Source organism: Acanthochromis polyacanthus, chromosome 3 (assembly GCF_021347895.1).
Source record: "Acanthochromis polyacanthus isolate Apoly-LR-REF ecotype Palm Island chromosome 3, KAUST_Apoly_ChrSc, whole genome shotgun sequence".
Classification (NCBI taxonomy): domain Eukaryota; kingdom Metazoa; phylum Chordata; class Actinopteri; family Pomacentridae; genus Acanthochromis; species Acanthochromis polyacanthus.
The window spans coordinates 1446873-1697732 of NC_067115.1; the positions used below are offsets into that span (position 1 = coordinate 1446873).

At 40.1% G+C, this 250860-nt stretch overlaps 13 protein-coding genes, 5 long non-coding RNA genes and 2 other non-coding genes across 40 annotated transcripts in view; 11 read left to right on the top strand and 9 right to left on the bottom strand.

Moving 5' to 3' along the window:
- The window catches only part of hpgd (15-hydroxyprostaglandin dehydrogenase), a 12578-nt gene extending 6326 nt beyond the window's left edge, over positions 1-6252 (top strand). The window contains exons 5-7 of one of the 2 annotated variants that reach the window (XR_007941162.1): positions 3789-3865; positions 4148-4378; positions 4496-4636. Coding sequence is in view for 1 of the 2 variants with exons in the window: in XM_051946342.1 (XP_051802302.1) it covers positions 3789-3865; positions 4148-4311; positions 4496-4619 (365 nt within the window). In the remaining variant the exon portion in view is untranslated. Of the gene's footprint in view, positions 1-3788; positions 3866-4147; positions 4379-4495 lie in introns of both variants that reach the window. The other variant, XM_051946342.1, reaches the window with a different exon arrangement.
- wdr17 (WD repeat domain 17) overlaps positions 1-40306 on the bottom strand; it is a 119472-nt gene extending 79166 nt beyond the window's left edge. The window contains exons 1-31 of one of the 16 annotated variants that reach the window (XM_051946324.1): positions 40217-40306; positions 37140-37268; positions 36116-36299; positions 35713-35943; positions 35412-35522; positions 35014-35154; positions 33952-34074; positions 32568-32755; positions 32320-32488; positions 31997-32088; positions 30880-30962; positions 29837-29923; positions 28017-28181; positions 27810-27925; positions 26176-26262; positions 25121-25270; positions 23743-23873; positions 21034-21159; positions 19524-19679; positions 19333-19397; positions 17944-18076; positions 17776-17864; positions 16926-17165; positions 15362-15473; positions 15050-15191; positions 14547-14649; positions 14373-14474; positions 13683-13775; positions 12797-12864; positions 10711-10808; positions 8924-9317 (exon numbers count right to left, since the gene is read on the bottom strand). In XM_051946324.1, the coding sequence (XP_051802284.1) occupies positions 9198-9317; positions 10711-10808; positions 12797-12864; positions 13683-13775; positions 14373-14474; positions 14547-14649; positions 15050-15191; positions 15362-15473; positions 16926-17165; positions 17776-17864; positions 17944-18076; positions 19333-19397; positions 19524-19679; positions 21034-21159; positions 23743-23873; positions 25121-25270; positions 26176-26262; positions 27810-27925; positions 28017-28181; positions 29837-29923; positions 30880-30962; positions 31997-32088; positions 32320-32488; positions 32568-32755; positions 33952-34074; positions 35014-35154; positions 35412-35522; positions 35713-35943; positions 36116-36299; positions 37140-37262 (3828 nt within the window). In that variant the 5' untranslated portion in view covers positions 37263-37268; positions 40217-40306 and the 3' untranslated portion in view covers positions 8924-9197. The other 15 variants (XM_051946319.1, XM_051946325.1, XM_051946321.1 and 12 more) reach the window with 15 other exon arrangements.
- A 4352-nt stretch (positions 40307-44658) lies between these two features.
- On the bottom strand, positions 44659-47383 carry hmgb2a (high mobility group box 2a). Its single transcript, XM_022220144.2, has 5 exons — positions 47252-47383; positions 46341-46500; positions 45937-46085; positions 45666-45840; positions 44659-45322 (listed from the first exon to the last, which is right to left on the bottom strand). Exons 2-5 carry the CDS (start codon positions 46485-46487, stop codon positions 45143-45145), a joined length of 651 nt encoding a protein of 216 aa, XP_022075836.2. The 5' UTR covers positions 46488-46500; positions 47252-47383; the 3' UTR covers positions 44659-45142.
- A 3227-nt stretch (positions 47384-50610) lies between these two features.
- On the top strand, positions 50611-61279 carry pmm2 (phosphomannomutase 2). The gene is made up of 8 exons (XM_051945946.1): positions 50611-50820; positions 52904-53015; positions 53563-53639; positions 53998-54089; positions 54190-54289; positions 56017-56092; positions 56180-56295; positions 59112-61279. The coding sequence occupies exons 1-8, from the start codon at positions 50746-50748 to the stop codon at positions 59214-59216; spliced, it is 753 nt and encodes a 250-aa protein (XP_051801906.1). The 5' UTR covers positions 50611-50745; the 3' UTR covers positions 59217-61279.
- Positions 61280-70358: 9079 nt separating this feature from the next.
- On the bottom strand, positions 70359-87617 carry LOC110967817 (myotubularin-related protein 7-like). The gene is given in 16 exon segments (XM_051946548.1): positions 70359-72031; positions 72965-73091; positions 73791-73925; positions 74791-74991; positions 76163-76212; positions 76289-76414; positions 76987-77096; positions 78058-78190; positions 78697-78831; positions 78907-79035; positions 79961-80118; positions 80884-80943; positions 80946-81011; positions 81014-81044; positions 83007-83132; positions 87326-87617. Coding segments are annotated over 16 exon segments (1905 nt in total). The 5' UTR covers positions 87350-87617; the 3' UTR covers positions 70359-71737.
- Positions 87618-89405: 1788 nt separating this feature from the next.
- LOC110967815 (microtubule-associated tumor suppressor 1 homolog) lies at positions 89406-163280 on the top strand. Its single transcript, XM_051945887.1, is given in 28 exon segments — positions 89406-89634; positions 108299-109112; positions 110544-110945; positions 115363-115540; positions 122782-122970; positions 123183-123395; positions 124558-124732; positions 127391-127533; positions 135443-135484; positions 138539-138630; positions 139116-139436; positions 145270-145274; positions 150076-150137; positions 155256-155326; positions 155328-155380; positions 155469-155517; positions 155519-155561; positions 156477-156511; positions 157417-157486; positions 157576-157607; positions 157609-157650; positions 158621-158701; positions 158703-158726; positions 158872-158880; positions 158882-158920; positions 158922-158992; positions 159314-159412; positions 162279-163280. Coding segments are annotated over 27 exon segments (3456 nt in total). The 5' UTR covers positions 89406-89634; positions 108299-108410; the 3' UTR covers positions 162493-163280.
- On the top strand, positions 126906-134516 carry LOC127533475 (uncharacterized). Its single transcript, XR_007941212.1, has 6 exons — positions 126906-132896; positions 133257-133292; positions 133329-133436; positions 133779-133940; positions 134085-134210; positions 134463-134516. It is a non-coding gene; the product is annotated as an uncharacterized LOC127533475 (long non-coding RNA).
- LOC127533476 (uncharacterized) lies at positions 135493-136467 on the bottom strand. Of its 2 annotated transcripts, none has more exons than XR_007941213.1 (3): positions 136379-136467; positions 135785-135926; positions 135493-135584 (listed from the first exon to the last, which is right to left on the bottom strand). It is a non-coding gene; the product is annotated as an uncharacterized LOC127533476 (long non-coding RNA). The 2 variants fall into 2 exon arrangements; XR_007941214.1 differs by having other exon boundaries at positions 135499-135554.
- Positions 145034-148988, top strand: LOC127533474 (uncharacterized). The gene is made up of 11 exons (XM_051946549.1): positions 145034-146686; positions 146790-146819; positions 146940-146984; positions 147029-147313; positions 147599-147658; positions 147765-147869; positions 147914-147973; positions 148018-148077; positions 148181-148285; positions 148317-148361; positions 148450-148988. The coding sequence occupies exons 1-11, from the start codon at positions 146657-146659 to the stop codon at positions 148537-148539; spliced, it is 915 nt and encodes a 304-aa protein (XP_051802509.1). The 5' UTR covers positions 145034-146656; the 3' UTR covers positions 148540-148988.
- LOC110967814 (fibrinogen-like protein 1) lies at positions 163278-172120 on the bottom strand. The gene is made up of 7 exons (XM_022217534.2): positions 171995-172120; positions 170819-170987; positions 167170-167329; positions 166995-167092; positions 166836-166924; positions 164939-165141; positions 163278-163626 (listed from the first exon to the last, which is right to left on the bottom strand). The coding sequence occupies exons 1-7, from the start codon at positions 172058-172060 to the stop codon at positions 163353-163355; spliced, it is 1059 nt and encodes a 352-aa protein (XP_022073226.2). The 5' UTR covers positions 172061-172120; the 3' UTR covers positions 163278-163352.
- On the top strand, positions 163471-172830 carry LOC127533477 (uncharacterized). Of its 2 annotated transcripts, none has more exons than XR_007941215.1 (3): positions 163471-163595; positions 166462-166579; positions 170829-172830. It is a non-coding gene; the product is annotated as an uncharacterized LOC127533477 (long non-coding RNA). The 2 variants fall into 2 exon arrangements; XR_007941216.1 differs by having other exon boundaries at positions 172001-172830.
- Positions 172831-174977: 2147 nt separating this feature from the next.
- Positions 174978-175069, bottom strand: trnar-ucu (transfer RNA arginine (anticodon UCU)). The gene is given in 2 exon segments: positions 174978-175013; positions 175033-175069. It is a non-coding gene; the product is annotated as a tRNA-Arg (tRNA).
- A 1814-nt stretch (positions 175070-176883) lies between these two features.
- On the top strand, positions 176884-176956 carry trnak-uuu (transfer RNA lysine (anticodon UUU)). The gene has a single exon. It is a non-coding gene; the product is annotated as a tRNA-Lys (tRNA).
- A 5979-nt stretch (positions 176957-182935) lies between these two features.
- Positions 182936-185757, top strand: LOC110967813 (uncharacterized). Its single transcript, XM_022217532.2, has 4 exons — positions 182936-183264; positions 183832-184149; positions 184366-184683; positions 185633-185757. Exons 1-4 carry the CDS (start codon positions 183204-183206, stop codon positions 185638-185640), a joined length of 705 nt encoding a protein of 234 aa, XP_022073224.2. The 5' UTR covers positions 182936-183203; the 3' UTR covers positions 185641-185757.
- Positions 185758-189128: 3371 nt separating this feature from the next.
- patl1 (PAT1 homolog 1, processing body mRNA decay factor) lies at positions 189129-207502 on the bottom strand. Of its 2 annotated transcripts, XM_022217529.2 has the most exons (20): positions 207374-207502; positions 202857-202962; positions 200958-201200; positions 200044-200277; positions 199861-199949; positions 199032-199112; positions 197560-197760; positions 197315-197416; positions 195760-195846; positions 194961-195181; positions 193081-193225; positions 192365-192482; positions 192193-192290; positions 191328-191387; positions 191103-191248; positions 190816-190975; positions 190511-190636; positions 190241-190332; positions 189788-189937; positions 189129-189394 (listed from the first exon to the last, which is right to left on the bottom strand). In XM_022217529.2, the coding sequence occupies exons 1-20, from the start codon at positions 207386-207388 to the stop codon at positions 189373-189375; spliced, it is 2496 nt and encodes an 831-aa protein (XP_022073221.2). In that variant the 5' UTR covers positions 207389-207502; the 3' UTR covers positions 189129-189372. The 2 variants fall into 2 exon arrangements, with proteins under 2 accessions (XP_022073221.2, XP_022073222.2); XM_022217530.2 differs by lacking the exon at positions 197315-197416.
- LOC127533242 (uncharacterized) lies at positions 207491-214332 on the top strand. The gene is made up of 5 exons (XM_051945824.1): positions 207491-207585; positions 209470-209610; positions 210125-210229; positions 211092-211824; positions 212587-214332. The coding sequence occupies exons 2-5, from the start codon at positions 209473-209475 to the stop codon at positions 212814-212816; spliced, it is 1206 nt and encodes a 401-aa protein (XP_051801784.1). The 5' UTR covers positions 207491-207585; positions 209470-209472; the 3' UTR covers positions 212817-214332.
- A 1081-nt stretch (positions 214333-215413) lies between these two features.
- On the bottom strand, positions 215414-216482 carry LOC127533246 (uncharacterized). Its single transcript, XR_007941030.1, has 2 exons — positions 215955-216482; positions 215414-215744 (listed from the first exon to the last, which is right to left on the bottom strand). It is a non-coding gene; the product is annotated as an uncharacterized LOC127533246 (long non-coding RNA).
- Positions 216483-224174: 7692 nt separating this feature from the next.
- LOC110970630 (uncharacterized) lies at positions 224175-226223 on the top strand. 2 transcript variants are annotated; one of them, XM_051946299.1, is made up of 3 exons: positions 224175-225037; positions 225178-225300; positions 225769-226223. In XM_051946299.1, the coding sequence occupies exons 1-3, from the start codon at positions 224590-224592 to the stop codon at positions 225801-225803; spliced, it is 606 nt and encodes a 201-aa protein (XP_051802259.1). In that variant the 5' UTR covers positions 224175-224589; the 3' UTR covers positions 225804-226223. The 2 variants fall into 2 exon arrangements, with proteins under 2 accessions (XP_051802259.1, XP_051802258.1); XM_051946298.1 differs by having other exon boundaries at positions 224176-225037; positions 225175-225300.
- Positions 226224-227468: 1245 nt separating this feature from the next.
- LOC127533230 (uncharacterized) lies at positions 227469-229174 on the bottom strand. Its single transcript, XR_007941014.1, has 3 exons — positions 228340-229174; positions 228080-228205; positions 227469-227610 (listed from the first exon to the last, which is right to left on the bottom strand). It is a non-coding gene; the product is annotated as an uncharacterized LOC127533230 (long non-coding RNA).
- A 10826-nt stretch (positions 229175-240000) lies between these two features.
- LOC110970631 (CD209 antigen-like protein C) lies at positions 240001-243578 on the top strand (the record flags this gene model as incomplete). Its single annotated transcript, XM_022220935.2, has 4 exons — positions 240001-240328; positions 241582-241721; positions 241794-241900; positions 242014-243578. Coding segments are annotated over 4 exons (744 nt in total), but the record flags the coding sequence as incomplete, so codon positions are not given.
- Between the last annotated feature and the right edge of the window lie 7282 nt (positions 243579-250860).

Sequence of the window (250860 nt, forward strand, 5' to 3'; positions counted from 1 at the left end):
AGCTCTGGGACCAGGGACACTCAGAGAAATAGCACAGGGGGAAACAGAGTGAATGTACTGCAATAACGGTATACATATTAAATGTAAAGGTAGATAGAGAAGGGCTCAGTGCATCAAGAGAGGTCCCCCAGCAGCCTATAGGCCTATAGCAGCATGACTAGAGGCAGAACGAAGGGACGTCCAAGAGGGAGTCAGCTGTGCAATGAAGACACAAGCCGAACCCCTGTGGGTCACCCAGTCAGCCCCAACTATAAGATTTGTCAAAAAGGAACGTTTTAAGCCTGGTCTTAAAAATAGAGAGGGTGTCTGCCTCCCGAACCCAAACTGGGAGCAGGTTCCACAGGAGAGGAGCTGATAACTGAAGGCTCTGCCTCCCATTCTACTTTTAGAAATTCTAGGAACAACAAGTAAGCCTGCAGCTTGAGAGCGAAGAGTTCTACTAGGATAATAAGGTACTATCAGATCTTTAAGGTATGATGGAGATTGGTTATTAAGAGCTTTATATGTCAGAAGAAGGATTTTAAATTCTATTCTGGATTTAACAGGAAGCCAGTGAAGAGAAGCAAGTATAGGGGAAATATGATCTCTTTTGCTAACTCCTGTCAGTACTCTCGCAGCAGCGTTTTGGATCAACTGTAGATGTTTGAGAGAGCTATTTGGACAACCCGATAATAAGGAATTGCAATAGTCAAGCCTGGAAGTAACAAAAGCATGAACTAATTTTTCTGCATCACTCTGAGACAGAATGTTCCTGATTTTTACAATATTACGCAGGTGAAAAAAGGAAGTCCTACAGACTTGCTTTATGTGTGAGTTAAAGGACATGTCCTGGTCAAAAATAACTCCAAGATTCCTCACAGTAGTACTGGAGGCCAACGTGATGCCATCCAGAGTAACTATTTGCTTTGAAAGCGAGTTTCTAAGATGTTTGGGGCCAAATACAATGACTTCAGTTTTGTCTGAATTTAGCAGTAGGAAGTTAAAAGTCATCCAGGTTTTAATGTCCTTAAGACAATCTTGCAGTCTAGCTAACTGATCAGTTTCATCTGGCTTCATAGATAAATACAATTGTGTGTCATCAGCATAACAATGAAAGTTAATACAATGCTTCCTAATAATATTACCTAAAGGAAGCATGTATAATGTGAAAAGTATCGGTCCTAAGACAGAACCCTGAGGAACTCCATGATTAACTTTAGTATGCTCAGAAGAGTTATTGTTGACATGCACAAACTGGAACCTATCTGATAAGTAGGATTTAAACCAATCCATTGCTGTCCCTTTAATGCCAATTGAATGTTCTAGACGCTGTAATAAAATGTTGTGGTCGATTGTGTCAAACGCTGCACTAAGATCTAACAAAACAAGTATAGAGACTAGTCCATTATCTGATGCTATGAGAAGATCATTATATATCCAGGTTATTGATCTATTGGTTTATTAATATCCAGGTTATTGATCTATTGGTTTATTAATATCCAGGTTATTGGTGTTATTGTCTGTTATTGTTCTAATTATTGATCCTGTGCTGTGAAAAATGAAGCCACACATGAAAAAAGAGCAAACTTGTGTCGCCTCATACGCTACATTCCTGCATCTCAAAGCGTCGCTGTGACTCTTTAATCGTTGATTATGTAACAGAATCAGTCTGAACTGCAGACGAACCGAAGTGTTGAGTCAACAGACAGAGAGAATGACTCATTAACGTTTGTGTGGTTTAATAAATCCGACCGGCTGACAGATTTACTGCAACGACACCAGAACCTGAGTGACATTCAGCTGGCAGCGTTTCACTGGTTCTCCTTTCTGTCAGAACGTTACAGATAAACAATCAGTCATCAGCTGTTAAAGCATCTCCTCCTTCTCTGGGATCTTTCAGAGGATTAAAAAGCAAACCAGTCCAACTGAAAACTTCTCGTGTGTCTTTTTTTTGTCATTTTAGTTTGTTTATCCGTCTCATTTTCTCGTTTTCTGTCCATTTTTGGCCACTTTCTGTCTCGTTTTTGGCTATTTTCTGTTTCATTTTAGTCATTTAGTTTCTTTGGGTCATTTTAGGCAAACTTCAAATCATTTAGGACTTTTTTTGACACATTTTAAGCACATTTTCAGTCATTTCCGACAATTTTAAAGCCATTTCAGATCAGATTTTGTCATTTTGTCCTATTTTCCGGTTGTTTTGGGTCGATTCTGGGACGTCTCTGAGTTCTTTCTCCTCCTTCCTCAGGACGTTAAAAGGAACGTCAGTGAGTTAAACGTGGGATTCTGCTGCTGTGTTTTCATGGACTGTGGCTTTAAGCCTCGTGGGTTTGTGGAAGATGTTCTAGAGTGTCTAAAACAAACAGCGACTGATCAGGACAGAACCGGTTTTGTTTTGGTTTGAGGTTTATCTGAGGAGAGCTTCTGGTGTTTTCTGTCTCTGGGGGGGGCTTTATTCAGGTTTACGGAGGAGTTCAGACCAATCCTGCTGCTGATTATCAGGACGATGATCAGCAGCTGAGGGTGGAGAGAACAGAGCGGCTTCCAGGGAAAGAAAACAGAGTTCAGTGTTGGAGGACAGATGGAGCTCTGAGCAGCTTCTGACGGACGTGGATCAGCGTTTAACGACGTGGAACAGAACAGACACGAAGACAAAACTCAGACGTCTTAGAAAGCAGAAAAAAGGAAAATGATTTTTTTATTTTGGGAGTTTTTTGTTCTAAAGTTCCGCAGAAGTTCCAGAATAAAAAAATGACTCCACAGAACTACTGAAGTTATTCATTTTCACACAAATCTAGAAAGATTTTAAGTTTTTTTTAGCTGCTCTGAGCAGCTTTGTGTCATCTGAGGCTGTTTTTTGAGTCATTTTTCCACCATTTTTTTAATCATTTTGAACAAGTTCATGTTAATTTTTAAACAGGTTTTGGAACATTTAGAATGTTTCAACAATTCTGCACAGATTTATGACATGACATTTTAAACCATTTTAAGTCATTTTTGCACAAATTTATGTAATTTTTAATAAACTTTGAGGTTTTTTTTAGCAATTGCAGACAGATTTATGAGATTTAAAACCATTTTTGAGTCATTTTAAGACAGTCTGACAATCATTTTTGGGCATTTTCACACAGATTTTGTCATTTTGGACAAATTTTTAAGCATTTTGATTGATTTTTTTTTTCAACAATTCTGCACAACTCTGTCCCATTTCTGACAGTTTTTGAGTCATTTTAAGTGAATTCATGTAATTTCTTCAGTTTTTGAGTCATTTTTAACCGTTGTTACGCTGATTTTGCACAAATTCATGTCATTTTGGACAAATTTTGAGTCATTTTGAGTCTGAATAATTCCAGCTGTAGAAAGATGTTCCTCCATGCTGAATGTATGTCCAATAACCTGATTCTCTGTTTCTGAGCCATGCTGCATTCATTTATTCATTCAGCAGCTTTATTTGTCCCTTTGTGTTCATTTTTAACAGGTTTTGGAACACTTAGAATACATTTTTTAAAAATTCTTCACAGTTTTGAGTCATTTGGACACATTTTAAAACATTTTGAATGAATTTTAAACAGTTCTTAGGTCATTTCAACCATTTTTTCAAGTTCATGTACTTTCAGACAGTTTTTGAGTCATTTTTTACACCTGTTTTGCACAAATTTATGTCATTTTGGAGAAATTTTGAATGTCTTTCCTCCCTGTGTAAACTGGTTCAGAAGCTGCTGTTTTCATGTTTACACTGAAAAAACTCACGGAGGAAACATTAAATTCAGTTTCTCTCTCAGATCGTGACCTGTTTGTTCTCCGTCTTCCAGCCTTCCTTCACTCTCCTCACCAGCCGGTTTACACGGCAACCAAACACGGAGTCATCGGCTTCACCAGAGCCATGGCGGTAAGACGACACACCACAGGATGGAGGTTTTATACGACCATAAGCTGCTGTAGGGACCACAAAGAGACAGAAAATAGAAGATGGGTATAACAGACACAGAACAAGACACGAGTTGACAAAAATGACACACAAAATGACAAAAATGAGAAACAAAACAACAAAACATTTCCTTCACGTGTTCCTTAAATCTAGACTTTTAAACCTGCTCATCTCTGATTATCCTTCCTGGTCTGACCACCAGGAGGCGCTGTACGAGTCGTTCTCAGACTTCTGTTGTTTCAGGACGCGTCCTCTCAGGGCGACTACGGCGTCCGGATCAACGTCTTGTGTCCGGCCTTCGTGGACACGCCGCTGCTGCACTCGGTGGAACACGAGGACAACATGGGAAAGTTTGTCAAGTACAAGGAAGACTTCAAACGCAGCATGAGCAAATTTGGAGTTCTGCAGTGAGTTCTCCTGGGTTCTATGTTTGGAGTTCTTCAGTAGGTTCTTCTAGATTTTTAGAGTTCTGCAGTAAGTTCTTCTAGATGTTTGGAGTTCTTCAGTAAGTTCTTCTAGATGTTTGACCAGTAGATTATCTTTATAAATCCAGTTCCGGTCCTTTATTTTGAAAGTCCTTCCTGTCTGCAGGCCGTCGCTGATCGCTGAGGGGATGATGAGGCTGATCAGAGACTCCAGTCTGAACGGAGCCGTCATGAAGATCACCTGCTCCAAAGGAATCCACTTCCACACCTACGAGCCCATGTCAGCCTGAGCCGGACTCTGCTGGACTCCATTCCTTCTCTATTTAATGATCCCGTGATGTCACTGTGGGACCGGCCCCTGATTGGTCCGATCAAACTGTGTTGTTGTCAGGAATGATTGTTGCTCAGCTGATTTCTGGTTTGTGTGAAAATGAAACCTGTTGAGATCCGAGACGTATTTACTGGAATGTTAAATTTAACGCTGTTTTTACAGTTGTAATGAGTGACATCACAGCTAACAGCTTGTTAGGTTACCACGGCAACAATTAACTGATTATCGTCAGTTATTAAATTACTGGCAGACTGTTTTCAGATTTCTGATTTAATCACAAACTGATAAATGGATCATATGACTGAAATACAGTTTAATGATGCTGCCTCCACCGTGCTTCACATCATGATGCTGCCTCCACCGTGCTTCATCATGATGCTGCCTCCACCGTGCTTCACATCATGATGCTGCCTCCACCGTGCTTCACATCATGATGCTGCCTCCACCGTGCTTCATCATGATGCTGCCTCCACCGTGCTTCATCATGATGCTGCCTCCACCGTGCTTCATCATGATGCTGCCTCCACCGTGCTTCACATCATGATGCTGCCACCACCGTGCTTCATCATGATGCTGCCTCCACCGTGCTTCATCATGATGCTGCCTCCACCGTGCTTCATCATGATGCTGCCTCCACCGTGCTACACATCATGATGCTGCCACCACTATGCTTCACATCAGTTCTTAGAAACACCAGATGATTCTGATGTACCTGTACACATCATCAGTAATGTATCCTGGGGTCATAGGGTGTTTCGGGTCTTTCAACATTAGACACCCTCGCCCAGGCGACCCATCTCCGGTTGATCAAGCCGCAGCTTGTGTACAGGTAGCATTCGCTTCCCCCCATGGTTCTCCTCTCCGGATCCAGAGCCATCTCGAAACTTTCTCCGCTGCTTCGGTGATGTTCTTGATGGCTCTGCTCCTTGCCATTCCCGTGATGCCCAAGGCACTTAGGGCTTTGTGGAGAGATTGCCCCACAATTCCTCTGCTGCCAGCTTCGATGGGCATACACCTTGCCTTCCAGTCCTGTGTACGACAGTCGATGACCAGATCTTCATACTTGGTCCTCTTCCTTTCATGGGCCTCCCCCAGACGGTCCTCCAATGCTTCATATCATGATGCTGCCTCCACCATGCTTCAAATCATGATGCTACCTCCACCATGCTTCACATCATGATGCTGTTCAATCTCACAGATCAACCAGTTTGCAGCAGTCACAGCTTGTTTGAGTCTTTCAGGTTCCCCTCTGATGGTGTGTTTGGTTCTGGTTCTGTTCTCAGAGGACCACGATGCTGAAGGAGTTTTCCTGGTTTTAGTACATTCAGTAAATAGAATCTTAAACTTTGAGTGTCAGTGCGGCTGTATTTGAAAATGATTTTTCCACAGAAGGAACCGTGTCTAGAAGATGATCCTGGTGTCAGATGTACAAATGTAAACTTAATCCTGGTGATGGTGCTACAGGAAGCTCAGGGGTCTCAGGATTCATCCTCTGAGGAGCATGGATGTTCACATACTTTGTCAGTTTGGTCAGTAATTATTGAAATATCACAGTATGGCTGTAACATGAAAATAAAAATGTATAAAATGGACATTTGTACCCGAGTGTGTCTTCACCCTCCTGTTGTGCTCATTTACGGGCACCAATAATATTGTTTCATTGTCTGAAAAAAATCCCAAAATTCTGCAAAAAATTCCCCAAATTGATAAAAAAATTTGCAACATTTTCAGAAAGAAAATTCCAAAAATTCCTTAAAAGTTTCCCTTAAATATTTTTATTTTATTTTTAAAAATCCCCAAATTTGACAAGAAATAAAAATTTTACAAAAAATATTTTCAGAGAATGAATAAAAATCTCCCCCCAAAAATCCTAAAAACATCTAAACTGATTCCATATATATCAGTAAAAGTTTGAATATTTTCTTTAAGAACTAAACTAAACTACTCTTTAAGAGTTGTTAAAGACTTTTTAATACTTCTTTTTTCCACCAAAAAATGTTCAAAAATTTCCCAAAAATGTTAAAAAGGTTAAAGCTTTCATTGTGAAATTTTTCTCCCACATTTTCATCGTTAAAACAGGTCAGTTTGACCCGCAGGACGACACGAGGGTTAAACCAGAGCAGATGCTGAACCCTTCCACCAGGTAAGATGGTTCATTTCAGACTGAAAATGCAAATCGCTCACTCTGATCTAAACCTGTCTGCTCTCCTGTTTGTTTTCCAGGTTGAACGCTGTAAAAGAGTCCAACCCAAAGCTGGGACAGGTCAGTGTGTTGCAGATTATCAGCTTTTTAAACAGCTCTTATCAGCTGCCTGCTAGCGTGTCCTGATGGCTTTACATTCGATCTTATCTGCTCTGATTAAGTCAATCATTTACAGGTTTGTAGTGAGATGTTGACAAATGTTCAGTATCTCTGGACTTGTTCATTTAATGACAGAGTTGAGGGTTTGTTTTAGGCGTCTCCCTGGCTGATAAGTGGATCGTTCATGCTTTATTGTTTTTCAGCGCTGAATCATGGTCGATACAGTTTGGTCTTCCAGTCAGTGTTTAGAAGATGAAGCTTTAAATTCAGCTCCGTCGTTGGTCCTGTTGGTCTCCATCAGTCTGAACATTGTCCTGTATAAACCAGGGCTGGGACTTTGACGCGTTAATTTTGATTCATTAATTACTGAAGAAATAACGCGTTAACTAAATTAGCACATTTAATCGCACCTTTCTCGGTTCCCTAATTCGTGGCACACAAGTAACACTGATGAACACTCCAGACCAGTAGGCGGCGCTAATGAACCTAAAGTCTGTCTGCAGCGTACCGTCTGTGGTCTGCAGTGAAGAAGATCCACAGGAGTGACGTCAGCTTGGATAAAACATCGACTGTATGTAAAGATGGACGTAACGTCCGGCTCCAAAAATGAACCCAACACAAAGTGCCAAAAACTTGCAATACCACACCGTCCACCAGGGGCTGGCTCTAAAAAGCTCCATAGACCCCAATTCACCACAGGAAAAACTAAAATTTGATAGACTGCTTAAAGTTTTGTGAGGTCAGGGGGCGGGGCTACTTGAGTGACAGTCTGGTCTGGAATGATTGACAGGTCCTATGGAGGAGACAGACCAGACTCTGTTCTCCTCGTTTATATTAATTCTGATAAAATAACTGATGGTGTATTTATCGGTGGAGCAGCAGAACCTTTTCCACAAACAGTTTTTCTGCCTGTTGGTTTGTTTTAACCCATTTTCTACCTTCAGCTGATTCTACCAGCAGACACTGAAAGGACTCTGATAGTTCGGTAAGTGTTTATTTTCGTATCGGTGCCGCTTTTAATGCACTTTATATGCAGCTGTAGTGTCAGATATAATGTGTGCCATGCTCTCCAGATGTTGGTGGAGTTTATTTGTGTGTGTGTTGACCAGAGAAAAGAGTTTGGTCTGAAATGTTTGCTAGGTTAGCGTCCCACATGTTCTGTGGCTCAGCTAAAGCTAACTCTCTCCAACTTCTGGATCTCTGGAGTTGCTTGTTGTTCAAATATCTTCTAGAGGTGCTGAAGCTCAGAAAGTCTGAGATGTTTGTTCAGAATCAGCTCATTCTCAAGTCTGATCTGAACTGTCGTCTTTAGTTTGAACTTTCCCTAAACGTAGGAGTTAATGACAGAGCAGCACATCCAGACTGAAGAGATTAAACTTCAGTGTCATTCATTGATGTTAAAGTGCAGTTTTTCATGTTTGTTGCTCATGCTCCCGACCAAACCAGTCCAGGTGGAAGACGATGTCAAGAGAAGCTCCAGAGGATGAAAATCACACATTTACGTTGGAAATAAATGACTTCAGAGTCTCCACCTGTCTACTGGTGGCCTCCCTCTCTAGTCTCTCAGGTCTTGAGGACGTCCTGCTCTAGTCACATTTATTCATGTTCCATCTTCCTTCCATTTCTTAATGATGGATTTAACTGGACTCCAGGAGATCTTCAGGAACTTTAAATGTTCTTGTATCGTCCTGACTGATGTTCTTCAACAACCTTTCCTCAGAGGTTCTTGGTTCTTCAGTCTTCATGGTGTAGTTCTATCCAGGAGTTCTGATCCACCAGAGACTGGACCTTCCAGATCCAGGAGTCTTTATCCTCCAACCACTGACCTCAGATCATCCATTGATCACTGATGACTTCTGGAACCAAGTGGCTGCTCTGAGTTCAGTTAAATGAATGAATTCTTACATTTTAGATGTTTAATTAATAGACATTATCATCATGAAGAAAAAGGTGGAGCCTCGTTTAAATATCCAGTGTTTTGCTTTATTCCAGTGTTCTGTTTTTACAACGATAGATTTATACCCTGTGTATTTACATGCTCATACTGTTAGCTGCAGAAAAGGAGGAAGTCCTACCGACCGTCCCGTCCAATAAGAACCCTCCTCACAGATGAAACATGACGGCTGCCGTTGGCTACCTTCTCATCGCTACGCTAAGCGATATCAAAATTACAAAGTCTACCAGCGTGTTTGAAGGTACAGTTGGCCTCTTGGTTTGCTCTGCAGAGCTTCATTCTCAGAACGGGTTGATGCGAAGTCCGGTTCCCAGCGGAGAGAACGGGTTCACCTTGGCCCACATCAGCGCGTCGTTGAGGGAGATGGCCGATTTACCGTCCTCCAGCAGGAACACTGGACCCTACAGGAACACAGAGAAGGAAATAAATCCAGAGTCATGTCACCTAGAAAGAGTCAAACACATTAAACTTATTTAGACACTTCTCTAGACTTAAGACCATCTTGTACTTGAAATAAGATTAATTGAAGCATTTTGAGCTACGTCTTCTCACAGTTAGCTATTTTGATTCTGTTGAATTTTTTGTCTCTATTTTTGTTTTGATTCGTGTCGTTTGTCAAATTTTTTGTTGTTTCATTTCTTGTTCTTGTCATTTTTTGTCTCGTTTTTGCACATTTTGTCTCGTTTTTGTTGTTTTTTTTCTTTTTGTCTGACTTTCGTTTCATGTTTTTGTTGTTTTGTTTCTCATTTTTGTTTTTTGTCTTTCCTTTTCATCTTGTTGTTTTTTGTCTTATTTTTGTCATTCTGTGTTTTGCTTTATTCGTTCTTTTGCGTTCCGTTTTGTGTTTTTTTGTCTTGTTTTTGTCATGTATCCGTTGTTTTTTGTTGCCTTGTAACTTGTTTGTTTAATCTTGTCTCTTTTTTTGTTTTATTTGCTGTCGTTTCTCTATTTTTTTTGGTGTTTTGTATCTCATTTTCACAATGCTTTGTCTTGTTTTTGTTGATTTTTGGCTTCTTTATCTGACTTTTGTCGTTTTGATCATATAGTAAAAACTGGTCCAGTCCACTTGAGATCAAACTGAATGTGTCAAAATGTTTCCAAACACAGATTTTAGTCCACCGTTTTCATGTTCGATGGAGCCCAAACTTGACTAATCTGAATGCTGACTGAGTCATGTCACTTTTATACAACCTAAAATAAGTAAAATACATTTTAACTTCTGTACTCGACATGAATGTTTAAAAAGCAAATGTCTACTTTTGAGTTAAAAACAGCTGCTTTTGAGGATCGCTGGCTGACCCTAAAACACAACACCTCCAAATGCTGTCAAAACACAACTAGATATTAAGATTTCTAGCTAACTGTGAGAACATGTATCTCAAAATGCTTCAATTCATCTTTGTAATCTTATTTCAAGTACAAGATGGTCTTAAATCTAGATAAGTGCCACTGTAGTACAACTCGAAATAAGTTTAAACATCTCAAATTAGGAGGTTACATGAAAGCAAAAATCTATTTTTGAGTGAAAAGCTATTATTTTTTATCATGCCTGGCTTATTTTAAGACACCTAAGCTTGACAATCCCGGTAAAATAGAGCTTAAAATAAGTTTTTCCAGATAATTTTGAGATCTCAATATTCTAAATATCACATCTTATTTCAAGAAATCTCACCAAGACATTTTTCACTTGTTCTATTGGCAGATTTTTGTTCACTTAGTTCCTTGAAATAAGTTTTTTCTTGTTTTGAAAGGGCCCTTTTTTCCAATGCAGTACCAACCAAAACAAACACAAACCTGGATCCTCTGGCCGGTGAAGCAGGACAGCTGCAGGTCTGAGTGGCTCGGCAGGTTGGATCCGGTCACGTAGTCGGCACCGGACAGAACCAAGGCAGCTGGGAGAGGAAACGGTCATCAGATATAGATTATTTACTGAGATGTCGATGGACTGCTTCATTAATTTCTCTCTCTAAAGCTTCATTTGTCCTCCAGAGCTGAATCTAAACCGAAGCTAAAGGAGGGGTTTTATCATTTACACTGATGTGTATCTGTAAAAAACCTAGATAAAATGGTTAAAAATTATTAAAAATTTGTCCACAATTATCCAACATGAGTTGAAACTCGTCTGAAAATGGTCCAAAATGACTCAGGTGGTCCATAACATTTCAAAATGCTACACTTTTAGTTCACAATTTAAACTATTAGCGTCACTTCTAGCTAACAATATAAACTATTTGCCATGCTTTTAGCTCACAATTCAACTGTTAGCCACATTTTCAGCTAGTAATTTCTACTGTTAGTCATACTTTTAGCTGACAAATTCAACTGTTAGCCACACTTCTAGCTAACATATTCAACTGTTAGCCACACTTCTTGCTAACATATTCAACTGTTAGCCACACTTCTTGCTAACATATTCAACTGTTAGCCATACTTCTAACTAACAATTTAAACCATTAGCCATGCTTCTGGCTAGCAAAATATTAGCCACACTTTTAGCTCACAATTCAATTTAGCCACATTTTTAGCTAATAATTTCAACTGTTAGCCTCACTTCTAGCTAACAATTTAAACTATTAGCCACTCTTCTAACAAAATGCTAGCTACACTTTTAGTTCAGAATTCAGCTGTTAGCCATATTTTTAGCTAATAATTTCAACTGTTCGTCATGCTTTTAGCTGACAAATTCAACTGTTAGCCACACTTCAAGCTAATAAATTCAACTTTTAGCTACACTTTTAACTAATAATTTTAACTGTTTGCCATACTTCTAGCTAACAAATTGAACTGCTTCAACTGTTTGCTAACAATTTGAACTGTTAGCCATACTTTAAGCTAATTTACAGTGTTAGCCATACTTCAAGGTGACAACTTCAACTGCTTTAACTATTAGCTCACAAGTTCAACTATTAATTGTTCTAGCTAATAATTTAAACTGTTAGCCACACTTTTAGCTAAGAATGTAAAAAAATCTTTGTCACACTTTCAGTTGACAAAGTCAACTGTTAGCCATGGTCCTAGCTAACAATTTAATGACCAAAAAAAGCAAAAAAAACAAAAACAAAAATAGACACAAAATGCCCCCAAAGTGACCTCAAAGAGACACAACATGGGTAGAAAGGATCCAAATTGGCAAATGTGCCAAAAATTAGCTAAAATAAATGCAAACAACCACAAAGATATGAAAACAACCAAAATGTGACACAAAACTACCAAAACTAACTGCAAATGACCACAAAGAACCACAATAAGACTAAATGATCCAGATGGGACTCATATTGGCCTTCTGTCTAAAGATCTAAAAACTGGAACCTTGTCTATTCAGACTCTAACATGTCAGATTCTACTGATGCTAGAGAATCAAAAGTTGGAGGAATGTGGATCAAAGATTATATTTTAGTAGAAATATGGATCCATCCATAGATATACACTTACAGGACCTTTATCGAGACACTAGATCATCCTGGATTGGAGATTTTGCATTTCTTTTTCAGTTTTCAGGATTCAATAAATAAAACTGAACATCAACTGGATTCATTCAAACCAGTTTGTTTGGTGTTTTTTCAGGGTGGAAATGGAAAATTCCATATGAAATTCTCAAAAATCTACCAAATTATTGATCTGGACTTATTTTATTAACAATAATAATAATAATAATAACATAATGTATGGTGCTTGTTACTCAAAGACGCTTTACATAAAAATCATCAAACATTAAATTATAAAGATAAAACAAGTCATAAAACACATCATAAAAACAAGTTAATATTATGTGTTAAAAGCAATTCTGAATTTTGAGTTTTTAGCTACAGGTCAGAACAGAAACAAACCATTTTAATCCACCGTCCAATCAGGAAGCGTCTCTCTGTCACCTGATGTTTACCTGAGTCTGTCGGCTGGATTCTCCTCTGGAGGCGACTGAACTCGTCTCTCTGAGTCTCTGACGGAGGACTGAGGAAAACAGGAAACATGTGGCAGCATTCAGCATAATTACACTAATTATATAACGACAGTAATCAGAATATCTGCAGCCTGAAGGACACAATCTGGACGTTCCACCTTAACAACAGTTTGGGGACAATTCTTCGGTCTCCAAGCAAATTTAAAAAGAAAAAGTCGATTAAACAGTTTCATTGATTAAAATCCAGTAAAATGATGTAAGTTGATGGTCACATGTTGTAAAAGAACAAAATACAGAATTTTAGCGTATCCTTTAGCCTGTTTTTAGTTTTTTACAGTCAACATTTAAAATAAGAATTTATTGAGTACAGGTTTGACCTGATTTACAGTCAACATGTAAATTAGTACTTTTTATCTGATGTTGTTTGGTTTGGTTTTATTTATATTTTAAAGCAGGAAAAAGTCATAAAATACTTTTTTTTTTTAATAATATAAAAAAATTGTAGCTGACTTAAATACAGAAAAAGAGTAAATTTATGGTCATTATATACATATGTATACATATATTTCATCAGCAGACTCTGTCCTCTCCTATGTTGCCATGGTAACCGTATGCATTATGATGCCTCCCCAGCATCACATCCAGGAGACAGAAACTGAAGATACAATGGACCGGTGTTTGTGTGTATCTGTGTTATATTGTGTTGTTGTTGTGTAGTGTTGTGTTGTTGTTATGTTGTGTTGTTATCGTGTAGTTGTGTAGTATTGTGTAGTTGTGTAGTGTTGTTGTTGTTGTGTAGTACTGTGTTGTTGTAGTTGTGTTGTGTAGTGTTGTTGTGCAGTATTGTGTTGTTGTCGTGCAGACCTACATGTTGTTGCTCTGAGCTCTCCAGGCCTCCAGCTCCACCGTCAGCTGTTCGATCTTCAGAGGAACTCTGACCTCCCTCCTCTTCAGCAGCTGACTGACAAACAAAAGTTCCGTAAACGTTTCTTCTCCAAACGCTTTTCATTAGAATTATCTGAATGTAGAACGTTCACAACAACACTGAGATGTTTGGTGATTTTAAAAAAGTACAGTTATAAAAACTACAGTTACGTTTTTATTCCTTAATGTACATAATTTTACTTTCAAATGATGTAAATCCAGGAAAACAGTCATTTTGTGCTGTTTTTTGTTGTCTTGTGTCTTGTTTTGTGTCCCAGTTTTGTCTCTTTGTCTCTTATTTTATCTCATTTTGTGTCCTGATGTCTTTTTTTCCTCTCATTTTCAGCATTTTGTCCTGTTTGTCTCTTGTTTTTGTTGTTTTGTGTCTCGTTTTTGTCGTTTTGTGTCTCGTTTTTGTTGTTTTGTGTCTCGTTTATGTCGTTTTGGGTCTCATTTTAGTTGTTTTGCATCTCGTTTTGTAACTTGTTTTTGTCATTTGTTGTTCTGTGTCTCACTTCGATCGTTTTGTCTCGTTTTTGTCGTTTTTCGTCTCATTTTGATCGTTCTGTGTCTTATTTTGATTATTTTGTGTCTTGTTTTTGTCGTTCAGTGTCTGGTTTGCGTTGTTTCCTACCTGGTGTATTCGTAGAGGGCGGGTACGATGCTGCTGTAGTGGCGTCTGATGGCCAGCAGGGCGCCGATGTAGCCGCAGAGGATCAGCAGCTCACTGCGAACTCTGAAAACACACAAAGCCGTCAGTCTGTGGAGGGAGAAGCAGAACTAAAGAAGCGGCTGCGGAGGTTCGTACTCGGTCAGTTTGGCCGCGACGAGGTGGTCGGTTCTGATGTAACTCAGCAGGTCCAGGATTGGCTGAACGCTGTCCACCGTCCAATCAGATCCGGCCAGCTGTTCTAGTGGAGAAGAAACAGGAAAGAAATTTTAAAAAGACATCAGAGCTGCAAATACTCAACATTTTTAGTGTTGACTTGTCTCTAACATGTCAGAAAATTTAGAAAAGCATGGATCACAGTTTACTCAAATGTCTTGTTTAGTCCAAATATATTCAGGTTTAGTGTTTTAGATTTAACTGTTAGAATCAATGCTAACCCTCAAATTTACCTATTAACATCGATGCTAGCCCTCCAAGCTAACATTAACGTCCGAGCTAATGTTAGCTTCAAGGGCTAGCATCAATGTTTGCATGTAAATACCAAATATGTTTGGTATTTACCTGTTAGAATCGTGGAGGTGTTTTTAGTGCCTTTAGTGAGAGTGAAGACAGAATGGCCAGATGGGGTCTAAACTCGGTACCTTTGACGTGCTGGATGCCGATCTGAAGAGCGTCTTCGGGATCACAGCTCAGCAGATGGAATTTAACGGCTGAGAATAGATCTCCGTCATGTTCGGCTGCTGCTGCCAGCCTCTTACACTCCTCCATGGACGGGAGCTGGCACTGCAGCGACACACAGCGCCATGTTGGTACCAGCAGAACCCAAACAGAACCTCACCCAGAACCCAAACAGAACCTCACCCAGAACCCAAACAGAACCTCACCCAGAACCCAAACAGAACCTCAAACAGAAAACAAACAGAACCTCACCCAGAACCCACCCAATCACTCACCCTCTCGTGTAATTGGTTGATTTCGGCGGTGCTTCCTGGGTAAAAGGCGCACAGTTTGGCCAATAAGATATGGTTGTCTGGAATCATTCCCAACAGGTCGGCAGAAAGTTCCCTGAACAAGAAGGTCAGAAGTTACTCAGTGAAGTGATGCGGCTTTACAGATGTTTTTACTGCAGATGTTTCACTTCTCACAGCAGGAAACAGACAAATTTATGGTTTCTACCTGTGCAGGTATGTACTGCGATCTGTTTCAACATTTAACACCTGAGTTTGAGAAACTTTAGTGACAACTGGTGGTCAGATTTTAACTTTTAATGTCTGTAGCTAATATTAGCTTGGTGGGCTAGCATCGATGTTAACAGCTAAATATGATATTTACCCGTTAGAACCAATGCTAGCCCTTGAGGCTAATGTTAGCTTGGAGGGCTAGCATCAATGTTTACTGCTAAATATCAAACATATTTGATATCAAACATGTTTGATATTTAGCTGTTAACACCAATGCTAGCCTTTCAAACTAATATTAGTTTGAAGAGCTAGCATCAACGTTTACAGCAAAATATGATATTTACTTGATAGAATCAATGCTCGCCCTCTAAGCTAATGCTAGCAGCTAAATATGATATTTACCTGTTGACACTGATGCTAGTCCCCAAAGCTAATGTTAGCAGGTAAATATGATATTTACATGCTAACACTGATGCTAGCCTTGCATTCTAATAGGTAAATATCAAACATGTTGTCAAAGCAAACACTGGCAGGTAAATATAATATTTTTTACGTCTTTCAATCAATGCTAGCCCTCCAAGCTAATGTTATCTTGGAGGGCTAGCATAAGAAAACTACCCAAAATGGCTCAAAAATTACCTAAAATACCTCAAAGTTTGTCTAAATGGACTCATATCTGCATTTTTATGTCTAAACATCTAAAAACTGCAACCTTGTCTGGTCAAACTTTAACCATCAGATTCTACTGATGTTAGAGCCTCAACAGTTGGAGAAATGTGGAACAAAAACTGTATTTTAGTGGAAATATGGATCCATCTATAGATAAACACTGACAGGAACTTTATAGAGACACTAGACCAGCCTGGATTGGAGGTTTTTTCACTTTTTCCTATTTTTATAACTCAAGCTGTGTAAATAAATAACAACAATTCTCATGTTTGTAATGATCTTTATCTTCTTCATCATCACTAGTTTGGCTCTGAATCGTCACATTTCCGTCGTATATTCACTGCTATCATGTATAATTATCAACTTTAAGTGTCACAACTAATTTGGAACAAGTGGGATTCGATCCAAACCACCACGTGTTTTTTGGTCTTTTCTCTGTGACCGAGGTAGACTTGATGAGCCTGAAGCTCCTGCATGTTGAGCGTTCATGTAAACCTCCACAGACAGACTAAAAGCTCCTCCTGAGAACAACAGTTTCAGAGTCACAGTTCAAAGTCGAGCTGTAAATCCGTTGTTATCACATCTGGATTCAAACCAAAACAGATAAAGCTGCTCAGATAAGAGCATTCTTCAATAAAACAAAACAAACATTTCCCCGGAGCCGTACCATGTGGGCGTGGCCATGTACTTCCTGGCCAGCAGCTTCAGGCAGTAAGCTGTGCTCTGATTGGCCGCCTCTCCCAGGACGATGCCCACACATGCGGCCAGCTCCAGCTCGTTCCCTCGGATCAGACTGGTCATGGCCAGCTGGATGTTGTCGACGGCCAGGTGGCAGCACGCCGCCAGCACCGAGCATCCGTCCTGGAAGTACCACTCAGCCAGCTCCTGGCAGACCTGGTGGAGGAGGCTGCAGAACAAACAGGAGATAAAGACTGGAAAGAATCCTCCGACAAACATCTGGGAGGATGACGGACTCTGTTCTAGCGACTTTATTTACAGCCGTGGGATCAAGTCCATGAATATCATGAAGTCTTTAGTTCCCAATGATGCCTAGAACTCTGAACACTTGAATCTTTGTCACTAAAAAACAATGATTGTGGTTCTTTTATAATTATTAAAGGTCTTCTGGCTCAAAAATATACAAACAGCAACTTGAATTATCAGTTTTGTTGATGTAGAAAGTTGTGCTAATCTAGTTTTCTTAGTTTCATGACCTCATAACTTCTCCTGAGTGATTCCAGATTGTTTTTATGATGCCGGTTGTATTTTAATAATAACTCCCAATACAGATTGAAACGAGGCATCAGTTTAAGCTCTGATTTCTCCACATCTCAACGCTTGCTGACTGTTTGTTTGTAGTTTTCCTTTAACTTCAGTACCAAGAGTCTATCACTGAGCAGGAACAGCAGCACATCTGCAGGTTTCAGCTGCATATTTTCGTTAAACTGAAGTTAAATCCAGTTTAATTTGCGTGAAACAAACATAAATCTGGATGTTGTTTACGGTGTGTTTGTTACCTCTGGTACTGCTGTCTGTTGTCCACGTCGTTGGTCGTGTGGTTGACGGAGGAACTCTGAGGAGCTCGAATGTTTCCTTCACACGCTCCCTGAAAATAACCCTCGTCAATCACTGGTATTACTGATTATTTCTGATCAATATTCCGTATTGAACGTCCTGATCGGTACCTGAGCTATCAGTAAGGCCTCCAGCAGCTGTCCTCTGCTGCTGAAGAACGCCACCAGCTTCTTAATGTCTCCGGTGGCGACACAGTACGGGATGGCGTCGTCATTGTCCTCCGCCATCAGCTGGTCGGCTCTCCTGCAGGAAACAGGAACAAGGATTCAAAAAAGGGTGAAATTAAAATGATGTATTTGTCTGAAATCATTCGTAGCCGGTCAGCAGAAAGAAGAAGATCAGAACTTAAGTATGTTAAAAGGTAAATTTAAGGGCAAGCATCGATTCCAACAGGTAAATATCAAACATGTTGCTAACCCTCCAATCTAACGTTAGCTTGGAGGACTAACATTGATGTTAACAGCTAAATTTGAGAGCTGGTCTCCATGTCAGCATATTTACATGCTGACATGGATGCTAGCCATTTGATGTTATTGCTAGCTTTGAGAGCTAGCATCGATGTTAACAGGCAAAGTCAAAGCTCAGCACTGATTGTAACAGGTAAATATCAAACATATTGCTATCTCTTGAAGCGATCGTTAGCTATGAAGGCTAGTATTGATGTTAACAGCTAAATTTGAGGGCTAGCATTGATGTTGTCAAATGTGCTTGATATTTACACACTAATATGCTCACCCTCGAAGGTAACATTAGCTTGGAGGGCTAACATTGATGTTAACAGATAAATTTTAGGACTAGCTTCGATATTAGCATGTAAATATCAAACATGTTTGATACATCGCTGCTAGCTTCGATATCTAACAGGTAAATATCAAGCGTTTTGCTAACCCTCGAAACTAATGCTAGCTTCAAGGGCTAGCATCCATATTAACAAGCAAATTCAAAGGCTAGCACTGATTCTAACAGGTAAATATCAAACATGTTGCGAACCCTCAAAGCTAACGTTAGCTTTTAGCACTACAATTGATATTAATAGATAAATTTGAGGGCTAGCATGTAAATTTCAAATATGTTTGATATTTAAATGCTAACATCACTGCTAGCTTCGAAATCTGACCAGTAAATATCAAACATGTTGCTAACCCTTAAAGTTAATGTTAGCTTCAAGGGCTAGCATCGAAGTTAGCATGTAAATTTCAAATGTGTTTGATATGTATGTGTTGACATCACTGCTAGCTTAGATATCTATCAGGCAAATATCAAAATAGCTGCCATAAAAATGTTAAATATTTGTAATATTTTCCACTTTTAATGATTAATTTGGTCCTGATTCTTAATAACTAAATATTAATTAATTTTTGGGATTAAATAGCAGTTTGTTTACATGATGCTACCGTTGTTTTTAACAGAACAAACATATTTCTCTACCACTCCAAACAGCAGCTGAAAGGCGTTTAATTTCATTTTAGCTGCTGCTCAGACGGAGATCTCTGGTTCACCTCTGCATGAGTTTCTTCCAGTACTTCATGGAGACTCCTGGTGCCACAGAAAGAGCTTTTTCCCACTGAAACATAGACAATAAATCACCACAATCATCCATTTCTTACGGTTTCCAACGACAATCACTCAGACCAGCTGCTTATCTCTAATCTCTAATTTATTTCCACATGAAGCTGATAATGAAGCCCACCTGCCCCAGCTCCACCATCAGCTCACAGTATCTCTGGATCTGCCCCAGCCTCAGGTGGATATCTGCCGCCTCCTTCAGCCGCTCCTCTTTACTCGGAGCTCCGATTCCTCCTCCGAACTTGGACATCTTCACGATGGTGAGCTCCTGGGCTTCAGACTGGACCAGACAGACAACAATCCGAGTCTTAATTAAAGAACAACGGGTGTTTGAACCCAGCTATCTGCTTATCAGTTAGCTTTACAATTGAACCCCTCAAAAAACACATTTTTTATCTTCTTTGTCATTTTTTGCCTCGTTTTTCTCGTCTCATTTTTTGCTCATTTTAGTTCCTTTATCCATCTTTGGATCCATTTTGTGGTGTTTTTGTGTTGTTTTGTGTCTGTTTTTTACATTTAAAACTAAACTTTTCAACAAATAAGGAACCAAACTTAGACTAATTTAATTTTAAACTAATTTTGAGTTGTTTCAGAGACTCTATTAGTCATTTTAGATGGTTCTGGGTAATTTTTTGACATTTCATATCTCATTTTCTCAGCTTGTCTATTTTTTTGTCACTTTCTGTCTCTTTTGTTTGTCATTTTATGTCTTGTTTTTGTTGCTTTGTGTCTCATTTGGGTTGTTTACATCTCATTTAAGATTTTTTTTAGTATTTTTTGACAAACATTTGACATTTTAAGCAAATTTTCAGTCAGTTTAGACAATTTTTGTGTCAATTTAGACAAAGTTCAGTCATTTTAGATCAGATTTTCCCATTTTAACTTAATTTTCAGTTGGTTTGGGTAAATTCTGAGACCTCTCCATTATTCTCTCTCATTCTTCATGATGTTCTGGTGCCACAGAGATGCAGAACTTTAAAATGAACCTCAATGAGTTCAAATGTTTTTAGCTGTGAGGGAAGTCACTTTAAATTTCATGTCTTGAAATCAATTATTTTTTTAGCCATTGTGGACAAATTGTGGTCGTTTAGGACACATTTTAGTCATTTTTGCACAGATTCCAATGCATTTTTTGAGCCTGAACATGTTTTTGGTCATTTAATTGGTTAATTTCTGCTTCTTTGCCTGAACTTTATGATACTTAACTGTTTTTTATTTGCTCGCTGTCCTTGTATCGGCCTCATTCTAAAGATATTTTGTTCTTCTGAAAGCTGGAATCACCAGAGAAGATAATAAAAAACAGTCGTCCCATCAGAGCCCATGTTTAGAAAAAGAAAAAAGTGGTGATTGCTTCATCGCACATAAAACTGGGTCAGCTCCACATCTGTGGGCCAGATCAGCAAAACATCTAAGATCCAACAGAACCTTCTGCTCTGAAACCTGTTGGTTTTCTAGAAAGAACCTGACAGTGTGTGTTTGTGATGTTTGGACTCTATAGACTGAATAAATGATTGATGAATAAACAAACAGCCGCTGGTTAAACTGGCTTCTGATTGACGATTGAAGCACGCCTCCCTGTGCCATGCTCTGATTGGCCGGCTGCTTCATTTAGGGGCGGGGCTTGTCCCACTCACCGTTTTGAACTTGAGCAGGTGCTTCATGTGCATCACTCCTTTACTGTAGCCGGCAGGAAGCAGCGAGTCGTCCTGACCGTTGATGACCGACACCAGGTCCCACAGGTTACTGCTGCCCCCTGGAGGCTGGACGAGGACAACACAGAACAGAAGAACATCTAAAAACATCTAGAAACATCTGGAGCTTCACCTCATTATTCTATAAAACCTGTTAAACTCTGTCAGGTTCCTCATGGATCCTCAGTCAACAGAACTTTTCTAGTTCTCAGCTGGATTCAGGTCTGGACTCCAGAACTTCCACCTCGTCTTCAAACCATTTCTGAGTACCGTGCTTCAGATCATGATGCTTCCACCACCGTGCTTCATGGTGACGATGCGTTTGTGATGATGTTCAGCTTTTTAGTGTCCAACAAACTTACTGTATTCTGACCAAAAAGCTCCATTCTGGTCTCCGTAGAACCTTCTTCTAGTTCCTCGACGGCCTCCCTCTCTAGTCTCTCAGGTCGTGAGGACGTCCTGCTCTAGTCACATTTATTCATGTTCCATCTTCTTCCATTTCTTAATGATGGATTTAACTGGACTCCAGGAGATCTTCAGGAACTTTAAATGTTCTTGTATCATCCTGACTGAAGCTCTTCAACAACCTTTCCTCAGAGGTTCTTGGTTCTTCAGTCTTCATGGTGTAGTTCTATCCAGGAGTTCTGATCCACCAGAGACTGGACCTTCCAGATCCAGGAGTCTTCTGGAACCAACTGTCAATTCAGTGTTAAAAAGCAACAAAAGGAGGAAACTTCTAAGACATTATGAAAGCTACTTTTATTCATTTCTTTGTTGTGGTGGCGTTCTGAGCTCCACAGCTGTAAAGTTCACAGTATTTATTGTTGTGATAAAACCGAGTAAACCGGTTTGTTCTCCTGTCCGTGACCTCTACCCTCACTGGAATAAAATCTCCTCCTCTGTTTGCTTGTTCTCGCCGAGTTAAAGTCTTTTCTCCTCAGATCTCTGTGTTTGATTTGCGATTCCTTTAACCCCTTAAGCTTCAGTGTACCGCCGGCGGTACACCTACTAATTTGCATAGGAATTTCAAGAATGTCCGACGGCCGCAAACACGATTATACAAACACTATTCGCCGATGGAAAGCTTAGATTCTCATGAATCTGCCGGTATAAACCACTTTCAGATGTGATTACCACAGCGGATGAGAAAAACACATTTGTCCGACAAAAAACGAATATCCATCCATCCGTTCTCTGTACACGGCTTCAACGCACACAGCGTGACTCACATTTCCGGGTTCATTATTACACACAGAAAAAAAGATTCCACAAAAAACGGCCATAATCCAACCTTTTACATCCAGATGACACAAGCCAGTAAACTATTTTATCCAGAACATGTCCTGAAGTCGTATAAAATCCCCGAATCGGTCGTTTTCAAGGAAATGCACCTCGCGATGCGCGTCCAATATTCCCTGTATTTTTCGTAATTTTTTTATTTAAAAATAGAATATTAGCGATTTTTTGTACTGAAAACAGCTGGAATTGACTGAAGCTTAAGTAAACATGGGATGAAGGGTGTGGTGCAGAGAGCTTTCTGTTGATTTACCTTCTAAAGTCCAGCAGCTTAAATAGACAAAGCTGCAGCACAAACTGTAACTGTTTTATACCAGGATGTTATCTAATAAACACAACCCTGTACAAGCTCTAGTAAATATAGTTCAGACAGAGAATCTGCATTAAGAGGTGGTTCTCTATTTATCACAGGAACAACGACATCTGCTGGTTAGAAGAAGTACATGTGGCTGATTTAAATCACTTTCTTCATTGAATTATCTCTGTAAGTGCTGCCCTAAATGTCGATGTTATGGAGAAAAACCAGACTGCAGTAAAATAATGAGACTGACAGGAAAATCAAAGCTACTGGATGAAAAAATATATGCAGCATGGCTCAGAACACCAAATGAGAAAGTTTCTACACAACATGACAGAAAAGAGACACAAAACAACCACTAATACATAAAATGACTACAAAGAGACAAAAAACAACACAAAGGAAACCAAAATAGACAAAGACAATGAACAAAACTCCAAGTGTGTCGAAAAATGAGACACAAAAAGACAGAAAGGAGACAAAACTTTCTCACTGAGCTTGTAAAAATGTAAAATATTTTCAGTAAAATAATTAGAGGCATGAAACAGACACGAAACTGTCGAGCAGAGACACGAAACCGTCCATAAAGACAGGGGCCTGCATGTCTCAGTGGGCAGAGTGGCTGTCTTGTAACTGGAAGGTTGCCGGTTCGATCCTCGGCCCGTCGTGCTCATGTCGAGGTGTCCCTGAGTAAGACACCTAAAATTGCTCCTGGTGGGTCGTGGTTAGCGCCTTGCATGGCAGCTTCCACCATCAGTGGGTGAATGGGTGAATGTGACGTATCATGTAAAGCGCTATATAAATACAGACCATTTACCATTTACCACAAAACCGTCCCACAGAGACACGGAACCCCCAAAGAGACATGAAACTTTGCACATGAGCCACAAACCAAACAGGAAATGCATGAAAACATGTGAAGTGTGAAGTAGCACCTGATGTCCAGCAGATGGAGACAAATCACCAGAACATTTCCTCAGAATGAACTTGAACAAAGTCTACAGAGACTTTGAAGACTTGTTGTCAGACACATCAACAAACATTCAGAAGATATTTACCGAAAAGCACTCGGAGAACCAGCGGAGCTTCTTGGCCCGGATGTCCACGCTCAGCTTGTCCAGCTCCTGCTTGATGTCTCGGGAAACTTTTCCACAAAGTAGCGCCGGAGAACCAGGAACCATCGCAGTGTCTGTAGAGGAAATACAGAAGGTTGGAGCTTTAGATGGAACCAGGCGGTTAGAACTTTAGATGGAACCAGAGGGTTAGAGCTTTAGATGGAACCAGAATGTTAGAGCTTTAGATGGAACCAGAGGGTTAGAGCTTTAGATGGAACCAGAGGGTTAGAACTTTAGATGGAACCAGACGGTTAGAGCTTTAGATGGAACCAGAGGGTTAGAACTTTAGATGGAACCAGACGGTTAGAGCTTTAGATGGAACCAGAATGTTAGAGCTTTAGATGGAACCAGACGGTTAGAACTTTAGATGGAACCAGACGGTTAGAACTTTAGATGGAACCAGAGGGTTAGAGCTTTAGATGGAACCAGAATGTTAGAGCTTTAGATGGAACCAGAGGGTTAGAGCTTTAGATGGAACCAGAGGGTTAGAACTTTAGATGGAACCAGAGGGTTAGAGCTTTAGATGGAACCAGACGGTTAGAGCTTTAGATGGAACCAGACGGTTAGAGCTTTAGATGGAACCAGAGGGTTAGAGCTTTAGATGGAACCAGAATGTTAGAGCTTTAGATGGAACCAGAGGGTTAGAGCTTTAGATGGAACCAGAGGGTTAGAACTTTAGATGGAACCAGAGGGTTAGAGCTTTAGATGGAACCAGACGGTTAGAGCTTTAGATGGAACCAGACGGTTAGAGCTTTAGATGGAACCAGAGGGTTAGAGCTTTAGATGGAACCAGACGGTTAGAACTTTAGATGGAACCAGAGGGTTAGAGCTTTAGATGGAACCAGACGGTTAGAACTTTAGATGGAACCAGAGGGTTAGAGCTTTAGATGGAACCAGACGGTTAGAACTTTAGATGGAACCAGACGGTTAGAGCTTTAGATGGAACCAGACGGTTAGAGCTTTAGATGGAACCAGAGGGTTAGAGCTTTAGATGGAACCAGAGGGTTAGAGCTTTAGATGGAACCAGACGGTTAGAACTTTAGATGGAACCAGAGGGTTAGAACTTTAGATGGAACCAGAGGGTTAGAGCTTTAGATGGAACCAGACGGTTAGAACTTTAGATGGAACCAGATGGTTAGAGCTTTAGATGGAACCAGAGGGTTAGAGCTTTAGATGGAACCAGACGGTTAGAACTTTAGATGGAACCAGAGGGTTAGAGCTTTAGATGGAACTGGAAGGAAGAGGATTTTCTGAGGAATTTCTGAAGATGTTGCAAGAAGGTTGTGAGGACGTTGTGAGGGAGTTCTGAGAATGTTCTGACCCGTGTTTCCAGTGATCTTCTCCCAGGGCCGGTCTGTGAGGACGTTGAGCAGGAGGTTGGAGATAAGGGGTGTGAGGGACCAGAGCCGGACCGTGCTGTCTCTGCTGCAGCTGGCCATGGTGAAGGGTCGGTTCTGGTGACACGTCAGACCTGCAGGAACCAGAACCAGGAACCGCTTTCAGTACCAGGAAAACACAGCAGCTTTATTCTAAACGCTTCTTTTAAACATTTACCAAAAATAAACCGTTTGTGTGAAACAGATTCTGTTAAAAAAACTAAAAATTCTGTGATCTTCTGCAGAACCTGGAAGCCTTTCAGAATTCTGGTGGAACCAAAAGTCATGTGAGGAAAATTCAGGGAGTTTTCAGCTGAACTGTGTAAATAGTTAAATATCTTTAATCCAGAGTTGGAGACACCATTTTAATAATAATAATAATAATAAATGAAAATGAAACATGAGAATATTCTCATATTTCAGTTTTTATTCACATTTTGGCTTAAATATTCTCTCTGAGTAAATGATTATATGAAAGACTGTTATTATTGTTATTATTGTTATTATTGTTATTGTTATTATTTAATCCAGATTCTAAAACAATAAAAATATGAGACCTTTTCAATATTTTTTTTACAATAAATTCTCTTTTTTTTAAATGAAATTTTCTCAACAGGGCCTTTATATTTGTCTGTTAAACTACAAAACTGCTTTAAATGACAAACTGTCTTTTCAAAAAATTGTCAGAATATCAGAATTCATCATCCAGAAATTAAATACATCAAAAAAAAGGAACAGAATCAACAGAAAGTACTCGTCGTGTTTGAAGGAATCTTTTTTGTCGAGAGAATTCAACCTTTCAGCTGAAAATCTCCATATTTCACTGAAATCACTGCCGTCTTCAGCTGCCCTTGAAAAACAAGCCAAAAATAAACAGTTTAAACTTTTATTTTTCCAAATATCCATCGTTCTGTATCCTCCTGACAGAATTTCTGGCAGCGTTCTGACTTTATGCTGCAGAGAAAAGGAAGCAGAGTGAGTCAAAGCGAGGTTCTCTCACCGTAGACGTCGGCTCCGTGGTCGTAGACGGTGTCCAGACACGTCCCGTCTCTGGTGTCCCACACTCTGATGGTGTAATCCCAGGAGCCTGAAGCACAAACCCATTAGAAAACACAGAACAAGTAGAGCTCAGTCCAGCTTCATCTGTTCAACCTCTGACCAGCAAACGTTCAGAGAAAAGTCTTTTCAGCCTGCAGAATTATAGCAAACTAGGGCTGGCCCGAATAGAGGTTTCTGGCCTCCGAATATTCGGGCCCTATTAAAGACGAATATCCAAATATTCGTTCCGCCCCGTAACGTCTGACGGGGGGGATGGCTGTGGGCTGTGGCGGAGACGGCCCGAATATTCAGATCCATTCGTCTGGTCTCCCGGGTCCAAATTTTGCCTGGTAACAAACACGAATGGATGAGCCGAGCGAATATTGGGATACCAAAATTAATATCCGGATACCGCCGTAGCGATTGAATATTCGGATATTCGGGTCCAGCCCTATAGCAAACACAGCAGAGATATTTATAGGGATAATAATTACAGCTTCATGTGTTCAAAATCTGCCCGGCCACTCATTTCCAGCTGTTTTTCCTCACATTTAAATCTGAGGCTGTTTAATCAACAACATCTGAGTAAATATTAAACACAAAAACGTCATAAAATCTCTGATATTTTAACAATAATCGATAATCTCTGATTAGGGAGGAGTCGAATCTGAATATAAAATGAAACCGTCATGAAAAGTTCCGTCTTTGAGCTCATATTAACATTAAAAACATGAATAACATCATGAAGTGATAAAGCAGAAGTCAACTTAGTTCTGAAAGTTCAACTATAATAGAAACTTTTTCATCTTTTAATCAAGTGTTTCATATTAAAACTATTCCTTATGCTTATTTTGGTATTAATGTGATGTGAAACTACACAGACGGTTCACTGGTTGCCTCCTGCGTTGTTAATTTTCTGGTAATCTGAGCTTAATCTTTCAGGGGGTTTTCATATTCAGCTCACAGAAAATGATAAATTTTATTAAGGGTTTGGGAGCAGAGTGGTCTGACCAACTTTCTGTAGTTTTTAACCACATTTACTTCAGATTTTGTGTAATTGTGGACAAGTTCTCTACAATTTTGAATAATTTCCCAGTAATTTTAGACTATTTTCATGTCATTTTGAACTAAATTTCATCATTTTAGATCATTTCTGGAAAAAATTTCTGTAATTCTGGAACATTTTCAAGTCATTATGGATCATTTTTGAAGCATTTTTAACCATTTGCAGTTCATTCATTCTGAACAGATTTATGTAATTTAGGACAATTTCTGATGCATTTTGTGCATTTTGGTGAATTTTGGGGTCATTTTGGGAAGATTTTTATCATTTCTGACAACTTTTGTGTAATTCTGGACAACCTTTCTGCAATTCTGGATAATTTTCAAGTCATTTTAGATACATTTTGATTTATTATATCTATAAATTTTCATTCTGGAACATTTTTAATAATTTAAGAGGAATTCTGACTGCTTTTGGATTTGTTCCAGTCATTTTAGACTATTTTCATGTCATTCTGAACTAATTTTCATCATTTTAGATCATTTCTGGCAGATCAGGGACGTTCGAGCCATCGGTGGTTCTACAGACGTCACCTGAAATGAGGAGATAAGGAACCTCGGTGTTCCACATCAGGCCTCTGACTGGAGCCGTGTGGCCGCTGAGGATGTTGATGCAGGCGTCCTGAGTGTAATCCCAGATACGAACAGTTCTGCACACAAACAACCACATGTTCCACCTCAGCCTTCATGTCTAGAGAACCCTCCATAACCTCACTTTACATCTGGATCTGTTCCACCCACCCGTCGTCTGATCCGGAGCACAGGATTCCTTCCCTGAGAGGAGACCAGCGGACGTGGAACACCTTGGCCAGGTGTCCGGTGAAGACCTTCAGAGGCTGGTCTGAGCTGGTGGCCAGGTAGTAAACCCGGACGTTTTTGTCCTCGCAGCCGGTTGCTATCATGTCTCTGCAGAAACACAAAAGAAGCTGCAGTGAAGAGTGGATTCAGTTCATCAGAAGCTACAGGCTCTCTATGCTAAGCTAACTGATCTCTGAGGCTGTGGTGGTCAGAGAAACAAAATAACAAGAAGAGATGACAAAATTATGTATTATATAAGATGTGATAAAATGAGATGAGATGTGATAACATGAGATGAGATGAAATGAGATTAGATAAAAAGAGATGAAATTAGATTAGATGAAATGAGATGAAAAAGATAAGATGAGATGAAATGTGACAAAATGAGATGAGACAAGAAAAGATAATATGTGATAAAATGAGATGAGATTTAATAAGATGAGAAAAGATAAGATTAGATGAAATGTGATAAACTGAGATGAGATCAGATAAGATTAGATGAGATTAAATGAGATTAAATGAGATTAAATAAAGAGATGAAATGAGATGAGATGAGATGAGAAACGATGAGATGAGAAAAGATAAGATGAGATGAAATGATACAAAATGAGATGAGATAAGACAAGAAAGGTAATATGTGATAAAATGAGGTGACATGAGATTAAATAAGATGAGAAAAGATAAGATGAGATGAAATGTGATAAACTGAGATAAGACAAGATAAGATAACGTGATAAAATGAGGTGAGAAGAAATGAGATTAGATGAGGTAAAATGTGATAATATATGTTAAGATAAGATAAAGATAAGCATTCAGTCACACGAGACCTCGATAACATCATGTTTTAATGTTTTTGGTTTAAGAACGTTCCTCCTTGTTACAGAAAAACGTTTTATAACGTGTTTCCTTAACATTTCTATAAATGAACGTTCTGTCATCTGAGGGTCTGATAACGTCTGGAAAACCTTTGTCAAATGCTGGTTTGGAACATTCTACCTCTGTTATCATGGAAAATTGAGAGAATGTTTTACAGAAGAACGTTCTTTAATAAGTTACCTGAATAAAAGGGCCGAATGTTCCACCAGGAATGTTATAGAATGTTTATTAGAATAAGGCAAAATGTTCCACCTTTAATATAGAACTTAACAGGAACGTTCTAAAATGTTCTGCAAGATAAAAATGTTCATCTCAAGTCCTGATAGCATCTTGAGATCATTTTCTAGATGTTCTATTGAGAACATTCTTCCTTTGCTGGAACATTCTTCAGAAACATGAAATGTTCCACCTTTAATATATCAGATTAGGGAAACGTTATTAAATGTTCCTCATAAAAGAATGTTCTGTCATCTGAGGTCACATCTGGAAAATATTTTCCAAACGTTGATTTGAGAATTTCCGTTCTCTGTTATCATGGAAAATTGAGAGAATGTTTTGCAGAAGAACGTTCTATAATGTGTTCCCTCGACAAAAGGGCAAAATGTTCTACCTTTAATAATAAACATAACATGAACGTTACAAAGCGTTCTGTATAAAATAGAAGGAATGTTCCACCTTTGTTTATATGTCACATCAAAGGTTATCTGAATAACTGGAAAACATTCTTCAGATGTCAGTTTGAGAACGTTCCTCCTCTGTCATCATAGAACATCATCGTTCCACAAGAACATCTTCTAAATGTTGACACTGAAACGTTATATTAACATTACAGGAACATCACCTGCACATGAAAACGTTCCTGAAAAGTTCTTTAAAGGTTTTCTTACTTGTTGTTCTGGCTCCAGTCGCATCCAAACACGGCAGCAGGATGTTTGTACTTGTGCAGGATCTTCCCGTCGATGGTTCTGATGATGCTGTTAGAACCATAAGGAACACAGAACCGTCTGATCAGAATGTTCTGGGATGTTACATGTTACACATGTTCTTGTCTTCCTGTGATCTTTACTGTTCCACAAAAATAAGTTTAAGTTGAATTAATGATCAAATAAAAAAAAAGACGTAAAGAACTTAATTTGAAATAACGGAGACTTGGACTGTTTCATATTTAAACCGTTTGACCAGAATCAATTCAGTTTGATTTGTTTATTTATTCCATCAACTGATGCTTTTGTTTTTTTCTTTTCTTAATGTATTTGTGTTTATCTTAATGCTCCTTAGATGTTACCATGCTCATTTAAAGTCTTCATCGTTGATTTTTAGTACAATGATGTTTGGCAGGTTAGTCTGTTCAAGTTCATGACTGATACAAAAATCTAAAAATAAAAAAAACATTTGCTTTAAAAATAAGAAGAACAAAAACACACTCATGAGTAAAATACAAGGCAGTCACAAAAAGACACCAAACATTCCCAAAGACACACAAAACCACAATAAAGAGACAAAAACACCAAAAAGAGAGACAAAATTACCACAAACACATGAAAAATTAATCCCAAATACATACAAAACTGCAAAGACAAACAAAACTCCCATAAAGAGACACAAAATAGCCACAAGGAGACACAAAACAACCACAGAGACACAAGCACAAAGAGACACAAAACAACCACAAAGAGACACAAAACAATTAAAAGACACACAAAAAAACACAAATTCACACAAAAATAGTCCCAAATATAATCAAACATCCACAAAGAGACAAAACGCCTTTCAAGAGATTGGAGGTTCAGGTGTTGGAGGAGCTCTGGGAGCAGAGCATCACTGATGGTCAAAGTTAAACCAGCTGGTCTGTTTGATGGTTCTGTTTCAGACCTACCAGAACCCGTCAGGTGGTCTGATGTTTGATCTGATGGTTCTGTTTCAGACCTACCAGAACCCGTCTCCGCTGCAGGTGGCGATCCTCTTAGAGTCCTTATGGCTCCACGAAATACAGAAGATCCCGTTTTTTCCATGCTGAAAAAACAAAACGGGTCCTTACTGCCAACATCTTTAATGAACTGGACTAGATACCGTGATTTATGACGGGAAACAACCAGAACCAGAACATTTTAACTTCCTGCTTCTTCTACTGGGGTTCTAACGAGACAACGTTTAACTTCCTGCTTCTTCTACTGGGGTTCTAACCAGAACATTTTAACTTCCTGCTTCTTCTACTGGGGTTCTAACGAGACAACTTTTAACTTCCTGCTTCTTCTACCGGGGTTCTAACGAGACAACGTTTAACTTCCTGCTTCTTCTACTGGGGTTCTAACCAGAACATTTTAACTTCCTGCTTCTTCTACTGGGGTTCTAACCAGACAATGTTTAACTTCCTGCTTCTTCTACCGGGGTTCTAACCAGACAATGTTTAACTTCCTGCTTCTTCTACCGGGGTTCTAACCAGACAACGTTTAACTTCCTGCTTCTTCTACCGGGGTTCTAACCAGACAACGTTTAACTTCCTGCTTCTTCTACCGGGGTTCTAACCAGACAACGTTTAACTTCCTGCTTCTTCTACCGGGGTTCTAACCAGACAACTTTTAACTTCCTGCTTCTTCTACCGGGGTTCTAACCAGACAACTTTTAACTTCCTGCTTCTTCTACCGGGGTTCTAACCAGACAATGTTTAACTTCCTGCTTCTTCTACCGGGGTTCTAACCAGACAACGTTTAACTTCCTGCTTCTTCTACCGGGGTTCGAACAAGACAACTTTTAACTTCCTGCTTCTTCTACCGGGGTTCTAACCAGACAACTTTTAACTTCCTGCTTCTTCTACCGGGGTTCTAACCAGACAACGTTTAACTTCCTGCTTCTTCTACCGGGGTTCTAACGAGACAACGTTTAACTTCCTGCTTCTTCTACCGGGGTTCTAACGAGACAACGTTTAACTTCCTGCTTCTTCTACCGGGGTTCTAACCAGACAACGTTTAACTTCCTGCTTCTTCTACCGGGGTTCTAACCAGACAACGTTTAACTTCTTGGTTCTTGTGGTCCACTGGGGTTCTAACCTCGTTGAAGCGGGTGATGATCTTTCCCTTCCGGACGTCCCAGATAAATGCTCCGTTACGAGACGTGGCTCCGGCGATACAGTTCAGGTCTCCTAGGAAACACACCGACACACAAACAGAGAATCAGCTGACACAACAGGATGAACATCCAGGATACTGTGTCAACAACAACAACAACAACAACCAGAGGAAACAGAGCATGTCCGAGAATCCGAGACTCATCTGGGAGTTTTGTGTCTCTTTGTGCTCGTTTGTGTCTTTCTGTGGTTTTGTGTCCCTTTGTGGTCATTTTGTGTGTCCTGTGTGTGTCTGTGTTGTCATACCTGGGGCCCAGGACAAAGAGTAGACCACCCCTTCGTTTCCAGGTGAGGTGTAGACGGCCGTCAGCGTGTTGGTGTCCCAGATCTTGATGGTTCCGTCGAAGCTAGCGGTGGCTAACAGGTTGGGGTCATCCGGCTTGAACTTACAGTCGAAGATGGTTTCTACGTGACCCTGGAACAGAGAACAACGGAACCATGACACCACGGTTCTAACCCGGACCCCGTTGGCAGCCAGAGGTTCTGCAGAGTACCAGGTCTCGCAGGAAGTCCCACTTCTTGGCAGCCATGTCGTAGAGCCCCACTCCTCCGTCCATGAAGCAGCAGACGGCGTGGCCCGGGGGGAGGGAGAAGGACCGATTCTGGGACAGCGTGGGGGGAGGAACCGCCTCGCTGGTGGAACTGGTGTGTTGACTTCTACTGGGAGAACCGGAGCTCCTGGCTGCAGACAGAACCACATGTTTAGGAACACAATGACAATCAGACACACAATCCTTCATAGTGACCCGCTAAAGGTGTCAGAGTGGATCTAATTCAGAGAAACGTTTGGTGTCTCTGCGTGGTGGTTTTCTGTCTCTGTTGTCATTTTCTGTCTTATTTGTGTTGTTTTGTGGTTGTTTTGAGTCATGATTGTGTTGCTTTTGGTCTCATTGTAGTTGTTTTGTAGCCTAGCCGCACTAGACAACCCACGGCAACGGATTTAATTCTCTGCCAGGGTGGGTCTAGTTACCCTCCATAAGGCTCGAGGCTGGATTCTCCTAAAACTGGCCGGACCAATCACCATGAAGTGTAGAGTCAGAAGGCGGGCGTAACTAAGTGACGACAGAGGCGTGACGATTCTGACAGAAACAACCGGCGCACAATAAACAGTTATCTTTCGACTTGGCTTTGGCCACAGCCCTTAAAGATTTGAAGCTAAAATTCAACTTGAAAGATAAACAAAGGACGGCACTGAAGTGTTTCATTGAGAAGAAAGACGTATTTGGACTTATGCCGACGGGATATGGCAAATCCTTAATATACCAGTTGGCTCCGCTGGTTGGGAAGCTAATGGGACTTAGCCACAATCCGCCGGTGCTCTAGGAACTACGTCAGCCTATTCGTTGCGCTGATTGGTTGTACACCTACCCAATTGCTGCAGAGTGATTTGATAGACAACCTTTTAGCCCGCCTCCCTCCCTGTCGAGCTTCCCTAGACCCTTGTGCCGTCAGAAACATGGGTGTAGCATGGCTAGGCTAGTTGTTTTGTGTATTTTGTGGACGTTTTGTGTCTCTTTGTGGTTGTTTTGTGTCCCTTTGGTTGTTTTGTGTCTCTTTGTGGTTGTTTTGTGTCTCTTTGGTTGTTTTGTGTCCCTTTGTGGTTGTTTTGTGTCTCTTTGTGGTTGTTTTGTGCCTCTTTGTGGTTGTTTTGTGTCTCTTTGTGGTGGTTTTGTGTCTCTTTGTGGTTGTTTTGTGCCTCTTTGTGGTTGTTTTGTGTCTCTTTGTGGTGGTTTTGTGTCTCTTTGTGGTGGTTTTGCACGTCTTTTCTATCATTTTGTCTCAACTGTAGCGCTTACAGTGGCCTGCATCCCTCTGTTGTGTTTGGATTTGGTGTTGTGTTGTGTATCAGATTGTGTTAGACTGTGTTGTGTTTCTCACCTTTCTTTGCCAGAGGAGAGTTGAGGACGTGCAGAGCGTGGAACCCCGTCTTCTTCAGCTTGAAACTGTCCAGAGGAGTCGACCTCGACACGTTCCAAACCCTCAACACGCCGACCTGTGAGTCTGACAGACACACAAACCCGTCAACACAATTCTACCACCGATCACACAGCTCTCCTGCCTGTGGATTCAACATTTGTCTCTTTTTTTTATATTTTATATCTAGTTTTTATTATTATTTTTCTTGTTATCTCATTTTATATCAAGTTTGTCTTCTTCTTGTGTTGTTTTTTCTCATTTTGTTCCTTGTTTTTTTAGGTTTTGTGTTTCGTTTTTCTCATATTGTTTCTCATTCTGTGTTGGTTTGTTTCTCATTTTTCTTGTTTTTCTTATTTTGAGTCTTGTTTTTATATGTAGTTTTTCTTCCTGTTGTGTTGTTTTTTCTCATTTTGTTCCTTGTTTTTTAGGTTTTGTGTTTCGTTTTTCTCATATTGTTTCTCATTCTGTGTTGGTTTGTTTCCCATTTTTCTCGTTTTTCTTATTTTGAGTCTTGTTTTTATATGTAGTTTTTCTTCCTGTTGTGTTGGTTTTTCTCATTTTGTTTCTTGTTTTTTAGGTTTTGTTCCTCATATTTCTCATTTAACATCTAGTTCTTTTGGTTTGTTTCCCATTTTTTGTGTGTTTCTCAATGTTGCGTCTTGTTTTATCTCATTTTAAAAGCACTTTTTGTGTTGGTTTTTCTCATTATGTTTCTTATTTTTAGGTTTTGTATCTCTGTTTTTCTTGTTTTCTGTTAATTTGTTTCCCATTTTTCTTGTTTTTCTTATACTGTGTCTTGTTTTATTTCATTTTTTATCTAGCTTTTCTTATTTTGGTTCTCTCATTTTGTTTCTTGTTTTTTAGGTTTTGTGCCTCATTTCTCTCGTCTTGTCTCAGTTTTCCTGCTCTTTGAGTCCGTCATCTCTGTGGATTTACCGCTTGAACACAGAAGGTGTATCTTACTAACCCACCGGCCGGCGTTTTACAGGCGAGTCCAGGTCGTAGACTCGTCCCGCTGCTTACCTCCGGTGATGAACATGCCGGGAGCAGAAGGAACCCAGGCCAGACACTGGACCGAAGCCGCCGCCGAGGGGAAGCAGAAGGAGGTGATGCAGGTCAGAGCCTCGCTGTCCACCAGCCGGATGCCGTTGTGGAGGTTGGACACTGAGAGACAGATGGAGAGCATCATCATCATCACACCTCTGATTTTAAAAAAATGTGACCATATTTTACTCTATGAAGTGATTCCAGATGACGGATGCTGTGAATTTTATTCTGTGTCGGTAAAATTAACCCTCCTGTTATGTTTGTTTCTCAGGAACAGCAACGATGTCAGTTTGACCCGGAGCACGGTTCATTATCCAGAAATGGCAGAAACTAAAAACTTGTTTAAGTTTCAAAGACTGTTAATTCAGTCTGACCCAGTAAATAGTCGGTGGACAGAGGATCCCATTCCAGAGCGCTGACTGGATCCTCCTCGTCCGTTCCCTCCAGAGACTCCGGTCGAAGGACGTGTTTCTGACTTTTACTGCCTGGACAGAAAAAAACAAAAGTCTGAGGGTAAGGTTTGGGTTGGATTTAGGGTCGGGGTTGGTCAAAGCTGTAATTTTGGTGATTTTATTAAAGATAATCTGTTTTTTCCACCAGCTGGCAGGTTGTGAGGTCCAGAGAGTTAATTAAGTAGTTTCATTTATTTCGTGGCGTTCAGGTGTGAATCCATACCTGGCTGAAACACCGACAAACTTCCGTCCGTGTGTCCGAACACCAGCTTGCCCTTCTTGGTGGGATGCCACCTGAACAGGCAGATATCAGAGAGGAAGGAGTGGGCTTCTTTGTGCACCGTGACGCCGGGGTCCGGGCCTCGATAGACCCAGATGTACAGTGGACCTCGCTGGGACACGAAGGCGATGCCATCCGCCGAGTTCCAGCACCAGCTGACCGACACCGGAACGCCTGAGAGACACGAAGAGACGTTAAGAACCAGAAAGACGAACTGTTGGATGACATTTCTAGACTTTCTGTGTGTAAGAGACTAAGGTGGTTCAACTATCCACGGACAGCTAGCTGTAAAGCATCAGTTACCATGGTAACATGCCTACTAACCCTCTAGCCTCCATCTTCCCACCTTTAGTGTTGTCCAGTCTGGCCACAGCCTTCTTCTCCGCCACGTTCCAGACAATCAGCAGGTTGTCGGCCGACGCCGATGCGAACAGGTCGGGGTTGTCGGGACACCAGCTGATGGCCGTGATGGTCTTCTTGTGCTCTGACATGATGGACCTCAGCTTGAACTCATTGTACTGCTGGTCCAGCTGCAGAGGAGCAAAAGGAAAAGTTCAGAACATATAGTCCATCGTTAGAGGGTCCAGAGATCCAGGAGATCAGGAAGAAAACACAAACCAGGTCCAAGAACACAAACCTGGGGAACACCTGGGACAGGTAACAGGAAATGAAGACAAACAAACAGGAAGTAGAGACAAACAAGCTGATGTAAACAGGAAGTAGAGACAAATACGCTCATGTAAACAGGAAGTCTCCCTGTGTAGAAACACACAGGGATTTCAAAATAAAAGCAGGAAATAAACAAACCAAAACCACAAAACAGGTCAAGAAGGAAACAAAGAGCAGCTGATCAACCCCCGGACCTTCATTAATGAAGAGGAGAACCTCAAGGAACCTCTGGTGTTGGGAGGTTCTAGAGGAACCTTTAAAATCACGGCTCAGAGAACAGGTTGCTGGAGGAACATTATTAAGTACAACTGTACAAACTGCAGTGTTTTAGCGTGCATTCAATCAGCCTGCTTCATAAAAACACGGACAGCTTTACACACTTCAGTTTATTCCAATAGGAAACCATTAAACCCCAATACTTCCATAGTTCTGGAGTTTTCTGCTGGTTCTAGGAGATGAAACAGAAAAACAAACTGAAGAACTAATTCAGATTCCAGTTTGTTGCCTTTAAATTATGGAACTGAAGGTATTAATACGAGTTACTGGGAAAATCAGGATCTTGTTTGACTTTCTGCTGCAGATTTGCTAACGCTAAGTTCTCTACTCGACAAATGTAAAGAAAGAAAAGTTTCATCTCCAATGTCTGGTTTTCTTATGTTTGAGGATAAAAGAACAATAAAAAATACGAATAAAAACCTCACCTGGTAGATGTAAATGGCCAGAGTAGCACAGTAGGCGAATCGATCTCCGCTGGCAGCACAAACATCTTTGTTCCAGGGCTGACAGCCGGCGGCCAACAAACCCACCTGCTTCACCTTCGCCATCGTCACCTGGACACACAGAGGACTTCAGTTTGAGTCATTTTAAACACGTTCTGTGTCATTTTAAGCACATTCTGAGTCATTTTAAACACATTCTGAGCCATTTTAAACACATCATGAGCCATTTTAAACACATCATGAGCCATTTTAAACACATCATGAGCCATTGTGCAGGGCGGCATGGCTCAGTGGGTAGAGTGGCCGTCTTATAACTAGAAGGTTGCCGATTCGATCCTTGGCCCATCGTGTTCATGTTGAGGTGTCCCTGAGCAAGACATCAAACCCCTAATTGCTCCTGGTGGGTCGTGGTTAGCGCCTTGCATGGCAGCTTCCACCATCAGTGTGTGAATGTGACGTATCTTGTAAAGCACTCTGGGTACCTTGCAGGTATACAGCTTTGAGTCATTTCCATTTCTGATGAGTTTTGAACAAGATTTGATTTGAACCCATTTTGAGCAATTCTGGGCAAATTTTCAGTCATTTTTAGTCAGATTTCAGTAATTTTAGACAAATTTTGATTCACCTTGGACAAATTTTGTGCAATTCATTTTGAGTCATTTTACAGCGATTTTTGACAAGTTTTGAGTCACTTTGGACCATTTTTAGGTCATTTTGGAGTCATTTTAAGCCAGTTTTGGTTAATTTTGGACAGATTTTTAGTCATTTTGAGTCAGTTTTTACCTCCAGCATCTTTATTTAAGGTAATATTTTCCAGTGAAGTTGTGTTTGAGCTGCAGTAGGATTAGATGATTAAACAGAGGACTGGATTAATGGATTAATCTCTGCTCTGATTGGCTGCTGCTCTACTCCAGGATCTGCTTCCATCAGTCAGAATAAACCACGTTCCTTCTGGGTAAACTGGTTCTCCGGTTTGTTGAATTCAGAGGAGCAGCTTTCAAAGGCGGGTCTTCAAAAACCTCCCGTCTGGTTCAAACCGGCTCATTAGCATCTGAAGGCATCGTTCAGGAGATAACGAGGGTCAGGAAGTCCAGCTTCTGTTTCACCTGGAAGGTTTTTGAAGCGACGCCGACACGACTGTTTCCTGTTTTACATGTCAACGTGGACAAGCGTTACTGTCACGTTTTTAGTCATTTTAAATGGACTGGAGTCATTTTGAGGCCATTTTCAGGCATTTTTGAAGAGTTTTGAGTAATCTTGGACAAACTTTGAGTCATTATGGACACATTTTCAGTAACTGTACAAGTTTTGAGTCATTTGGACCAGTTGGAGGCCTCTCAAACCAATTTTGATACATTTAGACAGTAATTTTATACTTCTGAGTCACTCTGAACAAATTTTGAGTTATTTTAGGCAAACTGTGTCATTTTGAGTAATTTAAGACTCATTTTGATTTATTTTTCATCAGTTTTGAGTCATTTCAACCAAATGTTGAGTAATTTTCTGTCCATTTTCAGTCATATTAGAGAAGTTTTGCATCATATTAGATAAATTTTGAGTCATTCTGAACCCATCTTGAATAATTTTTCTGAAAGTTTTGAGCCATTTTAAAAGAGTTTTCAGTAATTTTGAATACATTTTTAGTTATTTTTAAACCATTTTGAGTTGTGTTAGGAAAGTTTTGAGCCATTTTAAACCAGTTTGATTATTTTTGGACAGATTTTGATTCATTCTGAAGCAGTTTCCAGTCATTTGAGACAGATTTGAGTCATTTGAGATTACTTTTGTGGTCATTTTAGATCAGCTTTAGGTCGTTTTAGACAAATTAAAATAGCCATTTTTGACGAGTTTTGAGTCCTTCTGAACCAGTTTCAGTCCAAAAACACTTTACTCTTGCAGCCTACATCAGAATTTTGTGAGTTTTACTCTTAGTTTAGATGTTTTAGAGTCTATCTAGAAAACAAAAAATGATCAATCAGATTCTTAGTTACTTGTACAGCTTAAGGTTTTATTTTTTATCTTCTTATAAAAACAACAGAAAAGCTGCTGGAGCTGAAGTTTGGTCGTCATCAATATTTAGAAGACTTTAACATTTACGACATTTAGAACATTTAGAACAGATTTAAGACAAAGTTTATTTGATGTTTTAGCACAGAATTTAATGTTATGATCCTCAAACACCGGGAAAGATGTGACGCTAATGAAAATGTGGATTTTTCAAAATGAAAGCAAAACAAATTCTCAGTAAATGTGAAGCATCAGTACTGAAATTTACAAGACAAACCGGAACCAAGCAGATTTATTTTAGCTGAATGATGAAAAAAACTGAGACTTTAGGATCAAGTGTGACTTAAGTGATGCCACGCCCACGCTGTGACGTCACTCCAGGTGTGCATCTGGCTTCCACGGGTTGGTTTGCTGAGGCAATAACAATAAAGAAAGGGAAAAAAACAAAAAAAACAAAAAAACGGGTTGGTTTCAGGTGATTTTCTGGTTCTGTTCTGACAAAGCTCACAGTGACAGTAAATCAGAAGGAACACCGACCAGTTTACAGTCAAACCGGAAGCGTTTCTCTCAGAGAACGTTTTAAATCGCAGCCGATAAACGTCACAGAAAGCTGACGCCATCAGATCTCACCTGAGAGTCTCCTGACGACAGAATAAATGAAGAACCTCATAGAACAGAATGAGCTTCTCCAGCGAGCAATCAGGAGCTTGCGTGTCTGTGCGTCTGTTTGTGCGTGCGTGTGAGTCTATGTATGTGCGTGCGTGTGCGTGTGCGTGTGCCCGTCAGCTGAGCACCTGTGCGGGCGGACCTGATAATAAATACCTGATCTATCGATGATCGATCCTCGAAGCTTCATCAACAGGTTTCAGCTCCAACTAATCCCTGCGTGAGACACACCTGCGCGTGGCGGCGGGGTCGCGCACGGCGGCGGCGGGTTTTCTGTTGTGCGCGCGGAACAGCGGTCTCACTTCAGTGTGTGTTCGTGATTCACCGCGCGTGTTTGTGTGCATCTGTGTGTGTGTGCGTGTACGTGTGTCTGTGCGTGTCCTCACCGTCAGGCTCGTGCACCGCGGACAGCTCCCGGTGCTGAAGCGAGCAGCACCGATCTCCGTCCTCCTCCAGGTGGGCTGTAACGGCGCCGCTGATTGGTCCGCGTGAGGAATCATCGCGATCAGCTATTGGCTGCCCGCAGCGTGACGTCACACAATCCCAACATGACGTGTGATTAAATTAGAGGGAACCAGCCACCGTTTGTTCACATCCAATCTGGTTTATAATCACATATTTAGATTTACTGATCAATGATTCATCTAGAATATAGAATAATTTATATTTATTAAAGCAGCTTCCTGTCACGTTTATACTGGTGGTGGATTTTAAAATCAGCTTTATTACTGGCTTGATTTTAGCTTTGGCCTCATTTTAGAAGTGTTTTGTGTTTTGTTCAGAATAAGGGATATGATGTGATTATATTATAGCGAACCAACCATGGTCCATACAGATTTTTCTTCTTTGTTTTTGTCACTTTCTTCCTTGTTTTTGTCGTTTTCTGTCTTGTTTTCATCATTTTATGTCTTGCTTTTGTCACTTTCTATCTCTGTTTTGTCATTTTCTGTCTCGTTTTTGTTGTTTTCTTTCTCATTTTTGTCATTTTGTGTCTTGCTTTTGTCACTTTCTTCCTTGTTTTTGTCATTTTGTGGCTTTCTTTTGTCACTTTCTTCCTTGTTTTTGTCATTTTGTGCCTTGTTTGTGTTATTTTCTGTCTTGATAGTGGTAAACCATCATCTTCTAGGAGCAAACTTTTAGATGATCGTAGGAAACCACCAGTAGAACTCACAGCTGTTTAATAGTGAAAGTAAGAACATTTCCACATGAAGGGAACTCCAAGGATTGGAACTAAACAGCTGTAGCTCTAAGAAAACCACTGACTAGTGAGGATGATCAGAAACATCGTCTTCAGTTTATTAGATAGCATAAAGATTGGACTCTGAAGCACTGGAAGAAGGTCATGTGGTCTGATGAGTCCAGATTTACCCTGTTCCAGAGGGATGGGGGCAGTAGATTAGGTTTGGTTTTGGTCCTGGTTTTAGACCTTTTGAGGACTGGTTTAGGACTGTCTTGGACGAGTCTTGGACTTTTTCTGGAGTAGTTTAGGTTTGGTTTTGGTCCCAACTCTGCTGGTTTTTGACTTTTTTAGGACTGGTTTCAGACTGGATTCTGACTGGTTCTGAACAGCTTTTAAACTGGTTTAGGTTGGATTTCAGTCCTGGTTTCAAACTTTTATAGGACTGGTTCTGGACTTTCTTGGGACTGGTTTATGTCTGGTTCCAGTCTTGGTTCTCCTGATTCTGGATGTGATTTAAAGTTGGTTTCGGATTTATTTTACTCTGGATCTGGTCCTGGATGAGGACTGGTTTCAGACTGTCTTGGGCAGGTCTTTTTTAACCCCAAGAACACTAAACCTACCATCGAGCATGGAGGTGGCAGTATCATGCTCTGTGGAACTGGACCTTTCCACAGAGTAAATGGAATAATGAAGAAGGAGGATTCAAAGAACTTTATTTTTCCGATAGGAACTTCATTTGTGCCAGAGCATCTGTGTGTAAGTTGTACATACAAAGATAATATACATAATAAACACAAGCAGCATACTATAACATACAAGACATCCAACATACCAGAGATAGTAGATAAGAAGACTGATAAAAATATAAGATAAAAAAATAAAAAACTTACATGTTATCCTTACAAAAAATTGAATACTAAATATATAAATAATTAAACACATTTTAAAAGGTGGTAACAAAATAGATAAAATGGCTCAATCATTCATAAGTCTGATGGATGTTGGCACAAAACTTGACATGGCCCTCCTGGTCTTAAAAATGAGTGACCTGTATCTCTGACCTGAGGGCAGCAAACTGTAGTATCTGTACAGTGTGTGAGTGGTGTCTGATGCTATTTGTGTTCCCTTAAGTTTTGTCCTTCTGTCGTAGATGCTAATGAGTGGTTCTTGCTCCAGTCTGATTATTTTACTGCACATTGTTATAATTCTGTTTAGTGGATTGCGGTGGATGGTGGATAGAGACCCAAACCAGGCTGAGATGTTGAAAGTGATAACTGATTCAATGAAACATTTATAGAAAGCCGTTAAAACTGACCGGTGAACCTGAAGTTTTTGGATTACCTCCATGTTCTTCATGAAAACCTAAGACCATCAGCAGAAGGTTGATCTTGGACACAGTTGGATGTTTCAACCAGACAATGAGTCCAAACACACATTAGACGTGGTAAAGAAATGGTTCCATCAGGCTGGAATGAAGGTTCTAGAATGAAGGTTCTAGACTGGTCTCCCCAAAGTCCTGACTTAGACCCATCAAGAACCTGAAGAACCAAGTCAGAATAACCACAAATGTAGAGGAAGTGCACCAATTCTGATGCTGGTCCACTACATTTGTCATCTTTCGGTCTCAGGCTTGAGTCTGATGATACCGCCACCTCCATGCCTGATGGAATAGGTATAGAGTCCAGAGGAGTCAAAGATGAACCAGCAGATGGGGGCATCAGGGTAAGAAGAGAGGCTAGTGCCTACCAGTCTGTGGGGGTTAGGATTATGATCTGGGGTTGGTCAGGTTCTTATGTTCCCAAAGAATGAGATCAGCTGATAACTGAAGATACTGAAGGACCAGGTCTTTACATCAGTGAAGGCTTTCTTCATGTTCCAAGATGACGATGTCAGGATTCATGGGGTCACACTGAAAATGAGTGGATCAGGGAGGATGAGATGGATTGTCCTCCACAGAGTCCAGACCTCAGACCCACTGAGGATCTTTGGGATGTTCTGGAGAAGACTTTCTGAAGCGGTTTTCAGTACTTTTAGACAAGTTTTGAGTCATTTTGAACAGATTTTCAGTCATTTTAGATGTGTTTTGAGTCACTTTAAACCATTTTAGAGTCATTTTGGATTGATTTGGGGCCATCTTTAACCAGTTTGTTGGTCATTTTAGTCCAGTTTTGAGTAATTTTGGACAAATAAGTTATTTTGAACCCATTTTCAGTACTTTTAGACAAGTTTTGTAACATTTTTAAATCAGTTTGGATTAGTTTTGGACAAATTATGAATGTTTTTATACCAATTTTGAGTCATTTAAAGTCATTTTTAGTAATCATTTTTGTATCTTTTTGTGTCATTTTTACATCTGTGTCATTTCTGGATCTTAGTGTTTTTACATTTTTGTGTTCTTATTTTTACATCTGTCATTTTTGTCTTTTAGTGTTATTTTTACATCTTCTAGTGTAATTTCTACATCCTTTAGTGTCATTTTTGGATCTTTAAGTCTTTTACATCTTTTAGTGTCTTTTTTGTCATTTCTGTATCTTTTGTGGACTGCTTAGTGCTGTAGTGGTTAGCACTTTTGCCTTGCAGCAAGAACATCCCAGGTTCAAATCCTGGCCTGGGATCTTTCTGCATGGAGTTTGCATGTTCTCCCTGTGCATGCGTGGGTTTTCTCCGGGTACTCCGGCTTCCTCCCACAGTCCAAAAACATGCTGAGGTTAATTGGTTACTCTAAATTGTCTGTAGGTGTGAATGTGAGTGTGATTGTGTGTCTGTATATGTAGCCCTGTGACAGACTGGTGACCTGTCCAGGGTGTCCCCTGCCTTCACCAGAGTCAGCTGGGATAGACTCCAGCACCCCCATGACCCTAGTGAGGATAAAGCGGTGTATAGAGGATGAATGGATGGATGTCACTTTTGCATCTTTTAGCATTATTTTTGGATATTTTATCATGTTTTGCATCTTTTGGTGTTACTTGTTTATCATTTCGTGTCGTTTATGCATCTTTTAGTATTTTTGGATCTTTTCGTGTTACTTATGCATCGTCTATTTTGTAAAGCGTCTTTGAGTGACCAAAAAAAAAAGTGCTATATAAATTCAATGTATTAATGGCGGCATGGCTCAGTGGATAGAGTGGCTGTCTTGTAACTGGAAGGTTGCTGGTTCAATACTCGGCCCGTCGTGTTCATGTTAAGTGACACCTAACTGCTCCTGGTGGGTCGTGGTTAGCGCCTTGGATGGCAGCTTCCACTATCAGTGTGTGAATGTGACGTATCATGTGAAGTGCTTTGGATAAAAAGTACTATATAAATACAACCATTTTTGGATTTGTCATTTCTCATCTTTTGGTGTTACTTGTTTATCATTTAGTGTCGTTTATGCGTCTAACATCCCATCGTTTAGTGTCCCTTTTGTATCTTTCAGCATCACCGTTTTAAAAATCTTAAATCGTTTTCTGAGTCTGCCCTCATTTGATGTTTGACTAAAAGCAGCTGGACTCTCCTACCTGGACCCAGGTGACTAAAACCTCCTGCCAGGTGTTCATGCTGGCAGCTCACAGCTGAACTCAGGTGTTACTAAAGTCACTAATCTGCACCTAAATAGAACAAGAGCTTCATTAATGGGATTAAACCCTCAATAAGTCCCATTTCCACACGTTTATAATCAATATACAAAATTTTATTACAAAAGAAAATCCGTTCTACAAGTCTTCAGAGTTCCACATTAAAAATGGCTGCAAACACTTTTAATCCAACTACAAATAAATCCTGGTAGTAAAACGACAGTGAAGAAACAGCAGCACCACTACAACAGAAAACATGAGCAGTGCTTCCAGAAACAATAATTTCTTTAAAAAAAAAAACAAGAACAAAACAAACTTTACTTGCTGCTGTCCACCGCCTGCACAGAAGTCCACGTTTGATCACAGGAGACTTACATCTGGGGCTACGATGGAAACAACCCCAGCTCAGCAGAAAAACAGTCAAAATAAGAATTCATACGGGGAATAAGCAACAAAAACTAGATCCCTGAATTGGAGGAGTACAGGTCAGACCCTACAGGGACAGCAGGCTATACTGATGGAATCATCCACAAACAAACGGAGTTAAGCTCAACAAACTTCACATCCTTTAACACACTTTAGTCATCATCCTCATCATCGTCATCTTCATCCTCCTCCTCGTCGTCCTCCTCTTCATCGTCGTCGTCGTCGTCATCGTCGGCCGGCTCGGCCTTCTTGGGGGCGGGCCGTCCGGGGCCGCTCTTCTTCCCGGCGTCGCTCTTCCCTGAGCCGCCCTTGGCTCTGTAGGCGGCCATGTCCTGGAAAGAAATGAACAGGAACATTTTATTCATTCTGAACACGTATTCAGTCATCTTACTGAGCTTCAAGTCAATTTAAACCAGCTTTATTTTGGACAAATGAGTCATTTTGAACCCATTTTCAGTGATTTTAGACAAATTGAGAGTCACATGGAACCCGTTTCAAGTCATTTGAGGAGTTTTCGGTCATTTTAAACCAGCTTTTAGTCATTCTGGACTCATTTTACTGAGTTTTAAGTCAATCATGAGTCCTTTTAAACCAGTTTTGATCTGTTTTACACTAAACAGTCCATATTTACTGCAGCATCACTACATTATCATACGTCTGTGATCTTGTGCGTACCTTCTCGTATTTCTCCTTGAGTTTGCCAGCCTTGGCCTCGTAGGGCTGCTTGTCCTTGGGGCTCTGTGTGGCCCACAGCTCGCCCAGCTTCTTGGCGATGTCGCCGATGGAGATCCCGGGGTTCTCCTCCTTGATCCTGGAGCGGTGGTCCGAGCAAAACACGAAGAACGCGGAGCTGAGGAGGAACAAAGGGGGAGAAGGTTCAACAACCGGAACCCGGCAAAGTGACTTTCTACGGTTTATTTCTTAAGAACACCAAACATGGACTCACGGGGGCCTCTTGGGGGCATTGGGGTCCTTCTTCTTCTTGCCCTTCTTGGCGCCTTTAGGAGGGATGTAGGACTTCATCTCTCTGTCGTATCTGGCCTTATCGCTCTTGGCCATTTCCTCAAACTTCCCCTTCTCCTTAGGAGTCATGCTCTACAGAAGACAGGAGGAAGAAGTCTTAAAACAGACATTCAGCTTTTATATCATGCATACCTAACCTCTCATTTGCAGTTTTCTTGCTTTTCTTACTAGTTTGGCTAATTTTAGTCAGATTTTGAACCATTTTGGGAACATTTTCAGTAACTTTCAGTTTGTTTTCAATAACTTGAAACCAGTTTTGATTTATCTTGAACAATTTTTGTAGTGTGGAGAGCCCTGATAAGAGCTAAACACCGCCCAGTTCATCACCTTCCATCTCTCGGAGCATTTCTTGGAGAACTCAGAGAAGCTGACGCTGGTTCCTGGGTGTTTCTTCTTGTGCTCCTCCCGGCAGGTCGCCACAAAGAAGGCGTAGGAGGAGGTTTTTCCTCTCGGCTTGTTTGGGTCTTTTCTCATGACTGCGATTAACCTACAAACAAAAAACGCCACAAGAAACAGCCTGTTAATGTCGGTGAGCTACAAAACTTTACACAAGCACGTAAACTTTTAAACTGAATTAATCTAGATGATAATAAATATCCCCACAACCGTCGTCTCCTGCTCTAAGTGGTATTTCTGCGGCTCTGATAAAGCCTGCGGCCGCCCGGAGGCTGTTTTTAAGCTCTAATCGGATTTCTGCCTCTCTGGGACAAAAAGACGCGACTCCATTTTGTATCTTCCCGCCTAAACCGCGGCTGCGCCCGAAACTTCCCCAACAAAGTGACCCGGTACGAACCGGTTCAGTCCCGCACAAACACGGCGGTCTGTAGCCGTCAGCCGGCCGGCCGTAGAGCCAGAACCAGAACCGAACCCAACCCAGACTTCATTCGGAGTTAAACCTGGAGTAGAGCTAGCAGGCTAAGCTACCAGACCAAATGGCGTTTGAAGTGCATGTTGCGCACTAAGTTGGGCAGATTGAACCGCTGTGAAAACAGACAAACTCCACCTTTAGTTGATTCAAACGAACTCAAACCGACAGTTTCCTCCACAAACGAGATTTAAACTAATTTACGCAAACGTTGAAACGACATAAATTCAAACCGTGAGTTAACTAAACGGGCTTAAGTAGCAGTAAAGCTGATCAAACACAAGCTGGGTGTTGTGTAGATTAAATCAAGCCGTGAAAGATAACTTTAAATGATAAAAACATGAGATAAAGCGGTAAAAACAACAAACCTTACCTGTTCTCGGCGAGACAACCAGTAACCGACTGAATGAGGAAGAACGCGCAACTGTTTTGTCACCGTTCGCGAGGCCCAACTAACTTGACTAGAACTAGCTCCTAAGCTCCACCCCCGCTGTGAGACGATTGGTTGGAAAATCTGCATTTAAATTTGAACCAGGGCTCGGGAGGAAAAAGCCGCCACGATTGGTCGAAGCTTCCCATCATGTTTGTGTGCGTCCCCTGAGCGCTGATTGGCTGCGGCTGGGTTTTAAACGTATGGCGCGAAAAAGCTTCTTTGTTCGCTGCTGGCGGAGAAAAGCGTCCCGATGTGTCTGGTTATGGTTTAACCGTTTGTTTTCTACCGGCAGCCACAACAGAACGGCTTCTGTCTCCGGTTAAATGAGTAAATAAATAGATAAAAACAAAACCTGCTCGGCGGGTTCATCCAGAAACAGAGCCTCAGTGGCCACTTTCATACAGAGAAGTCAAAATAATAATAAAATACATATAATCTGGCATTTTAGCATGAAAACAATACAAAAAGACAAAGGAACTCAAATACAAAAATATTATAATAAATATTACACGGCTTCAGACATTTTCTTTCACCTACTGATGATATAGTGGCTTTCAAAATCTGATTTTAAACGTTTTCATTGTTAATCTATTTATGCTTACCACATTTACAAGTCAAAACAATTAAAAACTCACATAGTTGGGCATTTGGCTGCATAACACAGTTTATTGATTAAATATTGGGACTGATGGATTAATTGCTGCTGTTTAGAACTATATGTAGTATAAAGTTAACATGATTGTGCAGTGACAGCTTTCACAACATGAAAACAACACAAAAAGCCTGAAACAATTCACATTATAATTAAATATTACATGGCTTCAGACATTTTCTCTCCACCACAGATAGGTCCTGATGGTAAAATGGTCTCCAAAACACATTTTAGAAATGCTTTTACTGTTAATTTATAGATTTTTTACTACATTTAAAAGTCAAAATACAATTAAAAACTCACATGATCTGGCATTTTGACTGAATTTACCTGCAGTACGCCACATTTTATTCAATAAATATTGGAGATTTGGTTAGTTACTGGCTGTCGTATAAGACTATGTGATGTATAAATTCAAATAATTGTAAAATATGAGTTAATATATGTCACATTAAGACACACCAGGCATTAAACTGAACCACCTCCTGTTAGAGTTAGACTTTTTACTGGTCATTTTGGTAAACAGAGAAGTTCACGATCATATTTTCATTACTGCATTTTATTTCCTCAATAACCATCTAATTAAAATTGTAAAAAAAAAAAAAAAACGCTTTAGTTTTGGCAGCATTTGAACTAAAACACGGTAAACTGTAAACTTTTGGGTTTTCTGTTGTTCTGTTTGGAACTTTTAGAGGAAACATAGCAGCAGGTTTAGTTCTGTCAACATTAAAGTATCACAAATAGTAGAAATTAACACTGAAATTGTGAAATAAAGAGAAAAAATCTTCAAAATTTACATTTCAGGTTCAGTTTGTTCTTTGTTTTTATCTTAATTTTAAATATCCAACATGTGAAACTACTGCAGATGTCTGGAACATTTTATATGAAGAAATGCTGCAGGATAAAACATTTTAATTCCAGTAAACAAACCGAAGGAAACCTTCCACTGAGGCCTGATCTGACCTGTTATCCATGTAATTTACATTTATTTGGAGGGACTCCCTGCTGCCGTCGTCCAGGTAGGGGGGGGGGGGGGGGGGGGGGAGAAGGTGGAGGTTTGAATCCATGTGAAAGGAAGACATCAGCACCACGTTTTCGCTTTTGTTGGAGACAGTGCTTGGTTGCAAATCAAGTCTGAGCTCATTAGAAACTCAAATCACGCTGTTCACAGCAGCACAAACAGGACGAAACAAGAAGTTAAAACTGCAGCATGAAATTATGATAAAAGACAGAAAATCACCTCAAAACCATCTGAAATCGGCACAAAATCAGAACAAAAACTGTGACATTTCCAGAAAAACATGTGAAATCAACACAAAAAGACACAAAATCACCACAAAAACGCATGAAATAAAGACAAAAAAGTGCGAAGACTTAAAAAACACCAAGAAATGCATCAATTAATGATAAAAGACACAAAATTACTGCAAAAAGATGCAAAATCACCAAAAAGAGACAAAATTGACACAAAAGAGACACAAACTCACCACAAAAAGAAACAAAATCACTAAAAAGAGGCACGAAATCTCCACAAAAATACACACAGCCACCACAAAAACATGCAAAAATGTGACAAAAAGACACGTCACCACAAAAACATCTGAAATAAACATAGAAAGATGCAAAAACTGCATTTAAGACCTTAAATTACCACAAAATAAGCGAAATCTACACCAAAAGACAAAAAAATCATTAAATCATCACAAAAAAAAACACTGCAAAAAACCTCACCTTACACTCGTCCATTCAGTCAGTTCTCATAAATCTGGGTGTTATCTTTGACTCTGCTTTGTCTCTGGAGCATCACACAAAAAACTTAATTAGAAACTGCTTTTTCCAGCTAAGGAATATTTCTAAGCTGAGAGCTCTGAAATGATCGTTCATGCCTTAATTTCTTCACGGCCTTTTTACTAGTCTGAGCCAGAAAGAACTTCATCGCTTACAGGCTGTTCAGAACTCTGCCGCACTAGAAAAAGAGATCACATCCCCCCCGTTTTAAAAGAACTGCACTGGCTCCCAGTTCATTTGAGGATTCATTTTAAAATTTTAGTTATCACCTTTAGAGCTCTGAATGGTCAAGCTCCAGCTTATATTTCTGATATTGTAAAATGCTACAACCCAAAACGTTCTCAGAGATCCTCAGGCCAAGGTTTGCTGTTCATTCTCCATACCCGTTTAAAAAGCAGAGGGGATCGGGCCTTTCAAGTAGTGGCCCCTAGGCTATGGAATGCTTTGCCACTGTCTCTGCACACTTTAGATTCTGTTGAGTCCTTTAAAAGGCAACTGAAGACCTGACTGTTCAGTCAGGCTTTTAGTGAGGCAGTGTTGTTGGGACAACTTGTTTGTATGTTTTTGTGTTTGTGCACTCGGTTATGTCACTCCTTGTTTGTCTATTGCTGATTTTAATTTTCACTACTGAATTTACTGTGAAGCACTTTGTGAATTCATTTCAGTGAAAAGTGCTATATAAATACATTTTGCTTGCTTGCTTGCAAAAAATGTTTTTACTGAAAAAAATGTCTAAAAAATAAGATAAAAGCATGTGCAATAGGTCAAAATATGCAACAATATGCAGAATAATCATCTTGACTGGTTCCGTTTTTCTCTTCAGCAGCAGGCGGCGCCACGCAGCGCAGGTCTACGTAAAACACCACAGAAGAAGAAGGCGCTGCTCTGCTCTGCTCTGCGGCGGCAGCATTTGTAGTTCTGAGCAGCTGGACTGAAGAACTACAGAGAACCCAGAGGAACTCAGAGGAACTCAGAGGAACGGACCGGTACCGACATGAGCGAGGCCGCCGCGGACACGACCACGCTGTGCCTGTTTGACGTGGACGGAACGCTCACGGCCGCGAGACAGGTAGGTGTTTGTGTGTCCATCCATTCACAGAAACATGACAGTAACTTCTGTCACTTCCGGCTCCACGTTGTTATCGTAGTTCGTCCGACCCGTAAATCGCTCCGCAGAAGCTAAATAGTTCCGCTGGCTAACAACTAAACTGTGATTTAAAACGTTCTAAAGTGATGAACAGAAACGAGCTGCCAGCTACAGTTAACAAATATGTTGGTCAAAAACCAGTAATCGATTATTTGTTTTTAATTCTGGATTCTACCTTCTTGTGAAACCCGGAAGTGTCTGACGGACCGAAAAATTGAAACACTTTCTGTTGTTTTTTTGTAGTTTGTGAGCTTTACAAGTAAACATTCAAACTAAATACAGATTTTATAAATCAGCGACACGTTTTTGTAGCACGAATATTTAAAAAAGCAACATTTCGTGGTCAACAAACATGCTGCTAGCTTACACGACGCCTATGCTAACCGAGTTTCCGTTGGATCCTGCTAGCATCGTGCTAATGACTGGAAACTCGAGTAAATCCTGTCAGACCAGTAAAACCACAGATAGTGGTCCGTGCTGTTTGTTCTTATCTCCACGATTGTCAAAGAAAGAAAGATAGAAATCACCTGTTTTGTTGTTTAGCTGTTCTATCCTACATTAAAACCAGTCCAGGTGTTTTTATAGATAGAAAGAGCTCAACCAAGAAGAAGGAGATCTACCTATTCATGTACTTTATGTCGTATCAAGGCTTTCAGGGAACATTGCGAGGGATACTGGTCAACTCGTGTGTATGCAAACTGGTGCGTATGCAAACTTGTATGTATTGAGTGAATGTAAAATATATGTTTTATTATTTATTTATGGTGATCAAACATGGATTTATAACCACTGGCAGTTGCTGAATTGTCGTCCCTAACCCTTGCATAGGCACAAGTTTGAATACGCACGAGTTGACCAGGTACCATTGCGAGTGTTGGAGGAGCTCTGTGAGCAGAGCATCAGTGCACAACAAGACTCCTTCTACAGGGCAGGCAGCCATGATAAAATAAAGTACAGCTGGTTATTTTTATAGGTGCAGCTGTTTTTTAGTCAGCCCTTGTACTTCTAATTGTTTAGGACTTTACAGCATGACCACCCATATGAAGTGACATCACCTGGATGTGTCAGTGACAGGAGCCAAGATGAAGGCTGCTCAACAACCGCTGATCACCGTGGCATTTAAACGGCCCCTTGCTGCGGAATCCGACCGGGCTAAAGCTGTTACAGAAGCTATCCAAAGTTGTTTAAATCCATCCACTGGACTTTAAGAAAGTCCACCACCAGAACTGAAGAAGCCTCTTGGATGAGAGGTGAAATGTCTTCAAGGAACTTTCTTAAAGACCAGTGGATTGATTTAAATTACTTTGGATAACCATGACCTGGATGAATGAGAACCTACACAGATGTTACAGAAGCTGTTGGGATGTTTATAGCTGCAGACATGAGGCCATATTCCGTGGTGTAAAACATGGGGTTTAAACATGCTGAACGTGCTTGAACCACGTTAGGAGATCCCATCGCGCACCCACTTCAGTGAGAAGATCGTGTCTTTTTTTTTTTTTGCTCATCCGAAAATTGATCCGATCCGTGACTCAAAACTGTGATACGATCCGAACCGTGAGGTTTTTTTGATCCGTTGCACCCCTAATAAATGTAGTGGGTTTGGATTGTCAGGTTGTGAGTCCAAGCATCACCACTAAAAAGATATAAAATTACTACAAAAAGAAGCAAAATAACCAAAAAGAGACACAAAAGGACTCAAACACATCAAGAAATTCACCAATCATGATAATACAACACAAAACTACCACAAAACACATAAAACAACTGCAAAAACATGCAAAAATGCTACAAAACATCTAAAATCAATACGAAATTACAACAAAAAACTGAAATTGCCAGAAAAATGTAAAACTTAACAAAAAAGACACAAAAACACCAAAATCATCAAATCATGATAAAAGAACAAAATCACCACAAAAACATCTGAAATCAACACAAAAAAATAAACAAACTGTCGGTAAATTTAGTTTGTGTTTTGTTTGTGTTTCGTTTGTGTTTTCAGGTCGTGACTCCAGAAATGTCCGAGTTCCTGCAGAAGCTGAAGACTCGGGTTCGAGTAGGAGTCGTTGGAGGATCAGACCTCAGTAAGATCCAGGAGCAGCTGGGGAGTGACGGTGAGCAGTTAGCATTCTACCTGTTAGCATCTAACTATTAGCATCTAGCACCTGAATTAGCATCTAGCTGTTAGTATTCTACCTGTTAGTATTCTGTTAGTATATAGCTGTTAGCATCTAGCACCTGAATTAGCATCTAGCTGTTAGCATCTAGCTATTAACATTCTGCCTGTTAGCATCTTACTGTTAACATCTAGCACCTGAATTAGCATCTACCTGTTAGTATTCTACCTGTTAGTATTCTAACTGTTAGTATATAACTGTTAGCATCTAGCACCTGAATTAGGATCTAGCTGTTGTATCCACTAGTTAGGATCTAGCATCTAGCTGTTAGCATCTATCAGTTAGCATCTAACTGTTAGCATCTAGCACCTAAATTAGCATCTACCTGTTAGCATGTAGCTGTTAGCATTCACTAGCTATCATCTAGCTGTTAGCATCCACCTGTCACTATCTGTCTATTAGCATCTAGCTGTTTGCATCTACCAGTTAGAATCTGCCTGTTGGCACGGTTAGCATCCGGCTGACTGTCCACTTCCTGTTGCAGTCATCCAGAAGGTGGACTACGTGTTCGCTGAGAACGGACTGGTGGCCTATAAGGATGGAACACTGCTGTCTGTACAGGTGAGACTAACGTAGAACCTAAATGTGGAACCTGAACATGGAACCTAAACGTAGAACCTTAACTTAGAACTTGAACGTAGAACCTGAACATAGAACCTGAATGTGGAACATGAACGTGGAACTTGAATATAGAACCTTAACATACAATCTGAACGAAGAACCTCAACATGGAACCTGAATGTGGAACCTGATGTTAGAACCTGAACATGGAACTTCAGTGTAGAACTTGAACATAGAACCTAAATGTGGAACATGAATGTAGAACCTGAACATAGAATCTGAATGTAGAACCTGAGGTTAGAACGTGAGCGTAGAACGTGAGTGTGGTGAGGTCATGTGACAGGAAGTGTTCTTTCAGTCCATCCAGGCTCACATGGGTGAAGAACTCCTGCAGAACTTCATCAACTTCTGCCTGAACTACATGTCCAGGATCAAGCTGCCCAGGAAGAGGTACGAGGAGAACATCTCTGTGGTTCTGGTCTGGGTCTGCGGCTGACAGAACGTCTCTGTGGTTCTAGATGTGACTCTTTGTGTCTTTGTGGTCCTCCAGGGGAACGTTCATCGAGTTCCGTAACGGAATGTTGAACGTGTCTCCGATCGGTCGCAGCTGTACGCTGGAGGAGAGGAAGGAGTTCTACGAGCTGGACCAGGTAGAACCCACGGAACGAGTTGGAGAACGCATCATTTCCGTCTGCATTCATCAGTAGATCATAGATAGATGTGGTTCATTTAAACCTGACACGTTCTCATGAATGTTTTGAGCTACCGGTTCCTCTGTTCTGTTTCTGAGCCGAGCTGCTTTTATTTATTCATCCAGCAGGTTTTGAGGATTTTTTTCTGCCGTTCTGGGCAGATTTTTGTCATTTTAGACCGTTTTAAAATAATTTGTCCCATTATTTAAAGTTTGAAAATGAAACTTATGATGCCCACATTTTCAACATTTTTGGGAAATTTTTGAACATTTCTTGGCGGGAAAAGAAGAAATGTTAAAAATGTTTCTTTAAGAACAGTCACATAAAAATCAACCCAAATCCAGTGAATTTCGCTGGATTTTGAGTTTCTATGAGGTGATTTTGAGTCACAAAATCACCTCATAGAAACTATCTTAAGTTTTACTGATATGTATGTAATCACTTTAGATATTTTTAGGATTTTTTTTGGAAGATTTTTGCTCATTTTTTTGGAAAATATTTACAAGAATTTTGTTGCCAAATTCTTGGGATATTTTAAAAATAAAACTTTTAAGGAATTATTGGAATTTTCTTCCTGAAGTTTTGCAAATTTTCAGAAATTTGTGGATTTTTTTGCTGAATTTTTGGAATTTTTTTTCAGATGAGAAAACAATATTTTTTTGTGCCTGTAAATGAAGACAACAGGAGAATTAAACTCATTTTGCACGAGTTTATGTCATTTTGGACAAATTTTGAAGCATTTTGAATATTTTTTTTAACAATTGTGGACAGGTTATTGACAGTTTTTTTTTAGTCATTTTGACCATTTTTACTGATTTTGCAGAAGTTTGAGTCATTTTGGATGTGAATAATTCCATCAGTAGAAGATGTTCCTCCATGCTGATGGATCTTCAACAACCTGCTCCTCTGTTTTCTGTTTCTGATCCAGGCTGCATTTATTTATTCATCCGGTGTGTTGGGTTTTCCCAACACATTCCCAAGTTTTGAGGAATTTTTACATATTTTTTCAACAATTCTTCACACATTTATGACATTTTACAGTCTTTGAGTCATTTTTTAAACATTTTTTACACTGATTTTTGCACAAGTTTGTCATTTTTGACACATTTTGAGTCATTTTGATTTTTTTTAGCCATTCTGCATTTATTTATGCAATTTTAGACAGTTTTTGTGTCCGTTTATGTGAGTTGATGTAATTTGTACATGTTTGTGTCATTTTAGACAAATTCTGAGTAATTGCATGTATGTGTATTTGTTTCTCTGTGGAGCTCTAAATCTAAATTCTTTGTTTTTTACAGAATATATTTGGTGAAAAACATTTATTTTTAAATTCATTGTTTTTGATGAAATTTAACAGATTTAAATCTGTTTTTAAATAGTTTTTCCTGATGAAACTGCACACTAAAAACAGTTCAGAGAGTTGAAAATCCCCGCAGTTTTTTAGATGTTTGACAAACTAAACTTCTTCTTAATGTGAGAATGTTTGTCTTTGTCCTCCGGTAGAATTAAAGCAGCTTCAACTTTGCTCGTTCAAACCATAAAATTCCAGTTTTACTGCTTAAATTCACTCATTTCGCTGAATATGAATCACGATTTCACCTCTTTTCTGATTGAATCATTTCAGTTTGGAGTAAAAAGGTTTAAAAAAAAGGCCAATGTGAGTTTTTCTTTTCTGCTTCTTCCAGAAAGAGAAAATCAGGGAGAAGTTTGTGTCGGTTCTGAAGGAAGAATTCAAAGGAAAAGGACTTTCGTTCTCCATTGGTAGGTCGTTCAGAGCAGCGTCTGTGTTTAAATGAAAGCAGATTAACGGGACATTTAAATGTAAATCCTGTTCTAAATGTGCTGCAGGAGGTCAGATCAGCTTCGACGTGTTTCCTGACGGCTGGGATAAGAGGTATTGTCTGGGGATCGTAGAGAAGGACGACTACTCCACCATCCACTTCTTTGGAGACAAAACCAAACCTGTGAGTGTTTAACGGCTGCATTCAGACACACACACCATCAGGATTAACCTTTTGTCATTAGGAGCCTCAGTCTGACACTTTCAGCGGCTTCAGGCGGCCTTTTAGATAAACTATGAGAGCAAACTTCATTAATCCTGAAGGAAAATCAGAGATGGTGAAGCACAAACCAAAAATATTCCGTTTATTTGAAAGTGAAAGTCTGCAGGCGGAGGAATGTTCTTGTGTAAAGACACAAAATCAACACAAAAAAGTGTGAAATTACCAAAAAAAAAACGTGAAATCAACACAAAAAAGATGCAAGAAGGCATTAAATTACCACCAAAAAGACACAAAATAACCACAAACAGACTCATAAGCACCAAAACAATCTTGAAATTGTAATAAAAAAGACTAAAAATCACCACAAAAACGTGCAATCAACAGAAAAAGATGCAAAAACTGCACAAAAAGGACATAAATCACCACAAAAAGATGCAGAATAACCAGAAAGAGTCACAAAGCATAAAAAGTCACAAAATTGTGATAGAAAAGACTGAAAATAACAATAAAAAATATATCAAATTACGATAAAAAAGCAAAAAAAACCCACACAAAACCACTTCAAACAGATGCAAAAACTGCACAAAAGGACATTTTTTAAAAATGATTTCATAAATGTTTTCTTTTGTTTTTCTTTTAATAATCGTCATCTTCTGTTCTTAACGTCTTTGTAAAGCACTTTGAATCGCCTCGTTGTTGAAATGTGCTGCATAAATACATTTGCCTTGCCATAAATAATCACTAAAAGACAAAAAATGTGAAATCACCAGAAAAGATGCAAGAATGTCAGACACAAAATCACCACAAAACTGTCTGAAATCACAACAAAAGACACAAAATTAACACAAGAAAGTGGGAAATTACAAAAAATTGTGAAATCAATACAAAAAATATCCATAAATTTCTTTTTATTTGTTGTTTATTTAATAGGGACCAGTGTATACAATAAACATGTATAACACTATGACATTTATAGCCAGAGCCAATTTGCAAAGTCCGTCCCTAGAAGGGCTTTTACAGAAGAGAGAAAGAAAGAAAAAAATAAAATAAAACAACAACATTAATACAAAGACAAATACATTTTGTTCAATCTAAAAATGGTTGCAGACCTGATCCCCTTTTAAAACCCGCTTCAGTTCATTTTTAAAGGTTCCTAGATCTCGGTCTTGTTTCAGTTCGCGTGACAGAGAGTTCCACAGTTTAGTAACCTGAACAGAAAAGGCACATCTTCCAAACACAGTGTCTCTCCTCGGCTCTTTCACATTCCCATTAGAGGCTCCGCGTGTTCTTGAGCCTGTTGCTCTAAGTGGAACAATGAACTGTCCAAGAACCTCAGGGGCTTGATTGTACAGACATTTATACATTAGTTTTAAATTACAGAAATTTATAAAATTTTCAAAATTAAGAAAGTGCAACCTCTGCAAACCTTCACAATGGTGGGTTCTAACAGATTTTCTAGCCAGTATTTTCAAGGCTCTGTTATAGATCATTCTTACTGGACGAATTGCTGTGATCGTTGCCTGTGACCAGGAGGTTATACAATAACTGAGATGAGAAAAAATCATAGAGACATTACATTACCACAGACTCACAACCCCCCCATCATAAAATTGTAATAAAAAAGAATGAAAATCACTAAAGATCCAAAAACTGCATAAAAAGACATAAATCACCACAAAAAGATGCCAAATAACCAGAGTCACAAAACACAAAAAATTCACAAAATCGTGACAGAAAAGACTGAAATAATGATAAAAAATGTATCGAATCATGATTAAAAAAAGAAAAAAGTCCCAACAAAAACACACAAAAAGATATAAAGTCACCACTAAAACGTGAAATCAACACAAAGATGCAAAGACTGCATAAACACCTTTGACCAATCGCACCTGAAGCACTTTTGCACTTAGTAAAGGTTTTTCCTCATGTCTGAATTCTTGCTTGTGTTGTACGTCGCTTTGGACAAAAGCGTCTGATAAATGAGACTGTAGAATAAAAGAACATAAATCACCACTAAAGACAGAAGATCAGAAAAACTTTGAAATTGCCACAAAAAGATGAAAATCACCACAAAAATATCTGAAATCACGACAAAACAACGCAGAATCACTGCAGACTTAAAGTCACCACATAGACTTAAAATAACCACTAAAGACATAAAATCACCACAAAAAGACTTAAAATCACCACAAAAAATACATAAAATCACCACAAAAAGACTTAAAATCACCGCGAAAGACATAAAATCACTACAAAAAGACTTACAATCACCACATAAAGACATAAAATCACTACAAAAAGACTTACAATCACCACAAAAAGACATAAAGTCACCACATAGACTTAAAATAACCACTAAAGACATAAAATCACCACAAAAAGACTTACAATCACCACAAAAAGACATAAAATCACCACATGGAGACTTAAAATAACCACTAAAGACATAAAATCACCACAAAAAGACTTAAAATCACAGCGAAAGACATAAAATCACTACAAAAAGACTTACAATCACCACATAAAGACATAAAATCACCACAAAAAGACTTAAAATTACCACGAAAGACATAAAATCACTACAAAAAGACTTACAATCACCACATAAAGACATAAAATCACCACATAGACTTAAAATCACTGCACACAGTTTTGTGGTTTTGGGATGTTTGTTTTCTAGAACTTCTGTCAGACTCTGGTGGAACTAAAACCTCAGTCAGTCTCTTCAAAGTGTTTAATTACAATATGAAGCTTGTTAATCCAACGTGTTGTTTCAGGGAGGAAACGACTACGAGATCTACAGCGACCCGCGGACCATCGGACACGAGGTGTCAAGTCCAGAAGAAACTCTGCAGCTCTGCCGACAGCTTTTCTTCTCCTGAGAACCTCCACGACGAAAGAGACCAAAACTGAACCTCTTCCATCCACGATTCGTCCTTTTGCGTCTCCTACGTCTGAGACTGAACCTACGAACTTTAGTTTTCAGACGTTGGATTTGTCTGTTTGGAGCTTCTTTTGATTTCTGTTCAGTCATTCTAGATTCGAAAAAACAACAGAAGAGAAACCTAAAGACGTCAGAACTTTCTGCTGCCATCTGGTTCTGGTGTTGATTAAAATGTAGAAACTACTGGATCTGAGCATCTTAAGAACCTCTGCTAGCATTAAAATGTTGCTGCTAATAAACAACAGAAATCTACAGACCTGGTGCATCCCATAAAATAAACGTTGGTAGAAACAGCTAATACGCAACTCTTGAATTGGCCCCATTAACCCAAAGTTTGCCTCCATCAAGCTAACGTCTTCTTGGTTGGCCATGTTTCTGTGGATGTTGCTGCTTTTAAATGGGAAGAATCCAAATGAACGGCACCCCTTGTGGTGTTTACGACCTCAGAACTGGAAATTTAGTAAAAGTTTATGCTGTAGTTTTGGTCATTTGCAGTGTTTCTTTATCACTTTAGAAGATGTTCAAGGAAAATGTAGATGATCCTGATTTTTGTTGGCATTTCAAATATTGCTTTCATTAGTGGGCTGCACAGTGGGGTAGTGGTTTGCAATTTCGCCTTGCAGCAAGAAGATCCCGGTTCAAATCCCGGCCTGGGATCTTTCTGCATGGAGTTTGCATGTTCTCCCTGTGCATGCGTGGGTTTTCTCCGGGTACTCCGGCTTCCTCCCACAGTCCAAAAACATGCTGAGGTTAATTGGTTACTCTAAATTGTCCGTAGGTGTGAATGTGAGTGTGATTGTGTGTCTGTATATGTAGCCCTGTGACAGACTGGTGACCTGTCCAGGGTGTCCCCTGTCTTCACCCGAGTCAGCTGGGATAGACTCCAGCACCCCCCATGACCCTAGTGAGGATAAAGCGGTGTATAGAGAATGAATGGACTCTCATTAGCTCGCTAAAGTTGTGCACAAATTTCACGCTACTTTGAGTTTTTGTCCTCACTTTTAGGGTACATTTTCCATAAAAGTGTTGCTAACAGTTTAAATTGTTAGCCACACTTCTCGCTAACAATTTAAACTGTTAGCCACACTTCTAGCTAGCAAATTCAACTCTTAGCCACCCTTCTAGATTACAATTTAAACTGTTAGCCACACTTCTAGATAGTAGTTTATATTGTTAGCTAAAAGTGTGGCTAAAAACTATGTTTTTTCATTTACATTTCTAGCATCACTCTTGTTAACTTGCTAAATGGTCAGCATCAGTAGCTTCTGTACGCTGACAGTAGCAACCACGTAGCTGTTAGCTCACAACTGATTTTTACAACTTACGCCTGGTTTTAATGCCAAACATTTGGTGTACACGGCTTCCTGTGTCATTTTCACAAGTTTATTTAAAGGCAGCTTTAGATGTTGACATCTCAGCAAGTCATGCACCAAAAGGTTTGGCGACTTTGAGTTTTGTGATTTTAAAATACTGTCAAACCATCAGAGTCGTCCACGTAGCGTTTTCTAACCATTGTTCTCGAGAAAACGGCCAGCACAGTGAAGATCTTTATCCATCTGTCGCTGTTGCTCAGATTCTGCTTGTAAATGACGTCACCAGAACATAAAAGTTCTTTTCTGACATATTTTGTTTCTCTTTGTTACAGTAGAAGTTGTGTTTATACAGTCTGGGGTATGAACTGCAGCACATCACTTCCTGTTTTCACCTTTTAGCTCCTCCTATGCAGGCGAAAGATGATAAATAAAAAAACTGATGAATGATAATCTGAGAGCTTAAAGTTGGTTCACAGAATCAGAGCATCACAGAACTGTAAAGTCCTTCCATCAGTGTGTAGTAAAGCTTTATAATGAACAAACATGTAACATTACTGATCCGTAGCACTTACAATAAAGTTTTTATGAAGATTCTACTGGAAAAGATGTGAACTGTGAGAGATAAATGAAGGGAGCAATTCTCTTGTTTGTAAGGTAAAAATAATAAAGTCTCTAAGCTGAAACTTGATGTGATGTGTGTCTAAGTTTTGCGTTTTGTTGTTTAAAAACACACAAAACACAGGTTTTTGCTAAAAAATATATATTGTAAAATATGGAGACAACAATGCATGTTTCAGCTCTACAGTAAAACGATGACTTTCGAGAAACATGATGTAAAGTTTCTCTTGAACCAACGAAGAAAAAATGAATAAATTACATCATTTTCCACATTTTGGGCAGTGTTCAACAGTGAAGTAGAGAGGAAGACAGAGAGAAATTGCAGTGGAGAGCCATGAGCTGGAACTGAAGCAGTGTCTCTGACAGAGTCTTGTTTATAAGCCACTCGCTCAACCAGTTGAGCTATGTAAGCATCTTTTTTACATGTTTTGGACGACATACTAAATTATGACGTTTTTGTCACATTTTGGACGACATACTAAACTATGACATTTTTGTCGCATTTTGGACGACATACTAAATTATGACGTTTTTGTCACATTTTGGACGACATACTAAACTATGACATTTTTGTCGCATTTTGGACGACATACTAAACTGTGATGTTTTTGTCACATTTTGGACGACATACTAAACTATGACATTTTTGTCACATTTTGGACGACATACTAAACTATGACATTTTTGTCGCATTTTGGACGACATACTAAACTATGACATTTTTGTCACATTTTGGACGACATACTAAACTGACATTTTTGTCACATTTTGGACGACATACTAAACTATGACATTTTTTCCATATTTTGGACGACATACTAAACTATGACATTTTTGTCGCATTTTGGACGACATACTAAACTATGACATTTTTTCCATATTTTGGACGACATACTAAACTATGACATTTTTGTCATATTTTGGAAGACATACTAAACTATGTCATTTTTGTCGCATTTTGGACGACATACTAAACTATGTCATTTTTGTCACCTTTTGGACGACATACTAAACTATGACGTTTTTGTCATATTTTGGACGACATACTAAACTATGTCATTTTTGTCATATTTTGGAAGACATACTAAACTATGACATTTTTGTCACTTTTTGGACGACATACTAAACTGTGACATTTTTGTCACTTTTTGGACGACATACTGAACTATGACATTTTTTTCCATATTTTGGACGACATACTAAACTATGACATTTTTTCCATATTATATTTTTTGCCTTTTCAATGCTTGATTTGACAGGAGAGACAGAGCGAGGCAGGAAAGGGAGAGAATAAATGCAGCAGGAGACCACAAGCAGGAATCGAACCCTGGCCACTGCGTCGGAGACTGGCAGTTACACATGGATCACCTGCTTAACCCATTGAGCTATATACGCACACAAGATACGACCTTGTTGTCACCTTTTGGACGACAGACTAAACTACGACGTTTTCTCCATATTTTGGATGACATACTAAACTATGTCATTTTTGTCATATTTTGGAAGACTCACTAAACTACGACGTTTTCTCCATATTTTGGACGACATACTAAACTATGTCATTTTTGTCATATTTTGGAAGACATACTAAACTATGACGTTTTTTCCATATTATATTTTTTGCCTTTTCTAAGCTTTATTTGACAGGAGAGATAGAGATAGGCAATAAAGAGAGAGAAGACATGCAGCAAACGGCCGCAAGCAAGAATCGAACCCTGGCCACTGCGTCAGAGACCAGCACCTACACATGGTTTGCCTGCTTAACCCATTGAGCTATACAGAAGCCCAAGCAGCGACGTTTTTGTCACCTTTTGGACGACATACTAAACTATGACAATTTTGTCGCATTTTGGACAACATATGAAACTATGACATTTTTTTCCATATTTTGGAAGACATACTAAACTATGACATTTTTGTGATATTTTGGACGACATACTAAACTATGTCATTTTTGTCATATTTTGGAAGACATACTAAACTATGACGTTTTTTCCATATTATATTTTTTGCCTTTTCTAAGCTTTATTTGACAGGAGAGATAGAGATAGGCAATAAAGGGAGAGAAGACATGCAGCAAACGGCCACAAGCAAGAATCGAACCCCGGCCACTGCGTCAGAGACCGGCAGTTACACAGGGGTCACCTGCTTAGCCCATTGAGCTATATATGCACACAAGATATGACCTTGTTGTCACCTTTTGGACGACAGACTAAACTACGACGTTTTCTCCATATTTTGGACGACATACTAAACTGTGTCATTTTTGTCACTTTTTGGATGACATACTAAACTATGACATTTTTTCCATATTTTGGACGACATACTAAACTATGTCATTTTTGTCGCATTTTGGACGACATACTAAACTATGACGTTTTTGTCACATTTTGGACGACATACTAAACTATGACATTTTTTCCATATTTTGGACGACATACTAAACTATGTCATTTTTGTCGCATTTTGGACGACATACTAAACTATGACATTTTTGTCGCATTTTGGACGACATACTAAACTATGACATTTTTGTCGCATTTTGGACGACATACTAAACTATGACATTTTTTTCCATATTTTGGACGACACACTAAACTATGACATTTTTGTCACATTTTGGACGACATACTAAACTATGACATTTTTTCCATATTTTGGACGACATACTAAACTATGACATTTTTGTCACATTTTGGACGACATACTGAACTATGTCATTTTTGTCATATTTTGGAAGACATACTAAACTATGACGTTTTTTCCATATTATGTTTTTTGCCTTTTCTAAGCTTTATTTGACAGGAGAGATAGAGATAGGCAATAAAGGGAGAGAAGACATGCAGCAAACGGCCGCAAGCAAGAATCGAACCCTGGCCACTGCGTCAGAGACCAGCACCAACACATGGTTTGCCTGCTTAACCCATTGAGCTATATATGCACACATGATATGACCTTGTTGTCACCTTTTGGACGACAGACTAAACTACGACGTTTTCTCCATATTTTGGACGACATACTAAACTATGTCATTTTTGTCACATTTTGGACGACATACTAAACTATGACATTTTTTCCATATTTTGGACGACATACTAAACTATGACATTTTTGTCACATTTTGGACGACATACTAAACTATGACATTTTTGTCGCATTTTGGACGACATACTAAACTATGACATTTTTTCCATATTTTGGACGACACACTAAACTATGACATTTTTGTCACATTTTGGACGACATACTAAACTATGACATTTTTTCCATATTTTGGACGACACACTAAACTATGTCATTTTTGTCATATTTTGGAAGACATACTAAACTATGACGTTTTTTCCATATTATATTTTTTGCCTTTTCTAAGCTTTATTTGACAGGAGAGATAGAGATAGGCAATAAAGGGAGAGAAAACATGCAGCAAACGGCCGCAAGCAAGAATCGAACCCTGGCCACTGCGTCAGAGACCAGCACCAACACATGGTTTGCCTGCTTAACCCATTGAGCTATACAGGCCCCCAGACTATGACGTTTTTGTCACATTTTGGATGACATACTAAACTATGACGTTTTTGTCGCATTTTGGACGACATACTAAACTATGACATTTTTTTCCATATTTTGGACGACATGCTGAACTATGACATTTTTTTCCATATTTTGGACGACATACTAAACTATGACATTTATGTCATATTTTCGAAGACTCACTAAACTACGACGTTTTCTCCATATTTTGGACGACATACTAAACTATGACATTCTTTCCATATTTTGGACGACATACTAAACTATGTCATTTTTGTCATATTTTGGAAGACATACTAAACTATGACGTTTTTTCCATATTATATTTTTTGCCTTTTCTAAGCTTTATTTGACAGGAGAGATAGAGATAGGCAATAAAGGGAGAGAAGACATGCAGCAAACGGCCGCAAGCAAGAATCGAACCCTGGCCACTGCGTCAGAGACCAGCACCTACACATGGTTTGCCTGCTTAACCCATTGAGCTATACATGCAACTAAATTACGTCGTTTTTGTCACCTTTTGGATGACATACTAAACTATGACGTTTTTGTCGCATTTTGGATGACATACTAAACTATGATGTTTTTGTCACTTTTTGGACAACATGCTACACTCCGGCGTTTTTTTCAATATCATATTTTTTGTCTTTTCAATGCTTTATTTGACAGGAGAGGTAGAGCGAGGCAGGAAAGGGAGAGAATAAATGCAGCAAGAGACCACAAGCAGGAATCGAACCCTGGCCACTGCGTCGGAGACTGGCAGTTACACATGGGTCACCTGCTTAAACCATTGAGCTATATACGCACACAAGACACGACCTTGTTGTCACCTTTTGGACGACAGACTAAACTACGACGTTTTCTCCATATTTTGGACGACATACGAAACTGTGACATTTTTGTCACCTTTTGGACGACAGACTAAACGATGACATTTTTTCCATATTTTGGACGACATACTAAACTATGACGTTTTTGTCATATTTTGGAAGACATACTAAACTATGACATTTTTGTCACTTTTTGGACGACATACTAAACTATGACGTTTTTGTCATATTTTGGAAGACATACTAAACTATGACGTTTTTGTCACATTTTGGACGACATACTAAACTATGACATTTTTTCCATATTTTGGACGACATACTAAACTATGACATTTTTGTCACATTTTGGACGACATACTAAACTATGACATTTTTTCCATATTTTGGACGACATACTAAACTATGACATTTTTTCCATATTTTGGACGACATACTAAACTATGACATTTTTGTCGCATTTTGGACGACATACTAAACTATGACATTTTTGTCGCATTTTGGATGACATACTAAACTATGACATTTTTTCCATATTTTGGACGACATACTAAACTATGAAGTTTTTGTCATATTTTGGAAGACATACTAAACTGTGACATTTTTGTCACTTTTTGGACGACATACTAAACTATGACGTTTTTGTCACATTTTGGACGACATACTAAACTATGTCATTTTTGTCGCATTTTGGACGACATACTAAACTATGAAATTTTTGTCATATTTTGGAAGACATACTAAACTATGACATTTTTGTCATATTTTGGAAGACATACTAAACTATGACATTTTTTCCATATTTTGGACAACATACTAAACTATGACATTTTTGTCGCATTTTGGACGACATACTAAACTATGACATTTTTTCCATTTTTTGGACGACATACTAAACTATGACATTTTTGTCGCATTTTGGACGACATACTAAACTATGACATTTTTGTCGCATTTTGGACGACATACTAAACTATGACATTTTTTCCATATTTTGGACGACATACTAAACTATGTCATTTTTGTCACCTTTTGGACGACATACTAAACTATGACATTTTTGTCACATTTTGGACGACATACTAAACTATGTCATTTTTGTCATATTTTGGAAGACATACTAAACTATGACATTTTTGTCACATTTTGGACGACATACTAAACTATGTCATTTTTGTCATATTTTGGAAGACATACTAAACTATGACATTTTTTCCATTTTTTGGACGACATACTAAACTATGACATTTTTTCCATTTTTTGGACGACATACTAAACTATGACATTTTTGTCGCATTTTGGACGACATACTAAACTATGACATTTTTGTCGCATTTTGGACGACATACTAAACTATGACGTTTTTTCCATATTTTGGACAACATACTAAACTATGACATTTTTTCCATTTTTTGGACGACATACTAAACTATGACATTTTTGTCGCATTTTGGACGACATACTAAACTATGACATTTTTGTCGCATTTTGGACGACATACTAAACTATGACATTTTTTCCATTTTTTGGACGACATACTAAACTATGACATTTTTTCCATTTTTTGGACGACATACTAAACTATGACATTTTTGTCGCATTTTGGACGACATACTAAACTATGACATTTTTGTCGCATTTTGGACGACATACTAAACTATGACGTTTTTGTCACATTTTGGACGGCATACTAAACTATGACATTTTTGTCGCATTTTGGACAACATACTAAACTATGACATTTTTTCCGTATTTTGGACGACATACTAAACTATGACATTTTTGTCATATTTTGGAAGACATACTAAACTATGTCATTTTTGTCGCATTTTGGACGACATACTAAACTATGTCATTTTTGTCGCATTTTGGACGACATACTAAACTATGATGTTTTTGTCATATTTTGGACGACATACTAAACTATGACATTTTTGTCATATTTTGGAAGACATACTAAACTATGTCATTTTTGTCGCATTTTGGACGACATACTAAACTATGACATTTTTTCCATATTTTGGACGACATACTAAACTATGACATTTTTGTCGCATTTTGGACGACATACTAAACTATGACATTTTTTCCATATTTTGGACGACATACTAAACTATGTCATTTTTGTCACCTTTTGGACGACATACTAAACTATGATGTTTTTGTCATATTTTGGACGACATACTAAACTGTCATTTTTGTCATATTTTGGACGACATACTAAACTATGACATTTTTGTCACTTTTTGGACGACATACTAAACTATGAAATTTTTGTCATATTTTGGAAGACATACTAAACTATGACATTTTTTCCATATTTTGGACGACATACTAAACTATGTCATTTTTGACGCATTTTGGACGACATACTAAACTATGACGTTTTTGTCATGTTTTGGAAGACATACTAAACTATGTCATTTTTGTCACCTTTTGGACGACATACTAAACTATGACATTTTTGTCGCATTTTGGACGACATACTAAACTATGTCATTTTTGTCACCTTTTGGACGACATACTAAACTATGACGTTTTTGTCATGTTTTGGACGACATACTAAACTATGTCATTTTTGTCATATTTTGGAAGACATACTAAACTATGACATTTTTGTCACTTTTTGGACGACATACTAAACTGTGACATTTTTGTCACCTTTTGGATGACATACTAAACTATGATGTTTTTGTCACTTTTTGGACAACATGCTACACTACGGCGTTTTTTTCAATATCATATTTTTTGCCTTTTCAATGCTTTATTTGACAGGAGAGATAGAGCGAGGCAGGAAAGGGAGAGAATAAATGCAGCAAAAGACCACAAGCAGGAATCGAACCCTGGCCACTGCGTCGGAGACTGGCAGTTACACATGGATCACCTGCTTAACCCATTGAGCTATATATGCACACAAGATACGACCTTGTTGTCACCTTTTGGACGACAGACTAAACTACGACGTTTTCTCCATATTTTTGACGACATACTAAACTATGACGTTTTTGTCATATTTTGGACGACATACTAAACTATGACATTTTTGTCACTTTTTGGACGACATACTAAACTATGTCATTTTTGTCACATTTTGGACGACATACTAAACTATGACATTTTTGTCATATTTTGGACGACATACTAAACTATGACGTTTTTTCCATATTTTGGACGACATACTAAACTATGACATTTTTGTCATATTTTGGACGACATACTAAACTATGACGTTTTTTCCATATTTTTGACGACATACTAAACTATGACGTTTTTGTCATATTTTGGACGACATACTAAACTATGACGTTTTTTCCATATTTTGGACGACATACTAAACTATGACGTTTTTTCCATATTTTGGACGACATACTAAACTATGACGTTTTTCCATATTTTGGACGACATACTAAACTATGACATTTTTGTCATATTTTGGACGACATACTAAACTATGACGTTTTTTCCATATTTTGGACGACATACTAAACTATGACGTTTTTTCCATATTTTGGACGACGTACTAAACTATGACGTTTTTGTCATATTTTGGACGACATACTAAACTATGACGTTTTTTCCATATTTTGGACGACATACTAAACTATGACGTTTTTTCCATATTTTGGACGACATACTAAACTATGACGTTTTTTCCATATTTTGGACGACATACTAAACTATGACGTTTTTTCCATATTTTGGACGACATACTAAACTATGACGTTTTTTCCATATTTTGGACGACATACTAAACTATGACATTTTTGTCATATTTTGGACGACATACTAAACTATGACATTTTTGTCATATTTTGGACGACATACTAAACTATGACGTTTTTTCCATATTTTGGACGACATACTAAACTATGACATTTTTGTCATATTTTGGACGACATACTAAACTATGACGTTTTTGTCACCTTTTGGATGACATACTAAACTATGACATTTTTGTCACTTTTTGGACGACATACTAAACTATGTCATTTTTGTCATATTTTGGACGACATACTAAACTATGACATTTTTGTCATATTTTGGACGACATACTAAACTATGACGTTTTTTCCATATTTTGGACGACATACTAAACTATGACATTTTTGTCATATTTTGGACGACATACTAAACTGTGACATTTTTGTCACCTTTTGGATGACATACTAAACTATGACATTTTTGTCACTTTTTGGACGACATACTAAACTATGTCATTTTTGTCGCATTTTGGACGACATACTAAACTATGATGTTTTTGTCACTTTTTGGACAACATGCTACACTACGGCGTTTTATTCAATATCATATTTTTTTTCCTTTTCAATGCTTTATTTGACAGGAGAGATAGAGCGAGACAGGAAAGGGAGAGAATAAATGCAGCAGAAGGCCATAAGCAGGAATCGAACCCTGGCCACTGCGTCAGAGACCAGCCCCTACACATGCTTTGCCTGCTTAACCCATTGAGCTATACAGGCACTCAAGCTGTGACGTTTTTGTCACCTTTTGGATGACATACTAAACTATGACATTTTTGTCACCTTTTGGATGACATACTAAACTATAACTTTTTTGTCATCGTATAGACGTGACCTAAAAGACACAAAATGGCTGCAATGAGATGAAAAACAACCAAAATGTGACAGAAAACTACTGAAATTAAATACAGTTAAAATTAGACCAAGAGAAGAGTGACATCTGGAGACACAACGCGACCGGTGGAATGTGGAAATTAAAAGCCGCAGCGTCTCCACCCAGGACTGTGATCAATAAATGAAACAGGAGCGGATGTTTGGTCCCTTTAACAGTGAGTTTATTGATCGATCGTTTACATGGATGATACAGGACACACACATTCTGCACAGACACACTACAGCTACAGTAGATCTACTGAGGAGAACCTCCAGAAGGAACGCCTTTAGTGTCCGTCTGCTTTAAATACAACAAGGGTTCGAATAGGGAGTCGTCTCACAGATTTATCAGAATAAAACCCCAAAAATGTGCTTCTGCTGCTCCAGAGTGGGAATGTAGAGTCAGAGATCAGCTGGAAGCAAAACTAAATGTCACCCGACTGGATTCCACTGAAATCAGCAAGAAAAAAAACAACAATAACTGGCTTTAAAACAAAAACAACTGCACATAAAACGACAGGATCTCACTGTGAAGCATCGGTTACCATGGCAACCAAGCCCCACAGCATCAGTTAAAAAAACAACAATAAATGGCTTCCAAATAAAAAGAATTGCACATAAAACGACAGAAGAAAACCTCTGCTCCAGCTGTCGTGGTAAACTTTTACATTTGTTCACATTTGGTTCAGACTGTAGATCTGTTCTCCCTCAACAGCTAAAAACAAAACTAACGAGTAAAATGAGGAATTTTTCTGCCGTTAAACCTCCAAACTCAGCAGCTGTTTCTGGTCTGACTGGAGGACTATCTTCAGAAACGTCGGTATCAACGCAGACAGAACGTTCCTGAGGATGAATTTCACGTCTTCAAGACCAAACCTGGAGGTAAATTCACCCACGAGGGTTCAGGTGGAGAATATGAAGCGTTAACGGCAGAAACATGGACCTCACTGCCACTACATGAGAAATTTGATCGTTTCCCAGAGATAAGACTTTAAATCAGCTTCTAGTCGAGCTTTCTGACAGTAGAATAAACATGGAGTCCATCAGACTGGACGCTGAGCTAACCGCTCGCTCAGCGAATCTTCCAAAAGAAAGTCCTAAAACAAGCTGCTTCAGGTGTTTGTTGAAGAAACGTTGTGATGATTCGGTCTCCTGCAGTCCGTGGGGATTCGTCCAACCAGCTACAGCTTCATCCCATTTTTAATTTAACTCCAGAAACAAAAGGAAAAAGTCGCATTTTCTCTCAGTTGAGATCGGTTACCATGGAGATCTAGCTCCGTAGCATCTGTTACCATGGAGATGTAGCTGTGAAGCATCAGAGTGTTTAATTTAATTTAATTGTTTTAGTTTGTAAAAAAAACTAACTCTGGAGTTAAATTAAAGACAGAGCAGCTCTTCTGGTCGTGCAACAAAAATCGAGTTATAAAATGGCATCAGGAAGAGTCGGTGAGTTTGTCCTTCGTTTGGAAAAAGAGGAATTACAGGTGAGAGAACTGAGGATGAATCGACCAATCAGCAGCCTCCCAGTCAGTCCCAGTCTCACTCTAGCTCCGCCTCCTTCCCGTCGCTGGACGACCGGCTGCTGAGGTCGGCCACGCCGGACTCCAGGTCGCTGTCGGGGTCTGGGGGGGGAGTGAGGGCGGGGTCTGTGCTCCGGGTCTTCTGATTGGCCGGCTGGTAGGAGGAGGGGACATGGCCGTGGCTGGTGATTGGCTCCGTGTGGGTGGTGGGCGGGTCCGGCCCGCTGTGACGCTGCTGCAGCCGGTTAGTCCTCCTCCTCGGAACCCACGGCTTCTCCCACGTGATTGGACGACCGGTCAGAGCCGCTATCCTCTACGGACACACACACACACACACACACACACACACACACACACACACACACACACACACACACACACACACACACACACACACACACACACACACACACACACACACACACACACACACACACACACACACACAGAGTTAATAAACTGAGCTCTAAACTCTGAATCAGCTTCAACTGATCCAGACTTTCTTGCTGTGATTCGTCTCGACTAAACTAAATACATCTCGGTTTCCATGGCAACATGATGCCTACAGTGTGTGACAAGTGTGTTACATGTTCAAAATGACGTAATAAAAGCCCCAAATCACTCACAATTTTTCTAAATGATTTGAAACTTAAACTTTGCCCAGAATGAGCTAAAACTTGTCCAAAATGGTTTGAGTTGTGTAGAATTACTAAACGATGCCCAAAATGAGTTCAGATTTGTCCAAAATCAGTTGAAACCTGTCCAAAATTACTCAAAATCATTCCAAAATGGGATAAAAATGGTCCAAAGTGACTCAAATTCTGTCCAGAATCAGTTATAAGTTCTGTAAATCACTCAAAACTAGACCCAAACGACGTCTGAATTGTGTAGCATTGCTTAAAGTTGCCCAAAGTGACTGAATTTGTTCAAAATCTGTTCAAAATTACTCACAATTCATCCGCAATGGGTTACGAATGGTCCACCTCACTTAAAAATAGTCCAAAATAACTTAAGAAATGGTCTAAATGACTTAAATTCTGTCCAGAATGAGTTAGAATCAGAGCAAAATTACTCAAAAAGGGTCCAGAGTGACTAAAACTTGTTCAAAATGTGACCAGAATGAGTTGAACGTGTATTTCTGATGAAACTAGAGAGTTGTTGTTGGTGGAGGTGTGTTGTGCTGAATGCCTTGTCTGGAGCCCGGTTGGGGGTGCTGGTGGTGGTGGGCGGTTCCTCCTGGCGCTACCTCCTGGTGATTGGTCAGCTCCTCCTCCAGTTGCTGAGACTCCTCCCTCACGGCCGACAGGTAGTCGGCAGGCGACTGGCGAGGAGGCGCCGACTTCTCCACGTGGTTGTAGAGACCCTTCCACATTCTGGAGCAAACACCAGGACAGTGGCTAATTAAAATGGTCCTAATCACTGAAAAACAGTCTAAAAATGACTCAAACTCTGTCTTAGATGAGCTAAACCTGTTAAGAATCACTGAAAATTCATCCAAAATGGGTAAGAAATGGTCCAAATCATTTAAAAAATGTCCAAAACTACTCAAATTCTGTCTTAAATGAGCTGACTTGAGTCCAGAATGACTGAATTTGTTCAAAATGTGTTCAGAATTGTCCAGAATCAATCAAAACTTGTTTGAAATGACTTTAGATTTGTCTAGGATCACTTACAGTTGTCCGAAATGACTCAAAACCTGTTTAAAATGACTCAAAACCTGTTTAAAATGACTCTAAACCTGTTCGAAATGACTCAAAATTCATCCAAAACGGGTAAGAAATGGTCCAAATCATTTAAACATTGTCAGAATTACTCAAATTGTGTCTCTTCTCGTTAAAACTTGTCTAAAGTGACACTGAATTTGTCCAAAACGATGCAAAATTTGTTCAAAATTTTTTAAGAATTACCCAAAACGACCAGAACATCATCTAAAACCAATTAAAACTTGTCCAGAATGACTCAAATTCTGATCAAAATTAGTTAAAATTTGACCAAAATGAGCTGAAACCCGTCCAGAATTGAAAATGACTCAACGTTGGTCCCTGACGGGTGAAGAGCTGAAGTGGACCCACTTGAAGTAGAAGGGCGAGGTGTTGGGCCTCAGCACTCCTTGGCTCTGGCTCAGCTCGGCCTGGTACAGAGGGTTGCTGTAGTCCGATCGGTCCTTCCACAGCTGAGGCCAAACCGAGTGACTCCGCTCACGAAGCCTGAACACAAACAGACACACTGCAGTCTGACAACACGTCTGATCACTAAAACCCCACCAAGGATTCCTTCAAGACGCACAAAATGACTCAAATTCTGTCTTTAATTATTAAAAAACATCTAAAACTGATTAAAAATGCTCCAAATCACTTAAAACTGTCCAAAATTATTCAAATTCTGTCTTAAATGAGTCAAAATTTGTCCAGAATAACTCAAACTTGTCCAAAAGGACTCAAAACTTTTTCCACAATTTCTGTCCAAAATGGTTGAAACTTGTTCAGAATGACACAAAATTTGTACAAAATAAGTAAAGAATCGCCCAAAATAAGGCAAACATTGTCTAAAACGACTCAAAACCTATTCAAAAAGACTGTAAATTTGTCCAAAATGATTCAAAATATGTCTTGAATGAGTCAAAATGTGTCCCAAATGAGTTACGTATTTCTCGAATCACTCGAAAAATGTCCAAAAAACAGAGATTCTGTCCCAGATTAGTTGAAACTTGTCCAAAAATCTCAGAAACAGTCCAAAATGAGTTACGAATGGAAGACAATAACTAAAACATTGACTCAAGGTGCTTAAAATGTGTCCAAAATAACAAAAAAAAAGTCCAAAATTACTCAAAATGTGCCTAATGCGAATTAAAAATTGTCCAAATGACTCCAAATTCGCCCAAAATGAGTAAAGAACTGCCCCCAATGATTGAAAAACTGCCTAAAATAGTTAAGACTTGTCCAAACTAACTTAAAATGTGTCTAAATGTGTCCATAATATCTTTAAATCCGTCCAAACTAACTTTAAATGTGTCCTGAATGAGTGCCGGTGTGTCCATACTGGGTAAAAACTCGTCTCCAGGTGAGCTCCTACCTGAGGTCCCGGCGTTCCTTCTCGCAGTTCCCCAGGAAGCTCCCGTACTGGCAGGAGTAGATGTAGGTGTGGAGGGTGATGAGGAAGCGCTCGTTGAACTCGAAGGCACACGGAAACTGTTCTGAGAGCTGCCAGACACACTCCAGGAACTGGTCTATGACCGGAGACACCTCCTTAGGATCCCCGTCCAGGTGAGCGTACCTGCAGCAGGACAGACCTGGAGTTACTGCCGAGTAGACAGAATCCATCAAACGGTTCACAACATATGAACTGGAAAGGTTCAGCCAAGTAAAGAGTTACCCAACAAAACTCAAGACTTGTCCAAGAGTTAAATATTGTCCACAACACCTCAAACTTTGACTAAAGCGACTTAAAACTTCCAAAATGACTCAAATTCTGTCCAAAGGAGTTGAAACTTGTCCAGGACTCAAAATCTGAGCAAAAGAGGTAAAGATTTGCCCAAAATAACTCAAAACTTGTCCAGAATACTCGAAACCTGTCCAAAGTTACAGAGAATCTGTCCAAAATGAATTAAGAATTGTACAAAATAACTCAAACACTGACTGAAAAAAGCACGTAAAACATGTCCAAATAACTCAAAATCTGTCCAAAGTAAGTCGAGATTTACCTCAAATAACTCCAAGCTTGTCCAAAATGACTCAATATTTGTCCAGATTGACAAAAATTATGGTCAAATAAGTTGAAATTTGGCCAGAATGACTCAAAATCTGTCCAAAAATATGTATAGAATTGACCAAAACGCAAACATTGACTAAAATGATTTAAAATGTGTCCAAAATAAGCAAAGAAATAGCCTTTAATAACTCAAAATTTGTTCAAAATCCTCAAAATTTGCCTAGAGTTACTCAAAATGTGTCCAGAATAGATAAAGATTTGCCCAAAATATCTCAAAACGTGTCCAGATCAACTAAGATACTGTCCAAAGGAGTTAAAACCTGTCCAGAATAACTCAAAAATTGTCCAAAATACTCAAAACCTGCCCAAAGTTACTCAACATCTGTCCAAAATGAGTTGAAATGTATCCAGAATTACTCAAAATTTGTGTAAAGAGGTTAAGACTTGCCCACAATAACTCGAACATTGACTAAACGTAATTAAAACGTGTCCAAAGTCATTCAAAATGTGTCCAAAAATACTGAAAATCTGCCAAACATAAGTAAAGAACTGTCCAAAATAACTCAAAGCTTGTCCAGAAGGACTCAGTCTGTTCAAAACGAGTTAAGAGTTGTCCACAACCACTCGAACATCAACTAAAAGCACTGAAAACTGGTCCAGAATGATCCAGAACTGGTCCAGAATGAATCTTGTGGCTCCAGGATATAGAAGGGAACGTAAATGGAACGTTACTGACCTGTGAGAGAACTTGTGTCCAAAGGAAACCCAGTCTCTCTCTATCAGCACCTGGAACAGATGGGGACAAACAGGAAGTGAGCGTCTCAGAAAGTCCTAGAGAAGCACCAAGAACTGTTAGAGGTACCATGAATCCTCTGAGGGTTCTGTAGAACGGGTCCAGCAGGATACTGGCCACAGAGCAGGCCTGGGCGGTCCGGTCCCATCCGTCAGAACAGTGGACCAGAACACTGACGCCTTCATCGGCCACCGCCTGGAGACAACCAGGAGACCACCGTTAGAACCAGAGGTAGAACAAGTAAAGAGTTACCCAACAGAACTCAAAACTTGTCCAAGAGTTAAATATTGTCCACAAATTGTCCCAGATGACTCAAATTCTATCCAAAATTAGTCACAAGCCATCCAAAACGGGTCAAAAATGGTCCAGATCACTCAAATTCTGTCCAAAATGAATCTAAATGAATCTAAAATGGATAAAAATGGTCCAGAATCCTTAAAAACTCTCCAAAACTACTTGAAAACTGCCCAAAATGACTGGAATCTCATTTTAAACTTCTCAGCTTGTCCAAAATTACTCAAAATTAATTTAAAATGGATTTTAAAAATGGTCCAAATCCCTTTAAAACTGTCCAAAACGACTCAAATTCTGTCTTAAATGATCCAAATCCTACTTTCTAACCCTGTTTGTCTCTTAAAGTCATGTTTCAGATGACTGTGGACGTAAACAGCAGGTCATTCTGAGGTTAAAGCAGATAAAAAGGATCAGGACATCCTGGTTCTTGACGTTCTCCGTGTCTCCATCAGCTCCAGTTTGAGTTTCCTCACCCTGGCTATGAAGACTCCAGCATCCAGCACAGCCTTGATGTGTTTGAGCCACCCCGAGTTCTCCAGACCCCACAGGAAGTCCGACATGGACGGAGCTCGCATCTCGCCCACTGTATGAGGACAGAGGAGGAGGACATGGAAACAGGAAGAGACGCCATCACAGGAAGTCTGCTCCAGAGAGAGTATTTACACTCATGTGGCCTCGCAGAAGTTCACACTGTTCATCCAATCACTCTCTACTTCAGTCAGCAAAGGACTCAGAATTTGTTCAAAATGACTCAAAACTTTTCCAGATTGGCTAAAATTATTTCCAAATGAGTTGAAACTTGCTCAGAATGACTCAAAATTTGGCAAAGGTTACTCAGATCTGTCCTAAGTAAAGAACTGCCCACAATAACTCAAACATTGACTAGAATTGCATAAAGTCTGTCCAAGATAACTCAAAGCTTGTCCAGATTGACTACAATCTGTCCAAAAGAGTTGAAACCTGCCCAGAATGACTCAAAATGTGTCCAAAATACTCTAAACATCCCCAAAGTTACTCAAAATCTGTCCAAATAAGTAAAGAATTGCCCACAGTAACTCAAACATTGATTAAAAGTCCTTAAAATGTTTCCAAAATGATTCAAAATTTGTCAGAAATACTCAAAACTTGACCAAAGTTATCCAAAGTATTACATTTAGGTGTCAGCAGGTGTAAGGTTAGATGTTTTTCTATGTGCTGTCAATCAGACACACAGAGAGTTTTCTTCCTGAAGGGGGTGGGGCCAGTAGCAAGTCGGCCATGTTTGTAGTTTTTTGAGCTGCTGATGTGACTGACTTCCATTAATCTGGACCTTTAACCCATAAGAAACCACGGTGACACCAGAGTAACAAGCACTGAGTGCCCCAGTCCCTTCCTTGTAACGTTTCATGTCTGACCTTAACTCATTAAGTCCTTTAAGGAAAAATGGGTCTGGGTTCTTATGGGTTAGGGTTGGTTTCTATCGTTCTCATGGAAACACTGTGAAATGTGCCGGTAGGTTTGTGTTCTCCATCAGACCCTGGAGCATCACCACCAGCTGAGGTTACCGTCGATGATCTTCTGCTGGCTGCTCCTCATCACGTGGATGTTCTCGATGCCGATGAACTGCAGCTTGATGTTGGTGTAGTGGTCCTCGTTCTCGTAGCCTTTACCCGCCGCCCGGTTAGCCATGGCGTTCAGCTACACACACACACACACACACACACACACACACACACACACACACACACACACACACACACACACACACACACACACACACACACACACACACACACACACACACACACACACACACACACACACACAGCGGTTTGTAGACACACAATTAATCCAAAATTAAGAACGGCCCAGAATGCCCCAAAAATGTCCTAAAATCACTTGAAACTTGTTCAGAAAGACTCAAATTAAGTCCAAAAAGACTCAAAATTAATTTAAAATGGATGAAATTGGTTCAAATCAGTTAAAAACTGTCCAAAATTACTTGAAAACTGTCTAAAATGACTGAAATTCCATCTTAAAAGACTCAAAGCTTGTCCAAAATGACTGAAATTCTGTCTAAAATGACTCAAAATTCATCCAAAATGGATTAAAAACAGTCCAGATCACTTAAAAACAGTCCAAAACTACTCAGATTGTGTTGTGTGTGTGTGTCACTGAGGGCTGAGTGTGTGTCGCTGCGTTACCTTGGGTCTGGTGTCCACCACGTAGATGTAGTCGCTGCCAGGGTTGGACTTCATCACCGCCTGCAGCATCAGCTCGTCCTCCTGACAGCGACCGCTGAAGCCCGACAGCGGCTGGCTGCACCGACACACCGCCGCCTGCAGGGGGAGGAAACCTCATCAGCCACTTCCTGTGTGTGTGTTTGTGAGTATCGGTGTGTGTCTGATGCTCACCAGAGTGTCCTGGTGGAAGTAGGACAGAGCAGGAAACCGTCCTCGACTCCTGAACCTGGAGCTGCCCACGATGACGCCGGTGGAGGCCGACTTTGGAACAAACAGCTCTGAAGGGTAAGTATCACACACCTGCAGGACACACACACACACACACACACACACACACACCATGTATGTAAGTGCAGGAGGTCCTCAGCCTACAGTGTTTCATCATTACGGTGAACTAGTTGATGAGCAGAGCGGATGAATACGTCGTCACGCGGTCCTATCAGACAGCTTTGTTTCCATTCTCTGGTTGTACTCCACCTTGGATTGTGCTGCATTCACTAACTTTTTGTCCTTCATTACGGCTCCCAGCGTAAGTCAGACTCTTCTGATGCTGAAAGAAAAGGAAATCTGTCTCCATGGAAGTGAAGTCAGAATAAATCTAGGGCTGTCAAAATTAACATGTTAATGTGGATTAATCCATCATCATGATTAATCTGATTAAAAATTTTAATGGAATTAACTTATTTGCAGCACAAATGACTCAAAATCCCTGAAAGGTCTCTGGCGACACATTTCAGGCAGTTTGTCCAAGTAGACTTCTTGCTACATAAATGGACAGCTGATCCGGTAACGGCAGAACACAGCAACAGGAAATGAAGACGATAAACAGGAGCGCCTTTTTGAAAGAATCGTCATCGGCCGCTAAACGCTGATAAATTCTTAATTTCTCATAAAACAGTAAATCCTGTTGAATGATGTTTTTGTGCTGTTTGTCCGACACATGGAGGACTAAAGGTGTTTAATAAAACCTTAAGTGTGAGTATATTTTTTGTTTGCTAAGCTAGCTAGAATCTTCTCACTTTTCTACTTTAAGGAAGACTACAGCCCACTTCTAATTAAATACTGATTCAGAGATTTAAAAACCAAACCCAGGAGTGAGTTTAAAGTGTGAGTGAGGCTGAATGAGGTTTGGTTTATCTGATCTATGACCCTATAAATGTCCAGAGAACGTTCCACAGAGCACGTCAGAGGACCGAGTTCTACTGTTCTACTCCGTCACACTGACCCTGTACTCGCTGTTGACGGCGGTGGAGACCCAGAGGTTATTAGGAACCCCCATCCTCTTGTAGTCGGCCATGAGGTCGATGAAGTTCCAGGACGCCTCCCTCTCCTCTTTGTTCACGTTGGGGTTGAAAGACAGACAGTAGAGCTCACTGTACTTCTCTGGGGAGAGGAAAAGTCCAAAATCAGAGGTTTTATACGAGCTGTTTGAACAAAGCCAGGCTCCGTTTGTGTTCATGGCTCAGTAAAATCTAAAGCTCCTCAGGGACAGTGCAAAAACATCGGATCATTAGTGGAAAAAATGAAAAATGAACAATAAATGCAAACACAGATCCTTCATATGTAGAAATTTAAATAGTGCACACCTTCACTGATTGCATAAAGAGTTATTCTACTAAAAGATCATCAGTTACCATGGAGATCTAGCTGTGAGGCATCAGTTACCATGGAGATCTAGCTGTGTAGCATCAGTTACCATGGAGATCTAGCTGTGAGGCATCGGTTACCATGGAGATCTAGCTGTGAGGCATTGGTTACCATGGAGATCTAGCTGTGAAGCATCAGTTACCATGGAGATCTAGCTGTGAAGCATCAGTTACCATGGAGATCTAGCTGTGAAACATCAGTTACCATGGAGATCTAGCTGTGAAGCATCAGTTACCATGGAGATCTAGCTGTGAAACATCGGTTACCATGGAGATCTAGCTGTGAAGCATCAGTTACCATGGAGATCTAGCTGTGAAACATCGGTTACCATGGAGATCTAGCTGTGAAGCATCAGTTACCATGGAGATCTAGCTGTGAAGCATCAGTTACCATGGAGATCTAGCCGGTTAAAAGAGAACCACCTTCATGAACCTGACAACTCTGCGTTGATGACTTCCTGCTAGAATCCGTCTCCGTCCAGGGGAACACAGAAACACTCACCTGGCCGTGACAGCCGGACCAGCGAGGCGTGGACGTCCACACAGTCCCTCTCCTGGGGACCAGGATCTGGTAGACCCGGAAGTCTTTACAGCGCAGGATGAGCTGGCTGCCGCTGGGCGTGGAGGGGGGCGGTCCACGCTGCTCACCATGCTGTGGAGCACCTGGAGGGAGGAGGACAGGTGAGCGGCTCAGAGCAGCTCAGGTATAGAGTAGAATAGCTTTATTGTCACTGTGATTTACAGCAACACTGATCAACCTTTTAGTGCGGAACTGACCAGTTGTTTGGTCTCAAAAATGTCGGAAAAAGGTGAAAAACGTCCATCAGTGGTTCCCAAAGTGAAAAATGACGTCATTAAATGTTAAATATTTTCAGTTTAGCGTCACAGAGGAGGAAAGAAACAAGAAAATATTCATATTCAAGGAAACCACAGAATTCAGACTTTTTTAATTTAAAAAATACTCAAACTGACGAACTGACACCAAAACAGTTAACGTGATAGTTGATAACTAATTAATTAATCGATGAACGGCTGAACCTCTTTATTGATTCATTCATTGGGTGAAGCCAAACAGAATAGAGCAGGATGTGTCTAAATGCTGACATGCGGTGTAATAAGCCTAGAAGTTATTGTGAAACTGGTCTTGTGATGTGAATCATTGAGGAAGCAGCGTCAGCAGCAGTTTAAGGGAAGCTCCAGGACGATTCAGCTGCTTTGAAACTGATCCAGGAACAGCTGGAGTCTGCTGACTGACACCTGACGTCCAACGATCATCCAGACATCAGAGGTTCTACACAGACACGTAGAACCAGAAAGGCTGAACCTTTTATTGTCCGTCACTTCCTGGATTTACTGATCAGCTGTTTGCTCTAAAATACCAGAAAAAGGTCAAAAACATCCAAAATGTGAACATGATGTCCTCAGACATCTGGTTTAGTCCAAATATATTCAGTTTAGTGTCACAGAGGAGGAAATGTTCACATTTAAGGAGATGAAATCACAGAATTTACAGTTTTTATTCGTGAAACCAGAGAATAACAGAAGTTTTTGGTTGAGAAATCGACTAATTAATAAAATTTAAAAACATTTGTTGTCTCGCTTTTGTCTTTTGTCCATTTTTTGTCGCTATGTAACTTTATTGTGACATTTTTGTCTTTTTTTGCTTTGTGTAGTTAGTCTCATTTAGTTTCTCATTTTGTGTCTCAGTTTTGTAACATTTTGTCTTGTTTTGTTGTTTTTGTCTTTTTTTCTGACATTTGTTGTCTCTTGTCATTTTGTGTTTCCTTTTTGTCTCGCTTGTATTTTTTGTCTTATTTTTGTCATTTTGTGTTTTGCTTTATTCATTGTTTTGTGTATCGTTTGTTTCGTTTTGTGGCTGTTCTTGTTTGTCCATTTTTTTGTTGTTTTGTAACTTTTTGTCAAATTGTTTGTCTCTTTTTTGTTTTGTTTCGTACAATTTGTCTCATTCGGTTTCTCATTTTTGTCGTTTTGTCTCATTTTTGTAATATTTTGTCTTGCGTTTGCTGTTTTTTGTCATTTTTGTCTGACTTTTGTCTGATGTTTTTGTCGTTTTGTTTCTCGCTGTTCTTGTCCCATTTTTGTAATATTTTGTCTTGTTTTTGTGGTTTGTCCATTTTTTTGTTGTTTTGTAACTTTTTGTCTAATTTTTTCTCTCCTTTTTGTTTTGCTTTGTGTCATTTGTCTCATTTTTGGTCATTCTGTTTCTCACTTTTCTTCTTTATCTCATTTTTGGACTATTTTGTCTTGTTTTTTTCTGACTTTTATTGTTTCGATCGTACAGTAAAATCCTCCATAGTTCAGTTCCAGGTGACTAAATGTTGTGTTCCTTTGTAGACACTCTGTGATCTGGAAGTTGTAATGTGGAAATGATAAACTGAGGCTGAATAAATTTAATTTATTTTTCTTCAGAAATGTCAGGTTGATCCTGATGTTTAGTAAAAAGATAATCCATTAAATGTGAACTTTTCTGCACTAAAACAAAGTTGGTTATTTACAGGTTATTATGCTGTGGTTTTACTGGTTTTACTGGAGATCAAACTGGACTGAGGTCAGTTTAACTCCCTGGCCCAGAGGTCTACATGTATGAGGGACTGATTTTCTTACCCAGGTCTCCTTGCGTGTCTCCGGGTTGTTCTCTACAAAGATGGTGTGCGTTGCAGAGAGGTAAAGCGTCCCGACGCTGGCCTTCCTCTGGCCCGACGACCGGTCCAGCAGACGGACGTTTTCCACCTGAAGGAACCCAGAAATAAACACCGAGTCAGTCTGAGAGCAGCTGATTTCACCACAACAGAACACAGCAGGAATAACTCAATCATCTCTGACAAAATGGTGAAAAAAGTGGATCTGAGTTTCCTCAAATGTCTTTTTTTGTCCAAATATATTCAGTTTCTGGAAAGAAAATTTAAATATTCACATTTAAGAAGCTGAAATCAGAGAATTTAGACTTTTTATATTTAAAAAATAGTTTAACTGATTGTTCATGAACAATATTTTGCAACTAATCCGTTTATCTTTTAGTTGGTAGTTCAATAAAATGCCAGAAAATGGCGAAAAACTCCTGCAGCTCAGGTGTGTCTAGATTCCTGCTGAATAATTCTGTGGCCTTGTTTTCAAACAGACCATGACCAGGCAGTTTTTAGGAGAAAACGGGATGCTGAGTCATGGTTGTTACAGCATCATCACGGCTACAGAACAGGTGTGTTACAGCATCACGGCTACAGAACGGGTGTGTTACAGCATCACGGCTACAGAACAGGTGTGTTAGAGCATCACAGCTACAGAACGGGTGTGTTACAGCATCACGGCTACAGAACGGGTGTGTTAGAGCATCACGGCTACAGAACGGGTGTGTTAGAGCATCACGGCTACAGAACGGGTGTGTTAGAGCATCACGGCTACAGAACGGGTGTGTTAGAGCATCACGGCTACAGAACAGGTGTGTTACAGCATCACGGCTACAGAACGGGTGTGTTACAGCATCACGGCTACAGAACAGGTGTGTTAGAGCATCACAGCTACAGAACGGGTGTGTTACAGCATCACGGCTACAGAACGGGTGTGTTAGAGCATCACGGCTACAGAACGGGTGTGTTACAGCATCACGGCTACAGAACGGGTGTGTTAGAGCATCACGGCTACAGAACGGGTGTGTTACAGCATCACGGCTACAGAACGGGTGTGTTACAGCATCACGGCTACAGAACGGGTGTGTTAGAGCATCACGGCTACAGAACGGGTGTGTTACAGCATCACGGCTACAGAACGGGTGTGTTAGAGCATCACGGCTACAGAACGGGTGTGTTACAGCATCACGGCTACAGAACGGGTGTGTTACAGCATCACGGCTACAGAACGGGTGTGTTACAGCATCACAGCTACAGAACGGGTGTGTTAGAGCATCACGGCTACAGAACGGGTGTGTTAGAGCATCACGGCTACAGAACGGGTGTGTTACAGCATCACGGCTACAGAACGGGTGTGTTAGAGCATCACGGCTACAGAACGGGTGTGTTAGAGCATCACGGCTACAGAACGGGTGTGTTAGAGCATCACGGCTACAGAACGGGTGTGTTAGAGCATCACGGCTACAGAACGGGTGTGTTAGAGCATCACGGCTACAGAACGGGTGTGTTACAGCATCACGGCTACAGAACGGGTGTGTTACAGCATCACGGCTACAGAACGGGTGTGTTAGAGCATCACGGCTACAGAACGGGTGTGTTAGAGCATCACGGCTACAGAACGGGTGTGTTACAGCATCACAGCTACAGAACGGGTGTGTTAGAGCATCACGGCTACAGAACGGGTGTGTTAGAGCATCACGGCTACAGAACGGGTGTGTTAGAGCATCACGGCTACAGAACAGGTGTGTTAGAGCATCACAGCTACAGAACGGGTGTGTTAGAGCATCACGGCTACAGAACAGGTGTGTTACAGCATCACGGCTACAGAACGGGTGTGTTAGAGCATCACGGCTACAGAACAGGTGTGTTACAGCATCACGGCTACAGAACGGGTGTGTTAGAGCATCACGGCTACAGAACAGGTGTGTTACAGCATCACGGCTACAGAACAGGTGTGTTAGAGCATCACGGCTACAGAACGGGTGTGTTAGAGCATCACGGCTACAGAACAGGTGTGTTAGAGCATCACGGCTACAGAACGGGTGTGTTAGAGCATCACGGCTACAGAACGGGTGTGTTAGAGCATCACGGCTACAGAACGGGTGTGTTAGAGCATCACGGCTACAGAACGGGTGTGTTACAGCATCACGGCTACAGAACAGGTGTGTTAGAGCATCACAGCTACAGAACGGGTGTGTTACAGCATCACGGCTACAGAACGGGTGTGTTAGAGCATCACGGCTACAGAACGGGTGTGTTAGAGCATCACGGCTACAGAACGGGTGTGTTACAGCATCACGGCTACAGAACGGGTGTGTTAGAGCATCACGGCTACAGAACGGGTGTGTTACAGCATCACGGCTACAGAACGGGTGTGTTACAGCATCACAGCTACAGAACGGGTGTGTTAGAGCATCACGGCTACAGAACGGGTGTGTTAGAGCATCACGGCTACAGAACGGGTGTGTTACAGCATCACGGCTACAGAACGGGTGTGTTAGAGCATCACGGCTACAGAACGGGTGTGTTAGAGCATCACGGCTACAGAACGGGTGTGTTAGAGCATCACGGCTACAGAACGGGTGTGTTAGAGCATCACGGCTACAGAACGGGTGTGTTAGAGCATCACGGCTACAGAACGGGTGTGTTACAGCATCACGGCTACAGAACGGGTGTGTTACAGCATCACGGCTACAGAACGGGTGTGTTAGAGCATCACGGCTACAGAACGGGTGTGTTAGAGCATCACGGCTACAGAACGGGTGTGTTACAGCATCACAGCTACAGAACGGGTGTGTTACAGCATCACAGCTACAGAACGGGTGTGTTAGAGCATCACGGCTACAGAACGGGTGTGTTAGAGCATCACGGCTACAGAACAGGTGTGTTAGAGCATCACGGCTACAGAACGGGTGTGTTAGAGCATCACGGCTACAGAACAGGTGTGTTACAGCATCACGGCTACAGAACGGGTGTGTTAGAGCATCACGGCTACAGAACGGGTGTGTTAGAGCATCACGGCTACAGAACGGGTGTGTTAGAGCATCACGGCTACAGAACAGGTGTGTTACAGCATCACGGCTACAGAACGGGTGTGTTAGAGCATCACGGCTACAGAACGGGTGTGTTACAGCATCACAGCTACAGAACGGGTGTGTTACAGCATCACGGCTACAGAACGGGTGTGTTACAGCATCACGGCTACAGAACAGGTGTGTTACAGCATCACGGCTACAGAACAGGTGTGTTAGAGCATCACGGCTACAGAACGGGTGTGTTACAGCATCACGGCTACAGAACAGGTGTGTTACAGCATCACGGCTACAGAACAGGTGTGTTAGAGCATCATCACGGCTACAGAACGGGTGTGTTAGAGCATCACGGCTACAGAACGGGTGTGTTACAGCATCACGGCTACAGAACAGGTGTGTTACAGCATCACGGCTACAGAACAGGTGTGTTAGAGCATCATCACGGCTACAGAACGGGTGTGTTAGAGCATCACGGCTACAGAACGGGTGTGTTACAGCATCACGGCTACAGAACGGGTGTGTTAGAGCATCACGGCTACAGAACAGGTGTGTTACAGCATCACGGCTACAGAACGGGTGTGTTAGAGCATCACGGCTACAGAACAGGTGTGTTAGAGCATCACGGCTACAGAACGGGTGTGTTAGAGCATCATCACAGCTACAGAACGGGTGTGTTAGAGCATCACGGCTACAGAACAGGTGTGTTAGAGCATCACGGCTACAGAACGGGTGTGTTAGAGCATCACGGCTACAGAACGGGTGTGTTAGAGCATCACGGCTACAGAACGGGTGTGTTAGAGCATCACGGCTACAGAACGGGTGTGTTAGAGCATCACGGCTACAGAACGGGTGTGTTAGAGCATCACGGCTACAGAACAGGTGTGTTAGAGCATCACGGCTACAGAACGGGTGTGTTAGAGCATCACAGCTACAGAACAGGTGTGTTAGAGCATCACGGCTACAGAACAGGTGTGTTAGAGCAGGCGTGTTCGGTGCTAATTAGGGTTGGATCCATTATCGGACACAGCGCTAGCCGCGGTGCTGCTCTGTTAGCTCCTGCTTAGCTGAGCTTCCCCGCCTCCGGGAGCTGCTAGCCGGGTTACGGAGCCGCCAAAGACCGTGCTCCCCCGGAGGTCCCCCGGGGGGAGGACAGAGACAGAATGTGACGGGAGACGGAGAGAGAGAAAGGAGCCGACATGTGCGGTAGGAAATGACACTAACCAAGCCGCCAACAGAGACGGAGTCCGGCGGAGCAGAGCGTCGTTACCTTGGGGGTCCGGATGTGCTCCATCACTGGCGCCAAGATGGAGGAAGCGGAGGAACGGTCGGTGATCAGCGGTTAAACTCTCCGTCCGGAGCCGACCAGCGAGCTGTGATCTCCGTGGCTGCTGCTCCAGAGCCGCCGGGGAGCGTCTTCCATGGTGTCCGTCCCGCCGTGTGCCGCCTCAGCTCGGTTAAACCGGGGATACGGGGTCCGTGCGTGACCGCTGAGTCGGTAACGGCACCGGAGCTGCTGCCTCCGACCGACAGTGACGCTGACACCTACTGCGGCTGCGCAGTGACAATCTTCAGAGCAGCCATTACACCGTAAATCATGTAAACAGAGATTATTATTTATTATTATATTATTATTTTATTGAAAAAATATATGTCAATAAAAAATAATGATGATTTTGGATGATTCAAAATATATATTTTTTAATAAAAGTGTAATTTTACTGTTTGCAAAAACACAGACTTTTTCATGAGAATGTTATTTACAGTTTGAGGCTGTTTAGTCTTTGTAAATGTACATTATAAGATTTTTTCAGTTTTTTATTAGATATAACAGAAAACGAGGAAAATCTGCATTTAAAAAAGTCCAATAAAAAGTATTTACTGTCTTTCAGTTCTTTATATACTTAGTTTTTTATATCAAGTCATGACAAATATTTGTAAATTAACGATATTATTAGAAGATTTAAATAGAGTAAAGCAGTGGCAAAAAAGTATAGATATTATTTGTAAAATACAGATTATTTGATGTGGACATTATTGACAGTTTTGGCATTTTTTATTGTTAGCTTAAAATATCTCTCTGTGTGTATAAATTAAATTTTCTGTAATTTTACAAAACAAAAAAGTATAAAATAAGAGTTTCAAAATTATTTACTGTTTTTTATATTTAATATACAGATTTTCATTCAACTAATACGAGATATCTGCAAAAATAGCTGACTTAATAGAGTAAAAAGTATTTTTTTAAGTATAATTTTATGGTCAAACGCTACAAAAGAACAAGTTATTATTATACTGTTTGGGAAAAAATGTTTTTTTTAATTTTAATTTGTTACCGTTATATACGTGTATATTATATAAATAAATGTATTTATTTATTTATATATCCTGGAAGGTCCAGGTATAAAACTGTGAAGAGGCGAAAATAAATAAATACATTTAAAATGTTTTAAAATTTATTATGAAAACCATGTCTCAATCTTTAATATTTGTAATTTTCCTTTCAAATAACAGCAAATATCTGTAAAATAACGTGTTTTAACAGTACTTGAACTCGGATTGTTCCACTGCTGCGTTTACACAAAGTTTCCTCTAGATGTCAGTGTTGGAGGAGGAACGTTCAGCTGAGGAGGTGATCTGAGGTGAACTGCAGCAAACTTTCATTTATCCACAAGATCAGCAGCTGAACGGAGCAGAAACACCCAGAATAAAATGATTCTCTGCATCTCTATCAGAAGATCTGAAGAAATCCTGCAGAATAACACAAAAACAGACAAAAACGAGACTAAAATAGAGAAAAATGACACAAAAACAGAGAAAAATGACACCAAAAGCAACAAGAAGGTGCCAAAAAGACACAAAAGATGTCATGATAACAAACAAAAACAACACAAAAAGAGACAAAAATGACAAGAAAGACAAAAGAAGATGCAAAAACTGCACAAAACAGACAAAAATGACACAAAAGAGACAAAAATAACACACAGACACAAGAAAATGCAAAAACGGCAGAAAAGATGCTATAATAACAAACAAAAATGACACAAAAAGAAACAAAAATGACAAAAACAGACTCAAAAAGATGAAAAATGACATGAAAACTGACAAAAACAACACAAAAAGAGACAAAATGAAACACAAAGATACAAGAAAATGCAAAAATGACAGAAAATATAATCATCAGCTGCAGTTGCTGAATTTACTGCAGCAGAAATGAAACTCATGAATTCTGTTTTAACCACAGGAGCTTCAGGCTGCAGCTTTACTGACATTAAATGAATTAAATGAGATTAAAATGTTTTAAAAATATAAACAATCATATAAAATATCTATTCCTCCCCCAGACAATATAGTGCATGAGCCCGTAAGCAGGCAGGAGGATGATTGGCTGTGCGTGTTCACAGGTGCGTGCGTGCGTGTGAGTGTGTGTGTGTGTATGTGTGTGTCGTGACTCAGACTGCAGCGGATCATCTGAGCTCTGGAGACGCTGCGTCCAGGTGAAGCTCCGCAGGTGACCCTCCCTCCCCTCCCTCCTTCCCGGTGGGTAAATCCACGCACACGCGGGAGACTCGGGTGACGGTAAGTGCGCGTGCAGCCGCTCACTATCTTGCACCTGCTCCGTGCGTGAGTTCGCAGCTCGTCCCGCTGCAGCAGCGACGAGCCCAGAATCTGCAGCCTCAGCCCGGACCGCAGAACTCTGTTAGAAAATGCGTCGTTTTAAGGTCGAAGCGGCGACCGGGACCGGAACAAAACTCGGTAGGAACGGTTTAAGTGTTTGAGGGAATTCTGGAGATTCCCGGGATTAATTCGGCTCAGATGTCATGAGACCAGGAGGCGTTTAAGTGGCTCATTTGAGGATTGGGAGTTTCGCCTTCTGCACAAAATGAGCGCATTTCCTGAAAAGGTGACGCTGGTGTCATTTATTGCTTATTTCAGTTTTATTAAATGTTTGTCTGCAGGAAGATCTAACATTCTGAACTCCAGGTACAGCTAATGTGTGTGCATGTAGTACAGAGTCAGGTTAGTGTGTGTGCATGTATGTATAATAACACACTTATATATAGACAGATAATATTTAGAATTTAGATTTGTTGCACGTCATTTTTGCACCTTGGATTATTTCTCTATAATATTTCTTTATTATTATTATTATTTTTGCATTTCGCATATTTTCTAGTTTCACATTTCAGTGGTTTTAATACATTTTAGTGTTTTTCTGATCATTTTCTGAGCCTCGGTAGCTTCATGTTCATGTCAGGTGTTGGCTTACATCCCACCTGTACAGGACTCTCAGGTTCTCAGTGTTTTCTTCGTGTGTTTGTGCGTGCACACGTGCAGCAGTGTTTCTGAATGGACTCCTGCAGGTCTGACAGGTGTGTGTGTGTGTGTGTGTGTGTGTGTGTGTGTGTGTGTGTGTGTGTGTGTGTGTGTGTGTGTGTGTGTCCGTGCAGTGACGTGTTGCTGGACGTTTGTGCTGCTGCAGCACTCTGACTGTTACATAACAGGTCGTCCTCTGCGTCGTCCTGCAGGATTAAATACAGACTCCAAGCTTCTTCTTCTTCTTCTTCTTCTTCTTCTTCTTCTGTTTTTAGATCCTGGATTCTTGCTGCTGTGATTTCTTTGCTTGTTTGTGTTGATCAACTTTTTTTGCTGCAGAGCTGAAAAAAACCCAGCTAAAGTGAGGATTAGTGTGAGGCTAATAAAGTGTAGTCTGTTGAGTCACTGCAGCTGATGCATGTCTGGAATTCCTTATTGCTGCTGCAGTGCATGTTCCCGCAGGTCAGACGGGGAGTTTGGTTCAATAAGTCTAAAGAAACTCCTTGTCAGGCAGAAAAAAGACGCTTTAGGTTGATATAATCGATGACGTAATGAGAAAAAACATGAAAACAGACACTTATAGCAGCATCATGGCACCAGAACACACAATAACTGAGAATTAAATGATTAAATATATCTGATATTGGTTAAACTGGTGTATTTATTGATTTAATTCAGTCACTGCAGCTTCTTGTTCACCTGTAGAGGCTGATGCATGTCTGGAATTCCTTATTGCTGCTGCAGTGCATGTTTTTGCAGGCTGGAAGGGGAGTTTGGTTCAATAAGACTAAAGAAAGTCAATGTCAGGCAGAAAAAAGACGCTTTAGGTTCATTAAACTCAGAAAACATGATGCTGTTATGAGAAAATGCATGAAATGGAACCAAATTAACAAATAAATGAGAATTATTTTACCTGTATTTGGGTTAAAATGTGCAAAAATCAGAAACTGTTGCATTTGGTTTAAACTGGTTTAAATGGTTTGAACTGGTGTATTCATTGGTTTAAACTGCTTTATTTGGTGGTTTAAACGGGTTTAATTGGTTTAAACTGGGGTAATTGAGGGTTTACACTGGTGTGTTTGGTGGTTTAACTGCTTTAAACTGGTTTATCCACTGGTTTTAAGGGGTCATTTCATTTTGTTTGTGAAGTTACAGCAGGTGGAGAACTTCAGAACAGATTTTTTTCTTCATAAACTTTCAAGTTTCCCAACAGTGAAAAGTTATTTTTTACTATTTTAGTTGACAAGTAAAAGCTTGTTTGTGTGTTTTCTTGTTGGATCTTCTGTCTCTGTTGCAGATATTTGAATGTAAATGATTATAAATGTTTCATTTCTGCTGTAAACGTTCATCAAACTCTTTGACATTCTAAATTTCTGCTTTTGAGAGTTAAAACTACATCCAAATCCATTTTTAAGAAGAAACCGCAGCAGGGTTTGTGCTGGATGGTTTGTTGAGTCGGTTTGTTCTTGTCAAAGTGTTTTTGTGTGAGATCGGTGAAGCAGGACGTGTCTGGACGTGTTGGTGGATTAACCGAACGTTGAGGTTTATTGATGGAGGTTTTTATTCTCAGGATTAAAACGGCAGCGTTGGGACCGAACCCTAAACCTCCAGAACCATAACGACTGTCAGCAGGTTGTGGTTTAAACTGGTTTAACTGGTTTATGAGATGTCAGTTTGAGATGCTTAAGAGTTTTCCCAGGAAGTTCATCAGGTTCTCAGATGGTCCAGCAGCTGACCTCCACTAATCTCACTGAGTTCTCATAGAATGATCCGACCATCAGTGACTTCAGCTCCTCGTTTATCTCGACATGTTTTCCTTCGGCTGATAACAGAATCTACTGTTTGCTGACTGAACAGACGTTACCGTGGAAACACAGGGTCTTGTGTTTGGTTTGTGTTTGTGTGCTACAGTTGTGTCTCCTTTTTGTTGTTTTCTGTCTTTTTACTGCTGTTCCTCTTATTTTTGGCTCTAAAAACATTTTTATTAGTATTTTGTGAAACCACATCACTGCTGTTATTCCAGGGAAGTTTCTCTACGTCAGAATTTAGAAACATTTGGAGTCTTAATGTTGGACTAAATGTGTCCTCTGGAGTTTTAACTCGTCTCCTCTGAACAGAAGCCTGTTAAAGTCTGACAGATGTGAGTTCTGACAGACGTTCTGTTTCCTTCCTCGTTTCTTATCTGTGAAATAATTCTGTCAGCTTCGTCTCCGTTTGTCCTCGGAGACTTTTCCTGCTTTCAAAGCTTCAGACTTCTTCAGCCCACGTGTTCTTTTAAGCTGCAGCTTTTTTATGAAAAGACCAGAAGTTAATCAGGTTGTTGTTCACTAGTTCTGCTCTGAAGAAAACACAGAAAAACACTCGCAGTTTTAATAGTTTCAGATCGAGGAGACATCTCAGCATCATGGAAACCGTTTCTGCTGTTTGTGTTGCAGTAAAGTTCATTTTTACTCACGTTGAAGTTAAAGTTTGACGAGTTTCTCCTCTAAGCTGCAGCATGTGATTTTCTGAGCTTTCCTTAAACCTTTAATGCTGTTTTTCTGGGCATTAATGCATGTTTGAGAGCTCCTTTTTACATTATATGAGCATAAAAATGAATTAAATTCAATAAAAATAATATGAACTAGTTGAGAATTTAGTTGTGCGGAAAAATAAGGACATACATCTGGATGATTTTTTTTTCCTTTTTACTGTTTTTCTGTGGGAAAACAGCCATAGAAAAACTAGAGTCAGTAATCAGTGAGCAGGTTGAGTTGGTCTATAAAGGATTTAAAGATTAACATGAATTGGGACTGAAGCTCCACCGAAGAATGAACAAGGAGGTTAGTTTTTATTCTACGTTTCAGACACGGAGGTGATTCAGGTTTAAATGGAACCTTAAAATGATAAAAAAGAAAGGGGAAAAACATTCAGATTCAAAGATTTAAGAACAATAAGTCAAATAAATGAAAGTGCGGACATGTTTAAAGCAGATTTGGTAAAAAAGTGGCATATGGTGGCAGCATCATTATATAAAGCATGGTGGTGGCAGCATCATGATGTGAAGCACGGTGGTGGCAGCATCATGATGTGAAGCATGGTGGTGGCAGCATCATGATGTGAAGCACGGTGGAGGCAGCATCATGATGTGGGGACTCTTCTTTTTCTGGATATTTCACATATTTTAGAGCAAATGATGCGTTTTGTGGTTTTGAAATCAAATTCTGCTGAAATCTTGAAGCTGAGACATGGAGTTAAACTGCCGGTCAGACTTGTGTTGAAAATGTTCTGAGGTCAGATTCATGAAGATTGTTGTTTCATCATCAGCTCGTGTTGAGGAACCAAATATTCGTAGAGTCATGTCTGACAGCGGCTAACGTGTAACATTTCCAGACGTGCGTTTAGCCTCGGTGGTCCTTCAGCTTTACTGGGACACTGGATGCTCAGTCAGCCGTGCTGCAGGTTTTCTGAGGGGGTTTGGCTGCAGGGTCTTGCTGGCATCTAAGTGCCCACTTCAATTACACAACCAGCGCATCGAATCCCAGTCGGACTGGAGTCACAGCGCAGAGAGAAGCAGCTCAGATTAAATCACTCCACAGCCTGGATGTGGTTATGCTCTGGGCGAGGACTTTGTGTTTTCAGAACTAATCAGTGACAGTCCTGACATCATCTCCAGCTTCATAAAACCCAACCGGCATCCAGTCCTGATCAGTAACTGTGACTCAGCCTCAACTCTTTATTCTCTCGGAGCTGAAACTCTTCACCCACTTCGTCACCTCCCACTCAGATATTCTTCTCGCTGATGGAGGCTGCTGACAAACATCCAACATGTTCGGCTACAAAGACGAGAAAACAAAAAAATGATGCCGACATGTTTCCTCTTAGAGAAGCTATGGAAAAGATTAACCACCTTTTTGAAGTTTGACCCTGTTATTACTTTTCAACATTGAATAATGATCAATCAAATTTGGTTGTGGACGGGTGCAAAGTAAAGACGATTAATTTACAAAACAGAGATTTAAATAAGTGACTCATCGAGAAGTCATCAATGGATGATCTGAGGTCAGTGGTTGGAGGATAAAGACTCCTGGATCTGGAAGGTCCAGTCTCTGGTGGATCAGAACTCCTGGATAGAACTACACCATGAAGACCGAAGAACCAAGAACCTCTGAGGAAAGGTTGTTGAAAAGCATCAGTCAGGACGATACAAGAACATTTAAAGTTCCTGAAGATCTCTGAGTCCAGTTAAATCCATCATGGAATGGAAGGAAGATGGAACATGAATAAATGTGACTAGAGCAGAACGTCCTCAAGACCTGAGAGACTAGAGAAGGAGGCCACCAAGACTCTATGACTCCTCTGAAGGAGTTACTAGAAAGAGACTAGAGAGGGAGGCTACCAAGTACGGTGTGAAGTACGGTGGAGGCGGCATCATGATGTGAAGCACGGTGGTGGCAGCATCATGATGTGAAGCACGGTGGAGGCAGCATCATGATGTGAAGCACGGTGGTGGCAGCATCATGATGTGAAGCACGGTGGAGGCAGCATCATGATGTGAAGCACGGTGGAGGCAGCATCATGATGTGAAGCACGGTGGAGGCAGCATCATGATGTGAAGCACGGTGGAGGCAGCATCATGATGTGAAGCACGGTGGAGGCAGCACCATGATGTGAAGCACGGTGGTGGCAGCATCATGATGTGAAGCACGGTGGAGGCAGCATCATGATGTGAAGCACGGTGGAGGCAGCATCATGATGTGAAGCACGGTGGAGGCAGCATCATGATGTGAAGCACGGTGGAGGCAGCATCATGATGTGAAGCACGGTGGTGGCAGCATCATGATGTGAAGCACGGTGGAGGCAGCACCATGATGTGAAGCACGGTGGTGGCAGCATCATGATGTGAAGCACGGTGGTGGCAGCACCATGATGTGAAGCACGGTAGACTTGGCATCATGATGTGAAGCACGGTGGTGGCAGCATGATGGTAGAAAATCCGTCTCTTGTGTGTTTCTATCTGCTATCGAGGCTTCATGCAGGTCAGACTTGTGCTGAAAGTGAAATGTTCTGAGGTCAGATTTAGGGAGATTGTTGCAGGAGGCTGATTGGTTGATTGGGGTTGAGATGCCTTCAGGTAAACAGGAAGTAGTTCAGGTCTGAAGAAAAACCTATTAATCGGTCCTCTGGAGGTCAAACAGACCCGGCAGACAGGAAACACTCCCAGCTCTGAGGAGTGACAGAATTAGTCCTGGAATCAGGGCAAGAGTGTCCTTCTGTCCTTGGAAACCAGGTTTGGTTTCAGGCTGCAGAATGTTGGAGGATTATGATGCATGTGCACATTTGGACAGCGATTATTAAAACTGTAAAACATAAACAGAAAAAAGGGTGCAGAAAGGTTAAAAGTGATGTAACAAAGTACAAAATCTATAGAAATAGTGAAAATAGCAATTATGAGTGAAATATTCTCATTAAATAACTGATTTAAATTCAGTAAAACAGCGTGATTTTATTGGCACACATATTGTCAAAGAAAATATTAAACTTTTTGTGATTTAATGATCTATCTGGTGTCTGTAAAATAAAAAACTAAATCAGTGTTTTTTCCATTCTGATTTTTCTATAAAATTCCTCCAGATGTCTATAAGTCCTACAGTTCTGTCCTCTGCTCCTCTACATCGCATTTCTTTTCCATTACTCCTTCCTCCTCCTTCAGTCTGCAGCCAATAACAAGGGGCGGCCCGCTGCTGCCTAGCAACAGCCAATCCAGTGGGACGGGTCAGAATGGGGGCGGAGCCTGAGAGGGGTTAAGTTACCTGGAAAACTGCAGCTCAGTGAAAACAGACGAAACCCACACTGGACCTGAGGAAACACAAACACACACACAATCAGACACACAAACACACACCCATTAGTTTGGTTCCTTTACACATTTATTAAGAGTCTAAAAAATAGAAACATACAAACAGAAATGCTAATATTTTGTTAAATCTGTCCATTTCCACCTCAGTTGGCTCAAGTCTGAGTCAAAAAGACCAAAAATGTAGAGGAACGGCACTGATTCTGGTGCCGTTCCTCTACATTTGTGGTTATTCTGATTTGGTTCTTCAGGTTCTTGATGGGTCTAAGTCACGACTTTGGGGAGACCAGTCTAGAACCTTCATTCCAGTCTGATGGAACCATTTCTTTACCACGTCTGATGTGTGTTTGGGCTCATTGTCTGGTTGAAACATCCAACTGTGTCCAAGATCAACCTTCTGCTGATGGTTTTAGGTTCTCCTGAAGAACGTGGAGGTGATCCTCCTCCATTATTCCACTCTCTCTCACCCACTGCATGACATGTGGGGTCTCTAAGCAGCTCCTTCAGCAGCAGACTGAAGAAGGAGTGCTATCACAGGTCCTTCATCCCATCTGTTCGAAGACTGTACAACATCAGCATCACTGGCTGATGGGAACATAAACTGGACTGTATCATATCATCCCAAACCATGGTAAATTCTGCACCACAATTATTTGCACTGCTGGCATTATTTGCACTTTTACATTTATTGCTGATGTCATTTATTAAAAGTGTAGTAATACTCTATTCAGTTGTCATCCTTCACTCTGTATATATTGTATATATTATTGCTATTATAATTATTACTTTTACTGTGCATTGCTGCTGTAACACGTGAAATTTCCCCTGACGTGGGGAGTAATAAAGGGCTATCTTATCTTATTTTCTTTGTGTAAAGCTTCAGTTCCACAGAGCATGATGCTGCCACCACCGTGCTTGATGGTAGGTTTGAAAAATGTCTAAGACATGTCCACGATGGTCTGAAACCAGTCCTTAACCACTCGTGAACCACTCAGTAAAAAGTCAAAACCAGTACAAGACTGGGACCAAAAACCATGACTCCTTAAAAAGACCAAGACCCTGCAGAGGCAGTCTGCAACCAGTCCTGAAGAGGTCTGAAACCAGGACCAAAAGCAATTTGGGCAGGGTTTTAATTATTCTAGACATGGTTTAGTCACTTTGGATCATAGTGGAGTCAATGTAGACATCTTTATCGTTTTGGACCATTTTTACATCATCTCAGGCAACTTTTGAACATTTTTAGACTTGTTTCCCGCCACCTTGGACTATTTTTGAGTTAATTTGGGCGATCTTTGAGTGAATCTATGAGTCAATGTAGACATCTCCATCAGTTTGGACCATTTTTTAGTCTATTAGACAGTTTTGGTCGAATTGTGTGATTTTCTTTTTAGTCAGAGCTTCAGTCAGTTTGGACAATTTTTAAGTAAATTTTTGGGCAAACTTTGTATCACGTCCGGCAACTTTTGAGTTCCAGTCGATGATTTTCTTTTCCTCAGACTTTCCCCTGTAGAGTTTGAGTCTAGTGAGTGGATCTAATGGTTCTATTTAAACTGATCAGAGGAGTCAGCAGCTGTAGTTGATCAGAGTCACTCAGGAGAAGATGTCATGGAACTAAGAAACTAGATTATCACAGCTTTCTACGTCAACAAAACTGATAATTCAAGTAGATGTTTGTGTATTTATGACCCAGAAGACCTTTAATAAATCTATGAAAGAACCAAAATGATTGTTTTTAGTGACAAAGATTCACGTTTCAATGGTTCCATCATAAATTCAGACTTCTAGGAGAAACTCCAGACTGCTAAACATGGATTTTATAGACTCTATAGTGGATATAAAGGCTTTAGTTGAGACCCCCTCAGCAGGATGGTTGTATTTCAGAACCAAACGGGGAGGTTCCTGACTCCTCCTCCTCCTTCTCTCTGATGGAATAACAAGCGACAGCAGAATGTGCAGATCGCTGCAGCAGTGAGAGGACGGATCTCTGAGCATGGAGGACTTCTGAAGGATTTATTTATGTTTACTTTGGATCCGGTTTGTGTTGCAGCTGCAGCAGAAAACAAGAAACATCTGGAGTAAGTCAGAGCCGAGGACACGGTTCTACTGAGATCAGAACTTCAGAGAGTGTAGTAGTACTCTGTAGAGTGTGTTTGTAATCTGTAGAGTGTGTTTATACTCTGTAGAGTGTGTTTGAGTACTTCATAGTGTGTGTTTGTACTTCATAGTGTGTGTTTGTACTTCATAGTGTGTGTTTGAGTACTTCATAGTGTGTGTTTGTACTTCATAGTGTGTGTTTGTACTTCATAGTGTGTGTTTGTACTTCATAGTGTGTGTTTGTACTTCATAATGTGTGTTTGTACTTCATAGTGTGTGTTTGTACTTCATAATGTGTGTTTGTACTTCATAGTGTGTGTTCTGGGTCAGAGGTCTTTAGCAGAGTAAATCTCTGGTGTACTTTGGAGTAAAACTTCTTTTCTCTCTAAGTTGTAGTAAATCATCTGCAGCATCTGGAATCATTTGAAACTTATTTTATTCACAGGAAATGACTCTAATCACATGTAAACTGTTTAAAATGTGATCAGGAGCTCACATAATCATTTAGTAAATGTATTTTAATGTATCGTCTTTATTTAATGTCCACTGTAAAATATAAATAACTTTTAGCTGGAATTCATTTAAAATATTCAGTGATTTTACAGATTTTTCCTCTTTAATTAAATTACAGATAATCACACAAAAACTTAATAATTTACATTTTAAATGGAAATAAAGTCCGTATTAAGAATCTGTGACTGATTTAAATCAGATAAAAATATTATTTAACAGATATTAAAATGTCGTTTGAGGAAAAAAATCGTGCATATTAACAATTGATTTAAAAAAAAATCTAAAGTAAAACATTTTAAAAAATGGGAGCAATTTTTTTAACCAGTTACATCAAATTGCAATTTTATTTGTGTTTGTATAAATAAAATGAAACTACAGATATTTCATAAAATCACCAATAAAAGCATAACTGAGCATAACGTCCACTTCAGCTGTTAGTATTTTGACATAAAGGATAATTAAAAGTAAATAGTTTTACTGTATTTAAATCAGCTAAAATATCTTGATTTTACGGATTAAAAAATGTGTACATTAAGTAAAAAATAATAAATCATTTTTTTATTAGTTACATTAAATCACAATTTGAAATCAAATATAGAGCCAACATATATAAAATAATTAAAAATTATATATATATATATATATATATATTTATATACACAAAGTGTATGTATTAACAGTTTTTAAAAAGCAAATTATCACAAAGTTATTGCTAAAATATTGTTACTTTACAGTCATTTGCGGTTATCTTTCTATTGTTTTTCCAGTATTTTAGCATATTTTTTTCTATTTCTATGGAGCTTTTGACAGCGTTCCCATAAAGCAGAGCTGCAGCTGAAACGTTTTAAAGTGAAACGAGCTGCTGGATTTAATGGATTTGTCGCGTCGCTGGTGAATAAACAGGAAATTTAAGATTCTGGAGGATGTGAATGTAAAGTCCTGCAGACCGAGTCCTCATCTTTATTATCACTGCGTCCAGGAATCTGAAGTCCTGCGGCGCTGCGACGGACCGATTCCTGCCCATGTAAGGACGGATCCTGGTTCTGGATTTCATTCCAGCTCTCTCTGCTGTTCAGGAGCCGCTCTGCAGCTCAGCCTGATTTAAAGAGCTCACGTTCAGCTTTTACACTCTTTTAATTCACGCTTTTTCTCCTGTTTCTCAGTTTTCATGTTTGTGTGAAACAGAAATCAGAAAACTGGTTCCAAGCAGAACAAGAACCAACAAGGAAAACAGGGTTTGTCAAAAATGACAGAGACAACAAAGGAGAATAACAGAAAACAGCGACTGAAATCGTCAGAAAATGTTGAATAAAAAGCAACAGAAAATGGTGACTAAAACACCAAAAAACTGTGACTGAAAATGTCAGAAAACAGCATCTAGAAACGACAGAAAACAGGAATTAAAATGTCAAAACAGTGACAGAAAATGTCAGAAAATGTTGATTTAATAACACCAAAAACAACATAAAGTAGTGACTAAAAACATAAAAATACTGACTGAAAACGTCACAAATTGATTGAAAATGTGCAAAAACAATGAACAGAAAATCACAACCGAAAACCGCAAAGCACCAGAAAACAGCGACTACAAACAACTGAAAATGACAGAAAACGATGAGGGAGAATAACAGAAAACATTTGTGGAAAACAACAAAAACAACAAAACATGGCCTGTCTGACGTTTTTATTTGTTGTTTTCTCTTATTTCTCTTGTTTCTGACGTCTTCAGTCACCGTTTTGTGACGTTTTCAGTTATTTTGTCGCTTTCAGCTGCTGTTTTCTGTTATTTTTCTTCGTTTCTGACATTTCAGAGGAAACCAGTTTTCTGAGATACTGTTTGGTTCAGTTTAGTACAAAAAAAATCACACTTTTATCAGAATAATATCTTGTTGGAAACGACGTTTTTCCTCACTGTGGACTCATTTTTCACTGCAAAGTCCTCCGTCTCCATGGAAACAGCAGCTAGAATGACAGAAATCAGGAAACAAAAAGATCATTTAATTAATTCATTTTGCATAAACTAAAAAAACAACTGAAATCAGCATGCCCAACACTTTAGTCTGAGTGTAAATGGAGGCTGTAGATATTTACCTGATGCATTTTATTGGGCCTCCATGTTTTTCTTCTGTTTACACCACCTGTCATGTGACCCAGCCGAGTCTGTCTTAGCTTCACATTTGATCCAGAAGTTTTCTTTTATATTTTAGCTGAATCTGGTGCAAACGGTTCATTTTTGGAGCTTATGTTGTTTCTGGTTACCGTGGTGAGGAGTCCACCTAGCTTATGATTGGTCGATGGAGCAACATCACAGCCACTGTTTATTCTTCTTACAGAAACATGTCCGTCTTATCTTCATCTTATTTAAACTCTTTAATTAACTACATCAGCTCAGAGCTAGAAGTCTAATAGATTCCATTACTCTAATAGATCTGATCTGTGTCCAGGTATCGACCCGCTGATGCTGTCAGAACGACGGTTAGCTCATTAGAGAACGACTCCATCCACTGTGGGCTGAACAACCAGAGCTCTAACTGGACTGGAACTGGGCCAGGTTCTACTTCCAGAACCTCTGGGATCATTTAATTAATCTGAGGCTTTGTTTCTGCAGCGATTCACCCTGAAAGTTACTGATCCTCACAACTGAAAACAATGGGAAACAGCAGCTAAGAACCACAGAAAACAGCTGAAAATGTCATGACAACAGCTGGCTAGGAGCTTGTTAGCATCTTGTTAGCAATTTGTTAGCAGCTTGTTAGCAGTTTATTAGCAGCTTGTTAGCAGCTTGTTAGCAGTTTATTAGCAGCTTGTTAGCAGCTTGTTAGCAGTTTATTAGCAGCTTGTTAGCAGTTTATTAGCAGCTTGTTAGCAGCTTGTTAGCAGTTTATTAGCAGCTTGTTAGTAGCTTGTCAGCAGCTTGTTAGTAGCTCGTTAGTAGCTCACTAGCATCTCGTTTGCAGCTTGAAGATGAAAGGAAATAACAGCTGAAAACAACAACTGAAAATGTCTCCAACCAGCGCCTCCTTTCCTGCTGTGTATTGATGACATAATATTCATATGACAGTGAAAATGATGGTGATGTTTCTTTGTGTGTCCTTTATGACATCACATCCTTTCAGCGCTGCTGCTGTGGCATCACACACCTGTTCTTCATGTCAGGACACAATAACCTGCACACACACCAACACACACACACGCTAACACACACCAACACACACACACATTAACAGACTGAGTGGAGCTGCTCGTTTAGTGTCAGCGGTGACTCAGCGCTCTGCTGGTTGCCATGGTAACCTCTTCTGCTGTGTCGTGGTGTCTGCAGCAGGAAGCTCAGCTGACAGAGCTGCAGAGACACCAGCTGATAGCAGAACTGAAGGAAAGGTGAGCCACCGCCTGCTAACGAGCTGCTAACAAGCTACTAATGAGCTACTAACGACCTGCTAACAAGCCGCTAACAAGCTATTAACAAACTGCTAACGAGCTACTAATAAGCTGCTAACAAGCTACTACCGAGCTGCTAACGAGCTACTAACAAACTACTAACAAGCTGTTAACAATCTACTAACATGCTACTAACATGCTACTAACAAGCTACTAACATACTGCTAACAAGCTACTAACAAGCTACTAACATACGGCTAGCAAGCCACTAGTGAGCTACTAAGGTGCTGCTAAAAAGCTACTAACAAGCTACTAACAACCTACTATTGCCCTATTAACAAGCTGCTAACAAGCTGCTAACAACGTACTAACAAGCTGCCAACAAGTTACTAATCAACTACTAATGAGCTGCTAACAAGCTGCTAACGAGGTACTAACAAGCTGCTAACAAGTTACTAACATGCTGCTAACAAGCTGCTAACAAGCTACTAATTAGCTACCAACAAGCTACTAATTAGCGTCTAACGGGCTCTCTGATTGGCTGGAACTGGCTCCACGTCTCTAATTAACCCCCTGATGGATGAATTTCTGTGTGAGTTGACGGTTTCGATGCTCCGCAGATTAAAAGCTTCACAAGAAAACAAAAACTTTAGCTCTTGCTTTTTGGTGTTTGGTAATTTTCAGCTACTGTTTTCAGATTTTTTCTGTTGTTCTGGCAGTTTCAGTCGCTGTTTTGTGACAATTTTTGTAGTTTTGTGTCATTTTCAGTCACTGTTTTCTGGTGCTTTCAGTTCCTGTTTTCAGTCATTCTGTAATTTTCAACCATTCTTTTGTGACGATTTTAGTTTCTCTGTTTTCAGTTATTATATATCCCAGGATTTGTGGCCTTAGTTTGTGTTTATCCTCAGATAAAACCAGATCAGTTTCTGAACTCTTCGTCTCGTGCCGTCCAACACGTTCAGTTTTATGTTTTCTGTCCAGACCAGAAGCTGTGAGTCTGCAGTTTGTTTGAAGCAGGCTGTGAATCCCATAATAATCAGCTGAAACAATGGAAGCGACTGTAGAGCCGTCAGCTGTGTCTGGCACCGAGCGTCGGATCGTTGAGGATTAGATTCAGAGAAAATCTGCAGTTAGTCCACAAAAAGCTTTTCTCTCTGCAGACCTGGAGGTTAAAAACTAAAATAACTTCTGCTCCAGTGATGGAAAACTGAAAATAAAACCTTTTAAACTGGTTTTCAGTCCCTATTTCTGACAATTTCAGTTGTTTTCTGGTGTTTTCAGTCACTGTTTTCAGTCGTTCTGTCATTTTTAATTGTTTCCTGACAGCTTTAGTCGCTGTTTTCAGATTTTCTGTCATTTTCAGCTGCTGTTTTCTGCTGTTTTCTGTTGTTTCAGCCCCCGTTTTGTTTCGTTTTCTTCTGTTTTTGTGGTTTTTATTCACCATTGTCTGACGATTTCAGTCGCTGTTTTCTGTCATTTCTGAGCACTTTAGTTGCCTTTTTGTGGTTTTTAGTCGTTCTGTTGTTTTCAGTTGTCTTCAGACATTTTTAGTCACTGTATTCCAACAAATTTACTTCTTGTTTTCTGTCATTTTCAGTCGCTGTCGGTTTTATTTTTTAGTTGTTTTTTTTTTAATGTTTTTCGTTGGATCATTTTCAGCTTTTTAGTTGTGATTTTCTCACATTTCCATTCATTGTTTTTACGCTGTTTAAGTCATTTTCTGATGATTTCATTCAGAGTTTGGACATTTTTAGTCACTGTATCTACTTTTTTTGGCCGTTCTGTCATTTTTAATGGGTGTTTTCTGACAATTTTAGTTGTCGCTTTCAGTAGGGCTGGCCTTAATAGTGGTTCCTGGCCTCCGAATATTCGGGCACTATTAAAGACGAATATCCGAATATTCGTTCCGCCCCGTAACGTCCGATGGAGGGTTGGGGGGCTTTGGTGGAGACGGCCCGAATATTCGGATCCGTTTGTCTGGTCTCCCGGGTCCAAGTTTTGCCTTCGTTTTGTCTTCAGTTAAACTGAAGAATATGCGGATGCGAATATCCGGATACCAAAATTAATATCCGGATACCGCCGTAGTGAACGAATATTCGGATATCCGGGTCCAGCCCTAGTTTCATTTTCTATCATTTTTAGTCGCTGTTTTCATCCTTTTGTTTTTTAGTGTTTTTTTTTTAAAGTTTTTATTTGTATCAGTTGTGATTTTGTGACTTTTTTCTTGTTTTTGCACTTTTTAAGGCAGTTTCTGAGAATTTCAGTCACTGTCTTTTGAGGTTTTAGTCGCTGTTTTCTGTCGTTTTCGATTCAGTTTTGTCGTTTTTAGTCTCTGTTTTCTGGCTGTTGGTTGTTGCGTCCTTTTCTTTTTTTAGTGGTTCTTTTGACGTTTTTAGTTGGATCATTTTCAGCTTTTGCAGTTATGTTTTTCAGACATTTTCATTCATTGTTTTTGCACATTTGAAGGCTTTTTCTGTCATTTTCAGTCACAGTTTTTTATGTTTTCTGTTGTTTCTTATAGTTTTTATTCAACACTCTCTGATGAGTTCATTTGCTGTTTTTAGACAGTTTTAGTTGCTCTTTTCTGTCATTTTCATTCAGACTTTTGACTGTTTCAGTCACAGTTTTTTGATGTTTCTAGTCGCCACTTTCTGTTGTTTTCTGTAGGTTTTATTCTCTATTATCTGATGGTTTCACTCGTTGTTTTCTGTCGTTTCCAGAAGTTTTCGATCGTTCAGTGCTGAGGTTTATGACCTGAGTTTCTCCTTAGCAGACCTCAGACATTACCAGAAGGAGAACTTTTGCTCCAGCGCTTGAAAACTAAAAATAAAAGTTTCTGATGTTCGTCTCCTGACAGCCTGATTAAATTTCCCTGAACGAGGCCTCAGATAAGAGGAGGAAAACAAGAAGAGATTTTCCAGAGTGGAACGTTTCCCAGCATCAGTTGTAGTACGAGATAATTTCCACTCCGTCGTCTTTACATAATAAACGATGGTTGAATGTTTACGAGGAGGGAAAACCCAGGAGGCCGATTACGTAACGAGGAACAGATGGAGGTTCTTTAAGGAAACCAGGTTCTGTTCATGCTGAGGTGATTCTCATTCTTCCCACCGCTGCTCCAACCTCATGCTGCTGGTTTTCTTCTTCTGACGATAAACTTCCTGACAGGCGAGTAAAAGCCTCAGCAGCAGCTCCAGACGTAGATTAGATCAGATTAGATGATAGTTGACTGATTAACGTTGTTATTCTCCACCAGAGATCTGAGATTGATTCTCACTGAAACTTCAGAAAGTCTCTTCAGCTCTGGAGGAAAACAGCTGGACTTTTATTGTGAAAATACAGAAAATACAGTTGTTTTTGTCTCTTTGTTGTCATTTTTGTCTCCTTGTGGCTGTTTCTTGTCTCTTAGTGGTCATTTTTCTGTTTTTTTGTCTCTTTGTGGTTGTTTTGTGTCTCTTTGTGGTTGTTTTGTGTCTTTATGTGGTTGTTTTGCGTCTCTTTGTGGTTGTTTTGTGTCTTTATGTGGTTGTTTTGCGTCTCTTTGTGGTTGTTTTGTGTCTTTATGTGGTTGTTTTGCGTCTCTTTGTGGTTGTTTTGTGTCTTTATGTGGTTGTTTTGCGTCTCTTTGTGGTTGTTTTGTGTCTTTATGTGGTTGTTTTGCGTCTCTTTGTGGTTGTTTTGTGTCTTTATGTGGTTGTTTTGCGTCTCTTTGTGGTTGTTTGTGTCTTTGTGGTTGTTTTGTGTCTCTTTGTGGTTGTTTGTGTCTTTGTGGTTGTTTTGTGTCTCTTTGTGGTTGTTTTGTGTCTCTTTGTGGTTGTTTATGTGTCTCTTTGTGGTTGTTTTGTGTCTCTTTGTGGTTGTTTATGTGTCTCTTTGTGGTTGTTTGTGTCTTTGTGGTTGTTTTGTGTCTCTTTGTGGTTGTTTTGTGTCTCTTTGTGGTTCTTTATGTGTCTCTTTGTGGTTGTTTTGTGTCTCTTTGTGGTTGTTTATGTGTCTCTTTGTGGTTGTTTGTGTCTTTGTGGTTGTTTTGTGTCTCTTTGTGGTTGTTTTGTGTCTCTTTGTGGTTCTTTTTGTGTCTCTTTGTGGTTGTTTTGTGTCTCTTTTTTGATGTTCTGTGTGATAGAATTTAAAAATGAGCAGAAGCTATAAATCCATAGTCCGTCTGTGATCTGGTTGTGTTTTTTCTTTATTATTTCCTGACGGTGACGCTCTCTTTGTGTTTCTTCTGATGAATATTTAAGGAGTTAAACTGAACCTCCAGTCTCTGGTTAATGTGTTTCTTCTGCAGCTGAACTATTCTCTTATTTTCAGGCAGGTTTGTGGATTCTGGTGGAGGTGAAGAGGATTGAAGTCGTGTTGTGTTTCTGCTTGTTAAACTGAACCTCTGGTAATAAAACCTGAACTCATCCATTATTCAGGTGGACTGAGGGGATCAGGTGTTTGCAGACGGCCGTCAGGGTTTGGTTCCAGGTTCATGAGAACGTCTGTAGAATATTCTTTATCTTCTTTGTTGTGTTTCTTTCGAGGTGCAGCATTTTATATTTATTTCTTTATTTCTGGTTAAATGTCACACATGGAGTTAAAAATGTGGATTTGTAGATTCTCTGAAGAGCAGAAAGCTGCAGGTTTCCTTTTCTGTTAAGTTTTGTGAGCAGATGAAGCCTCCAGCTGATCATCAGAGACTCATCAGTGGATCAGAGTCGTCCTGGTTCTTCTTTTTTTAGCTGCTCTGCTCCTCTTCCTCGTCCTCGACCCACTTTTATTCTGTACTAACGGACAGCTGTCAGCTCTGAACCGCCGCTGCTTAGTTTATGGTCGATAAAGGGTTAAAAGAGTCTCCTGTAGCTGCAGTCAAACATCCAGCAGGGGGCAGCATTCCCCTCAGCTGGAAAACCGAACTTTATGAACAACCAGAGAGCTGCACATGGACGGACAGACGGCAGCGGAAATGTGGAGAAAGAACTGAAGAAACAGGAGAAAGTCTTCTACAGTCAATCTATAGAACTAAACAAATATTAAATATAAAATAAAAAAGAGAAAACAGGAGAAAGTCTTCTACAGTCAATCTATAGAACCAAACAAATATTAAATATAAAATAAAAAAGAGAAAACAGGAGAAAGTCTTCTACAGTCAATCTATAGAACTAAACAAATATTGAATATAAATAAAAAAGAGAAAACAGGAGAAAGTCTTCTACAGTCAATCTATACAACTAAACAAATATTAAATATAAAATAAAAAAGAGAGAACAGGAGAAAGTCTTCCAAAATCAAATTATGAAACTGAAAAAATATAAAATATATATATAAAAAAATCAAGACATAAAAACAGGACGACATTTTGGAGAATCAGTTTATGAAAGTCCGAATATAAATATTCAAAACATATTGAGACAGAATTGATATCTCAGAATAATATTTTCTACATTTTTCTATTGAAAAAATAGAATATGTAAAAAGAATCAAGACATATATATATATATATATATATATATATATATATATATATATATATAATGTTATATATATAAAATCTTGTGAAAGATATTTGTGAAACTAATTAAATATAAATTTTTTAAAAAATCAAGAAAAACAAACGGGAGAAAATATAAAATAAATTTAGGAAACTTAAAAGAAACCTAAAAAACCGACAGAAACAACATAAAATCATCTTCAATTAATTTGTGAAACTCAAAAAATATTTAAGAAAACAGAAGAAGACCGTATAAAACCTCAGCTGATCTTCCAGTTTGTAGAGCTTCACTTTTATCGCTGCAGTTTTTACTGAACAAACTTGTTTCCTTCTGAAGCTTCGTTTAGTTTATTATAGTAATTAAAAACTGGTTTGTTTCTGTTTGCTGCTGCAGAGCTGGAATCACCTGATCACAGACTGGTTCCTCCTGTTGGTTCTGTTTGTTTTGATGTTCTGCATCGCTGCTCGTTTGTCTCTTGTTGTGGTTTTTCCAAATGTTATCTGTAATTTAACTGAACACTAAACATCTGTAAAATATCAATAAATAGTTCAAGCTTTTTATTTTTTCTTTTATATCGTTTTGCTTGCAGTCTTTGCGACTGAAACCCTTTAAATGTCCATTTCTTTTGCAGGGTTCTGTAAATGTGAACGTTGATGGAGAACCGAGGTTCTGCCGTGGACAGGATGAGCGTTTTTAGGAGTTCTGCAGCGTTTCTGGGTCGGTTCTCCTTCCAGCGGTGAGCGATGAGTGTTTCTGACGGTTTCAACATGAAGCTTCCTCTTCACTCCGCCGACCTCAACGGGAACGCCTTCCCCGTCTCCTCCTCGTCCTCCTCCTCGTCCTCATCTTCATTCTCGCCGGAGTCGATCCGCAGCCTGAGCGGTGCCGACGGCCCGCCGGAGTACGACCTGTTGGAGGTTACCCTGACGACCGTGGTTACCGCCGCCGACGCCGTCGTCATTTCAAAATGGCTGCCGCAGGATGACAACCCGGAGGACGACGTTTCGGCGGGAAAAACCGAGTCCAACGACAACTCGGTGTCGGTGTACCTGGATGCCGACGATTTCCGGAGAGACACCTGGAACGACAACCTGACGCTGTCCCTGACGACCGGTAGCCACGGCAACGACGACTCCTCGACTCCAGACTCGGACGCCACGGAGGTTCCTGCTGACGACGACGACGAAGAGGCTCTGTTTCTGTCTGTCTGCAGCTCCATCAGCGAGCAGAACCTGGTTCCACCCGAGGAGGCCCAGAGTCCACCATCTGAGGACCTGATTGAAAGCACCCAGATTACACTTCCTGCAGTGCCGACCAAACCTGTGGCTAAAACCAAAACCACCAGCATTAGAGAGTCTCAGAGAGTCTCCAAACTGGACCTGAAGACGGTCAGAACCAGAGTCGGTTCACGATCCAACCAGTCGCCACCAAAACCACCGAGTCAGGTACCAAGAACCTCAAATATTAGAACCAGAGACCCTCTTCAGAACCAGCTGGTTCTTCATCTTCAGTGACTTTATGAATAATCAGAATTCTACCTTCATACTGGGAATATTTCCAGAGTTCCAGGTTCTTGAAGCACTTAGAGGAGAACTTCCCCTGGAAAAAGTTTGAGAGTAGACTTACTCTAGAACTTTCTCCAGTTGTCGGTAGGTCTACTGTAGAACTTTCTCCAGTTGTCGGTAGGTCTACTGTAGAACTTTCTCCAGTTGTCGGTAGGTCTACTGTAGAACTTTCTCCAGTTGTCGGTAGGTCTACTGTAGAACTTTCTCCAGTTGTCGGTAGGTCTACTCTAGAACTTTCTCCAGTTGTCAGTAGGTCTACTCTAGAACTTTCTCCAGTTGTTGCTAGGTCTACTCCAGAACTTTCTCCAGTTGTCGGTAGGTCTACTCCAGAACTTTCTCCAGTTGTCAGTAGGTCGACTGTAGAACTTTCTCCAGTTGTCAGTAGGTCGACTGTAGAACTTTCTCCAGTTGTCGGTAGGTCTACTCCAGAACTTTCTCCAGTTGTTGCTAGGTCTACTCCAGAACTTTCTCCAGTTGTCAGTAGGTCGACTGTAGAACTTTCTCCAGTTGTCAGTAGGTCGACTGTAGAACTTTCTCCAGTTGTCGGTAGGTCTACTCTAGAACTTTCTCCAGTTGTCAGTAGGTCTACTCTAGAACTTTCTCCAGTTGTTGCTAGGTCTACTCCAGAACTTTCTCCAGTTGTCGGTAGGTCTACTCCAGAACTTTCTCCAGTTGTCAGTAGGTCGACTGTAGAACTTTCTCCAGTTGTCAGTAGGTCGACTGTAGAACTTTCTCCAGTTGTCGGTAGGTCTACTCCAGAACTTTCTCCAGTTGTTGCTAGGTCTACTCCAGAACTTTCTCCAGTTGTCAGTAGGTCGACTGTAGAACTTTCTCCAGTTGTCGGTAGGTCTACTCCAGAACTTTCTCCAGTTGTTGCTAGGTCTACTCCAGAACTTTCTCCAGTTGTCGGTAGGTCTACTCCAGAACTTTCTCCCGGAGATGTTCTCTTTTCCTGCTTCCAGTCTTTAAGTTTAGTCTTACTTAGAACATTCCATTCCAACATTTTCTTGTCATTATGGACACATTTAGTCAGGTTTTGGACAGATTTGTGTGATTTCTGACAACTTTGTTTCATTTCATAACCTTTTTGGATGATTATTGATTAATTTTGCATCATTTTTGCATAATTCTGAACATTTTTTATGAGATTTTGGGACATTTTGAACACATTTTGAGGAATGTGAGAGAGCTGACGTGTTATTTTGAAGCCATGCTTCGAGATATTTTCAGTTCCAGAACATTAGTTTGGGTCAAAGCTTTATTTTCTTCTTAGGGGTTGGTTTTACTTCCTGTTCTCCGTCTCCTCCTCAGCAGACCAGAGCTGCTCCAGTCGATACGAGGCGAGTGGTTTCCAGTAAGCAGGAGGCAGCTGATGGAGCTAAAAGGCCGACGGCCGGCCCGGTCCGAGTCTCCGTGGTGCTCAGACCCGTCAGAGAGAAGAGCAGCGGCCACAGAACAGAACGCAGAGCTGCAGCGTCTTGCAGCCCTCTGGAGGATTCTCCCAGCCGGTCGGTCAAGAACAAGGAGACTGGAGATGCTGGAGGCTCTGGAGGTTCTGGAGGAGCTGTAGAGGCTGAAGGTTCTGGAGGAGCTGTAGAGGCTGAAGGTTCTGGAGGGTCTGGAGGAGCTGTAGATGCTGGAGTTTCTCTGGAGGCTGGAGATGAACCTCCACTGACTGAAGCTGCGATGGAGAAGCGGAGGAGTCACGTCAGGGTGAGTTTTTGTTCTTCTGCTCTCATTAAAATGTCATTAATGTAGAAATCCAAACACAGTTCAGGGTTTTATGATCAAACGTTGTGAAAGAATACATTTCTGTGGCCTGATTTTATACAAATATTGATTGATTGAGATATTTATCTTGAATATTTACGGACAAGTACCAAGTAAAAGGCTTTAACAGCACATATATATTCCTATGTCCATGCACATTCATACAAAACACAATCATAAAGCAAAAGAAATATTCTCTAATTCTGGTCTAAATACTGGAGAAGGAGTGACAAGAAGTAAACATTTATAGAAATATAGAAATATATTTAGAGTTAGCAAATATTTATTATATTTGTATTGTTATTGCATTTTTTGTATTTCTTTTCTGTGATTTTAAAATAAATTATGGAATTTAATAAAACAGAGAAGATCTAGTTAATATTATTTACTCTTTTTTAAAATCGTAGAATTCACATTTTTTTGAGTTACTGCAAATATTTGGAAGATAGTTCTATTGTTTACTGATTGAAATAATAAAAAAATCTACTTCTTTTTTATTTTTCTTAGAGTCAACAGATAAATTTATTTTTTTCATGAGATATTTATTTATTTATTTATTCATATTTACATTTGGCAATGAATATTTTTTTCTGTTTTTTAATAGATATTATCTGTTATTTAACAAAGCAGAGAAAATCTGGGAAATATCATTTAACTTTTTTTTAAATTCATAATATACATGGTTTTTCTGTCAGTGATTTCAAATATTTGGAAAATAATTCTATTTTTGCTGATTTAAATATAGTTAAAAGAATACGGTCAAAAGAACAAATTAACTTTTGATGTGGCCTTATTTTTTTTCATTTAATTTTATTTTATTTTTAGAGTCAACAAGTACATTTGTTTTTTTCCTGTGATTTTATTTATTTATTTATTTATTAATATATGTTTTTATTTTTTATTATTATTACAATTATGATTTTTTTTTGAGTTACCAAAAATGTCTTTTTTTGATAGATTTTTTCTATTTTAAAAAATGTAATTTAATTAAACAGGGAAAATCTAAAAAAACAAGTTTAAAATTTATTAACATGCACTTAACATGTAAATTAATTAGATTTTTTTAATCTATAATTCAACACAATTGTGAAAATACGTAAAACACTAATTTAGGGAATTATTTCTTAATTTTTCTTCATAATTATCTATAATATATTTAATTAATATCTGTGAAATAATCCTATTTTTTGCTGGTTTAAAGTCATGTCAGGCTGAGTTTAAATTCTTCTGCTTACATTAAAATGTCATTTCATGTTTCAACAGTTCATTGAATCTGTAAAATATAATAATGATGTAACAATAATAACATAATATATATATATATGTATGAGTTTATTGAGTCTGTAAAATCAGCAGCAGCGTTTCTGGAGCTGGGAGTGTTTCTGAGTCTGGAATGTGTTTTAAAGGTTTCAGACCTGCCTGGACGGATTGTCAGCCGCCGCCTCCAGGCTTTTATCAGACGCATTAGAGGCAGATAGCTTTTACTCTGAAAGGTCGTCGATAACAGCAGCATCACCTGGTTTAACCCTCACAACCACAGAACAGGTTATCTTTAAAAATCAGTAAAAGCACACCATTTATCTGAACTGGAGACTGGAAAAACAGGAAGAATTCTCAGATTTTCGATTTTCCTTGAACTACTCCAAATCAAATGAACCAAATCTCTGACTAAAATTCTGTTTTTTTTATGTGTCTCATTTTAAAAAAATCACCAAAAATAAACAATTTATCAGAACTAGAAACCGGAAAAACAGAAATAATCCTCAATTTTTAAATTTCCAACAGTCCTTGAACTACTCACCTGTGACTTTCAGTTCCAATTAAAAAAATGACCAAATCATAGCATAAAGTCACAACATTTCATCATAATTAATGTCTCACTTAAAAATCACCAAAAAGAAATAGTTTATCTCAGACTAAAGTCATGGTATTTGATCAAGAGTCTGAATTTTACGTCTCATTTTTTTAAATCGCCAAAAATACACAATTTATCAGAACTAGAAACTGTAAAAATTGAAATAATTGTCAATTTTTCCATTTTCCAACAGTCCTTGAACTATTCACCTGTGACTTCCGTTCCAATTTAAAAATTAACCAAATCTCAGCATAAAGTCACGATATTTCATTATAATTACTGTATTTTATATGCGATAAAATATTTGTAAGATGCAGATCCGTTTTTTTTGTACCAGTGTTGTTGTCATGTTGAGATCTGAAATAAAAGAAGCTTATTCCACTTTTTTCAGTCTCTGTAAGATTAAAAAAAAATCTTAACATCTAATAATTCCACCTACAAAAAGGGTTCTTCTAGTCACAGTTGTGCTTTTTCTTTAAAATCACTGATTTCCTCGTGTTTGATTGAAGAGATAAGGAGAAGAAAATGCCTGATTTGATTCAGTTCACAGCTGATGATAAAGTGATAGAAGAGGAATAAATGACGCTAAAGCCAGTCACTCAGATGATGTTTATCACATTATCCTCCACTGTCATCAGAAGAAGCACAATTTAACTGTTTCTCAACTCAAACATGAAGAAGTCGGTTTATTTCCTCTTTAAGACTTGAGCTTCTCATCAGGTTCTCTTGTTCTTACATGAGACTGATGAATAAATAGAGTTTATTAGAAGAAGAAACGTTTTGGGTGTTAACTTCACAGATTTTTAGGCGGTATTAATGAGAAAACGTCTGGATAAATCTGGTCTTTTAATGCTAAAATGTGACACTGACCTGTTTTTTCACGTTCATCTTTGGTTAATTCATCAGATGGAGAATCTGCCAGCTCTCATGTTAACACACGATTTAGAGCTGATCTGCAGTAATCTGAGGCTCAGCGCGTTTCAGATTCAAAAACATCTGCACACAACACAAAAACGAAAAAACTAAACTGACTACAGTAAAAAAAATAAAAATAAAATACCAGAACAGAATTAAGCAAAAGCAGCTAAACCAACATTTAAAATACAAAAGCAAAAACACAAAAAGAAAGAAAGAATATACCAAAAAAAACAAGTAGATCCAGCAGTCTATCATCCAGCTGAATAAAAACACTGAATCCTTCCGTTCTTTCAGTGTGTTTTTTCACTTTCATCATGAAGAACCTACATCTGTTCATGGTTTACTTCATAACATAATTCATTTCTGGCCAAAACTACTGAAAGTAATTGAAAATGAGACACAAAATGAGAAAACTAGCTGCAAAATGACAAAATGGAGACAAACATAGAAAAATGAGATGCAAAACTAGAAAAATGAGATGCAAAATTAGAAAAACGAGATACAAAATGAGAAAAGCAAGATGCACAACAAGAAAACGAGACAAAATGAGACAAATGAGTTGTACAACAAGAAAAAAGAGATGTGATATTATAAAAGTGAGATAAATGAAGAAAAATGAGATGTAAACTAGAAAAACAAGATACAAAATGAGAAAGGCGAGATGCAAAACCAGAAAATAAGACACATCATGAGAAAAACTAGATGTAAAACGAGAAAATGGAGACAGATCGAGAAAAATGAGATGCAAAATTAGACAAACAAGATACCAAATTAGAAACGCAAGATGCAAAATGAGAAAAACGAGATGCACAACAAGAAAAAAAGAAATGAGAAAGATGACACAAATGGAGAAAAATTGCATGTGAAACTAGAAAAACAAGATGTAAACTGAAAAAATGAAATGCACAATGACAAAAGTGAGATACAGAAAAGAAAAACAAGATGCACAATGAGAAAAGATGCAAAACAAGAAAAAAGAGATGTGAAATGAGAAAAATGAGACAAACTGAGAAAAACTAGATGCAAAACTTGAAAAACAAGATGCAAAATGAGACAACCAAGATAAACAATGAGAAAAGCGAGATGCAAAACAAGAAAGAAGAGATGCAAAATGACAAAAATGAGAGGCTAAACAACAAAACAAAGTGTAAGATGAAGTTTTCAGAGGCTGTAACAGAGTAAATAGTTAAACATCTGTAGTCAGTTTCCATGTTTTCCACTCAGAAGATTCAGACAGAACTCATAAAAAAGCAAAAAACTGAATCCAACAATCCGTTCATCAGAATCACTGATTGATTTTTTATTTTTCCTTCCATTCATTTTTATTTCTCCAGACAAACTTTTACTGGAGTCCTCCTGGTTTTTAACAGCTTCAGCTTTCTTCCTGTTTCAGTGCATGTGTGCTGCTGTGGGGAATGTTCTCTTTTTCCACTCCTCCTCTCCCAGTTTTCCCTCCTCCTCTGCTTCCTCCTCCCCTCAGCCCTCCTTCCTCCTCCTCCTCCTCCACATTTCTCTGGAATGGCCAACGCCGTGGTGTCGGTGCCGCTGGGCTGGGACGCCGTCACTAAACATCAGTTCTTCCTGCAGAAAGTCTCCTCCAAGCCGGGACCCAGACAGCCGCAGCCTCTTCCAGGACCTCCAGGACCTCCAGGACAGGGGGGTTCCGGGCCCAAGGCGGCCCAGAACGGAGGCTCCTCGGCGGGGGAAGGTGGGCAGAGCGCTGGGAGCGGATCTCCAAGCAAACCGAGACAAAGTCAGAACCAAGGTGAGCAAAGAAACACGAAGAGCTGCACACGGATGACAGGCTGAGGGTTGTGTGTCTGTTTGTGTGTCTGTTTTATGTCTGTTTGTGTGTCTGTTGTGTGTCTGTTTGTGTGTCTGTTGTGCAGTTCAAACTCTTCCACATTCCTCTCCAACACTCGCCGTTGACAGACAGACGTTGTTGCTTCTGATGCATTATTTCAGCTGCAGCGTTGCATAAGAGCGGCGTGTCGGTCTGTAATCTTTGCCGTGTTGTGTGTCTGTTTGTGTGTGTGTTTTGTCGTAAACTAATTTCAGGCCGAGTTTCCCTGTTTGCCTTCAGAGGAACACATGTTTGGCATTTTTCTCTTTAACCCTCAGGAATCTAAAACCTGCCTGCAGGTCTGAACGGCGTCTTCTCTTTTTTTTAAAAAAAATGACTAAAATTCCACCGTTTATCACAGCAAAAAACTGTAAAAACAGAAAAATTCACTGGACTTTTAGCTTTCAGGTGACTCTTGGATGAGTCTGGTGTCACTCGTGATTCATTTAGTAAAAATAACTGAAGTCATGTCAGTTTAAAAACAATCACCTGAAGCGAAATGTTTGAGTTCAAAATGTCCCGAAACCCAGAATGATACGCTTTATTTAAAAAATCACCAAAATGACATCATTTATCAGAACAAGAGACAGTCAAAACAGAAAAAATCGCCAAACTTTTAGCTTTCAGACGATATTTGAACGACTCCTGTGTCACATGCAGGTAAATCAGGAAAAATTATTTTGTCAAGTTAAGTAATTCACACTTTATGGAAAAAAATGCAGAAACTTCTTCCCTCCTGACCGACTCTTTAAATCAGCTGTAATCATTCATAGTCAAAAAAGCACAAAATTAGTCCAAAATGATATAAAGTTGTGCAAAATCAATCTAAAAATGTTCAAAAATGACTGACAAAATTCTCTGAAATTACATGAATTCACATAAAACGACTCAAAATTTGTCTGAAATGACATTAATCTGTTCAAAATTGTTGAAAAATTATTCTAAATGTCCCAAAACCTGTTAAAAAATTCATGTGATAAGCTACTGGGTGAATAAATAAATGGAGCATGGCTCAGAAACACATTCAGCATGGTGGAACATCTTTCTACTGATGATGAGCAGAGTAGAGAGGAAAGGTCTGAAGAGGAAACATGGAGATAGAAAAACATCTACAGGAAAAGGAGATGAAACGAGACAGAAAATGAGAGCAGGGAGAGAAAAAGTGACAAATGTGAGATAAAACAAACCAAGAAACAACAGAAACGAAACAAAAAAAAGATCTAAAATAGGAAAAACGAGTTTAAAACAAGAAGAACAGAACAATAAAAGGAGTCAGAACCGTCTGGTGGAGGTTTTAGAGGCTGTAAAAGTGTAAATAAATAAACGTCTGGAAACTTGTTGGACATGTTGATTCCAGTTGTTTGTTTGTTTTTTAATCAATAATCCATGTTTTCTTTCGTTCTGCACAGAAAACATTTCTTCTGGTCATATTTGCTTTAATCAGATTCTATAAAAAACTAAAAATCCTGTGATTCACGTTAAAACCAGGAAATCACAACTGACTCATCTGAGACCAACAGCAACATGACAAAAAAATAAAGGAACCTTTCAGCTGAACTGCAGGCAGTGTTTCCACAGAATGTCAATTAAATAATCAAAGAAATTCAACTTTGTCTCTGATCTTCATCATTCTGAGACAAACTAGACACAAAATGAGAAAAATAAGATGCAAAGTGCCAAGAAATGAGGCACAAAAACAGAAAAACGAGAAAAATGGAAGACAAAATGAGTAAAAGGAGAGGCAAAATGAGAAAATTAAAATACAAAATGAGAAAAGAGATGAAAATGAGAAAAACAAAATGCAAAATGAGTGAAATATGACACAAAATGAGAAAAAGCAAGATGTAAAACGAGAAAAATGAGATGCAAAACTAGATTAATGAGGCAAAATGAAACAGAAAATGAGAAAAACAAGAAAAATAAGATGCAGAATCTGAAAAACAAGATGAAAAATGAGATACACAATGAGAAAAGCAAAATGCAAAAGACGGAAAACAAGAAACAGGAGATGGAAATAGAGAAATATGATACAACATGACAAAAGCAAGACTATAAAAGTAAAAAAAATAACAAGATGCAAAATGAGGGAAAAAAAAATGAGGCCCAAAAATCGAAAGGCAAAATGAGACACAAAGTGAGAAAAACAAGATGGAAAACAAGAAACAGCAGATGCAAATAGAGAAAATGAGAACCAAAATTAGAAAAAATAGATGTGAAATAAGACAAATGAGACACAAAATTATAAAAACAGGATACAGAAATAGAAAAATGAGATGCAAAACTAGAAGAATGAGATTCAAAATATGAAAAGTGAAAAATGAGACAAAATGAGAAAAACAAGATGCAAAATGAGAACGAGATGAAAATTATAAACATGATGAAAATGAGAAAAACAAGAAACTAAATCTGAGAAACAAAGTGAGAAATGAGGAAGACAGCATGCAAAACCAGAAAAATAAGATGCAAAATGAGACAAACTCGATACTAAATTTGAAAATCTCAATGAGAAATGAGAAAACCGTGACGCAAAATGAGAAAATAGAGAGAAAATGAGAAAAATGAGATGCAAAACTAGAAAAACAAGATGCGAAAAATGAAAAACAAGATGCAAAATGAGAAAAATTAGAAAAATATGATCCAAAATGAGAAAGACAAGATGCAGAACTTAAAAAAATATGTAAAACGTGACAAAATGAGGCACAAAATGAGAACATGAAGCAGCAAAATGAGAAAAACAAGATGCAAAGTGAGAAAAACGAGGTACAAATACGTTGCAGTGAAAAATGAGACAGAGTGAAGATAAATGAGGCGGTATCTCTAAAATAAACCCATAAACTGCTGCTCAGACCTCAGAGGGTTAAAATCTTTCCTGCCTTTTCATTCAGTTTCCTCCTTTTGTTGGTGATGAACCGTAGAAAGCGTCACTTCCTCCCGTTGTAAATCCAGATCTGAACATGCCGTCTGTAACTCCACAGCAGCAGAACAGAGTGGAAGCAGATGTTGTCCAGATGTTGTCCTGGTAGAGGTCATTCTGGTGGACAGAAGCTGCTCTGTCTCCTTCAATGAGTCCTTTCTTTATCTTTCTGCCTCTAGTTCAGCTCTGGTTGGAGGAGCTTCTGGAAGATGAATAACAAGTTCCTCCTAAAGTCTGCTGGATTTAACTGGAGAATCCAAGACAACAAAAAAAAACCTCAGTTCAGATTGTAGCTCCACTTTCACATCAAATACACTAAAAAGAAACAACACAAAAATCATAAAAATCATAGAAAATACATCAAGCTGTTTTATTGCGTTTTAATTTTCTTCTTGTTTTGAGTAATTTTGGACAAATTATTGTTAAATTATTGTTATTTTCAACAAATTTTGGGTCATTTTAGAGAACTTTAAACCAATTTTGGTCCAGAATCAACTGATTTTGAAGCATTTTTAAGTTATTTAGATTTTTCTCGTCACACATCAGATCATTTTGGACAGATTCAGAGTCATTCTTGGTGTGTTTTCAGTGATTTTGGAAATATTTCAGTCATTCTAAACAATTTTTGAGGCATTTTCGACTAATTTTGAGCAAATCTGGATTCAGTGTCAAGTCATTTTTGAACTTTCTGAGTCATTTTGAACTCATTAAATTAAGTCAGACCAACACAAAGTTTATCCACCTAAATAAAGAGTAAAATAAATGTTTAGAAAATGAATAATCCAGGCAATTTAACTTTTCTTTTCCATAATTCTGAGAAAAGTGAGACATAAAATGAGGAAAAACAGGATGAAAACCAAGAAAAAATGTGCAAAATGAGAAAAACAAGATGTAAAATGAGGAAAATAAGATATAGAATGAGGAAAGCAAGATGTGAAATGAGAAAAACAAGATGTGAAATGAGAAAAACAAGATGTGAAATGAGAAAAACAAGATGTGAAATGAGGAAAATAAGATTCACAAAACGAAAAATGAGATTCAAAATGAGTAAACGTGAGGCACAGTGAACAAAAATGGGCCCACAGTGAACAAAAATGGGCCCACAGTGAACAAAAATGGGCCCACAGTGAACAAAAATGGGCCCACAGTGAAGTAAAATGAGCCCACAGTGAACAAAAATGGGCCCACAGTGAACAAAAATGGGCCCACAGTGAACAAAAATGGGCCCACAGTGAACAAAAATGGGCCCAAAGTGAACAAAAATGGGCCCACAGTGAAGTAAAATGAGCCCACAGTGAACAAAAATGGGCCCACAGTGAACAAAAATGGGCCCACAGTGAACAAAAATGGGCCCACAGTGAACAAAAATGGGCCCAAAGTGAACAAAAATGGGCCCACAGTGAAGTAAAATGAGCCCACAGTGAACAAAAATGGGCCCACAGTGAGGTAAAATGAGCTTTAATCTGCGGTTGATGGATCTAAGCTTCTGTCGTGACGTCGGGCTGCTGTCAGAACACGTGTTGAAATCACTCCGGTTGGTTTTTGCTCGTCGTCATGCTTAGAACACGTGAGTTTCCGTGTGTCAGTGATCCTAACAGAACTCTGAGGTAACACGATCCAGCTGCTGCAGCGAACGAATCCAGATGTTTCCTGCTGTTCACCGAGAACACGACTCTGGTTTCAGCTCTTTGTGTCTCCAGGTTGCAGGAACGTTCCTGAAGTGAGTGGAGGAACGAAGCAGGAAAAGCAGATCGCTGGTCGTAAACATGAAATTAATTTACAGTTTGATTCCCTGGAATCCACAGAAACCCTCAGTGGAGCTGCAGCTAGCGAAGAAAATAACGTTAAAAACATGCAGAAAATGACAAAACGAGACAGAAAACAAGTAAAACAAGATAGAAAATGATCAAAAACGAGACAGAAAACAAGAAAAACTGGACATGAAATGACCAAAACAAAACTACAAAAATGACCCCACTGAGGGGAAAAACTCTTATAAACTGTTGATTTTCATTTTGAGTAGTTTAGTGTCGTCTGCACTGGATTTATGTGTATTTGTGTTCATTTTGTGTATTTTTTAGTCATTTTTAATCTCTTTCTGGTCATTTTGCATCAGTTTTTTGTTGTATTGTGTCTCGTTGTGGTCGTTTTTTTGTCTTTGTGGTTGTTTTTTGTCTCTTTGTGGTGTTTTTTGTGTCTTTGTGGTCGTTTTTTGTGTCTTTGTGGTCGTTTTTCGTGTCTTTGTGTTTGTTTTTGTCTCTGTGTTTGTTTTTTGTCTTTGTGGTCGTTTTTTGTGTCTTTGTGGTTGTTTTTTGTCTCTTTGTGGTTGTTTTTTGTCTCTTTGTGGTCGTTTTTTGTGTCTTTGTGGTTGTTTTTTGTGTCTTTGTGGTCGTTTTTCGTGTCTTTGTGTTTGTTTTTTGTCTCTGTGTTTGTTTTTTGTCTTTGTGGTCGTTTTTTGTGTCTTTGTGGTTGTTTTTTGTCTCTTTGTGGTCGTTTTTTGTGTCTTTGTGGTTGTTTTTTGTGTCTTTGTGGTTGTTTTGTGTGTCTTTGTGGTCGTTTTTTGTGTCTCTTGGTATTTGTTTTTCATATTTGTGTGTGTTTGCTGTTATTTCACGTTTGCTTCTGTTGGTTTGTGTTAATGTTGTGTTTAGTTCTGTGTCTCTGTGGACGATTTGCTTCCTTTTCTGCTCATGTTGTGCGTCTTTGCTGTTGTTTTGTCATTGTTTGTGTTGCATTTGTTGCTGCTTTGTGTTCATTTTGTGCTGCATTCAGTCAGCAACTTTCTGTGGTCACTTTTTGTGTATTTTTTATTGGTTTGTGGTTGTTATGTAGTCTAGTTGTGTGTCTATATTTAGTTCTGTCTCTGTGGGTGATTTTGTTCTTTTTCTAGACATTTTGTGTGTCTTTGCAGCCGTTTCTCGCTCTCTGTTTTGTTTGTTTTGTTGCTGTTTGTGTTTGTTTTGTAGAATTTTGTATGTCATTGTGTTTGTTTTATCAGTTTGACTTGTTGTCAGTTAGTTTAAACGTTCAGTAAACGTTAAATAAGTGGCAGAAAACAGCAGATTTAATCCTGGGAATCAATGTAGAGACTTCTTTAACTCATTCATTACCCGTTTTCACTTTATTTTTACCCATTTCATTCTTTCCTTCGGTTTCTGTCAGTTTTTAGCATATTTTGTGTTTTTGCTGTATGAATAAAGTTTGTTGGTTTGAAGCAGGTTCAGGACAGATTGTTGGGTTTCAAGTGGACGTTTTAAATGTTCGTTCAGCTCTGCGATGTTCTGCTTTGGCTGAATGAAGGGCGTCGCTGCTCTTGGGGGGATTTTCTCTGCTTTGGTCTTTTTGAAAGAATGTGTGATTCAGGCTGAAGCAACGGCAGCGTTTGAAAACCGTCAAACTGTAAAACTTCATCATCAGGGACAGCTGAAGATGGAAGAAAGAAAGATGGGTCCACAGTGAGGAAAGACTTTCCCATAGTCAAGAAAGACTCTATCTGCATTTTTATGTCCTAAGGTCTAAAAACTGCAACCTGGTCTGGTCAAACTTTAACCATCAGATTCTACTGATGGACCAAAGACTGGATTCTAGTAGAAACATGGATCCATCCATAGATAGACACTGACAGGAACTTCATGGAGACACTAGATCAGCTTGGATTGAACATTTTACACTTTTTACATTTTTAGAGCCCAATAATTCTCCATCATTGTTAATGTGGCCAATTTTGAGTCAATTTGAACAAATTTTGAGTATTTTTGGATGACTTCCGAGCTATTATGAACAGATATTTATCAGCTTTGGTCACATTTTAAGTCATTTAGAACCATCTCTGATTTATTCTGGGCAATTTTTGAGTAATTCTGGACAAGCTTCAAGTAATCTCTGGAGAAATGTGGACCAAAGACAGTATTTTAGTAGAAATACACCCCCTGTCAAAAGTTTTGAGACAGGTTCTAATTTATTTGAATGAGAAAGTGTCCTAAAACGTTTGACAGGGGGTGTATGGATCCATCCACAGATATACACTAACAGGAACTTTACGGAGGCTCTAGACCAGCCTGGATTGGAGGTTTTTACACTTTTTTGTCCATTTTTTTAAGGTCCAAGAATTAAACATTTCTCCTCTGTGGATCCATTTAATGATTCTTATCTGATGAAACCGTTTCTGTGTCTCTTATATTTATTTATTTTAGTTATTAAAGCTTTAAACACCAAACTGACCCTCATTTTTCTATTTCCTGTCTCTCAGGGATCCCCAAACCTCGAACCTCGTCGTCTGTCGCTCCGTCTCCTGCATCCTCCACCTCCAGACCAGCAGCCAATCAGCAGCCGCCGTCGGGGTCGTCGGGGCGACCGGCAGCCTCCTCGAAGCTTCCTGTGAAGGGATTACCCACAAGCCTCAGCGCTTCATCGCTAGGAAGCAACGACAGCAGCAGAGGTTGGTTTAATTAGATACTGGAGTAAATAACCTAAAATTATACCAGACTCTATAATATAATATAATAAATATAATATAGATTTTTCTTTAATATTTCCTCAGATGTTGTTGATCAAACAGCCTCAGATTTGATAAACCTGCTGAATCTGACGTCAGATCAGATTTTCTCTCAGGACGTTTTGGATCTAAAGTCTCCGTCTTCTGTCCTCCAGCTGCTCCTTCGTCTCCTGGAGCTCCAGGGATCCGACCGGAGGACCGACCCAGCAGAGGCCCCCTCCCTCTGGGCACCCAGAGCTCTGTGAAGCCCCCCAGCTCCAGCACCAGTCCTCCCAGTGATGCAGCTCCCAGTTCAACCGGTGGAGGGAAACTTCTTCCCCCCATGAGGAGCAGAGCTTCTTCTCTGCAGGCCAGAGCGTCCAGCACAGGTCAGATGTTCTGTTTAATGATAATATCTGCTTGTTTTGGACGTTTTTCAGTCTTTATGGACTTTATTTTTTCCAAATCAGGCCAAAATATTTACAGTTTTACAGATAAATACAGTAAAATAGTTTAACTTTATGGTCAAACAACAGAATAAATTGCTGTTAAATTGTCAAAATACAGATTTTTAAAACATTTTATTTTTGCAGTTAATATGTAAATTAATATTTAGTTTTCTGTGATTTTGCTTGATATTATCTGTAATTAAACTAATCAGGAAAAATGTGGCAAATCAGAGTTTTATTCCATCTCAATCTACAAACTTTGTCTTTAAATTAAAAAAAGAAGGAGATATTTTTTGCTGTTTTTAACTCGTTAAAAGTACTTTAGTTTTACAGTCAGACATTGTAAAAGAACAAATTATTATTTATATTATTTGGTAGTTATTAACAGTTTGACCTGTTTTTACTGTTAGCTTGTAAATTAACATTTTTTATCTTTAGATATTAGAGATATAGATATTAATACAGATGTTAGAAGATATTATCTGGAATTTAACAAAACACAGAAAATCTCTAAAATATCAGTTGTTTTTTTCTCTATAATTTTTCTTTTTTCTTTATAAATGCAACAAAATAATTACATTTATGCTGATTTAATTACAGTAAAAGCAATTTTAAAAAGTCATTTTTTGTCAAATGTGGTAAAATAACAAATTAATATTTATAAAAATGCAGATTTATGATTTATTTTGACTTTGCAGTTTTAGCATTTTTTGTGTTATTTTTTACTATCAATGTGTAAATTATTGTTATTTAATAATATTTATATATAAATGTAAGTCTATTTTCTTTCAATAAGGGCAAAGATCTGTAAAATTATATTTTTACAAAGTGTTATCTTTATTTTTAGAAAGTCCAGATTTTATGGAGATTTACTTTTTTTTTTTTACAGTAAATGTGTGAATTACATTTATTTCTGTGATTTTACTGATTTTTATCTGTTATTTAACAAGACAGGTAAAATCCATGACTAATGTTGTTGCCAATGCTAATGCTAACCTTAATGCTAATGCTAGGTTAGCAGGAGCTTTGTTTTTTACACAGATGTTTGTCTGTGTGGATAATAGAAAAGGATCCAGATGTTAAATGTTCTTCCTCTCTGCAGGTCTGAAGCCTCCGACCGTCGGCTCCGTTAAATCTCCCTCCAGGACTCCTGCGGTCCAGAACCAGACCCGGCCGACCCAGAACCTCCTGCAGCGCAGCGGCTCGGCCAGATGGGGGCGCCTCAAAGGCTCAGGTGAGTCAAAAGCTGCAGGTTTTCATCTGAGAGCAGAACGGCATTAAAAACCTTTCAAAAGCTCTTTTCTGTTCGCTGGATCCTCAGAGCTGCTGGTTTTAGGTTCCTGCTGACCTCCTCACCGTGTTTTCAGAGAGACTGAACAAAAAAGATGATTTTCTTTTTAAAAATCACCAAAATATCATCATTTATCAGCCAGAAACGGCAAAAACAGAAAGAATCATTTGATTTTCAGCTTTCAAAAGGCTCTAAAGTGAGATTTTACCAAGAAAATGAACCAAATCTGAGCTTAAAGTCAAAATATTTCATTAAAATCACTTTATTCTATGCATCCAATCCAAAAAAATCACCAAAAATAAAGAGTTTCCACCAGATTCTGCAAAAAAAATACCCTCAAAATTCTGAGCTCCATCATAAAACCGATCCTCAGCTGGGACCAAAAGTTTCTTTCTCACATATTTTCTCTTAAAAAAACTCCAAAATATCATCATTTATCAGCCAGAAACTGCAAAAACAGAAAGGATTGTCTGATTTTCAGCTTTCAAAAGACTCTAAAATGTGATTTCACCAAAAAAATGAACCAAATCTGAGCTTAAAATCAGAATATTTGATCAAAACATGAACCCCCTGAACCCTAAAACCTGCCGCTGTCAGTCAGTGACTCATCACGGCTGCAGAGCTTCAGTTGGATTTAATCTGTTTCAGAAACCAGTAAGCACCAGTTTGTTTACTGGTTCTGTTACTGGTCAGACCGGCGGCTCTTTGTGGCGTCGTATCTGCATTTTAAAGCAGCTCCAGAGAGGATTTTGGTGGCAGAGAGCAGCGAACAGGAGGAGACGTTTGCTGCAGCGGCTCCATGTGGGCCTTCTGAAGCCTGGGGCTGTGGTTGGAGCCTCCCCCACTGTGGTGGCTCCGGTCTGGGCATGGGCGCCGCGCTGCCCCCCCTCTGTGGCTGGAAGTCTGACACACACAGTAACAGGCACAGATGCGCACACACACGTATGTACACACACACACACACACACACACACACACACACACACACACACACACACACACCACAGGCGACAGCGGTTCACTTTGTGGGTTTGCTTTTAACTCTCAGTGGCTTTTTGTTTTTGTCTCTTTTCTAGAAAAACTTTATTGATTGTGACAGAAACACACACAGACACACACTCTCAAAACCATAAATCTGTGTTTTTAGAAATACTGATTGATTTTACCACGTTTAACTATAAAATTACCTTTTTTATTTTTTTCAGCTGTATTTAAATCAACAAAAATCCAATTATTTTGCAGATATTTGTCTTTATAATAAATAATTCATATATCAAGAACTGAATTATGGTGAATTTTTAGTTATTTTACAGATGTTCTGTTTTGTTGAATCACAGATAAAAATCTGCAAAATCAGAGAAAATATTTATTAATCTATACATTAACTGTAATAAAAACAGATTTGTACTTTTACAAAAACTATAATATATTGTAAAAATATAATTTTCCACATGTTGAAAGAAAACATGTTTAAGGATTTTTAAATGGTAAATAAAAAAGAAATATTAAAATCATAATTTACACTTTTCCAAAAAAGGATAAAATGGTTTGATTATTATTTGCACTGTTCACCTTCATTTTTAATCTGTTTTTATCGTGTAGAGAACAGAAATAATAATATTTTATTTTTACAAAATTATTATTTTACATGTGATCATTAAATGCTCAGTGTGTTTAAATCTGCAAAAATATGTTATTTTATTTCTGTCAGATGTGAAAGAAAAAGTATGTTGTTATTATAATAATGATATAATAATAATATGGACGTTACCACTTTAAAATTACTATAAAATTACACAATTTTTCTAATTGTATTTAAATATATGTATCAAATTTTCATTATATCATGATCAAATTTTTAACATATCAGCAAAAATATTTCTAATTTAAAAAAAGAGAATTTTTAAACTTTTTAAGAAACTATAATTTATTTTAAATTTAATGTTGACAAAAAGCAAAAAATACAACAAAAAAATCCACATGAAAAATCAGTATTTTTACATATTTATTTATTTACATTTAACCATAAATTGAGCATTAAAATCACCTTTAAATTACACTTTTTAAAAATTTAAATTAGCAAAAGAATGTCATAATTTTATATGTATTTACTTTTATTTTTGCAGGGTTTTTTTAATTTTATTTTTGAAGATTATTGATGTTTTATGTTGTTTTTGTTGCACCGTGCTGCAGGATTTATTTTTATTTGACTTCATTTTTCTATATATTTCACAGAGCAGACACCAGAGTCCTGAAGAATTCATTTCCTGATTTAAATAAAAAAGCGTTTCTTTTTTTCACCACATGGCAGCGTTTAGACGTCATGGAGGAGATTACTGAAATCCCTCCTCCCTGCAGCATCCCTCCTCCTCCTCCTCCTCCTCCTCCTCCTCCTCTTCCTCTTCTTTTTAAACCGGCAGCGAGGCGGACCGACTGTTTGTCAGCGGCAGGAATCCTCTTCTCCTCCTCCATCTTCCAGCTGGACCGCCGCTGCTTTTGGCGCCATTTTCTCCTGTTTTTCTGTCCCGGATCTGTTCGTCTTTAAACCTCCAGAAGAGCAGCTGCAGGATTAAACCTGACAAAAAGCTGCTTCTGTTCTCCACGTGGCTTTGATGGAGCCGCCGAGCTTCCCGTCCCGTTAAAGGAGAAGAAGAAGAAGAGGAAACATGCTGTGGTCTCCAAGACTGTCGCTGTCCAACTTCCACGTGAAGCTGACGGCCAAAGGGCTCTTCAGGAACCTGCAGCTGCTGCCGGGATGCAGGAAGAACACGGTGGTGTTCCACGCAGGTCTGGATGTTTGTCCTCCATCCGTCCGTCCGTCCATGAATCCATGAATCCATCCTCAGATCCACGCTGAGCCGGCTGAGCTGAAGCCACACCCAGACCTTCATTCTCCTCCGTTTGTTGAGGAAAAAGTCTGAGAAGCTTCAGAAAACCAGCCGAGCCTCGTGCATCTGCAGCCTCAGAACATCTCTGACCTTCTGGAGGAGCTTCAGGAGGAACCAGAGAAGGAACCATCTGGACTCTTCTGGTTCATCTGAAGCTCCTCTGATGATCTGAGAATCTGATTTTCTCTCTTTTTTCCTCCATCTTCCCTCCGACTGTTTTTAATCTTTGAATCAGAGGCGGCTTCACCCTCCTCCTCCTCCTCCTCTGTTTCCACGGCGATGGCAGCCATTGTTCCCTCCTCCTCCTCCTCCTCCTCCTCCTCCTCTGTTTCCACGGCGATGCTACAATGGAGCCGCTGTGAATCGAGCTTCGTGCACGTGGAGGTTTTTTTTTATTCTGCTGCGGTGATGAATCGCCGCTTTTAGCCCGAAAACCCCGAAGGGACGAAACCACGTGACGGCCAGAGACAACCAGGGACAGAAAAACAACAACAACAAATAAATAAATAGTAAATAAATAGATAAATGTCAGAAAAAAAAGACAAAAACGGGACAAAAATAGAAATACAACAAATATCTGTATTTTTAAAATTAATTGTTAATCAGCAAAGAAATACATTAATAAAAAATAATACATGTCCACCGTAAAAAATGAAATAAATAAAAATAAATGAATAAATAAAAATAGGAAATAATGGAAATAATGTCCGCAACAAAAATTAGTTTTTTTTAAATTAGTTGTTAATCGGCAAAAAAAAATTGTGTACATATGGATTAAACACAAGCAGATAAACAAAAACAAATACATAAAAAGATAAAAAATGGAATTAATGTCAATAACCAAATAAAAATATTTTTTATAAATAAGTCTTCAGTCGGCAAAAAAAGAAAAAAGAAAAATAATTATACGTGTCGACTAAAAATAGCAGAATAAATTAAAAAAAGAGGACAAACAGAAATAATGTCAAAAATCAGCATTTACTCAATTTCACTGTTAATCAGCAGCAAAATAAATAAACAACAAATAAATAATAATAAAATAAAAACCAAAATATAATATAATAAAATATAATAATAGTATTTTATATATATTCTCTTAAATATCTTGTACAATAATATTCATAAATAAAATTAATTAACAGACGTTTGTCATTATTTTTTTTTAAAATGTTATTTTGTTAAATAAATATATCTAACAAAACCACAGAAAAAAAAATAAAGGGCCAAAATTGTCCACATAATAAATCTCCTTTTAAAAAAATATAGACTATATGTAATTATTTTACAGTGTAGAATGTAAAAAAAAATGAAAAATTGTACAAAAAGTACAGTAAAATAATGTCAATATTTTATTGGGAAAAATACATTTTATATTAGTAAAAATAAACAATAATAAATCTAAATGCTCCTGTCAGCTGCAGATTAAATCCGTGTTTGGATGTTTTTGTTTCCTTCTGTGCTGAATTAAAGCTGCTTTAGAGATTTTTAAAACGACTTTTCTAAACCAGATTAAACGAAAGTTAATCAGAAAATCTTCACCAGAATCAGCTTCGACTCGTTTCCTTTCTTTGTCTCTGTTGCACAAAAGGAGACAGAATTTTTTCACAGAATCTGATGAGAACAAACTTTAGGTTTTATTTTTAGTGATTTTTTTGGTAATTTTGTTTTTTTGTTATTTTGCTCAAAGATTAAACTTTTGCCTCAAACTTCAGTGTGAAAATAAAAACCAGCTGAAAGTGGGTCAGCAGTTCTCAAAAACTTAATATCTTGGGAATTATTTTATATTTTAATCTGAAATTTCACAAATATCTTCATAAACATCCACATGTTATGCTGTAAAAATCTCAGGCTAATCACAGGAAGTCGAGCAGAATTTATTCTGAAAATATGAAGAAAAAAACAAACAAAAAATTAAAAACAGCCTGTAGTGTAGTTGAAACTCAGATTTTTCGTCATGTGACCGTTGCTCTCAGATGAGTCAGTCTGGATTTCTTTATTGCACAAAAATGTTCAGAATTTTTTGTCTTTTACAGAATCTCCTTAAACCAAATTATACATTTTTGGTGATTTTTTAAAGAATATTACGTAGAATAGAGTGACTGCTGATTTGTCCTGATTTCAGCTCAGATTTGGTTCATTTTTCTGCTTCATCATCGGGTCACGGACGAGGATTTTACCATCTGATTTGGTTTCCTCAGATTTAATCTCTTTGATTCCTTTTTTTCTTCTTGGTTTATTCTCTTTCATTCCTCCTTTTTCTTCTTGATTTAATCTGCGATCCGTCAAACGTCACGTGAACTCGGTTCCTCCATCTGAGCGCCGCTGCACGTGTCCACAGCTCCACAGACCCACTTTCTGCTGTGAATGTAGGTTACAGCGGGCTTTAGTCAGCGCATGTGCACGCCCACACACACTCACGGTGCACGGGGGCTCGTGCACGCCCGCAGTGGTTCAGCTGAGGCCGTCCAGCGGTGCAGCTCTAATCGGATGTGAAGCTTCAGCAGCTCATCTGTTCTCGCCCATGGAAAGTAGTTTAGTAGGAAAAGAGGAACGAAAATGACAAATACAAGGTGAGAAAAAAGAAAACTGTGCAAAAAAATAAAAATAGGACGAGGAGGAAACAGAAAATGAAGAAAAAGGTGAAGAGAAATGGATGAAGAGCAGCAGAAAGTCAAGAAGAGCATGGAGGAAAATGAAGAAACACATGCAAGAAAAATGACAAAGAAAATGTAGAAAATAAATAAAAATGCATTGAAAAATAATAATAAATGCAAAGAAATTAATAAAGAAGCAGCCGAAAATTAATAAATAATATGCAAAACAAGAAGATTAAGAAAAAAACAAAAAATGCAATAAAAGGACTAAAATTCAGCAAAAATAAATTAAAAATATACAGAAAAAAATATTAAAGAGAGAGCAGAAAATGAAGAAATAGATGCAAAGAATAAAATCCAGAAACAGTAGAAAATTAATTTAAAAATATTCAGAAAAATAAGATTAAGCGGAAGCAGAAAATGAAGAAAAGTATGCTAAAAAAGCAAAAAGGCATCGGAAAATTAATAAATATACACTGAAAAAATAATGAAGAGCAGAAAATGAAGAAAACAAGGCAGTAAAATAACTAAGAAATAAAATAACTAAAAAAAACTTAAACTAAAACTAAAATAACCTTAAAAAAATATAGAAAAATATGCAAAAAAAATAAAAATAAGATAAGGAAGAAACAGAAAATTAAGAAAAATTATGCAAAAAGTTGGCAGAAAAATAAAAATACAGAAAAATAATCAAGAGAGAAGAGAAAATTAAACAAAAAGACAGCAACAAAACAACGAAAAATGTGCAAAAATAAGATGCTAAAATGAGATGAAGAGGAAAATTAAGAAAAATAATGCAAATAAAAATCAGACACAAAGGCAGCAAAAATTAAATAAAATTAAAAATCTATAAAAAATAAAGACAGAGCACAGAAAACAAAAACAGATGCAAAAATAAAATAAAGAGACAGCAGAGAATTAATAAAATAATATGCAGAAAAGTAAGATTAAGAGGAAAACGAACTGAAGAAGATGACAAAAAAATAAAAAATATGATCATAAATAATATAATATGCACACCTAAAAATAGGAAAAATTATACGAAAAAATACAAAAGGCAGCAGAAAATAAATAAAAATATGCAGACAAAAACAATGAAGAGATATCAGAAAAATAAATTAAAAACAAAGTAATGAATAATAATTGAGCATCCAGTCAGTTGGTTTAGACGAGTTCAGATCTGCAGAAAATCACCGTCAGTCGTTGTTTGAGCTCCTCTTTAAAGAGCAGATGATTATTCTCAGTCTTTATTTTGGGCTTTTTGACTCGTCATGAACTGAACTGAAGGTCGACTCGTTTGTCTGACCTCAGAGCTGCTGACCCAGGAACTAAAAACACATTTTAATGAGTATTTTAGACAATATTTTCAACACATTTCTTCCACCTGAAGGCAGAATGTAAATATTATAATTCCTGCTTTCACATATTAGTTTTTATTTAATATTTTCAGACCAAACAGCCTCTAAATAATCCCCTCTGGAGGCTGCAGATGTTTGACTTCATTTCGTTTCCTGCAGTTGAGCTGAAAACTCTCTGATTTTTAATAAAGCGACTGTTGGTTCCAGCTGAATGGTTTCTGGTTTTTCTGCTTCACAGAGGAACCCAGAATTTTTAGTTTTCACAGAATTTAGTGACAATAAACTTTATGTTTTTTTTTAAAGTTTATGGTTAAATTATTTGTTATTAAGCTCAAAGACGGAACTTTTCATTGAGACGTTGTTATTAGTTGTTTTTTCATATTTCAGAGACTATTTGATCTATTTGTCTAACATTTCAGATTCTGGATCAGTGGCATGATGAGAAATAGGAGCGAAAATTTCAGATTTTTATCTTGAATATTTCCTCAGTTATTTTTGATCAAACAGACTCAGTTTAACATGAGGAAAGACCTACAGAAAGTGGGTCGACAGGCAGATTGAAACATCTTTATCTTAAAAAATATTTAATATTTCAGGCTAAAAATGATCAAATATTAAGTATTAGATTCATATAGTCTTCATTTTCTACCAGAAACAACATGAACAACATTTTTTTAGTTGACTAAATCATGTTTGTGCATATTTTCCCCGTATTTAAATCCAGTTTGTGCAGAAACGACAGAGGATTCATGGTTTGTTGCTAGGTAACCGGATGTTCTGGTGTGCATGTATCGGGGTCAGATAGTGGACACCTAGTGGCACACTAGTTTCCGTGGTAACAGCCGTGTGCGTGGGATCTGCAGAGAGCAGAGTCCTGAATGTTTCTGCTGTAAATGAGTCCATCTCCACTTATTCTGGACATATTTTGAGCAGTTAATGGAGGAATCTGAGGACCTTTACACCATTATTTCATCACTTTGGACAGATTTTGTGTTATTTTGAACAATATATGAACCATTTTGGACAACCTTTGAATGTTTCTGACCATTTTTGAGAATTCCAAACACATTTTGAGCAGCTTAGGACAAATTTTGAGTGATTTTAGACAAGTTTTGGACAATTTATTTTAATCTTTTTGAAAATTAGAGATCTCGATGTTCACAGAGGTCTAGGTGTTCATAGAGGTCTAGATGTTCATAGAGGTCCAGATGTTCACAGAGGTCTTGATGCTCATAGAGGTCTAGGTGTTCACAGAGGTCTAGGTGTTCACAGAGGTCTAGGTGTTCACAGGGGTCTAGATGCTCATAGAGGTCTAGGTGTTCACAGAGATCTAGATGCTCATAGAGGTCTAGGTGTTCATAGAGGTCTAGGTGTTCATAGAGGTCTAGGTGTTCACAGAGGTCTAGGTGTTCATAGAGGTCTAGGTGTTCATAGAGGTCTAGGTGTTCATAGAGGTCTAGGTGTTCATAGAGGTCTAGGTGTTCACAGAGGTCTAGGTGTTCATAGAGGTCTAGGTGTTCACAGAGGTCTAGGTGTTCATAGAGGTCTAGGTGTTCATAGAGGTCTAGGTGTTCATAGAGGTCTAGGTGTTCATAGAGGTCTAGGTGTTCATAGAGGTCTAGGTGTTCATAGAGGTCTAGGTGTTCATAGAGGTCTAGGTGTTCACAGAGGTCTAGGTGTTCACAGAGGTCTAGATGCTCATAGAGGTCTAGGTGTTCATAGAGGTCTAGGCGTTCATAGAGGTCTAGGTGTTCATAGAGGTCTAGATGTTCATAGAGGTCTAGGTGTTCATAGAGGTCTAGGTGTTCACAGAGGTCTAGATGTTCACAGAGGTCTAGATGTTCATAGAGGTCTAGATGTTCACAGAGGTCTACATGTTCATAGAGGTCTAGATGTTCACAGGGGTCTAGATGCTCATAGAGGTCTAGGTGTTCCTAGAGGTCTAGGTGTTCATAGAGGTCTCGGTGTTCACAGAGGTCTAGATGTTCACAGAGGTCTAGATGTTCACAGAGGTGTAGGTGTTCATAGAGGTCTAGATGTTCACAGAGGTCTAGATGTTCACAGAGGTCTAGATGTTCACAGAGGTCTGGGTGTTCACAGAGGTCTAGGTGTTCATAGAGGTCTAGATGTTCACAGAGGTCTAGATGTTCACAGAGGTCTAGATGTTCACAGAGGTCTAGATGTTCACAGAGGTGTAGATGTTCATAGAGGTGTAGGTGTTCATAGAGGTCTAGGTGTTCACAGAGGTCTAGATGTTCATAGAGGTCTAGATGTTCATAGAGGTCTAGATGTTCACAGAGGTCTAGATGTTCACAGAGGTCTAGGTGTTCATAGAGGTCTAGATGTTCACAGAGGTCTAGATGTTCACAGAGGTCTAGATGTTCACAGAGGTCTAGATGTTCATAGAGGTGTAGATGTTCATAGAGGTGTAGGTGTTCATAGAGGTCTAGATGTTCACAGAGGTCTAGATGTTCACAGAGGTCTAGATGTTCATAGAGGTCTAGATGTTCACAGAGGTCTAGATGTTCACAGAGGTCTAGATGTTCACAGAGGTCTAGATGTTCATAGAGGTGTAGATGTTCATAGAGGTGTAGGTGTTCATAGAGGTCTAGGTGTTCATAGAGGTCTAGGTGTTCACAGAGGTATAGGTGTTCACAGAGGTCTAGATGTTCACAGAGGTCTAGATGTTCATAGAGGTGTAGATGTTCATAGAGGTGTAGGTGTTCACAGAGGTCTAGATGTTCATAGAGGTCTAGGTGTTCACAGAGGTCTAGGTGTTCACAGAGGTCTAGGTGTTCACAGAGGTCTAGATGTTCATAGAGGTCTAGATGTTCATAGAGGTGTAGATGTTCATAGAGGTGTAGATGTTCATAGAGGTGTAGGTGTTCACAGAGGTCTAGATGTTCATAGAGGTCTAGGTGTTCACAGAGGTCTAGGTGTTCACAGAGGTCTAGATGTTCATAGAGGTCTAGGTGTTCACAGAGGTCTAGGTGTTCATAGAGGTCTAGGTGTTCACAGAGGTCTAGATGTTCACAGAGGTCTAGATGTTCACAGAGGTCTAGATGTTCACAGAGGTCTAGATGTTCACAGAGGTCTAGGTGTTCACAGAGGTCTAGATGTTCACAGAGGTCTACAGCCATGGCCATAAGTTTGGACATATATTTCATTTTGGTTGATGGCTATGACTGGTATTTATATTGTAAGTGACAATTTTGTGGTATTTTCTAAGATTCACAAGTGTCATGGTACTTGTGTCCAAACTTATGGCCATGGCTGTAGGTGTTGGCCAGTGATCTTCAGTAATCTGAGTCGGTGCTGTTTGATTCTCCATGTGGCCTCTCAGTTTGTGTTTGTTCAGGGTTTGTCCATTAAGGAGCTTATTAGAGACTTCTCCTTCTAGCCGTTGAGCCGTTGGTAATTAGATTTAGACGCCTGCAGGAGTCGGATCATTTCCACACGGCAGGAAAATAATCCGCCTTAAGTCAGAAAGAAAAACAGTTTAATGCCGAAACATTAACAGTTCATCACAATAACAAGATACTTTCCACATTATTACACTTTAAAATACATTAACACACTTATTTTCTTATTAAAATACACATGATGTTTTTACTGAAAATACTTCTGCGTCCGTGCATCTTAATTTTGAGATCTGGTGATTTAAAAAAACAAATCTAATATCTAAAGAAAAGCCTCCTCCTCCTCCTCCTCAGATTTCTCCTCAGTGTTTGTTCCTGGATGTTGTCTCGGTTCTGCTCAGTGACCCGTTAACCCGTTACACCAGAACTTCCTGGATGTTGTGAAGTTTCTGCAGTAGAACTTCCTGTTGTGACGTTCTAACTGTGTTTCTCCTCAGTTTGGGCTCAGCAGCTCTGCATGTCGCCCTGGAACCAACCAGGTAGAAACCAGAACATCTCAGAACATCCCAGAACAAACATCTCAGAACATCCCAGAACATCTAACAACATCTCAGAACATCCCAGAACATCTAACAACATCTCAGAACATCCCAGAACAAACACCTCAGAACATCCCAGAACAAACACCTCAGAACATCCCAGAACAAACATCCCAGAACATCCCAGAACAAACATCCCAGAACATCTAACATCATCCCAGAACATCTAACAACACCTCAGAACATCCCAGAACAAACATCCCAGAACATCTAACATCATCCCAGAACATCTAACAACACCTCAGAACATCCCAGAACAAACATCTCAGAACATCCCAGAACATCTAACAACATCTCAGAACATCCCAGAACAAACATCCCAGAACATCCCAGAACAAACATCCCAGAACATCTAACATCATCCCAGAACATCTAACAACACCTCAGAACATCCCAGAACAAACATCTCAGAACATCCCAGAACATCTAACAACACCTCAGAACATCTCAGAACAAACATCTCAGAACATCCCAGAACATCTAACAACATCTCAGAACATCCCAGAACAAACATCCCAGAACATCCCAGAACATCTAACAACATCTCAGAACATCCCAGAACAAACATCCCAGAACATCTAACAACTTCTCAGAACATCTCAGAACATCTAACAACACCTCAGAACATCCCAGAACAAACACCTCAGAACATCCCAGAACAAACATCCCAGAACATCCCAGAACATCTAACATCATCCCAGAACATCCCAGAACAAACATCTCAGAACATCCCAGAACATCTAACAACATCTCAGAACATCCCAGAACATCTAACAACATCTCAGAACATCCCAGAACAAACATCTCAGAACATCCCAGAACATCTAACAACACCTCAGAACATCCCAGAACAAACATCTCAGAACATCCCAGAACATCTAACAACATCTCAGAACATCCCAGAACAAACATCTCAGAACATCCCAGAACATCTAACAACATCTCAGAACATCCCAGAACAAACATCCCAGAACATCCCAGAACATCTAACAACATCTCAGAACATCCCAGAACAAACATCAGAACATCTTAGACCTGAGCAGCACAAAGCGTTTATGAGAAATATTCCCATTTTAAATCTCCAGTTAAACATCTTCTATCAGATTCTTGAACATTCACTTCCTCTGGTCCACTTCTATCAGGATTCTGAACACTTTCTACAATAATAACTCCTTTTTACATTAAGATTTAAGTTTTCACACTTCAGTAAAATAATATCCAAATTATTGTTACTTTCAAGCTTTAATGATCAGTTTTTTTGCACTTTTTTGGAAACATTAGTATGTAGTTTGTTTACACACACACACACACATATATATATATATATATATATATATATGGCAATAATATTGATTTTTTTAATCCGGTTTTCTATACTTTGATGTCTGTTATTGATAATTTTGTGCCTTCAAATCTATATCAGGAGGATCTTTTTGACAAACAAAACAAACTGAACCTCAGCTGCTGTTAAAGTTTTTCTGCTTTTCTGACGTTTCTGTAAAATCAAACGGAGTCTCTGAGGGGTTCAAAGACGTCATTGTGCTGCTTTCACTGACACTGGGACGCTGGAGTTGCTTTTACTGAACCTCTACAGTCAGATCTGAACACTGCTGATGTGTTTTAGCTGCAAGAACTGGTTTAATGGAACCACAGAAGGTTTGTTTCTGGATCTCAGGAGGTTTTTCTGGATTTTCTCAGCAGCTCTGTTCACCAGCAGGGGGCGCCGTCTCACAGCTTCAACCAGATCAGAGTTTAGATGTTTAGACTGAATTTAACCTCCGTCTGGATGCAGAGCCACGTCTGGAAAACTAAAACCTGATTCCTCATAAATGACCTGTTGTTTTGGTTCGTTGGTGTTTTAGTTTCAGCGTCACTTTTCTTCTCTGCAGTCGTTTATTTTGCGTCTCTTTTATTAATAATTCCATTGTTTCTGCTCAGACTTTGTCTGTTTGAGGTCATTTGTATTTGTTTTTTGTTTTTGTTTTTGTTTTTTTACATTTTTGACATGAATATTTAGAGTTTTTGTTATTTTTTGCATTTTTACAATTTTTTTACACTTTGGTGCCATAAAATCCAGATTATTATTACTTTCATGCATAAATAATTAGGTTTTTTCTGCACATTTTTGCATTAATACAGTTAGTTAATTAATACTAAGTGTATTAATGCAAAAATGTGCAAAAAATATTTATGCATGAAAGTAATAATAATCTGGATTTTATGGCACCAAAGTGTAAAAAATACACAAAAATGCAAAAAATAACAAAAACTCTAAATAGTCATGTCAAAAAAATGAAATATTAAATCTAAAAAATGAAATGTCACACCTGAAAATTAAATATTGTTCATAAAAATTTAATATTGCACCTAAAAATGAAATAATGCAGCTGAAAAAAATAAATATTTCACTTAGAAATAATTATATTGCTTCTAAAAAATGAAATATTGCTCCTTGCACTGGCATGTTTTACAGGATAATAAAATATTGAACATGATAGTGAAACTGACACTGATATTTAAGAGTCCAGAGTGTGATTTACTGAATCCATAAATCTGGACTCAGACAACAGAAACTCTGAATAAATGATCAGACTGTGAGGATATTAATTAATTTCTAATCTCAGGAGTGCAGGACGGAGTTATTTACGTTCTTTTGGTTTCTGAGGAGATGAATCCAGACGGTGTATCGTGATGTTTCCTCCTCCAGCAGCTTTTATCTCCAGGAAGCTGCAGCGCTAACGCTAACAGCTCTGCTAATGGATTCTTAATGATGCATTCCCATCATGCATCACTCCGCTGGGCGTTTTCCTCCAGATCAGACTGAGAGTTGGGCTCCTTTTACGTTTCCTCCGGCTGGTTTCGGTCCTCCTGCAGTGTTGTTGTTGTTGTTGTTGTTGTGTGGATGGGCTGAGTGTGTGTTCGGTGTGTGTTCTGACACCATGCTGAATGTGATTCCCATCACTCGAGCACTAAGAAGCCGTCGTTCTCTTGCAGTGGATAAAAACAAACCGACGTCCAGATCCAACCAGACGGCCGGCGGAGAGAAGAACCAGAACCAGAACCAGCCGCTGCCTCCACCTGAGCAGGTAACACTCTCATTCTAACCTTTAAACCACAAACAGTCCTCTCTTTACTGTTGCTGTCATGTTTTTAGTCATTTTTAATCTAAAGTCCTTCAGCTCTGTGGAACCAGAACATCGTGAAGAAGGAGAAGGAAGTCAGAGACGTCTCAGAATTTACCCAAATCAACTGAAAATGAGGTTAAAATGAGAAAATCTGATCTGAAAGGACTTGATCTTTGTCTAAATGGACTCGAAAAATGTCTACAATTACTCAAAACTTCGTTAAAACATCAAAATGTTGTCAAAAAATAATAAAAAACGATTAAAAAATGTCTTAAATGATGTGAAATTTGCCTAAAATGGCAAACAACACAAATAATACAAAATAACCAATAGATTGAAACAACTGACACAAAGCAACACAAAATGGTTCAAAGACGGATGAAGGAACTAAAATGACTAAAAAAATCCGTCCGTTTTTACCCTGGTGGTGTTTCCTGTCCGTCCAGGTTCCAGATGTTGTGAACGCTAACACACCAGCGGCTCCAGTTCTCCCGGTTCCCTCCACTGATAACACCACATCGGGTTCCACCGGACCCTCCAGCTTCAGAGCCAGAACCGGAGCCCGGTCCAGCCCCAAGGCAGGTTCCCGCCTGCAGAATGCTCCCAGACCAGCAGGGGGCGCCGTGGATGGTTCGGCTAAACAGAACCACAACAAAGAACAGGCAGAGAAGAAGAACCAGGCCATCAACCAGCTGAGGAGGCTGCTGGTCCAGGGGAACCGGAGGGTGGAGGCTCTGGCTACAGTCATCCAGCATCTCTTCACCGAGGTACCACCATCATCTGTTCTGCTGTCAGACACAGAACTTTAGAACTTCCTCAGAACATCTGGTTCTTCATCTCCAGTAACTTTATCAATGATCAGAGTTCTACCTTCAGACTGGGAATATTTCCAGAGTTCCAGGTCCTTGAAGTCCATAGAGCAGAACATCCCCTGGAGAAAGTTCTAGAATAGACCTACTGTAGAACTTTCTCCAGTTGTTGGTAGATCCACTATAGAACTTTCTCCAGTTGTTGGTAGGTCTACTCTAGAAGTTTCATCAGTTGTCGGTCGGTCTACTCTAGAACTTTCTTCAGTTGTTGGTAGGTCTACTCTAGAACTTTCTCCAGTTGTTGGTAGGTCTACTCTAGAAGTTTCATCAGTTGTCGGTCGGTCTACTCTAGAACTTTCTCCAGTTGTCGGTAGGTCTGCTCTAGAACTTTCTCCAGTTGTCGGTAGGTCTACTCTAGAAGTTTCATCAGTTGTCGGTCGGTCTACTCTAGAACTTTCTCCAGTTGTCGGTAGGTCTACTCTAGAACTTTCTCCAGTTGTCGGTAGGTCTGCTCTAGAACTTTCTCCAGTTGTTGGTAGGTCTACTCTAGAAGTTTCATCAGTTGTCGGTCGGTCTACTCTAGAACTTTCTCCAGTTGTCGGTAGGTCTGCTCTAGAACTTTCTCCAGTTGTCGGTAGGTCTACTCTAGAACTTTCTCCAGTTGTCGGTAGGTCTACTCTAGAACTTTCTCCAGTTGTCGGTAGGTCTGCTCTAGAACTTTCTCCAGTTGTCGGTAGGTCTACTCTAGAACTTTCTCCAGTTGTCGGTAGGTCTACTCTAGAACTTTCTCCAGTTGTCGGTAGGTCTACTCTAGAACTTTCTCCAGTTGTCGGTAGGTCTGCTCTAGAACTTTCTCCAGTTGTCGGTAGGTCTGCTCTAGAACTTTCCCCAGTTGTCGGTAGGTCTACTCTAGAACTTTCTCCAGGGGACGTTCTCCTTTCCTGCTTCCATTCTTTAAGTTTAGTCTCACTTAGAACATTCCAGGTCCTTGAAGTCCATAGAGGTGGGTCCAGATTTATCACTTTTTAATGGACTTTTTCCATCATTTCTGAGCCTCAGAACTTCATCAGTCCAGCAGATAGAACCATGACATTGAGGAGGAGAAACACATTTGAGTTCTGGGAAACATTACCGCCATTTACGATGATATTCAAGTAGTTTTGGACAATCTTTGAGTAATTTTAAACATTTTTCTTGTCATTATGGACACATTTAGACTGACTTCAAGGACCTGAAATTTTCTAAGTGAGACTAAACTTAAAGAATGGAAGCAGGAAAGGAGAACGTCCCCTGGAGAAAGTTCTAGAGTAGACCTACCGACAACTGGAGAAAGTTCTAGAGTAGACCAACCGACAACTGGAGAAAGTTCTAGAGTGGACCTCCCAACAACTGGACACATCACTGATTAATATCTTGGACCACCTCCATGGACTTCAAGGACCTGGAAATCTGGAAATATTCACAGTCTGATGGTAGAACTCTGATCATTAATAAAGTTACTGTAGATTGAGAACCAGGAGAATCTGCCAGGAGACTCTTGCTATTTGCTGTCTGAATGTGAAACAACGTTGTTATTCAGTTTAGAACTTAAACAGGAAATGTCAGCTTTAACAGCTGAAGGACTTGATTTGTTTTTTAACTGCAATGCAAATGATTCCAGACAGAGATTTAATCAGGAAACAAAGCAGCAGTTAGTTTCCCTGAGCACATATGAAGCTTAGTGTTAGAGGGTAAATGTAGTACTAGAGGGTAAATGTAGTGTTAGAGGGTAAATGTAGTGTTAGAGGGTAAATGTAGTACTAGAGGGTAAATGTAGTGTTAGAGGGTAAATGTAGTGTTAGAGGGTAAATGTAGTACTAGAGGGTAAATGTAGTGTTAGAGGGTAAATGTAGTGTTAGAGGGTAAATGTAGTACTAGAGGGTAAATGTAGTGTTAGAGGGTAAATGTAGTGTTAGAGGGTAAATGTAGTACTAGAGGGTAAATGTAGTGTTAGAGGGTAAATGTAGTACTAGAGGGTAAATGTAGCATTAGAGGGTAAATGTAGTGTTAGAGGGTAAATGTAGTACTAGAGGGTAAATGTAGTGTTAGAGGGTAAATGTAGTACTAGAGGGTAAATGTAGTGTTAGAGGGTAAATGTAGTACTAGAGGGTAAATGTAGTGTTAGAGGGTAAATGTAGAGTTAGAGGGTAAATGTAGTACTAGAGGGTAAATGTAGAGTTAGAGGGTAAATGTAGAGTTAGAGGGTAAATGTAGCGTTAGAGGGTAAATGTAGTGTTAGAGGGTAAATGTAGTGTTAGAGGGTAAATGTAGTACTAGAGGGTAAATGTAGTGTTAGAGGGTAAATGTAGTACTAGAGGGTAAATGTAGTACTAGAGGGTAAATGTAGAGTTAGAGGGTAAATGTAGTTCTAGAGGGTAAATGTAGTGTTAGAGGGTAAATGTAGTACTAGAGGGTAAATGTAGTGTTAGAGGGTAAATGTAGTGTTAGAGGGTAAATGTAGTGTTAGAGGGTAAATGTAGTACTAGAGGGTAAATGTAGTGTTAGAGGGTAAATGTAGAGTTAGAGGGTAAATGTAGTACTAGAGGGTAAATGTAGAGTTAGAGGGTAAATGTAGAGTTAGAGGGTAAATGTAGCGTTAGAGGGTAAATGTAGTGTTAGAGGGTAAATGTAGTGTTAGAGGGTAAATGTAGTACTAGAGGGTAAATGTAGTGTTAGAGGGTAAATGTAGTACTAGAGGGTAAATGTAGTGTTAGAGGGTAAATGTAGTACTAGAGGGTAAATGTAGTACTAGAGGGTAAATGTAGAGTTAGAGGGTAAATGTAGTACTAGAGGGTAAATGTAGTGTTAGAGGGTAAATGTAGTACTAGAGGGTAAATGTAGTGTTAGAGGGTAAATGTAGTACTAGAGGGTAAATGTAGTACTAGAGGGTAAATGTAGTGTTAGAGGGTAAATGTAGTACTAGAGGGTAAATGTAGCATTAGAGGGTAAATGTAGTGTTAGAGGGTAAATGTAGTACTAGAGGGTAAATGTAGTGTTAGAGGGTAAATGTAGTACTAGAGGGTAAATGTAGTGTTAGAGGGTAAATGTAGTACTAGAGGGTAAATGTAGTACTAGAGGGTAAATGTAGAGTTAGAGGGTAAATGTAGTTCTAGAGGGTAAATGTAGTGTTAGAGGGTAAATGTAGTACTAGAGGGTAAATGTAGTGTTAGAGGGTAAATGTAGTGTTAGAGGGTAAATGTAGTACTAGAGGGTAAATGTAGTGTTAGAGGGTAAATGTAGTGTTAGAGGGTAAATGTAGAGTTAGAGGGTAAATGTAGTGTTAGAGGGTAAATGTAGTACTAGAGGGTAAATGTAGAGTTAGAGGGTAAATGTAGTACTAGAGGGTAAATGTAGTACGAGAGGGTAAATGTAGAGTTAGAGGGTAAATGTAGTGTTAGAGGGTAAATGTAGTGTTAGAGGGTAAATGTAGAGTTAGAGGGTAAATGTAGTGTTAGAGGGTAATGTAGTACTAGAGGGTAAATGTAGAGTTAGAGGGTAAATGTAGTACTAGAGGGTAAATGTAGTACGAGAGGGTAAATGTAGTGTTAGAGGGTAAATGTAGAGTTAGAGGGTAAATGTAGTACTAGAGGGTAAATGTAGTACGAGAGGGTAAATGTAGTGTTAGAGGGTAAATGTTCCTGTCTCTCAGACTACACTTCATGTTGTGGTCATTTAGTGAACAAAGACGCACCATGACAGAGACTTCTGCTGTCTTTAATGACTTCCTGTTGGTGAATACGTATTAAAGATTCCATCAGTTGATCAGTTATTGATTGATTATTCTCATAAATAAAGATGTAACAACAGTTTGTAAGTGCTCTGCTGTAGATGTTGAGCTGCTTCCTGTCCTCTCATGCTAGCAGTGTTTGTAGTAAACATGGTGAGGTTCTGTCTGGACGCGTTCCTACATGTAGAACAGTCTGACGTTCCCTTGGGGGGTTACTGAGGGAAGTTCTGGTTCTCATCCTTCAGTCTGTGATTAAAGAGTCTGAGTGGCTGCTGGCGGTGATCCACGCCCTGCTGCTGCTAGAACAACAACAACACGCTGCTGATGGACGAGTGACGGCGGTTAGCTTCCGTTAGCCTCCGTTAGCCTCCGTTAGCAACTGTCATGTAGCGCTGCACAGGGTTCCTCAGATCAGAGCAGCTTCTGGTGTGTTTTCTCTGAGACTCAAAGTAAAGTTACAGCCAAGAAACATGTAATTATCACTAATTAACTGTAATTAGTGGTGTTGTCTAAAACAGACACAGGGTTTGTCGTACGTACTGTAATAGTAACAAGGTGATGCAGTTCTGGGTGTGTTTTTGGTCCAGTCACATTTTATCCACTGTAGGTAAATTTTTCCTCACTGTAGGTTAATTTGTGGCAGTTGTACTCATTTTAGTGGTATTTTCCATGTTTTTGTGAAAATTTTACTTGTTTTAGTGGGTTTTTCTGTGTGTTTGTGAAGATTTTCCTTGTTTTAGTGGGTTTTTCCATGTTTTTGTGTTGATTTTAGGTGTTTTAGTGCCATTTTCCACGTTTTTGTGATGATCCTACTTGTTTTAGTGGCATTTTTCTGTGTTTTTGTGGTGATTATAAGTGTTTTAGTGGCATTCTTCCATCTTTTGTGATGATCTTATGTGCTTTAGTGTCATTTTCCATGTTTTGTGATGATTTTACATGTTTTAGTGGCATTTTTTCGTGTTTTGTGGCATTTGTCCACGTTTTATGATGATTTTAAGTGTTTTTAATGGAATATTGCTATGTTTTTGTGGTGATTTTACTCGTTTTAGTGGCATTTTTCCACGTTTTGTGTTACACTGTAAAATAAATCATGTCGAGGTCGAGTAAACAAACTTTCTGATCTCCAGCAGTGATTGGAGCATTCCAGAAACAACTAAAACCTGTTTGTTGTTCTTCTTTATCTGCCTTGCAGCAGGTTTTTATCAGACTAACGTCTGTTGGATTTCAAACGGCTGAAGTCAGTTTATGTTGCAGTAGGCGGGTCTCCTCGGTTAGGAGGCTGCTGATTGGCTCACCGCTGCACCAGGATGCGTCAGTCACAGACTGCCGGACGTGGAAGTCGTGTTCAGTAAATATTTGCGGCTGATGAGAGGTTTTAGTGATTGTGTTTGTAGAACGTAACGACCTGTAAACTTACAGTGAACTGATCTGTTGCTTCTGTCTGAATTCAACTGAAAGATCTCATTTTTAGCAGCGGATTTGGTTGATTTTATGCATTTTTGGGGCATTTTTGACTCGATTTGTGCTAATTTTGTCTTTATGTGGTGATTTTTTTATCATTTTGTGGTGATTTCACATGTTTTTAAATTACTTTATGTATTTTTGTGTCATTTTGCATCTTTTTGTGGTGATTTCACTTGTTTTTGTAACAATTTCACAAATGTTTGGTCGTGATTTTGTGCCTTCTATTCATTTTTGAGTCTTTCTGTGTTGATTTTGTCTTGATTTTGTGGTGATTTCACATTTTTGTAGTTATTTTATGTCTTTTTGTGGCATTTTTGCATTTTTTTAGTCAGTTGTGTCTCTTTGTCCGCCACACACTTTGCTGGGTTAATTATTTTCCACCAAACTCACCATAAACTGTAGTTTTCTTGACCTCAACCTTCATTTAAACTTATCTTCCCATCGCTGCTTTCCACATGACCAGAAACTCTGAAGCGTCTCTTTATTCTATTAAACATTAACCTGCTGGTGTCTGAGCTCATAAAGTGGAGAAACATCTGCAGCAGCTGGCGTCCATCTGAGAGACAGTAGCTTCTTATCTGCCAGAATGACTCGTTATCAGCTGAGGAGTGAGAATGTTACGTAACAGAGAGAAAAAAAAGCCATAAATGCAAAGACACACCAGAATACACACCATTTAAAAATAAAAAAGATGCACAACTGTGGAAATGTCTGTAAAATTATAATATTTAGCTGATTTAAATTCAAAATATGTGAATTTATTTTATTTTATTTATTTTATTAAAATATTTTAGTTATTGAAATATTTTCACTGCTTTGTTCAAATACTAAACATTTTATGAAAAAACAAACAAACAAACAAAGGCTAAAACTGTAAATAAAATCCACATCAAAAATCTGTGTTTTAGAAATAATTTGTTCTTTTACACATTTATTTTATATAAAAACATATTTTGACTCTAAAAACAACAACAGATAACATTGACATCAATAATCTGCATTTAAGAATTTATTCTATTATAACTTATGATCACAAAGTCAGTTTTACTGTAACCATAAAGGAATCCTGTTATTTTAGTTTTGAAGGTTCTCTAACATTTTTAACAGTTTAAACGTTTTTTTCTTTGCTGTCATATTTTCTTTCTGCCTATTTTTACAGTGTACACAGGAACACATAGATTACCAGATTTTATTGTATTTAAATGAGCAAAAATCTCCTCATTTACCAACATTTGTTTATTTAAAAGTTTAGGAAGCAGTTTTTTGTGACTAAAATAATAATTAAACTGTAAATGTCAAAAATCAGACCTTTTACAAACAGTCATTTATTTTTTCAGTGTTTTACTGCATTTAAATCTGATGAAGGATCTTTGTTTTTAACACATATTTGTCATTGTTTTTCAGTCTCAGTGTAAAGTTTTCCTACGTTCTTTGACAGTTTATCATTTGACATATTTATTAATGTGTTGTCTGGTCGTTTGAACCGGCTCAGAGTTTCCTCCTGAATGCAGACGCTCTGGTTCAGTGAGTGATCAGCAGATAAGAGCAGGAACACCTGGCATTCCTTCAGGTGGAGGTGGGCGGGCTTAGGGCAGGGGGAGAGCCTGTGGATCCTCTGCAGCTGTGTGGATCTGTGAGTTCTCAGTGGAACATGGGCTCAGCCGCAGAGCAAACAGCCGACGGTCCGTCTGAAGAACGGCCAGGAAGCTGAAGCCTCAGCAGCTCAGGAACAGAAGAAAGGTGGTTTGTTTCACAGAGAAACCCTCCAGGTTCTCCTGATCACCCGCAGAACCCTCCAGGTTCTCTTTGTTCCTGCAGTGGTCCTCAGCTGCTGCAGCTGCAGCTGTTCAGGTTCTGTTTGTCTCCAGAAATCTGTTCTTTGTTCCTCAGAGTTTCTGTCAGGCAGCAGCTGGACTGAAGTTCTCTGGAGTTTCTTCTGTTTGGTGGAATGTTCAGTAGACTGGGCCAGTCTGGAGATGTTTGTTAGAGGAGGTTCTGTTAGAGGAGGTTCTGTAGAGGAGGTTCTGCTAGAGGAGGTTCTGTTAGAGGAGTTTCTTGTTAGTGGAGGTTCTGTTAGGGAGGTTCTGTTAGAGGAGGTTCTGTTAGTGGAGGTTCTGTTGGAGGAGTTCTGTTTGGAGAGGTTCTGCCCTAGAGGAGTTCTGTCTAGAGGAGGTTCTGTTAGAGGAGGTTCTTGTTGGAGGAGGTCTGTTAGTGGAGTTCTGTTAGTGGAGGTTCTGTTAGAGGAGGTTCTGTTAGAGGAGGTTCTGTTAGTGGAGGTTCTGTTAGAGGAGGTTCTGTTAGAGGAGGTCTGTTAGAGTAGGTTCTGTTGGAGGAGGTTCTGTTAGTGGAGGTTCTGTTAGTGGAGGTTCTGTTAGAGGAGGTTCTGTTAGTGGAGGTTCTGTTAGAGGAGGTTCTGTTAGTGGAGGTTCTCTTAGAGGAGGTTCTGCTAGAGGAGGTTCTGTTAGAGGAGGTTCTGTTAGTGGAGGTTCTGTTAGTGGAGGTTCTGTTAGAGGAGGTTCTGTTAGAGGAGGTTCTGTTAGTGGAGGTTCTCTTAGAGGAGGTTCTGCTAGAGGAGGTTCTGTTAGAGGAGGTTCTGTTAGAGGAGGTTCTGTTAGGGAGGGTTCTGTTAGAGGAGGTTCTGTTAGAGGGAGGTTCTGTTAGTGGAGGTTCTGCTAGAGGAGGTTCTGTTAGTGGAGGTTCTGTAGAGGAGGTTCTGTTAGTGGAGGTTCTCTTAGAGGAGGTTCTGTTAGTGGAGGTTCTGTTAGAGGAGTTCTGTTAGTGGAGGTTCTGTTAGAGGAGGTTCTGTTAGTGGAGGTTCTGTTAGTGGAGGTTCTGTTAGAGGAGGTTCTGTTAGAGGAGGTTCTGTTAGTGGAGGTTTCTCTTAGAGGAGGTTCTGCTAGAGGAGGTTCTGTTAGTGGAGGTTCTGTTAGAGGAGGTTCTGTTAGTGGAGGTTCTGGCTAGAGGAGGTTCTGTTAGTGGAGGTTCTGTTAGTGGAGGTTCTGCTAAGGAGGTTCTGTTAGTGGAGGTTCTGTTAGTGGAGGTTTCTGTTAGTGGAGGTTCTGTTAGAGGAGGTTCTGTTAGAGGAGGTTCTGTTAGTGGAGGTTCTCTTAGAGGAGGTTCTGCTAGAGGAGGTTCTGTTAGTGGAGGTTCTGTTAGAGGAGGTTCTGTTAGTGGAGTTCTGCTAGAGGAGGTTCTGTTAGTGGAGGTTCTCTTAGAGGAGGTTCTGTTAGTGGAGGTTCTGTTAGAGGAGGTTCTGTTAGAGGAGGTTCTGTTAGTGGAGGTTCTCTTAGAGGAGGTTCTCTTAGAGAGGTTCTGTTAGTGGAGGTTCTGTTAGAGGAGGTTCTGTTAGAGGAGGTTCTGTTAGAGGAGGTTCTGTTAGTGAGGTTCTCTTAGAGGAGGTTCTGCTAGAGGAGGTTCTGTTAGTGGCAGGTTCTGTTAGAGAGGTTCTGTTAGAGGAGGTCTGTTAGTGGAGGTTCTGTTAGAGGAGGTTCTGTTAGAGGAGGTTCTGTTAGTGGAGGTTCTGCTAGAGGAGGTTCTGCTAGAGGAGGTTCTGTTAGTGGAGGTTCTGTTAGAGGAGGTTCTGTTAGTGGAGGTTCTCTTTAGAGGAGGTTCTGCTAGAGGAGGTTCTGTTAGTGGAGGTTCTGCTAGAGGAGGTTCTGTTAGTGGAGGTTCTGTAGAGGAGGTTCTGTTAGTGGAGGTTCTGTTAGTGGAGGTTCTGTTAGTGGAGGTTCTGTAGTGGAGGTTCTGTTAGTGGAGGTTCTGTTAGTGGACACTGTGAGGGCATTATTTGAAGACGCTATAAGGACTTTGAGAAAGTGTGTAGACGTTTAGGAGACGTTGTGTTCGTGGACATTATGAGGATGTTGTGAGGACACTGTGTGGTTTCTTGACATTATTCATATTTTTACTAATTAATGTTTTGACAGTCAACATCTAATTAAAATTTATTTTCTGTGACTTTTAGATATTCAAGATAAAACATCAGTAATTTAACAAAACAGGAGAAATCTCTAAAAATCTTTTCAGTTTTTTCAGTCTTTGATGCACATATTTTATCTTTCACATAACAGTAGATATTTGAAAAAAATAGTCTAAATACAGTAAAAAAAAGTGTAACTTTATTATCAAACATTGCAAAACAGATAATTAGTATTTATAAAAATGTGGACGTTATTAAAAGTTTGGGCTGGTTTTGTTTTTTTGTTTGGATTTTTCTAAGATTTTCCAGTAAATTGTTTTACAAAGTCAGTTAAACTACTTTAAAATGTTTTTTATGACGTCACAGTAATTCTTATGTGCCAATTATTAATTTGACACTCTTTACTGTTAAACTGTTTCAGTTTTTCTTCGTGCACTAAGACTGTTTTCACACATCAGCAGCTGGAAACCGCAGTAAATATTGGATTATGAGCTCATTATTTGAGGCTGCTCATGTGATGATTAATAGGAATCTTAAATATGTCTTTTGTCTCGTCCTCCACCTTGTTTCAGTTCCGGCTGACTCATTCTCCATCGCCCTGCTGACAGTCGCTCAAACTGCTCTACAGAATCCTCAGATCTGCCTCGTCAGAGGAACAAAAACAAAAATTCCTGTTCGCGGCTGAATTAAAACCCAGAGCCGCTCCTCTCACATGTATGTTAATCTACAGAGGAGGAAACATTCAGGTTGTTGCATCTGAAAGGGGAATGAAACCTGCTGCAGAATGATCTGGTTTGCGAGACTTCAGGAAACAGGATCAAGCCCTCAGGAGATGAATTTAAATTCATTAATTCTGTCTCTGCAGAAAGACTGAACCAGAAGGCAAACTGCTTTAACACATTTACAGCCAACATTTAGGATCCTCTACGCTGCAGGGATTATTATTCTGCTACAATTCAACTAATAATTATTTGGTTCAGTCGGGTTTTTTTTTAGAAGAAAAACTCTAAATTCTGTGATTGCAGCTTCTCAAATGTGAATATTTCTGGTTTCTTTCCTTAAACTGAATATCTTTGGGTTGTGGGTGAAAAACAAATAAAGCAGAAAACACATGTTTCACCATTTTTCTGGACATTTTAAGAACAAAACACCCAGAAAATCCCTGACAATAACACCAGTAATTAGCTGCAGCTACTGCTTGTAGAAACAAACTTTGTTTTCTTTGTTGTTTTATGCTAAAATCAGATCAGCTTCACCTTACACAGCTTAAAACTCATCTGGGATAACTCTAAATAACAAATAATTCTCTGAGTGTCTGATCCACTCCAGTTAGAGAGAATTATTGTGGATTTGATCAGACGGATGTAACTCACTGTTTCCTCCACATCCAGTTTAATGGCTGCTAAAATGTGAGTCTAAACAGATTCTCTTGTGTGTTGCAGCGTGAGGAGGCCTTTAAAGCAGAAGAAGGAGCTTTCACTGGAGGCTGTCAAACCTCCGGATGAACTCGGTAAGATTCTGACTGTTTTATTCAACACTTGGATGAAGTTTATCAGCGACAAACCATCATTTCAGACCGTGGGGATGTTAGCGTGTGATGCTGCAGCTGTTCCAGAGCGAGAAAGATCTGCAGTAAAACCCAACAAAATCAAGAAAACCCAATGTTCTGGTTTCAACTACCAGACAGACCAAGAAAATCCAATATAATCCAGGTATTCCTGGTTTCGACTGCTGGAACCTCAAGAAACCCAGAAAACCAAATAAAATAATATTCCTAATTTTCCTTGGTTTAAACTGCTACAAATTCCAAGAAATCCCAATTTATCCCAAGAAAACTCAGTAAAACTCAAAAAACTCCCCCAAAAAACATCACTTCTGGTTTACTTACTAGAAACCAAAAGAAACCGAAACATGAATACATGAAACCCAATAAAATGTAATATCCCTGATTGAAAACTACAAGAAATCCCCAAGAAAACTCTATATCCCTGCCTTTCAACTGCTAGACAGTCCAAGAAAATCTAATATTCCTGGTGTCAACTGCTGGAACCCCCAAGGAAACCCAATAAAACCCAGCAAAATCCAAGAAAACAGTAAAAACCCAAGAAAGCCAAATAAAATCTAATATTCCTGGTTTGAACTGCTACAAACCCCAAGAAACATAATAAAACCTGGTTTAAACTGCTATAACCCTCCAGAAACTCCCCAATAGATCCCAATAATAAACCCCAAGAAAACTCAGTTACATATTAATAATATTCCTGGTTTCAATTTCTACAACCCCCAAAAACCCAGTAAACCCCGATAAAGCCCAAGAAACCCTGATAAAATCCCAGTAAAACCTATGGAAAAATCTATAAAATCTAATATTCTAAGTTCCCAATTCCTAGAACCCCCAAGAAAACCTAGTAAAAGAAAATAAAACTCAAGAAAAACCCCGATAAATCCAAGATAATCTAGTATTCCTAGTTTTCAACTGCAAGAAACCCCCCAAAAAACCATAATCCTGGTTTCAGTTGCCAATAAAACTCAAACAAAGCCCAAGTAAACCCAAAGAAACACGATAAACCCAGTAATCCACCAGGACCAAACACTCCTCCATCTGCTCATCATTATTTCCATTCTTAGACCATAATAAGACTTCTTAACACTACTTTTTTTTTTGAAATAACAGTATTTCACATGTTATTTTTGTAACAAGAGTGATTTGCACATTAACCAAGCGTATTTTTGCACATTTGTTTTCCTTATTTTTCTTAAATGTAATGTGTTTTGCTACTGGATTCCTTGAATTCCCCCAAAAGGATGAATAGAATATCTATTTATCTGCCTGTGAACTCGTATAATTCAATTCAGAAGCCATTAAACTGTTAGTGAGACGTGAAACACAAATACGTTGTGTACTTTACTGTTTTCTACTCTTTACAACCTCTAACACAATGAATGTAGACACAACGACAACACAAACCTCACATCTGGATTTAATCTTTCTATTTCAGTGACCCACAAACATTCAGGTTCACTGCAGTTTAAATAACATCCAGCATGTCCTAAATACGGTGAAGCTGCTGTTTATCATGTCAACAAGCTCATCAGGGCATTAAAGACAGCCAGGACGGTTCAAGCAACAATCAGCTGTTCAACACACATTTGGTTTAATTCACTGTAAGTCCATGTTGATCATGAAGTCTTTAGTCTCCAGTGACTTCTGGAACTCTGAATTTCTATGATGGAACCATTGAATAGACTCCTCTGGACACTTTACCTCCCATCAGACATGGAGGTGGCAGTATCATTTTACTATCAGTTTAACCGAGTCAAGTCTGAGGCAGAAAGACAACAAATTTAGTCGTCTTTCTGACTCAGATTTTGGCTCTTCCTACTCTAAACCAGTCCTCATCCAGGACCAGATCCAGAGTAAATGAATCCTAAACCAACTTTAAATCACATCCAGAACCAGGAGAACCAAGACTGGAACCAGACATAAACCAGTCCCAATAAAGTCCCAGAACCAGTCCAACATCCTGTCTGAAACAGTCCAGAAGCTCTTCTAGAACCCCAGAGCATGATACTGCCACCTCCATGCTTGGTGGTAGGTTGGGTGTTCTTGGGGTTAAAGGAGAACCTTCAGTTTTTCTTTCCATCTGACCACAGAACTTTCCTCCAGAAGCTCTTGTCTTTATCCATGTGCATGAGTGGAGCTTTAAGGTTCTGCTCTAGAGGAAGAACTTCCTTCTTCATGGATCTCTAGAACTCTGTAGACACTTGACAGCTGTGTTCCAGCAGCTTCCCTACATCCAGACCTGCTTTCCGATGGTTCCTGGTTGGCTCTTGACCATCCTGACCAGTCGTCTCTCAGCAGCAGTGGTAGTTTGAGTTTTTCTTCCTGATGGTGTCAGCAACACAAACTGGACCATGAAGATGATTCTGGATCTGAAGCTGCTTTCAAATGGCTCCAAGTGACTTTCTGACTTCTTCTAGTGGATGATTTTCTTCTTCAGATCTTTGATGAGTTCCTCAGACTTTCTCCCTGTAGAGTTTGAGTCTAATGAGTGGATCTAATGGTTCTGTTTAAACTGGAGTCAGAGGAGTCAGCAGCTGTAGTCGATCAGGAGAAGTTAAGAAGGTCAAACAACAAAGAAAATTAGATTAAAATAGAGTTCCCTCAACCCAAACTAATAATCAAAAGTTGATGTTTGTATATTTTTGAACCAGAAGACCTTAATAAATTAATGAAAGAACATTCCTAGAAAATGTGAGTTCTCGGAGTCACTGGAAACTCAACACTGCTGTGATACAGCTGGTCTTTACAAGCCGGTGTAAACTTTAGTTCACGACTGTGTGTAATACGCACAAAGTGACGTTCTCTGTGTGTATTATGACACACTGGAAAACTTCACTTTCTGTCTAGAACTCCTTCTACTTTCCCTCCTTTAGCTTTGACTGAAGTCTTGACCTTTGGCTTCGTCTCTCTACACACTGAGCTGAGGAATGTCAGCAATGTATGGACACACACACACACACACACACACACACACACACACACACACACACCACACACACACACACACACACACACACACACACACACACACACACACACACACACACACACACACTGGTCCTGCTTCTTTTTCTGCTTTAACAGTTTTCTGCTGTCAGTTTTACTGAACCTCTCAACATCTTGAATCATATAAAAGTTTCTTTTGTCATAAAATGCACAAATCTAATCACAGCAAACTGGCTGAACAGCAGGATGTTAAAATACAGATTAAACCGGTGATTTCCAAACTTTTCTTTCTAACGGTTCACACGTCTATCGGCTGTTAACGGCTCCAACAAATACAGCTTTTTCCTCTGAACGTCTCCCATTAATGTTCCATCTGAGCAGAAATCAAAGATGAGAAGAAATTATTTGTCGATCAAAACTTACTGCTGTTAAATGGACATGAAGTAGTTGAAACGGTAACCTGCTGATGAGGTTCACTATAAAATATAATATCTATTAATTTATCAGTCGGAGAGACCCAAACCAGGACTTTTACTGAAACTACATTTTCTGCTGTTTACTGCAGTAGGACTTTTACTTCTATTGTTACTTTTCTGTATTAGTACTTCAGAACTTTGTAAAGAAATACAAACAGAAATAACCCAATAAACCCCACAAAAATCCAGTAAATTCCAATAATTATGGTTTCAACTCTAAGAAACCCAATAAAACCGAATATTCCTGCTTTCAAAACTACTAAAAAAAAACCCAACAAAATCCAATTTTCCTGGTTTTGACAGCTAGAAAACCCAAGAAACCTCAGACAACCTAAGAAAATGTAATAAATCTAATAATCTTGATTTCAACTTTAGAAAACCCAGCACCTTTAAACTGTTAACATTAAAACTAAAATGCAGCTAGAACCTTAAAAAGACATCCATGTTTTTCCAGTTGTACGCGGTGTTGATGTGGAAGCTAATCCTCAGCTGTGATGTTTTGATAAAGACGTTGTGTTCATTCATTCATGCCTCAGACAGCTGCTGCTCTCTAGGACAGAGTGTTGTCCACGTTGTCAGTCAGGCTGTTGCCGGCTTTGCGTGTCCGTCGCCAATGGTAACAGCTGTTGATATCACAGAGCTTCATTGAGACAGAAGCAGCTGTTCAGCGTTGAAACACTCAGAGGTGGTCCAGGTGAAGCTTCATACCTGAGACCTGATGCTGAGGAATGCGGCTGAATGGGACACGTGTTCATTACGTGTTGAGACACTCCGTGTTCCAGGCGTGTCCCTGCAGTCTGACATAACGTGAAGCCATGCCGTGTGTGATGTGATTAATGTTTAACCCTCGGAGCTCCAGAACCTGCCGGCGGCTCTGAGAGGAAGCTAATCTGTGGAAACAATCATTGAACCAACAAAAGTTTATCAGCCAGAGGGCCGTAAAAACACTCTGACGCTTCATCACCATCACCTGATCCGACAGGTTTGGTTTAAAAATTACGACGAAAACGAACGTTTGCAGGAACTTGGGTTCTGTGAGAATCAAAAGAATCGGCAAAATTCAGCTGAACTGCAGGATGTGTTTAAACAGAACAGAGAGGGAACTAAAAAAATAAACCGGCAAAGAAATTCTACTTTTAAGATTTATTTTATGATTCATGACACAGTGACTGTCACACTGAACAGATCCATGTAGTTTTCAGGAGAACTACAAGTTTTCTGGTTTCTGAACTGGTTTGTCTGGTTTCCATCCTGACTGATCTGCTTTAGGTTGTTGTGTTTTTTTATTGATTTTGAACTGGTTTTAAATCAGATTTAGCTCAGGTTCCAGACTGGTCTCTTCTTGTTCTAGTTTCCATGAGTCTGTGTCTTGTTTAGCAGAAGACATTTCTGAGTTCTCTCTCCCTGCTTCATGGATCTTCTGGTTCCATGGAGGTGAAAAAAGTGACACCTACAACCAGTTCTGGGTCCAGAGGGTTAAAATAACTCCACATCTGGCTCGGCTCCGTTCAGCATCTGCACACAGCTCTGGGATCAGACTTTGTGTAACAATCGGCTGAAATGAATGATTTATCTGTGATCCCAGACGAAGTTTCCTCCAGATTTCTGAATCAACGTTAAAGTCGTGCTCCTGTGTTTGCAGCGTCGTCGTCGCAGTGCTGCGAGCGTCTGCAGAAGGAGAAGGAGGAGGCTCGGCTCGGCCTGGAGGAGGCCGCTGAAGAGGCTGGAGGAGCAGCACAAGGAGGAGCTGGAGCAGCTGGAGGACAGGTGAGGGCTTCACCTGGACCTCATCACCGTTGGTTCTGATTCTCCTGGTTTCTCAAAGTAATCTGATTTATTTCCTGCTGTGTGTCAGACTGAGGAGTTTCTACCAGACGGAGTGGGACAAAGTTCACCAGACGTACCCAGGAGGAGGCGGACAAATGTCGCATGTTGATGGAGGCAGCAGGTCAGAGCACACAAAACGCACACACACACAGAAACACACACATAAATACACATAAATACACACAAATACACACAAACACACGTTTACCCAGACAAATACAGGTACTATAAGACGCATTCCGCTTTTTAAGTTTTCCTCTTTTAGTGCTTTTCAGCATTAAATCGTAGTCAATTTAATTTAGGTTTTTTCTTTACAAGAATTTACAAAAAATGAATCTTTCGTGTCAAAGTGAAAACAGAGTTCTACAAAGTAGTTGGCTACAAATATAAAATAACTGCATAAATATTGATTCATCGAACTGAACTCAGAGCAGCCAGCTGGTTCCAGAAGTCATCAGTGATCAATGGATGATCTGAGGTCAGTGGTTGGAGGATAAAGACTCCTGGATCTGGAAGGTCCAGTCTCTGGTGGATCAGAACTCCTGGAAGGAACTACACCATTGAAGACTGAAGAACCAGGAACCTCTGAGCAAAGGTTGTTGAAGAGCTTCAGTCAGGATGATACAAGAACATTTACAGTTCCTGAAGATCTCCTGGAGTCCAGTTAAATCCATCATTAAGAAATGGAAGGAAGATGGAACATGAATAAATGTGACTAGAGCAGGACGTCCTCAGACCTGAGAGACTAGAGGGGAGGCCACCAGTAGACAGGTGGAGACTCTGAAGTCAACCTGGAAGAAGGTTCTTTGTTCTGAGGAGACCAGGATGGAGCTTTTTGTCCATCAGACTAGATGATATGTTTGATGGACACCATCCCCATTGTGAAGCACGGTGGTGGCAGCATCATCGTCCAGCTGTTCAGGACTGATGGAGACCAACAGGATCAATGATGGAGCTGCAGCTGTTTCCACTTTGACACGAGTCTTTCTCAATCAGAACATCCAGATTATGTTGACTATGATTCAGCGATAATCAGTAGAAGATTCCAGACTCGGTAACGAGTCGACGCGTGTCGTTCTTCTAAAGGGTAACGAGTCGACGCGTGTCGTTCTTCTAAAGGGTAACGAGTCGACGCGTGTCGTTCTTCTAAAGGGTTAACGAGTCGACGCGTGTCGTTCTCTAAGGGTTAACGAGTTCAACGCGTGTCGTTCTTCTAAAAGGTAACGAGTCGACGCGTGTCGTTCTTCTAAAGGGTAACGAGTCAACGCGTGTCGTTCTTCTAAAGGGTAACGAGTCACGCGTGTCGTTCTTCTAAAGGGTAACGAGTCAACGCGTGTCGTTCTTCTAAAAGGTAACGAGTCGACGCGTGTCGTTCTTCTAAAGCGGTAATGAGTCGGTTCTTCCATAAAACTAGTTTTACTATGAAATAATTACAGCGTTTGAACACGGAGCTCCTGACATCTGGTTGGAGGTTTGATGGATGTTCCGGTGACTGATGTGTGGTTAAGCCCCGCCTCCCCTCACACTGAGCTCTGATTGGCTCACAGCAGCTCCATAACAGCTGTTGTAAACCGACCGTAGAGATTTATGGGCGTTGCCATGGTGACACCTCTGAGGCTGTAGACCATAAACATGATTTATTATCTGTGGTGACGTGCTGATCCTCTCTACACTGTAAAAATGTAGTTTTTAAAATTAATGTTACTTTGTTGTTCAGATTCTACATATTTTGTTAAATTGAAGATAATGACTAAAATAACGTGTTAATTAGATGTTTACTGTAAAAATAAATAAATAGAAATGACTAAAACTGTAACACATCTACATCAATAATCTGATTGTTTATAAATGATTTTCTTTCTTTCTTTTTTACTACAGTTAACTGTAAAATGACGTCTTCTCGGTTCTTAAAGTTTCTTCTTAAATGGTTTTGTGTTCCAGGTGGAGGGTCTGAGGAGCCGACAGGAAGCTGAGAGGAAGAACAGGAGGAGAACCACCTGCAGACCCTGGAGGCTCTGAAGCAGCAGCACCTATCCTCCATAGAAGGTCAGAACAGGAAGTAAAACGCCACAAACAGCTGATTCTAAACACGATGAGGAGTTTAAACTGACCACTGTTTGTTCTGTTCCATCCAGAGCTGAGGAGGAATCAGCAGACGGAGGTAGAAAAACCTGCAGAAGACGCTGACGGAGACGGAAACTTCTCTCTCTGTGAGAATCACTTTAACGTCTAAACGTCGTATTTCTGTCCTTCTCTGATGTTTTTCTTGTTTTATGTCTTCGTTTTGGTCATTTTATTGTTCGTCTCATTTTATCATTTTCTCTTATTTTCTGCCTCATTTCACTCCTCTGTGTCTAATATTTTGTAGTTTCCTGTCTTGTATTTGCTGTTTTTGTCTCACTTTTCTTATTTTGTGTCTCATTTTTTGGTTGTTTTGTCCTTTTGTCCTTTAGTGTCCCATTTTTGTGATTTTTCTCTTGTTTTTATCAATTTCACGTCTCATTTTCTGTCACTTTTTTCACTTTCTGTCTCGTTTTTCTCATTTTGTGTCAGTTTTGGTCATTTTTAGTCGTGTTTTTGGTTGTTTTTTATTTTAGTCATTTTAGTGTCCTATTTTTGTGATTTTTGCCTTATTTTAGTTATTACACCTCATTTTCCAAATTTTCTGTAATTTTTTGTCATTTTAGTTTTCTTTTTTGTAATTTTCTGACTTGTTCTTTTTGTGTCTTGTTTTTGTAATTTAGTCTATTTGTTATCTGTTTCATTACTTTGCTCGTTTTTGTCTCATTTTTTGTTGCTTTGATTAAATCTTTGTCATTTTTCATCTAATTTTTTCCTCTCTGTATTGTTTTTGTTTGTTTTATGCTCACTTTTCTCATTTTTGTTGCTTTTCTTTTTCATTTTTGTCATTTTGTTTTCAGATTTTTTGTCCTTTTCTGTCTCATTTTTGTAATTTTCTGTTGTGTTTTTCCAGTTTTGGTCAGGAAAAAACCCACATTTATTTTTTCTGCAGGTGGTTTGAGGGGGAGTTTTTAAATGCTTGTTTAGGTTCTTGGTTGATGATGGTTTATCGTAGAGAAATGCCTTCCTGTAATTTAGAGTCTTCTGCCGGCTGAAATTCTGATCCTTCACTGGAAGCAAACTTCCACAGAAAATCTTAGAAAGTCGTTTCGCCTCCAGGGAGAAAATTTCTGAGCTTGGTCGGCGGAGAAGGAGGATCTGAGCGAGAAGCTGGCGGCTGAGAGAGGGAGGCGACGGAACGGGAATTCTGTCCGACAAGAATCTGGTTAAAAACTGAGAAACTCACACTGACTTTTAACTGAAGCCACATTTACTCCCTTTTAGAGAACTTCTACTCTACTAGAGTAATTTCTAATGTGAAGCTTCTTTTCAGAAGGTTAAAAAAGTGCACTAAATGTTGTTCTGTGCAGAAGGACTCCCCACACCGTCAACCTGGAGCAGGAGCTGGAGAGTCTGAACGGTGGTTCTGTAGATCCAAGAACAATCAGCTGAACCTCAGAAGGAGAATAAGCTGATGGAGATGGACAAAACTGGTGAACCAACGACCATTTAATAAAACTACCCAAACTGTAGATACACAAGCTTTCAATCTTCTAACAGCAGAAGGAGGAGTTCCTGGTAGACCAGATGGAACTTAAAGTTGTAAAAGTTAAAAATTAAAACGGTTTACTTAAAAAAACTAAAAACTCTGCAGCTGTTGGTTTTTATTTTATTCATTTCACTTCAGTCATTTAGTGTTTTTTGTGATTTTTTTTGTCATATTACATCTTATTTTCGAGTTTTCTGTCCATTTTTGTCACATTCTGTCTCCTTTTTTTTAACATTTTGTGTCTCGCTTTTTGTGGTTGTGCAGGTGGAAAACAACGTGAAGCTGGAGGAATGTCTGAAGAAGGTCCAGCAGGAGAACGAGGACTACAAGGCCAGGATGGACAAACACGCTGCTCTGTCCAAGTACGTCTCTGAAAACACACTTCCTGTTTCCTGTATGACTCTGCCTCCCCCGACGTCCCTCTGCCTCCCCCCGACTCCCCTCTGCCTCCCCCGTCGTCCCTCTGCCTCCCCCGACTCCCCTCTGCCTCCCCGACGTCCCTCTGCCTCCCCCGACTCCTCTGCCTCCCCCCGACGTCCCTCTGCCTCCCCCGACTCCCTCTGCCTCCCCCGACGTCCCTCTGCCTCCCCCGACGTCCCTCTGCCTCCCCCCGCACTTCCCCTCTGCCTCCCCCCGACGCCCCTTTGCCTCCCTCCCGACGTCCCTCTGCCTCCCCCCGACTTCCCCTTCCCTCTGCTCCCCGCCGACTCCCCTCTGCCTCCCCCGACTCCCCTTGTCCCGTCTCCTACTGCCTCCCCCCGACTCCCCTCTGCCTCCCCCGTCGTCCCTCTGCCTCCCCCCGACTCCCCTTCGCCTCCCCCGTCGTCCCTCTGCCCTCCCCCCGACTCCCCTCTGGCCTCCCCCGACTCCCCTCTGCCTCCCCCCCGACGCCCCTCTGCTCCCCCCGTCGTCCCTCTGCCCCCCCGACGCCCCTCTGCCTCCCCCCGACGCCCCTCTGCCTCCCCCCGTCGTCCCTCTGCCTCCCCCCGACTCCCCTCTGCCTCCCCCGTCGTCCTCTGCCTCCCCCGACTCCCCTCTGCCTCCCCCCACTCCCCTCTGCCTCCCCCGTCGTCCCTCTGCCTCCCCCCGTCGTCCTCTGCCTCCCCCCGACTCCCCTCTGCCTCCCCCCGTCGCCCCTCTGCCTCCCCCCGACGCCCCTCTGCCTCCCCGACGCCCCTCTGCCTCCCCCCGACGCCCCTCTGCCCCCCCGACTCCCCTCTGCCTCCCCCCGTCGTCCCTCTGCCTCCCCGACGCCTCTCCCTCTGCCTCCCCCTCTGCCTCCCCCTCTGCCTCTCCCTCTGCCTCCCCCTGACGTCCCTCTGCCTCCCCCTCTGCCTCTTCCCTCTGCCTTCCCCCGTCGTCCTCTGCCTCCCCCCTCTGCCTCTCCCTCTGCCTCCCCCGACGTCCCTCTGCCTCCCCCGTCTCTGCCTCCCCTGTTGTCCCTCTGCCTCACCCTGACGTCCCTCTGCCTCCCCCCGACGCCTCTCCCTCTGCCTCCCCTGACGTCCCTCTGCTCCCCCGTCTCTGCCTCCCCCTGACGTCCCTCTGCCTCCCCCCGTCGTCCCTCTGCCTCCCCCCGTCGTCCCTCTGCCTCCCCCCGTCGTCCCGCTTCCTCCCCCGACGCCTCTCCCTCTGCCTCCCCCTCTACCTCTCCCTTGCCTCACCCCCGACGCCTCTCCCTCTGCCTCCCCCGACGCCTCTCCCTCTGCCTCCCCCCTCTGCCTCTTCCCCCTCTCCCTCTGCTCCCCTCTGCCTCTCCCTCTGCCTCCCCCTCTGCTCTCCCCTCTCGCCTCCCCGACTCCCCTCTGCCTCCCCCGCGACTCCCCTCTGCCTCCCCCGTCGTCCCTCTGCCTCCCCTCGACGTCCCTCTGCCCTCGCCTCGACTCCCCTCTGCCTCCCCCCGACGTCCCTCTGCCTCCCCCCGACGTCCCTCTGGCCTCCCCCCGACGTCCCTCTGCCTTCCCCCGACGTCCCTTCTGCCTCCCCCCGGACTCCCCTCTGCCTCCCCCCGACTCCCCTCTGCCTCCCCCCCGACGTCCCTCTGCCTCCCCCCGACGTCCCTCTGCCTCCCCCCGACTCCCCTCTGCCTCCCCCGACGTCCCTCTGCCTCCCCCCCGACGCCTCTCCCTCTGCCTCCCCCGACGCCTCTCCCTCCCCCCGTCATCCCTCTGCCTCCCCCCGACGTCCCTCTGCCTCCCCCGTCGCCCTCTCCCTCTGCCTCCCCCCGACGCCTCTCCCTCTGCCTCCCCCCGACGCCTCTCCCTCTGCCTCCCCCGACGCCTCTCCCTCTGCCTCCCCCGTCGTCCCTCTGCCTCCCCCCTCTGCCTCTCCCTCCCCCTGACGTCCCTCTGCCTCCCCCGACGCCTCTCCCTCTGCCTCCCCCGACGCCTCTCCCTCTGCCTCCCCCGACGCCTCTCCCTCTGCCTCCCCGACGCCTCTCCCTCTGCCTCCCCCGACGCCTCTCCCTCTGCCTCCCCCTGACGTCCCTCTGCCTCCCCCCGTCGTCCCTCTTCCTCCCCCGACGCCTCTCCCTCTGCCTCCTCCCTCTGCCTCCCCCCTCTGCCTCTCCTCTGCCTCTCCCTCTGCCTCTCCCTCTGCCTCTCCCTCTGCCTCCCCCCTCTGCCTCTCCCTCTGCCTCCCCCTCTGCCTCTCCCTCTGCCTCCCCCCTCTGCCTCTCCCTCTGCCTCCCCCGTCGCCCCTCTTCCTCCCCCCGTCGTCCCTCTGCCTCCCCCCGTCGTCCCTCTGCCTCCCCCCGTCGTCCCTCTGCCTCCCCCGACGTCTCTCTGCCTCCCCCGACGTCCCTCTGCCTCCCCCGACGTCTCTCTGCCTCCCCCCGTCGTCCCTCTGCCTCCCCCGACGTCTCTCTGCCTCCCCCGTCGTCCCTCTGCCTCCCCCGACGTCTCTCTGCCTCCCCCCGACGTCCCTCTGCCTCCCCCGACGTCTCTCTGCCTCCCCCCGTCGTCCCTCTGCCTCCCCCGACGTCCCTCTGCCTCCCCCCGACGTCCCTCTGCCTCCCCCGACGTCCCTCTGCCTCCCCCCGACGTCCCTCTGCCTCCCCCGTCGTCCCTCTGCCTCCCCCCGTCGTCCCTCTGCCTCCCCCCGACGTCCCTCTGCCTCCCCCCGACGTCCCTCTGCCTCCCCCCGACGTCCCTCTGCCTCCCCCCGACGTCCCTCTGCCTCCCCCGACGTCCCTCTGCCTCCCCCTGACGTCTCTGTCTCCCCCTGCAGGCAGCTGTCCACAGAGCAGGCCATCCTGCAGCAGACCCTCCAGAAGGAGTCGAAGGTGAACAAGCGTCTGTCGATGGAGAACGAGGAGCTGCTGTGGAAGCTCCATAACGGCGACCTGCTGGCGAGCCCCCGCCGCCTCTCCCCCACCTCCCCCTTTGGCTCCCCCAGGAACTCCGCCTCCTTCCCCACAGCCGCCCCGTTATCGCCCAGATAGCCGCCTGAAGTCGGACTTGTACGTTTAGAAGGAACCGAGCGGCACCGATGCACTTAAGCAGAGCGTAGGACCGTCCACGCTCCGAACTAAAAGCGCCTGGAGCTCCAACTCCTTCCTTCTTTTTGTGAAGGAACGTGAGCAGCAGGCACACCTCAGGGTCTGTACATAGATATCTCACCTCCCTCGTTGTTATGCTGTACAGCTCGGCCATCCCTCCAGAGACGGGATGAGAGAAAACCTTGGATTCTGTGGAAACAGAGTTGTTTGGGTTTGGAGGATCTTAAAATGACGGGTACCTCGTGGTGGACTTGCATGGATTGTTTGGGGTTCTTTTTGCCTTTTCCCTTCTTTTTAAAGAGATTTTTTTTTTGTTCTTCCCAAAGAGCGAAGCTCAATCACTGATCAGTGAATTATTGATCCAGCGGATGTCTGTTCCTCTGTCAGTCCTCACAACCTCTACCTTAATCTGCTCTGTGGAATGTAATCACCCCTGGATGCTGAACACCACCGTCTGAGGAAATATGCAGTTTGTTTAACGGAGGGCGTCGGCCTTTTCTCCCCTTGCTTTCCCCTCAAACCCCTCGTTAACAGAGGAACCCTTCACACCCTTTGTGCCCAAACAGAACAAAGCTGAACTTCTGAGAACCCTCCAGGCTCCGTTTTAACTCAACCCAAATAAAAATAAACTGTTTGTCGTTTGTCCTGAAAAACCTCAGATGTACCCAAAAATGCCTCAGATGTACATGGTCCTGTTTTATTTTGGACACAATAAATACGATACGACATCAGATTGAAGCCAGCCTGGTTTTTATTTCGAGGTTTCACGTGTGTGAAGCTTTTCCAGCTCCGGTGTTGGGACCTTACTGACCGCGACGACGAGGAGGAAGAGGACGACGAGGAGGAAGAGGACGAGGAGGAGGAGGAGGAGGAGCACGACGAGGAGGAGGCACGGTGCTGCCGGCCGCCTTGCTGCCGTCGTCCAGGTGTGCATCCAGGTCAGCGGCTCGCAGCATCATGACCACGGATTTGATGGAGTAGGACCAGCCGTGCCACGTGTACCACACCACGCCGTCGTCCGTCATCGCCTTGTACGGCCCGTCGTGGTAATGACCGTTCAGGTTCCCCGAGTCGCACCTGCAGCGAGGAAACAAAGTGATCAAACACACATGTTCACGGTTTCTGTAAAGTCTCAGATTCTACTGTTTTTACTTTCAAAAATTACTACAATATTGGGACCAAAACCAAACTTAAACTACTTCTAAAAAAGTGACAACACAGTCCTAAACCAGTCCTCATCCAGGACCAGATCCAGAGTAAAATAAATCCTTAACCAACTTTAACCCTTTAAGCTTCAGTCAATTCCAGCCGTTTTCAGTACAAAAAATCGCTAATATTCTATTTGTAAATTAAAAAAATGATGAAAAATACAGGGAATATTGGACGCGCATCGCGAGGTGCATTTCCTTGAAAACAACCGATTCGGGGATTTTATACGACTTCAGGACATGTTTTGGATAAAATAGTTTACTGGCTTGTTCCGTCTGGATGTAAAAGGTTGGATTATGGCCGTTTTTTGTGGAATATTTTCATCTGTGTGTAATAATGAACCCGGAAATGTGAGTCGCGCTGTGTGCGTTGAAGCCGTGTATAGAGAACGGATAGATGAATATTTGTTTTTGTCGGACAAATGTGTTTTTCTCACCCGCTGTGGTAATCGCATCTGAAAGTGGTTTATACCGGCGGATTCATGAGAATCTAAGCTTTCCATCGGCGTATAGTGTTTGTATAATCGTGTTTGCAGCCGTCGGACATTCTTGAAATTCCTATGCAAATTAGTAAGTGTACCGCCGGCGGTACACTGAAGCGTAACGGGTTAAATCACATCCAGAACCAGGAGAACCAAGACTGGAACTAAACATAAACCAGTCCCAAGAAAGTCCAGAACCAGTCCAACATCCAGTCTGAAACAGTCCAGAAGCTCTTCTAGAAAGCCCAGAGCATGATACTGCCACCTCCATGCTTGGTGGTCGGTTTGGTGTTCTTGGAGATAAAAGCCTCCAGAACACTAAACCTACCTGTCATAAAGAGTATGTAAACTTTATTACAATTACAGTTAATAGTGTGATTTTTTTTTCTAAATAATTTATATATTTAGTGTTAAAATTCTACAAAAGTCCCAGAAAATACCACTTTATCCAGCTGTAATACATATTTAGGCTGAGAAACAACAGTTTTATTACTTATGGAGAATAATTTAACTGATATAATGAAGCTATAATTCTACGATATTATAATACAAATATTAAGGCTCAGTCTCTGCTGCAGAGGTGTCAAACATACGGCCCACCAGAGGGCGCTGTTGGAACCTAATCATTCTGTGGATTAGAACCTCTGACTCCACCTTTAAGCCCAGAGTTGGAGTAAACCTGCAGAGTGTTAGCATTACTTGCTGAACCACCAGCCCGACTTGCTGTGCCGGATGCAGCGGACGTCGTCGGGATCCGGCTCCACCTCGTTGGGATGGTCGTAGGTGCTGAATTTGACGCCGCCGGGCATCAAACAGGGACCGTTCCACCTCTGCTTGTGGGCTTCGTTCAGAGCGTCGCCGGCGTTCCCAGAGTACTCCCCCAAATGTAGCTGGTACTGGTCCTTTAGAGGCACCCACACACACAGCAAGGTTTGGATTAGCGTCTGATTTATGTCTAAAGTGTCACATAAACAGTCAAAAGTGAGGACCACAGGACAGAGGAAGTTTGAAGACTGAGGCGTAAGAACGAAGGAGAACAGCCAGACAACCTTGCTGCTGTTTGCACAGCAGAGGCAGTTGAGCATGCTTAGTCTACATGAGGCCCGGTGTTATGGGAAATGGAGAGGGCAAGGTTAAAGGAGGAGGACAGACAGAGGACAGCTGCTTCAGAGGAAGAGAACAAGTGCAGTCGATCTCAGATTTATTGATCAAAGCCATGCTGAAGACTCTAGATTATCTTCACTGTTTACAAGTTTAGACCCGGTTCGAAGCTTTAAACCCTCTGAACCCCAAGCAGCACTTTCTGAGATTTTTTTTTCCCTCGTTTTAACTCATTGTGGTCCATTTTTAATCTAAAGTCCAGCAGCTCTGTGAAAACAGAACATGAAGGAGGAGAGAACTCAAAGTTGCATTGATCTGATTATTTGTTTTCCAACATCTCTCCAGTTGTTCACAGCTATTACCATTAGAAAACACACAACACAAACCACAGATATTTAACCACCTCCATGTTTTCAGCCTCTACAGACTTTTCCTCTCTTCATCATCAGTATGAAGATGTTCCTCCATGATGGATGGATCTCCAACAACCTGCTTCACTGTTTCTGAGCCATGATGCATTTATTTATTCATCCACTAGCTTTGAGATTCCTTTCAGAGTTATTTGTCATCTCTGTGTTGTGTCTTATTTGTATTGTCTCGTTTTGTTGTTTTGTATCTCGTTTTGTCATTTTGAACACTTTTTGAGGAATTCTACCAGAATTTGTGCAGTTTAATAACAACTAACCCTAACCTATTTCAATTCTGACCAATTTTTAAAGTAATTTTGGACAGGTTTCAAGTAATTTCTGAGTCAATTTGGACAGGTTTGGTCATTTTGGACAGATTTCGAGTAATTCTGAACAAGTTTTTACTCATTTTGGACAGATTTTTGGTAATTTGGGGCATTTTTGGTCATTTTGGACATTTTTGTGTCATTTACAACTTTTTTTTTTGCATTTTGGGCAAATTTTAAACCATTTTGGACCAATTATAAGAGTAATCTTGAACCTCTTTTTAGTCATTTTGGACCATTTTTGCCATTTTGGACAAGTTTGAGTCATTTACAACACATTTTTGAGTCATTGTGGGCAAATTTTAAACCATTTGGACCGATTTTAAGAGACATGTTGAACCACCAATTCTGCTGCTGTTCAACTAAACTTTTTCTCTTTCTGCTTCAGATTTGGTTCTTCAGGTTCTTGATGGGTCTAAGTCAGCACTTCGTGGAGACCAGTCTAGAACTTTTATTCTAGAACCTTCATTCCAGCCTGATGGAACCATTTCTTTACCACGTCTGATGTAAGTCTGGACTCATTGTCTGGTTGAAACATCCAACTGTGTCCAAGATCAACCTTCTGCTGATGGTTTTAGGTTCTCCTGAATTACTTTGTGTAATTTTTGTTCTAATGATGATTCAAGATGAAAAAACAACTTCCTGTAATTTGAATTGCTGTAAAATTCAGACCAGCTGACAGGTTTTGAGGTTCAGAGGGTTAAGGTGTACCTTGTAAACACTTATCATGCTCATTTTCCTTTTGCCATGTTTCTGTTTCACCTTTTCGTCGTCCACTCTGAAGTTCTTGTACTCTGCGTAGCGTTGATTTCCCTCGAAGTCCTCCATGTCGATGTGAAGATCATAATTTCCTGCAAGAGAAGCGCGTTAAACAAAGCGACCGTCCTGTAACATCTGACGTACCGACACTCAGGTACAAACCTTGTGAGGTGAGCTGGTGCAGAGGCTCGTTGCCCAACCAGAACTCTCCTTCGGGGGAGAACAGATCTCCAAAGCCATGCTTGTACTCCACCCAGGCTCTGCACACACAGCGGACACTCCGATGACGGGTTTGTTCACAGTGTTGAAGCGTGAATTCCTGTTTTCGTCTACACACCTGTCGAAGCTTTCTTTGCCGTCTTTCCTGCGCTGGAAGACGGTCCAGCCTCCTCCGTTGTTCATGTCACAGTAGACGCTCAGCGCTGTGGGAGATCCGTCTGGGCGGATGACGTAGAGCCCGTTGGCCACGTTACCGTCTGCAAACACCTCGGAGCAGTCTGCACACAAAGAAACCAATGGAAACACTCAACTGTGAGCCTCTGAAGGTCTTTTTGCTGGGATGAAACAGGACAAAAGCTCATGTTTTTATTAATCTATGCATCTATAGCTCATGGACATGAGTTTAAAGCTACATTAAAAGGCAGAAGGTCCAACACGGCGACTTTACAAATAGTTCTGCAGTTCCTTGTTCAATTCACACCATCAAAACTAATAAAAAATTGTTTCAAAATGGTTCAAAATTTGCCCAAATGACTCAAAAAAATGTCTAAAATGACTCAAACTTGTCCAAAATGGCAAAAAAAAAAAAAAAAGGTCCAAGTGACTAAAAAGTGGTTCAGAGTGACTCTTAAAATTGGTCCAAAATGGCCCAAAATGATTAAAAAGTGGTTCAAAATTACTCTTATAATTGGCCTACTGCTCCGAGTGCTAATGGTACTGTACAGTCAAAACAACACCAGGAAATAAAAGTTTGAATTTTTTGCACCAAAATGTAATTCTGAAGCATCAATGCTAATAATAACAATCAAAAATGAATCTGAGACAATCATCCTTTTACAAAGCAATCAGAAAAAGAAAGAATAAATGTTTCAAACTAATTATTTATGGGATTTATTTTTGACAGATTCTCCAACAACACTTTGAGCAGGTTAGACACACCGGCTTTAATCACAATTTAATGTTTTTAAAGATCCTGCTGTTGACTAAAACAGTGAGCTAAAACAAACTAGCATGTTATAAACAGTGAGCTAAACCAAGCTAGCATGTTATAAACAGTGAGCTAAAACAAACTCGCATGTTTTAAACAGTGAGCTAAACCAAGCTAGCATGTTATAAACAGTGAGCTAAAACAAGCTAGCATGTTATAAACAGTGAGCTAAAACAAGCTAGCATGTTATAAACAGTGAGCTAAAACAAGCTAGCATGTTATAAACAGTGAGCTAAAACAAGCTAGCATGTTATAAACAGTGAGCTAAAACAAGCTAGCATGTTATAAACAGTGAGCTAAACCAAGCTAGCATGTTATAAACAGTGAGCTAAAACTAGCTAGCATGTTATAAACAGTGAGCTAAAACTAGCTAGCATGTTATAAACTGTGACAGTCAGACAATAAAGATAGTGTCAAAGTGTGGAAGAAGATTTTACCCAGAACTACAAAAGAAAATTAACCTTTGAACGTCCTCTTCTTTTGGCAAATGGAATTAAACGAATCCACAATTATTTGTTTTAGTGCAAAAAAGTACGTTTTGAAAATGCTCACATTGAAGAAACTCTTTTTACAAAACATTATGAAGAACCTCAAAGTTCTTAGGAAAAATAAGTTTAATTTCAACAACATTATGCCTCAGTTTGTTATTTACACATTACAACTAATAGATCATAGAGCGTCTACAAAGGCAGACGAACAAAAGCAAAAAAAAAGACAGAAGCAAGACAAAGTGTTACAGAAATGAGACACAAAAAATGAGACAAAAAAAATTTACAAAGTGACAAAAAATGCACAAACCACACAAGTGAGACAAAAAAGGACACAAAACGACAAAAACAATACGCAAAACAATGAATAAAGCGAAACACAAGATGACAAAATAAGACTAAAAATACAAAACGAGACAAAAACGAAACACAAAACAACAAAAAGTGTAGACGTTGTGTAGACGTTGTGTAGACGCTGTGTAGACGTTGTGTAGACGCTGTGTAGACGTTGTGTAGACATTGTGTAGATGTTTTGTAGACGTTGTGTAGACGTTGTGTAGACGTTGTGTAGACGCTGTGTAGACGTTGTGTAGACATTGTGTAGATGTTTTGTAGACGTTGTGTAGACGTTGTGTAGACGCTGTGTAGACGTTGTGTAGACGTGTAGACGTTGTGTAGATGTTGTGTAGACATTGTGTAGATGTTGTGTAGACGCTGTGTAGACGTTGTGTAGACATTGTGTAGATGTTGTGTAGACGTGTAGACATTGTGTAGATGTTTTGTAGACGTTGTGTAGACGTTGTGTAGACGCTGTGTAGACGTTGTGTAGACGTTGTGTAGACGCTGTGTTGACGTTGTGTAGACGTTGTGTAGACGTTGTGTAGACGTTGTGTAGACATTGTGTAGATGTTTTGTAGACGTTGTGTAGACGTTGTGTAGACGCTGTGTAGACGTTGTGTAGACGCTGTGTAGACGTTGTGTAGACGCTGTGTAGACGTTGTGTAGACGTTGTGTAGACGTTGTGTAGACGCTGTGTAGACGTTGTGTAGACGTTGTGTAGACGTTGTGTAGACGTTGTGTAGACGTGTAGACGCTGTGTAGACGTTGTGTAGACATTGTGTAGATGTTTTGTAGACGTTGTGTAGACGTTGTGTAGACGCTGTGTAGACGTTGTGTAGACGCTGTGTAGACGTTGTGTAGACGTTGTGTAGATGTTTTGTAGACGTTGTGTAGACGTTGTGTAGACGTTGTGTAGATGTTGTGTAGACGTGTAGACATTGTGTAGATGTTTTGTAGACGTTGTGTAGACGTTGTGTAGACGCTGTGTAGACGTTGTGTAGACGTTGTGTAGACGCTGTGTAGACGTTGTGTAGACGTTGTGTAGACGTTGTGTAGACATTGTGTAGATGTTTTGTAGACGTTGTGTAGACGTGTAGACGTTGTGTAGACGTTGTGTAGACGTTGTGTAGACATTGTGTAGATGTTTTGTAGACGTTGTGTAGACGTTGTGTAGACGCTGTGTAGACGTTGTGTAGACGTTGTGTAGACGTTGTGTAGATGTTGTGTAGACGTTGTGTAGACGTTGTGTAGACGCTGTGTAGACGTTGTGTAGACGTTGTGTAGACGTTGTGTAGACGTTGTGTAGATGTTGTGTAGACGTTGTGTAGACGTTGTGTAGACGTGTAGACGCTGTGTAGACGTTGTGTAGACGTTGTGTAGACGTTGTGTAGACGCTGTGTAGACGTTGTGTAGACGCTGTGTAGACGTTGTGTAGACGTTGTGTAGATGTTTTGTAGACGTTGTGTAGACGTTGTGTAGACGTTGTGTAGACGCTGTGTAGACGTTGTGTAGACGCTGTGTAGACGTTGTGTAGACGTTGTGTAGATGTTTTGTAGACGTTGTGTAGACGTTGTGTAGACGTTGTGTAGACGTTGTGTAGACGCTGTGTAGACGTTGTGTAGACGTTGTGTAGATGTTTTGTAGACGTTGTGTAGACGTTGTGTAGACGCTGTGTAGACGTTGTGTAGACGTTGTGTAGATGTTGTGTAGACATTGTGTAGATGTTGTGTAGACGTTGTGTAGACGTTGTGTAGATGTGTAGACGCTGTGTAGACGCTGTGTAGACGCTGTGTAGACGCTGTGTAGACATTGTTTAGACGCTGTGTAGACATTGTGTAGACACTGTGTAGACGTGTAGATGTGTAGACGCTGTGTAGACGTTGTGTAGACGTGTAGACGCTGTGTAGACGTTGTGTAGACGCTGTGTAGACGTTGTGTAGACGCTGTGGTACCTCTGTACAGGTTGTCCACGCCCAGATGAGAGTTGGGGATGTGCTGCAGCTGATGGGCCTGGCTGCTGTGGAGCTCCAGGATGTAGCGGTGCTGGTCGTTGATCACGCTCATCAGGTTCTGGATCTCCGCCTCCAGCCGGACCACTTTGTCCTCACAGGGCACCGGAGCCTGGATGGAGACAGAACCAGACCTTCAGAAGGAGGAGGAACATCTGGAGGACCTGATGTGTGTTTAGACCGGGTCACCTGCAGATCTCTACATTCATCCAAACCAGACTGAGGAGGTTTAACCTTCAACACATCAGATATGATCAATACATCTTCACTGACACGCTGCTGAATCTGCTGTCATCAAACCGCTACTTGAAAAGTCCACTCTTGATCGATTCTAATCGATTAGTTGTCGATTACTACAATACAGGAGGTCCTCGGTTTAGGATGTCATCGACCTACGGTGTTCCGTCGTTACTGGATACGTGGAACTGGAGTGGATGAATACGTCGTCACGCGGCGCGACAAGACAGCTTTGTTTCCATTCTCCATTCCATTAGAAATAAAACATTCAGGACCGGGCCGATCTGCAAATTCAGCCACAGAAAGAATCTCCAGGAGGTTTAATGTGGAGTCAAAGAGCTGCAGCTACAACCAGGAGATCATCTGAGCTGCATCAGAGAAAGACCTGAACGTCCAAGAAGAAGCTTCAGAGCAGGTCAGTGAAGAAACAGGAACACAGCGGGAACTTCAAAATAATGTGCACCAAGGATGGAGCAAACAGAAGATATTTCCAGGATCTTATCAGGAGAAGAAGCTCAGACCAGCTGAGGTTCTGGAAAAGTCCTGGATTGGGTTCACTTCAGTCTTTGATTCACAGTGAAATTCTAGATGATAGCAACAAGAATCTGTTTATTATGATGGATATACAAACTCCTAAAACATCCTCCAACTTCTGCATGCTGCAGTGGGATTTCTTTAAACTGGTAATTGAACTAAATCAAAGAATAAACGCTTTGTTTTTAAGATAACTTTAAATAAATCCACAGAAACAATCTCACAGTGAGCAGCAGTCGTATGAACTCATTTTAAACCAGAGAATTAAACCCTATAAACCCTGGAATGAGCAGGAATCTCCCAGCATGGTATTTATTATATTAATTAATATTTTCTGGTGCTTCTTACCGCCAGAGAGGAGGCCAGGTGAAGCAGAAAGGCCACAGACGTCCTGAGCAGCGCCATAACCAACATGCCACTGAGACTCTCTTCCTCTGATTACTTCTGTAGTCGTCTTTCTGTTCCCTTTATGTCCCGTTGGTCGGTCTGTTGTTGGAGAATCACTGCTCCGTTACAGAGCGGCACCCAGCCCACAGGCTCCATCTACTGGTTTAAATGAATAACTACTGAATATACAAACTGAACTGATGGTGTGCTTTCATCTGAAGATTCTCTATAGGGGCTGCACAGTGTTGTAGTGGTTAGCACTTTGGCCTTGCAGCAAGAAGATCCCCGGTTCAAATCCCAGCCTGGGCCTGGGATCTTTCTGCATGGAGTTTGCATGTTCTCCCTGTGCATGTGTGGGTTTTCTCCGGGTACTCCGGCTTCCTCCCACAGTCCAAAAACATGCTGAGGTTAATTGGTTACTCTAAATTGCCTGTAAGTGTGAATGTGTGTCTGTATATGTAGCCCTGTGACAGACTGGTGACCTGTCATTGTTCTTGACTTATTTGTTTGTAGATACCTCAGACTGATGCACTTTGCTGGTTTGCAGATAATTTCATGCACGATGACAATAAGATCTCTTATTCTAACATATTTTGCTTAAACAAGAACTGCAAACCTTCTCAACCGTCTCAGTCTGCAAAATTCAAACTAAGACAAAGAATTATCTGATGCAGTTATTCTAATCTTTACTGAACCAGCCCTGGAATTAATAAAAATCTGTACATGGATGTGATTTTCTCTGATGGACCACTAAAACTGCATCCAATAAAGTAAATCTCTTCTGCTCTGCACACATACCACACTCTGTAGAACTCTGATGTCAGAGTAAAGGCAGAAGATCCACCATCAGCCACAACATTCTGACCTCTGACAGCTGAAGACACCATCATCCATCATCTGTTCTAATGCAACGTTCTGCTGTAAACCTTGACGTTCATGTGGCTGTTTGACATGTACCACCACCTAAACACTGCAGGACAAACAACCCCCTGTCTCCATGGAAACAGCAGTCCTTGATGCCAGCTGCCACCCTCAGCAGGACAAACCAAAGCCGCTCAGGAGTGGTTTGTCCTGCTGAGGGTTCACCTGGGCTCCACACTCCCCACATCCAGGTCTGATGGAGCATCTGTGGGATGGTCCAGGATCAGCCTGGTGTAGGTAGGACCCACCCTGGAACCCACAGGAGGTTCTGATGAAGCACTGGGTCAGAGGAGTTTTAGCAGCATAAAGGGACCAACACAGTATCAGTCAGAATGTTAGACTGTTATGATGTCATGCTGACTATATGATCAGTAAATGTTACCATCAGTTATAACGTCTACATTGATCAGTAAAAATACAACTATCAGCTCATTCAGAAACTGTGAGTTAAAGCTAAAAACAGGGACCTCAGCAGCAGTTTGTTTAAAGCAGAACACCAGCCGGGTTTCACTAAAGAAGCTTTCAGAGCAACAATTAGTGTCAGTTTAGTTCTCATTAAGTTAGCCAGAGTAATGAACACACATCAGGAAAACTTTGATAAATATTTCATTTGTATCAGTACTTCTTCACATGTAGAAACCTCTTCCTAAGTTTGATCAAATCATGAGAACTCTGTGTCCTGTTGTACCACGTTTTCCCAGCAGATGGCGCTCCCCTCATGAATGGAGCATCAACAGGTGACGTCTGCAACAACAGAAACATCTGGAAGCCACTCTGAGCACCTCCTGGAATTGTAGAAGCCAAAGATAACTTTTATTAATCTGGTGACGTCTGAATAATTTGGTATTGAAATATTTATGTAAGTTTTTCTTTTCCTGATGTGTGTAAACATTATTTAGGCTGACTCTCTGACAGCTCACCATCTTTTTATAATAATGACAAACATAGCTGCGTTCTACAGGAGTGATGTTCCTCATGTGCAGGTAAAGATGTGTGAGGAGCTCAGAGATGACAGCAGCAGGAGTCATCCTCACTAACTCAGCTTCCACCTACAAAGACCGCAAGCAAACACAGTGATAGACTCCCACACGTTCAGCCTCAAAACGTGTTTAGGAAGTGTTGTGTTTCTAAATTCAGCTGAAAGCACTGACAGACATTCTCTTACTAGGTTGTGTAAAAAGCAGCTTGTCCTCTGAGCTACTGAAAAATCTTCCTGAACAAAGTTTCTACAAGCAAAAAGGCTCAACAAAAACTAAAGCCTCAGTCAGAGATAACAGCTTTCAGGCCCATCAGACTTTCTGCTTCAACCTCACATAAAAAGAGTTTAACTCATCAGGTGACTGAAAATGAACGACTTGTGGCGTTCTACATCCAAAAGTAGGACGTTCCAACTCATGTTTTACTACAAATACATGCAATAATAAATAAATACAATGGCTGGTTGTTAGTTTATTCACTATTAATGTCACTTTATATACTGGATTGAACTCAAGCAGTGGAATAGAGAAGAAATTTAATGAAATTATGGAGATTCAGAGAAGTAACGTTGCACAATGTTAAGTGCGGTTTGATTTAAACCAGCTGAACGGGTTTCAGTTAACCTTAAAGCAAAATAACTTTTTTAAAGCTAAAATACACAGCACAGCAACTTTCAAGGCTCATATATTAAAATAAATAACAAATAAGCAGATAAAACATCAAAAATACAAAAGAATTGAATAAAATACACACAAGGTAAAAACGCAGACTGGTGGAGTAGAATGAAAACAGAATAATCTATCTGGGTATCCACTGTTTATATTTGTACGTTTTTCAGTGACTTATGATCGTGCATTGATCATTTAAATGTAAATTCCAAATGTAAATTGAATTTAATGTACTCTGCATTACATCCAAAACACATAGTTTATTTAAAATGAGTCAGTTATACACTTTTAAAACATCACTATCCCAAAATAATCGAGTTAACCACCGGTGTTTAATGTAAAAACGGCATTTTTAGTGGCTAAACAGGGCAAAAATGCGACTCCGGTGGGACTCGAACCCACAACCTTTGAATCACTCCTCAAGTGCTTGACTAGAAGTCCAATGCGCTATCCATTGCGCCACGGAGCCACCTGTTGATCACCTTCCATTGGGCGCAAATAAACCTTCATTGTTCACATCCTCAAACACCGTATCAACGCGTCGGTTTATTGTGAACACTGTTGTGCCGCTAACGCCTCGACAACGTTCATCCAAACATTAATTCTGCACCGAGCCGCTCATGCTAACATTAGCCGCTTAGCTCCGCTGGTTGCTGCCGGATTTCCACTTTTAGCTCCGACCATCGCTTTAAATTTCCTCTTTGTTAACTCGAAGCGCCACGGCATCGTTCTGTATGAGTTATACTTCTACTTTCAGGTTTCACTTAAAGGCTATTTCTCCTCTGTCTATATAAGTAGAAGCTACACGATCGTATTTATCTCAAGAAAGCGCCCCATATTAGCTTCATAGACTTCCTGTTTGACGTTAGGCGCCTTCAAAATAAAAGCACAAACTGGTGACATTTAACTGAAGCTAAAAGCAGAACCACAGAATAACTGATTAATTACATAAAGTCGGTTTATAGAGGTGTTCAGGCTAAGGCCTGTTCTCTCTACGGTCTTTAGGAATCTGCACAAGAGCTTCAACCAAATCCAGAGGGACATATTTTTCACACACTTTAGCTGATGACATGCACGGACAGTTCAGCAACAATGTTTTACCAAAAAAAAAAGGAAATAATTCTGAGTGTGTGCATGTAGTCTTCTCTCTTACAGTCTTTTTTTCATGCCCCTTTTTACTTCTACTCAGGTTTACCAAAATGACAAAAAAAATTGAAAAATATTACAAAAATGAGACACAAAACGACAAAGGTGAGAAATAAAATGACAAAAAACGAGATCGACGTGAAAGAACAAAAAAACAGACAAAAAATTAGACAAATGTGACAATGAATGACAAACGAGGCAAAAAATGACAAAAGCGAGAATCAAAATGACTAAAAAAAAGACAAACAACTGAGAAAAAAAACAAAACTACAAAAATAAGGCAATAAACACAAGTGAGACAAAAAGGAAAGAAAACGACAAAAACATGACACAAAACGACAAAAACATGAGGCAAACGACAAAAGTTAGACAAAAAAAGACCAAAGCATAACAAAAACAAGACAATATATTACAAAAATGAGACACAAAACGACAAACGAACAATCTAGTACTTTACTTTATGATCAAAACAACCTGTCATGTTCTAGAAATTATTTTAAAGTAATAGTTTTACAAATCTGCAGTTCTTCTCTGTAAAGTCAAGTCACACAAAGTCGTCTTGCGGGCCGGACTGGACCCTCTGGAGGGCCGATTGTGGGCCCGCGAGCTGCATGATGAACACCCGTGGTCTGAAGTTTAACTAGCAGTTTAACTGTTGATGCAATAGGCCCAACATACAGTGCAAATTCCCAAATTATTTAGTAAACTTTAAAAAAGTCTGTCCAACATGTCTTCTTCTAGTGTGTAGTAGTGGTGCTTTTATTCTGAAAAGCAAAAAAACTAAATGTGGTATTGGTGTTGTCGGTAACTGCACAGACGAACACAGATCTGCCTCAAAAAGCAGTTTAACACAGGAAGCGTATCACTGTGTTAATATCTGTACAGGTTATCTATATTTACTGTGTTTATATTTGTCCGTGTAGCTTTTTTTACGTGTTAAATCGAGCTAACAGCAGCAGTGACATCAGTGTCCCTGTACCGCTACTCTCAGGTTTAACCAGCGGTCGTACCGAGGCTGCTGGGTAATCTGGGAAAAGGAGTGCTGATCCTGACAAAAACATAAAGACAAAACACACATATGAGGAAATCTGTGCAGATATTTCTATAAATTCAGCCTCTAAAGAACAGTCTGTCAGAGCCCGGATAGCTCAGTCGGTAGAGCATCAGACTTTTAATCTGAGGGTCCAGGGTTCAAGTCCCTGTTCGGGCGGTAGTCCTTTTTCATAAATTCAAACTACTATCAGAACAGAGAACACCAGTACGCTCTATATAGGACTGCTTTAATGTACAGCTTGGTTTATAATCAGTATTTTCACTGTAACGCTCCATTAATTGCCCTCCTGGGGACACATTTTTATCTAAGTTTTCTGAACTAATGTGGTAAAATAGTCTGACTCTATAAACCCACCACTTCCCCAAACAACCACAAACTCCCAGAAGCTCTGAAAATCTAAATACTTGTAAGTGTTTGAAGAATAAACAGGAAAGTGTAAATTCAGAAAGCAGCTAACAACACAATGCTGCCACGTCATGCAGACAGGCTGAGTGTTACTCACACAACGCTAGATAACTGGAAATTAGCTCGACAGCTACGCTAACGCCAACAAATAGACGCACACAAGAACAGATTCCAAATGGACATCCACAAACTGAACAGCCAGCAGCTCTAAAACTGGAAATGCTAATAAATTATGCAAGTCACAAACCTAATCTTGACGGCAACACAACAGCAGCTAACAGAAGATTAGCCTTCAGCTAGCAGACCGGGTAGCAGTCCAATGTGGCACTAGCCAGCTTTTGTAAAAACTGCTCTAGTTGCTGAGCAGCAAAAAATGACCACAAAGAGACACAAAATACTTACAAAGAGAGACAAAACGACCAGAAAGAGACACAAAACCACCATATAGAGACACAAAACCACCATAAAGAGACACACAATAATTACAGAGACATGCATTAACCATCAATAGACACACAATGATGGAAAAGAGACAAAACCACACCAGAGACACAGAACCAAGATACACTTGCTAGCTTGTGTCAAAATTGCTCTTGTTGACAAACAAAGAGACACAAAACCACCATAAAGACACAAAAACAACAAAGAGACACGAAACGACCAAAAGAGACACAAAATGACCACAAAGAGACACAAAACTACCACAGACACCCAAAAACAACCACAAAGATACAAAATGATCACGTAACACAAAACAACCACAAAGACACCCAAAACAAAAATACAAAATGACCACAAAGAGACACATAACGACCACAAAGACACACAAAACATCCACAAAGAGAAACAAAACAATGACCATAAAGACACCCAAAACAAAAACAAAAATACAAAATGACCACAGAGACACAAAACAACCACAAAGAGACACAAAATGATCAAAAAGACACACAAAATGTCCACAAAGATACACAACACGACCACAAAGATACAAAATGATCACGAGACACAAAACGACAACAAAGCGAAGAAACAATTATAAACAGACACTAAACCACCACAGACACAAACTGACCACAAAGAGACACAAACTGACCACAAAGAGACACAAAACGACCACAGAGACAAAACACCACCTGCTAGTTTTGTAAAAACTGCTCTTGTTTCTGAAGTTGAATTTAAAACTCACTTTTAAAATCGCTTATTCAAACATGAAATGAGTGAATAAATAAAAACCTGACGACAGAATGGCTAAAACTCGACATTTACTACAGTTTGGGGGATTTTTCTCAGTTTCTGAAATGGCTGCCAGGCCGAGCCGCATCATCTCCTTTAAAACACGGAGTTAAACACAACATGTCAGCCACAGAAACACACAAACTCGACAACAGCGGCCGAAAACAAGCGTTAACGCGGCAGCAGACATTGAACTTGCCTTCCATAACGGTGAGTCCGGTGGTGAGAAAAGATCCAGAGACAGTGACTGAGGTCCAACATGACACCAAACACGGTTAAAACTCTGTCCGGGCAGGTGAAGACGCCCGGTGCGGATGGTTTATTCCTTAATTTAACGGTGTCCGGTAGGAAACTCAGTCCTCACTACGATGCTACGGTGGCAGTAACTTGCCGTAGTGCGCACCTGACCGCAGATGATTGGCTGTTGCTGACTGCGGCGGCGAATGAGCCAATCATCGGCAAGCTGAGACCAATCAGCCAATAGGAGCTCGTCTTCACTGCGTTGCCGGAAGTAATGGCCCAATATGAACTGGTCTACCGAAACTACCATAAACGAACCCCGAGGTCGGCGGATCGAATCTGCTCGTCGACTTCTAGTCGTGACTCTTTAAACCGGTAAATAAGCACAACATATAACAGAGAAATGTGAAGCAGGATAAAGTGAAGGTGAAGAAGATGAAGATTATGACAAACATAAGGACCGTAAAGTCATGTTTTTGTGTAATGTTGTGACTAAACCTATTAAATAAAAACAACAGGTAATATACTGGAATGGGGGAAAATGTATCTAAACTGAACTGTTCTAAATTACCTACAAAGCAAACAGTTAAAGAAGTATAATCCATAAAATGATCGCAAAGAGACATAAAATGATAAAAAAAAAACACAAAGAGACACAAAACGATCAAATAGAGAAACAAAATGACCACAAAAGACACAAAACAACTAAAGAGACCCAAAACAACCATGAAGAGACACAAAATGACCATAGAGACAACAAATACGACTAAAAAAAACACAAAAAATGATTACTAGGAGACACAAAACCACCAGAAAGAGACATAAATCTGTACAAACTTCACAATTAGGACTAATTTTCCGGCTGCAGCTCATTTCAGGTCACCAGGCCGAGAGGATCTTCGCCTGCTGACTAAAGGTCAGTGTGAATATTGATCACGCTCTAAAACAACAACCTTCGAGCTGCAGGAACAAAAAATAAAGCTGTGCCTTCTGCATTCACGCAGCGAGCCTCCACTGCTGAAATCAGAGCGAAAATGAGCCTCAGATGGACGTTAGTGGCATTTTGTTGTTTCGTTTTGCTGACGACGGAGATCTCAGGACGAAGAGGAAGCAAACGAGTCAGAAGCAAGTCGTCATCAGGTGAGTGCCTTTGTATTAGTTTGTCTATTTTAAGTCTGTGCATGAGGCAAAAGGAATATTCCACTTTAACTTCTAGAAAGAGATACAAAATGACCACAAATATACACAAAACTATCACAGAGAGACACAAAACTATCACAAAGAGAGACAAAACAACCGCAAAGATACACAAAACAGCCACATAGAGACACAAAACAACCACAAAGAGACACAATACAACCACAAAAAGACACAAAACGACCACAAAGAGACACAAAACAACCACAAAGAGACACAAAACAACTACAAAGAGACACAATATAACCACAAAGAGACACAAAATGATAAAAAAGAGACACAAAACAACCAAAGAGACACAAAACAACCGCAAAGATAAACAACTACAAAGAGACACAAAACAACCACAAAGAGAAAAAAACAACAACCACAAAGAGGCACAAAACAACCACAAAGAGACACAAAATGACCACAAAGAGACACAAAACGACCACAAAGAGACACAAAACAACCAGAAAGAGACACAAAATGACCACAAAGAGACACAAAACGACCACAAAGAGACACAAAACAACCAGAAAGAGACACAAAACAAGCACAAAGAGAGACAAAACAACCGCAAAGATACACAAAACAGCCACATAGAGACACAAAACAACCACAGAGAGAGACAAAACGACCACAAAGAGACACAATATAACCAGAAAGAGACACAAAATGATAAAAAAAGAGACACAAAAGAACCGCAAAGATAAACAACTACAAAGAGACACAAAATGACCACAAAGAGACACAAAACGACCACAAAGAGAAAAAAACAACCACAAAGAGACACAAAACAACCAGAAAGAGACACAAAACAACCAGAAAGAGACACAAAACGACCACAAAGAGACACAAAACAACCACAAAGAGACACAAAACAACTACAAAGAGACACAAAACAACCACAAAGAGACACAATACAACCACAAAAAGACACAAAACGACCACAAAGAACACAAAACGACCACAAAGAGACACAAAACGACCACAGAGACACAAAACGACCACAAAGAGACACAAAACAACTACAAAGAGACACAAAACAAGCACAAAGAGACGCAAAACGACCACAAAGAGACACAAAACGACCACAGAGACACAAAACGACCACAAAGAGACACAGAACGACCACAGAGACACAAAACGACCACAGAGACACAAAACAACTACAAAGAGACACAAAACAACCACAAAGAGACACAAAACAACCAGAAAGAGACACAAAACAACCACAAAGAGACACAAAACAACCACAAAGAGACACAAAACAACCAGAAAGAGACACAAAACAAGCACAAAGAGACACAAAACGACCACAAAGAGACACAAAACAACCACAAAGAGACACAAAACAACTACAAAGAGACACAATATAACCACAAAGAGACACAAAATGATAAAAAAGAGACACAAAACAACCAAAGAGACACAAAACAACCGCAAAGATAAACAACTACAAAGAGACACAAAATGACCACAAAGAGACACAAAACGACCACAAAGAGAAAAAAACAACCACAAAGAGACACAAAACAACCAGAAAGAGACACAAAACAACCAGAAAGAGACACAAAACGACCACAAAGAGACACAAAACAACCACAAAGAGACACAAAACAACTACAAAGAGACACAAAACAACCACAAAGAGACACAATACAACCACAAAAAGACACAAAACGACCACAAAGAACACAAAACGACCACAAAGAGACACAAAACAACTACAAAGAGACACAATATAACCACAAAGAGACACAAAATGATAAAAAAGAGACACAAAACAACCAAAGAGACACAAAACAACCGCAAAGATAAACAACTACAAAGAGACACAAAATGACCACAAAGAGACACAAAACGACCACAAAGAGACACAAAACAACCAGAAAGAGACACAAAATGACCACAAAGAGACACAAAACGACCACAAAGAGACACAAAACAACCAGAAAGAGACACAAAACAAGCACAAAGAGAGACAAAACAACCGCAAAGATACACAAAACAGCCACATAGAGACACAAAACAACCACAGAGAGAGACAAAACGACCACAAAGAGACACAATATAACCAGAAAGAGACACAAAATGATAAAAAAAGAGACACAAAAGAACCGCAAAGATAAACAACTACAAAGAGACACAAAATGACCACAAAGAGACACAAAACGACCACAGAGACACAAAACGACCACAGAGACACAAAACAACTACAAAGAGACACAAAACAACCACAAAGAGACACAAAACAACCAGAAAGAGACACAAAACAACCACAAAGAGACACAAACGAGTCTCAACCTGTTGGTGGAAGGTAAACGAGTCTCAACCTACTGGTGAAAGGTAAACGAGTCTCAACCTGTCGGTGGAAGGTAAGCGAGTCTCAACCTGCTGGTGAAAGGTAAACGAGTCTCAACCTGCCGGTGAAAGGTAATCGAGTCACAACATGTCGGTGGAAGGTAAACGAGTCTGAACTTGTCGGTGAAAGGTAATCGAATCACAACATGTCGGTGGAAGGCTTTATCTGGTCCAACTATAACACATCAGATTCTGCTGATGTTCGAGCCTCAAATGTTGGTGAAATTTAGACCAAAGACTGTATTTTAGTAGAAATATGGATCCATCCATAGATATACACTCCCTGTCAAAGTTTTGAGACGGGTTCTAATTTATTTGAATGAGATAGTGTCTCAAAACCTTTGACAGAGGGTGTACACTTACAGGAACTTTATGGACATACTAGACCAGCCGGGATTGAACATTTTTAGCACTTTTTTCCATTTTCAAAGTCCAAAAATTTCTCATTTTTGTCATTTTGGACAAATTTGATTTACCTTAGACTGTCTTTATCTGATTTAGAACCAATTTTGAGTGATTCTGAACAAGTTCCAAGTCCTATTGAACAGTTTTGAGTGATTTACTGGCATCTTTGGATTCATCCATAGATGTCCACCAACAGGAACGTTACAGAGACTCCAGACCATCAAAGTTTGGAAATTATGAACTTTTCCTTCATTTCCAGACTCAGTAATCTAAAGTGTCTCCAGAATAGATCATAAATACTCAGCTCTGATGTGGTTCCCTCCTGGTTTCAGAACCCGGTGATGTCCGGTTGGTGGGACCGTGGAGTCCTTGTGCCGGTCGGTTGGAGCTGGACTTCCAGGAGGCCTGGAGGCCGCTGAGCTCCCTGAAGTCCTGGAGCCTGAAGGAGGCATCGGTGGTCTGCAGGCAGCTCGGCTGTGGTTCTGCTGCTTCCACCTCCAGGGTCAAACTGTGGGAGCGACCCCAGCCCATCTGGAGGTTCTTCTCTGACTGCCACGGCTCTGAACGGGCTCTGATGGACTGTGGATCCGTGAGGAAGTTCGTGTCAGTGGAAGGCACCGAGGTGATCTGCTCAGGTCAGGTTCTGTCCACAGCTCCAGCTCCAACTATTTAAACATTGTACTGGGATTTTACCAGAATGTCTGTTAAAATCACAGAAAGAAGCTTCCTGGATTTAAACCAGTTAGAAATCTGATTATTTACGGGTTTTTGTCAGTATTTTAAACAAAAAATATGTGAATTAAAGAGTAAAAAACAGTACATTTTCATGGACTTTCTCAGTTTTATCAAATTACAAATTTAAAAAATTACAATTATTAAACAAACAACAAAAAACTAACAGGCCAAAACTGTAAGGTACATCCACTTCAACAATCTGTATTTTTATTAATAATAATTTGTTCATAAAATTCCACCTTTACTGGATTTAAATCAGATTAAATGTTTCACTGGTTTCTGTTTTTATTCACAAAAAATATACAAATCCTGGAGAATAGTTTAGTTTTAGAGTTAGTAGATAAAGAAAATATCCAGGAAGTACACAGAAAACATTCATTCACAGGATGACATGTTCTGTGTGTTTCATGTTCTATGTTCTCTATGTTCTGTATTATATATGTTCTCTACGTTCTGTGCATTCTCAGACCTGCTGCCTCGTCCCAGTATCTCGCTGTTCTCCGGTGAGGACAGTCCAGAGAGTCCAGATGTGGTGTGGAAAGGCCACAGCTTCACCATCATCTGCTCCTTGGAGGAGATGTTCTATGGAGGCCACTTCAGCCTCCGGTTCTCTGGTTTCAACGGAAGCCAGAGCTGGACCCAGAGAGCCCAGAACCGTTCGGCCGTCTTCAGGTTCTCCGCAGCAGATGAGGTTCATCAGGGGAACTACAGCTGCGTCTACCAGAAGGCCGTCCTGAACATCAACTCGTCCTCAGAAAGTCCGACCCTCGCAGTCACTGTGAAAGGTAGAACGTCTTAGAACGTTCTTGGAGATGCAGATAATTTCCTTAATAATGAATTATTCATCAGGAAACCGTGAAGAACCATCATGATTCTAAATCCCAGCTGGAACACCATGTTCTGGTCCAGAAAGCTGCTGGTTCTGTTTAGCTCCTGTACCTCAGTGTTTGGTTATGGTTCCGTTGAGCTCCTGTATCTCAGTGTTTGGTTCTGTTGTGCAGAGTTTGAGTTTCTGTTCCTGGACGACGGTGTCCTCAGATCTGACTACTCTGTGGTCTGTTCGGGTCGTTTGGTTCTGTCTCTGGGTCACATGAGGCTGATGAGTTCTGAGTCGGAGCTGTGGAACCGGAGGCTGGCCGCCGTGGTGTGTCGACAGCTGAACTGTGGTTCTGTCGTGTCTGTGGGAACCGTGGACCTGGTCAACAGGACAGAGGTGTGGAGGTTCTTCTCTGACTGCGACGGGTCCGAGTCAGCACTGATGGACTGTGGGAATGTCGAGCCGTGGTTCTCCACCTCGGCCGTGGAGCTCACCTGCACAGGTAGAAGTTCTGTAGCACTGAACTCCGAGCTGCTCCCTTTAGAACTGTTCAAGAACCAACAAATTGTTCTATTTGTCAATGACAAATAGAACAATTTAAAGTGTTAACAAGTGATTGACAATAGACATCCATGAAGAAACCAAGTAGAACCGTCATCAGAATCTCCTCAGAACCATCTGGTTCTCCATCTTCAGTAACTTTATTCATGATCAGAGTTCTACCTTCAGACTGGGAATATTTCCAGAGTTTCAGGTTCTTGAAGTCCATAGAGGAGAACATCCCCAGGAGAAAGTTCTAGAGTAGACCTACCAACAACTGGACAGTTGTGGGTAGAACTTTCTTCAGCTGTTGGTAGGTCTACTCTAGAACTTTCTCCAGTTGTCGGTAGGTCTGCTCTAGAACTTTCTCCAGTTGTCGGTAGGTCTACTCTAGAACTTTCTCAAGGGGACGTTCTCCTTTCCTGCTTCCAGTCTTTACGTTTAGTCTCACTCAGAACATTCCAGGTCCTTGAAGTCCATAGAGGTGGGTCCAGATTTATCACTTTTTAATGGACTTTTTTCATAATTTCTGAGCCTCAGAACTTCATCAGTCCAGCAGATAGAACCATGACATTTAGGAGGAGAAACATATCCGAGTTCTGAAAAAAGCTGAGACCAGATCAGTTGAAATCCATTGAGGAGTCTCAGTCTGAACACTGAATCTAGAAATATGGAACCATCCATAGATACACACTGACAGGATTTTTATGAAGGCTTTTTTTTAAGCATGAAATGATCCAAATTCAGCCAAAAAGCGTTGAACAGATTGAAATCTTTGGTCCAAAATAAACTCTGAACTCAATCGGAGACGATTCAGAAAAATATTTACAGAATTTTTTGTTTCAAACTGAAGTTTTTAGATCTGATAAGCATCCAAAAAACTGATCTGTTCCTTTATTTTATCTTTTCAGGGCGCTGACTGAGGAGTTAAAACCAGGAAAGCTCCAGTTCTAAAGAGTTCTGTTCATGGAAGCTGCTGTTTAAAGTTTTGTTTTAATCAGTGATTCATGTTTTTAAAATGCTGCTGGAGAACGAACTCAGTGTGTCCGTGGTTGTTTTTATATCAGTAAATAAGACTATCTGGAGTTCAAAAGACTTCCAGCTCCAAGAATCCAACACTGACGCAACCTTTGGATTATTTATAGTTATTGTCATTTTTGCTTTTTATTAGTGGAAAGTTACTTTAAACTCCTTGAATTAAACTGAACTGATGAACTGCGATGCAAGTTCAGTTCGTTTTTCGCTTGTACTTGTTTAAAATGTGCAAAATTAAGTTATTTTACAGAATTTTCCTTTTCTTTTTTAAAATTACACACGTGGACAAAATTGTTGGTACCCCTCAGTTAAAGAAGGAAAAACCCACAATTCTCACTGAAATCACTTGAAACTCACAAAAGTAACAATAAATAAAAATTTATTGAAAATTAAATAATCAAAAACAGCCATCACTTTTGAATTGTTGATTAACATAATTATTTAAAAAAACAAACTAATGAAACAGGCCTGGACAAAAATGATGGTACCTCTATAAAAGATTGAAAACTATTTGACCAGAGTGACATGATTAACTCAGGTGTGTCATTTAATTGACATCACAGGTGTTTCCAAACTCATAATCAGTCAGTCTGCCTATTTAAAGGGAGACAAGTAGTCACCCTGCTGTTTGGTGAAAAGGTGTGTACCACACTGAACATGGACAACAGAAAGCGAAGGAGAGAATTGTCCCAGGACATCCGAAAAAAAGTTATAGACAAACATCTTAAAGGTAAAGGCTATAAGACCATCTCTAAACAGCTTGAAGTTCCTGTGACAACAGTGGCTCATATTATTCAGAAGTTCAAGACCCACGGGACAGTAGCCAACCTCCCTGGACGTGGCCGCAAGAGGAAAATTGATGACAAATTGAAGAGACGGATCGTTGGAATTGTATCCAAAGAGCCCAGAGCAACCTCCAAAGAAATTAAAGGTGAACTCCAAGGCCAAGGTACATCAGTGTCAGATCGCACCATTCGTCGTTGTTTGAGCCAAAGTGGACTTCGTGGGAGACGACCAAGGAGGACACCACTGCTGAAAAAAACTCATAAAAAAGCCAGACTGGAATTTGCAAAAATGCATGTTGACAAGCCACAAAGCTTCTGGGAGAATGTCCTTTGGACAGATGAGACCAAACTGGAGCTTTTTGGTAAGGCACATCAACTCTATGTTCATAGACTCAAAAACCAAGCATACGAAGAAAAGAACACTGTCCCTACGGTGAAACATGGAGGAGGCTCAGTAATGTTTTGGGGCTGCTTTGCTGCATCTGGCACAGGGTGTCTTGAAAGTGTGCAAGGTACGATGAAATCTGAAGACTATCAAGGCATTCTGGAGAGAAATGTGCTGCCTGGTGTCAGAAAGCTTGGTCTCAGTCGCAGGTCATGGGTCTTCCAACAGGACAACGATCCAAAACACACAGCCAAAAACACCCAAGAATGGCTGAGAGAAAAGCGTTGGACTATTCTAAAGTGGCCTTCTATGAGCCCAGATCTGAATCCCATTGAACATACACACGTGGACAAAATTGTTGGTACCCCTCAGTTAAAGAAGGAAAAACCCACAATTCTCACTGAAATCACTTGAAACTCACAAAAGTAACAATAAATAAAAATTTATTGAAAATTAAATAATCAAAATCAGCCATCACTTTTGAATTGTTGATTAACATAATTATTTAAAAAAACAAACTAATGAAATAGGGCTGGACAAAAATGATGGTACCCATAACTTAATATTTTGTTGCACAACCTTTTGAGGCAATCACTGCAATTAAACAATTTCTGTATTTGTCAATGAGCGTTCTGCAGCTGTCAACAGGTATTTTGGCCCACTCCTCATGAGCAAACAGCGCCAGTTGTCTCAGGTTTGATGGGTGTCTTCTCCAAATGGCATGTTTCAGCTCCTTCCACATATGTTCAATGGGATTCAGATCTGGGCTCATAGAAGGCCACTTTAGAATAGTCCAACGCTTTTCTCTCAGCCATTCTTGGGTGTTTTTGGCTGTGTGTTTTGGATCGTTGTCCTGTTGGAAGACCCATGACCTGCGACTGAGATCAAGCTTTCTGACACTAGGCAGCACATTTCTCTCCAGAATGCCTTGATAGTCTTCAGATTTCATCGTACCTTGCACACTTTCAAGACACCCTGTGCCAGATGCAGCAAAGCAGCCCCAAAACATTACTGAGCCTCCTCCATGTTTCACCGTAGGGACAGTGTTCTTTTCTTCGTATGCTTGGTTTTTGAGTCTATGAACATAGAGTTGATGTGCCTTACCAAAAAGCTCCAGTTTGGTCTCATCTGTCCAAAGGACATTCTCCCAGAAGCTTTGTGGCTTGTCAACATGCATTTTTGCAAATTCCAGTCTGGCTTTTTTATGAGTTTTTTTTCAGCAGTGGTGTTCTCCTTGGTCGTCTCCCATGAAGTCCACTTTGGCTCAAACAACGACGAATGGTGCGATCTGACACTGATGTACCTTGGCCTTGGAGTTCACCTTTAATTTCTTTGGAGGTTGCTCTGGGCTCTTTGGATACAATTCCAACGATCCGTCTCTTCAATTTGTCATCAATTTTCCTCTTGCGGCCACGTCCAGGGAGGTTGGCTACTGTCCCGTGGGTCTTGAACTTCTGAATAATATGAGCCACTGTTGTCACAGGAACTTCAAGCTGTTTAGAGATGGTCTTATAGCCTTTACCTTTAAGATGTTTGTCTATCATTTTTTTTCGGATGTCCTGGGACAATTCTCTCCTTCGCTTTCTGTTGTCCATGTTCAGTGTGGTACACACCTTTTCACCAAACAGCAGGGTGACTACTTGTCTCCCTTTAAATAGGCAGACTGACTGATTATGAGTTTGGAAACACCTGTGATGTCAATTAAATGACACAGCTGAGTTAATCATGTCACTCTGGTCAAATAGTTTTCAATCTTTTATAGAGGTACCATCATTTTTGTCCAGGCCTGTTTCATTAGTTTGTTTTTTTAAATAATTATGTTAATCAACAATTCAAAAGTGATGGCTGATTTTGATTATTTAATTTTCAATAAATTTTTATTTATTGTTACTTTTGTGAGTTTCAAGTGATTTCAGTGAGAATTGTGGGTTTTTCCTTCTTTAACTGAGGGGTACCAACAATTTTGTCCACGTGTGTACATATAATTTCTACTAATAATAATTTGTAAAAAACGGGCTAAAAGTATAAGAATTTCACATTTTTTGTTTACTGTATTTTAATTATTGAAAAATATATTTATTTTGTAGATATTTGCCATTATTTGAAAGCAAAATTATGTCAATTAAGGATCTTTAAAGTAGAATATACTACTTTATAAAGAAATTCCTGTTTGGTTAAATGACAAAAAGAGCAGACCCAGGGTTTTATATAATAGAAATACTTTTAATTTGAAGGTTCATCACAGGCATAATCGTAAACAAGATATTTAAAAATGCAGATTTCATTGTTTTGTCGTCATTCGGACCGTCTCACCGTCGCTCGCACACACAGACACACTCAGACTCACACACCGACCAGAGACTAGACGAAGAAAAACAGACGTGACGACAGGTTCTGGTTAAAATGATCCTCAGAGAGAAAAGTTTGACGATGTCTGGACGAACTTCTACCTGGACAGAGCCGACATCCTGGAAACACAAAGGAGAGAGTTTTACTGAAACACCTGCAAGAAAAACAGCTTCAGAGTTGTTAGAATACAGCACAACAACAACAACAACGGAATTTTAAAGAGACTCCACAAATAAAATGTGTCAAACTAAAAGTGGAAAAAGATCAACAAAAAGTTAAAAAATAAATTTAAAACAATGGGTCCAAAACCTGCTGGATCTCCATGGTAACCAATGTCATACAGCTATATCACCATGGTAAGCGACGCTGTACAGCCAGGTCACTTTATGCATCGTGTTACCAAGGAAACCCACGTTTTCAGCCGGTGATGCAGAAATCAAATGTATAAAACTGTGGCGTTAGGAGTCATTTTAGGACGCGACCTCTGCATGGAAAAAAAGATGGCATCTCACTGTAGCTTGTCCTGTAACAGTTCCAGCCGCTGCCGGTCAACATATCGTGAGAACAGAGAGAGCAGGTTTGGAGGAGTGAAGAGGGGAGGAGACAGAGCCGAGGACGGGACGCTGAGCAGCTCTCTGGTCACCGAAAACACCAACTCAGTCCTGGAGGGAACAAGAGGGAGCAACAAGTTAGCAACAAGTTAGCAACACGGAGTTAGCAGAGAGTTAGCAACAAGTTAGCAACATGGAGTTAGCAGAGAGTTAGCATCAAGTTAGCAACATGGAGTTAGCAGAGAGATAGCAACAAGTTAGCAGAGAATTAGCACAGAATTAGTAGAGAGTTAGGAACAAAGAGTTAGCAACAAAGAGCTAGCAATAACATAGTAGAGAGTTAGCAACACAGAGTTAGCAATAAGTTTGCAGAGAGTTGGCAACAAAGAGTTAGAGAGGATGAGGAACATTTACCATCGATTGTCGTCCATCAGCTGACAGTTTGGGTCAGAGCTCTGCATTCGTTCTCCTTCACTCAGGATCAGGTAGAGCAGCGTCACACCGAACTAGACAGGAAGTACCAGAGAGACCGTCAGATTAAAGTACCAGAGAGACTGTCAGTCTACTGCTGGAACACTGGAGGATGTCTGTAAAGGTTTACTGTTGTGTGTACCTTGTTGTGTCGGACTGCGTGTACGTTTTTTGTAGTGCTGCGTGCACCTTGTTGTGTAGTACTGTGAGTACCTTGTTGTGTAGTACTGTTGCCAGCTGTCCTTCGCTGCCCTGAAGCTCCTGAAGTAAATCTGTGAGACTGGAACTGGACAGAGACTGGATCACCGTGGAAACGGGCTCCACCAACCAGCACAGCACCTGAACAGGAGGAAGGCCAATGAGCTAACTGTTAGTTAACGGGCTAACTGCTGGCTAACTGCTAGTAAATGACCTAACTGCTAGTTAACGAGCTAACTGCTGGCTAACTGCTAGTTAATGAGCTAACTGCTAGTTAACAGTTCAGTCTTCATCTAAGGAGGAAGAACGGTTAAGGTTACCTGGTCCTGCTTGTCCTTCTTGGCTAAGGCGGGGAGGTTGCGGGCTATCGCCATGACAACGGCGGTGGCCTGGGGTGACGGCAGGAAGGGGAGGAGCCTGGAGATTAGCCGCTTCCCTTTTCTCACCGACATGATCATCACACACTGTTCATCACTCACTCTGATGGAGGAGAAGAACGAGAGTCACACTGCTGTCCCTTCACCTGTGGCCCCTCCCACATGTCCTCCCCCGTCTCACCTGTCGTCCCTCCCCCCGTCTCACCTGTCGTCCCTCCCCCCTGTCTCACCTGTCTTCCCACTCCTTCTCCATCAGGGAGCTGCAGAGCTGCTCGGTGTTGGACTTGTGCTGTTCCACCAGAGCGTCTCTGTCCTCCTCGGGCGTCTGGACGAATCTTTTCTCGAAGTCCTGGACCTCCAGCAGCAGACTGTACATCTGGAGGAGACAGAGGTCACCTGGAGGGACTCAACCAGGTGTGTTTCCTGTCTGACCTTAAGGTGGAACCTCAACCTACCTTCTCCACGGTGTAGAGGATCTGTCGCCTCTTATTCCAAACCTGCTTCTCTCTCTTCTCCTGCAGACAGACAGGAAATTCAGAACTAATTTTAAAAAAAATGCTTTGTATAACTTTTATTAAGACATTTTTTTAGAGAAATTTCTGCTCAACCAGCTCTGATTTGACTAAAATGTTAGAGAATAAACTATAAAGATGTTTGTGAAATATTAAACTGATACCTCCAACACTGTCTGAGACCGTTATTTCATAAAAAATCTGCTTGTTGACCCGTGTTCAGCAGGTTTTTCTCACATTTAATTTTGACGCCATCTGAACAACAACATCTAAGGAAATATTAAAAATAAAAACCTTAAATTTTCTGTTTTTTCAAATCATGTTATCAATTCAGAATCTGGAATGTCGGACAAATAAATAAAATAACCTCTGAACATGGTGGAGTTGAAATATAAAAAAAACAAATGACGATATCATGGAAAGGTTGCTCATACAACAGAAAAATACAAAATGCAGAACACAGCCAGTAAAGAAGAAGGAGAAGAGGAAGAAGAAGAGGAATAAGAACAAGAGGAAGGAGAAGAACAAGAGGAGGAAGAAGAAGAAGAAGGACGAAGAAGAAGAGGAGGAAGAAGGAGAAGAGAAAGAGGAAGGAAAAAAGACGAAGAAGAGAAAAAAGAGGAAGAAAAGGAATAAGAACAAGAGGCGGAAGAAGAGGAATAAAAAGAAGAGGACAAAGAAGAAGAGAAAGAAGAAGAAAAGGAAGAGGAAGAAGGAGAAAGAAGAAATAGAAGACTAAGAAGAGGAGGAGGATTTTGTAATTCTAAGGCTCAACATTTCAAAATAAAAGTTATTCTAGGAGTCTGACCTCGTCGTCGGTCCGCGTCGTCACCACGGCGTCGATCATCTTGCGGGGGTTGTTGACGCTGGAGACGGTCAGTTTACCCAGAGAACCTGCAAACTGAACTGTTGGACAGACGGGACGTGAGTCTCTGAGGACGGCGTCCAATCAGACAGACAGGTGAGCTGTGAGCTCCTACCTGGTCTGTAGGTGTGCTCCACCTTGGCCACCTGAGGAGTGATCAGCTTGGTGGTGTGCTCCTTCTTGCTGCTGTCTCGCTCTCTCTCCTGACGCTTCTCCATCTTCTCATAGTAGTTCTGCAGGTTTAACAACAAGCAGACATCCTCAGGTAGGATAGATTCAGACATAATACAGATAATTTATTCATCACTTAGGGGACACTCAAGGTGTCCAGCAGCTAGAAGAAATAAGGAGCAAAATCCTGTTGGTATTCTACCACTAAAAGAGGATTAAAGAGTCTAGATACTGCATGAAAGAAGAGGATGAGTAGGAAGAAGAGGAAGAAAGAAAAAGAAGAGGAGCAAAAAGAAGATGAAGTAGAAGAAGAGGAACAAGAAGAGGAGGAAGAATAGAGGAAGAAAAAGAGGAATGTGAAGGAGGAAGAAGAAGACGACAAAGAAAAGGAATAGGAAGAAGTAGTATTAATAGTACTAGTACTAGTGATTATTATAAAGTAGTTAATCTCAGACAGTCTGATCAGATGAACTGCAGTTTGTTAAAATTGTGACAATTTCCACAACCAGGATTTTATGTGGACACCAAAACAGAAAAACAACAAATCTACACGTCTGAGATGACGTCTGGTAGACGGTCCACATTTACACAACATGTAAGCATGTTAGGAACACGAAAGTGATGGATAGCTGCAGCCCCACCCTGATGTTGAAAGCTCACCTGGTAGTAGTAGTCGTCCAGGTAGGGGTCGGTGCTCTGCAGCTGCATCATCTGGATCTTGGTCACCCACTCCTTCTCCTTCTGGGTCATCAGGTTACTGTAGGGGTCTCTGCTGCGCCGGTCCCCTCCGGTCCGACCCCGGTCCCTGCAGGGAAACAGCCATGGTCAGTCTGCAGCTTTATTTAACGCTAAAAAACCGTGGTCAGTCTGCAGCTTTAACGCTAAAAAACGTGGTCAGTCTGCAGCTTTAACGCTAAAAAACCGTGGTCAGTCTGCAGCTTTAACGCTAAAAACCGTGGTCAGTCTGCAGCTTTATTTAACGCTAAAAAACGTGGTCAGTCTGCAGCTTTATTTAACGCTAAAAAACCGTGGTCAGTCTGCAGCTTTAACGCTAAAAAACGTGGTCAGTCTGCAGCTTTAGCGCTAAAAAACCGTGGTCAGTCTGCAGCTTTATTTAACGCTAAAAAACCGTGGTCAGTCTGCAGCTTTAACGCTAAAAAACGTGGTCAGTCTGCAGCTTTAACGCTAAAACACCGTGGTCAGTCTGCAGCTTTATTTAATGCTAAAAACCGTGGTCAGCCTGCAGCTTTAACGCTAAAAAAACGTGGTCAGTCTGCAGCTTTAACGCTAAAAACCGTGGTCAGTCTGCAGCTTTATTTAACGCTAAAAAACCGTGGTCAGTCTGCAGCTTTAACGCTAAAAACCGTGGTCAGTCTGCAGCTTTATTTAACGCTAAAAAACCGTGATCAGTCTGCAGCTTTAACGCTAAAAAACGTGGTCAGTCTGCAGCTTTAACGCTAAAAACCGTGGTCAGTCTGCAGCTTTAACGCTAAAAACCGTGGTCAGTCTGCAGCTTTATTCAACGCTAAAAAACCGTGGTCAGTCTGCAGCTTTAACGCTAAAAAAACGTGGTCAGTCTGCAGCTTTAACGCTAAAAAACCGTGGTCAGTCTGCAGCTTTATTTAATGCTAAAAACCGTGGTCAGCCTGCAGCTTTAACGCTAAAAAACCGTGGTCAGTCTGCAGCTTTAACGCTAAAAACCGTGGTCAGTCTGCAGCTTTATTTAACGCTAAAAAACCGTGGTCAGTCTGCAGCTTTAACGCTAAAAACCGTGGTCAGTCTGCAGCTTTATTTAACGCTAAAAAACCGTGATCAGTCTGCAGCTTTAACGCTAAAAACCGTGGTCAGTCTGCAGCTTTAACGCTAAAAACCGTGGTCAGTCTGCAGCTTTAACGCTAAAAACCGTGGTCAGTCTGCAGCTTTAACGCTAAAAACCGTGGTCAGTCTGCAGCTTTATTCAACGCTAAAAAACCGTGGTCAGTCTGCAGCTTTAACGCTAAAAAAACGTGGTCAGTCTGCAGCTTTAACGCTAAAAAAACGTGGTCAGTCTGCAGCTTTATTTAACGCTAAAAAACCGTGGTCAGTCTGCAGCTTTAACGCTAAAAAACCGTGGTCAGTCTGCAGCTTTATTTAACGCTAATAAACCGTGGTCAGTCTGCAGCTTTAACGCTAAAAAAACGTGGTCAGTCTGCAGCTTTATTTAACGCTAATAAACCGTGGTCAGTCTGCAGCTTTAATGCTAAAAAACCGTGGTCAGTCTGCAGCTTTAACGCTAAAAAACGCGGTCTGCAGCTTTAACGCTAAAAAACGTGGTCAGTCTGCAGCTTTAACGCTAAAAAACCGTGGTCAGCCTGCAGCTTTAACGCTAAAAAACCGTGGTCAGTCTGCAGCTTTATTTAATGCTAAAAACCGTGGTCAGCCTGCAGCTTTAACGCTAAAAAACATGGTCAGTCTGCAGCTTTATTTAATGCAAAAAAACCGTGGTCAGTCTGCAGCTTTATTCAACGCTAACGATGCAGCAGCAGCAGCTTCATCCTCACCCTCCTCGGCTCTGCATGCGCTGCGTCAGCATGCGGCGGTGCTGCGGGTGGAGGTGGGTGGTGTTGTGTCGGATGGGCGGCGTGTGGTTGGGGGGTCCGTGAGGCGGTGGAGGACCCATCCGGTGGCCGTGAGGAGGAGGAGGACCGCCGAAGAACGGCCGGAAACCTCCACCGCCCGGCAACAGAGGAGGACCGGGACCACCGCGAGGAAAACCTGCCACCTGGAGAGAGAAAAACAGGTAAACAGGAGAAAATAAACTCCACAGGAAGCGTCAACTATTCCTCACACAGCCGGCGTCTGTGGAGAGTTCTTTTAACAATTTACAAAGTTTATTTGTGTGTTTTTGCAGTGACGACACACAATTACAAGTAATACAAAACAAAAACAACAACCACAAAGCAATAAACACACTTCATAAAACAACACGAAGCTTAAAAATTGTGAGATAATAATTAAAAATCAGGAAAAATGCAAAATTTAAAGCTTTTAATCTGAAAGACACAAAATTGCAACAACAATGTCCAAAAAAGTGGCGTAAAATTTAACAAAAAGGTGTGAAATGACCAGAAATAGATGCAAAATCACACATGAAAGCAACACAAAAAGATTCAAAAAACAGACACAAAAACCCTCAATAACGTGTGAAATCACCACAAACAGGTGAACTTCAGGTTCTCTCTCAGCTCTTCAGCATGCAGCAGCATCATCCATCAGGAGGAATCACTTCCTTTATTTATATCTCAGAGCGTTAGCTGTTAGCCTGTGTGATAAACAACAGACTGGTTCTGAGGTACCGACCTGAGAGTTGAGCAGCTGGGCCCGTTGGATCTGAGACAGAACCGGACCGACTCTGGGAGGGAACGGACCGCGACACAGCGGAGAGTTCTGAACACAGAAAACACGGTAATTATAGAGCTCAGTGAGAAAAACAATAAATACAATATGAGGAGTACAATGTGGAGCGGGGTCAAACATTCGGTCAGACTCTGTACCTTAAATGTAACTTATTTACCTGGTTCTACATCGATGGTTTCATTAAAAACTAAAAATGACACTAAAATACTGTCTGTCCTGATATAATTTAGTATTTAACATCCAGTAAAATCACAGCTAATAACAGACAAAAACTCAAGAGTTTAGCTCGTCTGAGGTCCTTCACAGACAGAAAATCAGAAAATCTTTCATAAAAAACACACAAACAAAACCTGAGAAAGCAGATCGCTGAACTACTGAGTCAGATTAGTGAGTTATGAGTGTCACAAAGGTTTAACCTGCTAGATCTCCATGGTAACTGATGTTGTGGAGCTACATCTCCATGGTAACTGATGTTGTGGAGCTACATCTCCACGGTAACTGACACTGTGGAGCTACATCTCCATGGTAACTGACACTGTGGAGCTACATCTCCATGGTAACTGACGCTGCGGAGCTACATCTCCATGGTAACTGATGCTGCGGAGCTACATCTCCATGGTAACTGACGCTGGGGAGCTACATCTCCATGGTAACTGACGCTGCGGAGCTACATCTCCATGGTAACTGATGCTGCGGAGCTACATCTCCATGGTAACTGACGCTGGGGAGCTACATCTCCATGGTAACTGACGCTGCGGAGCTACATCTCCATGGTAACTGATGCTGCGGAGCTACATCTCCATGGTAACTGACGCTGCGGAGCTACATCTCCATGGTAACTGACGCTGCGGAGCTACATCTCCATGGTAACTGACGCTGTGGAGCTACATCTCCATGGTAACTGACGCTGCAGAGCTACATCTCCATGGTAACTGATGCTGCGGAGCTACATCTCCATGGTAACTGACGCTGTGGAGCTACATCTCCATGGTAACTGACGCTGTGGAGCTACATCTCCATGGTAACTGACGCTGCGGAGCTACATCTCCATGGTAACTGACGCTGCGGAGCTACATCTCCATGGTAACTGATGCTGTGGAGCTACATCTCCATGGTAACTGATGCTGCGGAGCTACATCTCCATGGTAACTGACGCTGTGGAGCTACATCTCCATGGTAACTGACGCTGCGGAGCTACATCTCCATGGTAACTGATGTTGTGGAGCTACATCTCTGAAACATGTTGATCTGAACGTTACTAAAACTACTGAATGAAGCCGTGCAGTTACAGAATCATACATGGGATGCATCGCGTTGCCATGGAAACCTACAGTTATTTAGCTGGTGATGCTGAAATCACATACAGTCATGTTGATTAACACACAGAAAGTCTGGACGTGTTGAACCTGGCCGGTAGTTTGCAGCCTGAATCACAGAAAGTCCAGCTGGAATAAACGTGGAGAGCTGAAGGGAAACGTGGAGGAGAGGAGGAACTCACAGCTATATTGAGGAGGGTGTTGGGTGACAGACGCTCAGGGAAAGGAGTAGGATATCTGTGCTGGACTGGAGCTCTCACATGAACCGCTGTGGGATGGTGGATCTACACACAGATACACACGATCAACACACGCCATTAACACGCTAAGCGCTGAAGCCGGGTGGAAGTACAAACCAAACAGCAGACAGTTCATACATTAGAGCGGCTCTCCTGGTGTGATCAGAGCGTGTTCTGTGTGACTGTACCTGGTGGTTCAGGGCGTGGCTCATGGGCTGTTTGGGCGGAGTCCCGATAGGCACCGCCCTCACCGGAGGAGAGCCAATCACAGGGGAGGAGGAGCGAGGAGGAGGAACCCGCTCGGACAGATCGCGACCTTCATCGTTCCTCCCCTGAGGAGGACGTTTGGGAAGTCCAACCTCTTTGATTATAGACATCAGAGGACTGTCCTGAGGAGGAGGAAGAAACTAAACATCAGAAACACCCGAAACTTAGTGAAGCCTCGTCTGCTCCGACTGTATGGCATTATAAAATATGTTGTTTAAGGAAATGCCAGAGTGTCCCCTGCTGAGATGAACATCCGGTTCTTTTAGAAACACTTTTGTTAGTTGGTGCTGCTGCTCCACAAGTGTTCTCATCAGTGAAGGCAAATATATAAGACAGAAAAACACAACAAAAATGTGAAATCGGCACAGAAACACATGAAAGAAACACAAGAGATGCAAAGGAGATGAAATCCCTAAAAGAACATGTGAACTCACCACCCAAAAAAAAACCCAAATCACAACAAATAGGTGTGAAATAGCCACAAAAATATGTAAAACCACAACAAAAAGACACAAAACAAGAACAAAAAAAACTGTGAAATTATCACAAAAATATATAAAATCATTACAAAAAGACACAAAATCACCGCAAAAAGAGTCACACCGACACAAAAACATGCTAATTTACCAAAAAAAGGCATTAAATCACGACTAATAGGTGTGAAATCGACACAAAAAAAACTTGTGAAATCACAATAGACACAAAATCAACAAAAAATGTGAAATCACCACAAATCTATACGAAATCACTAAAAAAGACAAAATCATGACAAATAGGTGTGAAATCCTCATAGAAACATGAAAAATCACAACAAAAAGACACAGAAAGAGCATAATCAACAAAAATATGCAGATTGGCCACACAAAGACACAAAATTATGACTAAAAGGGTCAGATCGGGTCAAAAACACATGAAATCGTCACTAAAAGACACACAAAAAACACCAAAAATATGTAAAATTTCCACAAAAATATGCAAATTCACCACAAAACAACACAAAATCATGACAAGGAGCAGTGCAATCATCACAAAGACATGAGAAATCACAACAGGGACACAAAATCACAACCAATAGGTGTGAAATCACCACAAAAATATGAGAAATCACAATGAGAATACAAAAAACAACACAAAATCACTGAAAAAAATTTGCAATCACCACAAAAATATGCGAATTCACCGCACAAAGCCGTTAAATATGACAAAAAGGCGCCATATCGCCACAAAAACATGTGAAATTACAACAAAAATATGCAAATTCACCACCAAAGGACAGAAAAACATGATCTGCGTTTCTGTTTTGTGGTTTCAAACAGTCTGATGAGGGTTGTTTTGATGATGAACCCTAAACATGGAGGTCAGTGTTTGTAGAACCAGAACCAGAACTCCTCACCTCCATGTGTGTGACCAGACCAGGGGTGACGCTGACCGGACCGAAGCCCATACTGTTCTCCCAGATGCTGTGAGAGTTCATCTGGAAGAGAGAAACGGAAAGAGAAACATTACATTTGAGGCCCTAAAACACAAAGATTTAATGTAAATCAACATTAAACAGCTTCTGCTGCAGTAAATCTCAGCTCTACTACATCAGTTTACCCTTAAAGTAAACAACAGACGCATTAATTAACAGTTTAGTACACAATAAAAGACAAAATGATGCTAAATCAACAGTTAATAAAGTTCTATTTTCATAAATCATACGAAAATGCACCCAGACTGATGCCATCAGATAACGTAAAAACACAAAAACGTGCAAAATCAACACAAAAAAATCTGAAAATGTCACAAAAATACATGAAAACAACGCAAAAAGATGCAAAAACGCCATAATAAAGATATAAAATCCTTCCAAAACATGAAATAACAACAAAAAGCATGAAATCGCCACAAAAATGTGCAGAATCACAACAAAAAAAACACACAAAATCACAACAAGCAGCTATGAAAACACCACAAAAACACACAAAATCAACTAAAACAGGTAAACTTGTCACAAAAACACACAAATCACTGACATTTCCAATAATTTTTAGGCCAGTTTAGACGAAGTTCAGGTCATTTTGAACCGAGTTTCTTATTTTAGATGAGAGTTTGTCATTTTAACTTTTAGCCTGCAGCTAGCTGTGAATGCTAACCCTGATAGCCCCCATTAGCCAACCTGCCTGATCAGACAGGGATTAAAAACGGTTAAATAAACTGGAAGATAAAGTAAAAGCAGTAACCTGGCCCATCGGAGCGGTGCCTCGACGCATCAGGTGCTGCTGCTGCTGGTAGCTGAGCATGGAGGAGGGAGGAGGTCCTGGAGGAAGACCTGCAGAGGAGCAGCAGGAGAACACGTCTTTATTCTGTAATACACCACCAGTGCTGCCAGTTCAGATGTGGACTCTAAAGACGAGTGGACCGACCTGAAGCTGAGGGGCCGGGGGGCAGCTGGGGGTGGTGGGGATGCTGGTGAGGGATGGAGGAGGTCTGCTGCAAGACCCGGGGCTGGTCCAGACCGTGGAGACCCGACAGGCCGGGCCCAGGAGGAGGACCGGGACGCTCGGCCGCTCCGACCCCCGCGATGGCCGGGTCGGCCTCCAGGATGAGTCTGGCCAGGGACTCGGCCAGATCTCCATCCCCAGGTCGGTCCTCCACGTCTGGAAGGAGAAGTTAGAGGTCCGTTTAGAAATACGGAACGTTTCTGCTTCATCAGACGGAAACTTTGACGTTCCTCACAGCTTCATTTAGACATTACAACTTAGAGAGTCTAAAAAAGAATATTTAGTCATCTGGAACTGAAAGATATCGCAGCTTATTTTATGATCAAAATGACAAAAGTCACATGAAAAAAGACACACAAAAAGAAAAACAACTAATTACAAAAACCAGACACACAACGACAAAAAAGAGTAATGACAAAAACAAAGAGACAAAAAAATTAGACCAAAAAGTTACAAAACGACAAAAAATGGACACAAACGAGACAAAAATGACATAAAAAGGAACAAAATGAACAAAAATTAAACAAAAAAGTTACAAAGAAACAAAACATCCTCGGTTTGATGCAGTTAGATTGTCCTTTCAAATTTTACAGAAAAGTGATCTTCAAGTCATGAAGCCAACAGGTTGAGTTAAAACCAGACTAGAGTCGACATGCAGACTTAAATATTATGTTTTACTAAATGTTAAGTCCTGATTTGTGTTAATTTTGGGAAAATAAAAATAGAGAGCTCATATTCAGACATAAAGCAGATAAAGTCAGACTAATAAAAGCAGTGCAGGTGTGACTTTAAAACGATAAAATAACTCTTAGATCTGAAGAGGAACGAGCTCTGACCTGGAGGAGGCAGCCCGGAGGAAGACGAGGAGAAGCCGAGGGGAGGAAGGGAGGATGGAAGGGGGAGGCGTCCGGCTGATGGAGGCAGACGGCTGGAGGAGGAGGAGGATGAAGAGTGCTGGGTTCCTCCTAAGTCCGGTTCTCCTCCCAGCGTTCCTCCTCCTCCCAGGCTGAGCCCCGCTGCCAGCTCGTCTCGCTCGTCCAGCTCCGCCAGACGCTTGTGCTCCTCCTGCCAGTCGTCATCTGGAGGTAAAGAGATGCATTTAGTAGAGATTAATCTGCTTCTACCGATTTAAAACTCAACAAATCGTCTCACTTCACACACAGACAAGGAGGAAAAATGAGACCAACTGCAGATACAATCATCTCTCCAATAAAAACTCCACCACACATCCAGTATTTATTAAAACTATAAACGTAGAAGTGAACAACGTGTGTCTGCAGCTTCCTGAGGTTTACGGCTGTGGAGCTTAAAGAAGCCACAATAAAACAGGTTAGAAATAGATTCTACAGCTGATGTGCAGAGAAGAGTGAAGACACTTGTAAAAGTGTAATCAGTCACATTCAGAATGACAAACTTGTTCAAAATGCTTGAAAAGAATTTGTCAAAAATGTCCCGAAATTACATAAACCTGCAGAAAATGAACTGAAATGGAACAAATTTGTCCAAAATGTTTGGAAAAAAATATTCATAATTCCTCAGAACTTGTTCAAAATGATCATAAGAGGAAAATCAACACTACATAAAGACTAAAATAAACGCATCATGGCTCAGAAACGGTGAACAGAGGAGGAAGTTGTTGGAAGATACAATCAGCATGGAGACATCTTTCTACTGATGATGAGCAGAGTGGAGAGGGAAGGTCTGGAGACATGGAGAATTACAACAAAAAAGTGACAAAGTGACAAAACGAGACAGAAAATGACAAAAACAAGATGCAAAATGACAAAATTGAGAAACAAAACAACAAAAACGAGATGCAAACCGACAAAAATGAGACGCAAAATGGCAAAAATGAGGCAGAAAATGACAAAAACGAGACAGAAAATGACAAAAATGAGATGCAAAACTAAAAATTAGATGCAAAATGGCAAAAATGAGATGCAAAATGGCAAAAATGAGATGCAAAACGACAAAAATGAGAGGCAAAACGACAAAAATGAGAGGCAAAACGACAAAAATGAGACAGAAAACGACAAAAATGAGATGCAAAACGACAAAAATGAGATGCAAAACGACAAAAATGAGACAGAAAATGACTAAATGAGATGCAAAATGGCAAAAATGAGACAGAAAATGACAAAAATGAGACAAAATCACTAAATGAGATGCAAAATGGCAAAAATGAGACAGAAAACGACAAAAACGACACACAAAAACACAAATTAGACAGAAAACGGAGTTGACAAATCCCTCAGAGTAAAACCAAAGCTACTCGACAAATAAATAAACTCTGCATGGCTGAGAAACAGTGAACAGAAGAGGAGGTTGTTGGAGATCCATCCAGCATGGAGAAACATCTTTCTACTGATGATAAGCAGAGCAGAAGACAGTAAAAATGTAAACATTGACCAAAATGAATTAAAATTTGTCCAAAATGTTGCTTAGTGCAGTGAAAAATAAGTCCGGGGCAACAGAAACTGCTTGTAGTTCAGAGGATTAAAGGAAAAACCAACAACGTTACAGTTTGTCTGGTTGTTTTTATGCTTTCAGATGTGAGTAACGACGGCTGGCTGTGGGAAAATAAAAACCTAAATCCCTCCACGTCGCTTCATAATCTGCATTTTCTGATTATTTTCTAACAGATCACCTTTGTTAAACTGAACTCTATCAAAATAGAATAAAACAGAGTATTAAAATAACACCAGACATTTTAAGGATGATTTACGGAGACTCACTGATGGCCCCGGCTCCGAAGGTGTCGTCGTTGAACTGATCGATTTCATCTTCCTCTTCAACCAACCCCTCGTCTTCCTCCTCCAGCGTACAGTCTTCATCCAGGGACTGCAGAGGAGAAGATGAAGATGAACATTAAACCACGTAGGTTTCACACTGAGGGGCTGGGAGTCATTCACACACAAATCCAGATAAAAGAAGACAATACAAACTTCACAACTCTGCACCAAAACATTCTAGATAACCGGTTCAACAGAGAGAGGTTCTCAAGCTGCACTTTCAAGGTTATTAAACGTTCATCAGCAGCAGAATTCTTCCTGCATCAGTCGTCCATGTCGGCTCCATCCACACCAGTAGAATAAAACAAAACTCCAACACAAATAACAAACTACATGTTGTCAGCAGCGGTTCAGCTTCGTCATCAGTCTTACTTTTTGTCACGTAAACCCCGGCTTTATACCACCGACTGTCATGCATGTATGAATCATTTAATGAGAAGATAACAGAATACGTTCCACTGTTGTTACATCTTGACCTAATAATGCCGATGTTTGTCGGTGTTTCTTCCTGTTCCCAGTGTTTTATTTTGTCTAATTTCACTTCCATGGAGACGGCTTTCCTTTTTTTCCAGCATCAGAAGAGTCTGACTTAAGCTGGGAGCCATAATGAAGGTAAAAAGTTAGTGAATGTAGCACAATCCAAGATGGAGTAGAACCGGAGAATGGAAACGGATAGAATAAAACGTTTGGAACAGGAAGAAACACCGACTACCATCCGCATTATTAAGTCAACATGTAACAACAGTGGAACACTTTCTGTTATCTTCTTGGAAAATGATTCATACATGCATGAAAGTTGTTGGTATTCATGACTTTATGAAGAACTGATCGACACCGTGATGCACGGAACGGCTTTGTCTTTGAGTTCTGACTGACGGCAAAAATCGACTTGGGTAGAAACGGAACACCAATATAAGCCAAAGACCCTGTTTGTCCAAGTTCTCCTTAAATACAGTCCTTCAAAGTGACTCAACTTAAAACACAACCTTATTATTGTCATTATTTACCGGTGCTGCTTATTTCTGGCACTAAAAGTCAGAATACTTGCAGCTATAATTGGTGTTGAGGATGCTGCTGAATAAACTGAATTTATATCCGTCTGGTGTTTGTTGGAGATGCTCTCAAAGCGATTAGAAATGATTGTTGGGTGTGTTGGACTGCACACCTTCACCGTAGAAAGCTTCAGGAACAGACCAACAAGAACCGGTTTGATGATGACATTTTTTAAAACTGCTCGACAACAAATGACTCATTCATCCTCAAGTTCTGATTCCTTTTCATAACTGAACAGTGAGATTAAACGTCTGCAGACTCTGAGGATGGAGCTGAAAGATGTTTAACATAAACCTACATTAAGATACTAGAATATACACTATCGTTCAGAAGTTTATGGTCACTTAGAAATGTCATTTTTGAAAGAAAACCTGTTTTTTTTCCAATGAAGATAACACTAAATGAATGATAAATCCAGTGGAGACATTGCTAATGTGGTAAATGACTGTTCTAGCTGGAAATGACTGATTTTTAATGAAATATCTCCATGGGGTACAGAGGAACATTTCCAGCAACCAGCACTCTAAAAACAAGAACCAAAACGACAAAAAAAGAGACAGAAAATGACAAAAAGGAGACGCACTGGCCTGACTTAAGACATTAGTTACTACAAAAGTTATTCTAAAATCCTGTTATTAACTATCTAAAATGCTTCATTGAGTCAAAGTAATAGGAAACCAGAGCACAACAGGTGCACAATAAATCCATTTGGTTAAATACTACTAACAAAATGTTCTAAGCATTTCTTTTCAAAGGAAAACCAGTGGAGCAACTGGTTGAAACAAAGAACCAGCGATGGAAATACGGTAACGTCTGGTAATTTTACTGAATTAAATCTACCCATAGTGAAATTATCTTAGCTTTAACTTGTCAAACATTTCACTAAAATCCACTCTAATGGTGGCAAAAGAAGAACACGTTTTCATGGAGAACATGAAACTGTGTTGGTGATATGACCTGAAATGGTGTTATTTTGCACCAAACACCAGAAACCCTTCTTAAAAAGCTGAGTAGCATTCATCCTCTGGTGTAAAACAGACAAAAGCATCCACAGTAGTGTTCTCCTTTGGCTGTAATTCAGATCTGACTTTTCCTACAGAGCTTCGTGATGCAGATTTAAACAGTCAAAGAGAGAATATTTTGTTGCAACGAGTGACGGAAACGATTACAAGGACGACAACTCTTCCTGCAGCCAAATCCTCCATTACGGCGTTTCTCTGCATTTCACAGTGCACATGTGGAGCCTGCACGTCAACAAACTCCTTTGTCTTTTAAATAAAGTTCCTTTCAATTTGTACAGGATGGAACAGAAGCACACCTCATAAACTAAATGTTATTAGACCCTTATACGAGTTTAAATAGGACAGGCAGCATAATAACCTTCCTGTTAGGTTTGATTCTCAGGAACAGCAACGATGTTTAATTACCTAAAAATGGTATAAATTTTAAAAAAATCCCAACAAACATTATATATATCTCATTATTAATTCCATTACTAAACATTTCCATCAACATTCAGTGCGATGGTGTTCTTTACCCGTCACAGATCACGGTTCAATGAGGATAATTCACTAGTTCATAACCTTTTAAAAGTTACATTGGAAAGATCTGCATATAAAATACAGTAGTTTTACATGACACAGATTTTTTTTATAAAATTTATACTCATTTTTATATTCTATTCGGTGTTTTCATTTTATATTTATATGTTGCTTACACAGAGGAAGTTTCATTCCAAAAGTATACTTTTAGCCATTTTTTCACTTTAAAATTGATCAATTTGATCTAAAATCTCTGTTCATATTTCAACCTTTATTTAATCTCAATTCTCAAACAAATAAATAAGCAGACATGTCTCTCTCATTTTTTTGTATTTTGCCAAGCAATTTAGTATTTATAGAAACTTGTCATTTTGGTTGTAATTCTGATTTATTTAGTCAGATATTTGAAGGTTTTTTTAAAAAAAAAAAATACAACTTTATGTATCCGAGAACCCTTAAATCAGAGTAAATCATGTTTTTATCTTTTCCTGTTGATTAGTCATGGAAGATTAGAAATGTGCACGCTTTCTTTCGGTATCAAACAGCAAATATTCACAGGAGAACAATGCAATGTTGATATGATAAAGATAACACATATGAGAGACATTTAACATGAAATGGCAGCACTGATATTAAAACCGCACCGACAAGTAAAAATCTAGGAGTCCTCTTTAACTCACATCTCAGTTTTGAGGCTCCTGTCAGCGGTACAACAACAACAAAAACATTTTATCAAGAGCAGAACACTGCTAGCTCTCTGTGAAGCGATTACAGAGCTGCTACTACATGATATAAAAAAAATAATACATTTTGCACATTTCTTTCCAATAAAAAAACTGAACAAATAAAGTGAGGCTGACTGACTGATTTATAACTGCATCTCTGGATCATAAACTGTGCACATGTAATGCTGACCGGCATCAAACTAGAGTTAATATGTAGTTTAAGTTACGTAAAGAAGAACTACATTATCAAAACTGTATTTTACAAACTGAACATGAGCCCCTGATGCCACATGGTTGAGAGTGATGAGTTTAATTTTAGACCCAACTGGTAGAATCAAGCCTCTAACACTAATTAAACTGAATATTAGTAATAACTGGAAGCTAAAAATCTCAGTTTTGACAGCACATTAACATTTTAACAAGCATTAGGCTGCACTGAAGTGGGCTAAAATTCTGAGCAAAATGAGTAATCCACTTTGGTTTCAACACTAAAACACTCCACACCAGGTCATCTAGTAAAATATAAATGAACATTTAAACTAGTGAGACTTTAGCAGAATTAGCCTCAGATAATAGTTGGCTCAGACCTAGCATGGTGTCCCATTGGGGAAAAATCTCCCATGCTGAGCAGGTTTACTAACTAAATAGTCAGCAGTTTGGCTTTTTAGGCTACCAAGTTTGGTTAAAATGTAATAAAAATAAATCAGGATTTGTCCAGGGACCCCCTGCCAGGCTGCAGGTAACAGGAGAGCCTGTTAGCATCGATGCTAACGCTGACGTTACATCACCTAAAACTCACGTCGTTGGAAAACTGCTGCCGTGAAAACTAACCAATTTTAAACTGCTAAAACAGCCGGTACACACCGGCTTTTCCGAACGTCGGCCAATCCGAAAAACGGACCGTTCAGTTCGGCCACCGCTGGCCGGGAAAGCGCTCTCTCCCTCCGGCTCGTGTCAGCAGGAAAGCGCGCTGCTTCACAGGCCGCCAACCGCATTGAATGTGGCCGTCGCATAAACAATAGATAACAGGCGGCGTACGGAGGACATATGGGCCCGAAATGCAACCGGCTCACCGAAAGACAACCTAAATTTTCCCCCGTTAACGGACGCTGCGGTTTTTCTTTGCGGGACAATAACTCACCTGAAATCGAAACATCTATCTTCAGGCTGTCGGGAAAAGAAGCGCATCGGGAGCGAGGCGGCGCGCAAACGACGCAGCAGGGACGTCCACTTGAACGGCGCGACGTGAACGAGCACGCAGCGACGGGGGCGGCGTCGCCAAACGTTTTACGTTTTAAACAAGGAAGAAGGTTTATTTATTTTTGAGGAAACTGCGACGGAGGCGAAAAGACGGTAAATAAACATTTAAAACAACAAAACTGTGCATGTTTTTACTGTGACAGACGTTTTATTACCTCCATCATAGGTACTAAGCTGTGTATAGCCTTAATACTCATTTATTACATGTTACAGATCGCGATTTCACGTAAATAAATGTTCTCAAGTTTTTTTTAGAGGAAAGACTTTTTTTTTAGAAGAGAGTTCTGACATCACCATTTCTTCCATTCCTGATCTTGAAAACATGTATATTTACAGTTAAATATTATTGTGAATATATGCACAGACAAAAATTTGATGAAATTAGCAATAAAAAACTAATAAAAATATTTAATAACAATTTTATTTGAAAACAGAAATTAAATTTTATGCACATATTAAAAAGAAAAAATAATAAAATACTGAAACACTTATGAATAAATAGAGAAACATGTTTTTAAATGATTACTTCAATAACCAATTTTTGGAATATATGCAAATAAAAATGTTAGCAATAAAAATATTAAAACGAATAAAAAATCTTAAAACACTTTTATTTTAAAAAATATAGCAATAAAAATGATGTCCTCATTAGTAAACAGCAGTTAATAGTGAAATAAATAACTGACATTTAAAGTACATACAAATGCAGAACGTAAAATAAAGTTAGCAATAAAATATTGAAAAGCAAAATTAATAAAATACTTAAACATTTCTGAATAAATGGAACCACCTTAGTTAAAAAAAATCTCTATACATTTTTGATCAATTAAATATATATTTTTTGGAATATGTGCAAATACAAAAGTTAGTAAGTTAGTAGTAAAATACCAAAAAAATAACAATTATTTGTATTTTAAAGTTTATATTTGTATGCTCTATTTTTCCTACATATATTTATATTTTTTGTTCGTATTTTCTACTTATGTTTATATTTTTAGGTCATATTTATATTTTTGTTCATATCTTTCTAAGTATGTTTATATTTTCAGATCATATTTTTCCACTTCAAATATTATTTTTAATACACTTTTTTCTACTTACATTTGTATTTTTAAGATATATTTTTTTTCTATTTATATTTTTAACACATATTTTTAAAATACATTTTAGGATATTTTTCTCTTTATGTTTATATTTTAGGGCATGTTTTTATACTTATGTTTATATTTTTAAGACATATTTTTCAAATTCTATTCATATTTTTAGGACATATTTCTAATATATTTTAAGACATATTTTCTCTTTATGTTTATATTTTTAAGACATATTTTTAGTATATTTGAGAACATACTTTTCTACTTATATTTATATTTTTAAGACATTTTAAAAATATTTTTAGGACATATTTTTCTCCCTGTATTTATATTTTTAGGACTTTTTTCTATTTATTTTTCTATTTTTAGGTTATATTTTTAATACACATTTTTCTACTTATGTTTATATTTTTAGGTCATATTTTTCTACGTATGTTTATATTTTCGGGACATATATTTCTACTTATGTTTATATTGTAGGACTTCTTTTTTCATATATTTTTAGGACATATTTTTCTATTTGTGTTTATATTTTCTGACATTTTTTCCTCTCCTCCTGTTCCTGTTCCTCTTCCTGTTCCTGGTCCTGGTCCTGGTCCTGGTCCTGGTCCTGGTCCTGTTTCTGGTCCTGGTCCTGGTCCTGTTTCTGGTCATGGTCATGGTCCTGTTTCTGGTCCTGTTTCTGGTCATGGTCCTGTTTCTGGTCCTGGTCCTGGTCCTGTTTCTGGTCATGGTCATGGTCCTGTTTCTGGTCCTGTTTCTGGTCATGGTCCTGTTTCTGGTCCTGGTCCTGGTCCTGTTTCTGGTCATGGTCATGGTCCTGTTTCTGGTCCTGTTTCTGGTCATGGTCCTGTTTCTGGTCCTGGTCCTGGTCCTGGATCAGATCATGGTCCAGCTGCAGCTCAGCTCTCTGGACCAGCTGGTTGATTCGGGGTTCGGTCGTCCGTTTCCTCGTCACGGACTTCAGCTGCTCTTCTGGTTCGCCAATGACTGCGTCACTGTTGAATCTGCAGGCGTCATGAAGGTAAAAATACTTTAAATCAGAAATTAAACTGTTTAAAACAATAAAACTAAACTGTTGACTCCCCCTTCTGGCTGGGAGAATAATAATCTACTAGAACAATACATTAGTTTAGACATTATTTACAGTTTTGTCCTGTTTTCACTGGATATTAGATAAATATAAACACCTAAAATAAAAATAATAATGGTCAAAACTCTAAACTGTAAATAACATCCAAATCATTCGTATATGTAATTTAAATACAAATAATAAAAAATATGTATTATAATAGTATATAGTGTATATTTACAAAACATTATTTGGTTGTTTACAGTGTTTTAATGTAAAATTCCATGATTTTTAAACTATTTTAACTGCATTCACATCAGCTAAATCTTTATTGTTCTGCAGATATTTGCTGTTATTTATAATAAAATTCTGTGTTTGAAGGCTTTAAAAATGGCAGCATGAATTTATTTTTAACTGTTATTTTCTGTTTATATATTTATATTTCTGTTTATTTGTGTTCCTTCAGCTGGTGTCCAACTGTCAGCCAGAAAACAGTTTGTTCGGTTTCCACGTGTTCAGAAACGTGGAGGAGCTGCTGCCGGCTCTGAAGAAACGCCGGAACAAGAAACAGGTCGCAGATTAAACTGGTTTAGATTTTATTAAAGTTCAAACATTTCACTCATGAACAGCAGTTTGTTTTTCACCACTTCAGCTGCTTAGAAAAGAACAAAAACAGAAAAATAAGTGAATAAAGTAATGGAATTATGCCAAATATCATTTTTTTTTAAATACCTTAGATACTTCGCATTATCTACAAATCTGACCTGTTTTTTTATATCTTAAACACATAAAATAATACTTTTTCTGTTCTCTGATTTTACTGGTTATTATCTGTAATTTAACAAAAATGAAAATTACAGTTAAATATTAATTTATGTTGTATTTTAAAATAATGCTCATTAGCTGGCTAATGTTTGTCAGCTGGCTAATGCCCCTTAGCTGGCTAATGTTTGTTAGACTGCTAATGCCCTTTAGCTGGCTAATGTTTGTTAGACTGCTAATGCCCTTTAGCTGGCTAATGTTTGTTAGACTGCTAATGCCCTTTAGCTGGCTGTTTGTTACACTGCTAATGCCCTTTAGCTGGCTGTTTGTTACACTGCTAATGCCCTTTAGCTGGCTAATGCTTGTTAGCTGACTAATGTTTGTTAGCTAGCTAATGCTCATTAGCTGGCTAATTCTCATTAACCAGCTAATGTTTGTTAGCTGGCTAGTGCAGATGTACAGATATTTGATGTGGATGTTATTTACAGTTTTTGTCAGTTTTTTAAAATTTGTTTTTAGGATCATTATCTTGTAAATTAACTTAATTTTTTTCTGTGATTTTACTAGTTATTATCTGTAATTTAACAAATATGTAAATCTGTAAAATGACAGTAAGTTGTTGAAGAATTTACATAAAAAAAAAAGATTTTTAAAAATTTTTTTGTCTCCAGGTTTCGTACTTTGAGGTGGGAAACCTGAACACTGAAACCTACCCGGCGTCCGCAGACCTTCCCGCCTATGTCAGAGAGAATTATGGGCTGGATGGTAACTATGGCGATGACAACAGCGACCGCATCATCATCAGTTACCGGGCGAGGAGCCGGCTGGTGGAGGCGGTCTACGTCACCGAGCACGACGACGACGCCTTCGGGAGGTTCAGAGCCGACCGGACCTTCCAGATCCACTGCGATCTGATCCGGGTCCTGCAGGACCAGCAGCTGGACATGTCCTCGCTGCTCCACCAGATGGGTTACTATGACGACGTGCAGCAGCAGCCGTCGGTTCAGGAGGTGCTGGACGTGATGCAGACCTTCAGCGGAGGTGATTTCTTCTCTGGCTTCGACTGGTTCATGGAACCATTCAACTTCAACCAGAGGTGGACCTTCGACACGATGCCCAGCAGCAGAGCCGTGAAGCCCAGGAGAAGCAGGACCAAGAAGAAGACCAGAGCAGTGACCAGGAGCTACCGGGAGCCCTACCAGGAGCCCTACCAGGAGCCCTACGGGAGCTACCAGGAGCCCTACCAGGAGCCCTACGGGAGCTACCAGGAGCCCTACAGGAGCTACCAGGAGCCCTACCAGGAGCCCTACAGGATCTACCAGCAGCCCTACCAGGAGCCCTACAGGATCTACCAGCAGCCCTACCGGGAGCCCTACAGGAGCTACTGGGAGCAGATATACCCAGGTACAGGTCCAGTCTGTGGAAAAGTATTTGCCCCCCGACAGAAATCCTCTATTTCAACACAACTCATCAGAATCATGTTTTAAACTAATAATTAATTTAAATCAGTTTTTTTTACATCTTGCACCGTGCAACCGGTATATATTGCTATTGTAGTGTATTTAAATGTAGTTACATAAATAAAATGCAGCCCATTAGAAACCAAAAATACTCACAAAAAACACAGTGACTAAAAAGACAAACATGGATAAAATGAAGCAATAAAATAGTTAGAATAAAGAGTTATGGCACAATTAAATTAAAATATAATTCAATGAAATTAAAAATTAAATAAAATTACATTAAATTAAAATAAAGTGAAATAAATTAAAAATATATAAATTATAATATAGAAAAAAATCGACAGAATATACAGGAGTGATATATATATATATATATATATATATATATATATATATATATATATATATAATTTTGTTTTGAAAAAATATACAGAAATGTGTAAATCAACAGTGAATTAAGCAGAATTAAATAACATTAAATTAAAGTGAAGTGAGATTTAGAAAATATAATATAGAAAAAAAACAACAGACTATATGAGAGTGACAGTATGTATACATATAAATATAGAATAAAGAGTCACAACCCATCACAAATTAAGATGTTGAGTAAAAGCTTCTAATTCTCTTCGTTAAATAAAAACATGAGCCGTAATAGCAGCTCGGTTCTGTTTCTGCTGTAAACTCACTGAAGTTCTGCCTCCAGTTTTTGCAGGAGAACCAAAGAAGAAGGACAGAGGAGGAGGAGGAGGAGGAGGACTGGGCCTGATGAGGATCCTCCTGGGAGCTGGAGCTCTTTACCTGGCCTTCAGGTGCTTCAGATGGTGGATGAGCAGCTGCTGGGAGTCGGACTGGAGGGAAGCCGTCCTCAGAGTGAATCCATGGAGGGTTGAGGGTGGCCGGCCGCCACACGTCATGCTGGACTACGTCTTCTAGATCATCTTCTAGGTTATACTTCTGATGTCCTCAAACACTCAGGGATTTTCCACTGGAATGTAATGAAGTTTTAATGATTTTTATACAAATTCAGACACTGAAGGCTCCACACCGTCTTCAGTCTGAATGTTTTTATTTAAAGTGAGTTAAACTTGGAACATTTGAGCTCAAAGGTAGTTTTAGAGTCAGAGGGAAGTATTCCTGATAGAGAGGATGGAGTTGTGCTGAGTTTTGCATCGTTTTCTTCACACCAATTGGATCAATATGAAGCAGCTGCAGTCCTGGAACTTTATCTTCTCATTGATCTGAACATCTGGTCTCCAGTAGAATGATACAAACCAGCTGGAGGACGATGGAAATATGGTGCAAAGACTGTCACTTTTCTGTCTGCTGTGATATTCCACCAACCAGAAAACGTTATTGTTCACCCTGAGGGGCTGATTTTCTCCTCTGTGGTCGGCACAGCGTGGAGTTTGGCGCCATTCAGAGGCTTAATTTATGAGAAAAATAATGCTATAGTTAAGTTTTTTGCATTTATGGGTAATATTTGAAGATGCATTGAGCAGGTTAAACCACTGGCACAAAGAAATGATGCAAAAATCAACAAAACTCCATCCTCTCTATATGCTTTTAAAAACTTTTTAACTCTTCAGACCAACAATTTTACATGTTTAACTTAAAAACATACATCAGCACAGAAAAAACAGACAAATATGAGATGGTCAGGTGTGAAATGTTTGAAAAATGAGTCAAACTGAGGTGGAATGATCCTTAATTTTTAGTTTGAGAGTGTTAAAACGCTCAATCACATTTTTTACTTCTGTTTTTTTTTTTTTACCACCAACTGCACTGAACTTATTTTTGTCCATTTTTAACTCAACGTAATTATTTGTCTGAAGTTTAACATCATGCAGGACTTGAATTTACAACATTTTCATGAATTCTTCAACCGTATCACAATATATATATGAAAGCAAAGTGACGTATTACATTAAGTTTTATCAGTATTTCACACTCATTTCAAGAAATTACCTCAAGAACTTGGATTTCATGAAAAGGTTCATAATTTTTCATCAGTTTACCGCTAAACCAAGAAGTTCTAGTCGTTTTCTGTAAACATGTGAAGCCAGTTTAGGATATTTAAACTTTACACGTCTTCTACTGTGCAGACGTTTACCAGAAAACCACATTATTCGTGATTAAACTGTTAATAAACATCAGTTTTACTTCAACATCCAGGATCTGTGCTTTTAATCCAGCTCTGCATACAGAAAGTTGCACTAATAGCGATTAAAAAAAGACAGGAAGTGTATTTTTAAAAGTCTGTGTGGCTGTTTAAATGTCATATTTAGTCAGGGCAGGTTTATTGTGCTTCATATGGTGCATTAAAGTGACTAAAAACAGCATAAAATGTTTAAAATATTCAAAGATAAACAAGTTTTTGCACAGTAGTTTAGGAAAAAGTCTCTTAATGTGCAGAATAAATGTTCATGAATAAAGAACCATGAGGAAATCATTTCTGTCTGGTTTTTATCTGCAGCTTCTTGAGCTGCTGAGGTTATTTGTGGAGCCCAGCAGGTGGCGCTGTTTGATGTTTTATGAGAGCCAAAGCCTTCACAGAGCAGTGTTCAGTCACCGAACGCTGCGTCTGTTTCCTCAGGTGGGTCTGACACGCATTAGTTCCTCCGTTTGGTGAATCAGGAGTTGATTCATGTCGCCCGGTTCGTCATGGCAACGAGAACAAGAAAAGTTCTCAGAGAGCTCAGTGCTCCACCAAGGCTGCTTATTCCTCAGTTTATGTATTCAGAAATTACGGCAACATAGAATCTGGCCATTTAACATAAATTTACCCACAAACTAAATGAATAAATAATTAGTTTTCATTGGTTTCACTGTTTTAGGACTAATCTTCCACTAGTTAGAATAAAGTGTGGTGCTGTACAAGTAGAATAAATAATTTTGCTGAGCACAGACGTGTGTTCTACATGTGTATGTTATGTACAGATACGGAATCACGTGACCTAAATATGTAGCAGCGGTGGGAGTTGATGGGACTCAGAAACACCCCCACAGTTTAATCAGTTGTTCCTTGGATCATTTCTGATGGATAAGTCCTGATAAGTCCTCAGAGGTGGATTTGTAGTAGGATCACATTCATGTGATCATTTAGTGTTCACTGTTGTCATGGTTACAGTGAGGACTTGCTGCTATCTAACAATGATGCAGAAATCTTTATCAAGTCCATGGATCCAGACTATAAGCCACATCACTGCCAGAATCTGATCACTGGGTCTTTGTGTCATTTCTGACCTTCAATGGAAATTTCATCCACATGCGTTGATCTGTTTTAGAGTAAAGCTGCTAACAGACAGACAAACGTACGTGGATCATCCCATAACTCTGCTGCGTGTCATGCCTGGAGCGGAGCGTGACATCAGCATTCTCACTGACAACTCCGGCTACTTGTTACCATGACTACGGTGGCCCAGAAGGCCAAACACAACAGAAAAGTACAACACACGAATGCAAAACTCACAACGGACATGACGACGGCCGTATTCAAAAGTTTCCGTTTTTCTGTTTTTTCCTTTTATTTATTTATTTATTTATTTATTTATTTCTCTTTATTTTTCCACATTTATTTATTTATTTCTCTTTATTTTTCCACATTTATTTATTTATTTCTCTTTATATTTCCACATTTATTTATTTATATTTTGATTTGGCACTCCTGTGACTCCATAGCTCAGCCAACCAAAACCAAACATTCAAATATCAGGCTGCTGACTACACCCTGAGATGTGCTGGGTCCAAGGTGGAGTTTCATTAGTGTAGTGGGAGGATGCTCTTGTCTTTGTCCAGATGCAGAGGCTGCTCACCAGCCTCAGTGGCTTCACTGGTCAGAAATAACCGACTTTGGCATTTCCTCTGGAAAACACACAACGCAAAATTATTTATGAACTATTCAGCTGTATTTATAAATGGGATGACAGCTTATAAAACAATAACTGTGAAAATAATCAGAATAATAGTAATGAATATTAACAGTATTATGAATTTTATTATTATTATGACAGGTAAAAAAAAATCACAGCCTTACAGAGGTGTGTGTTTGGTGTTGACATGATTCAGACTTACCTAAAAGTACCAGCACAACATAAGCAATAATTGTAAAAATTCTGATTGTTATTAGTTGTAGAAAAAAAAGACCACCTTAAAGAGGTGTGTCAGGTGTTAACATGGAGCTGACTAACTCCAGAAACAGCCAGAATGATCCTGTCCAACCGGTCCACTGCTGCTACCGCCAGAACATCATCCGTTTCACACACTTCTTGACACGACATCAGTCCCTGCATGTTTCCCACTAGTGGTTAGAGTCCCCTTAAAACGTTTCTGTCGTTTTTACAGTACAGTAAACCGTGGGCGTTAGAGCGTGCGTGTCTCTCGCTCTCTCTCTGTGTGTGTGTTAGCTATGTCCGTTAGCTACTGTTAGCTAGGTGTGTATATATGTGTGTGCTCGTGTGCGCGTGTTAGCTCCGTCAGTAAGTGTGCGAGCTAGGTGTGTTAGCTTCGTCCGTTAGCTGGGTCTGTTAGCTACATCTATTAGCTAGGTCTGTGTGTGTGTGTGGGTGTGTGTGTGTGTGTGTGTCTATGAAAAATGTTTAAGCTGAGTGAGATGAGAAAATAAATGAAATTTTTGTGACAAGAGCAGTGTGTTTTTTTACAGTATGTAATATTTTACAGCTGAATAATTTACAGTTTAAAAATAGTACAGTAATGCTTGTTACAGTAATCTCATGTTTGCTGTGACACAAAGTACAGTACCCTATTACTGTGATTACATTTACAGTAAGTTAATTATTACTGTAAATAAGACAGGTACTGTGATTATGTTTACAGTAAGCTTACTGTAAAACAAACTACAGCAACTTACTTGCCAATTGCTGCCAGTAAGTTACTGTATATTTTATGGTAAGCTTTTTAAAATGTAGGTGTGTGTCACCCAGCACTTTAAAACTGTAAAACAGACACTGTGTGCTACACATGTGACAAATACATCTGTAAAGTCCACACACACACATTTGCATACTGTCCTACATTTGTTGTGTAGTTTTGTAGTTTTCCATTCCATTGTACAGTATAGAGTACACTGTTGTTTCCCTTCAAAAATGCATTTCAAGCTACTTTCTGTACGTTTCTGGAACATTCTTAGGCTGTACGAGCACTATCTCTTGCTAAACAAGTAATGTTTACACCCGTGCAGCACCTTTAGCAGCAATAATAGTGACAATAAACCTCTACTTTAGTAAAGAAAACATTCTCCTTTATGTCGCTTTAACTGTCAAAAAGCTGTTCCGGTAAATCATTGACAATAAGCATTTCCAGGAAGACATTTTCATATGAGAGAGCTCGTAGTTTGCATTAAACACAGAGCACAATGAGGAATGATTCGGATAGCAGGCTGCCATGCAAGCTTTTCTGTGTTTGCTCTTGCCTTATTTTGTATGAACTACCAATGTCCTTGCAGGAGCACCTCGCCCACCACGATAAGGGAAATACCGGTTCTACAAGTGTGGGTCCAGCAGGTCAGGTGTTAATGTGACATAGAGGAGAAACTATGTGCTTTCCCTCACCGTGGGCATGAAGGGTTGTGTCAAAAACTGAAGATTGTGGTTCCTCTACTCACTTCAACAACAAGGTAGACGTGCTGCTGAGAGCGTGTCCCACCAGACATAAAGTCATTAGTAAGATTAAGATCATAGACATCCTTCACTATTATTACAAGTCACCATTGGCCCCGAGGTAATACTAATCCTGTGTGAGCAGAGCTTTAGGACGTCTTTCCATCTAATATCCTTTTGGGTTCTGCTCAAAGGTTTTTTCCTGTTAACAGGTGTTTTTCTGCCGCTGTCGCCTTTGGGCTTGCTCTAATGAGGCGTGACGCCTATAAAACAGAGAGCCGGTAACACGTGTCGGCACGTGTCCATGAAGGCTTTTCCTGTGTTCTCTGTGTAAACATTGGCATACTGGGGTAATGTAACACTTATGCAACATTACAGAGCGTGGGAAAATCAACCCGCACACACACACACACAAATATTCCCACACATTTACCTGACACACATTCCTTTCCAACCTCACTCCTCTGGATCAGCCTGGAGCTGACAGAGGGCATTAATCACAGAACAAAAGACTATGAATAGGAAGTGTAGATAAAGTCTGAATTTAGATTTTATCTTTTCCAGACAGCTGCTTTTAAACAGCTAACATCCACAACATCCAGCCTCCTGTTCATTAAAGTGTGAGTAGCAGAAGTACAGTCTGGGTGTGAAAAGTTTTCTAAACCTTATTTTCGGACAAAGTCACCGGCCTCTTCAACAATTCTACAATTGTCTAGTTTCATTTATCAGATGCTTTTATCCAAAGCGACGTCCATCTGAGAGCAGATAAAACACAATCAAAGGTGTAGTCAGGACAAACAACCTCTTAAATGTTTTATTTCATCAGATTTGACCAGTAATTCAAACATGTAGTGTTCACATCCTGGTGATCATTAAAATGCTCTCATTGTTCTCCCTCTTTCATTTGAAGTGGAATCTGTAAGGTCTTGTTAAGCCAAAATGTGTGTCCTGAGGTGTTTGACAAGCAGACCTAGAATCATTAAAACTAAAAAAGCTGTTGGACAGGTTCAGTTCATCTCATATTGGCAGCTTGCTGCTGCTGGCTGAGACAAAGTTCTTACAATCTCCCAGCAGACAACGTAATGCTTTGTGTAGTCAGTAAAAATCTCTGGACTCTTTCAACATTATTCACTTCAGACTCTGAAAACTTTCTGGACAATATTTTTCTGGAGACTCCAATATTTGATCCAGAGGGGATTTCTGACTTTCGACTCTGGATAGTTTAGTGACGAACATCCTTAGCTTTGACACAGCAAAGAGGTGGCTAAAATCTCTGTTTTTATTATTATTATCATTATTTATATTATTATTTACATCCTAAAAATACCTGAGATAAACTAAAACAAGTTATAAATAAATGCTGGTGCGGTGAATGAAGATAAATAAATGAAAACAGAATAAATAAGATTACTGCACTTGTGAAAGTGGTAGAAAGTGTCTGTGTTGATTTTGCTGATTGCGGTGGGGAAGAAAGTGTTCCTGAAGCTGACAGTTCTACATGTCAGCCTGAGGGTAGGAAGGAAATCCAGGGGCAGGGTGAGTGGAGTCCTTGGTGATCCTCAATGTCCTTGACAGAAAACGTTGTTCTGCCAGCTCCCTTACCGGTGGCAGACAGACCCCGATGATCTTCTCAGAAACCCTCACCACTCTCTTCGGTGCCTTTCAGTCAGAGCCACTGCTGAGGAGCTAACTCCAACCCTAACCCAACCATAACCCTAATCCAACTCAGCCCAGACCCAGGAATTTGGTGTGCTGAACTATTTCTATACTGCAGTTTATAGAATCCTGAAGGAGATGATCAGCAGCAGATCAGTGTGAGCCAGCAGGAGGGATTCTATCTGATATCATATCAGTCAGTCTGTTTCTTGTTCTGAATTGTCCTGCAGTAATTTAACTCTAAAACTAACACACAGTTTACTGTTAGTAAAGCTCTTGTCAGCAGTCAGTCAGCTTTGATTTCACACCTCAGCATAAAGCAAATAAACACAAAATCAACACAGAAAGCCAAGTTAAAGCCTGAGCAGAAAGGCTGAGACACACTTTGTTTGTTTCCATGGTTCTGTGCTGAATATTTCTGTTAGAATATGTTGAGGGACTTTAATGTCCTCCTGCAGCTAACTGTCCCGTTAACTCACCTCTAAATAAAAAAGGGTGGGGTTGTGGCATGCAAACGTGTAAAACCAGTTTGTTTACACTTCTTTGACTGTTTGATTTGGGCTCAGAGCAGTGTGTGCTCTGTCAGTATCTGTGATTTTACTCTGTTGTTGGTCAGTAAAGAGCCTCAGGTGACACATTCCTACCTGTTTGCCCTTCATTGTTGTTGTGTAGTGAACTGTGTTAGCTACCGTAGCAGAAGACACGAGGGGCATTATGGGTGCACACACCTCATTCTTCTGAATGAGCCACTCTTCGGATTTCTACACGGTTTCAAAATTAAAGAATATAAAAAGTAAAAAGGTAAGCATTTGGTTAATTCACACATTCATCAGGTTATAGCATATAGCATTGTAAATCACAGGTTATAATATCATACCGTGCTCCGTCATTTTGCTGCCACTCCTTCATAATCCTTATGGCTGACTAGGGGATCCCATATCCATGACTATTGACAGTGGATGGGATCTAATCTGCTGCTGGTTGAGAGACAACATAAGGGTGAACACTCTTATGATCAGAGTCCTCCTCAACACAATCCTTAGTCTCAGAAATGTTCTCCTCTATGTCATTTGACTGTCAAATAGCTGTCATCACTGACCTTTCTAGGAAGACGTTTTCAAATGAAAGAGCGTGCAGACTTCGGTAAACATAGGCTGCCATGCAAACTTTTGCCATGCTCTTGCCTTATTTTGCCTGAATGTCCTTTAGGAACACCACAGTGAAGGAAATGCCAGTTCTACTTGAGTCCAGCAGGTGAGACACACACCTTCATACCCACGGTGCAAAAAAGTTCTCATGAGAATATTGTTTCTCCCTCTATGTCACGTTATCACCAAAAACTGAAGATTATTGTTCCATTCAGACATGTTGAAGACATAAAGTCATTATTCCAGCTCTTCATTGAACCATCAGTAGAAAATATTGACCTTGAGACGATCATTTCAGAGGAGAGGCATGTGTAGTTGGAAAGACTTGGATGTGATCAACTCACAACTTGACATTGGCTTCCTCATTTTGGCAGGAGTTCAAAAGTCACGTTTTTCTCACATGCCCACACCATGAGAAGTATCAAAGTTCTGTTTTGTCCACCGCTCTGTGCAGCATCAACTCAAAACTATCAACTCTTGCAGCTGCAGGTGTGTAGTTGTCAGATTACAAATAGACAGACAGACCAGTTTACAGCTTTAAGCAGCTTCCAGAGGAACAGCGATTCTGCAATGTGTTCAGCACACTGAAAAAACATCATCATGATAATTTTATACTTTATCAGTTGTCTCCATCAAACTAGGAAAAGGCATGAAATATGAAGCAACAAAACAAAACAAAACTGTTAATTTCTGAATGATAAACGCTGAATGAGGTCAAAGTGACCCCGAGGATAAAAGGAGCTTTAAAGTTTTCATATCTCAGTAGTAGCTCAGACACGTGCACCTCAACATCTGAGAACTTTAATACCATTAATGAAACACATTTATGTGGTGATTTCAATGAACCGGTTAGACTGACTGTTGTGTGTTTTTTTTCCTACATTAGTATATAAATAAATGCAGGCTGTTAACTGATCCTGATGCAGACTTGTTGTTTTCTCCCTGTATGTTAAAGAGTCCAGGATTCAGTTTTGCAGGAGAGTGCTCAGTCCTAGTGGGTTCCCCAGAGTCTTACAGAGATATTCCTCTTTAATGAGCCCCTCTCTATATTAACCAGTTGAACCGGTTCTACAGCTGAGAGTTCAGTCATGCCAGAACAACACCAGCCGCCAACTTTACAGCATCTTGACTGGACAGAGGAGCAGCTACAGCGGAGGATCACTGGTTCACTGCTGTTGTCATTCTAAGTCTGCTTATCTACGTTTGATTAAGGAGGATCAGCAAAGTAAGAATTTCATTGTTTATAGCTTTCTGTGCACCTGAGAGTAAATCTATGATGAAACAGTGGCGGTGAAATAAAAACAGAGAGGGGAAAAGACACCTGGTGGCAGTAGGAGGCCCCGCCCTCTGACTCTATATAAACTCCATACTGCAACTCCTGTTCCACAGTGGAAAGCAGACAGCCGACTGAGATGACACTCCACGTGTTAACGTCCCTGCTCTGGCTTTGCTTCATGTGCTGTGAGTAATAACTTTATTCTTCTGAGCTCTTTTATAGTTCTAGCTGCTGGTTTGTGAAAGTTCAGATGATCCAGTTCATAAAATCCTGAAGGAGATGATCAGCAGCAGATCAGTGTGAGCCAGCATTAGATTAGATTAAACCTTTATTAATCCCACAGCAGAGAAATTTACATTGTACAGCAGCAAATAGAACACTTATTTACAGCAAGATTTTTATGTAATTGCACAGCGTCATTATTTACATTTTTTATTGCACAGTTAGTAAATGGATGAACAGAAACTACTGGGAGCTTGATTGTAAAGTGTGACTGCAGCAGGAAGGAAGGAGCTGCGGTATCTCTCCTTTAGGCACCGCGGTGAAGCAGTCTGTCACTGAAGGAGCTGCCCACTGATCTTACTGTTTCCTGCAGGGGGTGGGAGGTGTCCTCCACGATAGACAACATGGAGGATCAGATCAGTGTGACCTATATATATCTATGGTGTGACCCAGCAGGAGGGATTCTATCTGATATCATGTCAGTCAGTCTGTTTCTTGTTCTGAATTGTCCTGCAGAAATTTAACTCTAAAACTAACACACAGTTTAATGTTAGAAAGTCTATTATTATTTTTTTTTGCACATTTTTCACCCCCCCCCCCGGTCAACAACTTTCAGCTGAAATCAGAATTTGCTGTTGCCATCACTGAGCGTGAATACAGACCTCGGCTGCATCCATACCTCCACCCTCTGGACTTGCAGACTGAGCCCTCGCGGACTTCAGTCATACGTAATGTGACGTCTTTACCGTCATCACGTAAAGTCTGCAAGAGCGGGAGTCTACAGCATTATGAATGGAGCTAATAGACAGACTTGGAGTCCGTTTCAGTCGTTTCCATGACACGGTTTGAAAAACTATCATGTATACACTATAATATTAATTAATTTGGGTATTACTTACATTGGAGGACTTGCTTTCGTCCTTTTTCCGCCATTATTTTTCTCAGCTCATGATTTCGCCAGACGCAATAAAAAAAATAAAAAAAATCAAAGTCCGCGAGTTCGCAAGTGCGGTGAAGTCCAGAGATTTGGATTCAGCCCTCATGTTACTCAGTACTGGAGCTCATTTGAATAACTGCTCTGACCTCTGCTGTTTGTTTTTTTCATCACATGTCATGATTCAGCTCATTCTCAGTAATGATGTCATCCTGTTAGCTCCAAGAATGACACACTTCCTGTTCTCCGTGTGTAGAAACAACAGTAGCACATTTTTTGACCTTCTTCACTCAGAACTGCTTCAACAGGATCCCAAACAAAGAGTCTTTGGTTTTAATATCTAGTCTTGCTGTTACAGCAGAAACAGATGTTACTGGTTAGGATAAAGCAATTTATGTTGATGAAATGCACTCAGAAGACAAAGAAAACCGGGCTGGTGGATGCTGCTAAGGCGAATGCTTCCTCCACATTTTTCACATGCATACATTTATTTGCTGCAATTTCATGGCATTTCTCTTTTTAAAATCAAGATGTTTGGGTGTGAACATGACAACAAGCAAAGCAGTATCACTGTTAGTCCGATTCATTCACTAAAAGGATCCTTTGCGTGTTCTTAAAGTCAATATAACTCTGAATAAAAGCTCAGGACCTCACAGAACGAATCAGGGCTGAATGAAAACCACACTGTGATTTTAAAAAGTAACACCTTGCATTTGTTTTGCACTGAAGCAACAGCAATAAAAAAGTGTTGCTTCATTTGTAATGTTATGTTGAGACACATTTTATCTTTACCACATGAACTGCTGCTTCTGTGATCTGAATATTGCACTTGTTCACATGTGAGATTCATATCAGCCCGTTGATTTATTATGACAGTGGTGGTTGTGGTTTTTGTGGGATGTCAGGGTTGAGTCAAAACTTGATTTCCTCTTTGCTAGGGACACCTGTGTATGAAGTGATATGTAGAGAGTCTGATGTGTCTCTTTCCTGTCAGATAAACACAATGATCACCCACACTTTGACCAGCTTCCTGTTGGTAAAGTCCTCCTGATAAGGAGGCTGGTCTCTGTAGAAACCATAAAACCGTCAGTCATCCTCGTTGTCTCTTCAGTTTGGTCGTCTTTCTCCTGTTAACATGATCTACAGATTACTTCTCTGGTTCTCTGCTGCTGTGTGTAAGTCTTCACATTTTCTTCATGCTGACTTTGTCTCTGTGGCTTTTTAACCAGGAGCTGCAACACGCTGTGGTTTCCAGTATTTTAGGACACTTTTACACTGTTAACTGTAATTTATTGAAGCTGTGTGGCAGCTGTGGTCACCAGTGTTTTACTGTAGCTTCAGCGTTACAACTGTAAGTTAATGAAACAGTTTCTTCAGGTGAAGTTGATCAGAATATTCCACAGCAGATTATGAGGTGTTCTGGACTTTACAATAGTAAACTGCATTTATATAATGTGTTAATGTGAACTTTTAAATCTGTTTGACGTTCAAAAATGCATATGCATCACTAAGAAGAAGGATTAAGGACAACGCTGGTTAACTGTTGGTGGATTGTGAACATCCATTCAAAGGCAGTGACGTATGACTAATTAAAATATTTTACACATCTTTAGTTGTCTGTAAAAACGGCCTCGCTGCATAAATCAAGTTGCTCCTTTCAGCTGTGAACTGTTGTGTGAAAGTCTTTATTTACTCTACAGTTTACAGTTTTAAGCAGATTTTAGAAAAGCAGAACTCTGCTGTTAGAAGGATGAGACATGTCTGTTTGTAACAGTGTAGATTTCTGCACATGAACACCGTCTGAAGTTGAAACTTATTTGACTTTGTTTTGTGTTCTTAGTTAAGTTTAGCAGAAATGGGGAACAGTCAGGTTTCCACGTCCTTCCAGGACTCTGGGGGTATTCCTGATCAACATGACTCATCAGTGAAAAAACCTGAAACAGACTTAAATAGGTCAAAGAGGGTCAATATTCTGACAGTCTGTCTCTCTGTGTCAGTGGCTGTTGGAGCTTCAGAATATCAGTCAGTGACAGCGAAGGTGGGCGAGGACGTCACTCTGGACATTGAGGACACACATCTGCAGCCAGAAGATGACCTCATCTGGTCTTATGGTCCCAATCACACCGTCTTCATCACCTTCTGCAATGGAGACCTGCAGAGAATTTTTCCAGACAGGTTCCAGCTGGACCAAAGGACCGGATCGCTCACCATCAGATCGCCGACCGTCGAGGACGCCCGACTTTATGAGTGTGTGATCAGCAACGATCGCGGGCCGACATGGAGATTCAACCTGACGGTTGTTGGTGGGTGTTTGGAGACCTTCACACCAAGGAGACAGTAGCAGTGTGCAGAAGAAGATGCTAAATGTGTGTGCATGTGTTCACATCAGTGTAGTGTTTTCTACAAGTTACTGAAGCCTCTTGTTGTCTCCTGTTTCCAGCAGCTGATCCCACCTCAACACCACCTGGACCTCCACATGACAGGACTCACTGGATAGTTGGTGTATCTGGATTCATCTTCATCTGTATTCTGCTGCTGTTTGCATGGAAGCGGAAGGAAGCCACAGGTCAGTGTTTTATTTGTCACATGAGAGTTTCTCTTTCACAAAGAAAACTACAACAGAGACGGGGAAGCTTCATGAATGAACTTATGTTGACGGTGACTCAGTCTGTGGAAAACAGGAAGTCAGAAAGTCTTCCTTCTTTACTCAGCACTTTCTAAAGATCAGGTAATCCAGTCAATGCCATGAAATCAGTTCTATTTCCTGCACCTTTTAAAGGCTCCTCTACTGGCACCGAGCTGCATCTGTTTTATCAGAGCCTCAGATGTTAAAGATCGATTGTTAGTTGATCAGACAAGGACACACAGGTCAGAAAATGTCTTGTAGATCAGCTGTAGTACCTGGCTGTTCCAGCAGGTGGAGCCTCTTCCTGTTTAATGAGATGAAGTTACAGTTACCTTCTATCTGCCATCTGTTTCGAGAAAAACTTCTACCAGCTGTTTCATCTCACGTTTCATATTCTCATATTTACAGGAAAATGTTGTTCCCATCCGCCAGCTGTTGTCTGAAGTCCGTCGGTGAAGAAAAAATTCCTTTAGGTTCAGAGGAAACTGGAAGATGTTTTCAGGACAAACATAAGGAAGCCCCGTTGTTTCGGCACCTCGATGTTCCACGACCTGGAGGACTGAGTGTCTTCACATAATTCACATTAACTGGGATTCTGAAATATAACAATGCACTGATCTTTCCCCTCAATCACATTTCTGACTCAACCAGTCATTCCAGAGTTTCTCCTTCACAAGCTGCTGCTATAAGATGAGTCACTCCGTAGGCGGTACGAGGGATCTCTACTTGAATCCAGTTTATGTGCTGCTGTAATGAAAGAGATAAAGATGTTTTTTGTATGTGTGCTGCTTTTTTGTGTATGTTTGCTTTTACAGATGGAATAGAGATGTTTTCTTATGGGGAAATAAAAACATTAAAACCTTTGTAAAGGTTGTCTGAGTTCTTTAGTTTCATGGTTCAGGGCAGTAATGTGTTGTAAAGTGGTGATTTGTTCAGACTCCACGTACTCACCAGCTCCCTCCAACACTTTCTGTCAGAATAATGCTCCAAGTGCATCTCATATAATTAGAATATGGTGGATAAAGTGAATTATGCTTCATCAGACATTGCTCAAAGTGCATTACTAACAAAGACAATCATCTCATAATTCTGGACAAAACTCCTTTAATGTACATCCATTTCACCGAACAAGTGAACTTTTCAATGACTTCATGATTAATCTACCTCCTACCTTACTTTTAATATTTTATTCCTCCTGATTAGTATCAATGTCATAATTTTAACATGTCTGCCGATCACATATGATCATGTTTGGTATCATTTTAATCAGCTATCAGTAATGCTCCTAGATAAACCATGTTCAAAAAGTTTCAATATTTTGGAAAGTTACAGAAATTTCCTGAAAATGTAACTCTGTGAGGGACCTCTGGACATCAGCCCACCCTGACGGAGGATGTACCAGATCCCTGCTGAGTTAATGATATGCAAAGGCCCACTTTTAAAGACCACAGCTGAAAGCACCATTTGGAGTCACCACTAAAGGAGTCCTCCTGCACCATCAGAGTCTGTTTGTAGAGTCCTTTTTTCTACAAGTCATCCTTTACTATCAGAGGCTTCCAACCCAAGAGTTCTCCAGACTCCAAGGCTCCACTCTGTCCACCGTTGTTCCAACCCACATCAACAAAGGCAGACCGGACCATCCACCGAGGCATCATCATCATCATCATCCTCATCATCATCATCATCATCATCCTCATCATCATCAGCATCATCATCATCCTCATCATCATCATCATCATCATCATCCTCATCATCATCATCATCATCATCATCATCCTCATCATCATCATCATCATCAGCATCATCATCATCCTCATCATCATCATCATCATCATCATCATCAGCATCATCATCATCCTCATCATCATCATCATCATCATCAGCATCATCATCAGCATCATCCTCATCATCATCATCATCATCATCCTCATCATCATCATCATCATCCTCATCATCATCAGCAGCAGCATCGTCATCGTCCTCATCCTCATCATCATCATCATCATCATCCTCATCATCATCATCATCATCATCCTCATCATCATCCTCATCATCATCATCATCCTCATCCTCATCATCATCATCATCCTCCTCATCCTCATCCTCATCATCATCATCATCATCAGCATCATCATCATCATCCTCATCCTCATCTTCATCACCATCTTCCAGTTTCCTCTGGACCTGAAGGAATTTTTTTCTTCACCGACGGACTTCAGACAACAGCTGGTGGATGGGAACAACATTTTCCTGTAAATATGAGAATATGAAACGTGAGATGAAACAGCTGGTAGAAGTTTTTCTCAAAACAGACGGCAGATAGAAGGTAACTGTAACTTCATCTCATTAAACAGGAAGAGGCTCCACCTGCTGGAACAGCCAGGTACTACAGCTGATCTACAAGACATTTTCTGACCTGTGTGTCCTTGTCTGATCAACTAACAATCGATCTTTAACATCTGAGGCTCTGATAAAACAGATGCAGCTCGGTGCCAGTAGAGGAGCCTTTAAAAAGGTGCAGGAAATAGAACTGATTTCATGGCATTGACTGGATTACCTGATCTTTAGAAAGTGCTGAGTAAAGAAGGAAGACTTTCTGACTTCCTGTTTTCCACAGACTGAGTCACCGTCAACATAAGTTCATTCATGAAGCTTCCCCGTCTCTGTTGTAGTTTTCTTTGTGAAAGAGAAACTCTCATGTGACAAATAAAACACTGACCTGTGGCTTCCTTCAGCTTCCATGCAAACAGCAGCAGAATACAGATGAAGATGAATCCAGATACACCAACTATCCAGTGAGTCCTGTCATGTGGAGGTCCAGGTGGTGTTGAGGTGGGATCAGCTGCTGGAAACAGGAGACAAGAGGCTTCAGTAACTTGTAGAAAACACTACACTGATGTGAACACATGCACACACATTTAGCATCTTCTTCTGCACACTGCTACTGTCTCCTTGGTGTGAAGGTTTCCAAACACCCACCAACAACCGTCAGGTTGAATCTCCATGTCGGCCCGCGATCGTTGCTGATCACACACTCATAAAGTCGGGCGTCCTCGACGGTCGGCGATCTGATGGTGAGCGATCCGGTCCTTTGGTCCAGCTGGAACCTGTCTGGAAAATCTCTCTGCAGGTCTCCATTGCAGAAGGTGATGAAGACGGTGTGATTGGGACCATAAGACCAGATGAGGTCATCTTCTGGCTGCAGATGTGTGTCCTCAACGTCCAGAGTGACGTCCTCGCCCACCTTCGCTGTCACTGACTGATATTCTGAAGCTCCAACAGCCACTGACACAGAGACAGACTGTCAGAATATTGACCCTCTTTGACCTATTTAAGTCTGTTTCAGGTTTTTTCACTGATGAGTCGTGTTCATCAGGAATACCCCCAGAGTCCTGGAAGGACGTGGAAACCTGACTGTTCCCCATTTCTGCTAAACTTAACTAAGAACACAAAACAAAGTCAAATAAGTTTCAACTTCAGACGGTGTTCATGTGCAGAAATCTACACTGTTACAAACAGACATGTCTCATCCTTCTAACAGCAGAGTTCTGCTTTTCTAAAATCTGCTTAAAACTGTAAACTGTAGAGTAAATAAAGACTTTCACACAACAGTTCACAGCTGAAAGGAGCAACTTGATTGATGCAGCGAGGCCGTTTTTACAGACAACTAAAGATGTGTAAAATATTTTAATTAGTCATACGTCACTGCCTTTGAATGGATGTTCACAATCCACCAACAGTTAACCAGCGTTGTCCTTAATCCTTCTTCTTAGTGATGCATATGCATTTTTGAACGTCAAACAGATTTAAAAGTTCACATTAACACATTATATAAATGCAGTATACTATTGTAAAGTCCAGAACACCTCATAATCTGCTGTGGAATATTCTGATCAACTTCACCTGAAGAAACTGTTTCATTAACTTACAGTTGTAATGCTGAAGCTACAGTGAAACACTGGTGACCACAGCTTTCAAACAGCTTCAATAAATTACAGTTAACAGTGTAAAAGTGTCCTAAAATACTGGAAACCACAGCGTGTTGCAGCTCCTGGTTAAAAAGCCACAGAGACAAAGTCAGCATGAAGAAAATGTGAAGACTTACACACAGCAGCAGAGAACCAGAGAAGTAATCTGTAGATCATGTTAACAGGAGAAAGACGACCAAACTGAAGAGACAACGAGGATGACTGAAGGTTTTATGTGTTTTCTACAGAGACCAGCCTCCTTCTAAGGAGGACTTTACCAACAGGAAGCTGGACAAAGTGTGGGTGTGATCATATCTGACATGAAAGAGACACATCAGACTCTCTACATGTCACTTCAACCACAGGTTGCCATAACAAAGATAAAATCAAGTTTTGACTCAACCCTGAAATCCTACAAAAACCACAGTCACCACTGTCATAATAAATCAACGGGCTGATATGAATCTCACATGTGAACAAGTGCAATATTCAGATCACAGAAGCAGCAGTTCATGTGGTACAGATAAAATGTGTCTCAACATAACATTACAAATGAAGCAACACTTTTTTATTGCTGTTGCTTCAGTGCAAAACAAATGCAAGGTGTTACTTTTTAAAATCACAGTGTGGTTTTCATTCAGCCCTGAGCTTTTATTCAGAGTTATATTGACTTTAAGAACACGCAAAGGATCCTTTTAGTGAATGAATAGGACTAACAGTGATACTGCTTTGCTTGTTGTCATGTTCACACCCAAACATCTTGATTTAAAAAGAGAAATTCCATGAAATTGCAGCAAATAAATGTATGCATGTGAAAAATGTGGAGGAAGCATTCGCCTTAGCAGCATCCACCAGCCCGGTTTTCTTTGTCTTCTGAGTGCATTTCATCAACATAAATTGCTTTATCCTAACCAGTAACATCTGTTTCTGCTGTAACAGCAAGACTAGATATTAAAACCAAAGACTCTTTGTTTGGGATCCTATTGAAGCAGTTCTGAGTGAAGAAGGTCAAAAAATGTGCTACTGTTGTTTCTACACACGGAGAACAGGAAGTGTGTCGTTCTTGGTCATAACAGGATGACATCATTACTGAGAATGAGCTGAATCATGTGACGAGAAAAACAAACAGAGCTGTTATTCAAATGAGCTCCAGTGCTGAGTAACATGAGGTCTGTATTCATGCTGTCTTGTATTTTCAGGGCTCGATACCTGTGTTTCTGTTCAGCCCAAGCATTATTTTGCAGACATGTATTGTCACAATCGCGCAGGAGAGATGAAGACGGTGTATTTATTTAGCTTAGAAACAGAAATGAACTGCTTTACAGAGGGATGAATAGAAGCAAACAGCAGATCTGTGTGATCATGAGTGAAACAGGAGGAAAGTTAACATCTGGAAGTGAATTTAAATGTCTTGTTGGAAAGTCAAGCTGCACAGTTTGCTTGAAACATGTACACTATAAATACTCTGTGAGGCATCCCACCAGGAGGAAAGAATGCTAATTTTAACTCCTTTGCAGGTGGCAGCTTGTGTTCTGCAAACATTTCTTGTGCTAGCAATGGATGACTAACAGTCTCATTACGCTGGATGATGAGTGTATTTCTTGGCTTTGCTTCAGCTGCTCCACCTTCTACTCTCTTAACTTCCTTTCAAATAGGCAAGAATAGCTCTGACTGTGTAGAATTAAAATGTGTTATTCAGAGCCTCTGAGACTTTAAATTCACGTCGCTTCTGCAACTTTTTTCATCCTTTTGCTGACAATTCTCACATCTTAAACATCTTCAAGAACAAAGTCCAAATATTCAACCAAAAGAAGACCAGAGAATAAATCTTTTGAACTGAAACTGCTGTCTAATGATGAACTACAAACTCATTCAGATTCACACAAACACAGACAGACACCACCGTTTCCTGTGCAGATACATCAGACAGATACACGAGGAGGTTGTACACCCACTGCATCTATATAGTTCATCCCTGTAAAGGACGCACTTTTTTATTTTTTATTTAACCTTTAATCATACAGATAAACCCAACTGAGACATGAGGTCTCATTCTGAGGAGAGACCTGTCCTCAAATAACACAACAAAACCACATAAGGTCACTGACAGACAACACTAAGGGCCTGAACTAGACAATAAAACAAAACAACACTGAGTTCAGCTCCAGGGAGAACTTCTGGCTCCTTCTTTTTACCAGAAAACAACATAAGTTTTGTTTTGTCAGCATTTAACACCAGTCTAAGATTAACAGATGTGACTGAATGATGTCAAATGCGGACTGAAGATATTCAAACACAAGGGAAACAGTAAACGATCGAGTCATCAGCATAAAGATGAACAGACTGACCCACAATGTTGACATAAATAGTAAAGAGTGTGGGTCCTAAGACAGAACCCTGTGGCACACCTTTCACAACGCCAAGAAAGCTGGAGGAGAGACCACAGAGCTGCACACTTTGCTTACGACTGTTGAGATAATTAGAAAACCAGTCAACAGTTTGATCTGATAGGATGGTCAGTGGTATCAAAGTCTTTGACAGATCAATGAAGAGTGCAGCACAACAATTCTTGGTGTCCAAGGCTTCCACAACATCATTTAAAACTTTCATCATACTGTGTTGCTTCCTAAAACCAGACTAATGAGGGGATAAGACACCGTTTAAAGTCAAGAACTCCTTGGTCACCAGCCTTCCAAGAACCTCAGCTAAGATACATGGTTTGGAAATGGGTCTGTAGTTGTTTAACTGTGTAGGATCACCACCTTTCAGTAGGGGGAGTATGAAAGGAGATTTCCAAACATCAGGAAGGAAATCGTTTTGCGCAAAAAGATTGCAAATATGTGATACTGGTTGAGCCAGGTACAAAAAGTAAGGAGGGAGGTTGTCAGGACCTGCAGAGTTTTTAGACTCTAGGATCTTTAAAACCTTCCAGACCTCCCTGACAGAGAAAGGTGTGAAGGTAAAAGTTTTCCTGTCCGAGATATGACTTGTCGGGGAAATTTGGCTGATTTGCAATCAAATAATGTGACAAATGAGGAGCTGGAGGCAATTAAGTGTTTATCAAAACAATGAAGTATCTTAGATTTATTTGGCACAGATACAGTCAACAATCAGTTGAGGAGGTAGATCTTGTTCTACTTTGACCTTAAAAGTTGGGCATTAACTCAGAAACAAAGCAACATGCCTGGAGCGTCTGACTGGTGTTAATGATGTAAGACCAGCAGTTTCAGGTTTGACTACACAACTTACAGCTGCAGGCTCCATTACAGTCTGTTAGCAGGATGTAATGAATGAGCTGTTGATGGTTCAGAACTGGATCACACAAGATGGAGCATTTCCATCGTGTACAACTTTGTAAATATGTGTTATGAACATGCAGCAGTGTCAATGACATTCTGAAGCTGACTCAGCAGCGGTTCATTTGTGTTTCCTCTGTTTACACTAAAACAGGAAGCAGCCAACCACAAACTCTGTCAGAATAAGTGTCACTTCTCCTCTTTAACCATTTGACTCCAAGATGTTATTTAACCTGCTAACCTTTGTATTGATGGTTTATCTCATTTCCAGTGAGCTGGTACAACATGTTATTATTATTATTATGAGTTTATTTAAGAAGGGACCATGTACAATATTAAACATAAATGTTTCCATTTGATGCATTGTACCAGAGTTAGCTTTAAGCTAATTTTCATCTGCAGTCCCCCAGCAAGTCACAATAAAAACATCACAACATTACGTTATAAAAAAGTACATGACCAATGAAACAAAATATTACACACACACACACACACACACACACACACACACACACACACACACACACACACACACACACACACACACACACACACACACACACACACACACTCTTAAAAGCACAGACACACACAAAAATGCCAATTAAAAGAACATTGCTTGACTGAAATACATGACAGCGAATCAAAACGTTATATACACACACACTCTTAAAAGTCGACATGTACACACAGTCACACATAAATGACAATTAAAAAGACATTAATGGTTGCAGTTCTGAGTGCTCTTAAGCAGGTTTTTCATTTTGTTTTTAAAACTGCTAATGTTTGGCATCAGTGGATTTAAGTGAAAATGAAAACCAGCTTTGGTTGATATCAGTGGTCCTCAATAAGCTCTGCTTCTAGTTTTAACTTTGAGTGAATCGTGGTAGAAATCGGCCACCAGCTGCAGTTTAACTTCTGATTAATCAAACTACACAGTTTCCTTGAACAGATGTCATTTTACTTTGCTTTTATTTTGGTTTTTCTTTCAAGTGCTGCATGGTATCCCTGCATGTATCCCTCCACTAATATACAACTTTGGCACGACTCCAGAATCTTTTGGATAAAGCAGCAGTCGAGAGTGAAAGACTGGCTTTATCCCTGAACACTAAGAAAACGTCCACTATGACAGCATCAAAGAAAAGAGCCGCCTGTATGTAAGACAACAGCAAAAGGAGACAACGTCAAACACACCGAGAACTTCAGCTACACATCAGATGGCAGATCAGACCAGGAGATCAAGAGACCTACAGACTTAGCCCAAAATGCTTTTAACAAGAAAAAGAGTATCTTCCTGAACACACACATCAGTACGCCGACTAAACTAGGAATCCTCAGATGCTGCATTGGTCAGTCTTGGTACATGGATGCGAAACAGGGACAACATCAAACAATATGCAGAGGAAACTCCACGTTCCAAAGAAAAATGCTGAAGATAGAAAGAGGAACCAATGAAGAAGTGCTTACTAGAGCTTCTCAGTGGCCATAAACCTTTGAGCAGTAGAGTATATTTTCTACATTTACAACCTAACCTTCTTCCTTAGTAGCTCCCACTTTAGTTTGTGTGTCATGCTGTTCAGGATTACTGCACAGATGTGGAAGTGAATGTAAATTTAAAACAGATCATGACAAGCTGTTTTGATCATAAAGTAAAATGCTGGATGGTTCAGTTCCAGGTGACTAAATGTTGTGTTCCTTTGTAGACACTCTGATCTGGAAGTTTTAATGTATAAATGATAAATTGAAGATGAATGTTGATGAAACTGAATTCATTTTTATTAAGAAATTTCAGGTTATTCATCATGTTTTGCAAAAAGAGAATTCCTTAAATGCAAACACTTTGAAAACTCTATTTTTTGCACTAAAACAAAGGGAACTTTAGGAGTTGTGGTTATTTCTAGGTTATTCTGCTGTGATTTTACTGGTTTTACTGGAGATCAGACTGGGCTGAATGTGGAACCTGGACTAAATGAGTTTGACACTCAGATGGACTTAATTAAAATTAATTAATTAAGTGCATCTTAATTAAAAGTTTTATACTTTTTAATTCACGTTTCTACAAGTTATTCAGATTTTTTTGTCTTATTATTCCTTCATTTCAAAGGGCGGGATGGCTTTGAAAACAGGTAAAAGTTAGAATCAGCCAGAAATAAAACATTTCATTTCAGCACCGTGTCGAATTCAACAGACACAAAAGCCTCGAGGCACCAGAGACAGTTCTAAGTTCTCTATGGACTGACTGTGCTGTGCAAACAAACTACATGCAAGAAACTCTCAATAAAGCTCACAAGAAGAAGTGAAGCACAAACAAACACAACATAAAGCCTCAAGCTTCAGCTGGAATCACCACCAATGACTGCTTATCACATTTCCTACATTTCCTGATTGTCTTTATTAACTCACGCTGATGTTCTTTTCAGTATTGAGTTTTCTGATGGTTCTCTGGTTCTTCTTCTTCTATAAATCTGCTGCTTCTGCTTCATTCTCAGCCCTCTGTGTTTTCTTACGGCAAATATTCTGAGCACCAATCAGCAGACAGACAGAAGTAGTGATCAGCTGGTTAAAAAAAGAAGAATTTAACAGATACAGACACTAAAGATTCTCAGCAGCTGGAAAGAAGTAAAACACTGACTGTGCTGCCCTCAAGTGGCCAAAAAAGGCAAATACAGTTAAAAAAATCTGATAAACTCCACTTTAACAATGAAAAGGCAAAAGCAAACAAAGGAAAGCCAAAGTAAATGAATAAATGAACACAGCTGCAAACTTCACCCTTTAATTAGAATCCTCTCTTTACCCAAAGTCTGTCATTGGTCTCAGAGTTCAGCTGCATCTCCACACTGTGTCCGATCATCTTCACATTATTTCATTTATATTGAATCTGTTTACTAAGTCACTGCTCAGAGCTTGTTGTTGTTGTTGTTTTCTAAAGAACAGAAAACTGAAACGTGCATCAGAAACAGCATATTTAGACCCAAAGTCCACATCTGGTGAGTCATTGCACATGTGCAGTAGAACCGCATCCACTGGCGCCCCCTGCAGGCTCATAGACTTTACATTGTGAAGGCATCCCCAAGATAAAACTCACTCTTCTCAGTCTTGAAGGATGTCTTCCCAACATAAAGCCTCCATGGGTTCAGAATAAAGAATAAAAATAGTAAAAAGCAAAGCACAGTTCTGCTGGGAATATTTCCAGAGTTCCAGGTCCTTGAAGTCCATAGAGGAGGGTCCAGATTTATCACTTTTTAATGGACTTTTTTCATCATTTCTGAGCCTCAGAACTTCATCAGTCCAACAGATAGAACCAGGACATCTGAGTTCTGGTAGAAACTGACACCAGATCAGTTTAAATCCATCCAGGTGTCTCAGTCTGAACTCTGGATCTGGTTTGTGTTAATCTTATCTCTAACCAGCTTTGAGCTTTAATATTATGGGATGTTTCATAGTTTGAACGGTAAATGTCTACTACTAAACTATACATGATACTGGTTTCTCAAAATGAAAACAAAAACCGTCCAGTAGACCTGAAACTGATCCTAAATGCCTCAAAATGTGTTATGTTGTGACTCCAACATGCATCAAGATGACTAATACATCCAAAATGAGTAAAACTGGTCCTAGAAGGCTGTTTTTGTCTTCAAAATGGGTCAAACTTATCCAAGACCTGTTCTGAATGAGTTCAAATTCAATCAAAATGCCAAAAAAAGTGCCACAATCACCTGAAAAAACCTTCCAAAATGAAAAATAAGTGTCCAACATGACTAGAGTAGCGGAAAATGGCTCAAAATCACTAAAATACCTCAAAATTTTACAAACATTTGCTGAAAAAAACTCTTAAAGTTATGATTCAGGACAAAATAAAGTTCTAAATGACGTAATATTCAACCAAAACGACAAAACCAGCCTGTGACACATCAGAGTTATGAGTGTTTTGTGAGTTATGGAGTGATAAAACTAAAAAATGATATGCTGTGTTGTGTCTGTGAACATATTTGGGTCATTTATTCATTGGGTCACACATTTCTGCTCTAGAAATAAAATGCAAATGTTTTTATAGTTTGACATGCTGCATGTTTAAAAATAAAAAATCCAGAAAATTAAACTTGAATGTTGCCTTGTTGGTTAAAACTTTGTCCACATTCTAGGTTTTTATCTGTATTTTAACCCGCTGATGCACATTAATGATATTTTAAACTCTTTTTTACCGTGAAAATGTGCTGCGTCATTTCTGAAATACCACCGCTATGAGCAGATTATACGGAACAGAAACCTCCACCTGCTGCTTCTCATGTCTACTTTAAACAGCTGCGACTTTGTGAGGAGGACAGACGTTCAGACAGACTGAAGGACAGAGCTGCTCAGATGGAGCCTGAAGATCAGATTTATGTCAACCTGGAGGAGCTCAGCGGCCCTGAGAACACTGGTAGGACACGGGACATTACAGCAGGATATTATATACAATATTATAGTAAATATTCTAGCAGAATATATGTAATATTATACTGAATAATACAGAGAATTGGTACAAGCAGGTAGGCCTCCGTCAGTGGAAGTCGACCCTGGAAACTGCCCCAGCTTAAAGAAAGTCTGATTTTGCCTCTGAGTCCAATGAGGGAGCGGCAGTCTGGATTGGCTGCAGGTGTGGCAGGTTGAGGTGGCTCTGGGAGTGCACGCCTTCCGCTTGGTTCTCTTTTCATTGGCTGTGGTCCAGATCTTTTCTTCTCCTTACGTCAGCTGTTTGTCCAGGACGCTGTGCCATCTGCTGCGTCTTCCCAGCTCTCTGTTGCAGTTCCACAAGCATGCTTTAGGGGCAGGCCAGAGAAGATGCCGGAAAGGGCGGGAGCAAGGACGGAACTTTGCTTGACTCTGCTCTTCACTCTTACAGCCATGGCCATAAGTTTGGACACAGCATGACTTACATGTCTGTTTTGATGTCTCTTCATGGGTCCATAACTCCTGGTCTTGGCCATTTTGCTGCAGTCAATTGTCTGTTCAGCCCTCAGAATTAAGTACACCCCAAGAAAACAAATGCTAATGGTGTTCTTATATGAAAAACTTTCGTCAGTCAATGACAAAATTTGTGCAACAATTTGCAGTTAATATTCCAATGTCAATATTTGCTGTCAAACATCAAATTTATGCACTGGAAATATCTGTATTTCATTTTGGTTGATGGCTATGACTGGTAAGTGACAATTTTGTGGTATTTTCTAAGATTCACAAGCGTCATGGTACTTGTGTCCAAACTTATGGCCATGGCTGTAATGTTGAAGGGGTCTGATATGCTGCCTTCATACTGGACGGTTGCCTTCATGTTGTCGTGAAAGCCATGGAGCTTCGGGGGACATCTGATCTTTGGGAGGACGTTAAACAACCCTTAGCTACTGACCAGGTTGAAGGCCTTGGTCAGATCAGTGAAGGCTATGTAGAAGGGCTTGTTTCGTTCTCTGCATTTCTCCTGTAGTTGTCAGAGGGAGAATATCGTGTCTACTGTGGAGCGCTCAGCAAGTTTCTGGAGACGCACAAGTTCGACGTGGGCGTAGAGTTTCCCTTTGATGTTTAGGAGGGAGATGCCCCTGTAGCTGTTACAGCTGCCCCTGTAGCTGTTACAGCTGCCCCTGTAGCTGTTACAGCTGCCCCTGTCGCTGTTACAGCTGCCCCTGTAGCTGTTACAGCTGCCCCTGTCGCCCTCATATCCTGTGGTGTTTCAGGCTGTGAGGCGAGGCTGCAGTGACCTCGGCAGGGCAGAGTGATATGGAGAACAAGCTGTTGCCCGTGCAGCACACTGGTGATGGATCCAGCGGAACAACAGGAGCTGGTGCGATTTGGCACCAACAGTTTGCAGGAGTTGCTGGAACATCACTGCAGCCAGTAGCAGACCGCCTGAGGGACTCCATCTAGGGACTTTGCCTCAGGGTTTACTCCCGAAGCCTTTCCCGTAGGCGGGTAAGCCTCAAGGCAGGAGGTTTGGTGTGGGAGTTTTCCTTCTTTTCATATTGAATGTTATACATAATATTGTATAGAATATTATACTTAATATTATATTGATTATTATATAGAATATTACAGGGTGAGTTTGAACAGCAGCTGATAAAACATCAGCAGGATTCTGAAACAAGCAAACAAAAAAAGACAGAAAATAAACTTTTGTCACTAAATGAACCAACAATCATTCCTGTCACTGACTGAATTAAATACTTTTCAGTGTATAATTTTATAAAAAAGGATAATTTAACGCAAAAATTCCAAATATGACAACTTAGAGGATTTATTTCTCCTCCTGTGATAAATTAAACATTAAATAATTGTGATAATACATCAGAATTTACTGTTAATTATGAAGTTTTACATTTCTTAAACATGGAAATACTCAAAGTACAACAGAATAAATTATTTTCCCTCCACTTATTGTGATTAGTTAAGGACATCATTTCCAGGTCATGGAGCTAATTTGCAGCCTCCAGTGTTTCATTTATTTATTTTTTGACTGATGCACTTTACAGGCAAAATAAAAATAGAAAAATGAACCCAACGAGGAACAGAAAGCAGACGTGAAATCTTTTCTGGAGCTTCTGAAGGAACAGATCACGTGGAAGTCAAACCACAAAAAGCCATTTTCATCCTGAACCTTTAAACACGTGTGACCGTTCAGCTGCACCTGTGATATTATGGTAATATATATTTAATAAGATCATAAGAGTTTGTGACAATAAACAGGAAGCTGCAAAAAAATATATAAATAAAAGAACACATGTTCTTATCTCATCTTATATTATCTCATCTTATCGCAGCTTATTGTATCGTATCTCATCTTATTTAATCTCAGCTCATCTTAATCTAACTCATCTCATCATATTTTATCTCATCTAATCTCATCTTATATTATCTCATGTCATTGCAGCTCATTGTATCATATCTCATCTCATCTAATCTCATCTTATTTATTCTCATCTCATCATATCTCATCTTATTCCATCGTATCTCATCTCATCTCATCTCATCTCATGTTATCGCATCTTTTTGTAATTTTCACATCTTATCATATCTCATCATATCTCATCTCATTTTACCTCAACTCATTTTATCTGATCATATCTTATCCTATCTCATCTCGTCTTGTCTTATCTCATCTTATTTTATCTTATCTCATCTTATTGTATCTTTTCTCATCTCATCTCATCTCATCTCATCTGACAGAAGCTCCAGGAGGATCCAAAGCTGTAGGGGGCGACGGTGAGTCTGGACGTCGGTTTCCTCTGAGGTCTGCTTGTCTGCTGCTGCTCAGCTTCCTGCTGACGGCGGCAGTCGCTGCCGTCGCTGCACTTTGTGAGTTTCACAGACAGAAGAGTCCAGTCAGGAGGAGGAGGTTCTGGTTCTAATGTGGTTCTATCCCCTCAGACAGCAGAGACTTCCGTCAGTGGACAGCTGATCTGGCCAATCACACGACAGAGAGGGGCCAGCTGCTGGACCGGTACCAGAACCTGAGCTATGACAGAGACCAGCTGCTGGACCGGTACCGGAACCTGAACCGGGAGAAAGACCAGCTGCTGGGCCAGTACGAGAACCTGAACCGGGAGAAAGACCAGCTGCTGGGCCGGTACCAGAACCTGAACAGTGACAGAGACCAGCTGCTAAACCGGTACCAGAACCTGAACCATGAGAAAGACCAGCTGCAGACCAGATTGACGCAAACCCTGAAGGATGTCGGTGAGGATTCGGTTCACAAAGACTCACTGCAAAAACTAAATTTCATTTTAAAGATTTAAATACAACAAATGATCAGACCAGGATTTGGACTTTTAAATGGCTTTCAACTGGTTCTGAACTTAATATTGAACCTGTTTTGGACTAGACATGGTTTTAGACTTAGATTTGGACTTGGTTTTTCACCAGTTTTGGACTTGGATTTGAACAAGTCTAGGGACTTTGTCTAGGCTGGGTTTGGACTGATTGGATCTGGACTCGTGTTAATCTTGTTTTATACTCGGTTTTGGACTTGGTTATGGTTCGGTTTTGGACTGGTTTTACTGTTGTTTTAGATTTGGTTTTAGATTTGGATTAGGACTTTGGTTTTGGACTCGATTTTTGGACTGCTTTTACACCGGGTTAGAATGCAGTTTAGTACATGGACTGATTTTTGGACTGATTTCTGCTGGTTTTGAAACTGGTTTTTGACAGGACTTGAACTGGATTTACACAAGTTTTTAAGTTGATTTTGGACTTTGTTTTGGAGTGGTATTCAGCTGGTATTGGACTGTTATTGGACTGGTTTTAGACTGTTATTGGAGTGGTTTTGGTGTGGCTTTGGAGTAGCATTAAGCTAGTATTGGACTCGTTTTGGACTGATTTTGGACTGGTTTTGGAGTGGTATTTTAGTGGTTTTGGACTGTTATTGGACTGGTTTTGGACTGTTTTATGGACTGGTTTTGGACTGGTTTTGGACTGTTTTATGGACTGGTCTTGGACTGGTTTTGCACTGGTTTTGGACTGTTTTATGGACTGGTTTTGGACTGTTATTGGACTGGTTTTGGACTGTTTTATGGACTGGTCTTGGACTGGTTTTGCACTGGTTTTGGACTGTTTTATGGACTGGTTTTGGACTGTTATTGGACTGTTTTATGGACTGGTCTTGGACTGGTTTTACACTGGTTTTGGACTGTTTTATGGACTGGTTTTGGACTGTTATTGGACTGTTTTATGGACTGGTCTTGGACTGGTTTTGCACTGGTTTTGGACTGTTTTATGGACTGGTTTTGGACTGTTTTATGGACTGGTTTTGGACTGTTATTGGACTGGTTTTGGACTGTTTTATGGACTGGTTTTGGACTGTTATTGGACTGGTTTTGGACTGTTTTATGGACTGGTTTTGGACTGTTATTGGACTGGTTTTGGACTGTTTTATGGACTGGTTTTGGACTATACTGCAGCCACAGGCTCTCATCTCTGTTGTGTTTCTTCAGGAACATGTCCCAGCGAATGGAAGCAGTTTGGCGGCAGCTGTTACTTCTTCTCTCAAAGTTGGAGCTCATGGAATTCCAGTCGACAGCATTGTTTAAGCCAACGAGCCCATCTGGTGGTCGTCAGCAGCCGGCAGGAGATGGTGAGTTTATCTGCAGAAACATCCACTACTGTGTCTGAATGTGAGGAGATGAAGTGATGTTTCCTCCTGAAGGTGTTCCTGAACAAACTGGGGTATCGTGTGAAGTTTTGGATCGGTTTAAGTCAAACATCCAGCAGCTCTAACTGGGAGTGGACTGATGGAAGATCACCTGAAGCCATGTAGGTGTTGCAGGGTCAAACTTTATTCATCCATCATGAATGTGCAGCGAAAAACAAACCTTAGACACACTTGTACTGGTCAAACATTCACCCTAATGTTATTTTCTCTCCAGGTACTGGCGGTATGGACACCCACTGACGTACCTCAACAGAAGATGTGCAGTTTTTAACAGCTTTGCAGCAGGAAGTTATGACAGAACATTTTATTCGTGGTCTAGTGAGTCTTGTACTCAGTTCCTGCGTTGGGTTTGTAAGAAGGAAGCTGTTCCTTCAGATCTGTGATTCATCAGAAAATGTGTTTGAGAGAAAAGATGTCGTAAATAATCAGGATTCATGTGTAAGCACAGCTCAGAAACATGAGGATGTGCGATGATGAATTACTGTTTGTTTAATTCCACATCTGCACCGGTTCAGACACAACCGAGCCTCTTAAAGTTCACTGGTCTGATTAAAACAAGCAGCAGAAGTTTAAAGAAGCCGGTCAGAGTTTCATCTTGTTCTGATCTTAAACCTGGAGATGAAGGAATCACATTTACTGTTAAATAACGGTGTATCTGTAGGAAAACATAATTATCATCTGTTATTTAATGCTAAATCTGCAGTATAAAACTGCAAATGTTAAATAGGTCCATAGAATACTAGAAAATTAATTTTATGATGTTTTTACGGAGTTTCCCATAATACACACATAATGACAGTAAAACACTGAGAAAAGAGCATTAAACTACATAATAATAATGATAATGGTTATTTTTACAAATTACAAATCGAACCATTAAATCAGGAAAAAAAATCAGTTCACAAATATTTGTTGTCATTTGAAAGAAAACATTAAATATATTAGTGGTTAAAAGAGAAAATCAGTTCTTCATCTGTTACTTAACAGATTTATTATTTCAGTTTAAAGATAATATCTAATAAAAACACATTAATGTCCACATTAAAAATCTGCATTTTTACAAACTGCAAATTAAATCAGACCAAATTAAGAAAATAAATTGTTTCACAGATGTGTTCTGCCATTTGAGAGAAAAAATAAATATATTAGGCACTGAAAATGGAAAATAACTTTTCATGTGTTATTTTACAGATTTGTTTTTGCTAATTTATAGAAAACATCTAGTAAAACACAGAAACATAAATATTACAAATCTGTAAATAATCTCCACTTTAAAATGCTGTTATTGCAAAAAAAATTACATTTTTTAAAAATTTTGAATTGTTTTATAGATTTCACACAAAATTATTCTATTTTAATACTTTATTTTATTCTATTTTATTTTAATCTTTTTTATTTCAATATATTTTATTATATTTTATTCTTTTTTACCTTCACTGTACCTAATATTCTCTGTTGTCTTGTTGTTGTTTACTCTCTTGTTGTTGAATATCCAGCTGCTGTAACAACAGACTTCCCTCTGGAGATTAATAAAGTTGATCTAAATTCCACTGCATCTGGGTTTAATGAGCAGGTGGGTTATCAGACATAACTGTAGAATAGAAGCGTCCTGATTGGCCGGTTTAAACTGGAATGAGAGGCTCTTATTGGTCGGTTCAGAAGGCAGCACAGTGCAGCTCTGATTCCTTCTGATTCACAGTGTTTTTGTCATTTTTTCTTTCTTTTGGAGGCTGACGTTAGTTTGAAAATTCCAAATAAACTGCTGTAGATTTTCCTGTATTTTCTATGTTTATTTGTCCTCCCCAGGTCAGCTTCACCTGCAACAAACAACAGCAAAAAAGCAAATTTATGACCAAATCCCTGCAGAACAAACAACACACTCAGAAATCTAAACTTTCTCCTCTGGTTAGTCTGGTTTGTGTTTTTGTGTACCTTTGGATACAGAACGTTCTCCTTGGCCTCACTATTATTCTGCTATGAAGGGAAAAACAACCCGTGTGTTATCCATGTGGGTTTGCTCGCTCATTTTTCCGTTTCAAAATAAAATGAGAAAAAAACATAATTGTTTTGGGGTGTTTCGTTTAAAAATTAAAGTCTAGAAAGAGGAAAAACGCTGAGTTTTTTTTCTAATTTTAAGGTTTAAACAACAACAACAAAAACCTTCTTCCCATTTAGAAGCTACCGGTGAACCGGAAATCACAGTCATAACTCGTGGCGACTTGACTTCATTTCTCTGTCCTAAACTCCGCACCACCTACTGTGTAACCATGTTTGTCTTATTTAGAGGGAGCAGACGCATCACTCTGAGAGCTGGACATCCCAGCGTGAACAAAAATGCTTTAATGGTCCACGTGAGTATTTTTAGTTCTTAAAATGTGAAGAACTGGTGATTCATCCTGTTCCAGTTCAACTGTGTTTAGCTCTGCAGATGCGTACAGTGGTGGAGTAGGACCTCTAGTGGTCAATCACATGAAGCGCATTAGAGACGGTGGTTGATGGTTCATGATTATTTTGGACATGATTGGTCATGAACCTTCCTGTAGGACAGGGGTGTCAAGATCCATTCCTGGAGGGCCACTATCCTGCATGTTTTAGATGTTTCCCTCTTCCAACACAGCTGATTCAAATGATCAGGCTCGTTATCAGGCTTCTGCTGAGCATCATGATAAGCTGATCATTTGAATCAGGTGTGTTGGAAAAGGGAAGCATCTAAAACATGCAGGATAGTGGCCCTCCAGGAACTGAGTTTGACACCCCTGCTGTAGGACTACACTAGATGACTGTATGGTTTCCAGTGGATACAAAAATAATCATAATGACGATAATTATGAGAGAGCATGTTTCTTATTTGGCATGTCTGTCTGTAACCCCGTATACTCTTCACTTATGTTTTTGTTCTGCACTTCAACATGAAAACCTGAGTCCAGTTCAAGGATTCTGGGTGGAATATACCATCAGACCAGCCTCCAAGGTCTACAGTAATAATAATAATCATAATATGTTCAATTTATATAGCGCCTTTCACAAACCCAAGGTCGCTTTACATAAACAAAGAGAACAACAACAAAACAAAAGAACGTTCTTGTTTTTTGAGCATCTCGTCAATGTTTAAACGTTCTGTCTTTCTATTTGAAATGATAAATATCCGAAAAACTTTCTTTGAACATTTAAGTTACCTTTCAAACATTATTAGACCTTGTAGGTAACGTTAGCCAGCCTTAAACCTCTCTTCACTTTTCCACTTTACCAAGAAGCGCCTCATTGTTTGATTTCTGTCATAAATTTCCAAACAAAACACTTGATTTTAGTCATGTTTGCCTCTAAAGAAGAAGCTGATGAGTCACCTGAAGACAGGATGAAGCTGAAACACCAGAGGATGGAAGCAGTGATCAAACAGCACCACTAGGGGGCAGAAGACACCAACAGACTGGAGGCTGCTGAGCGACAAGCTGTAGAAACTCCTGATGGAAGCAGAACTTCAGTCCAGTTGGAGGTTTAACTGATGGATGATTCCTGGATGGAACTTCCTGAAACCAGACATCTGTGAGGCTTCATTCTCTGCCGTGGAAGACTTTAAAAGGCTAAATGAAAACAAATGTGCACAAACAGACACTTTAAAGATCTGTGTGTTTGACTAAAAATGTATTTTCCACTTTATTATAACACAAATAGAGCAAATCTATCCTTTTACAAGCTGTTTGTTATTCTTCAGTGGAGGAGTGGTTCTCATGTTTTACATTCTTGGGTGGAGTTTGGAGTTTTAAATACTTCCAGAGGCTTTTATTTATTTGTCTGTTTGCAACATGACGTAAAGCTACGAGTCTGAATCTATTGTGTCAAGTGGGGCCTAGTTATTTGAGATCCCAGGAGCAGCCACTACCAAAATAAAAGCTTTAAGCAGACCAATGAAAAGTTAAAATGAGAAACATTATAAGTGAACCACATGATTATGCTTGCTAAAATATATTTTAAATTGTTGATTGATGGAAGAAGATGATTAAAATGATTATTATAAGTTTAAGACTGAGAAGAATGATTTAAAGAAGTGGTTCAGTGTAACTAAATGAGTTTTGAATTGAAGTAGTCTGTGCTGTTCTGAGCTGTATGCAGACAGGAAAGAGAAAAGCAGAAGTTGGGGACTGCTGCTGTGTGCCTGCAGAACCCAGGCCTATGACCAAATATGGTCATGGCAACATGTCTCAAGCAATGTGTGTGTTAACATCAGAATGTGGATGCTGTGTATTTGCTGCAAAACATGATTTCTGTGTAACTGATGTATGTGATTACAAGAGTTAGACGGTGTCTAAATCTATGAGTCAACGGGCGTACCGAGGTAGAGATGTGTGTCAGGATGAGACTATAAAAGAGAGAGTCAAAGACACTGAATTCAGAGTTCTCTCCCCCAGGGGGGGGGGGAGATGCTGCTCGCCGGAGCTGCCAAAGTCCTGAGGAGTCGACACCGGATCTTTTGCCCAAGAGACATGGAGACAACGCAGGACTTAGGCTGCAGAGTTCGCTGAGAACATTGTTGGAGACAAAGTCTTTTCCTGACGTTGTTGCGAAGACCACACTCTGTCAGACGGAGAGTCCTGAGAGGTCTGCAGCAGTTATCCTAAAGAGATGAAGAGAAGAAAGCACCTACGACATCCAGAGAGGCACAGGAGGCAGCAGCAGAGGACTGCTCCACTCCAGGGGCTGGAGGACCCAGTGACCCACCACAGCCTGGAGAGTCAGGGGCTGAATCCCAAACCGCCCCCTACACACTCCCCCTCCACTACCGAGTGTCACTCCAAAAGAAGTCACACTCGCAGCTGTGGAGGGCACCTATTATTGAAGGGGGAGGGTATAAATACGATCGTCAGGAATGGGACGCCCTGTCGTCTCACTGGAAAATGGAAGACGTCATCGCCATGGTAACACAAAGACGCCTACTGTCATGGCTGTAGCGCTGTGGCACAGGTTGCAACTAACAAGGATCGCTGCTGCTTCCAGAAGACGAAAGCATCCCACTTTTTTTTCACTCACATGTTTTCCAATCCTATTATCTGGCATTTCAAATCCAACAAATGACTAAATGAATAAATGAATTCTGTCAGTTGTGTTCAAATTTTAAGGTGTCAGGGGATGCACAGTTAAATGAAACGTCAGCAGAGAAGAAGATTTGTTTCTTTTGATTTATCTTTTTCCACCACTCTTTTTGTGATGTTCTGTCAGTGTGAAAAAGGCGTGGGAGAAATAACGGACGCATGTGGAACTCACATCAATATGTTGTTTCCTCCTCCATTTCGACGTTGCACTTCCTGAAAAAGTTGTCCAGAGTGAGCATCAATGCAGACTCGCTATTTAAGGGCTGAACAGTCCACTCTCCCTCCGCACTACGCGGTTTGGGACGGCCCTTAATATGGAGGACCCTCCGCGGGAACGCGCAAACGGAGGGGTAGTGTGTAGGGATAGTGTGTAGGGATAGTGTGTAGGGATAGTGTGTAGGGGGCGGTTTGGGATTCAGCCGGGGACTTTCCACAGCCACCAGCCTAGAAGACAGCTGAGACGCCCGCACTTGTGTTCCAGCTGCTACTAAAGATAACTGCCAGACCAACGATTGGCTATCGGGACCTCTCCACTCCCCCTGCCCAGGAAGAACACCCTCTGCCCACAAAAAAGACTTCGTACCGAGTCTGCTGATCTACGGAGGAGTTCAACGAGACACCGGGCGTGGCAGCTAAGGCCTGGCTGTCCGTCCTCTCTCTCCAAATTTACAAATTAGAGAAGTTTGTAAGGTACGCTCAGTTTAGTTTAATTTAGTTTAATTTTAAGTAATCAGAAATAATTAATTGTTTAATCATGAATTAATGTTGTGCCCCTGCTAATTTTGCTTAATAAAACGCCATTTTGCATTTAAAGAGAAGTCTTATGGGATTATTATGATTCACCTATTCTGCATAGTAGTAAAAAGTTAAGTTGATTGTGTGCATTAAATCTAATGGTTCTTAAAGGTTACTTTAATCCAACTAGTTATTTAAACATTACCCCTGAGGTTAGTTTTCCAAACCTCTAAAACGAACCTAGGAATATCAACAAGTGCAACAGTTATAAGAGGAAAGCTGTCGTTAACAAACCTGATCAATAAATCAATTCTACTACTTAGGAGGGCTGCTTAGTAAGAGAGTATTTATTGGAGTAAGAGGGGTAAGACGTTTGGAAGAAGACAGTTAGGACCTAGGCGAGTATTCCTCGACACCAGCTTAATTATTCTACTGAATCCTGTTAGGTAAATTCTAATAGGCAGATAGAATCTGACCCTTTAAACGGAGAGCTGGTCCTGAAATAACCTGAGGAAAGGGTTAAGGAAGGAAAGACTGGCGGACAATTGGAACGATGTGAAACATTCTTCTTCGTATTATGTTCTGATCTACCTGCTGAAAAAGCAACACACCTGAATTAACAACTCTGTCCATGATGTTTGGACTTTTTTTCACTTTTGGCAATTTTGAGTCATTCTGACCAGGGTTTTTTTTATCTTATTTTGGACAAAGTTTTAATCATTTTGGACAAGTTTCACATAATTTTGAACAATTCTGGGTCATTATGGATCATTTTTGAGTAATTTTAAACAGATTTCAAGTCAAAATACGTAAAAACCAGAGCCTTGTCTGGTCAAACTTTAACACATCAGATTCTACTGATGTTAGAGCCTCAACAGTTGGAGAAATGTGGACCAAAGACTGAATTTTAGTAGAAATATGGATCCATCCATAGATATATGCTTACAGGAACTTTATGGAGACACTAGACCAGCCTGGATTGAAAAATTTACACTTTTTCCATTTTTAGTAGCCAATAATTTTTCATTATTGTGAATTTGGACAATTTGGAGTCATTTTAGGACATTTTTATGTCAATTTGAACAAAATTTGAGGATTTTTGGACAATTTATGAGTCATTGTGGACGGATTTTAATTAACTTTAGTCACATTTTAAGTCATTTAAGGATCGTCTCTGACTTATTTTGGGCATTTTTTGTGTAATCTTGGACAAATTTCAAATAATATCGGGCAAAACTCAAGTTATCTCCTCGTGAAATGCCACCAAAGACTATACTTTAGTAGAAATATGGATCCAGATATACACTTACAGGAACTTTACGGAGACTCGAGATCAGCCTGGATTGAATTTTTTGCCCATGGCCCGCCATGGTCACGCCCTTTGACAACTTTGATCAGAAAGGTCTGTTGCACATACCGGCCAACTTTGAGGTCTCTCAGACTTACCTCCGATGAGTTATTAATCAGAAAAAATTTACAACTAATTCAAGATGGCCGACTTCCTGTTGAGTGTAGGGCGTGGCCGTAATTGACTTTTTCATCTGATAATAGTAAATAAACCCTACGGTTTCTCAGCACTGTCGGTGCTTGGACCCTAATGAAGAAGCAGGACTGAATAAAGACAGACTGATGGGACTAGAAGCAGATGAAACAAATTAGGGAAATAAAAAAAGAGGGAAAAACAGACAACAGGAGGAAGTTAAACAACACAGCATGAGGGTGGGATCTTTTCAAAATAAAGCAGGAAATTCACACAAACGTCTGAGAAGATAAAAATGATGAAGTGATGATATTTTAGAACCAAAAGTCAGATCAGCACAAACATGGATGTAAACTGTTTGACAAAGACGATGATTCTAGTTTTAAAATATGCACTATGAATACATTAAACCCAGAAGAACCAGTTTAAATGAAACCCTGTGAGGGAAACTAGAGTTCAGGACTCAGTTACAAGCCCTCTTTGTCTGCAGTGTTTTTCTTCCTTCTATTTTTACAGCACACATCACTGACACCTGCAGGATGAGATAATAAACCAACCGGCCTGCAGATAAGAAGCAGACAAAGAGTGTTTAATGTCACCTAAAAACAGGAACAGCATGTGGTAGATTGAGGTCATTTATAACACGAGGACGTCATTGAAAACAAAACATTACCTGAGGAGGAATTAGATCACTGAAGAGTCGTCCTCCTGTTTGGTTTCTCTGTTTGGTCTCTGAGTAACTCCAGAAATGTCACTTCCAGTTCCTGCCGCTCATTTCTTAATCAAACCCGTATAAAATTTATTTTCAGGATTCGAGAAACAATCATGAACTTTCTGACCGTCGGATCGACTTTCCAAAGCTACATCTGTGTGACTTTTAGCAATCCACTGATCATAAAACCCATCAGTTCAAGACTTTAGATTCAGTTTAAATGTGCTCATCAGGCCACTGAGCAACCATGTAAAGGTAAAAACAACTGTACTTTTCACTTGTTATTCTCCACACATCGTCCAAACTGTACTGATTATGGTACAAATATGGAGTTCTTTTGTCCTCTACAGTAAAAAACCTGAACGAAGACGAGAACTTGTGTTTAAATGTGAATCCTGCAGAGATACACTGCATAAATAAAAAGTTTTCCATCATAACTTGATGCAGAAAAGGAACAAAGTGGTGCTTAAAGATCCACCAGAATGTAGAAAAGATGATTATTTCCATTTCTGGTCCCTAAAGTTGAAAAGACGAGCAGCTTCTGAATCAGATGGAATAAACTTGAAGGTTTCAGTGGAACGTTTAGTTTAAACCCACATTTTATAGAGGAAACACCCAGACTTACAGCAGCCTGAAACATTACTGACGTAGTTCTTGGTTTGCAGCTGTGACGACGCCCAACTCCCAGAAATGTTGGAGAAGTTTCAGCTTCTCTAGTTCTTTTATTGCTGTCATGTTGGACTCTTCAGTCTTATCACCGACTTCTAATGATCCTCTAGGATTCTGATATACAAAAATATGAGAGAATGCTGATATTTTTATAGGATTTTTCTGAATCTGAAGTTTAGCCCAGAGTTTAGATTAATGGATGGTCCACAACATTAAACCAGCTGAATGATCATCTCCTCATAAAGGCTCAGTTCTGGAAGATCTGAGAGACTTTAACAAACTGGATCAGAACATCTCCAGAACAGCAGGAGTTCTACAGCGGTTATTAAAAGTGTCCAGAGGAGAACCAGAGACATGGACACCAAAGGATCCCTCATG

Bases quoted from the DNA above. Each gene is read 5' to 3' on its own strand.
- LOC110967813 (XM_022217532.2), top strand. From the start codon at position 183,204: ATGGACTGTGGATCCGTGAGGAAGTTCGTGTCAGTGGAAGGCACCGAG. The intron at 183,265-183,831 runs GTCAGGTTCTGT...GTGCATTCTCAG, and splicing joins CACCGAGGTGATCTGCTCAG to ACCTGCTGCCTCGTCCCAGT. The intron at 184,150-184,365 runs GTAGAACGTCTT...TCTGTTGTGCAG, and splicing joins CCTCGCAGTCACTGTGAAAG to AGTTTGAGTTTCTGTTCCTG.
- LOC127533242 (XM_051945824.1), top strand. From the start codon at position 209,473: ATGGTCCAGCTGCAGCTCAGCTCTCTGGACCAGCTGGTTGATTCGGGG. The intron at 210,230-211,091 runs GTCGCAGATTAA...TTTTGTCTCCAG, and splicing joins AACGCCGGAACAAGAAACAG to GTTTCGTACTTTGAGGTGGG. The intron at 211,825-212,586 runs GTACAGGTCCAG...TTCTGCCTCCAG, and splicing joins CTGGGAGCAGATATACCCAG to TTTTTGCAGGAGAACCAAAG.
- patl1 (XM_022217529.2), bottom strand. The intron at 192,291-192,364 runs GTAGGAGCTCAC...TCTGTCCAACAG, and splicing joins GGAGCACACCTACAGACCAG to TTCAGTTTGCAGGTTCTCTG. The intron at 191,388-192,192 runs GTCAGACTCCTA...GTCTGTCTGCAG, and splicing joins CGACGCGGACCGACGACGAG to GAGAAGAGAGAGAAGCAGGT.
- LOC127533474 (XM_051946549.1), top strand. From the start codon at position 146,657: ATGTTCAGTAGACTGGGCCAGTCTGGAGAT. The intron at 146,985-147,028 runs GTTCTGTTAGAG...CTGTTAGAGTAG, and splicing joins AGGAGGTTCTGTTAGTGGAG to GTTCTGTTGGAGGAGGTTCT. The intron at 147,659-147,764 runs GTTCTGGCTAGA...CTGTTAGTGGAG, and splicing joins AGGAGGTTCTGTTAGTGGAG to GTTCTGTTAGAGGAGGTTCT.
- LOC110970630 (XM_051946298.1), top strand. From the start codon at position 224,590: ATGGGGAACAGTCAGGTTTCCACGTCCTTCCAGGACTCTGGGGGTATT. The intron at 225,038-225,174 runs GTGGGTGTTTGG...TCCTGTTTCCAG, and splicing joins ATTCAACCTGACGGTTGTTG to CAGCTGATCCCACCTCAACA. The intron at 225,301-225,768 runs GTCAGTGTTTTA...TCATATTTACAG, and splicing joins GAAGCGGAAGGAAGCCACAG to GAAAATGTTGTTCCCATCCG.
- hmgb2a (XM_022220144.2), bottom strand. From the start codon at position 46,487: ATGAGAAAAGACCCAAACAAGCCGAGAGGAAAAACCTCCTCCTACGCC. The intron at 46,086-46,340 runs GTGATGAACTGG...TGTCTTCTGTAG, and splicing joins AATGCTCCGAGAGATGGAAG to AGCATGACTCCTAAGGAGAA. The intron at 45,323-45,665 runs GTACGCACAAGA...ATTTCTTTCCAG, and splicing joins TCAAGGAGAAATACGAGAAG to GACATGGCCGCCTACAGAGC.
- pmm2 (XM_051945946.1), top strand. From the start codon at position 50,746: ATGAGCGAGGCCGCCGCGGACACGACCACGCTGTGCCTGTTTGACGTG. The intron at 50,821-52,903 runs GTAGGTGTTTGT...TTGTGTTTTCAG, and splicing joins CGCTCACGGCCGCGAGACAG to GTCGTGACTCCAGAAATGTC. The intron at 54,090-54,189 runs GTACGAGGAGAA...GTGGTCCTCCAG, and splicing joins ATCAAGCTGCCCAGGAAGAG to GGGAACGTTCATCGAGTTCC.
- LOC110967814 (XM_022217534.2), bottom strand. From the start codon at position 172,060: ATGTTGGTTATGGCGCTGCTCAGGACGTCTGTGGCCTTTCTGCTTCAC. The intron at 167,093-167,169 runs GTGTGTAGACGA...CTGTGTGTGCAG, and splicing joins GGCAAAGAAAGCTTCGACAG to AGCCTGGGTGGAGTACAAGC. The intron at 166,925-166,994 runs GTTTGTACCTGA...CTTCTCTTGCAG, and splicing joins GCACCAGCTCACCTCACAAG to GAAATTATGATCTTCACATC.